This window comes from Peromyscus maniculatus, chromosome 2 (genome assembly GCF_049852395.1).
Source record: "Peromyscus maniculatus bairdii isolate BWxNUB_F1_BW_parent chromosome 2, HU_Pman_BW_mat_3.1, whole genome shotgun sequence".
In the NCBI taxonomy this organism is placed as follows: Eukaryota; Metazoa; Chordata; class Mammalia; order Rodentia; family Cricetidae; genus Peromyscus; species Peromyscus maniculatus.
The window spans coordinates 84,553,842-84,797,634 of NC_134853.1; the positions used below are offsets into that span (position 1 = coordinate 84,553,842).

General features: G+C 49.7%; 5 protein-coding genes and 1 long non-coding RNA gene across 29 annotated transcripts in view; 3 read left to right on the forward strand and 3 right to left on the reverse strand.

The window, feature by feature from the left end:
- The window catches only part of Hdhd3 (haloacid dehalogenase like hydrolase domain containing 3), a 3,187-nt gene extending 2,906 nt beyond the window's left edge, over positions 1-281 (reverse strand). The window contains exon 1 of the mRNA XM_006979536.4: positions 143-281. The gene's annotated coding sequence lies outside the window, so the exon portion shown is untranslated. The remainder of the gene's footprint in view (positions 1-142) is intronic.
- An 11,077-nt stretch (positions 282-11,358) lies between these two features.
- Alad (aminolevulinate dehydratase) lies at positions 11,359-23,259 on the reverse strand. Of its 5 annotated transcripts, none has more exons than XM_006979538.4 (12): positions 22,981-23,259; positions 17,008-17,160; positions 16,077-16,127; positions 15,456-15,552; positions 14,083-14,218; positions 13,898-13,981; positions 13,724-13,812; positions 13,121-13,176; positions 12,949-13,036; positions 12,770-12,856; positions 12,348-12,477; positions 11,359-11,508 (listed from the first exon to the last, which is right to left on the reverse strand). In XM_006979538.4, exons 2-12 carry the CDS (start codon positions 17,118-17,120, stop codon positions 11,447-11,449), a joined length of 993 nt encoding a protein of 330 aa, XP_006979600.1. In that variant the 5' UTR covers positions 17,121-17,160; positions 22,981-23,259; the 3' UTR covers positions 11,359-11,446. The 5 variants fall into 5 exon arrangements, with proteins under 5 accessions (XP_006979600.1, XP_076420441.1, XP_076420442.1 ...); XM_076564326.1 differs by having other exon boundaries at positions 22,977-23,033; XM_076564327.1 differs by lacking the exon at positions 22,981-23,259 and adding an exon at positions 22,626-22,840.
- A 3,781-nt stretch (positions 23,260-27,040) lies between these two features.
- Pole3 (DNA polymerase epsilon 3, accessory subunit) lies at positions 27,041-28,471 on the reverse strand. Its single transcript, XM_006979539.4, has 4 exons — positions 28,336-28,471; positions 28,158-28,243; positions 27,726-27,844; positions 27,041-27,524 (listed from the first exon to the last, which is right to left on the reverse strand). Exons 1-4 carry the CDS (start codon positions 28,399-28,401, stop codon positions 27,355-27,357), a joined length of 441 nt encoding a protein of 146 aa, XP_006979601.1. The 5' UTR covers positions 28,402-28,471; the 3' UTR covers positions 27,041-27,354.
- Positions 28,472-28,562: 91 nt separating this feature from the next.
- On the forward strand, positions 28,563-52,783 carry C2H9orf43 (chromosome 2 C9orf43 homolog). Of its 3 annotated transcripts, none has more exons than XM_015998195.3 (15): positions 28,563-28,837; positions 29,190-29,286; positions 35,308-35,460; positions 35,572-35,716; positions 41,233-41,287; positions 42,637-42,737; positions 44,147-44,177; positions 45,823-45,998; positions 46,635-46,782; positions 47,147-47,234; positions 47,470-47,519; positions 47,715-47,763; positions 50,890-50,972; positions 52,023-52,092; positions 52,306-52,783. In XM_015998195.3, exons 2-15 carry the CDS (start codon positions 29,226-29,228, stop codon positions 52,530-52,532), a joined length of 1,437 nt encoding a protein of 478 aa, XP_015853681.1. In that variant the 5' UTR covers positions 28,563-28,837; positions 29,190-29,225; the 3' UTR covers positions 52,533-52,783. The 3 variants fall into 3 exon arrangements, with proteins under 3 accessions (XP_015853681.1, XP_015853680.1, XP_076420443.1); XM_015998194.3 differs by having other exon boundaries at positions 28,661-28,800; XM_076564328.1 differs by having other exon boundaries at positions 28,795-28,862.
- A 27,179-nt stretch (positions 52,784-79,962) lies between these two features.
- On the forward strand, positions 79,963-222,665 carry Rgs3 (regulator of G protein signaling 3). 18 transcript variants are annotated; one of them, XM_076564331.1, is made up of 26 exons: positions 79,972-79,991; positions 86,226-86,409; positions 96,345-96,524; positions 118,801-118,851; positions 121,443-121,501; positions 122,487-122,581; positions 123,569-123,637; positions 131,186-131,246; positions 132,308-132,398; positions 132,903-132,958; positions 135,074-135,133; positions 139,499-139,580; positions 140,720-140,825; positions 141,378-141,729; positions 142,080-142,119; positions 146,663-146,859; positions 149,915-149,998; positions 156,030-156,141; positions 162,915-162,958; positions 168,845-168,967; positions 208,322-209,569; positions 216,699-216,760; positions 219,572-219,673; positions 219,952-220,013; positions 220,634-220,800; positions 221,725-222,665. In XM_076564331.1, exons 3-26 carry the CDS (start codon positions 96,422-96,424, stop codon positions 221,908-221,910), a joined length of 3,612 nt encoding a protein of 1,203 aa, XP_076420446.1. In that variant the 5' UTR covers positions 79,972-79,991; positions 86,226-86,409; positions 96,345-96,421; the 3' UTR covers positions 221,911-222,665. The 18 variants fall into 18 exon arrangements, with proteins under 18 accessions (XP_076420448.1, XP_076420446.1, XP_042127193.1 ...); XM_076564329.1 differs by lacking the exon at positions 79,972-79,991 and adding an exon at positions 85,085-85,140; XM_076564330.1 differs by lacking the exon at positions 79,972-79,991 and adding an exon at positions 85,093-85,160.
- Positions 222,666-232,849: 10,184 nt separating this feature from the next.
- On the forward strand, positions 232,850-238,735 carry LOC143271867 (uncharacterized). Its single transcript, XR_013049148.1, has 3 exons — positions 232,850-232,991; positions 233,341-233,383; positions 236,830-238,735. It is a non-coding gene; the product is annotated as an uncharacterized LOC143271867 (long non-coding RNA).
- The last annotated feature ends 5,058 nt before the right edge of the window (positions 238,736-243,793 follow it).

A 243,793-nucleotide genomic window follows, 5' to 3' on the forward strand; every position in this document is an offset into this window, starting at 1 on the left:
GTTGGTGGCCTCTGCTGCAGGCCTGACCACCCTGAAAGCGGCGTGACCCGGGCTCCGGCGTCCCCGGCTCGGCTGCACGGCGCCGCGCACACCCGGGGTCCCACACACCCGGGGCCCCACACACCCGGGGCCCCGCACCCACCTGGCTCGGGGAAAGCGACCAGAGAGGCAGCGGCTGCTCCACCGGCTCCACGTAGACGCGCAGGAGCTCGAGACCCTCAGACCTGGCATGACTTCTTCTCGCCCCGCCCGGCTCTAAGCGTCACCAAGCTCCTCCCTCGTGCCGGGCTCCGCCCCCTCTGCTGGTCTCCGGCCTCTCTGTCCCTACCGTTACCCCGTAGCCTCCCTGCTCCCTGGTAGCCTCCCGGCTCCCTGGTAGCCTCCCGGCTCCCTGGTAGCCTCCCGGCTCCCTGGTAGCCTCCCGGCTCCCTGGTAGCCTCCCGGCTCCCTGGTAGCCTCCCGGCTCCCTGGTAGCCTCCCGGCTCCCTGGTAGCCTCCCGGCTCCCTGGCCCACGCCCTCCCGCTTCTCAAGGTCACTATCTCAGCCCCTCTCACCACGCTCCTCCCCACTCCCCTATCTCTCTCTCAACTGCGGTGATTCTTTCTGCTTCTCATCTCTACTCGCACCCCCCACCTACCCCCCACCCCCGCTTCCTACATCCCTGGGTTGGGGACACCCGGGGAACTACCTAGGCTAATTTGGAGATGGGGGAATTGGGGGCTCAGCCTGTCTCCCCTAGTGCAGTGAGGACTCCAGCAGGGCGCTGTCCCTCTGTGCTGAGAGACCCGAATCCATTCTAGAAAGAAATTCCTGCCTCCGCCCCTCAAGTGCTGGGATTATAGGCACGCTACCACCGTGTGTATTTATCCTAGGCACCTTTAAACACCCATCTTAAGGGGAAGGAAGAGTAGTGTTTTCATAACTGAAATACATGTTTATCTGTTTAAAAAATGTCCACCGCAAACAAGCAAAGCTGCACCCACAATCTCGTTGATTCGCCACATGCTAAGCAAGCACCTGTGCTCCGTGCATGACCCGTTCATTCTTCACTGAGGATACAGCAGTTTCCTGCCTACAAGAACATGAAAGGAACAGGCAAACATCAAATAAACGGGCCTTAAGTGCAGCCAAGGATTTGGCTGGGGAGTGGGGGAGGGGGCAGGAGCGCCGCCCCGCTGCTCTTTGCTTCCCCTCCCCCACCAACACCCTGTTAAAACATCTGTTATCTCCTGGCTGCTCTGTGGACTTTGGACTCAACTGGCTCTCACTGGGCCTCAGAAAACAAAGTGCAAAGTCTTGGAGCAGGAGGCTCACCTGATTTTGTGACCCACGCTTGATTCTCAGAAATGGAGGTAGGAAGGGTAGCCAGGGTATCAGAGGCTCACCTGTTTTTCACAGAATCCCGACTGAGTCTCTTTTCAGGGTCATCTCAAACCTTTAGTGTCTCATCCCAACTCCGCCATCCTGGGGACTAGACAAAGTAACTTCCAACAGAATCCAGGCTAGCTTTATGTGGGTTTCCAAGAGAGTTAATGTCACCTGTCGGTCCATATGTCTCTCCATGTGGAGATGGCATAGTGATGGATGATTGGTATCAAGACAGACCACATAGGAAACCGCTGAGGATTTATGAAGAGTCTTCTTAAATGAGAAAACAGACTGCTGACGCTTAAGATTGTTGTTTGGGGTGGACACTACACAGCACAGGGGATACCCACACCGCACATCTCCAGAGAGTGTTTGCCGGTGTGTATCTGCTCAGCTGGGGTCATGACCTTGACTTAACTGTTGGGCCTCTAGAACCTGCTAGGTTATCAGTAGCAAATACAATTAATAACAATAATAATAATAGCCTGGGATATCACAGGAAAGATGGTGGTGGTCTCTGATACTCTGGATCTAGCTTCTTTTTGATTTGCAAGTTCCAAGATAGGCACACTTGGCCAGGTGATATACACCTGCAAGCCCAGTTAGGAAGCCAAAGCAAAAGGGTTACTCCAAGTGTCCAGCCAGCCTTGGCTGTGGAGCAAGATCCCTTCAAACAGACAAATAGCACATGGATGCGACTTAATGGATATGTTTCCATCCCGTAACTAATTACTAAAATCCGACAGTTTCTGCCCTTAATCTGGTCTATGCCCCCTGGCTTGTTACTATGTGGATGCTAGTTTGGGATGTTTTCTCTTTGGGAAATCAAGTTTCTCATATAAAACATTTCCCTTCCTTGAGAATCTCCTGTTGAAGATACTAAGAAAACCCAGACAGGGGCACACCTGCCAGACACACATAGCTTATGACTTTTAATTTTCCAATCACTTTTAAATTTTTTTCAGTTAAAACACACTGGAAAAAAAAAGAACATGCTGAGTGTGGTAGTACTTTAATCCTAGTACTCAAGAGGCAGAGGCCAGGCTGATATCTATGAGTTTGAGGCCAGCTTGATCTATACCAACAAATTCCAGGACAGCCAGGGCTACATAGTAAGACCACATCATTAAAAAAATGTTTTTGAATTTTCACAGTATGTATATTCTTGCAACTGCTACGCAGACCCCTTTCCAATCTAGATAGATGCCTTAGAGCATGTCTGCTTTCAATTGTTTATCCCTAAATGGTAGCAAAAACCCCTACCTGCCCCTTTTGAGATAGGATCTCACATGGTAGCCCAGAACTATGATTGCCCTATTTCATTCACAGCAATCCTCCTGCCTCAGCCTCTTAAGTGCTGAGATACAAGCCTGAGCCACCATGACCCACTTCTTTATGTATGTGGTGCTAGAGGTGAACCAGAACCAGGCAAATATTCTTTCTACTACTGATCACCCCAGCCTTCCCATGGTTCTTATCATAATTTCACTTGTGAGCTGCGTAAATGGAACAATACAGCAGGCATGTTCTTGTATCTTCCTTTGCTTCTAAGTTTTACTAATCCACGTCACACTGTGTGCCTGTCTTGTTCATTTTCAGAACTTAACATTCCATAATCAAAGGGAGCACATCTCACTGCTGATGGACATCTGGGTTACTTCCATTTTGGGATGGTCACACATATTAGAAAGTGTTAAGACCCATTTTCTCTTGGGTTGGTTGTGATCCTCCCATCTAGGCAGCTGAGGACAGCAGGCACATGTGAACCTTCTAAATATGCCTCAGAGAACATCAGTACACACTTTCAATAAACACCTAGGTGTGGCAATCAGGATACCATCATTGAGTATGTTTCATTTCAGTAGATAGAGCCAGTTTTCTGAAATGGCTGTACTAGCAGCTAGAGTTCTCATATTCCCCATTCTCAACAGGCATCTACCTTTCAATGTTAGAAAATACGGACTTATGACATCTCAGTGCTCCCAAACCCAATGGTGCTCATGCATGTATGTGATTTGAGAGTTGTTGCTATGTTGCATAGGATGGCCTTGAACTCATGACCCTTCTTTCCCAGCTGTCCAGTGCTGGAATTATTAGAATGTGCTACCACACTCGGCTAAGGCTACCATCTTTGATTACGAGATGAAAAATGGAATGTAGGCTGGGTGGTGGTGGTGGTGGTGGTGGCGGCGGCGGCGGCGGCGGCGGCGGCGGCGGCGGCGGCGGCGGCGCACACCTTTAATCCCAGCACTTGAGAGGCAGAGGCAGGTGGATCTCAGTGAGTGTGAGGCCAGCCTGGTCTATAAAGTGAGTTCCAGGGCAGCCAGAACTACACAGAGAAACCCTGTGGTGGGGGGGAGGGAAAAAAAAGAAAAAAGGAAATGAATAAGACAGGAACTGAGATCAATACCCCTGCCTACACAAACTGACAAACCAGCCCCAGGTTGCTTAGAGAAGTAAATTATAAACATACACACACACACACACACACACACACACACACTCACGGGGGTGGGGTGGGGGGAAGAGTGTGGTGATATTTTATTTGTATGTTAATAAATAAAGTTTGCCTGGAGATCAGAGGACATAGCCAGTGATAAACAAAAGTCAGGCAGTGGTAGCACACACCCTTAATCCGATCACACGGCAAGCAGAGTCTCTGTGTTCAAGGACACACTAGGGAACAACCAAGCGTGGTGACACATGCCTTTAATCCCAGTACCAACCATAGAGACCTGGAGGTCTGTACAGGCAGGCAGTGATGAGGAAGTGAGGTAGCTGGGCTAAGATAGCCAATGAGAGGGCAGAACAGCAAGGCAATAAAGGCGCAGGTTAGACAGGAAGAAGCTCTCTCTCTCTCTCTCTCTCTTGGGAAGCTACAGTGGCGTGGTGAGCTAAGGTTAGCTGGTGACTCTCACTATTTCTCTGATCTCTACAGCTTTCGCCCCTGTATTTGGCTCTGTGTTTCTTATTTAATAAGACTGTTTAGAAATTCATCTATAGGAGAGAGAGAGAGAGAGAGAGAGAGAGACAGAGAGAGACAGAGAGAGAGACAGAGAGAGAGACAGAGAGAGAGGGAGGGAGGGAGGGAGGGAAGGAGAGAGAGAGAGAGAGAGAGAGAGAGAGAGAGAGAGAGAGAGAGAGAGAGAGAGAGAGCCAGCCAGCCAAAGAGGGCATGCAGTGGTCAGGAGATGCGTTTTGGAATTTAATTCTCTTTTTTCGCTGTGGGTTCCAGGGACTGAATTCAGATCAGGCTTACAAGGCAAACATTTAGACCTGTTGAGTCATCTCCACCTCCAAGAAGTAAATCTTTAAAACTACTTATTTTGGCTTTTGTTATAGTCACTAATCCAAATACAAAGGGTGAGTTTGGAGATTGTTGGGTCAGGTTTAGGGCAGTGACAGCTCAGCTCAACATAAATGGAGAGCCGCCCAGATTTATGGGAAAGCATTTCAGGGAGAGGACCATTGGTACAAGAGCCAAGACCTTGTCAGCCTTTTATGTAATGGCGCAGCTCAACCATGTCACCCATCTCTTAGTTTACAGTGAGTGAGGCAAATGGCAGGCTTGTGACCCAAGCAGAGCAACCACAGATCTCTTATGACAGGGATGGGACAGATGGGTCTTCCTCTGGGATTACAAATTTTAGGGATCGTTTCAGCAGTTATGGGGATCACATTGTTTACCGGGAAGGCTCATCTAGCAATAAAGTCTACACAAGGCCAAGAGATAGGTCTTTGACCACGGACACACCTGACCTTACCAAGAGCTTGGTGTGAAAACCAGTCGTTTTTCTGCTGAACTGGGTTTTAGCCCCTGCAAGCAAGAATACCCAGAATCCAGCCCGCCACAAATCCCAGGCCCTTCCTGTGTGCAACTGGCAGTCCATGTGGGACAAGGGGCTGAACACCAGCATTCTCCACTCCTAGGGAGTTAACTGGCTAATTACAATGCCTGTCGGAGGGACAAGCCACCGCCGAAACGGGCACATTCGAAAGAACGAAAAACCAAGTCTCTCATGGAGGCTTCTGCATGCCCATCACCCAGCAGTGCCTGGAAGGTTGAAAATTTGCCTTACCGGACTGAAAGTCTGGTTCACTGTCCAGGGATGGGGTGCAGATCCACAGGCCGACTTCAACCTTTCCAGATGATTCTCGGTCCCTTTCAAAAAAAGATCTTAGGCCGCAGCTCAGGTTTGTCTCAACGTCCTGGCAATCCTGCTCTCACCTCCCAGGTACAACCCATGTCTGCCTGCGATGGCTTTGTAAAGATGTGCGTGGCTGCCCCCAGGAAGACACCTTAGGTGGCAAGACCCCATTCTGGGGGCCCCCCACAGACTGACACCTGAAAGTAAATGGGCTCCTGGGCCTTCCTGCCATGCCGAAGTTGATGACACGGAAGGGCCAGCCATACTTTCACGGCGGCTTATGGGGGGTCATGAAGTGGTTAAAGGCAGAGGCTTTGGGGTTGGGTCACAATGCCACACCTGGTTCTCTTTGTAGCTGTGGTCTAACCCAGTTCTGCCACAGATATAAGTAGCCTTGGCGGAGTGCCACCAAATCTCTAGACAGACCTTCCTCATTGCCAAGGAACCCAAGCTAAGCTTACCTTGAACCTGCTTTCTCGGCTGAATGGGCCACCTGCCACCCAGACAAGCAAGTTCATCTCTCATGTCTAATCTACCTCCTAATTATATCCTACACACGTCTTTTTTTTCATCCCTATGGTCACTATAGCCCACACATTCAAACATCTCACCTGCACCATGCCACGGTGTTACTAAGAGAAAATATGACGGCCATTCTCCTGCTGGCATCTTTGAAATGCCTTTTGATCTTGGAATCAGGTTAGGGAAATGTGGCACCGAGGCCCCTGTATGGTTTGGTTTACCTTTCCTGGTGTGCCAGCCACACCAGCAATGTGCTCATCTGCCTCCTTTTTGGCCCCAGGAACTTTGCACAGTGGTGCTTTCCCTAGAACACTCTCGTCCAGTTATGTCTCAGCATAGTTGCTCATCCCAGCATTGGTCCTTCGGAGAACTGTTACTGATCCTTCAAAGGTCAGGACCAGCGGACCTTCACTGTTGGAGCCCATCTGGGTTTCCTGGTGGCTTTACCCAGCAGGTCTGCATAAACAGGATGATTGGACCACAGGCCTGGGTACCGGGTGTTTGGAAGGGTCTGCACGTGGCTGTATCTAGCAAGGGGGAGGTCTTTTGCTCTGCCCCTTGGCATTGTGATGAAAAGCCCTTTGGAATAAAGTTCTGGGATGATGGGTTGAGACCTAGGTCCTCCTGTGTTTTCCGTCTTTCCGCTCATCATTTAGGTATCTCTTTCTAGCTAATATTTCTCACTTCTCTCTACTCAAGAGTACCCTGGGTCGTAAAAGTGGTGGCTGGCGCCTGAACAGAGACACCAGAGAGTTGGTAGGGTGGAGGGCCCCGTGGGAAGTTAGGGCATGTCTGATTATGTGTGTAGACGAGGGTAACCTATTCTCTTCTCGGGAGTGAAAGCGGCTGAACGTATGCCCAAGTGCGGCAGCAAGTGTTTGCCTTTGTCTGTGTTTCTCTGTTTTTCTCTCTTGTTAACAAAGTAAGTCATAAGTTTAGTTTAGTCTGTGAGTTCAAAGCCAGCCTGGGCTACAGAGTGAGTTCCAGGAAAGGTGCAAAGCTACACAGAGAAACCCTGTCTCAAAAAAACAAAAACAACAAAAGCAAAGCAAAACAAACAAACAAAAAGGATATTAGTGTAGAATAAGTTTTAGGTCTAGAGATACAGTGAAGGTTTAATAAAGTAGTAGAGTAGGTTTTCTCAACCTGGGACCCAGAAGGTAGGGTCCCTAGCAGACTGTGGTCTGGCAGTCTGAACAGTTTCAGAAATTCCAGAAGCCGCTAAGAATGCCAGAGCCAGGACAGCGGACACAGCCTGGCATCCGGAGCTGAGACCAGAGGGTGCAGTGTAACCCAGGTCGCAGACGCCCGAGGGCCTGTAAGCTTTCTGCGGAAAGAAAGCCTCGGCGGTGAGAGCCGAGTGGAGACACCAAGTGCCCGCGAAAGCAGAGCCAGCACTAGGGGTGAGTGAGGTTCTGCGCGCTTTCTGCCATGAAAGTGCCATGGCCGGAGAGCGCAGTCAGCCAGCCAGGGACGGCAGGCAGCGGCTTTTGAGGTGCAGCAAAGACTTTGGACCCCAACTACCGGCACAGGCCTGTCTCCTGGAGCCACAGTCCCTGGCGCAAGACGCCGCGGGAAAGGCAGAGAGGCGAGCAGGTGCCTCAGAGAAGGCGCCATGGGAGAGGCCAAGAGTTCAGTGGACAGCCAAGTGTGGCTCGAACCCTGGAGGCGAGAACCGTGCTGCAGACCAAGATCTGTGGGGACTGCGGAGACGCAGCCTGAGCTTCCAGCAGCAAAAGTTTTGCAGTATGTTTGTTGACTGTAAGAAAGTCTCTTTTGAGAGGACTTTGCATCAACCAGCTCCTATGGAGTTAATAGCTTTCTCCCTGAGTGGAGGACTACCATAAAAAGCGCTGATTGTAACTGCAAGTTAACAACTGTCCGTGAGAACGAAAAGTTGCAGAGACGCTTGTTGGAACTAAAATTATTAACTGCAAAAAGTCTTTGGTTGTAAAATGTCTCTTCATATTTGGAAATGAAAGTCTAGTACCAGGATTTATTTGAACTTTTTGAACTTAAAAAAAATGAGATAAAACTACAAAAAGGTTTTGGTTATGGGTTTCTTCATATTTGGAAGGCTGGTACCTTTATTTGAATTTTTGGACTTAAGAAATGAGTTGGACAATAGTGATTTTATTGCAATGGGAAAAATTTGAACTTAATGTATATACACTAACAGTGATGACCTAGGAACTGTTTTATGAAACTGTTTGTATTAAAAATGGAACTGTTTAAATGGAGACATTTTTTTTTCTACCTAGGCTCAAAATGCAGTTTTGTGTATGCATATGTGCTTTATTAACTGTGGTGATTTATGAATTGTTTTGTATTAAAAATGGAAATGTTTACTGATGGAACTGTTTAAATGGGGAAGTTTGGTTTTTTTTCCAACTAAGCTCAAGATTTAGTTTAAAAAATTATAAAGGAGTTAATATTCCTCAGTCTATTTAATTTAAAAAATATTTTATTACTTGAGTGGATTAATGATATTTTTGTATAGTTATACTAAGAGATTACTTTAAGCATAAAGAGTTTTATTAAGAAATTGCTTTTGGGGAGCTGGAGAGATGGCTCAGAGCACTGACTGCTCTTCCAGAGGTCCTGAGTTCAATTCCCAGCACCCACATGGTGGCACACAACCATCTGTAATGAGATCTGGCACCCTCTTCTGTATACATAATGAATAAATAAATCTTTTTTTAAAAAAAGGAAATTGCTTTTGGATGTTTTGCTAAAGTATTATTATTTTTCCGGAGCTGAGGACCAAACCCAGGGCCTTGAGCTTGCTAGGCAAGCGCTCTACCACTGAGCTAAATCCCAAACCCCTAAAGTTTTTGAAGTGTTAATGGTCATATTGAGAATATTGATTCTGAATGTATGCATGGTAATATTTATGATAGAGCTATGTTAGCATATTGATATTGATACACCATGGTTTGGTGAAGTTAAGGAAATATTTAAGTTTGATGCGGATGCATCAAAAGTTTATCCTATGTGTTAGTAAGAACTGCAAATGGTTATATGAAGAGATTGCTTTAGAGTATAAAGAGTTTTAAAAAATTGCTTTTGGATTTTTGCTAAAGTTTTTAAAGTGTTAATGGTTCTATTAAGTTTGTTTTGGATGTAAGTTTGAGAGAATTGTAATTATAGCAATATTTATGTTAGAATTATGTTAACCTGTTAATGATGAAGGTAAAGGAGTCTTTAAGTTTTGATGCAGTTGCATCAGGAGTTTATTGATTTGTTTGATGTGGTTGCATCCAGAGTTTTTTGACTTAGACAGGGCTTGATGCAGCTAAAGCTGCTGTAGTCATCTTAGACCAATTCCAAACAGGACATTCATTCCATCTATATCATCTTCTACTCCTTCACTGGGAAGTGTGACAGCTATGGAGATTGCTGTGAGCTCCAAATGGGAGATTTTTGTTTTCTTTCTTTTAAACATTAAGAAGGGGAGACCTGTTAGAGCCCATCTGGGTTTCTTGGTGGCTTTGCCCAGCAGGTCTGCATAAAGATGATTGGACCACAGGCCTGAGGATCAGGTGTTTGGAAGGGTCTGCACTTGGCTGTACTGAGCAAAGGGGAGGTCTTTTGCTCCTCCCCTTGGCTTTGTGATATTCCCCTTTGGAATAAAGTTCAGGGCTGGTGGGGTCAGACCCAGGTCCTCCTGAGGCTATCCGGTGTTTCCTCTTCCCTGTGTCTAGGTCTCTCTTTCTAGCTAGTATTTCTCACTTCTCCCTACTCGAGTAGCCTGGGTTGTGAAAGTGGCGGCTGCTCCGCCACACTTCACTTCTGCCACCGTCTGCTCAGTGCCTGCCGTAAGCTCCTGAATACACCTGTTCACATTCTTTGGCCTGCTGTACCTGTATGTGATAGGGCAGCACATCTTCTGCCTCTCTGCACTCGCTGATGACGGCTCTGGGATGGCCTAGCAAATCCATCCCTAACACACGAACCATTTTAACTGGAGGAGAGCTAAGAGGCAGTGGAACAGGTCTAGAAGCTAGGACAGTTCATTTTTGGTCTGGTATACCTCTGGCCCAATGATGGCGTGTCTCAAACTAGTGACCTAGGCGCTAGATGGTAGATTCAGGCTCAGGCTTCCAGAAAGGGAACCTTTAGGACTCTAAGATCTGATTTTGGAGGCTATCTTTTAGAAGGTGAGAAACAGGAAGATCAGCTCTTAAGGTGAGTTAGTCACAGCTCTAAATGAAAGCCACCAAGGGCTGGGACCAGTCTGACTACAGGAGCTGCCACTTTATAACTAATTAATTCCACATTTTAAAAATGGATAGTACGGCTTTAGAGACTGAACTGAACTTGCTTTGGTGCTAGAGTAGGGAATCTGAAGTCAGGTGAGCTTTACACTCGCCCTAACTTTCATGAGTGGCAGTGTGTCAAAATGTCAGATAAATGAACTGGAACCAGTTGGGCAGCTGCAGAAATCCACGAAGACCTCTTTACCCCCCTCTTGTCCTGTATTCCCCTCCAGCAAAATTTCTAGTCTTGTTTCCAGATTGTCTCCTAAAGGGCTAGAGGCATAGCTCAGTGGTACAGTGCTTGCCTAGATGTGTGAGGCCAAGATTCAGTCCTTAGTGGAGCAAACCAAATTAAACCACCCCACCCCACCATCTTTAAGATGGCTGCCATCAGATGCCAAATAAAACTCAAGGTCCCTGCCAGGTGTGGGAAGTAACCATTCCAAGCTCTGGGTGGTTATTCACCTTCCTCCTGGACTGTCCTCCAGCCCTGCCCAACTCCTACCAAAGGGGTCTCTGAACATGTCTCCTGGTCCCTCTGAGGTTTCAACTCAGAAGCAGCTGCTTCGTCTTGGACCTTTCCTTCTAAGCATGTATCACTTCAACAGCTTTGTTACATTTTATCTGACCCCCCTTTTCCTGTACAAATTCTACAGAGACAAGCTGCTGCATGTCCTGTGTCCAAATAGCCCTGGGCAGAGGTTCTCAGGAATTTCTTGTGTATAAAGACTTTTTGATGCTGGCTGGCATCTCCTGCAGCCAGGAATTCCTGCTGCTTCTGGGTTTTTGATCCTCATTAATGAGTAAATCTTCTTTGGGGTTCAAGATCCAGCTGCTCTCCTCTCGTCCCAAAGCCCCAAGCCTGTGCCTGGGGCTCTTGGCTCCTGCCAAGCCGAAGCCACACCTCAGAAGAGCAGGGAGGTGAGTCTCTGGGCTGGGCCAGGGTTGGGAAACTTGGAGGGCCTGAAGACGCAGCTGCCAGTGGGAGTTGAGCATGCTGGCAGAAACCACCCATGGTGCTGCACCCTACCAACCACATGGGCAGGAAGAGGGCAAAGGGCACAGTTCTAACAGCAGCATTTACTTTGGTTTTCACTTTTCAAGGCCCAAGGGTGCTTTGTCAAGATCAAGTCCTATCCACTGTCCCATCACTCTTCCTTCAGCCACTTCAACAGCTGGGGTGCAAAGTAGGTGATGATGACGTCAGCACCTGTGTGGGAAACAAAAATGAGGGGGATGGGACGTCAGCCCCCAGAACACTGGGGAGGTGAGGGCCAGGCACGGGGGACCATGATGGAGAGGCACAGCCGAAGACTGAGCCCGGCTGTGGCCGGCTCCAAATACCGAACAGGTCATTCTCTTGTTCTGGGTTTGCTGGTGTGCGTACGACGTGTGCAGAAGCAGGCAAGCACAAGCCTGAATGTCCTGCCGGCCTGGGGAAACCGAGGCCCAGTGCAGCACTGAGACCAGACTACAGACATCTCTTAGTTGAGGTTCTTTCTCCTCCTGCTATGTCACTGAGATCCAGCCAGGGCTGACTGGATGTGGACTCCACGGTCTCCCCATGGGTTTCAATGATGAGCGAGTGTGTCCAATTTGCTTGTTTCTATGGACCTTTCTGGTGAGTGGGGATAACGGGCGTCTGCTGTTAAACTCTTGGCCCTGGAGCCTGAACCTACCCTGATGACCAGAATGGTGTGTGATATCAACGAAACCTGCTCCCGTGTATAGGGTAATAAGCCTCCACTGCGTATCATCTCAGGCACTCCTCAGGACAGCACCAGGTATCTTATCCCGGTCTATGGACAAGGACTCCGAGGTTCACAAAAGTGGCCTGCCCAAGTTCTCACAACCCAAGAGCTAGACCAGGGCCCTATTCCCGCCGTCGCTGCACATCGGTCCTGCCCCTCCTCACACTCTTTTCTAACTTGTGCCTGGTGATCAGAACTTCCGGCAAAGGATCCCAACTTCTCGGACCTTTGCTTTCCTACCCGGGCAGAGTGCCTATCAGGCCCGGTGGCACAAGTTCCGAACCCCACCCCTGCTTACCGGCTCTGCGGAAGGCGGTCACGGCCTCCAGTACAGCAGTCCTGAGATCAAAGGCCCCCGCCTGGGCTCCGTGCCACAGCATGGCAAACTCTCCGGACACCTGGTATACCGCGAGAGGGAGCTCGGGGTGCTGCGGAGAATGGCAAACAGGTTCCAGTGACCGTCCCTTTCCTCCCTGCCCAGCCGGCATGATCACTGCCGCCGCCGCCGAGAGCCCAGCTCGTTCACCAAGTGTTCAGCCAGAGCTGTCTAGAGGCTCCCGTGAGCCGCGGCCGATGAGACAAGCAGTACCCAGGCCGGGGTGGGAGGGGGCTCCTCTTCAGGGGCACACTGTTTCTGGCTCAGAGGCTCCTTCTAGAGCCCCTCCATTTAGGGTGGGTGCACGGTGGGGCGACCTCTCCCACCCTACATTCTGTGCTTACCTTGTCCTTCACCTCCCGCACCACATCCAGGTAGGGCATTCCCGGCTTCACCATGAGCATGTCAGCTCCTTCCCGAATGTCCCGGGCCTAGGGATAAGGGGAAAGTGTGGGCAGAGCCTGAGACAGGGACGGGGCAGGGCAGGGCAGGTGGGTACGGGGCTTAAGTTCTGGTCACTCACCACTGCGCGCAGGGCCAGGCCACGGGCTCCAGGGGGCAGCTGGTAACAGCGGCGGTCTCCAAAAGCTGGGCTCGACTGAGCTGCATCCCTACGAAAAGAACATCGCCATGCTGGAGTCCAGCTTCGGGAGCCTGGGCCAGGAGTTTAACAGACCCCTGCTGGTGCCACTTACCGGAAAGGTCCATAGAAACAGGAGGCAAATTTGGCACTATAGCTCATCACAGAGACCTACGGAGAAGACAATGGGGTCCAGGCTGAGTCGGCCCTTTCCAAATCCCAGGCTGAAGTGACGAGGAAAAGTCCTCCAGGCAGGAATTAAAGGACCTATAATCCAGTCTCACTGCACACACACTAGGCCTTAATTTCTCTGAGGCTGAGATGGAATCCGAAGGCCTCATCCAGCACTACTCCCAATTTCGTGATTCACTGTGTCTACGTGGGGTCACGTGTGAGTGCATGTGCGTGCATACGCGCGTGGAGCTCAGAGAACAACTTCAGCGTCATTCCTCAGCTGCCGCCCACGTTTTTGGTTGAGATAGTTATCTCCTACGGGCCTACAACTTTGCCAGGGGTAGGCTAGCTGGCCAGCAAGCTCTACCACACCATCCCAGGGATTACAAGCACACCACCATGCCCGCTTTTCACAGGGGCTGGGAGATCCAAACTCAGGTCCTCACACTTACAAGCAAATGCTTTACAGAGCCGTAGTCCTTGGGCTGGCCTGGGCCCTCTCCTTCCATTCATCCCCACACCCCTCCCTGCCCTCAGTTCATACCCTGTTGCCAAGTCCATGTTTGAGCAGGGCAGTCTTGATGGCCTCAACACGTCCATCCATCATGTCTGATGGGGCTACAACCTGACATCCTGAGGGACAGAAGGGGACCTTCAGAATTCTGGGTCTCTCTCGCCCATTACGCCACCCTGTCCCTGCTACTAGGGGCTCACTCACCTGCCTTGGCATAGGCCAGTGCCACCTCTGCCAACCGCTGTCGGCTTTCCTCGGCTAGGAATGCTCCATTCTCACTCAGGAGGCCTGGGGGGCAAGGTGGATGGCTATGAGGATATACCTTGGGTCCTTGTTTATGCCCACCCTGGGGGGGAAGCTGGGCTTGGATAACAGGGCATGCGGCTCACCACAGTGACCATGGGAGGTGTAGGGACACAGGCAGACATCACAGGCCACTAGAAGGTCAGGGAAGGTCTTCCTCAACAGACGGATAGCCTCAATGGCTGGAGAGTCCTCAGAGTCAGCTGCGGAGCCCTGCTCATCCTAGAGGCAGGGGAAGGACAGGGTGGTCTGTGTGTCACAGGTGTTTTTCACAGGGCACAGTGGCTGCCACTGAAGAACACAACCCCAGCCTTCTCCTTTCATCCCATCGAAGACTCTGGATGAGGATGCACTGGACTGGCGCCATTTGTACAGCGTGCAGCAGAACCCTGGAGACAGGGCTCAGATCGCCCAGTGAGGGTGTCACAGTCCTACTACTTATGAGCTTCCTGACCTGGGGTCAAAGGCAAAGAATGCACCAATGCAGTTATGGCCCCCAGAGCCTGCAGAGGGCAGAGCAAGGCCAGAGTGAGTGTGGCACTTCAGTCCCTCCTCACTCTGTCTTCATTTCTCCTTCCGTGTGTGCGTGTGCGTGTGTGTGCGTGTGTATACACACACACACACACACACACACACACACACACACACACACGCACGCACGCAGAGACCACAGGTCAAAACTGGGTCCTCCTCCATCATTCTCAACCTTATTTTAATTTTTTTGTTTGTTTTGGAAGCAGGGTCTCACCATGTAGCTTGGGCTGGCCTAGAACTAGTTACATAAACCAGGCTGGCTTTGAACTCAGAAAGAGGCTGCCTGTCCCACTAATGGGGATTAAAGGTGTGCACCACCATGGCACAGGTCTTCACTGAACCTGGAGCTCCATTCAGGCAGACTGACTGTCCAGCAAACCCCATGGATCTCCGTATCTCTGCCTGCTCAGCACTGGGGTCACAGTCGCGCACTGCCCGCTCAGCACTGGGGTCACAGTCACACACTGCCTGCTCAGCACTGGGGTCACAGTCACACACTGTCTCCTCAGCACTGGGGTCACAGTCACACACTGCCCGCTCAGCACTGGGGTCACAGTCACGCACTGCCCGCTCAGCACCGGGGTCACAGTCACGCACTGCCCGCTCAGCACCGGGGTCACAGTCACGCACTGCCCGCTCAGCACCGCGGTCACAGTCACGCACTGCCCGCTCAGCACTGGGGTCACAGTCGCCCATTGCCTCCTCAGCACTGGGGTCACAGTCGCGCACTGCCCGCTCAGCACTGGGGTCACAGTCGCGCACTGCCTGCTCAGCCCTGGGATCACAGTCGCGCACTGCCCGCTCAGCTTTTCCACATGGGTCCTGGGACTGAACTCGGATCCTCAAGCTGGAGCAGCAAGCTCTTTACCAAATGAGCTACTTGCCCAGTCCTCATCTTCCCTTTCAAACTCTTCCAACATTTCACCTTGGGAACTCTGCTGGGAACGCCGAAGATCAGGACGCAGCGCAGGCCTGCTTCCACCAGGGGTCTCAGCATGTCCTCTAGCTGGTTGACGCCATACCTGGGAGAGGTCAGGGAAGCGTGAAGTACTGAGGGAACAGGTCACCTACCCAGGCCTCCACCCCTCTGCATAGTGCTTCTGTTAAAAGCCAAGCTGTAGGCTGGGGATGTAGCTCTGTGGTAACACACTTGCTAGCCTGTGAGAGGTCCGCAGTGAAGATCCAAGCTGTGCAGGGACCAGGAGGGTACACACCCCTCAGTAGTCCAGGACCAAATAGTAACACACCCACCACAGAGGTGGGCAAATTGGGTCATAGAGAAGTTATGGAGTGAGCTGTGGCAGACTCCTCTATGGCTTTTACTCAACTCAAGTACCATCTCAAGCTCAGTTCCCGCCTGCAGCAACCTCTGCCACAGTGTCCCCGATGGTGGGACGCCGGTCACTTTATGAGGTTGCCTCCCATACTATCTAACAGTCTAGTCTCCAGGCAATCCTTCTTTCCATGGCGCCTTTCCAGCTTCTGGCATTTGCACCCCTGAAATTGCTCCCTCCATCATCTCCCCGCCACTCATCATGACTCCTACCTGGCCACTCCTGGGAGGCTGGCAATAGGCTGGACATCATCAGGAACGTCCCTGCAAGAGTGGGAAGGGCCAGTGGTGAGTGTGCCTGGGAAGGGCGGGGTGGGGAGCTGGGAAAGGACAAGGGAGTAGAGATGGAGGGAGGAGGTGGAAACCCATGTCTGGCTCCCCTGCCCGGCCAACCCCAGGGCCTAAAATCACGACAGGAACAATCACAATGTGACAGTAAGAGCCGCTGTCCCCAAAGAACAGCAGTCACAGGAAGGACCTGGACTCTGAGGTCAGAGGGTCCTTGTGTCTTAGTACATGTTGACTAAGTGACTTTGGCCAAGATGTGGCATCTCCTTCAGCCTCAGGCCCTTCACCCGGATCCTGTGCAGATTCATCTCTTCACCCACTGAAGATTTACTGAGCAGTTCCTATGTGCTAGGTAGTGTTCTGGACATTGATGAGAACAGTGAGGCAGCAACAACCCCTGCCCTCCAGGGGTGAGACGCATGCAGACTCTATTTCTTCCTCGTGTAGAGACCAGGACTGAATGCGGTAACAGATGCAGGTGCTCAGCATAGTTCCTGCTGCACAGTAAGCAAGCACTCCACAAATACCTTCTGTGGTTGCTAGCAATTATAACTGCTTGACTGTTTTTTAACAATCGCCTCTTGCGTAGACACAGCATTCAACCCAGCTACTTCCTCCTCCCTCCTCTTGTTTTAGCCACCGAAGCTCAGAAGGGCAAGAGTAACCTTGACTTTACAAATGGAGTGACTTGAGTTCTTTTCGGGGCTTGTACGGTTCCAAAGACTCCTGTCCTCAACCTCACAGGCCACTTGCAAAACCTTTTGTTTCGGCTCCCCGCTCCCAACAATACTGCCTGCTCCAGGGACGTAGGTCCTCCAGCCCTGGGCAGATCCAAGGCGCAGTTTGAGGGACTCACGTGACAAAGATGGGGTAGATGAGGTTGGAGGCACTGATGGTGGAGGCAGAGGTCTGCCAGGTCCGAAGCACGGGGTGGAAGTAGCCGCTGTGCAGGATGGACTGGTGATGCATGGTGTAGACTCGTGTGCTGTCCGTCCGCTGTAGATCAGCTCTGTGGGGGACCCACAGGAAGTGTAAGACATGGCTGTGCCCAGGGTCACATCCGGGAGACGGCTCTTTCAGGCCCCTGCCTCTCCTCTCCCCAGTCTCTGCAACTCATGGTGTGGTTTTACCAATGGCTGCCCCTCCAGGACAAGGTAAGGCAGGGATACCCACAGAAGCTTCAGAGTAGTTCAATCTAACGATAGCATTTGGCCTGTACTTCACAGGACTGCTAGTTAAAAACAAACAAACAAACAAACAAACAAACAAACAAACAGACAGACAGACAAACAGACAAACAGTTTTTGGGGGAGATGGCTCAGTGGTTAAGATCGCCAGCTGCTCTTCCAGAAGCCTGAGTTCAATCCTCAGCACCCACATGGCAGCTCACAACTGTCTGTAATTTCAGTTCCAGGGGATCCGACACCCTCATACAGACATGAATACAGACAAAACACCAATGCACATAAAAAAAAAAAAAAAAAACACCCACAACTTTTCTAGTATCTTTAGCTTGTATCTTAGCAAGGAATCTGAAAATTAGAAATAAAAAAGAAGCAGAACCGATTCTTCCTTGTATGGATTTTAAGAAGCACTGATCATTGCAACATTTAAACTGCATTTAATCCATGAAAAACGCCCATGATTATGGCAGACAGAGATGTAACTTTTTTTAATGTGGTGCCATCGATCAAACCCAGGGGCTTTACAAATGTCAGGCATGGATTCAACTACTGGGTTACAGCCCCAGCCTTAGTGCTGTTTTGATTTTGAGACAGGATTTCACTGTGTAATTCAGGCTGGCCCCAAACTTGCTTGGCAAGTATTTTAGAGAAGCAGAAAGAAAAATGCCCTGGAATTCTGCTGCTAGCCCAAAGCATTGCTAACACCTTGGCATGTGGGCTGTGGCACTAGGCACAGTGAATACCAAGATCAATTACTGCACGCATGATTGACACACTGACACACACACACACACACACACACATACACACACACACACTTCCCCTGTACAGTGGCCTCAAAAGGGCTCTTGTAACCAAGGAGCCTTCTGCGGTGGCCAACCATGGCCGCCTGATCCTCCCACATCTACCCCCCAAGGGCTAGGATTATGTGATACACAGGAACCCAGGTTTTTGTGAATGCTAGGCAAGCACGATACCAGCCCAACTGCCTGTATGGGGATGGCACACTGTTCTCTTCCCCTAGGCCTACACTCCGCAGTCTGCCCTCAGGTAAGCGTGCCACCAGCTTCTCCCTCGCCCACCGTGGCTCCTTCCCGCCCACTTCCCAGTGCCTCTTCTCTAACAGTTCTTTGTAGCACTGGCTTACCTTGTGCTAGTTAACAGAGGTTCTACAGGGCAAAGGCTGTGGTGAATTCATTCTGGCCTACCACACTGTGCTCTTCCCACGCACAGCCTCTAGCACAGAGCAAATATTTCATCACCCCGAGCACAAGACAAAACTGCAGGCCAAAAAAGTGATGCAGGACCGAAGGAAGGAAGTCTGGGTGCCAAGTCTGGGTGTTTTAGGAGAACCTACTGTGTGCCAGCTCACGGCAGCACCCTCACAGGTGCCTTCTGGAAGTCACAGGCTAGTCCTGGGAGGCAGGGCTGACAAGCGCATTGCAGAGCCAGGCAGCCCAGGCCCCTATCATCCATGGACCCAGAGGAGGGCAGAAGAGCTTGTACAAGCCAGGGCTTGGGCTCTCTTCTGCAGAACGTGTGAGTCTGGCAGAGGGCAAGAGACAGTGCTCCCTCGAGAAGGTGAGTGAGGATGACTGTGGACTCTTCTGAAGCCTCGAGGATGGAACAGAGGCCATGTCAAAGAGGTGGAGGAATTGAGACAGGGATGGGTTCTGAGCAGCAGCAAATAGGGTACTGGCCTGGCCAGAGCCTGGCTTTAAGAGAAAACTCTTGTAGCTGAGGAGAGCAGACAGGAAGCAGAGGATCAGTGGGAGGCCAGGAGGCGGAGAAGGAAGGGACATCTTGAGGCAGCCAAGAGGCTGTCTCTTAGGGCGGATGCTCTGACCCAGGGGACAACTGAGACAGGGGCATGGCAGGAAGAGGGTGGTGGGACGAAGGGCTGGACAGCTAGCTCCATTTTAGACATTTCCTTTTGGAGATCTCTTTTGGCTACTAAGCAGCCAAGTTTAAAAAAACAAAAAAAGCCACAGAAAGTGGAGGCTGGTAGGCTTGAATCTCTGCTCTTCAAACAAAGGGGAGTCGAGCGAAGGCCAGAGGGGCAGGTACTTACCCAAAGTCCTACAGCAAATTAAATGTGAAAACAAGTCCAGAACGCTGGGATCCTTCAGTGTGCCGTGTGGTGTTTCTGCTATTTCTCAGTCCCCTTCAGCTGCCTCCCAACCAGCTCAGGGGCCCCTCTTATCCCACCTTCCTCCTTGTAGAGTTGAGGTTATCAGGAGCCACACAAGGACCAACCCTACCACCACACCCCTGGGTGGGCCAGCCTCCTCACAGGACACAGGGGAGGCCAGGCCTCCTTGGAGATGTCACACTCCATACCTATGAGGGTTTATCGACCCACTTTGTGCAAAATTTGGCTCTCACATCTGCTAGGAGTTAGTCCCGAGATACAAAATTATTTGCTCAAAACCATATAGCTGGTCAGTGATAAAACCAGACTTTTCCCTTGTTCTGAACTCCAGCTGGTCTCTCTCTACAGATACTGTTTCTGATCTACTGAGTCTGTCAGGTACAAGAGCACTGAAGGGACACTTAATTGCAAAAATCAACATAACTTTTAGTGATTAGGAAATAGAGGCTCAGGGAGGTTATGGAACTTGCTCAATGCCATTCTGGATTGGGGTCAGATTTTGAAACCAGGTGCATATTCAGATGCCTCTGCCTAAGAAGTATCTCTGCCGCAGGATCTGGCTTCTGGAATCCACACCTGCATTCCCTGGCTTTCACTCATCTCCCCTAAAAGCCTAAGGGAGCGACTGATAGGCCATCTGCCTAAAAGTAAAACTGGGAGGGCCACCTAGGAGCTGCGCCGTTCGAATTCTACGTCCAGGTAGCTGGGAGATACGGGAGGGAAAGATGGAGAGGTGTGTGGGTAGATGGGGGCACTATAGCAGCTCCTGTTTTCTTGTGGGACTGAACTCCTGGACCCTTGTGCTCCATCACTGAGCTATATCCCCAGCCAGAAGAGTTCGACTTCTGTTCTCTCTCTCTCTCTCTCTCTCTCTCTCTCTCTCTCTCTCTCTCTCTCTCTCTCTCTCTCTCACACACACAAATGACATGGAGATTTATTATTAATTATAAAGCTCAGCCTATAGCTTAGGCTTGTCTCACTAGCTCTTATAACATCTCTATTCATCATCACGTGCTGCCATGTGACTAGAAGCTTTTACCTCTCCTCCTGCACGTCTTGCTCCCTCTGCACCCAGGTGGCAACTCCACCTTTCCTCTTCCCAGAACTCTCTCTGTCCAGAAGTCCCTGCACTGCCCCCTGCCTAGTTACTGCAGTTCAGTTTTTTACTAAACCAATCCCAGTGACACAGCTTTGCACAGTGGAACCAAGTATCTCGCAACAGAAGGGGTTGTGGGATCCCCTGGAACTAGAATTACTTATGGTTGTTGAGCCACTATGTGGGTGCTAGGAACTGAACCCAGGTCCTCCGTGAGTGCAACAAGTACTCTTCATCACTGAGACATCCCTTGTCCGGGTTGAGGTTTTTATTTTGATCACCAGACCAAACTGAAAGAGATGTCAGGTGTCAGATGTCTTTCGAGACAGGGTTTCTCTGTGTAGCTTTGTGCCTTTCCTGGAACTCACTTGGTAGCCCAGGCTGGCCTTGAACTCACAGAGATCTGCCCGCCTCTGCCTCCCGGGTGCTGGGATTAAAGGCGTGCGCCACCACCGCCCGGCCAATCCTTCACATTTTGACAGGAGAAACGAAGAGCTGGAGGGAAGTCACAGGACTTGAGCTCACACGCAACCCAGGCTCCGGACTTCTAGTCCAGTGCCCTCTACTACACCGTCTATTACGGCAGGTGTTTAGTCAAGGTCCAGAGTGGAAAGGTGCCCAGAGTTGCTTCTGTTTTACAGAACCAACTCTAGATCAGAATTGCTTTGAGAGATAGCCTTCAGAGCCTGGAAGATTCTCAAACAAGGGCAGGCATTTTCCCTAAATTAAGGGAGTTTGCAAACTTCAGCTTAAATCCTGTGTCTCCTATTAACAGGAATACATGACCATAGGGGCCCAGCTCGCCTTTCCTCCATTTTAAAACAGCTTCACTTTGCTAGCAAGCTTACAAAATGGTGCAGAAAGAACCCTTTGCTCACACAGCCCCAGAGTGGACTCTAACTTTGGGCAAGGCCTTTCAGATCCCTTTCTTCAAAACCTACAATGTGCTGATATTATCAAGCCAGTAAGCTGTGGAGAAGATCACATAATGGTGAGGTGTGTCTGACACCACATACAGGGCTAATGCTGAGCTGGGATGAGTACACAGTACGTGTGACCCTGCACCACACCCGAGGAAGGAGATACATTCCACCCCAGCGCCTGAGGTAAGAGAGGATAGGGGCCCTCCAGCAGCACCTGCCTGACAGGAAGGAACTGACCACTGAAGACAGTCAAGGGTAGTTTCATAGAGACACTGCAGGATAGCTTTTGTGAAAGGCTATGGAGGTCTCACCTTCCACAGGAGGCAACATCCTCCGACCTGGGAGTGAGACTGTCACCAGGAGTGGCTGAGAAGCGCTCCAGGGCCTGGACTCCCAGGCTGTGCCCCATGGAGGATTCCAGAGGCTGTGCTCTTGGCACGGATAGTGGGAGATGGTGCCAACTCTGGCAGGCTCTGCACGGGCTGGGGAGGAGACCCGTCAGGAGGGCCAGCTAGGTAGAAGGTCCAAAGCTGGGAAAGCTGAAGCATGTTTCAAAAAGGCCCAGGAAAGGCAGCTGTGAGCAGTTCTGAAAAGGGATTGCCTGGTGGCCCATTTGCATTTCCTCCACACTCTTGCTGCCACCTGCCACAGTGTTAGGAGGGATTAGAGAAAAAAAACCAGACCTTGTCTAGTCTGCTGGCCTAATCTTCCCTGCCTGGATTCAGCCATTTCAAACTAGGAGTTGTCTTTCCCAGGTTGCTAAAAAATTCTGGCTGAGAGTTTCTACATCAAACAATGGTAAAATTGAATAGGGATCATACAGCAGGTCAGCTGTAAATCTGGTCTAAAATCCGGGAGTCCAGCAGCCCTCAATTCTGACCTTTGACACTAGAAGAACAGAGTTCATACATTATATTCCCGGCAGAGATGAGCCGACTGAGCGCTCCAGGCCAGAGAGTAGGGAAGGGAAGGGGTATGGTATGACCTAGACCTGGCCACTGCTGGTAGCAGGCGGGTTAAGTGTGTGACTTTGGGATTTAAAAGGCATGGAGACAAACTCTTGTTTTCAGATGCTTGACCTCTTGTCTTCTCATGTGGTAAATTGGGGCTTGAACTGACCTCAATGGGCTGTTGTAATGCCTGACTGAGCAGAAGCTGTCGACATCCAGGACAAGCGACGTTCATTGTTTCCCCTCAGCTCTCCAGCCTGCCTGACACCCCGCGCTCCGAGACTACCCCTGTGGCCTCGGAGAAAGGAGGCGGGTGGAGCCCAGCTTTGAATCCCCAAGCCTGGACACGGCCAAGACCACGTAGCGGCAAGATATTCCGCCCACTCTAGAGGGTGCACCGGGACCGTGCCTCCGCTGCAGCGTCAGGTCTTCGGGAGCACAGTGCCATCCGGGATGCACCTCGTCTCGTCCTGGAGTCGTCCTCCCAACCCGCCACTTCCCAGAGGCAGGGCCCGCTCACCTACCCGGGAGGCCGGTCCCCGCCGCTCCAAGCCGCGGCTCCAGACTGCGCTCTCCCGCTCTAAAAGCGCAAGCCCACGTGGGGGCGGGGCGACTCACCCGGAAGCGGCTCTCCGACTGCCCGCCCCCACGGGGATGCAGCCCAGGCTCCCTGCGGGGCCGCCCCAGGATCCCCGGGCTGCTCTCGGCCTGGCCCACGCTTGGAAGGCTGGAGGCTTGGCCAATCTGGAGTTTTCGGGGAGCCCGAGAGACCGCCCACCCCCCCCAACTCCGGCCCACCCCTTCTCCCGCCCCTCGGGCCACACTTGAGGTGGGAAGGCCCGAGGGGTGCACGTGGGCAGTCCCAAGCCTCTGGGCGGGGCCCTGGCTTTGCAATTCCGAACTCATCCCGGAGTTCACTTGAAGGTCTCTTCTCAGCCTCGAGCAAAAACTTGCTCATTGGTTACAAGAAAAAAAGAACAATTGGATGTCAAGGACATTGAAACACCACATAATTCCTAACACAGCGGGTAAATCCATTTTGGCAGACTGAGCGCTTTAAAGTTGTTGAGTTCAGCAGCAGACTGACTGCCCATTTCAGACAAATTTATTCCAGCGTAATTAATTATCCAGCCCTTGATCTGTCATGGGTTGAGAGATGTGAAAGATGTGGACATTGAAAAAATACGAAACTAATCAAATGTGACAGGGGCATCAGGTTTATCTACAATGGGTATATTAAAATCTGACCAAAGGGAGCAGACTTGGTGGTATACACCTTTAATCCCAGCACTAGTAGGTAGAGGCAGGTGGATCTCTGAATTTGAGGTCAACTTGGTCTACAAAGTGAGGTCCAGGCCAGCCAAGGCTATTACATAGTGATACATTGTCTCAACAAAACAAAAACAAACCAAACAACACAATTAATTCTAAAAAATTTAGCCGAGTAGCAGAGGTGGACAAATCCCAGCACTTCGGAGTCAGAGAGGATCTGTGAGTTCGAAACCCCGTCTCCAAAAACAAAAACAAAACAACAAAATTAACCAAAGGTTTGTGGAGGATCAGAGCATGGGGTCTAGGGAGGCTAATGGAGCGAAAAACAAAGGCTGGAGGTGGGGTAAGGGCCTGAGTGGAGCAGAGCACGGGGGAGTGACTGCTTACTAGGGAGGAGGCGATGAGATTATCTTGAAGGTAGACGTGGGTAGTTGTGTAATACTCTAAATGTCCTAAGTACCACCAAATCTTCTTTTAAAAATGGTTAATTTTATGATCTGTGAATCTCATTTAGTTTTTACAAATTCAGTAGAAAGTTTGGACTTTTTCAGTAGAAAAGTTGTAATATGAGAAGTCAAATGAAGGCTATACCAGAACTGCGCTCCTTGTAATTTTTCTGTAAACCTAAAATTATCCCAACCATTTATAAAGTTTACTCAAATAAAACCAGAAGTAAGGCCAAAGGCCACTGGATCATGATCTCAGTAATCATAAATTAGCTGTAAGACCCTACTTCTTTCTAAAGAGCCTCAATTTCCCATAAGTAAAAATAGGGGGCTAGGACACAAAAACATTTTTGAAAAGATTTATTGCCGCGTGTGTGAATGTTTTGCCTGCATGCGAGGCTATGCACCACCTGCCTGCAGTGACGGGAGGTCAGAAAAGGGCGTGGGATCTCCTTGAACTGTAGCTACAGAAGTTGCTAGCTGCCGTGTGGGTCCTGGGAACTGAACCCTGGTCCTCTGGAAGAGTGTCGCTGTTATTAAGTGCTGAGCCATCTCTTCAGACCCTCAAAGTAGCTTTGAATGAATTCGAACAAGAACTCTTCCACTGCCCAGATCCAGGTTAGTCTCTGTGCACAAAGCACTCTGCTTAAAGAGAAGAGAAACTTACCTAAGTCTGCTGGAAAACCTTCAAAATCCAGATGCCATTATGGGGTGGTGTAGGTGTGACTGAGAAAGAGCTAATGGATGACCTCAAAGATTCTTTCCAGGTGTTCAATTCTGTACTTTTAAATCCAAATCTCCATTCCTAGAAAAGGTTTCTCTTAGACAGTTAAAGTTTAGTTAAGGGTTTGGGCAGGATGAACTAAAGGTCTAAAGAAGAGCATTTTTTTGTTTTGTTGTTGTTTGAACAAGCTAGGCAAGTATGCTGTAACTGAGCCCTTTCCTTTTTTTTTTTTTTTTCTGAGACAGGCTTTCTCTGTGTAGCTTTGTGTCTTTCCTGGAACTCACTTGGTAGCCCAGGCTGGCCTCGAACTCACAGAGATCCGCCTGGCTCTGCCTCCCGAGTGCTGGGATTAAAGGTGCACCTGCGCCGCCGCTGCCGCCGCCGCCACCACCACCACCACCACCCGGCTCCCTTTCTGTTTTTGACTGGCACATGAACAGCCTTATAGAGGGAGATTAGATGGTAGGGTGAGCCCCTCTTACTCAGGCCTTGAATAGCAGGATTTGACCTCAGAAAGATGTTCCCGGAAGACCCATTTGCTAAGTGGGTATTCATGGGACATTGACCTCAAAGGAAGTCACAGAAGTCCAAATGGGACTTGAAAGGCTAGGTCTACCATGATGCTCATGGGAATTAAGAAGGGATATCAAGGCCGGGCGGTGGTGTCGCACGCCTTTAATCCCAGCACCCGGGAGGCAGAGCCAGGCGGATCTCTGTGAGTTCGAGGCCAGCCTGGGCTACCAAGTGAGTTCCAGGAAAGGCACAAAGCTACACAAGAGAAACCCTGTCTCGAAAAACCAAACAAAAAAAAAAAAAAAGAAGGGATATCAAATGACCATTGGGGTTCTGATTTATAAATTTGACTTATGACTTAAGAATGATGTTAATTCTCCAATTAACATAGAGCTTGTGGTTAAGAGCTAACAAAGGTAACAGTAATGCAGCTTGATAGGAGTTAGGAATTAATTCTTAGAACAGCAGTCCTTAATTGTGAATGCTCATTCACCTGCTGGTGGATTCAGTGTGTGTGTGTGTGTGTGTGTGTGTGTGTATGAGAGAGGAGAGAGAGGAGAGAGGAGAGAGGAGAGAGGGAGGGAGAGAGAGAGAGAGAGAGAGAGAGAGAGAGAGAGAGAGAGAGAGAGAAAGATGGGTCTTTTCCAAAAGCACACTGTATGAGTCATCATTTTAAACAAGAATGTTCTTTATTGTTCTTTATTGTATAAAGCATTAAAATCTTTTCAACAGTCTCCAGTCACTTTCAATAAACTCTTCACTGTATCCACTCAACTAGCTAACAGTGTCCAACTCTATTACATCACCTGTCAACCTCAAGTGCTCAACTAAGACAAAAAGCAAAGTGCTTGGAGCACTACCTGGGGAGCTGAAAGGCCATCAGACACTGCACAGCCACAGCGGAGGTGGTGAGGTGCTAGACTCCTGAGCACCACGACATTCACCTGAAGGTTCAGAGGTGTTTCAGGAGACGAGGACTAAGGAATCTGAGGACAAGAAGATGACATAAGAGGAGGAGGAGAAACTGGGGCTGGAAAGCAGAGGCAGGAGACAGATGGAGAGGGAAAGACTGTGCCTAGAGGAAATCAAGCCTGAAACTTGTCAAGCGTTCAGGGAGTGAAAAGCAGCAGCCACCGGTCAGGGAGATGGACTAATGAAGAGAAAACCTGGGATTTTACACCTTCCAGGAGGTAGCACTAAATCCTACAGTGGCAGGCACTGAGTCACAGCTAAGATTAAGCCCCGTGTTTCTAAGAATTGGCACCCCTTTTGACAGACTCCAATTGACACTGAGAATTTAAGAGTGTATGTTATAGAGTGCAGCCACCCCAGCAGACTGAACATCTACAGTCAATAAAGAAGGGCTACAAGCTAATGGAGTCTAGAAACCAAACCAAACAAACAAGCAATGTTACCATCCAGTGAAGAGATTACCTCATTTCTCCCACAGTTCAGTCATTTCCTAAAGGGCAACCATTCTGACCATTTTAAGACCCACTGCCAGTACTGTGCAATCAAACGGGGTGACCATGATCAAAGCCCCATTTTGCCCCCTGAGCCTTTAGTGCCTCTGTGACCTGGGACACAGCAGGCAACATGGAAGTTACTACTTTCTGGGAGGGGCAGGGATATGGGATTAAAAAAAAAAAAAAAAAAAACTAGCTAGCCACATACTTAAGTAAACAAACGATATCATACTATTTAGTCATTCAGAACCCCTTATACTAAAGAGTCACAAACTCCAGACTGATTCAGCAAAACAGGTTTCTGTTACTCAGAGGCTCTGAGTACGGGAAGAGCTGGTTTTGATCATTCTGGTCAGTTGTTACTTTGATCTCGGGCACCTGTGCCGCAGATGGCTCTGCCTCGCGGGGAAAGGCGTCCCGTGGGAACATCTCAGGGTGGTCACTTCCGTGGCGCCACAGTCTGCCCACTCTCTCCACTCAGTTGTCTACCTCCTCCTCCTCGTTCTGCTCTTCCTCATCCAGTCTTTCCTCGTCTTCATCCTCGTCCTCCCTGCTCTTGTCCTGCTCCTCGGAATCCGTTTTTTTGTCTCTGTCCTTCTTCTTCTGCTCCGAAGCTTCCTTCTTGCCTTTCTGCTCCCGCCTGTACGCTGGAAGGAAGCAGGAGACCACTGTTTGATCAGGCACACCGAGGCACAGGAGGACTAGCCAGGCCCGCGTCTCACGTCGGAAATGCTACCAACTAAACAGAGTGGAATCGTGACGAGTACTGGGTTCCTGAAACCAGGTGATCAGGGAACGGAGGAGGCCATCTTTCCTATGGCTTAAGAAACAGAAGTGGGGATGGATACCTTCCAGGGCCTCTTTCAACGGGGCCACGAACCGCTGGAACTCCATCTCTTCCATGGCTGACAGCACATCACTGGCATTCAGAGTCTTGCGCTTGCCCTTCATCGCGAAGTTGTTCGCACTGGGAGAAAAAAGCAAAGCCCTTCAGAAGCTGCCAGAGTGGGTGGGGACACGAGACACCAAGAGGTGGGGTGGGGGAAAAAGCCCACGCGTATCTTAGATTCACGGGTTTTCGCGACACGACTCAAGTTCATCCCTTCCCCGTGCAAAGCGCTACGGCAGCCCTTCTCGTTTAACCTGCTTCAGATTTTAGGGGAACCGGAGGCGAGCTGCGAGTCGCCCTCTCTGCCGAGGCAGGGAACAGTGACGGGGGCCACGAACTCGGTCGGGGTCAAGGTCCCGCAGGGCCTCCCTCCCGCCTCTGCTCGGCTCACCAGGATGTGGCATAGAGAACGAAGACGCTGGCGGCGCGGGAGATGGCGCTCCGGGCCTCCTTGGAGATGTTGACGCCGTCCGGGAGCTGCGGGAGGGGAGAGAGCGCGCGCGCGGATCTCGTTACCCTTCTGCCCACTCGTCCGCCCTCGACCGGTCCGCCAGCCCCGAGCAGCTCACCGCTTCCTTGATGATCCTGGTAATGACGGCGTTGGGCAGATTTAGGTCCTCGGGCCTCTCCGCCATGGCCTCCGCCGGAGCCCGGGCCGCCTCCGCCCCAGGCCTTCTCTTCCGACAGTTCTGGCGTCCGGACTTCCCGCGTCGCTAAGCTCTGACCCTCGGAGGCTTCCGTCCCACCCCACGTTGCCAGTGTCCCACAGTGCTTTGCGCACCACCGCCTCCCTTCTGCACCCGCCCCGCCTCAAGTCGCCGGCGGAGCCAAGCGTTCCCTGTCGCGGTGGTTTCGGCTCACGGAGGTTTCCGTTAGCTTCCCTCGCAGCCTTGACGTCCCGCTCCAGGCTCGTGTCTTTCCCACACACCGTCATTTTCACTGGAACTTTCGTACCAAGCCAATTTCGGCTCTCTGAGGCTTCCGTCTAGTCTCCCATCGTGCTCTGCGCCGCTGCTAGGCAACGGGACAGCATGGTGCCTGGCGTGGAAGGGGAAGGCGTGGACTGAACCGGTGGGGCGGGACTCGGAGGGAGGAGGTGGGCGGGGTCTTCTGGGAGAGGTGGCCCGGGGCCAGAGCCTCGGAGCCTTTTCGCAATCTCAGCGTTGTCCCTGGTGGCGCAGAACAGAGCGCTTTGGTCTCTGCCTTTAACCCGCGCAGTCGCGCACCGCCGACACTGGAGTCCCTCGCTTTTTTTTTCTTTCTTCTTTTTGGCTCGGAACTCAATGGAGATTTTCTTTCAATTTTACTTCACCGATGTCCATCTTTAATCTTATTCCCCCTCACAACTTTGTGATAATCGTATTGAGGATAAATGTTATCTAAAACTTTGTTGTTGTTTTTTTAATGCCAACTATTTTATTAGGACCGCTGTAATACTGGCGATATCGAGAGACGCCTGATGAGACTTCGGGGCTCAGTTTGGACTGGTCCGGCACTGAAAGGGCGAGAAGCATCTGATTGTAAGAATAATGCATCGCATTCGCATTCTCATTCAAAACCCCGTGTTAAAGTTGTAGTTCTTAATTCATTAAGTAATTCATCGTACATATTCTCCATCAAAATCATTACGGAGTTTTACATGTCCAGTGGCGTTTTAAGTTACATAACTTTTGTATTAAATACAGAAAAATTCTTAATGAGAACTAATGTTGGAGTCTTTCTTTCTTTCTTTGCTTGTCTCTTTTCTTAAAACATGTTCCAAGATTTGTTTTCCTACTTTACATGAAGACACAATTACAAAGAAATATTTCCCTATTGGGAGGAAAAAAACACAACCCACCAACAAGGCAAATAGGATGATGAATGGCGCTGAGGGATTGCTGTGGTGGAAAGAGCTTTGCCCTTAGAACAGGCCTGGTTTAGAGACACCAGAAGCCTTAGTCCCAGCCACTGTTTAGCTGGAACTGTGTTCTCAGACATCTTGATCTAGGAGAGAAACCAGAAATCTGAATATTGTGGACCATTTCAGTTTCAAGATACTGGCTCAAAATGCTTGCCAAGCTAAATAAGTCATAGGCCAGGTGCAACCCAGGCCAATAGTTTCGTATTTCTGATTTAAATGATAAGCTGTTTAGAAGAGGGAGTCTGTTTATTGCTGTTCTCCAGGCCCCAAACAGGTTCTCTCACATATTTGGTAGTCAATAAAGTGTTGACTAGAAGAGGAAATTGACAGTGTCCTTAAAAAGTTAATAAGGAGACCGGTGAGATGGTTCAGTGCATAACGACACTTTGTACCAAGCTGAGGACCTGAGCAGTCTCTGGGCTCACGAAAGAATGAGCTCCTGCTGGCCCTCACATGTGTACCGTGGCACCTGTGCCCACAAAATAGATGAATAAAATGCAATTATATGTTAAAAGGAATTAGGTAGTTGTAGGGACTGCATAACATTTTAAAAAGGGGATTGATTAGTGTGTGTGTATAATGTATGTACTTATGTGTGTATGAGTATGGATATTCATGTGCCATGCTGCTGTGGAGGTCAGACCTTAAGTGTTGGTCTTTGCTTTCTACCTTAAGACAGGATCTCCTTTTTGCTGTTTACATCATCATATGCCAGGCTAGTTAGTTCATAAGCTTCAAGAGATTCTCAAAGCTCTGCTTTCTATTTTATGGTAGGAGCAAAGGGATTACAGATGTGCTACTGTGCCTGGCTTCTTATGGGTTCTGGGCATGGAATTCAGGTCCTCATGCCTTGCCCTCCAAATGCTTTTAGCTACTGAGGGCAAAGCCTGATAATATTTATCAAGCACTTGTTATATGTCATACATAAAAAAAATTGTATCTTATTTGATACTTTTACAATTTTTTTTTTGAGACAGGGTTTCTCTGGCAGTCCTGGAACTTGCTCTGTAGACCAGGCTGGCCTTGAACTCCCAGAGATCTGCCTGTCTCTGCCTCCCCAGGACGGGGATTAAAGGCGTGTGCCACCATGCCCAGCCATGCTTCTACAACTTTATACAAATAGTTTAAAATTTTTTGAGGTCATAATATAATTACATCATTTTTCCCTTCCCTTTCCTCTCTCAAAACTTCCCATGTAGCCCCCTGTTCTTTTAAATTTATGACCTTTTTTCTTTGTTTTATGTATATACATATATGTATGTATGCTCCTACAATGTAAAAAAATAATTTTATTTTTGAGATCATAATATAATATAATTACATCATTTTCCTCTTCCTTTTCCTTCCTCCATACCCTTTCATGTAAGCCCCCTTTCTCTTTTCCAAATTCATGGCCTCTTTCTCTTTGTTATATATATATATATATATATATATATATATATATATATATATATATATATATATATGTGTGTGTGTGTGTGTGTGTATAAATACATATATACTCTTATACATACATAAATACAATCTGCTCAGTCTGAATAATGTTATTTGTATGTTTTCAGGGCTGACCATTTGGTACTGAATAACCAATTGGTATGCTCTTCCTTGGGTAGACTATTTCTTCAGATCTCCGCACTCCTTAGTTGCCTGTGGTTCTTTGTCTAGGCTTGAGGCCTCATGAGAGTTCCTTCTTCTCTGATAGCATGTCTATTAATGTTGTCTTTGTTCAGCTCATGTTTAGACAGTCATGTTGGTGGGACTTCGTGGGTATAGCTTCTGGGTACCAGGTTTTCTTTTTTTGGGCCACCAACCAGTTCCCAAATCATGACATGGAGACTCCTTATTAGTTATGAATGCTTGGCCTAGCTTAGGCTCATTTCTTTCTTTCTTTCTTTCTTTTTTTTTTTTTGGTTTTGATCCGCTTGCCTTTGCCTCCCGAGTGCTGGGATTAAAGGCGTGTGCCACCACCGCCCAGCTGCTTAGGCTCATTTCTGGCTACCCCTTTTAACTTATCCTGTTTCTCTTTATCTACCTTTTGCCTCGGGGCTTTTTACCTTTCTCTGAACAGCCTACTTTCACTGCTTCTCGCGTCTGGCTGGTGGCCCTGGGTGTGGCCCTCTCTTTCTCCCTCCTTCTCTTCTCTCTTATTTAGACTCCTCCTCCTATTTATTCTCTCTGCCTGCCAGCTCCACCTATCCCTCTCCTGCCTAGCTATTGGCTGTTCAATTTTTTATTAGACCAATCAGGTGCCTTAGGCAGGCAAGGTGAAACAAATGCAACACATCTTTACATAATGAAACAAATGCAGCACAAACAACTGTAACACATCCTTACATCATTAAAGTAATATTCGGCAGCTTGAACAAATGTAACACATCGTTGCCCAGTTAAAATAATATTCCACAACACTTGTGACGTTTGTTTGTTTGTTTGTTTTGGAGACAGGGTTTCTCTGTGTAACAGCTCTGGTTGTTCTGGAACTCACTTTGTAGACAAGGCTGGCCTCGAACTCACAGAGCTCCCTCCACCTGCCTCTGCCTCCTGAGAGCTAGGGTTAAAGGCGTGTTCCACCACCATCCCAGCTTCTGACATTTCTAGGAGACACAATCTCACGGCAAAACCCCTGCTCCTCTGGCCCCCTCTTCCACAATAGTCCCTGAGCCTGAGGTATAGGAACTGTATTGTAGATGTACCAGCTGGGACTGGGCTCTTTAACTCTGCATTTTGATTGGATGTTGTTTTCTGTAATGGTCTCTGTCTGTTGCAAAGAGAAGTTTCCTTCGGAGGGGTGAGAACTACAATTACATGGGGGTGTAAGGACAAATATTTAGAGTATAGTTAGGGATTATGCTGGTTTAGTAAATTGGTGGTTGTAGGTTCTCCTCCAAGATCCATAACTTCCCTAGCCCTAGGTAGTTGACAAGATTTCCAGTGCTGGGCATGGTCTCCCACTTGTTAAGTGGGTCTTCAGGCTTATTAGAGAGCTGCTGGTTACCACCAAGATATGCATGCCTCTATTTCACCCTTAGAGTTCTGGAGCCACGGCAGTCATTGATGTGGCTCATAGGCAGCACTGGTTGCTTCTCTCCTTTGGAAGTGTTCGTGGCACCTCTGGTACCACAAAAGCTAGTCCTTAGGGAGGAGGCTTTCAGGTGGATCTGAGCCCTGTGTCTGGAGTGTATTATGTCTTCAGTAATAGGGACTTAACTTCCACCTTTGGGGGGCAACTGGGGACAATAGCAAAAGCCTATAATGTTTTGGGAGTCTCTTGAACAACCCTGACCAACAACTAACAAGAGGGTTGCTCATACCCAGTGTTGTGGTTTTGGGTTGATGGTCCGTGGCTCTCCGAGGGAGCACTCTCAGCCCAGACGGGGAAAATCACACTTCAACTCAATATGTCTATTTATATACTGACTTACATGAATTATAGGGATTTTTAGGTAGATAGTTGAAAGTTTAATTCCTGCTGGGCATGGTGGTGTGCGCCTTTAATTCCAGCACTCGGGAGGCAGAGGCAGGCTGAGCTCTATGAGTTCAAGGCCAGCCTGATCTACAGAGTTAGAATCCAGGACAGCCAGAGATAAACAGAGAAACCTTGTCTTGAAACTGCACCCCCCCCCCCAAAAAAAAAAAAGACAAAAGAGGATGATTCCTTATGACTTTTTCAGAATCCTACTGCTATTTTATCATCCTTCCTCCTTCAGTATTTATCTCTCTGCTTCCTAGTCAGAGCCCCTCATTTTCCCCATTTCCCCCTTCAGATCACGTGTGCCCTGCTAGTCCCCTCTCCTTTTCTTGAATTGTTGATGTGTGCATGTGTGTATGTTCCTACAATGAAAGTTTTAGAATTTATTTTATGTGTGGTGGTGTCGCCCTGAATGTATATGTACCACACACATACAGTGCCTGTGGAGGTCAGAAGAGGGTGTGCAATCCTTTGGAACTGGTTTTATACAAGGCTGTGAACCATCATGTGGGTGCTGGGAATTAAACCCAGGTTCCCTGGAAGAGCGGCCATTTCTCTTAACTGCTGAGCCAGCTCTCCAGCCCTCTTACAATCTTATGTGGGGTCCCCATTCTCTTTCATCAGGAAATGGCCTGAGAAGGGTGAGGTTACTTGGTAAAGGCCACACAGCCAGTAGATGAAAAGTTAGTGGTCTCTGAAGCAACATCAGGCTGTCTGATTTGCAGTCAGAGCAAGGCCATTCATGAGTAGGGGTATTTTCTGATGATCATAGAATTTTGAAAAGTGATAAATGCCTTCTAAAGGCTTGAGCCACCTAAATGGCACTTCTGTGATTTCACTACTTTTAAGTTTTTATTGTTGGTTTCTTTTTGAGATGGGAGTCTCACTATATATCCTTGGCTGGCCTGAAACTTGTTATGTAGATTATTCTGGCCTTGAATTCATAGAGATCCATCTGCCTCTTCCTCCTAGAATGCTGGAATTAAAGTTGTACGCCTGTCTCTACGGGTTGTAATTTTCAAAGATGGTGGCATTTTGTAATGATAAATGAAGGGGGAAAGGAAAGGATGCTGATATTATTTTATTTTTTCATTGTGTATATGTGTGTAATGTGTGTGTGTGTATGTGTGTGTATAATATGCGTGTGTGTGTGTGTGTGTGTGTGTGTGTGTGTGTGTGTGTGTGTGTGTGTGTGTTTTGTGGGTGCTGTGGAGCTGAACTCAGGTCCTCAGGCTTGTACTTCCACAGCCACCGAGTCAGCTTCCCAGTCCTGGTTTTTTCCATTTTTAATACTTACTATTTTTTCTATCTGCATACATAATGTGTGTATGTATGGAGGCCAGAGGACAGCTTGCAGGAGTCAGTTCTCTCCTTCCACCACCTGGGTTTTGGGGGATCATCGACCTCATATTGTTAGGCTTGCTGGCAAATGCTTTTACTCACTGAGCCATTTCCCTGGCCCTACTTCTGTTTGTGAGACAAAGATCCTGCACTATAGCCAAAGATGGCTCATAACACGTTGTGTAGCCTAGGCTGACTTCAGATTCCTATTAACCCTCTTAGCTCAGCCTCCTGAGCTGCTGGAATTACATGTATGAGCACTTGGCTCTGATATTTATTTTGAATTATTTGAACAACATTTTTTTGTTTGTTTTCTCTTCTTTGAGATGACAGGGTCTCACTATGTAGACCAGGCTGGCCCCAAACTCACAGAGATCCACCTCCATTTGCCTCCTGAGTGCTGGGATTTAAGGTGTGCACCACCACGGCTGACCTAAAGCGAGTTTTTGAATGTCTGTAAACTGACTCTTGTTGTTCCTGAAATAGACTTGTCATTTTACAGATGAGAGACTGAGGCAGAGTGGGAAAGTCTCCCATCACTCACTCAGCTGCACAGGGCCAATCAGAGGGGCTTTTGAAGACGGTCCCCCGAACTTGCCTGTTGACCTCTGCTACCTTCCCACTTGCTTGTTTTCAGTTCTCTGTTTTTGTGTGTGGCCAGGTTTCACTCAGATGGGCTCAATAGACAGTTTATGATTTATTTCAAATTGAGATCTGGACTGCATGGCTGTCTAACGTATAACAATAATAACCCCTAAGTGTGTGGCTGCTAATTCTCCAGAGGGCTAAAGTGCTGCAAGATTGGCTTTTGTCTTAAACCATCCATAGCTATGAACTTGCCAAATGAGGACCAGTGGGACGAAACCACCTGTGGCTCGGCAGTTTGTCAGCATCCACAATGCTGGACATCTCTCCGACGGATTGAGAGGGGCCATCCTAGGATCCTGGACTCATCCAGCAAATCTTCCCGCGAAGTTGAAGGTACGTTGGCTAGCCTCTGGTGTCTTCTTCACCGAGTCCTTATCCTGTTTTTGTTTGGTTCCATTTCCGCAGGCAGCAGGTTACACGTTTTATTCTGGTCCAATTTATCAGATAAACTCCCGTCACTCACCATTGTAAATATCATGGATACCTGCTTGTGGTCCAAGCAGAGGGTGGTTCAGCGGCCACGATCAGAATTTACCTTCCCTAAGGAGCGGTCTTTGCTGTGGAAACCAACCTGCAGGCGTCATGGCAGGTAAGTGATCTCAGAATCTTTCCTTAGCAAACTGTGTCTCCAACCCCGAGGTGTGCATTTCTCTCATCCACACAGATGACTCTGAGAAGGATGGATTTGAAAGAAAATACTGAGGGCTGGGGATGTAGCTCAGTGATAAGACCCCTTTGCTCAGCACCTACGAGGCTCTGAGTCTGATCCCTGGTGTTACCAAAAACAAGACAGCAAAATGGAACCTACCCAAAGTTAAGTGAGTAGTAAACAGGGAGAGGAGAGTCCAAAGGAAACGGCCACACGTGTTCCAGGAGCAGAGTGAGTGGGCCTGTAGTGGTTTGCCCAGGTGAAGTACCGTTGCTGGGGTGGTTTAACTAGTGAAATTCAACGTCACAGAATTCCGCAGGCAGGAAGTCTGAGATCAAGGAGTTTGCATTTTTTTCCTAGGCCCCTCTCCTAGGAGATGACATCTTGTCCTTCAGTCTTCTTTGTGGGTCTGAACCCTAATCTCATTTTATAAACATACTAATCCTATTGGATAAGGACCCACCCACCCACAGGACCTCATCTCATTTTAGTTATCTCTTTAAAGAATCTGTCTCTAAATATACTCACATTCTAAAGTACTGGGGTTAGAAACTCAGCAAATGAATTTTAGGTTTGGGGCACAACTTAGCTGCTAATGGGGCGACTTTATCAGCTTCTGAAGGTCATCAAAGAACAGCGGCCACAAGTGCTGCCTGCCTCCCTCCCTCCCTGCCTGCCTGCCTCCCTCCCTGCCTGTCTCCCTGCCTGCCTGCCTGCCTCCCTCCCTGCCCCCCTGCCTGCCTGACTGCCTCCCTCCCTCCCTCTCTCCCTTTCTTCCTTTTCTTTCTTTTTTTCTTGACAGGGTCTCTTCATAGTCTCAGCTGTCCTGGAACTCACTAAATAGATCAGACTAGTCTTGAACTCACAGCGATCTTCCTGTCTCTGCTTCCCACGTGCTGGGATTAAAGGCATGTGCCACCATGCCTGGTTCATGTTGTCTTATTTTTTTAGTTTTAGATATGAAACTACTTGTAAGCTCCTAGTGGCTTTTTTTGTTTAATCTCTTGCAAAGTCTAGGCACCCAATTTTGCCAAAACATGAAATTGCGGTTCTGTGGAAACCTCAGCTTTTAAAATTCAAAGACCTGGCTGCCCAGAGTCCAAGCACTAATGGCTGCCCTTGAAGTGGTTTCTTTTCTCTAGTCCATGTAAGCAAGCTGGTGATTTTTCTTAACCTTATGGGAGTATAGGAGGGACTAGGACTACTTTCTGATTCTCTGGGACCTGAGCCCTGAGAAAGCAGCATCAGCATCCAGCCAGGACCTGCACTGGGCCCCACATCTGCACCCAGGCACACTTGTGCTCCCGTTAGGGCCCATGTGTCCGGCTGCAGGTAGCCCCCTGAGCAGCCAGCTCCCCCGCTCCATCTGTTCCTTCTGTGTTCTTGCTGTTCACCTCTGCCTCTGTCCTGGACTGTTTGCGCACGACCTGGAGTGTGGGCTTCTGCTCTCTTGCCTCTTCTCTGACACTCGGACTAACGCTTTGCCCATCTCCTCACTCAGTTCATCCTCCGCATCTGCTCATTCTAGAGCTGTCCCCTCTGTTCTGCTGCACTCCTCTCTGGTCATGGTCCTCGCTCTCTGATGTCAGCTTTTTCTGGCTTTTCGATGGCAACTTGCTGCTGTCTCTAACACTTTGCCCATGTGGTCTTCCCAACCTTAAAGGCTCCCTTCCCTCTGCCCTGCTTCATTAAATGCCTGGGGTGCCTTAGACCGCCACAGGAGGGCCTGAATTCCTGACGGACCTCACCTTCTGTGTCTCTCTCTTGTTCAGTAGGTTCCAGCCATATTGTCCTTTCTGTCTGTCACATCCTCCACACTTCCCACCCCACAGCTCAGGCACCTACACTGTACTCCCTGGACTGGTGTTTTACAGTCCGCCACTGCCGACACTCTGGGTCAGATAGTTATTTTCGGGGTCTGTGCTGTGTGTCATTGGTCACTGAGCTTCCTTGCTGTCTACCCACCGCAGGCCAGTACCACCTCACCTGCAGCTGTGACAGCGTCACATCCATCCATCCGTTGTCAGCTGTCCCTTGGGGGGGCAGAGTTGCCCATCTGAGAACGTCGCCTTTGATGCTCCCGCAGCTAGTCCTTCCTTGTCCTCTAGTTTGAACTGAAGAATTGCTTTTTCAGAGATGAGCACCTCATTTAAAAGTTCCCGTATGCACCCTGACCATCATTTGACTTGGCCTCTTTGGCCTCGCATCCTGCTCTGAGAAGCCTTTTATTCCTTTGTTTGCCTTGTTGCCACAAAACTCAGCTCTCACTTCAAAGGGAATGCAAACTGGCCATGGTGGAACCCTCTTTAATCCCAGCACTCAGGAGGCAGAAGCAGGCAGATCTCTGTGAGTTCGAGGCCAGCTTGGTCTACAAAGTGAGATCCAGGAAAGCTGGGGCTACACAGAGAAACCCTGTCTCAAATCACAACAACAAAAAGAAATATAAAATCATTCATTCTTGAACCAAATCTCAGTGACCTTGGCCTGAAACTCAGAGGTTACAGCAAAGTAGGAGAGCGCTCTCTCTGTTACAGGTCTCAGATGCTACATGATGACATTCTTTCTTAGCTCTTGGGTGGGTGAAGACTAATGATCCATCTCAAAAGGTTTCACCTGATGGTTACAGCGTGTTAGGTCAGACACAGAGCCGAACAACAGATGGTTATAAAAGGAGTGAAAGGTAGCCAAGAGAATTTGGTTCTGGACCTGTGACAGGTTAACTCTCCACAATCGCAGTCAGTCATTCAACCCCACAGACTTTAATATAGATATGGCTTTGGGAGTGAGAGTCGGGACATCACTTCACAGGATCCTGTCACTAGAATGTCAGTGCTGGGAGCTGGAGAGGTGGAGTAATGGCTAAGAGCACAGGCTGCCCTTCCAGAAGGCCCAGGATAGCCTTCCATTCTGTTCCTTCCCGTGTCTCCAACAGTACATGGCCCGAGTGGAAGCTCAGGTTTCTGGTGAATGAGTGAATATGGCGTCCTCCACTGTCAAGGTTGAGTTTTACCTCTTACCATTCTCCCCGTGTGCAGATTCTTCCCAGTTCTTCCAGCAGTGGTTGCTCCTGCCATGCTTATGGATGTGTTCCAGTCCTACGTCCTCTTTGCTCACCTGCATTTGAAGCCCTTTTGAAAGCAAGAGTCACAGCCTCCTTTGTTTAGTCACATATGCAGCTCACAGATCTGTTTTTAGTGGGGGTCACCAGGCTGGGTTCTGGGCATACAACAGGGTTTTGTTTATCTCATGGGAATAAGACAGTGTCTGTGCTCAGAAGCTTTCATCTTAGCTGGATATTGATTACCCATAATCCGGGGATTTTGCTATGTCCAGCGTGGGATATCTGAGGGAAAAAAATCTACGTACACTATGCTCTTATGTCTGTTAACTTTATTCCTCTAAGACAAAATTCTATCAATACAGCTACAACTCATCGGGCATTCAGGGCAGGAATAACTCTATGCACCAAGCTCCTTAGCCGTCTACTTTATTTCTCTGGGGTAAAATCCTGTCTCCATAGTTTCAGTTCCGTCCAGTTCCCTCTCATGGTCCTGCTGACGACTAAACTCTTATGCTTCCCACCTCGTCTTCATCCTCTGTTTCTTCTTCCTCCATCCTACTTGCTCTCTATTCCTAGCTCAAGAGTTCTGCCTTACCATCTACATTACCTCTGTGTTCTTCTCTTCTCCTTGGTCATGCCCTTCTCTCTGTCTACAGAAAATGCCTGCTTTTTTCTCTCTGGCCAGGCAGTTCTCTGCCCCCTCAGGAATGTTCCTCCACCCTACCTTCTACCTCTTTTGTTCTCAGTCAATTGCTCTGGAGAGCCACTAGACCTCAAGGCATTATTTGCACAAGAAGCAAAGCGATGCCTCTCCAGCCACCTGTCTCCTAGGCTCAGTGGGAGAGTTAGTTACCTAGAAGTTCAGCAGGTCTGGGGAGCTGAACTGTTAGCCAAATGGTCTGGAAATATTTGGGCACGCAAGAATTTGCTAAAGGCTGGTTAGCACCAAATATTCATAATAAATGGCTTGCCTTTTGACAGACCCTTGGCTAGTCAAAGTATAGCTTTAAATACAGCTGAATCTCTGTAATAGATTCTTGTGGCTCGCCACAGCTGGGGAGGCAAAGATACCAGCAGTCCGAGTGTCCAGTGTGGAGTGACCTAAAAGGACTGCTGTTCCAGGCTATGGAAGCACAGGGAAGATTTCCTAACCTAGAGCCCTGTCACCTGCACAGGGAACAGTGATCCCTGGCCCTGAAATTGAGCAGCATATTGAAGGGGGAGGCTTGCATGTGGGAAGCTGGCAGGGAGAAAACTCTAAACTATAGAGATGGGCAGCAGTAGTGCACGCCTTTAATCCCAGCACTGGAAGGCAGAGCCAGATGGATCTCTGTGAGTTCGAGGCCAGCCTGGTCTACAGAGCGAGATCCAGGACAGGCACCAAAACTACACGAAGAAATGCTGTCTCAAAAAACCAAAAACCAAAAACCAAAACCAAACCAAAACAAAAACAAAAAGAAACTATAGGACTGGGGCCTGAAAGTGAGAGGACATTCTTTGAGAGCTTGGAACACAGAGCAGGAATGATGTGGGCTCAGAGGTAAGGCTGAACTGTAGAAAATGTCAGTGGAAAGTAAGGTCTCTCAACTGAGACTTCATAAGTCAGGATGGATGTAGTCTTTTTTTTGCATACCTCCATATTACTCTTTCTTAAAATTAAGGAACTTATTTTTAAGTAATATGTCTTAAAAATAAGGAACAAATGATATGAAAACATTACAGGTTCTCTAGCTCTCTGTCTGTCTGCCTGTCTGACTGCCTGTCTGTCTGTCTCTCTTGTCTATGTTGTTTTTTGAGACAGGGTCTTACTATGCAGCCCTGGCTAGCCTCGAATCACAAAGGTCTGCTTCCTTCTGCCTCCCAAGTGCTAAGATGAAAGGCTTGCACCTCTGTGCCCAGCCTTAATAAGCCTAAAGAAATTGTCTTTACTGTGTGTGTGTGTGTGTGTGTGTGTGTGTGTGTGTGTGTGTGTGTGTGTGTATACAAGCATGTGGGCATGACACTGCACACGTGGAGGTCGGAGGACTGTTTTGGGGAGTGGGTTCTGTCTTTCCAGTATGGGGATCAGGGATCAAGGGTAGGTTACCAGGCTTGTACAGAAAGTGCTTTTACCCTTGAGCCATCTTGCTGGCCCATACCACACTGTTATTTAAGGTGCTGTACTCGTTTTCCTATAGTTAGAGAGGCATAGGCTATGCATTGAGTTTGACGACATACCTAGTTATAAAGTGCAGTATACAATGTCCGTGTAGGAATACCTGTGTTTATTTGATTAGTATTAAGTCCCGGGCCTTCGGAGTAAGTAGATGGGTGTTCTTCAGAGCATGAACTTTGCTATTCCATTGGCTTTTCTCCTCTTTGACTCTGTTTCATACTTGGAACTCATATCTTCCAGGTCTCCGAAGGCTTTACGTGACAAAGGTGTAACTAGCCTTTCTAGTCCTCCCACAGTAAGTCACAGTTTTAAATGCTGATTCCTCTATATTTTCTCTTTATTAGTGGGAATATTTTGCTTTTGACATTATTCTTTTAAGAAAATTTTTATTCTCTGTGTATGGTTGTTTTTGCCTATATGTCTGTGACCCATGTGTGTGCCTGGTACCTTCCAAAGCCTGAAGAGGGCATTGGATCCCCTGAAGGTGGAGTTAGAGATGGTCATGAGTCACCATCTGGGTGCTGGGAATTGGACCTGGGTCTTATTTCCTGAACCGTCTCTCCAGCCCCAGGATCATGGAATGAGAAGGATACAAGCTGTCCTTATATAGAACATGCTCAGCTTTTAAGTAAACATTCAAATTGCTGAAATGTCAGGCTTAAAATTGGCCTTAAGGTCATCTAGTCTGATGACTCTGACTTTAAAAACTGTGATCCATGGTTAGACATGGATTTTATATACATGTATGAAAATGTCATAATGAAACCCATTATTTTATATGCCAACTAAAAATAATGTTAGATTTTGCAGTCAAAAAGAGCATAAAATAATCTTTCCCTTCACCAGAGAAGTATTCTGATATTTTCCGTCCTGTTTTTTCTCTCTCCTCTCTCATTTTCTGTCCTTTTTTTCTCTCTCCTCTCTCTTTCTTGTTTTTTTTTTTTTTTTTTTTTTTTTTTTTTTTAAATAAAGATAGGGTCTCATTATATATCCCTGGATGGTTTGGTTTGGAACTTGCTATGTATATCATGCTGGCCTGGAACTCACAGAGATCCCCCTGCCTCTACCTCTCTAAGTCAGTCAGTTCTGATCAGCAGACAAGACTTTATTTTTAGTAACTTTGAAAAAAATCTTAAATGGAATATGGGCTAGATGATTCATAGGATTTCTTTGAGCCCTAGTGCTGTGTGACTGATCTCAGGGGTGGGAGAAATTAGCATGTTAACTCATATGGATTCCTGTAATTAGAGACAGAGTGAAACTAAAGGAAGAAACCTTGATGACCTGTGCTCAGTATGTCCCCAGTTCCAAAATGTGGGTTGTATTACCTGCAGGGAATCCAAGTCTTTGCATGGAGTGGCAGAATAAGTAGAGTTCTTGTAGGGTTGCCTCCAGACATCCTCATGTGAGATGGGCCTTCCTAAATTCTACACTAATGTCATGGAGAAGCAGGGAATGTTACTGTTGGAAACTTCTACCCCTTGAGAACTCGCACTTGTACTGATATCCGATGTAGGAGGGGTTTTTTAAAAACAATTTCCTGAATCATCAAATGTTTTGGTGACTGTAACAACACAGCATTTGGTCTGAGGCCCCAGCCTCCTGCTGGTGCTCAGGACCAGTCCGTTGCTCACCTTTATCTAGCTTTCAGTGTTGAATCTGAATGAGGCAAAACTCCCTTTTTCCGAAGATGTTGGAAACTTGGTGGTAACCTGGGTTCCAGAAGAAACAGAGAAGAACATAAGGTGAGCATCCTGTCTGAAACTTAGAGGCCTTGATGACCATGCTCTTTAAACCCCTGTGGTCTTCTGCAGACTCTTTGTCGTCTCCCTTTTAGCCACCTCATTGCAGGCAGCAGCTGGCCAGACGCAGAAGGTGGTCCAGGTTTTCCTCTGCCTCTTACCGCACTGAACTTCATTGTAATGACGCTGTGAGATGCCTGCTGTGGGAATTCTCCATGGGAGTAAAGAGCGCATTAGAGAGCCTAGTTTATTTACATTTCTCTGTTGTATTTGTACATGCACACATGTGTGCACCACAGCACAGGTGTAGTGGTCGGAAGAACTTGCTGAAGTAGTTGGCCCTGGGGGGTGTGACTTTCCACTTAAAAACAAACACAACAACAAAACATTAGTTTATTAGTTGGGGGAGCATGCCACTGTGCCCTTGCAGAAGTCACGGGCTGACTTAGGAGAATCAGAGGACAACTCGCAGAAGTCGGTCCTCTCCTTCCCTTTCACCAGGTGGGTTCCAGGGACCAAGCTCAGCTCCTCAGGCTTGGTGACGGCATCTTTACCTGCTGAGCCACCCTGCTGATCCTCCTCCCCAAGCTGCATTTGTGATGCGGTTTAAGAAACAAGTGCTGGGCCCTGAGATGGCTTAGCAGGCAAGGACACTTTCCACCAAGCCCGGTGTCCTAACTTTGACCCCTGGAACCCACATGGTAGAAAGAGGAAACTGACTCTTCCAAGTTGTCAGCTGATCCCTACAAGAGCACCATGGCATGTGTAGTTCCAGCCCCTGAGATAAATACATGGGAAACCCCCCTTCACTTACAAAGAAACACTCTCGGGTTTGGGTTGGGTTGGTTTTTCCTCACAAATGAGTGGAAGAGCCCTCAGTGAAACATAGGAAATTTTGATGTCAACCCTGAGGCCTAGGGGATCGAGAGGGAATGCACAGCATATACGCCTTTCACATAAGCAGAGGGGAGGCCCGAAGGCTTGTTAGCGCTGCATCTGTGGGAAAGGCGCTTTTCTTTGACAGTCACGAGGTTTTCAGTTCTTGCTAAGTGACTGAATTCATTTCATCAACCGTAAGAGTTTCTTTTCCACTTCCTCTTTGTGCCCAAATTTATATATGCATGTGTGTGTGTGTGTGTGTGTGTGTGTGTGTGTGTGTGTGTGTGTGTGATGTCACCAACAAGAGCCATAAATGTTCGCTTTCTTTCATGTACAAGAGTCATGGAGGCAGGTTGGCCAGGGACAGAATGGTAGTTAATGAAAGAAATGAAAAATGTGTAGCTTACCGCCACGCCCATGCTTGTCATTCACAAATATCCTTAGCACTTCCACTTAAAACGTTTGGGGAAGAGTGCTGGTTTTTCTTATTTCAAGCTCAGTTGGAAAGACACCTACTTGTTTTTTTTTTCCAGCTGGCCTGGGAAGAGAAAGAAACCGAGAGAGGTGAGTTCCATGCTCTGTCCCTTGAAGTGATTCTGTAGGTTGATGCTTTTTCCTTTGAGGGTTTTCCAACCCTGTCTCACAAAATCTGTAAAGGATACTCTTTCTTTAGGAGTAGCTACAGACATCTTCAGACCCGTCCCTATCTAGTCTCTGTAGGAAGGTAAGGAATACTTTGAAGAGAGGAAACAGGAAGCAGTGGCTATCAAGAGGACCTCTGTCAGTTGAAAGCTAATCCCCAGTGTGATGGGATAGTATTCCAGTGGACCAGGAGTAATTCAGATCTGGGCTCCCAACCCCAAGCCTGCCTTTATGGTAAATGTGATCTTATATTCCTGGAAGTAGTTCCTGCTCCATTTCCTTCATTGACCATTTCCCACTTTCTGTTTGGCACCTAATTGGATGGTTATTGTTAGTTTGTTCAGTGGATAAGTGCATGGCCTCTCCAGAAAAGCAAACTGATCCTGGCTTGATCTCATTGGAACAGCATGTTAGAAGGCCAACAAGGGAAAGACGGGTGTCTTTCATGGAGGAGACGAGGTGGGAAAACTTGAAGTAGGTCTGTGTGTTATTTTTTGGGTTGTTGCTGCCCCCCAAATACATGAGCAGGCGACTTCACAGGTGAAAAGATTTATGCTGTCTCGAGTTTCAGAGGGTTCACACCACAGAGTTGCTTGGCCTCAGGTGCCTGGGCAGAATACTGGGGCAGAAGAGCCTGTGGCAGAGGCTGTTCAGCTCTCGGCAGACTGGGTGCAAGGGGGAGTGAGTCAGAGGCTAGGGAGATGGAGCCCCTAGGGCCAGCCTCCAGTCGCCTGCTGCTGGCCGGCTCCACGCCCCCTACTGTGTCCCAACTACGCCATCATATTAGGAACCCATCAAGGGACTAATCCACTCATTACATCAGTGGCCTCATGGTCTGATTATTTCTGCAGTCCCTACAGGCACACCCAGAAGGTGCTTTGCTAATCTCTTTAACGTTTTTTTTTTTTTTTTTTTATCAGTTGTGGTTATTATCTGTGCCTGTGTAGACACATGTACCATGGTATGGGTGTAGAGATGAGAGGACAGCTCTTTTTTATAAAAAATAATTTATTTAAATTTATTTTATGTACATTGGTATGAAAGGTGTCAGATCCCCTGGCACTGGAGTTACAGACAGTTGTGAGCTGCCATGTGGGTGCTGGGAATAGAACCCAGGTGAGAGGACAGCTCTTGAGAGCTGATTCTTTCCATTGTGGGTTCCAGATTGTGCAGCAGTGTTTTTACCCACTGAGCCCCGTCACCTGCTGCCCTCAGTTTTTTTTTTTTAATTTTATTTATTTATATTTTATGTGTGAGTGCTCAGCATGTACACCTGCAGGCCAGAAGAGGGCGTCAGATCCTATTACAGATGGTTGTGAGCCACCGTGTGGTTGCTGGGATTGAACTCAGGTCCTCTGGAAGAGCAGCCAATGCTCTTAACCCCCGAGCCCTCTCTCCTGCTTCATCTCAGTCGTTTTTGTTTGTTTTTTGCTTTTTGAATTCAATCAAATTGACACTCACAGTCTGGAAATAAGGAGTTTCAGGCGTCAGGGTGGAATATTGGTGGGAAGAAACAAGACTTGAGGAGAATGTTTTCAGAGAGTCCCTTGCTTTGTTTTTGTTCCAGAAAGCCAAGCCATCTCTGTATTTCTCTGGAAGACAGTATGCCTCGACATACTCGAGAAGTCCAGGGGTGATTGTACCTCCTCCCTCTCCAGTGCACTTTTTTGACCCATTAAGTTCCCAAGTCATACCCCTATGGGCCCAGGTCGACATGCTTCCCCGGGATCTGCTGGAGGAGTGGTGAGTATCATGGAGTCAGTGGGGAGAGCCAGAGTCCTGCTTCCTATTGAAGGTGAAAAGGGTGAACGCGTGTGCTTTGAGAACGGGGCGAGCTAGGACCCTGCTTGTTTGGATTACCAACAGGCAGGGTGACAGTCACCACTGCCGCCAGTCCTCAGCACTGGGCTCCGGGCTAAGCGCAGTACGTGGACTCTCTAACTCCTGTCCCCCTTTCCTGGAGTTTAGTTGTGGACATTTGTCCATTTGGGGGGCAGAATGGTGTATGTGGTTTGGAATGTGACAACCTTTGAATGACACATTGAAACTTAACTGGCTTTGTTGATTATTGGTAACTTATTTAGCTTTTTCTACCTATCTTTCCTCATCTGCAAAATGAGGAGGAGGATAATATCTTGGGGACTGTAAGGGGTTAGTGGTATAGAAAGCACAGGAGTCTGGCCTAGAGTTGCCCTTAATAGGCCCAGCTGTGGTCGTCATAGCTGAGGGGAGGTGATACCGAGGGAGGCCCGCGCACGCCTTTGGGAGCCAAGGTGGACATTTCTTTAGATGTGAGCCCCTTTTCTTTCTCGTTAGTGCCGCTCTCTGGAAGAGCTGACTGGGAAGCTGCTCACTGTCTGCATGTCTCTGCCCCTTTAGCTTTTTGGCACATGAGAAAACCATGACTCGTCCTGAGGTGAAGATAGAGTTGACCAAGATGAGAAAGAATCTCCCCACAGAAAAGAGCCGACCAGACAGCGCTATCTCCCCTAAGATGTATCTAACTATACACCGCATCACCCTGCAAGTAAGAACCACGGCGCCTCAGAGGAGAAGACGGCCTACAAGGAGGTCAAGCCATCTGTCTTGAAGAGAGGAGGCGTTGACTATCTGTCCATTCTTCATTCTGCCCTGCCGCTCTGGACCCAGGCTTTGCAGAGCAGAGGGCTGGATTGTGTGGAAGTGAAAGCCAGGAGAGGGGGAGGGGCAAGGGGAGCAGCTCTGGGTCTTCTGGACTCTGTTTCCCACTCATGTCCCTTCCTCCTCGGACCTTGGTGCAAAGCCACTGCCGAACCCCGTTTCTCAGAACACCTCTATAGACTAGGTGAATACAAGTGCTTGGGGCAGAGAGAGACCCCCAGAAGAACTTTGTTCATTTTTTCTTCTGGCAGAGACCGTCGCTGCGGTACCCTGAACATCTGAGGAAGCTGCAGTACAACCTGAAGAGAAGGGAAGGGTCTCCCGGGCCTGACTCTTCAGGTACCGTCTTTTCCTCTGTCCGGCACAGTGCTCTCATGTCACTTAGTCCCTGTTCAATTGTATCCACAGTCACCAGGATCAGGTGGAGGACCCAGGAGACCCCAGTTTTAGAGCAGCTTCTTGCTTGGTCCTGGCCAGGGAAGGAGAGTCCCCATCGTGGGCCAGGTCACAGTCAGTAGCCTGGCAGGTGTGGACTCTCAGCGGGGAGGACTGAGCTGGCCTCTCTGCTTCCCAGGTTTCAGGAAGCAGCCGCAGAGGAAGATGAAAACCTCTACTAAGAAACAGGTAGAGTAGGGAGGGAAGCCTCTTGGATGTGGGTGCAGTGAGGGCTGGGAAGGGGTACCTAAAAGGAGGGGTCCTTCCCTGTCTGTCAGTTGTTGATATGACATTACTATCCTGTAGTCATTTTAAGTTCTTTCTTTTTGCCAAAGTTTTCTTTGCTTCCAAAAGTCCCAATTCAGTTCCTTGTGTTGGTTTCAGGAGGCTAAGAAGGAAGCCCAGATTGATGTTGAGGTCCAGCGCAGTATGAGTAAGTCGACATTTATAACCCTCCCTTTGCTTAGTCAGTGATAGCATCCCAGGATGTAGTGAAGGGCAGCAGTCAAACACTTTTCTCAGGCATTCAGAATTGTTCTGGAAATGCTCAATCTGTCTGGCAGGTCTACCCTGAGTCATCCGTGAACTAAGTAGTTACTAAACAAGCAGGTTAGGCTGTATGTCTGCTTCACACGGGCATTTGAGAAATGACTGACTCATAGTTGTATTTTCTTCAGGCCTTGTTTTAAAAAGTACAGAGTGAGAATCAGGTGTCGGGATACCTGCCTCTACCAGTATATCACTCACAGGCTGGGGGGCGAGGGAGGGAGGAGATTGGAAGTTCGAGGGTTACGTAGACAGATCCTGTCTCTCAAGAGCCCTCTGGTTTCCCCCAAAAAAGCTGGAGAGTTCTGGGGCTCAGTGGGCAATCAACACGGTGTATCAACAGTAACCAGTACTCAACAGGCGGCCATTTTGACTGGTGTTCGTGTTGAAATCCAGAACAGTACCTATCTTTTTGGAGCTCTGATCTCTGGAGCCCTGCCTGCCTGACATTTCTCAGCTTGAATGCAGAGTAGGAAGGGCCAAGGAAGACTCTTCTAGAATCTTAGAAGATTGTTCTGCCTTGCTCAGACTGGGCATTGCTGGCTTTACTCGGCAAACAACTGAATTCTCTGAATTTGCTGTGGAATCTGGGGTCCTGAGAGGGCTCAGGTGCGATGTCCCTGAGAAGGCTGCTGTCTTCCTGCTTTGCTTCACCTCCCACTGTTTTCTGATGTCAGTGCTGTCCATAAGCCTGAAGGTCTACAAAGGGTTCTGACCTCCATGGAGGAAGTAGAAGAAGCTGAGGCTCAGGGTAGGAGGAGATTTGTCCAAGGGGAGTTCCTTTCTAGGATGATGGTTCCCACAGTTCTCTTCTGGTTCCTTTTGTGCTTCTTCCTGATGCTCCCAACAAGAGCTGTGTTGCTTGGGTGACTGGTGTGCCTCTCTTGAGTTATGGTCTCCGAGCGGTGGTCTGTCCTCCCCAAGTTGAGATGGGCTTTACAGAAAAGATGATTTGTGAATTGGATCGCAAACATGTGGGGTTCCTGATGTGGGAAAAGAATTCCTGGAATTGAGAGTAGCTTGGGAAGATGCATCTTGCTTAGTGTGGCTGCTTAGTGTGGCTGTGAGGGTTTAAGGGAGAATGTGGAGAGAGGGGCCTACATAAGACTCTCTGCACTATATTTTCCCTTTATGTCCCAGGTCAGTAGGTTCACCCTGACCGCACACTGAAGCCAACTGAGAAGCTTTTAAGACTTAACACCCAGCCTGAACCCCTCATGTTTTAGATCATAATTTCTGGAATTGGGGCCCAATGTCCGTTAAAGCTTTTCAGTGTGGCCAGTGTGAAGCTTAGATGAGAACCAGTGCTTGGGAGCAACAGAAGTGTTCTGTTTAGCAGAACCCTTGGGAGTTGTTTGTTTAGAGGAGGGTGAGAAAAAGAGAATGGGCATTCAGGGTGTGGTTGGGAAAAGAGTGTGTGTGAAAGGAACACCCAAGGCCTGGATCCAGAAACTAACATGGGTCTGTTGGGGGTATCCCCAGAGGAGGGCAAGACACATTCTCAAACTAGGGGTAGCAATGGAAAGAAACAGAGTTAGCAGCTTCTTGATTCCTTTTGGAGACAGGCTCTCACTGTGTAGCCCAGGCTGGCCTGGAACTTACTGGTAGATCAGGTTGACCTCAAACTCTTGATCCCTGTTCCTTCGCTTCTCAGTGCTGGGATGACAGGAGTGCCGGGCCTGGCTTAGCTAAGATCCAGGGTCTTTAGCTGTTGATCATTGCAGGGATCCTCTGTGCACCTCTTGCAGGAGTCCTGGGTCGCTCCGTCCCTGTGTGTCTTCTCTTTCATTGACCAGTTTTGAATGCAAGTTACATACACTGTTGCTTCCTTCCTGCAGTTTTCAGTTGTTCCTCCCTCGTGTTTGCTCTTGCCTTTCCCACGTGGTGAGACTTGGCTTTTTGTTGCAGAATTGGTTTGCCCTCTTTGATCACCTTTAGCCTGGTGACAACACCTTGCTGGGGCAAGTGCCCACATGGGCAGTTATGGCACTAGCTTTTATCTGTTCTGCTTATTCAATGTAGACGACACATTTCTTCCTGAAAACTAGACTGCTTTGAGGACTTTGGAAATGTCCTTGTATAACATGAACTTCACTACCCTTTTGATAGGCATAGATTGAGCATTACACTTGAGCTCTTTGGAAAGAGGGGGAGACACGATCTTCCCCTGAATGTGCCAAGGGGCATTGAAATGCCCTTTATGGTTTTGCTTCAGGCAGAAGTCATAAAGGGATTGGACTTCATTTAATGCCTGCCACTCCAGCAATGGCCACAAGGGGGCCTGCCCCCCTTTTTAAATTAAAATTTTATTTTATGTTTATGGGTGTTTGGCACCCATATCTGCAGACCATGTAATGTGCATGTGATGATGCCCGAGGAAGCCAGAAGAAGGCATTGGATCCCCTGGGGTTTCAGTGTATATTCTGGGAATTGAACTCAGGTTCTCTAGAAGAGCAGCCAGTCCTCTTAACCACTGAGCCATCTCTCCAGCCCTCTTTCCACTGTTTTTTTTTTTTTTTTTTTTTTTGTTGTTGTTGTTGTTGTTGTTGTTGTTGTTTGGAGGCAGGGTCTCACTGTGTAGTCCCAGCTGGCTTGGAACTCGATCTGTAGATAAGGGTGAGCTGGAACTCACAGAGATCCACCTTCCTCTGCCTCCTGAGTGTTGTGTGCCCCACCAGTGCTGGCACTGGGTCTCTTCTAGTCTCTAGCAGACATGGTTACAACCTAGGTAAAACAGGATCATAGAACTTAGAAGGCTTTACATGGGGTATGCATATTTTGAAACATCTCATGGAAACTCATAAATATGTATAATATTTTTTATGCATCATTTATAAAAAAAAAAAGACATCCCTTGACAAAAATGGAATTCAGAAGACCTAACTCCCTTTCATCTACCACCAAGGCCTTATCTTATCCTGAATAGGGAGTTACCCTAGGGGTCAACTATAAGTCCAACTCTGGGACACAAAATGCCAATAAGAAGAGGACTGAACCTACCTTCTGTTACTAGGTCAGATAATCCCATCAGTACACGAAGCTGAGCAAAATCTGGAGGAGCAGGAAGAGGAGGAGAAAAAAGCCTTTGTGAAACATGTAAGTGTGTATGCCCCAAGGCCTCTGCTGGGATCCAGTTCGGTAATCTCTTACTGCGAATTTATATAGCAAACTACCCCAAAATACAAGAAGAGGTGGTCTATTCAGTTAGTTTTTTTCTTAAGATAGGACCTTGTTATGTAGCCCAGGCTAGCCTAGAACTTGCTATGTAGCTCAGGATGACTTCAGACTTGATCTTCCTGCCTTAGCCTCCAGAGGACTGTGATCATAAGCTCCTGCCACCATGCCTAGCCCAAGGTGTGTTTTTCTAATACATCTGGGTTGACTGGACAATCATTCTTCTCCTGCTTGAGATCAGTCCGTGCCACTGGGAGGAGGCTGTTAGCCAAGTTGCCTATGCTCTCGTCTATGATTTCTCTCTATGTGATTTATTGGTGCTTATTGAGAGACTAGCCACTTTCTATCTTTTAAAAAATACATTTATTTTATGTGTGTATTATTTCTTGAGAGAAAGAGAGACAGAAACAGAGAGACAGAGACAGAGAAAGTGTATCATATATGTGCAGTGGCCACAAGAGGGCACCAGATCACTGGGAACTGGAATTGGAATTGGGGGTAGTAATTTGCTTCCTGATATGGGTGCTAGGAACTTAAACACTGCAAGAGCAACATTTGTTCTTCACTGCTGAGCCATCTCTCAGTGTTTTTTGTTTTTTTTTGTTTTTTTTTTTTTGTCTAGTCATTCCTTAAGTGATGGAATTAGAGCTAAAACATTTATTGGTCAAAGAAGCCAGCATTTCATTTCAATTCCCAGGTTGAAAATAGACCACATTTCTTGACGAGGGCAGTGGCAGTCTGGGCAGCCATCTCTAGAGTCAGGCTTCCCTTGGTTGATTTCTGGAAATGGGGAGAAGTGGGCCCTGGCTTATCTGAGTGGCCTGGAAAGCAAGGACTGTGTAATATAGGCTTGTTCTGGGGCTCTTTATCCTGTCTTAGATGTTACTTTCCCCAAGAAAAGGGTCCTAGAAAGTTCTTTTAGTTTACTGAGGTCCACATTCACATTTCTTCTGCTTACCCCAATGAATTTAGGCTTCCGTAGAGGAAACATCGGATTATGACCTCAGCAGCTGCTACACAGACTACTCTTCCTTTCCAGAGAGTAAGTGCCTGAGAATGGGAAGAGCTGACTCTGTGCCAGCCAGGATAGCTGACCTTCTGGGGGCGGGGGCGGGGACAGGGATTGGGGGTGTGTGTGAGCACAGCCCTTATGCTTTGGAGAGGTCCTAAAGAGAGCCAGTCTTTTCTAAATGTCTCTTGTCATAGTTATTTGGGAGAAATCAGCCATGCAATTAATGGTCGGGTCTTCTTTTAGGCCCTGTTATATATGAGCCGGTTTACGAAGACATTGGTGACGTGGATGAGACTATGGTGGGAATGATGACTTCCAGCCAAAACAGTAGTCCCAGGAGTGTGTCTGGAAGTATGGACAAAGGCAGCTGGAACCCTGACCTCAAACTGCTGAGGATTCTTCAGGCCCATGTTGAGGAAGATGAGAACCATCTTTCTAGGGCACAGAGTGAGGCATCTCTGGATGCTTAGGCTGGAGACGTCACATGGGGCAGCCGTAGCTGGAACAGTTCTTGGTATTCTGAGGACAACCTTGGACGTAGGATAGAAAAGAGACTTGTTCTCTGGATTCCTTCAGCAGGACAAGGACTCAGAGACCCTGCTTTCTTCATTTGCTTCTTACCTCCAAAATGAGTGAGAAAAAAGCCCTAAACCTGCTCAATATAGGAAAATTTTCCAGGGCAGAGTATTTCCACGATTAAACACAATCCCTTCTATCGAAAGACTTGTGCTCTATTTCCAGGAAGAGAGGAGGTAGTGCTTCCTTGTGTCTATTTTCTGGGTCCCCTTTATTTCTCTTCTAAAATCTTTGTAGTGATGGGAAGCTGGATTCAGCTGTGGGAACCTCTATAATATCCCTAAGTGCTGCTCTCATTCCCTGGAGATGGCTTCCTTTGGTGATGGGGCCTGTGCCATTATCAGGTGGTAGTCACTGGGTGGTACTCCCACCTTCAAGTTCATCTTATCTACAGATAGTTCAGTATGGATCTCTAAAAGAAAAGTGCGAAAAACCTAAAAATTATCTCATTCCACAGAATTAATATTGATTGCTTGATTCCACATATCCAAGCATATTCAAGTTACCATGTCTTACTAAGTTTTTTAACAGTTGGCATATTCATATTAGAATCCAAACAAGCTCCATAAGTTGCATTTTCTCACTATACTCTAGTATCTTTTAATTTGTACATCCTCCTCCCTTTTTCTTTCTCTTTTCCTAGAATTTATTCCAACTCAGAAGAGCTTACTTTCTAGTTTCTAAGAAATCTAGTCTTCAGGGAAATTTTAATGTTTTACAAAGACCCAGAATTCCAAAGTCTCAGGAGACTTCTAACTTGGTTTTTGGATGGATTTTTTTTCCATTGTGTTTAGTCCTTTAAAAACCTTTACTATTAAAAAACCTCCTGAAATCTTTTAACCTGTAAAATTTGAAAATTGCATAAAAATACAATAATATAGTATAGTATAATATGAACTAATATAAACTAAACTAATATGATATGATATGATATGATATGATATAATATAATATAATATAATATAATATAATATAATATAATATAATATAATATAATATAGCAAAACTCTAAGTTCCCACTACCTGGGGTATTGTTAAGAAAGGCCCTTGGTTGGGTTGAACCACATACTTTAGAAAGACCTACTGTTGCTTTGTTTTGTTTTTCTAGCTAATGTTGTTTCTCATGGAAGGAGAAGTCTATAAGGTCAATGACAAACATACCTTCTTTTAAAATGTAATTCTTAAAATTCTTAGAGAACTTTATAATGCATACCATGGATTTTAGTCATATTAACCCCTCTGTCCCCCAAGCATACCTTTTTGAAGTCTTGTTTCTTTTGTATTTGGCCACTGGTGTCTGGAACCCTAGAATTTTCTGTCTAAATGGTCTCACGCTTGCTTCCATGGCCTCTGCAAGGCTCTTTCCTGAGCTCGCCATCTATGTGTATACTGCTGGGTTTGAGGTGGTTGAGAGAGGCTGGTTAGAGGGCATGCAGCCAGAGCTTGGGCATGGGATTGGGGTATCTGCAGGTGTCACCAGTCAGAATGGGAGCTAGAGACATGAAGGATGGACCCCGCATGGACTTAGGCTGGTTCTTCTATTGCACTGGATGTCAGGTGTGGCATCTCAGGAAGTGGGAGGCTCGACTGAGGATGGACTTTTAGTTCATGAGAGTAGACTGGAGTCTTAGTTACTTTTCTATTGCTGTGATAAGACACAGTGACCAATGCAATTTATAAAACGAAGTGTTTAATTTGCTCTCACAGTTTCAGGGGCTTAGAGTCCATGATGATGGAGCGAAGTCACAGCAGAAAGAACCACTATGAGCTTATATCTTGATCTGGGAATATGAGGCAGAGAGGGAGAAAGCACTGGGTATTGTGCAAGTCCTTGGAAGCCTCGAAGCCAGACCCCAGTGACACACCTCTTCCATCCAGGCCACACCTCCTAATCATTCCCAAACAGTTCCACCAACTGAGGGCCAAATATTCAGATGTATGGGCCTATGGGGCTATTCTCATTCAAAACACCACAACTGATCAAGTAGGAGGGGAGTGTGTGGTATCTTGACTTATAATCCTTACATGCTCAGACATGCTTTAGAACGGGTTTTGTACTCTTCTCCTGGATCCTGAGGTAGTTAGGATTGGGGGCAGGTGAGATGGCTTGGTGTGGAATGTACTTGCAGTGCAACACTGAAGACCCACACTCGTTCCTCCAGTCCCACAGAGGAAGGACAGAACTGACTTCTGAAGGTTGTCCTTTGGCTTCCCTGTGTATGGCATGGCTCATACCTGCCTGCACTCATACCTACAAACCACAAATACACAATCAATTAAATAAAATTTAAGAAAAAGTTGGGTAATGCTATGGGATGTTCTGTATGCTGTGAATATATATTGCTCTGATTGGTTGATAAATAAAGCTGTTTGGCCAATGGTGAGGCAGAATAAGGTTAGGCAGGACATTCTAACTAGAGAGAGAGGAAGGAGAAGGACAGAGCAGAAGACGCTGCTAGCCACTGCCAGAAGAAGCAAGATGTAAAGGTAAGCTGCTATGAAACATCATTCTGTATGCTGTGAATGTGTATTGCTCTGATTGGTTGATAAATAAAATGCTGATTGGCCAGTAGCAGGCAGGAAGTATAGGCAGGATAAGCAGACAAGGAGAATTCTGGGAAGAGGAAGGCTGAGTCAAGAGATGCCAGCCTGACTGTCCAGGGAGCAGCATGTAATGGCACACAGGTAAAGCCATGAAACATGTGGCGACATATATTAACAGAAATGGGCTGAGTTTAAGTGTAAGAGCTAGTCAGTAGTTAGCCTGAGCTAATGGCCGAGCAGTTTTAATTAATATAAGCCTCTGTGTGTTTACTTGGGTCTGAGTGGCTGCGGACTGGGCGGGACACAGGAGAACTTCCAGCTACAGGATAAGATTGTGCATGTCTTGTGCAGACAGCCTCAGCTGCTGTGAAGTCATGAGCTGTCTGACATAGGAGCTGGGAACTGAACTTGAGTCTTCCCCAAGAGCAGTATGCACCCTTCACCACTGAGCCATCTCGCCAGCCCCTTAGTGTCCTTAGTCTAACTGTACCGTCTAGTATAGTGTTGACAGAGTGGTGAAAGCGGACATCCTTGTCTTACTGTTGATCTCAGGAGAAGAAAGATACTTTTACCACAAAGGATGTTGTTAGCTGTGGGTCTTTTAATAGAAATCTTTATTAGATTATTTTTTCTACTACCCCTAACTTGTTGAGAATTGTTTTGTTCTTTAACTGTGAAAAGATATTGGAGTTTGTAATTTTATTGTTTTTCTATTGTAATGAGTATTATTTTTGGTTTTTTATTCTATTAATATATTATAGATTTTTTTTTTGGCTGTTAAACCAACCTGCATTCTTGAGATAATGCCACTTGACTGTGGTGTATGGCTATTTTTATATGTCTTTGGATTCAATTTGCTAACTTATTTTTAAGACAAGATCTCACTGTGTACTTGAGTTGGTGTATCAATTATTATGTAGCTGATCTCAAACTTACAATCCTCCTGCCTCTGCCTCCTGAGCACTTGGATTACAGGCTTCAGCCACCATGCTTTCTAGCCCTAATGGCTGTAACTTGGTTGTGATGTCCCTAGTTTGGGTATCAAAGACTAAAGAAGAAAGAGAGCTGGAGTGATGGCTAGGCAGTTAAGAGCACTGGCTGCTCTTCCCTAAGTTGGGAAGTTTGTGGTGGTAATCTAATTGTATTGAAATATTATTTTGATTTGTACTGAAATATTAATTTGATTGTATGTTAATAAATAAAGTTGTCTGGGGGTCAGAGCTATTAGAGCCATAGCAAGAGTGTGGCGGTGGTGGCACACGCCTTTAATCCCATAGATATCTGTGTGTTCAGGGTCAGAGCTATTAGAGCCATAGCAAGAGTGTGGCGGTGGTGGCACACGCCTTTAATCCCATAAGATCTCTGTGTGTTCAGGGATACAGCCAGCATTGGAGACATATGCCTTTAAGACCTAGGGGGCTGTACATTCAGACAGTGACGAGGCAGTCATGTGTTTGGGTTTACAACCAATGAGAAGGCAGAACAACATACTTTAAAAATACGAACCGACAGGAAGTAGGTCTCTTTTCGCGAAGCTGGGACAGCAGGAGGAAGGGTGAGATTTTAGCTCTGAGCTCTGACTTCTTGGCTTTCTCTTTTACATTGTTTCTGTGTTTCTTATTTAATAAGACGGTTGGTTACATCTACATCTGGCGCCCAACGTGACAAGAATCCATTAAAAACTGCTTGGCTTGGCGGCAGGTCCGCTTTCCCGCAAGGGCGGCAGGCGGCCCGCGGCGGCGGCGGCAGCGGCGGCACACGGCGGCCGGCGGCGATCGGCTTCTTAGTCCGAGCTGCTGGCGTCCTAGTCCGGGTAGCAACTTCTAGCCCGGGCCTAGGTCTGTGAGCAGCTTGCCTAAAGCCGGTGCTACAAACAACTCAGACCTGCCCTGCCGAACAGGGCCCTGCCTGTAAAGCCAATGCACGTGGTCGGAGCTTAAGGAAGCCAGACCCAAGCCTTGACTCGGCACAAGAGGGAACACGTGGCTGCATTTAAGCTTTAGCCGGCTACGCTTTCTTGTGCGTTCTCTCTTTCCTCTCTCTCTCTCTCTCTCTCTCTCTCTCTCTCTCTCTCTCTCTCTCTGGATTTACACCTGGGACACTAGGTGGCTGCTTTGAAAATCCCCTCGGATTTCTACTGTTCTACGCAGATTTGGTAAGTCATAATATATCAGATATTTTAAAGGAAACTATCTAAAAGAGAATTTTTTTCCACATTAAAAAACAAATGGGTTTTATGTGTACATTGGAAGAAAATTGGTTTTTGTTCGAAATTTTAGGCAGTCTGGCAATGGAACAACTATATAATATTAGTATTGGTGGAATTATGCACCTCATCACTATAATAATCCACATTTTAATATTTAAAAAGATAGTCAATTTAAGTGCCAGGATAACAGCGTTAGAAGAACTTGTTAAACCTGTAAAAATTCAGACAGAAGAAATTAACAGTGAAGTTGTTTCAAGTCGGGATCATAAGGTTGCAGAAAGAAAGCCTGTTTTCACACAGTCACCCTTAATTTATCCTGTAACAGTACAGCAGATGCCTGATCAAATGGCTACACAAAATACTTGGGCTCCAATTGAAATGTTGGATTTAAAAAGGTTTAAGGAGGCAATAGTATCTTATGGCATGCATTCCCCATATGTAAAGCAAATGTTAAACACTTGGTCAACATATAATAGGATAGTACCACAGGACTGGCGGGACCTCGCACAAGGTGTTCTGGAACCCAGCCAGAGACTTCAATTTCTGACTTGGTTTAAGGAGGAGGCTAAAAACATAGAAAAACAATGGAGGGATAAAGGAGTACAAGTTTGCCAGGATCAGCTTATGGGCGAAGGCCAATATGCTTCAGCACAAGCACAATGTTTATATGATGTCCAAACCCTAATTTTATGTCGAACGGCAGCCTTGAATGCATGGGACAAAGTTGAGGAACCAGGAAAAAAATCTGAGTCATTTACAAAGGTGAAGCAAGGCCCAAAAGAGTCTTTTACAGATTTTTTACAAAGACTGGCTTCAGCAGTAAAGAGAACGGTCTCGGATTCAGAAGCTGGTAAGGCAATAATTGAATCTTTGGCCTTTGAGAATGCGAATGCAGCATGCAAAAGAATAATCAGGCCATTAAGGGCAAGATCTGCACCTATGGAAGATTGGATTAGAGAAACAATTAATGTTGAAGCTGATGAGCATGATGATACATGGGTAGGAGAAGTAATTTCAAAAGGTTTGAGGAGTGTTAGATGTTTTGGATGTGGAAAGCAAGGACATTTGAAAAGGGACTGTAGACAGGTCATTTCCAGAAACAATGTTTCTTCAAGGAACAATGGCAACAGAATGCCCCTTCCTTCTGGAGTATGCAGAAGGTGTGGTAAGGGAAAACACTGGACCAACGAATGTAGATCAACAAAGGACAGACAGGGTAATCCTTTGCCTCAGTCTTCGGGAAACTCCCAGAGGGGCCTCAGGCAGGCCCCCAGTGCAAATCCAGTTCAAACCTTTCCGGCAGCCATAGAGGAAATGCCTGCTCTGGAGAGCGATTAAATAACCAAATGCCTATTGGAATAAATCATGCTGGTCAGAATGATGAAACAGAGAGAATAGAAAATTCAGGAGAAAACATAAAGAAAATTTTTTGGCAAACTTCTATTAATGAACAAAGACCAAAATTAACGATAAAAATAAATGGTGTTTTGTTGTCTGGTCTGGTAGACACAGGTGCGGACGTTACCATAATTGCACCAGAATTTTGGCATCCAACTTGGCCTCTTCAGGAGGTAAACGTTCAACTGTTAGGAATTGGGACATTATCTCAGGTGAAACAGAGTGCAAGATGGCTCGAATGTATAGGTCCAGAAGGACAGAGAGGAAAATTAAAACCATATGTGGCTAACATAACTATGAACCTGTGGGGTCGAGACTTGTTGCAACAATGGAATACTCAGATTAACATCCCTCCAATCTCAGAAACAAATCATAAACTAGCACATGTTACTGAGAGAAATATTAGAAGATATTGTTCTAATGAGTGGTCACCAGCCATCCATATTATACAAGAACAGGGCACAATAACTGATGATCTTCCAAAGACACCAACAGCTCTACCTTTAAAATGGTTAACAGACAAGCCTGTATGGGTCCAGCAATGGCCTTTAACAACAGAGAAACTCCAGGCTTTAGAAGAGCTGGTAGAAGAACAGTTAAATGCTCAGCATATTGAAGAATCAACCAGCCCTTGGAATTCTCCTGTATTTGTTATTAAAAAGAAATCTGGTAAATGGAGAATGGTAACAGACCTTAGGGCAATTAACAAAGTAATTCAGCCAATGGGTTCTCTACAATCTGGGATGCCTTTGCCTACTCTGTTACCAAAAGGATGGCCTCTCATAGTTATTGATTTAAAAGACTGTTTCTTTTCAATACCCTTACAAGAAAAAGACAGAGAAAGATTTGCTTTTACAGTGCCTACTTATAATAATTCTCAACCGGTTAAAAGATTTCAATGGAGGGTCCTCCCACAGGGAATGTTGAATAGCCCAACTCTGTGCCAATATTTTGTACAACAGCCATTGGAAGTGATACGTAAAAAATTTCCTAAATCTATAATTTATCATTATATGGACGATATTTTACTAGCTGACTCAAATGCAGATACTTTAGAAATAATGTTTGAAGAAGTAAAGAAAATTTTGCCTCGCTGGGGATTACAAATTGCTCCTGAAAAGATACAAAGAGGAGATTCTATTAATTATTTAGGATATAAAATAGAGCTACAAAAAATTAGACCCCAAAAGGTGCAAATTCGGAGAGATAGACTACAGACTCTTAATGACTTTCAAAGATTATTTGGAGATATTTCTCATCTACGAACTATTGTTGGGGTAAAAAATGATGAACTGACTAATTTGTTCAAAACCTTAGAAGGTGACAAGGACTTAAATAGTCCAAGAGAATTATCACCTGAAGCTGAGAAAGAATTAGCATTGGTAGAAAAGAAAGTGCATGAAGGACACGTGAATCGTATTGATCCAAAGCTGGATTGCATTTTGGTTATCTTACCTTCTAGGCGTTCTCCTACTGGAATATTAATGCAGAGGGAAGATATTATATTGGAATGGATATTTTTACCAAATAAACCAAATAAAAAATTAAAAACTTATGTGGAAAAAATCTCTGACTTGATTTACAAAGGAAAATTGAGACTTCGTCAATTAGCAGGCATAGACCCAGCAGAAATTGTCGTACCATTAACTAAGGAGGACATTGAAAAATTATGGACAGAAAGTGAACCTTGGCAAAGAGCTTGCAGTAATTTTTTGGGAGAAATTAACAGCAAATATCCCAAAAGCAATAGAATTGATCTTATAAAGAGAGCTGAATGGATCTTGCCTCGAATTGTACGGCAAAAACCCATATCTGGAGTTCGTACATTTTATACAGATGCCAACAAAGAAGGAAAGGCAGGTTACAAATCAGAAAATTTAAGTAAAGTGGTTCAAAGTCCGTATAATTCAGTGCAAAAATCAGAATTGTATGCTATTCTGTTGGTATTAATGGATTTTTCAGAACCTCTCAACATAGTAACTGACTCTCAGTATGCTGAAAGAGTGGTGTTACATATTGAGACTGCAGAATTTATCCCTGATGCTTCAGAATTAACTTCACTATTTATTCAATTACAAGATACAATCAGGAAAAGGAATCATCCTTTATATATAACTCACATTCGATCCCATACTGGTCTGCCAGGCCCTCTAGCACAAGGCAATGAAGAGATTGATAAATTATTGATAGGAAATGTGCTGGAGGCCTCAGAATTTCATAAAAAACATCACGTTAATAGTAAAGGTTTAAAAAAGGATTTTTCCATAACCTGGCAACAAGCCAAAGAAATAATAAAGAAATGTCCTACTTGTTCCTTCTACAATCAGACGCCATTACCAGCAGGATGTAACCCAAAGGGTACTCAGAGAAATGAAATCTGGCAGATGGACGTGTTTCACTTTGCAGAATTTGGAAAATTGAAATATGTACACCACACTATTGATACTTATTCAGGATTTCAATGGGCAACTGCTTTGAGTTCTGAAAAAGCTGATTCTGTAATCACTCATTTGCTAGAAGTTATGGCCATCATGGGTATACCTGCACAAATCAAAACTGACAATGCTCCATCATATGTCTCTGTTAAAATGAAACAGTTTTTTGCTTATTACAATATAAAGCATATTACAGGCATACCACATAATCCTACAGGTCAAGCAGTTATAGAAAGATCAAACAGAACTCTAAAGGATATGCTAAATAAACAGAAATGGGTAACAAAAACCCCCAGAAATAGACTGCATAATGCTCTTCTAACTTTGAATTTTCTGAATGCCAATGAGAAAGGAACAACAGCTGCAGAGAGACATTGGATAATAGAAAAAACTACAGAATTAAATCAGCCTATATACTTTAAGGATGTGCTGACCTCAGAATGGAAACCAGGGTATGTATTACATTGGGGACGTGGTTTTGCTTTTGTTTCTACAGGAGAAGATAAGCTGTGGGTACCATCAAAATTGATAAAGGTTCGATTTGAACAAGAGAGACCTCTTAATTAGAGGAGGTGATAGTTCATCAACCAGCATGAACATCCAATTTAAACTAACTTGTATCAATAACACATGCCTTTTCATTTAATCAGATAATAACTTGTCAAAAGGAAACATCCCCAAAATTAGTCTTGGGGAAAGGTTTTTGTTTTTGTCTTTTAGGAGAATGAAGGTTAAGGAATCTGAAGAACACTGGACAAATGAGACAACTGAAGAAAAGGGACAAATCATCTATCCCAAGAAACAGAGTGAAACGGTGTATGGGTATATATTATCTAAAAAAAAAATTTTATGTCTTCCTAAATGTTTGTTTCTGCTTTTCTCTAAAGATTTAACACTATTGGTCTTCTAACAGTCCCAGTTCAATTAAAATTTAAAGCTGACTTTGGAGTTGGAGAATGGCTCTCTCCTTCTTTAAAATCAAGCATGTTGTTAAAAGGAAAATGCAAACTCCCTGTATCATGCCAGAATAAGAGCCATCTTCTGCTATGGTACAGGACAAAAGCAAAATTAATTAAGGGACTATTCTATTACTAATCTCAACTCTTTGATTCTATTCTGATTCTTTAAACTTTTCTCAAAGTATAAATTTTATATCAAAATTTACAAGATTAATATATATATACATTTTAAACTTTGTTAAGATATGAATGGTCACATAGAGTACTAACTAATTCTAGAAAAAAGGCTAGCTGCATATATATGTTTTTGTGTTCGAGTCTCTTATCAGTTTTCTGCAGGAAATCACGGCCTGGCCTAACATCAACTGAAGTCTCCAGAAAGAAGATGGGGCCCCACAACAACAACAATTCCACGTGGACAATAATAATATCATTAAGCTGACAAACATCATCCACAGATCAGCTTTGAACTACAAGGTGCTCAGAGCAAATTTGAGATGACTAGCTGAGATGATCCAGTCTCAAAGACTACTTGAATAAGGACTTGAGATAAACCCTCAACTTTGGCATTATACACAGACTGGATAATGAAGGATATAGTTACCTCTCCTAGAATTTGACAATTAACCTAAAATTTTTCTTTCAGGATAAAGAAAACTTCGCCCATACCCAGCAGGAAGCAATTTTAAGAATACGACGCCCACATTCCCAAAGAGGTGGTGTGGGGCGGGTGGTTTTTTGGTCTTTTTAATGGGTTTTGGGTCTGGGATAATTTTCAGTATTTAGGGGGGTTGGTTACAAGTTATTGTCAAGGGTTAGGAAAAAGGCTAAGCAAAGGAGATTAGATTTAAAGTTCTTGTTTAAAAAAAAAAAAAGAAAAGAAAGAAAGAAAAGAGAAAGACAATTACTAGTTTTAAATACTTTACATTGGATTGAATTGTTTTATATTGTACACAAATTTGAAACTGATATTGTTAGAAAATGCTATATGTATATTTCTAATTGTATTTATTCCATCCATTTAACAATGTAATGCAAATTTCTGATCCTTGAATGTTATTATTATCAACTATTAGGATATAAAGAAATGAAAGCTAGTAGTTAGACATTATCATAGAACTTGTAGTCATATTAGATATGTTTTAAAAATTGAGCAGAGATGTTTTAGACAGGTCATCTTCAAACCCTTCAGAGATCTACAGAATATGGCATTTAAAATGTTTTAATAACTTAGAAAATTTTTCTTTTTTGAGACATGTCGGCTCCTGGCAGTACCAATCTACTTTAGAGAAAATATGGGCATTGAAGAAACTGCATATGGAGTCAACTTTCATTCTGGCAAAAGTTAGCCACTGGACAACAAAGTATCCTCGAATCGACAGGACAAAATGGACAAGACAGATCACGAAACAAGGGACTACTGATTCTTGCCAAAACAAGTGTGGTTATGGCTTTATCAAAAGGCATCTTCTGAGGCCAGGACAATATGGCCCCATCCCTGAAGTGGTCTTCGCATCCGGAAAAGGTACGGTGCCCTTTTCTTCGAAGGCAGCTTAACAGGCAGAGGGCCGATGGATTCTGTTGTACAATGGAACAGCAGCTGAAAACTCATGCCTCTCAAAAGTAGACTGGCATTTAATAGAGGGATGTGGAGAAGAAGGGGATGCTGAGATGAAGCCATATATACACAGCCAAGAAGAATGGACAGCTGAATTAAAAAACTGTCAACAATTTCCAGAATTTAAAATCCTGAATCATGACAGGACACTAGTGGAATTCAGGTGTTTCTGGTACGTGGACTGCTCTCACCCAATGTGAGGTTGAACTGTTGACCTTGTGTACATCCTACTTCACAAATGAGTCTGTCAGATACACTAAGCCTATAGGCTGAAGATGATGCCCCAACACTGCGGAGAAACCTCAGGTGACTGCCCAGGCAGCTGGCTGTTTCTGTCAACTCACAAAATTTTTTTGGAAGTTGCTTGCATGCACTTCCTGTTTTTATTTTTGTTAGCTAATATTATTCCCTTCTTGGGTCTCTGAGGGAGTTGAAGATTAGTTAGTTATGGTTGAAGATTAGTTAGTTATAGTTGAACATTAATTAGGATAGAAAGTACATTAGATACATCTTGGAATTACCAAAATAGGATAGATAATGGAATTATTTTCTCTGATTCGTCAAATACCTGTTTAGGTATTTATTACTTGTATATATTGTATATAGTTATTGTACTTTTGTATATAGTTTTTCTTTTGTTAGTTATAACCTTTTGCTTTTTTTCTTTTTATTAAAATAGAAAAGGGGAAATGTGGTGGTAATCTAATTGTATTGAAATATTATTTTGATTTGTACTGAAATATTAATTTGATTGTATGTTAATAAATAAAGTTGTCTGGGGGTCAGAGCTATTAGAGCCATAGCAAGAGTGTGGCGGTGGTGGCACACGCCTTTAATCCCATAGATATCTGTATGTTCAGGGTCAGAGCTATTAGAGCCATAGCAAGAGTGTGGCGGTGGTGGCACACGCCTTTAATCCCATAAGATCTCTGTGTGTTCAGGGATACAGCCAGCATTGGAGACATATGCCTTTAAGACCTAGGGGGCTGTACATTCAGACAGTGACGAGGCAGTCATGTGTTTGGGTTTACAACCAATGAGAAGGCAGAACAACATACTTTAAAAATACGAACCGAGAGGAAGTAGGTCTCTTTTCGCGAAGCTGGGACAGCAGGAGGAAGGGTGAGATTTTAGCTCTGAGCTCTGACCTCTCAGCTTTCTCTTTTACATTGTTTCTGTGTTTCTTATTTAATAAGACGGTTGGTTACATCTACAGAGAACGGTCTCGGATTCAGAAGCTGGTAAGGCAATAATTGAATCTTTGGCCTTTGAGAATGCGAATGCAGCATGCAAAAGAATAATCAGGCCATTAAGGGCAAGATCTGCACCTATGGAAGATTGGATTAGAGAAACAATTAATGTTGAAGCTGATGAGCATGATGATACATGGGTAGGAGAAGTAATTTCAAAAGGTTTGAGGAGTGTTAGATGTTTTGGATGTGGAAAGCAAGGACATTTGAAAAGGGACTGTAGACAGGTCATTTCCAGAAACAATGTTTCTTCAAGGAACAATGGCAACAGAATGCCCCTTCCTTCTGGAGTATGCAGAAGGTGTGGTAAGGGAAAACACTGGACCAACGAATGTAGATCAACAAAGGACAGACAGGGTAATCCTTTGCCTCAGTCTTCGGGAAACTCCCAGAGGGGCCTCAGGCAGGCCCCCAGTGCAAATCCAGTTCAAACCTTTCCGGCAGCCATAGAGGAAATGCCTGCTCTGGAGAGCGATTAAATAACCAAATGCCTATTGGAATAAATCATGCTGGTCAGAATGATGAAACAGAGAGAATAGAAAATTCAGGAGAAAACATAAAGAAAATTTTTTGGCAAACTTCTATTAATGAACAAAGACCAAAATTAACGATAAAAATAAATGGTGTTTTGTTGTCTGGTCTGGTAGACACAGGTGCGGACGTTACCATAATTGCACCAGAATTTTGGCATCCAACTTGGCCTCTTCAGGAGGTAAACGTTCAACTGTTAGGAATTGGGACATTATCTCAGGTGAAACAGAGTGCAAGATGGCTCGAATGTATAGGTCCAGAAGGACAGAGAGGAAAATTAAAACCATATGTGGCTAACATAACTATGAACCTGTGGGGTCGAGACTTGTTGCAACAATGGAATACTCAGATTAACATCCCTCCAATCTCAGAAACAAATCATAAACTAGCACATGTTACTGAGAGAAGTATTAGAAGATATTGTTCTAATGAGTGGTCACCAGCCATCCATATTATACAAGAACAGGGCACAATAACTGATGATCTTCCAAAGACACCAACAGCTCTACCTTTAAAATGGTTAACAGACAAGCCTGTATGGGTCCAGCAATGGCCTTTAACAACAGAGAAACTCCAGGCTTTAGAAGAGCTGGTAGAAGAACAGTTAAATGCTCAGCATATTGAAGAATCAACCAGCCCTTGGAATTCTCCTGTATTTGTTATTAAAAAGAAATCTGGTAAATGGAGAATGGTAACAGACCTTAGGGCAATTAACAAAGTAATTCAGCCAATGGGTTCTCTACAATCTGGGATGCCTTTGCCTACTCTGTTACCAAAAGGATGGCCTCTCATAGTTATTGATTTAAAAGACTGTTTCTTTTCAATACCCTTACAAGAAAAAGACAGAGAAAGATTTGCTTTTACAGTGCCTACTTATAATAATTCTCAACCGGTTAAAAGATTTCAATGGAGGGTCCTCCCACAGGGAATGTTGAATAGCCCAACTCTGTGCCAATATTTTGTACAACAGCCATTGGAAGTGATACGTAAAAAATTTCCTAAATCTATAATTTATCATTATATGGACGATATTTTACTAGCTGACTCAAATGCAGATACTTTAGAAATAATGTTTGAAGAAGTAAAGAAAATTTTGCCTCGCTGGGGATTACAAATTGCTCCTGAAAAGATACAAAGAGGAGATTCTATTAATTATTTAGGATATAAAATAGAGCTACAAAAAATTAGACCCCAAAAGGTGCAAATTCGGAGAGATAGACTACAGACTCTTAATGACTTTCAAAGATTATTTGGAGATATTTCTCATCTACGAACTATTGTTGGGGTAAAAAATGATGAACTGACTAATTTGTTCAAAACCTTAGAAGGTGACAAGGACTTAAATAGTCCAAGAGAATTATCACCTGAAGCTGAGAAAGAATTAGCCTTGGTAGAAAAGAAAGTGCATGAAGGACACGTGAATCGTATTGATCCAAAGCTGGATTGCATTTTGGTTATCTTACCTTCTAGGCGTTCTCCTACTGGAATATTAATGCAGAGGGAAGATATTATATTGGAATGGATATTTTTACCAAATAAACCAAATAAAAAATTAAAAACTTATGTGGAAAAAATCTCTGACTTGATTTACAAAGGAAAAATGAGACTTCGTCAATTAGCAGGCATAGACCCAGCAGAAATTGTCGTACCATTAACTAAGGAGGACATTGAAAAATTATGGACAGAAAGTGAACCTTGGCAAAGAGCTTGCAGTAATTTTTTGGGAGAAATTAACAGCAAATATCCCAAAAGCAATAGAATTGATCTTATAAAGAGAGCTGATTGGATCTTGCCTCGAATTGTACGGCAAAAACCCATATCTGGAGTTCATACATTTTATACAGATGCCAACAAAGAAGGAAAGGCAGGTTACAAATCAGAAAATTTAAGTAAAGTGGTTCAAAGTCCGTATAATTCAGTTCAAAAATCAGAATTGTATGCTATTCTGTTGGTATTAATGGATTTTTCAGAACCTCTCAACATAGTAACTGACTCTCAGTATGCTGAAAGAGTGGTGTTACATATTGAGACTGCAGAATTTATCCCTGATGCTTCAGAATTAACTTCACTATTTATTCAATTACAAGATACAATCAGGAAAAGGAATCATCCTTTATATATAACTCACATTCGATCCCATACTGGTCTGCCAGGCCCTCTAGCACAAGGCAATGATGAGATTGATAAATTATTGATAGGAAATGTGCTGGAGGCCTCAGAATTTCATAAAAAACATCACGTCAATAGTAAAGGTTTAAAAAAGGATTTTTCCATAACCTGGCAACAAGCCAAAGAAATAGTAAAGAAATGTCCTACTTGTTCCTTCTACAATCAGACGCCATTACCAGCAGGATGTAACCCAAAGGGTACTCAGAGAAATGAAATCTGGCAGATGGACGTGTTTCACTTTGCAGAATTTGGAAAATTGAAATATGTACACCACACTATTGATACTTATTCAGGATTTCAATGGGCAACTGCTTTGAGTTCTGAAAAAGCTGATTCTGTAATCACTCATTTGCTAGAAGTTATGGCCATCATGGGTATACCTGCACAAATCAAAACTGACAATGCTCCATCATATGTCTCTGTTAAAATGAAACAGTTTTTTGCTTATTACAATATAAAGCATATTACAGGCATACCACATAATCCTACAGGTCAAGCAGTTATAGAAAGATCAAACAGAACTCTAAAGGATATGCTAAATAAACAGAAATGGGTAACAAAAACCCCCAGAAATAGACTGCATAATGCTCTTCTAACTTTGAATTTTCTGAATGCCAATGAGAAAGGAACAACAGCTGCAGAGAGACATTGGATAATAGAAAAAACTACAGAATTAAATCAGCCTATATACTTTAAGGATGTGCTGACCTCAGAATGGAAACCAGGGTATGTATTACATTGGGGACGTGGTTTTGCTTTTGTTTCTACAGGAGAAGATAAGCTGTGGGTACCATCAAAATTGATAAAGGTTCGATTTGAACAAGAGAGACCTCTTAATTAGAGGAGGTGATAGTTCATCAACCAGCATGAACATCCAATTTAAACTAACTTGTATCAATAACACATGCCTTTTCATTTAATCAGATAATAACTTGTCAAAAGGAAACATCCCCAAAATTAGTCTTGGGGAAAGGTTTTTGTTTTTGTCTTTTAGGAGAATGAAGGTTAAGGAATCTGAAGAACACTGGACAAATGAGACAACTGAAGAAAAGGGACAAATCATCTATCCCAAGAAACAGAGTGAAACGGTGTATGGGTATATATTATCTAAAAAAATTTTATGTCTTCCTAAATGTTTGTTTCTGCTTTTCTCTAAAGATTTAACACTATTGGTCTTCTAACAGTCCCAGTTCAATTAAAATTTAAAGCTGACTTTGGAGTTGGAGAATGGCTCTCTCCTTCTTTAAAATCAAGCATGTTGTTAAAAGGAAAATGCAAACTCCCTGTATCATGCCAGAATAAGAGCCATCTTCTGCTATGGTACAGGACAAAAGCAAAATTAATTAAGGGACTATTCTATTACTAATCTCAACTCTTTGATTCTATTCTGATTCTTTAAACTTTTCTCAAAGTATAAATTTTATATCAAAATTTACAAGATTAATATATATATACATTTTAAACTTTGTTAAGATATGAATGGTCACATAGAGTACTAACTAATTCTAGAAAAAAGGCTAGCTGCATATATATGTTTTTGTGTTCGAGTCTCTTATCAGTTTTCTGCAGGAAATCACGGCCTGGCCTAACATCAACTGAAGTCTCCAGAAAGAAGATGGGGCCCCACAACAACAACAATTCCACGTGGACAATAATAATATCATTAAGCTGACAAACATCATCCACAGATCAGCTTTGAACTACAAGGTGCTCAGAGCAAATTTGAGATGACTAGCTGAGATGATCCAGTCTCAAAGACTACTTGAATAAGGACTTGAGATTATACACATTATACACAGACTGGATAATGAAGGATATAGTTACCTCTCCTAGAATTTGACAATTAACCTAAAATTTTTCTTTCAGGATAAAGAAAACTTCGCCCATACCCAGCAGGAAGCAATTTTAAGAATACGACGCCCACATTCCCAAAGAGGTGGTGTGGGGCGGGTGGTTTTTTGGTCTTTTTAATGGGTTTTGGGTCTGGGATAATTTTCAGTATTTAGGGGGGTTGGTTACAAGTTATTGTCAAGGGTTAGGAAAAAGGCTAAGCAAAGGAGATTATATTTAAAGTTCTTGTTTAAAAAAAAAAAAGAAAAGAAAGAAAGAAAAGAGAAAGACAATTACTAGTTTTAAATACTTTACATTGGATTGAATTGTTTTATATTGTACACAAATTTGAAACTGATATTGTTAGAAAATGCTATATGTATATTTCTAATTGTATTTATTCCATCCATTTAACAATGTAATGCAAATTTCTGATCCTTGAATGTTATTATTATCAACTATTAGGATATAAAGAAATGAAAGCTAGTAGTTAGACATTATCATAGAACTTGTAGTCATATTAGATATGTTTTAAAAATTGAGCAGAGATGTTTTAGACAGGTCATCTTCAAACCCTTCAGAGATCTACAGAATATGGCATTTAAAATGTTTTAATAACTTAGAAAATTTTTCTTTTTTGAGACATGTCGGCTCCTGGCAGTACCAATCTACTTTAGAGAAAATATGGGCATTGAAGAAACTGCATATGGAGTCAACTTTCATTCTGGCAAAAGTTAGCCACTGGACAACAAAGTATCCTCGAATCAACAGGACAAAATGGACAGACAGATCACGAAACAAGGGACTACTGATTCTTGCCAAAACAAGTGTGGTTATGGCTTTATCAAAAGGCATCTTCTGAGGCCAGGACAATATGGCCCCATCCCTGAAGTGGCCTTCGCATCCGGAAAAGGTACGGTGCCCTTTTCTTCGAAGGCAGCTTAACAGGCAGAGGGCCGATGGATTCTGTTGTACAATGGAACAGCAGCTGAAAGCTCATGCCTCTCAAAAGTAGACTGGCATTTAATAGAGGGATGTGGAGAAGAAGGGGATGCTGAGATGAAGCCATATATACACAGCCAAGAAGAATGGACAGCTGAATTAAAAAACTGTCAACAATTTCCAGAATTTAAAATCCTGAACCATGACAGGACACTAGTGGAATTCAGGTGTTTCTGGTACGTGGACTGCTCTCACCCAATGTGAGGTTGAACTGTTGACCTTGTGTACATCCTACTTCACAAATGAGTCTGTCAGATACACTAAGCCTATAGGCTGAAGATGATGCCCCAACACTGCGGAGAAACCTCAGGTGACTGCCCAGGCAGCTGGCTGTTTCTGTCAACTCACAAAATTTTTTTGGAAGTTGCTTGCATGCACTTCCTGTTTTTATTTTTGTTAGCTAATATTATTCCCTTCTTGGGTCTCTGAGGGAGTTGAAGATTAGTTAGTTATGGTTGAAGATTAGTTAGTTATAGTTGAAAATTAATTAGGATAGAAAGTACATTAGATACATCTTGGAATTATCAAAATAGGATAGATAATGGAATTATTTTCTCTGATTCGTCAAATACCTGTTTAGGTATTTATTACTTGTATATATTGTATATAGTTATTGTACTTTTGTATATAGTTTTTCTTTTGTTAGTCATAACCTTTTGCTTTTTTTCTTTTTATTAAAATAGAAAAGGGGAAATGTGGTGGTAATCTAATTGTATTGAAATATTATTTTGATTTGTACTGAAATATTAATTTGATTGTATGTTAATAAATAAAGTTGTCTGGGGGTCAGAGCTATTAGAGCCATAGCAAGAGTGTGGCGGTGGTGGCACACGCCTTTAATCCCATAGATATCTGTGTGTTCAGGGTCAGAGCTATTAGAGCCATAGCAAGAGTGTGGCGGTGGTGGCACACGCCTTTAATCCCATAAGATCTCTGTGTGTTCAGGGATACAGCCAGCATTGGAGACATATGCCTTTAAGACCTAGGGGGCTGTACATTCAGACAGTGACGAGGCAGTCATGTGTTTGGGTTTACAACCAATGAGAAGGCAGAACAACATACTTTAAAAATACGAACCGACAGGAAGTAGGTCTCTTTTCGCGAAGCTGGGACAGCAGGAGGAAGGGTGAGATTTTAGCTCTGAGCTCTGACTTCTTGGCTTTCTCTTTTACATTGTTTCTGTGTTTCTTATTTAATAAGACGGTTGGTTACATCTACAGAAGTTTATGTATTTATTTGTTGATATTCTTTGTTTTTGGGGGGAGAGATGGTGAAGACATTTTAATTCTTTAACTTTTAGTAGAATGTGCCCATGAAGCAATATGGGCTAGGCTTTTCTTTTGGGGTAGTTTTTTTGTTTTTGTTTTTTAATTATGAACTCAACCCATTGTTATAAGTCTTTAGAATACTTATTTATTTATTTATTTATTTATTTATTTATTTATTTATTTATTTATATTTTATGTGTTTGGGAGTTTTATCTGCATATATGTCTGTGCACCACGTGCATGCCTGGTACCTTTGGAGGCCCTGGAACTGGAGTTCCAGATGGTTGTGAGCTGCCATGTGGTGCTGGGAATTGAACCCAGGTTCTCTGAAAGAGCAGCCAGTGCTCTTAACTGCCTAGCCATCACTCCAGCTCTCTTTCTTCTTTAGTCTGTTTTTGTTTTTTTTTTTGTTAAAGATTTATTTATTTATTGTGTATACAGTGTTCTGTTTGCATGCATCACTGCAGGCTAGAAGAGGGCGCCAGATCTCATTACAGATGGTTGTGAGCCACCATGTAGGTGCTGGGAATTGAACTCAGGACCTCTGGAAGAACAGCCAGTGTTCTTAACCTCTGAGCCATCTCTCCAGCCCCCTTTAGTCTGTTTTTGTAGTTTCTAAATAGTTGTCTATTTCATCTAAACTGTCATTTCTTAGCATACTGTTATATGTTATTTCTTTGTAATCACTTTTTTGTGTGTGGGGGGGGGGTTCAAGACAGGGTTTCTTTGTGTAGCCCTGGCTGTCCTAGAACTCACTGTGTAGACCAGGCTGGTCTGAACTCTCACAGAAATCCACCTGCCTCTGCCTCCCAAGTGTGGGGATTAAAGGCGTTCACCACCACCGCCAGGATGTATGTGTGTGTGTGTGTATATATATATATATATATATATATATATATATATATATATATATATACACATATATATAACATATATATATATATATATATGTTATTTCTTATGATCCCTTTTATTTCTGAAGGTTGGCAGTAATGTGTCCCCGTTCTTCCTATGCCTGGCTCTCTTTCTGTAGCCTAGCCTGGCTCTTAACTTACTGTGAGCTGAGGATGACTTTGAAGTCTGGATCCTCTGCCTCTCCCTCCTGAGAGCTCCTGAGAGCTCCTGAGAGCTCTGAGTAGTCATTTGCTTCCTGGCTCGTGTCCCCTATCATTCCTGATTAGTAGAATCAGAACTGAGTCTTCCTTTGTTCTTTTGTTTATTTGTTTTGTTTTGTTGATTAGCTAATGATCTGTCATCGTTATTTAAATTTTCAAGAGCAAACTTTGGTTTTCTTTGTTTTTTTCCATTAAAAAAAATTCTCTATGGTTTCCAACCTTCTTGTTCCTATTTCCCTTGTTCTGTTTGCTTTGGCTGTTTGTTCTTTCTCCAGTGTCTTAAGGTAGAAGGCAGGTTGGTTTTCGTATTTATTTGTTTGCTTGTTTTTGTAGTAGTGGGAATTGGATCTAGCCACACATACTAGGCACAAGCTCCCACCGACCTCAGTATCTCCACCTCTCTTTACCTCTTGAATGTGGGTCTCTTTTTTTCACCTTAAAAACTCTATTTGGTTACAATTCTCTCTCTCTCTTTGTTTTTTTTCAAGACAGGGTTTCTTTGTGTAGCAGTCTTGGCTGTCCTGGACTTGATCTTGTAGACCAGGCTGGCCTCAAACTCAGAGATCTGCCTGCCTCTGCCTCCCGAGTGCTGGGATTGGGTGTGCACCTCCACAGCCCGGCCTACAATTCCCTTAGACATTTCTAAATGATTTTCATCCTAGATTCTATTCCATTTTTTTTTTTCTGGAGCTGAGAACCGAACCCAGGGCCTTGCGCTTGCTAGGCAAACACTCTACCACTGAGCTAAATCCCCAACCCTCTATTCCATTTTTAAAAGATAACATTTTTATTAATTATTTGGGAATTGCACATCATGCACCCCGGTCATGCTCACTTCCCAGTCCTCGAGTGTCCGTTCCCCTTCCCCACAAAAAGAAAAAGAAGAAAGGAAAAAAAAAAAAGAGACAAGTCCATTTTATGTTGTCCATATACTCACTGGAGCATGTTCAGACTCCCAGTGGTTAGCCCCCTAAGGAAAGCTGAGTCCTTCTCCATCTGCACCCCTCTAGAAGCCATCAGTTGTGGAGAGCTGTACTTCAGTATCCCTGTGACAATTTTTCAAAGTAATCTTCGATGGCTTCTTTTGTAGGCTGTTACTTTTCAGGTGGGCGGGCAGGCGGGCGGGGTAGGGGTTGTCACAGAAGCTTTTGTGTTTCTCGTTCTCAACCGTGCATCTGCAGTCACCAATACCACTGCACGAGCAGCTTTCTTGTCCTTTGCAGTCAGTGGGAATGTGGATCCTGGGCTCCTCCGTGGTTTCTGGCAACAGCATGGACCACAAACATCTGTATGGGCTCCAGCATCAGCACTTGCCAGGGACCTCTGCTTGGTCTCGGGTGGTAGTTCAGCCTGAGAATATCAACATGGCCCTCCACCAAAACACGGGCCACTGACCAGCATGGACTCGGGAAGAAGTACGGACCCCAGAGGTCTTCAGGAGGTCCATTCCAGTGAATGAACCACTCTTCATCCTGAATATCCCGTTACCGTTCAGAGCCAGGGAGATCATGGGGCTGGGGCCACTTGTTCCAGGACGGAGTCTGCCCAGGCTTCAGGTGCTGCATGCCACCCTGCCGACCCTTCTGGGTAACGAGCTGTTCCTCCGTCAACTGCAGCCTTCTCTCAACACCTGTCACAGCTGTCTCCAGTTCCGCCTCGCAGGCACTGCCCTGCTCCCCCATTTCCCCTGCCTCTTCATCGTATATTTGTTCACTGTAGAGGTATTAGAAGCAGCAATGCGTCACACAATATACCCTTCTGCCCCAGAGCTTTACATGCAAATGTTCACTGCAATGACTCACTGATCTGATTCACGGTCTTTGGCTTCTGCCACCACCATCCTCACTGGACCCTCCCTGAGATTTCTCTCCGAAATCCTGCTGTTGCCCAGAGTCATGGAGATCTGTGGCTCCGGTACTGCATAGTCCAGCATGCAGTCATGGACCAGCACCTTTCCATGCTCCAGCTCATAAATGGAGTAGATGTTGTTTGTAGTGAATCAACTCAAAGCCCTGGATCTGGGCATGGCTGGTAGCTGAGCTGGTTAGCCAGGGCCTCTGCAGGATTGGCGAGGGGTGGGGCCCAGGCCTCATTTGTTGAGAGAGGGTCTCATTAAGTTTCCCATGTTGGAGCTGGGCAGTGGAGACATAGACCTTTTTTTTGTTCGTTTGTTTTGTTTTTTGAAACAGGGTTTCTCTGTATAGTTTTGGTGCCTGTCCTGGATCTCATTCTGTAGACCAGGCTGGCCTCGAACTCACAGAGATCCGCCTGGCTCTGCCTCCCAGCTTGTGCTGGGATTAAAGGTGTGCGCCCCTGCCGCATAGACCTTTTATCCCCACACTCGTGAGGCAGAGGTGGGGGATCTCTGAGTCCGAGGCCGGCCTGGTCTACAGAGTGAGTTCCAGAACAGCCAGGGATTCACAGAGAAACTCTGTCTCAAAAAACCAAACCGAACCAAACAAAAACAAAGAACCTGAAACACAAAAACAAAAACCTAAACAACAACAAAAACTGCCAAACAAAAACTTTCCCATGTTGGCCTAGAACTCATATTCTTGTAGCCAAGGCTGGTGTTGAACCTTCAATCCCATGAGTAGCTTCTTGGTAGCTGGGATTATAGCCACCTGGCCTGGTGGGCTTCTTTTTAACTATGGGTACAGGACTATAAGTTTCTAAGTATTTTAGCAATAACCTGTACATTTTTATAGATCTTAAAGTTCATTGATCTTAAGCATATTGCTCTCTTTCTAATGATTTCTTTTACTTCTCAGTCATTTAAGGGTACATGTTATTTTTTTTTAAAGATTTATTTATTTATTATGTATACAGAAGAGGGCACCAGATCTCATTACAGATGGTTGTGAGCTACCATGTGGTTGCTGGGACTTGAACTCAGGACCTCTGGAGGAGCAGTCGGTGCTCTTAACCTCTGAGCCATCTCTCCAGCCCGGTACATGTTATTTGATTTCTACATATTTGTGACTTTCTCAGATTTTCATTTTCCTGCCTATATATGCATGTATTTGGGGATGTTTCTGAGTCCAAGCTTTGGTAGTGGGGTAGGATCGGTGCTGTGTTCTCTGTGTTTGGTGGTGGGGTAGGATCAGTGCTGTGTTCTCTGTGTTTGGTGGTGGGGTAGGATCAGTGCTGTGTTCTCTGTGTTAGGAGCAGAGCGATTGGGAGATATGATGGAGCACACTAGTTCCAGGTCTTAAGACCTTGCCATGACAAGGTCACCCAGGGCCTCAGTGCTCTTAGTGGTACCATGTCCAGAGTAGAGCCCGCTTCCGTAATAGGGCCTGGGTGCAAGGAGGGAGTCCTCACTTAAATGAGCTAATGTGCTAACCTGGAACTTGGTCTTGGAAGCAGGTCGTGGGGAGCTGACAGCTGGTCCCTCCTGGGATACAGCCCTCTGACTTGTGCTGTAGGTGAGGCAGCTGTGGATTTGGGGTGCAGTAGACCAGCGTACAGTTTCTGTCTCTCAAAAAATGCATGTTCTTGGTCATATACCATAAAACGTGAGAGTTTCAAGTTTTTTAAATTTTCTTTCTTTTTTTTTTCCTGCCCTCCCTCCTTCCCTTCTTCTTCTTCTTTTTTTTTTTTTTAATTTTAAAGGAAATAGTGCTGGAGGGATGGCTCAGTGGTTAAGAGTATAGACTGCTCTTCCAAAGGACCCAGGTTCAATTCCCAGCACCTACATGGTAGCTCAATACTGTCTGTAACTCTAGTTCCAGGGGATCCCACCCCCTCATACAGACATACATGCAGGCAAAGACTAATGCACATAAACAAAAAATAAATAATTTTGAAAAAGGAAATAACTAAAAATACAATGTATGTATTTGTGTGTGTGTGTGTGTGTGTGTGTACATGCACATGGCATGATACTTATGTATAGGTCAGAAAACATTTTGTGAGATTTGGTTCTCTCCTTCACCATGAGGGTCCCTGGGATTGAACTCTGGCTGTTAGACTTGGCGGCAAGTGCCTCTACCCACTGAACCATCTTGCCTGTCTGTTTTTGTATATTTTCTTGAAAAAATGTTTTTTTCCTCCTCTTTTTCTAAAATATTTATTTAGCTTCTGTCATGTCTATGACTGTTTTGCCTACAAGTGTGCATGTGTGCCATGTGCATGCCTGGTGCCCACCGAGGTCGGAAGAGGGAATCAGTTCCTGAGGGAAGGAGCTAGCATGTCAGTGCTAAATCTGAGGGGTTTGTTTGTTTGTTTGCTTTTTAATGGGAGAAACTAGTGCTCTTAACTGTTGAGCCATCTCTCCAGCCTGTTGAGTAAGTGTCTCCTGGCTGTATACCTTTATGACTATTCCGGTAGACCTGCATTTATGTGTTTTCTTGTCGTAAGTATTTTTCATCAGACTCACTGGAGAACAATGGAGCTCCTCATGTCCTGTGTCACAGAGGAACTCTGGCTGAGTCCGAGCTCTTTGAAGAGAAGCTTTCCATCATCAATTATTCATCACCCTAAGTATAGTCTGATTGGGAGGGCAGATTAAACATGGTCTCAAAACAGACCAGAGTAGAAAGCCAAACCTGCTGCCTCCCCGTTCTTCCCATCCACGGCGCATGACGTCACTTGTGTTACTAGCCTGAGCTATTTTTAGCTGAACCTTCACAGCAAGAGAAACCAAAGAGGTGCTATGTGGGCTGCTTTCCTGAAAATAGCTAGTTTTCGAATGTGTATTGTAGACTGTTTTCTGTGGTCTGACTTTAACATTTATAACTGTTTCCACTTCTTAGCCTACCTCAAGACCCAATATCAGCCTCCACCCCATTTCCGGGGTGAGAAGCACTGATGGGGTGGAATGGGGCCCACTTTGATTTTATTTTACTGAAGACTCAGACCCAGAAGAGAAGGTCTTTTTTTTTTTTTTTTTTTTTTTTTGAGACAGGGTTTCTCTGTGTAGTCCTGGCTATTCTGGAACTTGCTCTGTAGATTAGGTTGGCCTTAAACTAACAGAGATCTGTCTGCCTCTGCCTCCCAAGATTAAAGGCACGTGATACCATGCCTGGCTTAGAAGGTCTGATTAATTTTTTTAACTAACCCAACTACTTGATGAAACAACTCTCAAAAACTACAATAGTCTTTTATATTCTTTAAAAAAAAATCGTGTGTGTGTGTGTGTGTGTGTGTGTGTGTGTGTATGTGTGTGTGTGTGTGTGTGTGTGTGTGTGTGTGTGTGTGTGTGTGAATTCAGACACCTGTATATCACTGTGGACCTCTGGAGGCCAGAGGACAGCCTGTGGGAGTTGGTTCTTGTCTTTTAACCTGTGGAGTCAAGGTCTCTCTGGTTTCCGTCACTCTTGAAAACTTCAGACTAGCTGGCCCTTGAGACTCCAGGCTCTCCTGTCTCCTCCTGCCTCCTAGTCAGGGTGCCTGGACCACAGCTGATTGCCACCATGAGATTTTTGCATGAGTTCTGGGGGAATGAACTCAGATCATCAGGCTGTACAACAAGTGCTTTTTATCTGCTGAGCCTGGCTCTAGAATAGTCCTTTAAGTCCTGTTGACTAGTGCAAAGTTACCTTTCAAATCATGACGTTTGAGTGAGGAGATGCTTACTCTGAGCACTGGCCTTTTCTTTTCAAAGAGGAAAGCCTCCTTGCAGGCTGAACTAGTTTCGTGCCTTTTATATCAAGTCCTCAAAGTTAGATAATCACAAGAGAATCTTGGGAAATATAACCCCGATAGCGTGCTTGCTTTAATGGTGGGTAGACACTCTACATACTGTTTTGGGTAGTTCTATGGCCAATTCTATAGACAGATGTGGGTTGTCTTCATTTTATAGATGAGGCTCAGAATATAGGGCTGATGAGCGGTAGATGAGAGGCGAAGGGATTTGCTCAAAATCAAAGGCCAGTAAGAGAAGGAGAGCTGGGTTTAGCTCTGAACTTTTCCTGGTCCTCTATATCTGGATCCTTCTCTGACTCCCTCTTTTTAAAAATATATGTTTTAAAAGACTTATTTTAATTTTATGTATGGATGTTTGCCTGCGTGTATGTACATCACGTGGATGCCCGGTACCTGTGGAGGCCAGAAGAGCACATCAGATTTCCTGGAATTGGAGTTAGACATGCTTGTGGGTTACCATGTCAGCTTAGGCCCTCTGGAAGAGCAGCAAGTGTTCTTAACCACTGAGCCACCTCTCCAGTTCTGGACTCCCTTTTAATTATTTTTCAAAAATTGACAATATCATATTTGTATAAAATACACTGTGACAAGCTGATTTTTTTCCTACATTTCTCCCCACTTCCTCTCTTATCAATGTCATAACAGAACTCTAGACTGGGCCAGAGAGACCTTGGAAGAGAAACTTTCCCTCATTATTTCCTTATTCTAAATATAGTCTGATTGGAAGGGCAGATTAAACATGGTCTCAAAACAGACCAAAGTTGAAAGCCAAACCTGCTGCCTCCCCGTTCTTCCCATCGACAGCGCATGACGTCACTTGTGTCCCATGCAGGCGGTCACAGCTTGTAATGACTGCATCATATCAAGACGGCAGTGGCCCTTTCGCTCTTTCCCATCCTTTGGTTCCCACAGTCCATCCACCCCCTCTTCCATGATGTTCCCTGGGCCTTGGAGGGAGTTCCATAGATGTCCCACTTGGGACAAGCATCGGCAGATGCTTTGACTGGTGATGAGCCCACACTTAGACCATCATCCACTGCTAGAAGAGATTTCTCTGACCAAGGTTGAGAATTTCATTAGTCTATGAGTATAAACATTTGTGCGGAGAAGGCAATTAATTATATGCCTATTCTGCAAAACATCAGTGGTAGATTCCCCCCACGGTGCCTGTGACATCTCTCTAGTCCTTTAATGCAAGCTAAGATAAGGACATCCTAAAGCAGAAAGGAAGGATAAGGCCAGATAAACAAGAAATGACAAGGGAGATGAGCCCTCTTGGATCCTCTCTGCCTGGCCTGGCAGTGTTCTGACCAAGGAGGACACAGGTAACTGTTGCTAACTGCCACTTCCCATCTCCGGGGCCTTGGGAAGCAGAAGTAAGACCTGGGCTTAGAGATTAGCTTTCCATAATTTGCCAGGGGAACTTGAAGTCTAGTCTGTTGAAATATTGTCATGGGAGGCTAATCTTTCCAAGAAAGTAGTCATCAGTCAGTCTTCTTTTGTTCTTAGTCACTTTATGATCCCTGCTAGAAACAGACCGCTTGATTTAGTTCACTGGATTTTTTGAGCATGCTTCCTGGTGACATGTGGCCCAGGCTTATCTGTGTGTAGTAAGTACCCTCATTGTAAGTACCCTCAGAATCCTAGGTCCACATTGTTTCTTGGAGCCAGGGTCCATTATGGGTGTTGTCCTGACCACAACAATCTGTTCTTCATTTTTGGATTATAGAAAAGTCTCTGAGTTTAGTGGGAAGGGGTCAGGGTTTCACCAGTGACCCTTGAAAAATCAGTTTATTCAAATATGCCTAAAAGAATTTCTTGCTAGATTAGGGACAGAAATATCCCTGGCCTTTAGATGGAAATGATTAGAGGCCCTTTGGAGCCAAGAGGAATCTGAAAGAATTAATTTTTTTTCTTTCTGTTGCCATAAAGTACCAGATTATGAAACTAATGTGTCCTTCTGCTATGCATTAACAAATGCTTATTTAACAAATGCTTGTTTACCTGTTATGCATTAGAGCAGTGGTTCTCTCTTTTGTTTTGTTTTGTTGTTTTTGTTTTTGTTTTTTGAGACAGGGTTTCTCTGAGTAGCTTTGTGCCTTTCTTGGAACTCACTTTGTAGATCAGATTGGCCTCAAACTCACAGAGATCCTCCTGGCTCTGCCTCCCAAATACTGGGATTAAGGGCCTGTACCACCACTGCCCCGCAGAACAGTGGTTCTCAACCTGTGGGTCACGACCCCCTTGGAGGTCAAATGACCCTTTCACAGGGGTTGCCTAAGGCCATTGGAAAACAGATTATTGACATTATGATTCATAGCAATATCAAAATTACAGTTACGAAGTAGCAATGATAATTTTATGGGTGGGGGTCACCACATGAGGAGCTGTACCGAAGGGTCTTAGTGTCAGGAAGGGTGAGAACACTGTGTTCGAGGTCCTAGACAGCCTTTTGTTGTTTTGAAGCAGGGATTCCCTCTGTAGCCCTGGGTGGCTTCAAAATCATCACACTTCTGCCTCTGCCCCTCAAGTGCTGGGATTCTAGACACTTGCGGGGAGCAGTTCACCACAGAGAGAAGTCAGCAGGAACTCAAGGCAGGAACCTGGAGGCTGGGACTGAAGCGCAGGCCCTCCAGAAGGGTTGTTTACCGGCTTGCTCCTCCTGCCTTGCTCAGCTGACTTCCTTCTACAACTCAGGACCACTCCTCTGTGGGCTGGGCCCTTCCAGTCAATCATTAGTCAAGAAAGTGCCCTTCAGGCTTGCCTACAGGTAGTCTGATGGAGGCTCATCTCAACTGAGATGCCTCTTCCCAAATAACTTTAGCTTATGTCAAGTTGACAAGAACCAACCAACACAACTGACCCAGCTTTCTTACTGTTTAGAAAAAGAAAGAACGGGTTCAAGTGGTAGGAAGTGACTTCCTGGAAATGGAGTTCTCCAGGGAAAATCTGACCTTGCTGTCTCACTGGTTAGGCCCACTAGGTGGTGGTATTAAACTATGGAAATGACCATTTGTGGCTAGTGTCTGTACAACAAAGACATTTATTTCTTCAGGAGTAAATGAAGGAAAAGATACGTCTTCTGATTTAAAAATAGGGTCTAATTTGAACCCCCGAGGGACTGGTAGCTCGGTGAGGCTGTGCCTGTTGTTATGGTTACAAATGACAACTAGCAGGCAGTGGATCAACAGCGGACAGACGAATGGACAGATCTCAGTAATTTATCATCACTGAAAGCACCATTTCAAGAATGGGCGGGATTCTGGAGTCCACAGGCCTTGGGGTTTGGAACGTTGGGAGCTAATGATGACCCCACATCATCAGCTGGACAGACTCAGGGAGATGAGAATACCCAAAGCACCCAAGGCACTAATAATAGTGTTTTGCATTTTCCATCCCCCCCCCCCCGCCCCCCGTGTGAGTGTGTGGTCTGGGGTTGTTGTTTGCCTAAAAATCAAGAAGCCCAGGGTTGAGTCCTAGCACCACAAGGAAGAAAAGAACCAAGTCCTCGTGTATGTGTGAAACTTTTGAAACCGTTTTGCTTATAACCTAGCCCAGTCTCTAATCTGAGATCTTTCTTGCCTCTGCTTCTCAAGGCTAGGATTGTGTGTAGTACTATCAGGGGCCTGTATATATCTTGACTAGGTTTTACCTGTTTAAAAATATAGGGAATAGGTTGGTGAGATGGCTCTGTGTGTAGACACTTGCCTCCAAACTTGGTAACTTGAGTTTGATCTCCAGGACCCACAAGATGGAAGCAGAGACTTTATTTTTGTGGATTATCCTCTGACCTACACACACACACACACACACACACACACACACACACACACACACACTGTGACAAGTGTGGGCCTATACAGAGACAAAAAAAGAAATACAGAGAGAGGGTGCTGGAGAGATAGCACAGAGATAAGCGCATTTGCTGCTCCTTCAGAGAACCTGTTGCCTACATGGTGCTCACAGCTCTCCGGAACTCCAATCTCAGGGATCTGACACTCTTTTCGGGACTCCAGCATTGTATGTACATACACACATACAGACAAAACACTCATACACATAAAATAAAAGACATCTGAAACAAATACAGAGTGTAGTGTGGTAGTGCACACATGCAATCCCAGCACCCAGAAGTTGGAGACAGGAGAATTGCTAGTTTGAGGTCAGACTGGGTTACAAAACCTGTCTCAAAACATTCTGATTTTTCTCAGCCGGGCAGGAGTGTCTTATGTATGTCTTTAGTCCCAGCACTTGGGAGGTAGAGGCAGGCAGATCTCTGAGTTTGAGGCTAGCCTGGTCTACAGAGTGAGCTCCAGGACATCCAGGGCTACACAGAGAAAACCCTGCCTTAAAAAAAAAAAAAAAAAAAAAAACCAAAACAAACAAAACCCCAAACAAACATTCTGACTTTTTTCTTGAGTCTGTACTGGGTATAAAGGTATTTCTGCCTTGGAGGGAATTGCTAAAAGTTATTTATTCTCTGCCTCTCATTCATTGATTTGTTGTAAGCCATTCAAGATAGAAATACTCTTTTAAAGATGTGTGTGTGTGTGTGTGTGTGTGTGTGTGTGTGTGTGTGTGTGTGTGTGTGTGTGAGTGAGTGTCTGCCTGGATGAATGTATGCACACGTGTGTGCACTGGTGCACATGTGGACGCTGGAAGAGGGTGTTGGACCCCTCAGAGCTGGAGTTACAGACATCGGCAAGAAACCTGGCTTGTTCTGTGGGTGCTGGGATCCGAACTCCGGGCCTCACAATCGTGCAGCCAGTGCTCTCCCCAGCACCCCTGGCACAATTAGTAGTTGAGCAGCTGCTGTGGTAAAGCAGCGGTCTAGGCTGTGAGCATCTGTGGTCTCATCAGCCTCTCCCGTCTTAGCCTGGGTCTCCCGGTTAGGGCCTCAGCCCCTGCTCAGTGCAGCCACCACAATTCTTCACCGCCTGTCCCTAGAGCCCTCCCTTGAAGGGAGGTGACTGCACTCTCCTCCATTGGGTCTGCACACCTCACAGAGTAGGCCCATAACCTGGCTCGGCCTCACCCTGTTCGCCTGCTCCCACTTTATTCCGTAGGCTCTCACCGTGGTTGTTTTTATGCTGAGTTCTTCTAATGAGCCATGTCCTGTGCTATTTCAGTCTGAAAATTTTTTGGTACTTTCCGTTCAACCTGGAACATTCTTTTTCCCCCTCTTGTTTGGCTATGCTCTGTTCATTCTTTGGGTCTCAGCTTACATGTTCCTCAGTTTGGAAATCAGCCCTTTCCCCACCTGAACATCGTCGTCGTCGCAGAGATGAGATTCCCCTTGTTTCTCCTTTCACGGTCTCTGGAGGGTGTGTGTGTGTGTGTGTGTGTGCCATGGCCTGTCTGTTGACACCCTCTGCTGCCAGACTGCGGGTTCTCAGAGGGCCTCTGCATGTCTCCACATTTGGTTGAGTGCCTGACACATTGTAAAGGCCCAGTAATATGTGCTGGAGGTGTGAGTGAATGAAATGTATGTCCTATATGTTCCATTCCTTCCTATTATTATTATTATTATTATTATTATTATTATTGGTTTTTTTTTTCCCAGACAGGGTTTCTCTGTGTAGCTTTGCGCCTTTCCTGGATCTCGCTCTGTAGACCAGGCTGGCCTTGAACTCACAGAGATCCACCTGCCTCTGCCTCCCGAGTGCTGAGATTAAAGGCGTGCGCCACTACTGACCGGCTATTATTGGTTTTTTGAAAGGAGTCTCACTATGTAGCTCTGGCTGTCCTGGAAGTCACTATGTTGCTGAGACTGTCCTGGAATTCACAGAGATCTACCCTCCTCTGACTCCTGAGGGTTGGGATCAAAGGCGTGTGCTGCCATGTCCAGCATTTCTTTCTTTTTTTAAATTAAAAAAATCTAATGTATTTGGGTACTTTGCCTGCATGTCTATCTGTGCACATATACATCCCTGGTACTCTTGGAGGCCAGAAGAGGCACTGGAACTGGAGTGAGAAACGGTTCTGAGTCACTGGGTGCTGGGACTCTGAAAGAGTGCACGTGCTCTTTTTTTTTTTTTTTTTTTTTTGGTTTTTCGAGACAGGGTTTCTCTGTGTAGCTTTGCGCCTTTCCTGGAGCTCACTTGGTAGTCCAGGCTGGCCTGAGTGCACATGCTCTTAACCACTGAGCCATCTCTCCAGCCCCCAACATGTTCTTTAGTATACTCATGATCTGGCAGTGTGAGATACACCAGTCAGAAGTGGAGCTGCAGTGGAGAGAGGAAAGGGCCAGTTGGGATGGCATCATTTGAAACTTTTGTGGCGGGTAGCCTTTGAGGTAGAAAGTCGTGATATAAACGGGACGCATTTGGGCAATAGGCAAGGAGTAGAATTCTTCCGGGAGGCTGAAGATAGCTTGGGACTAGACTGTACAGGATGCTAGTGGCTAGCCAATGGAGAAGCATTGATGGTTCTCGGGGCAGACAATGATAAGACTAAACCACTGCTTCAGAAAATGTCGATCCAGTGGCCGTGTGAACCGTGGACTGCGGAGGACCCGTGAGACCGGTTAGGAGTCTTTCCCAGAGGTCAAGATGGAGGCGGTTAGGGCTGGAGCAGTGGGTGGCCGTCAATGGTGGGGAGGGTAAAGCGGAGGAGAGTGAACAGTGGGCAAGGGAAGGGATGGGGAGGAGAAGGAAGGGTCAGGGTTTCCAGCTCCTTCCACCCGGAGCTGTGATGGCAGAAAGAAGTCAAGGGGGAGAGCCAGTTGAGGGAAAGAATTCATTTATCAAACCTTTATGTGGTAGAGTCCAGGCTGCACTTCACTTGTGGAAACTCAATCAACGTGTGGGGCAAAAAAAAAAAAAAAGGCAAAGTGGGAGGAGGGAGCCACTGAGATAAACTAGCTAACAGAAGTGTCCCAGCTCTCCCACTTCACACGGTACTTCCAAAGGGAGGCCAAGACCGGGAAGGGAAATTGGCTGTCCCCCTTTCATTGGTAAAGCCACGTGATTTTATGAGTGCCGTAAGAGATTCTTTGAAGGCAATTGTGGCCATTCACAACCTATTTTTTATATGCTGATTATAGAATTGAAATTCCTGGCAAGATATAGACGCCCCTCCCAGTTCCTGCAGGTGCTAAATGGGCTGTAGGCAGCTAGGAAGACCCTCTCCGTCACCACGCTGGAGTAGTTCACACTCTGAGTGGAAAGATGGGAGGCAGACAATCAGGGCCCCAGTGTAGGTGAACAGTCGGAAAGCTGGGCACACAGAGGAAGACCGGTGACGGGTATGTCAAGGCCAAGGTGGCCTGGGTGCTGGGACTGGAGAGAAGTCGTGGAATCATCAGGACAGTACCACAGCAGCAGGAGTGTGCGACATCTCAGAGGGAGCGGAAACTGGCGGGGGAGGGACGGGGGCAGGGCAGAGCGAGCAGCACCTTTTCCTGGAAAGGTAGAAGAGTCAGTCATAACAGAGAGCAAGGGTTAGAGAAGTGGGCAAGGTGGAGGACAGCCAAGAACAGAAAAGCGGCTCTCATAGGGAAATCGATGGTGACCTCCAAACCCATGGACAGCTTCCGCGGAGGGGCGGCGGCAGAAGTGGCTGATGGAAATCTGGGGACAAAGGGAACACATGTCCCTTCTCTGTTACAGCTCCAGGAAATCCAGCTTCCCCGGAGAATGGGCTCCTTGGGTACCAGGGCCTCTTCCCTTTGTGACCGGCTGCCACCCGTGGGACTGCACCTCGACGTCTCCTTGCACTGATGGGGGAGTAGGCTCGGCTGGGCTTCAGTCTTCCGGTCCAGCAGCTTGCGCGGGGGCCAGCTGAGCCGCAGATGTAAGCAGCAGTGCTTGTGCTCTGTGCTAATCAAATCTCCAGTCTTTCCTTCCCTACGTACAGCCCGATTCCCACATGGCTGTAAACACTCACGGGCTAAGAGCTTCCCTGGAGTTTACCTCTTGCGGTGACCTCATCAGAATCTAGGCAAGGCTCTGCATACAAACAGCAGCTTGTTCCGGGAGGCAGGGGGCCCTGGATGTTTTCAGCTAAGGGTTCCCTATCCTGGTTACATTGTTCTTTTTTAAAAGATTTAAATAATAAGAAAAACCTCTTTTACACACGCCCACAGCATTTCCGGTGTTTTCTCCATTCTTTTGAGCAGATGCAGATGGCAGTGTGTCCTTTTCTCTTGGCCTGAAAGACCCTTAATATTCCCTTAGTCTGTATGTAGAAGTTGTGTTCACTCAGCTTCTGCAAACGTGAGAAAATACTTCATCCTCATTTCTTTGAAAGGTATTTTTGCTGAGTGGAGAATTCTAGTTTACATTTTGTTTCTTTCAGAACTTTAAAGAAGTTCTCTCCAGAGCCTAGGTATAGTGGCACAGGCCTTTAATCCCAGCTCTGGGAGGCAGAGGCAGGTAGATGTCTGTGAGTTCAAGGTCGGCTTGATCTACATAGTGAGTTCTAGGCCAGCGAGGGCTATATAGTGAGACCCTGTCTAGAAACAAAACAAAACAAAGAAACCCCAAAGAAAATAACAAAACTCGGAGGTTGCTACCTGTCTTTGGCATACACTTCTGGTGAGAAGTCTGACACAATTCTCTTGAGAGGGTTGCCTCTGAGATGTCCCGGTTTCACTGGCTTTAGGCAATCTCATCATGGTGCTCTGGCATGATGCTCTTCATATTTCCTTCTTTAGGGTTCATTTACGTTCTTGGATTTGTGATGTTTTATACTTTCTTCAAATTTGGAAAAATAAAATCCACTACCATCCACTTTCTTCAGGGTTCCGGCGACAGTTATTAGGTTGTTTGAAATTGTCCTGAAGCTTCCTCATGATCCATCCTTTTTTTAAAGTTGTGTGAGTGAGTGAGTGTGTGTGTGTGTGTGTGTGTGTGTGTGTGTGTGTGTGTGACTGCACATTTGTGTGCCTTCATATGGAGGCCAGAGGTCAGCCTCCAGTGTAGTTTCTCAGGGGCTGACACCTTGGATTTTGAGGCAGGATCTCTCAGTGGGCCTGGAATTCACCCAGAAGGCTATAGTGGCTGACTCGGAGAAGCTCCGGCATTCACCGGTTTCCATGTCTCCCATGCCGTGATGACAAGCACTCGGTACCATGTCCAGTCTTATATGTGGTCCAGGACTGAACTCAATCCTCATGCTTACAGCAAGCATGTAACTGACTGCGCCGTTTCCGCAGCCACTGAATGTATGTTTTAATCTTCAAGTTCACTGACCTGCACTGCCTAATACACCACTAACCCCATCCTGTGCAGGTTTCTTTCGTCTCAGACATCCTGGTTTCCTGAACCGCTTATCTAATTATTCTTTATCAATAAAAACTTGGGAGTCAGATATCAGGGTAAGAACCTGAATGATCAGCGAATCGGTGGGGAAGTGACCAATGACCTCCTCTTGTTCCTCCATCCAAAAGGGGCTGAGACCCTCTAAAGCTCTGCCCTACTACTTTCTGTCTCTCTATCTGTCCTCAGTCCTCCAAAATCTCTATGATTAATTCTGGTCAGCGAATAGCTAGCCCGCCCTCTGATTCAAAGCAAACTTTATTGAGAATGTGATCAAAATATCACACAACATTTCCCCTGTTTAGATAGTCAACATTTCACTTAACTGTGTTTTTTGTTGATGACACAAAATACCCGAGGAAATCATTTTTAAGGAATAAAGATTTATTTGGCTCATAAGTTTAGAGTTTCTGTCTGTGGTTTCTTGGTCTGTGTTTCTGGGCTGTGTGGTGAGGTAATGTATGTCACGTTGGAAGGGAGTGGCAGAGAAAAAGTGGTCATTTCACAGCGGGGGGGGGGGGGGGGGGGGGGAAACGGGGTGGGGGGGAGATGGGAAGTAGCCCAAAATAAGACATACCCTTCAAAGGCATGCCCTCGTGGCCTACTTCCTGCAACCAGGCTCCACCTCCCAGTAGCTCATTCAAAGTACACTCCTCAATGGATCAAGCCAGGGAGGGAGTTAGAGCCTTCATGATGGAGTCACAATCACGGTCATCAGCCCCACTAGCGGGACACCATGCCCTCCACACATAAGCCTTTGGGGCCATTTTATATCCAAACAGTAACACAGTTACAGTGCTTCTCTAGCACATAAAGGGTATACAGACTATTTCAATGTCTTTGTCTACAAAGTCTATCAGTTTTGTTCTTCCTTGGGTTTGTTGGTTGATGTTCCTCCTCATTGTGGTCATATTTCTCCACTTCTTTGCATGCCTGGAGGCTTTTTACTGGACCTCAGATATGACTTGTACCTTGCTGGGTGCTGGATATTTTTGTATTCCTATAAATAATCTTGAGCTTGTTCTGGGATGCTGTTAGGTTACAAAGAAACAGTTTGATCTTTTTGGGTCTTACTGTTGAGCTTTTTTAGATGGGGCCAGAATTGCATTGAATCTAGGCCACAAATGCAGCAAGACCCTTCTGGGTATGCTATCCAATGCCTCGTGGACTGGGGGAGGGGAGTCTTCCCATTCTGGCTGAGGAGAAGAAAGGCGGTTCTTGGCTCTGTGCAAGCTTCAAAGATTGTTCTCTCTCTAATCCTTTTTGGTAGTTCTTTTTGGTTTGTTTGTTCTTTGTTTTTGAGACAGGGTTTCTCTGTCTGGAACTCGCTTTGTAGCCTAGGCTGGCCTCGAACTCACAGAGATCCGCCTGCCTCTGCTTCCCAAGTGCTGGGATTAAAGACATGTGCCACCAGGCCCAGCTCAAGGTAGTTCTTTGTCATCCTTGGGGTATTTTCTTCATACCCAGGAGTTACCGGTATTAGCAGGGGCTGGGGTAGGACCCTTGGCAGATCTCTGGTACTCTCTCTCCCTGTGTGACCATCTCCTCTCTGGTGTTCTGTCTCATGAACTCTAGCTACCATGGCCTCCCTGATGTCTTAACTCATGGGTTAGCGTTGCCCTCTCTCCCTTTTGGAAAACCTTCTGTGGCTGCAGGCTGATGATCACAGGGCTCACCCTAGTCTCTGCTGCTCAGGGCTCATGAAGCCTTATGTCTTGTATCTGAAAACTATCGGTTCATATTTTTTTTCCCTGGCCATTTAGTTGCTTCAGATGAAAGGGAAAATCTAGTCCCTAATATTCCACTTTGGCCAGAAGCAGACATCTACACTGTTCTTTAAGCTTGGAACACTCAGGAATGCAAGACTATTCGCAAGTCAAGTGCTCTATAATCAGGCCAGGAAAAGGGTGCTTCTCCAAGGGCTGAAAGAGCTTCCAACTCAAGTACGAGGATACAGCAGTTTGAGCAGCTATAGGGCACTGTGCTCTCTTCCTGGATCGTATCAAGACTTTGACCTCAATTTAGCTGTTTCACTACCCATTTGGTGGAGGTTTAGTGTTTTTCACGCCAAAGCTGTACCTCTCAGCTCACTCTTGAAATTGTAGAGTTTTGTTGTTGTTGTTGTTGTTATTATTATTATTATTATTATTATTATTATTATTATTATTATTGGTGGCGAGTGGCCTCGGTTTCCACTTAGATGCTGTTTGAGTATTTAGGTCACCAAAAACTTCCCTGTTGGAGGCAAATGCAAGTTCCTCCATTGCACTTACAGTACCTAGCCTTTGCCCTGTACAGAGTCACTGCCCCAAAGACACTGTGTTCCACTTTGAAGATGAAGTGCAGACACACACTTAAAAAGCAGGTCCTCCATTTCGAGGGTGAACAAAACACCACTTAACCAAGCATTCCGGCCGGTTAAATTTAGGACGAGGGAAACAAAACAAAACAAAACAAAACGAGTCCAGAATATTCTCTGGCATTCAGCCTGGGGTATTTTTCCTTTTAGAATGACTTGGGCACATTTTCATTCATGTGGACCTGTTGCCTCTCAGCTTTATATTCTGGGATGGGAGGTCAACAATGACTGCTTTGTTGCTAAATCCAACCGGCACTTCTCAGTTATTAACCTACTTGACCTCTCCACAGCATTTGATGTGGACAGTTCTCCTCAGCACATTCCCTGGCTTTTTCTCCCTTTCCTGGTCTTTCTATTTCTGTCCTTTTAGTTGGTACATTGTGTGGTTAGATCTTGAGCCTTCCTCTCACATGGAACATTATCTTTGGGCTTTCTTATCCATGCCTGTGGCTTTCCTGGGAACTCCTAAACCAACAGTTCTAGCCTAAATATTTCTTGTGGGCGTCACCCCGGAATGTCCAGTTGATCTTTTACCATTTTCACTTCGGTCCTACAGAGCTCACTCACTCTCAGCAGCCTTGTCCTGGATAGTTTTTTGTCAACTTGGCATAAGCTAGAGTCATGCAAGGAGAGAACTTCAACTGAGAAAGTGCTTCCATAAGACCCTGTAGGGCATTTTCTTAATTACTGATTGATGAGGGAGGACCCAGCTCATGGTGGGTGGTGCCATCCCTGGGATGGTGGTCCTGGGTTCTATAAGAAATCAGACTGAGCAAGCCATGAGGAGCAGGCCAGTAAGCAGCACCCCTCCATGGCCTCTGCATCAGCTCCTGCCTCCAGGTTCTGCAGTGATGGTCTCTGATGTGGAAGTATAAGCCAAATTAACCCTTTCCTCTCCAACTGGCTCTGGTCATTGTGTTTATCACAGCAAAAGAAACCCTGACTAGGGCAAGCCTCATGGAAGCCCATTCCCCTTGGTTCAGGTTTCCTTGCCTGGTACTACATCTCTGTGAAGGATACACCTACCCATTTTGGTTCTAAAGCCAGAATTCCTTGCATTCAACCTTCCTTTTGGTTACCAAGCCCTGCCAATGACACCCCTTCCATTCTTTCGGGAGCTCTGCTATGTTAGTCTGGTGGAGAGCGCCTTGGAGCACGTTCAGTTTCTATCTCTCATGCCCTCTCCACTCATGGCTCCCTTCTGCCAGCTCTAGTCAGAAAGGCCTTTTTATTTATTTATTTATTTATTTATTTATTTTTTTTTTTTTTTTTTTTTTGGTTTTTCGAGACAGGGTTTCTCTGTGTAGCTTTGCGCCTTTCCTGGAACTCACTTGGTAGCCCAGGCTGGCCTCGAACTCACAAAGATCCGCCTGGCTCTGCCTCCCGAGTGCTGGGATTAAAGGCGTGCGCCACCACCGCCCGGCCAGAAAGGCCTTTTTAAAAGATGAAGGAAAGCTTGCAGGGTCCTGTTTAAATCTTTCAGTGACCACCCTGTGCTCTTAGGGTCTAAAGCTCATACTCCTTTTGCTTCGTTTCATGGGGCTGGAGATCAACCCAGGCCGCATGTACGCTAGGCAAGTGCTCTGCTATTGAGCTATGGCCCCAGTCCTCCATGTTCATTCTAGTAAAGTGTGAAGACCCCTATGATCTGGTCCCTGTTTAACCTATAGTAATATGTCACCCTCCCTCCCTCCCTCCCTTCCTCCCTCCCTCCCTCCCTCCCTCCCTCCCTCCCTCCCTCCCTCCCTCCCTCCCTCCCATTCTCAGCTCCCGCCTATGCTTCCCAGTGCTTTCTTCCACAGCCTGTGATGCTTCTTATTTTAGGGCCTTTGTAAGTTTTGTTCTTTTTTGCCTAGAACCCCTTCGTCCTCACTTTTGCCTGAATCAGTCACCTTCCAGGTCACTTCCTTTGGGATTCTTCTCTGATTTCTTTGATCAGTCAGCATGGTCTGCCAAGAATAAGTGAGGTATTAGTCTGTGTTTCCAAATGCCACTTTTGTTTTCTCTATAGTAACACGCATCTGATAGCCTATAATTTCTACATCCCCAGTGTTCAGTGTAAGGCTCGGTTGTATAGACGAGCAGCAAACACTGGTTGCATCAAATCTTTAAATAATTGTTTGTTTGTTTGGTTTTTTTGAGAATGTTTTCACCGTGTAGGCCAGGCTGTCCTTGAACTTGTAGCCTTCCTGTCTCAGCCTCCAGAGCGCTGGAGTTACAGGGATTACAGCTACCACACCCAGCCGTTGCTCTGAAAGTGGTTTGTTTGTTGAGACAGCCTTCTGCAGCCCTGGTGGGCCTTGAACTATGTGACTTTCTGCTTCTGTCTCCTGGAATTGGATTTTACTGTGTTAGCAGCTGTGGAGGTTGCAGACCTACTAATCTAGTCTGGTTGAGCAATGGAGCTTGGTGTAAAGGATGGCTTTTTGGCGTGGGTCTCTTGCTGGAAGCTGGCTTTCCTATTTCTCCACTGCTCAGTTCCTGGTTTAGCAGCCCGATTCAGGAGGCAACTCTGCACCTTAGTTACTTCACGTATCAGTACAAACCCTGGGCTTTCTAAAGGCAAGTCATAGGGCCAGATGGTGTCGTTCATTCTCTTAGAACCTAGTAGTTTATGTATTAACTGTATTTCTTATAAAATGGTATTTCATATTCTTTGGTCCTCTCGTCTCATTTGTCTTTATTGGTTTGTAAGTTTTTATTATCGTTAATATTTGCCATAGATTTCACAATTCTTTTTTTTTTTTTTTTTTTTTTTTTTTTTTTTTTTGGTTTTTCGAGACAGGGTTTCTCTGTGTAGCTTTGCGCCTTTCCTGGAACTCACTTGGTAGTCCAGGCTGGCCTCGAACTCACAGAGATCCGCCTGCCTCTGCCTCCCAAGTGCTGGGATTAAAGGCGAGATTTCACAATTCTTATTTAAACTTTTTTCCTTTTCATTCAGGGTTGAGCCCTGGGTCTACACAAGCCAGGCAAGCTCTCTGCCATTGCGCTTCATCCATAGTCCTTAACTCATCTGTCAGTTAGAAATGTTTGTACCTTTTCCAGTGGCAAGAGAAAAGTAGTTGTTTATTTGCTTGAGATAGTGTGTCACACTACGTAGCCTCAGGCTGGTGTCAACCATATAATCCTCCTGCCTCAGTCTCCTGAGGTCTGGGGATCCCAGGTTTGTACCAGCATATTTATTTGCTTATGTCCTTACCCAACCACTTGCAAATGTGCGATCCACTCTCAGTTCACCTGTTGTTCCCAGACCGGCTACCAGCCAGATTCGGCTTGTTAGGCAGTAGTTTGCCAAATCCTGACTAATACATTTACCAAATTTGAGCCATCTTTGGATTCCTGGAAGAAATACCACTTGACCATGAATAAACTGTTGGCTTTGGCTTGTGCATATTTAGGGTTTTTGCATTGACATATTTGTAAGTCAGGTTGGTCTGTGCAGAGATTTCAAACCAGTGGTGTGGCACAGATGTATTCTCTTTGGCCTATAGCCTCTAAGTGAGTTGCCAATATTAAGAAAGTGGGATATAATACATTAAAATGGACTTTCTTTCTAAGGAATGTATCAAGACTGGGAGTATTTTGATCCAGTTTTACCCCCTTTTATGGATTTTCTTTATGGTGTGTTTTCTATTTTATTAACTTCTGTCTTTATTTTATTTTTTAGATTTACTTATGTGTGGGTGTTTTTGCTGCATGTATGTAAGTGTACTAAATGCATGCCTAGTGCATATGGAGGTCACATGAGACTGGAGTTACAGACAGTTGTGAGTCACCATGTGGGTGCTGGGAATAGAACGCAGGTCCTCTGGAAGAGCAGCTGGTGCTCTTAACCACTGAGCCCTCTCTCCAGGCCTTATTTTTGCTTTCTGTTGCTAAGATTATTTGTCTTTTGTCTTTGTCTAACCTCTTAGTTGGCACTGACAAAACTTCCAGCTTTTTGTTTTTGTTCTGTTTGGTTTGGTTTGTGGGTTTTTTTTGTTTTGTTTGGTTTGATTTGTGGGGTTTTTTTTTGTTGTTGTTTTGGTTTTGTTTTGGTTCTGAAATAGTTTAAATTGCATTAGCATCTTCTTGATGGTCATAGAGAACAGACCTCTAAAACTAAATAGAATTTTGCAGATATAAGTTTGCTTTTGTTTCCTATTTTCTTTCTGGCTGGTGACCTCGTAAACACTACAGACCTGTATGTGAGCAGGAACATCCTCCGTCAGAGCACCTGGACTTTTCCTGAAGTTTCCTTTCCTAAAAGCCACCCATTTCCCCAGACTTTTAAACTTACAAATTTGTAGACCAAGGTTATACTTGGGGCTGGAGAGATGGCTCAGCAGTTAAGAACACTTGCTGCTCTTACAGAGGACCTGGGCTTGGGTGGATCACAACCTTCAGTAAGGTTAGTTCTAGAGTATCCGATACCTTCTGTGGGCATGAGGCACACCCATGGCGCACATACACACATGCAGGCAAACACACATCCACACAAGATAAAGATGAATAAATCTTTTTTTTTTTTTTTTGATTTTTCGAGACAGGGTTTCTCTGTGTAGCTTTGCGCCTTTCCTGGGACTCACTTGGTAGCCCAGGCTGGCCTCGAACTCACAGAGATCCGCCTGCCTCTGCCTCCCGAGTGCTGGGATTAAAGGCGTGCGCCACCACCGCCCGGCTAAGATGAATAAATCTTTTTAAAAAGGTTTGACTGCTTTGTTTTTGAGAGCTAGGGTCTCATGCCCAGGCTGGCCATGAAATGACTGTGTGATAGGGATAGCTTTGAACTTCTCATTCTCTTACTCCGTCTTCCAGATGCTGGGATTACAGGTGGTCATCACAGCATCCGTCCGGGTTCTAAGGTGCTGAGGGCTGAGCCCAGGGCTTTGTGCATGCTAGGCGAGCATTTACTGACTGAGCTACATCCCTAGACCGACAATTTTTTTTTTTAAATAATTAAGAAGTTACTGTCATATCTTAGGATCGTTTTTTTTTTTGTTGTTGTTGTTGTTTATTTTTAGTTTTTCTTTTTCTTTCTTTCTTTTTTTTTTTTTATTTGTAGTTTTTCAAGGGGGTTCTGCTTTACTGGTCTTTTGAAAAACCAGACTTTGGTTTTATTGTTTGAGTCTGTTTTTTTTTTTTTCTTTGAACTTTCTTTGTTACTTCCTGTTAAGAGTTTCATCCAATTTGGACTTAACCTTCTAATTGTTTGAATGAAACTACTTTGTTGTTTCCTAAATAAAGTATTTTTCCTTGGAATTTTGGTAATCCATTGTTGATTTGTCTTTTCTTCCTGGCATGACATTATTAAAATAGTGGTCCGTTTCAGTTTCTTCTCCGGTTACTGTGATTGAAATGCTCTGACAAGGTCAAGATAGGGGAGACAGGGTTGCTTTCACTCAGAGTTCCGGTGGCAGCCCATCATTGCAGGAAGTCACCCCAGTGGGTCACACGGCTCCCACAGTCAGGAAGCGGAGAGCAAGGATCACTGGTGTTTGGTCTGCCTCCTTTCGCTCCATCCAGGACCTGCCAACAGAACAGTGCTTCTCAGGGTGGGTCTCACCACCTCAGCTAACCCGACGGAGAAAACTCCTCATAGGTCAATCCAATCTAGACAGTCCCTCATGGCGACTCCTGTCCCAGGTGATCCCAATCTGGCCAAGTCTACATGTAAAATTAACCACCATGGCAGTCCAAGCATCCTGTCCTATTATTTTTTTAAAAAACTATTTTGGTTATTGGGCAAGAAGATATGTTACTCTGTGTTAGTCAGTGTGAAAAATGTTCCCAAAGCAATCTTTTTAGTCCTCCCTTCTAAACTCAAATATTTCTGATTCTTACGAAGCCAGGCTATGTTCGATCTATTCCTATGGATATGGTATATGTAGGCAGTATATTGAAGTGTGTTTGGTATATATTTGTATGGTATATATGTGTGTTCTTGTGCCTGTGCATCAGGAGCATGTATAGTGTACGTGTGTGTATGTGTACGTGCACGTGTGTTCACACATATGGAGTATGCATTTGTATGACATATATGTGTGCACGTGATGCATTATGCATAGCTCTCACCGGGACTGAACACCCCTTGCAGGGGGCATATCTAACTTCTGCTCTCCATCCTGCAGGTCTGCAGCACTTTGGAACTCGGCCCCCTGTTTGCATCCATTGTTTGAAGCTAGAGCTGTCCATTTTCTCTGGCTGGATGGAGTGGCCACAGCACGATACTCCCTTGTCCAGAAAGGATGCCTGGACCCAGACCTACCCACCTAGGAGGAGGATCAGGCGTGCCCAGGTCCAGGGTATAGGTAAAGTCTATCTGCCAGTGGGTTAGGACTAGGAGGGTGGGCTGCTCCTGCTCAGGGTAGTAGTGTTGGTAGCTCAGGGGGATGAGGTGGAGGCGAAGAGCAGGACAGGAGTTCAGAAAATACCACCGTCAAATAGTGCACTGGCCTTAGTATGGGGCTCATTTGCACTTGACTGTGTATTTGCTAACCTCAGGTAGACTTCTCCAGCTTCTGCTCCGCTCTCCCCACCCCACCCCACCCCATGGGCAACTGAACTTATGGCATCCAATTTCTTGTCCTCATAAAGGCAGGTCTGTTGCCCATGCCTGCTCTTGGCCATGGGGCATGTGTGGAGGCCATGGAAGAGAACAAAGGGTAATGGTCTTTGGGGGCAGACAGATTTGAGTTCAAATTGCAGCTCTGCAAATCTTGGGCAAGCTGCCTTCTCTTTCTGCCTGAGATGCAGATATCTCCCTGGCAAATTGTAGCTAATACTTTTAAGGCTTACTGTGAAGTCTAAGTGACACGTGTGTGAATTGCTCAGCTCGGCTCCTGGCACTATATTCTTGCATTCCTCTGATCTTGTCTTGAGTGGCTCACAGACCCACAAATATCCACTGGCAATGAAGTCGGGACCAGCAACCAACTCTAACACTTCCCGTTTTTAGGTTTACATGAGACCAACAGCTTTCCTTCCCACAGTGGCAGCAGAGATTTGCAGAGCAGATGTCTTGGTGTGAAACTGCTCCCTCGAGGTGTCTCATGAATGTTTGCCGACAAATCCATGCAAGGACTGACCTTCCTTCTATCTGCCTTCCTGCGCCAGGTTGGGAAGACTGAAAGGCCCTGCCCCGCACTGTATCTGCAGATGGCGAGTCTTGCTCTTCTGTCTGATGGCGCCAGGCTGCAGATGGGAAGCCCTGAGGCTGGATGGAGCAAGCTGCTCCTCTCTGGACCTGTGCCACGTTGCTCTCATGAAAAGGAGGCTCAAGAGAGCGATCCAGGCTGCATGCAGCCTGGTGCGGGCAGCCTGTCTATGTGCAGTTTCATGTTCCCCGATCCCATGCCCTCTTGGGCCACTCCGGAGGGCAGGCACTCCTTTGCTCCGGGCTGGTCTGGCGATTACACGTCTGAGCTTCAAAGCCGGTTACAAACCTAACTAATTGCAGCCTGGGGGAGCTGGGCGAGCAGGCCAAGCTTGCTCAAGTGGGCAAGCCAGGCGGCGGGGCCAGAGTTGGGTTGGCACCTGCAGCTTGAGATGCGGGTGCTGGAGCTAGGGTTCCTGCGGGATCAACCGAGAAGGAGCCACCTCTGGTGGCTAGTGGCAGTCCTCCCTGCTCCAGGAGCCCACGCCTCCCCGGATCTGGCCCGCGTCAGCTAGGTCAGGTGGAAATCTCCCCATTCAAACCAGCGCGGGCCAATCAGGGGCTGGCGCGCCCGGCCGTTCCAACGCGCGGTGCAGCCGGCCTGGGATCCCGCCCGCCTGGGAGACGCCGCCGGAGCGAGGGGGAACGGCTGAGTCTGCTGCCTGGGTTACCTGCAGCTACACAGCCACGGCCTGGGGACAGGCCCTCCTGCCCTGGCCGCAACAGGGACGCCATGGAGCGCTCCCTGCACCGCGTCTCCCTCGGGAGCCGGCGCGCCCACCCGAACTTGTCCTTCTATCTCACCACCTTTGGTAAGTGCCTCTGGGCCAGGCTGCCAGTGGACCGCTTTCTTGGCAATCCAAGCCAGAAAAGCAAGCGCCCACCATGGCAGGGAGGCTACGAGCAGGTGCTCTTTCCGTTGGGACACCTTCTCTGGCCCCTTCCTCCAGGCCCAGCAAGTCAATGGACACCACCTGCTGCCGGCCGCCGCTGCCAGCTGCATTTGGTTCTGCCTCACTTGGTTGGAATAATCATGCCCCAGTTCATCTTTCAGAGGCCTGCCTTTGTAACCACGGATCTCCCCATTAGCCAGCTCTCAGGTTAAATCAGGGTCTACTTGTGTCAGGACAGCTCAATCGCCCGCTTCCTTTGGCTCAGGGACTAGATGGGAAGGGTAAGTCCAGGTGGCTTTGCCGTCTTGTGGGCCCACTTTGGAGGCTGTAATCTAACCTCTCCCCGTTGGACATGGGAGCCGTCTCTTCTCCGAGACAGACCCTAGGAGAGCATCAGTGCTGAGGTGACAGAAAGGGACAAGTCTCTATTCCTCCAAATCCCAGCTGGACAGCAGCTGCCCCAAAGGCCTGTGCAAACCTGGCCTTCCAAGGAAGCACAGTAAGAGTTGCACCCCTTCCCCAGACCACAGCCCTGCTGGGCTCTTCATTTCCTCCATGCCTGGAGGGGCCTGTTCCTCCGCCGCAGTAAGAAAACTGACAGGAGGGTCTTTCTCCGGCCAGCGCTGGGCTTTGATAGCCGAGTGCAAGCCTTCCCAACAGCGCTCTTTTAACTTGTCTACAAGTTCTTTACGAAGTTGGAGTGGGTCCTGCAACAGAAGCAGACTTGACCCAGATTCCAAAGGCAGAGCACACAAGGAATTGGGCCCTCAGGAGGGTTCTGGCTTCCCTGCTCTCTAGCTTATTCCAGCACATTTGGCTCTTCACAGTTTGTATACACACACACACACACACACACACACACACACACACACACACACACACACGGGACAGAGGGGTAATGGAAAAGCAGCAGGCTGAACTAGAGATGGTCTGCGGTCTGGCTGCCTGGACTTCGCTCGTCCTGGTGCTGGAGGATAAGGAGGAGGAATTCACTAACCTTGCGTTTGTTGAGCGCTCACTAGGTGCATGAACTGTCTCCCGTGTGTCACCTGAATCATTTCATTTAATGTTCCCAAATCCTGCAAGCCAATCCTATGAATCCCAGTGGGACACAGGGCTCCCCGAGACAAGGGAGATTTCCAGCTGAGAGGGTCAGGGAGCTACAGCCTTTTCCAGGTCTCCATTCAAAAGTGAATATAACCACTCTAGCTTACATTCATGCTCTAGGTATCTCCACCTGCTCCTTCTTAATTTTATCAAAATCGGCATCATTCTGTGTGTACAGTCTTGAAACACAGTCCTTTTTTGCTACTGGTGTGATGTGAATATTTCTCCGCATTCACTCTTGTGTTCTTTTGTTCAACTAATCTCGCTTCCAGACTGGGGCAGGGTGTGGAACCTCCAGGCTGGCCATGCTGGCCATGGCTTCCGGGTTGGGAATGATGGCTATCAAGGGGATAGGCTGCTCGGACCCGTGACTGTCACCTGAGTGTGCCGGAGGAGACGGGCAGGAACTGGGGAGAAAGGGGAGCCACCTGCTTGTTTTATGCAGTTTCTTCTTAGGTCTTTTTGACACTAATTTGAATGCTTGGAAAATATTTCCAGTAATAGTTCTATTTCCTGGGGTACCATTTGCCATGGTGACCTTATTGTTGGGCTGCTAATGGTCACTGGGCACTAAATGATCTTTGACCATGGGTCCATGGAGTGGCCTGTTAAGACCAGAAGCATTTTTGGACTTTGAGTTGTGCTGGTGGAGATTGAAGCCAGGGCTCCAACACTAGGCAAATGTCCTACCCTGCTGGGTTATGTCCCACCCCAGCACACAGGCTCCCAGGATCCTCTCCCAGAGAGTAAGCTTTAACTACTAGGAGTGGATACTGAGAATCTAACCTTTAAAGACCTCCTAGGGGTATTTTGAACATGAGCCCGACTTGGGAGCTATGGATTCCAGATCAGTTTTGATAGCCATTTGATGCAAATATCTTTACTGAGTTTCTTAGTTCCTTGGTCTCTCCCCAACACACCAGGTAGCCCCTGGCCTTCAACAGTGGGGGACCTGGGAGGGACCTGGTGACGATGCTGCACACATTTAAAGGAAGCGGAAGGGAAAAAAACATTTCAGTCAGAATTGCCTACAGGAAGTCTCTCTCTCTCTCTCTCTCTCTCTCTCTCTCTCTCTCTCTCTCTCTCTCTCTCTCTCTCTCTCTCTCCTCTCACCCCCACACACAGAATGGGTCCCATGAGCACAACCCCTGTTCCCCAGGAAGGGGCTGGCCAAGTAGCACACATGGATGTCCTCACTGCTTCTGAGAATTCCGCTGACTTCAAAGGAAGGTATATCAAAGCTGAGGCCAGGACCCAGCTATTCCTTCTTGTTGTAATTTCGTGTAATTTGAAGAAGTCATTGTAAGTGTTCGTGGTTGTATGTTCCAGAATCATGCCTCTTATTTCGATTAGGGTATTTGTTAATTCTTTTGAAGAGTGCTGCTAAGATATAACTCGTATGAACAACTCATTGGAAATGCACAGCTCCATGCTTTTGAGTACATTTGCAGAGTTATGCAACTATTACTGTGATCAATTTTAGAATAATTCCATCACCCTAGAGAGAATGTGCCCTTTAGCTTATTATTTCCAATCCCACCCCTCCCTCATCTCCAACCCCAAGAAATCACTACTTTGTTTTCTACCTTAATACACATGCCTCCTTGAGGGGATTTTATGTAAATGGAGTCGCGTGTGTTTTTCTATGACTGACTCCTTTCACTTGTGTTTTCAAGGTAGGCTCATGTTGGAGCACATAGCAGTACTCGGTTTAAAAATATTTTTTCACATTTATTTATTGTGTATGTACACATGTGCCGTAGCACAAGAGTGGCGGTCTAAGGACAACTTGTAGAAGCTGGTTCCCTGTTTTCATCTTGTACATCTTGGGCATGATACAATGTGTGCCTAGAACCCCGGCACTGGGGGATTTTGATGTGGCATGGGGGCAAGAAGATCACTGGGCCTTGCTGGCTGCCAGCTTAGCCTAAAAAGGAACCTTGATAAGTCTGGCATGGTCTGCACATCCTTAATCCCAGCACTTGGAAGTAGAGGCAGGCAAATGTCAGTTTGAGGTCTAGTCTACAGAGTGTGTTCCAGGACAGCCAGGACTATACAGAGAGACTCTGTCTTAAACAAATACAACACAACACAGAACCACAACAAAAATGGTTCACTGAGAGACTGTCTCCAGGGAGCAATAAAGGAGAGAGCAGCTTACAGCCTCCCTTGGCCTCTGCATGTACACACACAGGTGTACACATATGTATATACCAAGCACACATGCTCACAGTAAACAAACATTTTAAAGATTTTTTTTTAAAGCAAGTTTTTTTTTTTGTTTTGTTTTTTTTTTTTGTTAAAGCAAGTACCATAGCTTTGTGGTTTTATTTTTGGACCTTCTGATTTATTTCACAATCTGCTACTTTGACATTACCAACATACCACACTGACTTGATTACTGTTGCTTTGTGGTAAAATTTAAAACCTCAAAGCATAAATCCTTTAATAATAATAATAATAATAATAATAATATGATAATCTTCTTCTTCCTCCTCTTCCTTCTCCTCTTCCTCTTTTCTTCTATGTTATTTTGGTTGTTCTGGATTCATGGAATTTCTATATGAAATTTAGGTGCAATTATTTTATATAGAAAAATCCAATTCATAAAACTGTTGGATACTTACAGATAATCTTCTTGAAAGGATACCAAGTTTTTAGCTTGCCCAATAAGCCATATCACTGCCCTCGTTGGGGTCTCTAGCATCCTAGAAATGGCAAGTGTTCAGGAAAGAGCACAGGGTACCTTTCCTCCAGGGTATCCGGGCTGGGAGATGATGGGCAGCCAGGGGATGTGTTATGAAGGCTGAAGGTAGCTATGGGCACAGATGATAACACCAGCTCTCATTACAAATGTCACTCCCACTGAACCTGAGAGGTGACAGCCGTGGGAACAGTCCCAAGGTAGGCTCATCAGAGGGAAGCATGCTTCTGAAGGCGGAGAGGGCTGAGGGGCGGCACACGTTTGCTGGCTGTTCTTTCTTGTTCCATGTCTGTTGTGGTAGTGGTATTGACTAGGGCCCTGCCTTCCCATGTTCTGCCTCTCTTTGAAGCCCCAGAGAAAACAAATCTGGTTTTGTACTGAGAATGAAGCTCGGGACAGATGCCCACCAGCTGCTCCCTGTGTTGGGCAGAGTAAGGTCAGCGTTCTGAACTGGAGACCATTGATGTGTCCCTGCCAACTGCCAGCAGCCCTTGTTTCTAGCCCTGCTGCCTCGAGCCTGGCAGACTCATTACGCTTGGCTCAGGAAGCCCATCCATTTCTCTGGAGTTCGTAATTCGCCGGGCAGAGTCCTCGGCGTTGATTTGTTTTCCTGTCATTTGTAGTCCATCTGCTTGGGAGTATTGAGAAATTCTTCAATGTTGCTGTTCGTTTCCAGCTCCTTGTTCTCTTTCAGTTCCTCCATCTATGTCCTTTTCCAGCCTTTGTTACTATGGTGTACGACACTCATACAAAAAGCATCCCTGTATTAATATAAAGTACCTGTATGGACGGGGACACACACACACACACACACACACACACACACACACACACACACACACACACACACACTAGCTCAGGCATTCTTCCGGATTCCACATGGGTGCCAGGGATCCAAATTTTGGTCCTTCCATGTGGCCAGCACTTTTATTGTCTTGAGACATATGCCAGGTCCTGTTTTCATTAAGATAAACTATCATGGCATTATGTATCTCAGGCAGGCCTCAAATTTACAATTCTCTTGCCTCTGCCTCCCGGCTGCTGGGATTACAGGCAGGTGTTACCGAGCCCAGCTTTGGCCATGGTTTCATTGTTTATTTTGTGTTTTGGTCAGGGACCATTCTCTGAATCCTTCAGTTCTTTGAGGTTTGTTGAGATTTGCTTGCAAGAGGTAGGTCACTGGTCACTTCTCGGCTGCTTCTGTGGTCACTCAGGTTCTTAGCCTTATATCTGACTCCCAAGTTTTTATTGATAAAGAATAATTAGATAAGCACCTCAGGAAAACATGATGTGTTATAGGAGCCTCGTGTGTCCTTGAAGAGAGCCTTGCAGTCGGTGGGTGGGTACAGTGTTCTAGAACGTCAGCTCAGGCCAGGCTTGCTCATCGGGTTGTCCCAGTGTTCTGCATCTCTGTTAGTTTCTCTCCCTGTTTGCTCTGTGTGTTATCAAGAAACAGATGTTAGCACCCCTGCTGTAGTTGTAAACTTGTGCTCATCATTGTCAGCCTTCCCTTTATACGTTTCAGAGTTATGTCAAGAACATATGGATTTATAATTATTCCTTTTCCGGGGAGTAGAAACTTTTATTATGAAGCTTTGGTTGTTACAAGCCTTCTCTTTATATCTTTTATTTCCTTTTATTGTAGTGGAGCTACCGTCCATGTTTCCTGGCACTGACTTTTTCCCTCAGGCCCAACCTCTGCCTGGCCTGTCTTTTTCCATCCTTTGACTTTCCATCCTGTGTCTTCATTCTTTAGGTGTTCGGAGTCTACTGCAAAAGGCAGCCATGGAGGTGTTACCTTTTCTCATCATTCAGAGGTTACAAAAATGTCTCTTCTTTTGCTTCTCAGCTGCTAGAGTCACTAGCAGCCCAGGACTGCTTTCTTCTTACAGCTATCATCTTGATATGTTGCCCAAGTTGGGTCTCAATTGACTACACAGCCCAGGCTGAGCTTGAACTTATGACAGGGGCATGTCCTGTGCCTGGCTCTTGGGATTAACTTGATTCAGTGTCAAGACTATTTGAATTGAGCTGCTGTTCTTTGAGGATCTGTGTCTGGTTGCAGTTCACCCTGTTCCAAAGGAGCAGCCTCTTCGGATCTCTGTGAGTTCGAGGCCAGCCTGGGCTACCAAGTAAGTTCCAGGAGAGGTGCAAAGCTACACAGAGAAACCCTGTCTCGAAAAACCAAAAAGAAAAAAGAAAAAAAAAAAAAAAAAAAAGAACAAAGGAGCAGCCTCTTAGGGTCCCAGTGCAAAAAGTGGGGGTTCAAAAGAACCTTATCTTTTATCCTGTGACTTCTGGTCTCGAACCCTAAGGGCCAGGCAGAAACCCTGTTCAGCTCCTCATTACCAGAATTCAGAGACAACACGGTAGAAAATTGGCCTGGAGAAACGCCAGACCTGCGTTTGGCTCCCCATGCTGTGTACTGCAGCATGCATATGGAGGTCGGAGGTAACTTGTGGGAGTCAGTTCTCTCCTCCTACCATGTGGGTCTCACATGTCAGACTCGGGTCCTCAGCCTTTGTGGCAAATGCCATACCCACTGAGCCACCTTTCTGGCTGTTTGTGTATGTATATGTGCGTGTGTGCCTGCATGCATTTATGTGTACCATGTGCATGCCTGTGCTTGTGGAGGCCGGAAGATGGTGTGGGATCCCTTGGAACTAGAGTTACAGGAAGTTGTGAGCTGCCTTATGTGGATGCTAGGAACTGAACCCGGGTCTTCTGAAAGAGCAGTCAGTATTCTTAGTTACTGAGCTGGCTCTCCAGCCCCTCCCCCAAGATGTCTTCTATCTTTTTTCTTCTCCCTCTCTCCCTGGTCATTTCGGTGGTCACGTCGTTGCATACTGGGCACTTTACATGTGAATCGGAAGTGTGTTACTGTGACAGTTCCCACTGTGGACCCACTGAGGCACGGGTCACCCCACGTCTTACAGACGCCCAAATCCATAGGTCCGTGCTTCCTATCTTGTATTTTCAGCATTAGGTTTGTTCTTCTGGAAAATATTATTTGATCACTTAAAAAAATTCCACAAGTGTAAAACTGAATGAAAATAAATCCCGAATTCCCTGTGGGTCATAAAGCTGTCAGTTTGTACATGAGAGCTAGCCATCGTGACAGAAGAGAGTTGCAGTGGGAAGCAGCTAAGGCTACTGAGGAGTTTACAAGATGTTGGAAAGGAGGCATTTTCCGACTAAAATTATATGATTTATGTGTGATTAAGAAATAATTATAGTAAAGTGAAAGGAAAAAAATCTGAAAAGGCAGAATACCGTGAATTTTCTACACACAACAGCAGTGTGTATGAATGGGCACCCTGGAAAAGCATCTGCTGTGAGGGTGAAGCATCTTGAGCACATGTGTGGCTTGTTCCGGGTTAGAGTGGACACTTCTGCATTCTAGTTTAAGCAGGAATAGTTACAACTGACCAACTTTTTTTTTTAAACATGTGTATAGGTGCATGTGTGCATGTGTGTGCATGTGTGTGCATGTGTGTACATGTGTGAAGGCCCAAATTTAACATTGGTTGTCTTCCCTAGTTGCTCTCCACTTTATTGAAGCAAGGTCTTTGGCTGAACTGAACCCTCACAGAACTTGGCTGGTCTCTGTCTCTGCCTCCCAAGTTCTGGGGTTACAGGCAGGCACCATGCCTGCCTGGCTTTTTACGGAGGCTCTGGGGATCCGAACTCTGGTTTTCATGATTGGGCAACATGAATCTTTATCCACAGAACTGTCTCCTCGGCCCCTCTACCAGCACTTTTTATTAAGAAAAATCAAAGAACTCAAAATACAAAAAGTCTTCCGTTCTTAGTTATAATGGTATTTTTTAACACTACATTTTTTTCTTTCTTTCTTCAATTCTTAAAACTGAAAAATTGCCTCAGAATTGAGATCAGACTTAATTGCCCCAATTGTGGAGACAATTCATCCCAGAGTTTGTTAGCCAAACTGAACAACTTCTATCTCACTGTTTGTGTGAGTCTGGAGGTTGGAAGTAGCTGAGAGGAATGGTTTTCCTCAGAGTTTCTTGCAAGGCCTGAAGCCAAGATGTTAGCCAGGGACTCCGTTATCTGAAGGTATTAAGCGGCAGAGGTCCCTCTTGGAGAGGCCTTATTCACGTGACAGGAGGCCTCGTTCCCTGCTGCTCATTGTTAGGAGACTCTGTCATTTGTCACTCTGACCTCTTCATGGGGCTGCTTGGCTTTGCCCAGGCCACTGGCAGCTGGCTTCCTCCTGAGTGAGCCGTGCAATGTGGAAGTGAGGAAGAACCCCAGATAGGACAGAGAACCAGTTTAAAATGGACATGGGAATTTTTGACAGCTTAAACATTAAAAAAAAATTTTTATTATTACTGTATTGCATGTATGAAGTGTGTGTGTGTGTGTGTGTGTGTGTGTGTGAGAGAGAGAGAGAGAGAGAGAGAGAGAGAGAGAGAGAGAGAGAGAGAGAGAGGAGGGGGGCGGCGGGAAGAGAGAGAGAGAATCTGTGTACTCCACAGTGTGTGTATCCAAGTCAGAGGACGATTTTCAGGAGTTGGGTCTCTCCTTCACTGTGGGTTCTGGGATGGAACTCGGCTTGTCAGCCCGCTTGGCAACACTATTATTCACTGAGCCTCGCTGATGGCCATCTGATAGGCATACTTATTATTTATTTACTTACTCATTTGTATGTTTTTTCTAAAGTGTTTTTATTTTTAAAATCATGTGTAAAGTGTTAGGTTTCATTGTGACACTTTTGAGCCCAGTTTTATTTTGTTGAGAGCCTCCTCCGTTCTCCTCCCATCTCTGCTGCTCTGCGCTCCACCCCCCCCCACCCCCGTTCTTCCATCCCTGGTCACATGTGCTCAGTCACCCGCCCACCCTCCTCTTTCTTCCTTTCTCATGGTTCTTGCTCTAGTTTTTTTTTTTTTTGTTTTGTTTTTTTTTTTTTTTGGTTTTTCGAGACAGGGTTTCTCTGTGTAGCTTTGCGCCTTTCCTGGAGCTCACTTGGTAGCCCAGGCTGGCCTCGAACTCACAGAGATCCACCTGGCTCTGCCTCCCGAGTGCTGGGATTAAAGGCGTGCGCCACCAACGCCCGGCAAATTCAAATATTATGTCTTTTTTTTTTTTTTTTTTAATGTATGCAGGTGCTATGGCTACATGTATACTTGCAGACCAGGAGAGGGCATCAGACTGTGAACTGCCATGTGGGTGCTGGGAATTGAACTCAGGACCTCTGGGAGAACAGCCAGTGCTCTTAACCACTGAGCCATCTCTCCAACCCTTCTTGCTCTAGTTTTATGACCTATGTCCACACACATGCTCTCATATACATTCACATACACACAAACGCACACATATGCACGCGCGCGCGTGCGCGCGCACGCGCACACACACACACACACATGCACACATGCACACATACACGCACATACATACACAGAGGCACTGAAAGCCAGGATCTGTGTACGAGAAGGAGCAAGTCCCTCCGAGTCTTAGTTATAGCACTCTGTAGAATGATTTCCTGATCCATCCATTTTCTTGCAATTTTCATAATTTCGTTATTCTTTCTGGTTGAGTACAACTGTATTGTGTACACATACCGTGTTTTCATATCTATTCCTCTCCTGGTGGACATCTAGGATGATTTCACTTCCTTGCTATTGTGAATCGAGCAACAAAAACATATGCTGGTTTATTGGTCATGTGGTAGGTCTGTTTCTAATGTCAGAAGCCCCATGCTGGTCTCCACAATGGATGTACACTCCCACCAGCAGTGAATAAATGCTCCTCTTTCCTCACATCTCTGCCAGCATTTGTTGTCCTTTGTTTTTTCTTTTCTTTTTTCTCTTTTTTATTGATTAATTTTCTTTCTGGCCAATTTCATATATATATACATATACATCTATATCTATGTATATAGATATATAATGGATTCTGAATACTCTGTCTTCCACCATCACCACCCCTTTTTGTTTTTGTTTGGTTTTTCTAGACAGAGTTTCTCTGTGCAACAGTCCTGGCTGTCCTGGAACTCACTCGGTAGATCAGGCTGGCCTGGAACTCACAGAGGTCCACCTGCCTCTGCCTCCAGGAACTGTCCATAGGAGCCTGGTGGGGCCACCTGTGGGTACAACTGCAGGCAACGACTTCCCTCTCCCTGAATCCGTCAGTAGCAAATAGTTCTTCAGTGAAGGGTGGGGTCTCCTGAGCAGGTCTTCCATTCCTGCCTGACTGCTGAGGGGCCCATCTGTGTAGATCTGGTGCAGGCATCCACAGCTACTGTGGGCTTATGGTTGTAATGACAGTGTACTTCCTGGAAGATGGGTTTCACAGCCCTCCCCTGACTTCTGACTCGTATTTTCTTTCTGCCCTCTCCTCTGTAACGTTCTGTGAGCCGTAGAAAACGGTCTTGTTTAGGCCGGTCCTTCGTTTTCTTGATAACCATTGTGTCTGGGGAGAGTAGTTTTAATTTGCATTTTTCTGATGGCTAGGGATGGTGGACACTTTGAAAATATTTATGCGCCATTTGTGTTTCTTCTTTGGAGAACTCCCAGTTCATTTCATTAGCCCGTTTATTGATTGGCAGGGATTTTTTTTTCAGTTCTTTGTATATTCTAGATATTAATTATCATGATGAAGGATTTGAATAAACATTTTCCCAAAGCTGATATACTAACAGTGAATAGCACGAGAAAAAAAAATGCTCAGTCACGTTAGCTGTTAGAAAAGCGTCAATCAAATTCGAGAGCTGGATCCGGTGGTCCAGTCCAGCTACTTAGGAGGCTAAGTTGGGAGGATTGTAGGTTCAGGACCCACCTGAGCTCCATAATAAATTCAAACCCAGCAAGGGCAACTTAATGAGACCCTGTTCCCAGCTAAAAAGTAAAAGGACTTGGATGTAGCTTAGTGGTAAGCATTTGCTTTGCATGTATTAGTTCCAGGCTTTGATCTCTAATACGAAAAATAAATAAAATAAGTTTCCCAAACCCTAAAGCCAAACAAGTCAAAAATGAGCAAGCAAAGACATTAGGACAAAATAAAACAAGGAACAAATGAACATCCACCCCCCACCCCCCACCCCCCCACCCCCCCGCAATGAGGCAGAACTGGGCTATAATAAAGAGAGAAATAATAAATGTTGAGATGATGAGGGGAAATTTGAATATCTGTACATGGTTAGTAGAAATGCAAAAAGCTTGGCCTCTTGGGAAGAGAGTCTGGCAGGTTTTCTAAAGTTAAAGACGGAGTTAACATTTGACCTAGCAATTTCTCTCCGAGGTATATATACAGAGGAATGAAAGCATGCTTACAAATATGTGCGTGAGCTTGTAGGTTGGGCACAAAACAACTAGTATATAAATGCTCACAGTAACAATACTCACAGTAACTTCAAAATGGAATTAACCCAAATACTTATCACCAAATGAAAGGATAAAGAAAATGTGGTATATCTACACAGTGGAATATTGTTGAGCCATAAGAAGGAATAAAGGATTGATACATATTACAACATATAAATCTCAGAAGCATGATGGTAAACGAAGAGAAACCAGCCACAAAGGCACACCTGTTGTAAGGTTCCATTTATACGAACTGTCAGAATAGGCAAATCCCCTGAAATAGAAAGAGGATAATTGTTGGACGGGGCCTGGGGCAAGTGGGCAACTGAGAGAGATGGGTAATGAGTTTGGGATTCCTTCCAGGAGAGGGAAAAATATTCTAAGTAGACAGCAGTGCTTTGCTACTCCATCCCATGGAATGTGTTAAAGAATGATACATTGCATGTAGAGCTTGGCCATGCACATCCATGAAATAAATTAAAGAGTCCACTTAGCTGAAACAAGAAACAAGAAAAAGGAAGCCTTAATGCCCAGTATGTCCTATTCTTAACACAAGCCACTCATTATCGCTTCCACCACATTCAATTAGAAGTCACTATGTCCACTCCACAGTGGAAAGGATGAACTAGTCTCTACTTTTAAAAATGTATGTGTGTATGTGTGTGGGCAGGCACACGTGGGAACAGGTGCCTGTAGAAGCCAGAAGGTGGGGATCCCCTGGAGCTGGAGTCACATGGGACTGTGAGCTGCCCTGATGTGGGTGCTGGAAATGGAACTCAGATCCTCTGTAAGAGCAGTATGTGCTCTTAACCACCCAGTTGTCTCTCCAATTCTAGTCTCCATTTCTAGATAGGAGAGAACATCAAAGACCTTGTAGACAAACATTAAGCCAGCCACAGTGATGCCCTGGGTCTAACTGCCCACATGTCAACCACTTACTGCTTGTGCAGCCTGGATGTTCAACTTTTAGCCTGAACTTGCCTTTGGATTCAAAGTAGTAACTATTCTATGGTGTTTCCATCAGGAGTGAGCACATTGAGAAGCATCCAGTGAAGTTCTGAATATCACGCAAATATCCGGCCAGTGTTGTCTGCCTTCTCCTATGGAGCTCTGAGCACTGGGGTGTCATGTTGTGGCCTGTGGGATGTTGGATCTGAGCCCGGCAGGACTGATGGCTTTGCTAGCAATGTGGTCCGGTCAAGGTTGGATGTTGATGGTGGTAGATCAGAGATTGTAATTCACTGGCTTTCCAGGAAGAACTGAGAATCCCTTCATAATGACCCACAGGAACTGAACTCACCGGGAAACCTGGAAGCTAGTTTATGAGTTTGTGCTGAGTAGACTGGAAGACTCCTCTGGCTAGGGCAGTGTTTCCTGAAAGAAAAGCCGCTTGGGACATCACATCAGCACCAGATTTCACAGGAAGCAGAGTCACACAAAGCAGTGACCTAATCACAAGTCTTATCTCCACTCAGTAGCCCTGCTGCTTATGTCTTTAGCTCTCCTGCTGGGGAACTAGCCCTCCTACAACAGAAAGGAACTGGATGAGCCCGAAGGGTTCAATCCAGCAGACACTGGAACTCTCCAGGGTTAAGGACAGGAGCTGTGTGTCTCCCAGGCCCTGACACCACCTGTGGTTTATCAGAGGACAGAAAGCAGAGCTGGTTAACATGCCTCATTCCCCCTGAGTCTGGACCAGGGCTCCTTTGTGGACCAGGTGGCTGACATAGGCAGAGAACTAGGAGCTGGCAAGGCTCCTTCCAACCATCCTCTTGCTCACAGACAGTCCTGACAACTGGAGGGCGAATCTGTAAATGTCAGGAGTTGGTTGGGTCTGTGTACACCCAGCCCCTGGTGTACACTGATTTCATCCTTTGCTGTGTGATATTTTGTTGGTGTTCTGACGAATAAAGCTTGTCTGGAGATCAGAGGGTGGAGTTAACCATAGAGGGCAGGCAGGCAGTGGTGGCCCACACCTTTAATCCCAGCACTCTCGAGGCTCACACCTTTAATCCTGGCACAATCAGGAGGTGGAGACAGGAATATAAGGCAGGTAGAGACAGGATCTCAGCCCCCCTTTTCCATCGGAGGATTCGTAGAGGTATGAAGTCTCTGGTGGCTGCTACTCTGCTTCTCTAATCTTTCAGGTTATCACCCCGATATTTGACTCCTGGCTTTTATTGATAAGACTAATTAGAATCTTGCATCAATCCTTCCTGTGGCTTTTAAAATGTCATAGTTCTCTCTCTCTCCCTCTCTCTCTCTCTCTCTCTCTCTCTCTCTCTCTCTCTCTCTCTCTCTCTCTCTCTCTCTGTGTGTGTGTGTGTGTGTGTGTGTTTGTATAGATCTACTTGTCCTGTGTCTGTGCACTTGCATACATGAGTGCATGTATGTGGGGAGACCAGAAATCCATGTTAGGCATCATCCTCTATCACTTTCCACATTATTGCTATTATTATACTTGTCACTTTGACTCAGGGTCTTCCACTAAATCTGAAGCTCAATGATCTTTTTGTTTTGTTTTTTTCAAGACAGGGTTTCTCTGTGTAGCTTGGCGCCTTTCCTGGAACTCACTCTGTAGACCAGGCTGGCCTTGAACTCACAGAGATCTACCTGCCTCTTGCCTCCCGAGTGCTGGGTCAATGATCTGTCTATGCTGGCCAGCAAGCATCTAGCAGTCTGTCTCTCCAGTACTGTGATCACAGATGCACACAGCCATGCACACCCACCTGTAAATCCTCCCTTCCCCGCCCCAGGAGCTGAGGACTGAACCCAGGGCCTGTTACCTCCTGGGTAAACCCTCTGCTACTGGGTCAAATCCCCACCCCACCCCCTTTTTATGTGGGTGCTGGGGTTGTAAACTCAGGTCCCCATGCTTGTGTCACGAGAGCTTTACCAACTGAACCACCCTGCAAGCTCTTAGGACAGTTCTCAAGTGAGCAGTTGGTTTGGGGGGTAAATTGTTTTGGGATGACTGTTGCTTTACATGAACCTTATAGATGTATTCTTGACGTACCCCAGCGTGGCATGGGCTGTCTTGAAGACATGTGTCTGCTGACCCTGGAGTCCAGCAAGGGGGTGCAGCCCACATCTAGCTCTTTTCTGAGTCCGTCTCTCTGACCTGGATCCTGAGAGAGCTTGTCTCCCTGTGGTTCTCTGCTGAGCAATGCCTGCAGGACAGAATTTCTTTGGCTGCTTTCTTCATGTGGTGTACAGTGAGCCTGTACCCCTCAGCCCTGTGCTTAGCAGAGCTGGGGTTTGTTGCCCTCTCCAAACCTTTAAAACCTACTCCTTCAGCATCATCCCTGGCCTATGGGGGTCCTGGCTGTTGTTGCTTTGGCTCTGGGCCCTGGGTCCCTGGCACATCCTTACAGGTTCTTTGAACACCCATTACAGGGATCCTTTGCACATAGAAAAGATGTCCAACTACAGTCCTGTGGTACGGCAGCAGCCCTTTCTAACCCTCCACTCCCCCGTGTGCCCACACGACCCTGAGGTGATGACTTCAGGTCCTTAGCCTCAACGCTCCAAGGCCCTTGGCACTCTCCCAGGCCACACTCTGAGTGCAGAGGGAGGAAGCAGGACTATTGTAAAGGACAAAAATGAAGAGAGGGAGGTATCTTGCTTGTTTTTTGTTGTTTGTTCATTTGATTGTTTTTTCAGATCAGCTGAAGACTCAGGATTCATCCTGTCTTCTCTTTCCCCAGTGGTTCATTTCTTTAGATGTTTCTTGGAACCTGCCATCTCCTTGGCGCCCTTTTGGCTTCCTTCATTTTAACTGAATTTTTATGTATCATTGTTGTTGTGTGTGATGTGTGCATGGAATGTGGGTGCATGAGTGCCTCGGCGTGGGAATGGCCGTCAGAGATGACGCGTGGAAGCTGGTTCTTCCCTTCGGCCGTAGGCTCCGGGTGTCAAACTCAGGTAGGGAGTCAGGCTTGTGCAGACAGCGCTTCTCCTGCTGACCCGTCTAGCCAGCACTCTTTGGCGTCTTTTTGGTTTTGTTTTTGAGACAAGGTCTCTATATGTACTCCTATCTGTCCTGGAACTCTCTCTATAGACCAGGCTGGCTTCGAACTCAGAGATCCTCCTGCCTCTCCTCCCAAGTGCTGGGATTAAAAGCCTGTGCCACCACACCTGCTCCCCTGGGATGGCAGAGGAGGTGCCTGCTGGGGTTGTGGGTTCCAACAGACTGCTTCCGTGGGAAGGAGTGCTGAGTTGGCCCAAGTTTTGGCCTCCAGTCCTGGCTCTGGGCATACCCTGGATCCTCTGGGTCCAAGCTACTGTCTACTGGCTACCAATGAGGAGCTTGGGCAACATGACCTCAGGGTTCCTGAGTGTTGGACATTTGACAGAAGAGGCTGATGGAGAAGACAGAGGAGACAGATATAGCCTAACCTTGATCTAATCCTCACCTATGAGCCTAGGTGGCCTGACCAGGAGCCTGGAGCTGGCTGCTTGTCTTGGTCTCTGCTACTACATGGGAAAGGGCCCTTAGGCCCTCTAAGTACAAGCCCTTGGCAGATCTTACAGACTCATCAGAACTCTGAGCCAATCTTTGACCTAGACAGTGGTGTTCAACATGTGGGTCTTGACCCCCGAAGCAAACCCCCATCTCCAAAAATATTTACAATTCATAGAAGTAGCAAAATTACAGTTATGAAGTAGCAACAAAAATGTTATGGTTGGGGGTCACTACAACATGAGGAACTGTATTAAAGGGTCACAGCATCAGGAAGGTTGAGAACCACTGACCTAGGACCGTTCTCTACTTCATCTCCAGCTTTGGCCTGGCCTGTACCCCTGTCCACACTACCAAGCTGGGAGCCTGCTACAGACAGAAACCTGTGTGTTCAGATCTGCCCTCTGACTCTCACGTCTGCCCAACGGAACCGATGGCCATTTGTGTATGGGGGTATGTCTCCATTTCTGGGAAGGGCTATTGTTAGGTATTGTACAGTATAGCAGTTCCAAGGGCTTTGCAAATTGGAACATGTCTGGGCCAGAGCTGACTTTGCCCTGGCAGTGATTTACGAAACAAACAAGCAACATATCATGCTAAACCTAGATGCCACTGGGTTGGTGAGCTCTGACCCATGACCGGTGGCCACATCTGTTTCAAACCTTCCTTTCCCACCCCACCCTGCAGCAGGTGCTGGATCTGCAGCAGATTTCTAAGCACTAGGGAGCCCAAGAGTGGCAATTTCAGGGACCTTGAGGTAATTGTCCTTCAGGTTCCCATGCATCCTTTCATCCCGGGACCTCATCACCCTCCTGTATCATCTGATCACAGCCTGGAGCGCATTTTCACCCCATCATTAGCCTTGCCTCTAAGCCATGGACACTGTGGTCCTGGGAGAGAAGTGGGCAGTTGGATCTGGAACTAGTATGGCCTTCCTGGGCTTCTGAGGCCTGCAACCTGGTCAGGAGAGCAGTAAGAATTCTGAGGGGCAGAAGGCTGGAGTCTGAATAGCTTGTGGATTGCACCAGTGTGAGAATCAAGGCATTCCAGGTGACTGTGGTTGGGGACCTCACACAGAATGTTGAAACACAAGACTCCCTTCTTTTTGTTATCCAAAGGCTGCTTGTCTTCTAATCAGTAATGAAGCCCAAGCCTCAGGCACCAGCCCCCCACGGAGGGCACCCACAGAGACGGACAGCTGGGATAGTGACAGGACGGCTCACTATGCCTGAGGAATGGCTGAAGGACTCTGGACATCAGGTCTAGAGGAGACAGCCCACAGCTGGCAGGACCAAGTCAGGTCAATGAAAGTTACCAACAGCCTGTTTAGATGGAGCATTAGTTATCAAAAGAGAAAGTACTCTTGTTACAGGAAGTGAACTCCCCTTACTGGAGGTGACAGAGCTGAGGGAGGGGATTACTAGGCAGCAGTCATATGTGGGGCAAGTACAGGAGCCTAGCCCTGCTCTTCTGGCCTCTCAGCTTATGTCCCTGGGTAGGTGGAGTCTTGTGGCTGCCAGAGGCTATAGGGAGACCACTGGATTCAGAGAATTTTTGATAGGTCTGGGGAGTGATGGGTATGGCTGTCTATGAGGATGACTTGAGGGGTTTTTGTTTGTTTGCTTGGTTGGTTTTTAATTCTCTCAATCTCCGCCACCGCCCCCCCCCCCCCCCCCCGTGTGTGTGTGTGTGTGTGTGTGTGTGTGTGTGTGTGTGTGTGTGTGTGTGTTTATGTACACAAGTGTGAGAGTAAATGTGCCAAGACACACATGTAGAGGTCCAAAGACAACCTTGGATGTTGGTCCTTGATTGCACTTGGCTTGAACATGGTCTCTTGTGCTGGCTAGTTTTATGTCAACTTGACACAAGCTATAGTCATCTGAGAGGAAGGAACCTCAACTGAGAAAATGCCTCCATAAGATTGGGTTGCAGGAGATCCACAGCCAAACACACCAGGCAGAGCTCCAGGAGTCCAGTCGGAGAGAGAAGAGGGATTCTAAGAGCAAGTACATGAGGATCATGATGGGGAAACCTGCAGAGACAACCAAACCAAACTAGTGGGAACTCATGAAAGTTGGATCAATGACTGTGGAGCCTGCATGGGAATGGACCAGGCCCTCTGCATGGCCAGACAGTTGTGTAGCTTGATCTGCTTGGGGGGCTCCCTGGTGGTAGAATCAGAATCCATCCCTAGTACATGAGGGGGCTTTTTGGAGCCCACTACCTATGATGGGACACCTTGTGCAGCCTTGGGGCAGGGGGAAGGGCTTGGACTTGCCTCTACTGGATGTGCCTCCCCATGGGAGGCCTTGCCTTCTTGTGGAAAGGAATGGGGGGTTGGTTGGGGGAAGGCTAGGAGGCAGGAGGAAGGAAGAGGGGAATTCTGATTGGTGTGTAAAATGAAAAATTTTTTTTCTTAATAAAAAAGATTGGGTTGCAGGCAAGTTTGTAGGGGATTTTCTTTTTTCTTTTCTTTCTTTCTTTCCTTTTTTTTTTTTTTTTTTTTTTTTTTTTTTTTTTCCTGAGACAGGGTTTCTCTGCATAGCTTTGGTGCCTGTCCTGGATTTTGCTCTATAGATCAGGCTGGCCTCGAAATCACAGAGATCCGCCTGGCTCTGCCTCTGGAGTGCTGGGATTAAAGGCACACATTTTCTTAATTAATGATTGATAGGGAAGGAACAGCCCATTGTGAGTGGGGCCATGCCTGGGCTGGTAGTCTAGAGTTCTCTAAGAAAGCAGGCTGAGGTGCTGGGCAGTGGTAGCACATGCCTTTAATCCCAGCACTCAGGAGGCAGAGCCAAGTAGATCTCTGAGTTCTCGCCTGGTCTACAAAGTGAGCTCCAGGACAGGCACCAAAACGACACAGAGAAACCCTGTCTCAAAAAAAAAAAAAAAAAAAAAAGCAGGCTGAGAAAGCCATAGGGAGCAAGCAAGCCAGTAAGCAGCACCCCTCCATGGCCTCTGTATCAGCTCCAGACTCCTGCACTGACTTCGTTCAATGATGAACTACATATGGAGCTGTAAGCCAAATAAACAGTTTACCTCACAACTTGGTTTTGGTCATGGTGTTTCGTCATAGCAATGGTAACCCTAACTAAGACATTTGATGTCTTCCAGTGCATACACCAGCCTCGTTGGCCCTCAGGCTTCTGGGGATTCTGTCTCCACCTCCTCCCTCTCATAGGAATACGGTGATCACTGATGCACCACTGTGCCAGGCTTTATGTGGGTTCTTCGGGTCTGAACTCAAGTTCTCACACTTGCACATAAGCGCTTTGCCCAGTGACTCATTTCTCCCTCTTAACCTGAAACCTCGCTTTATTTTTCTTTTATTTAAATAAAAATGGGAGGAGGGGCTGGAGAGATGGCTCAGTGGTTAAGAGCACTGGTTGTTGTTCTTCCAGAGGACCCAGGTTCAATTCCCAGCACCCACATGGCAGCTCACAACTGTCTGTAACTCCAGCTCCAGGGGACCTGATACTTTCACACCGGTGCACAAAAAATAAAGTTAAATAAATTTTTTTTTAAAAAATGAGAGAAGCCAGAAACAAACAACCACCCAACTCAGGTCTCCATTTTTCACCTGCTTCCCACCCAACTCAGGTCTCCATTTTTCACCTGCTTCCCATCCCAGATCCATTATCATCTTTCCATCCTTCCCTTCCCCTCTTTGGTGTCTTCCTTCCTTCCTTCCTTCCTTCCTTCCTTCCTTCCTTCCTTCCTTCCTTCCTTCCTTCCTTCCTTCCTTCTTTCCTTCCTTCCTCCCTCCCTCCCTCCCTCCCGCCCTCTCTTTCTCTCTCTCTTCCTGGTACTGGAAGTTGAACCCAGGACCTTACATGTGTGCTAGGTGAACACTGTAGCACTGAGCTACATGATCCTTGTGTGTGTGTGTGTGTGTGTGTGTGTGTGTGTGTGTGTGTGTGTGTGTGACAGGATCTTGCTGTGTAGCCAGGGCTGGCCTTGAACTGGAGATCCTCCTGCCTCTACCTCCTGAGCGTTGCAGTTTTAGTTATGAAAATCTTGTTGTTCATGGATGCATTTATATCGTGAAAACAGCAAGAGTTGGAAAACAACATAAACTGGAATTCTTAACTACTTCCGTCCAATTCCCATTCTCTTTCCTCCAGACAGTTCTGTTTTGAATTTGGTATCCTTTTCAATGTTCACGCACACACACACCAGGTGTTTTGCTTTCCCCTTTGAAAACTTGTTGGAGCTGGAGCGATGGTTCATTGGGTAAGAGCACATGCTGTTCTTTCAGAAGACCTGGGTTCAGTTCCCAGCACCCACATGGTGTCTCATAACCATCCCTAACTCTAGTTCCAGGGGGTCAGATGCCCTTTCCTGACCTCTGGGGCCACCAGACAGGTACAAGAAGCACAGATATACATGTAGGCAAAACACACACATAAAGTAATCTAAAAAACAAAAAACCTTGTCAATAACATCCCCATGCCAGGCCACATAGAACCATACCATCCCCCAGTACAGCTATAGATGACTTTATAGGCGGCATCTCAAGTTTCCATGTTTCCTTTTATTCAGCAGCCTGTGTGCATTTATGGGAGGTTTGTCCTGGTAGGCAGGCACCTGACTGAAGGGTACGCACATATAAATTCCAGTGTATATTACCAGCAAAGGCAATTGGCCCTCTTTGTGGCAGGATATACCAGTGTCTTTGCTAATATGGACGCTGTCCACTGTCTGCCTGGGCTGCCTCCCTGTGCAGGGATGAGTTCCCCATCACCAGAATGGCATCTGTTGGGCTGGAACCACTGCAGAAGGCGTTCCTGATGGGGAGAGGAGGCAGAACCAGGTGGCTTCAGAGGCCCCTTCCAATCCCTTTGGATGGCCTCACGTGAACACAGGGCGGCTCCTTTACCACCATTATTAGTTTCCCCGACCAGGAGCCGAGGTCAAGGTGTTTCTTTTATTGTTCTTAGGTCAGCTGAAGCTGTCCATTGATGCCCAGGATCGGGTTCTGCTGCTGCACAGTGAGTATGGCTATGTGCAGGTTCACCCAGGGAGGGGAGGGATGGTCTCCTCCTGCCGGGAGCTGGACAGGGCATGGTGTCACTATGGTATCTTTCCTTTTCCTACAGCATCCTGCCATGTGTCGGCTGACACAGTGGGTGCTCACTTGGGACACTTTCTGTAGACCGAGCGTCTGTCCTCACGCTGAGGTCTGGAGTCTGTCCACCAGACCCGTTTTCCCAGCAGGCCGCAGCTGCTGTCTCTAGACATCTCAAAGTTATACTTGGGCCAGACACAGCAGGGACTGCGGAAAAGCCTTCCTAGCCTCTCTGCTGCCTTAAAAAAAAATCCTCATTATTTTGTTTATTCACACAATGATGGGCAGCACAGTGTTGTGGTTAAGGTCATAGCCTTTGGAGCCAAGCCACTAGAAGCTGAGTCCTGGTTCTGATGCTTTGCTTTCTAAGTAAACTTGAGCAAGCTCCGTTTTCCCGTCACACAATGGTGGTAATAACAACCCTCTCACTCCCGGGTTGTTTCGAGGATTAAAGGAGTTATATTGTGTAAAGCACCCAGCTCACAGCAGAGGTGTCTAGCAAGACGAGGGAAAGCCATAAACGGCAAAGTTAGCGGTCGAGCATTTGCCTCTGTGCCAGGGGCTGTGGGCACCAGGGAGAAGTGCTTCCCTGTGTCTAAGTGGCGTTGTGGGTTGCCAGGGAGGAGGTGACTTGCCCACTTCATCCCTTTGTGTATGAGTATTGCCAAGCTTCTGTTGTGGCCCTTGACGTCTGGACTTTTCAGCTTAGCGTGGAAGGCCCCACCTGCCTCTCTAGGCTTCCCGGCTCTTGCTGTGCAAGATCCCCTCCGTCCCATTCTATCTACCACGGCCCCCACTCCTCAGGACTGCACCCTGCTTGGCACGGGGGAGCTACGTGTCTGCAATAACCTTCCTCCTTTGTTGAATTCGAACCTTTCCTTCCTCTGATTTTGCAAGAACTGAGCCGACCCAGGACATCGGTGAGCCTCAGGAAGGAAGGCTGGGTTTGCTCCCCGCCAGGAGTGACCCCCTGGTCCTTACCCACTTCCAGGGGCTGTTAGTTGCTCCCTGCTTGGGGTCCTCATCGTAGCCTGGCCATACTGTGCCACCATGAGTTTGGTCTCTCGACCATGATGGTTTTGCAGTGAGGGTGTGGTCAGGGCTACCTTACTGCCGCTGGTAGTCAGGAAGACCCAGGAGGTCACCAGGCCTGGATCCTCCCCAGGAAAGCCACACCCTGCAGGGGAAGACTATACTCTCGGGGAACAGTAGCTAGGATACAGAACAGAGAACAGCAGACGCCTGAGGTCCTTTGCGCCTGGCCTTAAGGGGCCCAATGTGAAGTTCCCAAGGACCAAAGGAGGGGTGTTCCGGGCCTGCCAGGGTCTCTCTCCAGCTGAGCAAACAGTTCTTGCCGAACGCATCTTGGCCCCTGCCACACGTTTGTCCTGTGTAGTTTGCTTTGGCTCCCCCCCAGCCCCAGCCCTTCATCCCTTCCAGCCTGGCTTCCCAGGCCTCCTGCCCCAGACTCCGGGGCTCTGTGCGAGCCAAAGCCAGGCCCCGACCAAACCAAACACAAAAGAAAATGAGAGATGTGGGTTCTGTTAGGCCTGTTACCTGATTGCTGTGGGCCTCGGGTAAGAGAGCAATTCTCAGCCCTTAACCTATTATTCCTGTCTGTCTACCTTTATTATTATTATTATTTATTTATTTTCTGCTTTGTTGACAGTGATTGAATCACGGGCTTCATACATACTAGGCAAACACTCTAGTAACTGAGCCACGCCCCAGCCCTTATTCATTCTTTTCAGTTAGCAAACATTTTGTAGAACTGTGTCTTATTGGTCAGGCAGTCTCCTGAGCACTTTAGAAACATTCGTTTATTTTAAAAGTACAAGTGTCATGTGAGTGAATATCATCACTAACTCTTGGAGAAATGGAGCACTCAGTCTGAGGAAGTCCAGGTTTCTTGCTCTATCGAGTACACACGGCTGGTGAGTGGTGCAGCTGCCTTCACGGCCGGCCTGCCTGCCTCTGGACTGCGAGCTTGGGGCCGTTCTGTAACACTGCCCACAGCGTGGCACAGTGCCCCATGCAGCTTGGGCCCCCATTCCCGGAGGCTGTCCTGAAAGGTAGAGAGAGCCCTGGACTGGGAATCGGGAGACATAGGTTCTAATCTCACTGCCATTCCCATTGCTCTGTGATTCTACACGAGATTCTGTGATTCTTGTATCTTCGGCTCCTCCTGGCAGCCACATTCCCCCCACTCAGTGATGGCTTGGACTGAATGCCTTCTAAGTTCCCCTCTGGCTATGAGACCCGGGGAAAGGAATGCACTCCATTCTATAACATGGTGGGGGTTCTGCCAGAGCAGGGGTGGGGGAGGGGCAATACACTAGGCAGAGGTGGAGTCAACCGTTAGTTAGTGTGTCCACCAAGAGACCAGGATGAAGGGTCAGAGTCCTACTGCCCAGGGATATGCTTTGTATTTCCACATCCTTCCGTCAGGGAGTGTATGCCTGCGCCTTGTACATGTCCTCACTCACTCACCGTAACCTTGCGATTCTCTCCTAGTTATAGAAGGCAAAGGCCTGATGAGCAGAGAGCCTGGCGTCTGTGATCCCTACGTGAAGGTATCTGATACAGCTAGAGGCTGGTGTGAGGTACTGAGGAGCCATGTCTCTGAGTAGAGTCTCAAGGTCCTGGCACACCTGTGGGTTTGGGCCTGGGGCGGTGGCTACCACCTCATTTGCTGGGTCTCTGGTCATTTATGAGGCCCTACGCTGGCCTAGACCCTTGCTTTTTGACCGGCTTGTTCCCTAGGGCTTTAGACAAGAGCTAGACTCTTACGGGTGATCTTGGCGATCCACATGGTGGCCCCTGTGACCATGCTGGTGACTGACACACAAGCTTTCTTGTGGGCAGCAGCGTCTTCGTCCTCTTTCCCGCCAAAATGAGGCAGAACCTAGTCAAACTTGGGCAGGCGAGTGGAAGGGGTGTCTCTGAGGGCCGCCAGGTCTTTCTGGGTTAGACCCTTGCAGTGAATGCAGACGACCACGGGGATGAAGGATACAGGACGCCAAAGGCCAGGGACATCCCAGAGTGTGGCAGCCAAGATGCCAGGTGCAGGCCTGATGCTCTCTTCCCTTTACTTTTGAAGTCCTTCCTGCCAAGAGCCGGAGAAAGGCCTGACAGGAATCGGCTGGCTGCCTGAGGCAGGGGAAAGGAGTCCTGGAGTGAAATCATGGCCTTGAGGCTTCCTGGGGAGGGAACAGAATGCCCAGGGGCCTCTGCGGGACTTGGAAGGGAGGAGACCTTTGGCTTTGGGAAAACCGTTCTTGGTTGGAGGAAGAGCAGAGATGATACACTTGTACCCTGTCTCCGCAGATCCATAGCTGCCTTCTTGGGACCACCACCATGGCTCCCTGTCCTGGTGGCCATCCCATTGGCCCCAGGCTCCTTGTTTGTGATGGGGACTCTGCTCTGGTCCTCTTCACAGGCTGCTTTGAAGAACCTTGGGAAGCTTGTAGTTTGGAGCCACGCAGAGCTGGCTGCGGGGCTTAGGTGATGATGTATGTGGCTCTGCGATCGCCTAACGTTTTCACTTTCTCACTCGAGATCTCTTTGATCCCGGAAGACAACCAGCAGTGCTCCCAGAAGACGCAGACCATTCCAGACTGCAGAGACCCGGCGTTCCACGAGCACTTCTTTTTGTAAGCGTCAAGAGCAGCTCAGCCCCCAAGGGGAGAGGCAGGCAGGGAGGTTTTTGTCTGGAAAGATCTCTGTTTGCCAGATCTAGACACAGATCTAAGCAGAAAAACAGCGGCTTCTGAAGGATGCCTTTGTGTCCTCCCTCCCCGGTGTCCTTGCATCCCTGGCCGGGGCCCAGCGGTAAGGCATGCAGCAATAACATCACTTGGCCGGTTCTCCTAACTACAGTCACTAGGGCTGGCAGCCCCCTGAAGAGCGGCCAGTTTCCCACTGTGCCTCTGGCCAAGTTTTCATCTCCAACAGAAGGAATTTTCCGAGCTGAGGGGCGCTATTACCTGCTCGTCCCCCCCCTTTTTTTTTATTTAAACTCATTAACCTCCCTGAGCCCCAGCTTCCTCGTTTGTAGAATGGAGTTAATAATAGTCCCCCCCCCCCCCCCCGCCGGGGGAGCTGGGGACTCTTAACTGGGACATGGGGCAGCGCCCATCAGAGTGGGAGCTGCTGCTGTTGTTGTTATTACTGTTACTTCTTTCCCCCATCTCTGGGCACTCTGGGGCCCATGGGAAGGTCATGGACATTTAGTCTTTTCCTGTTAGTGAGAATGAATCATAATATTTTGGTTTTCTCCTCACTTCATGACATAATTTTGCATCTTATGCAAAACTGGACAATACGGGTGAACAAAAAGGAGAAACCAGAAAGTCTTCAGAGCGCTCCTGCTCACACAAATAGCCTCGCTGCATTTCTTGTCCGAGCCCTTCGTTCATGGGGGCGTGTACCTCTGTGTATGTTTATAAGACAGGATTGTTTCATGATGGTGAGTCCCAGCCCCCTTTTAGTCCTTAGCAATATAGTATACACGCTGTTGTGCACGTGAGGACTCCTCTCCCACACTATAGCTCTATATTTAGCCGTTTGTAGATTCCTTCTCAACTGTTGTCATCGTGGCCGAGAGCTGGGCCCTCCTAATGCTCTGCTTTGCTTCCTAGCCCTGTCCCAGAGGAGGGTGATCAGAAGCGTCTTCTGGTGACCGTGTGGAACAGGGCCAGTGAGACCAGGTGAGGGGACCTGCTGAGCTGGACTGAGAACCTTCCCTGGGTTTGGGGTGCCAGCATGCAGTGGGGGAAGAAATGCCTTTGGGGTAAGTAAGTGGCAGTGACTATACAGAGTTGGAGAGGCGCCCTGAGACCCTATCACACAGAAGAGATGAACAAGGGGAGGCCAAGACGCCATTGTCACTGAATATTTGTGAGCTCTAGGTATCAATGAGGCAGGGCTTAAGCCTCCTCAGGGATGCCAACTGGCGTACACGAAACTCTGCTTTGAAGGTGCCCACTGTCCCAGGAAGGGACAGTAGGCATTGTCTGGAGATAAATTACAGTGACAGCCTACCCATAAGCCATGTGTGACTCTGTGCCCTGTTTTCCCTGGGCCTATTTTGCTCTGAATCACCACTGTACCCAGGACACACCTGTAATGAATACTAACCTCACAAAATAGAAAGGGATGAATGGAAAAGAGAGTAAGTGTGGGAAGGTGCCTGGGAGGGCTTCAGGATGGGGAAAGTGGAATTTTGAACCTGGGCAGAGAGTAAGAGAGAAGGAAGGGGCATTCTGGGCTAGGCATGAGTAAGCGGAAACCAATGAGGAAGCAGGGCTGGCGGTGGTGGCCTCAGACTGTCGTGAGAAGGCCTGGTTTAGGGGTGCAGGGTGGGGTGGGGGATATCGACTCAGGCTGATCTCACAGGTGGTGGGAGGCAGAGGAGGCAGTCGTGGGTCTGAAAATGAGAGGCAGCTGTTATAGTGTGGGGAGGACTGGCTGCTAAGGAAAGCGGATGCAAGCGTTGGCCTGCTGGGCGGGAGCATCGCGGGGCTCACTCCACAAAGGCACTCTATGAATCTGGGAGACCTGGTCACCAGTAACACTGTCCAGCAGGCCTAAAGTAGAGCTGAGTGAACTGAAATTCAGGGGCCCATGTGAGTGAAAATCAGCTCAGCTCTCCCTCCTAGACCTGGAAAACGTTCTGAGGTCGAATGCTTTTTGTGTATGCCCCGTGCTGGAGGTTGAACCCAGGGCCCTGTCCATACCAGGCAAACACTCTGGCATTGATCTGTGTCCCTAACTCCTGGATTCTTCTTGGAAGCATAAGTCCCAGTAGCTACTGTGGTCTTTTAGGGGTCCCATTCAACCTTGAGAACGAAGCGTCTTTGTTTTGTTGCTCATGGTACTCCTCACCTCATCCATCCATTTCTTCATCGTCCACTCAGCTGCCGCTTCCCGGCAGCCAACGTTCTAGGTGCTAGCACCCCTGCAGCTCTCTGGAGGGGAGTGAAAGAAAGAGACTTGAGGGTTTGGGTGGGGAAGGGGGCACCACACCGATAACAGGCGCCCCCACTTGCGGGCGCTGAGCTGGGTCCGGCCAAGAATGCATTATCTCGTGTGTGCAGGTTGTGCTCAGATTCCAGAGTTGATGACCGAGCCTCAGGGAGACTAGACCTTGCTCAGGGTCACCCAAACAGTGAATAGTGGAGCTGGGAAGAGAAGACGGACAGTTGTATCTAAGTTCTGTCCTTGTCATTGTATTGCCTCCTGGCCCCAAAGGACAGAGTGGCGAGCGTGGGTTTGGGAAGTGAGGCAGTCTGAGGACTTACCAGTGTTTTGGGAGAATCAGGTGCAAAGTAGGCCTTCGACAGAGCCGAGATGGAGTTGGCGTAGGCCCAGCCAGGTGGACCCATAGGTCCTTTAGAGAAGGGTGTATCCTCTTTAGAGAAGGGTGGTCTTTTTTAGTGCCGGCGGTCCTCTGTCCCAGTTGGACATCAGAGTCCCGCAGGGCACCTGTGTAGAACACGGGTTCCCAGGCTCCAGGTCAGATGGCTCAACCCACATCTCCATGAGCAGAACCTGGAGGTCTACACTTGTTTAAGGCCCCATGGTGAACTGAAGAAGCCAGTTTGGTGTTTGGGATGCTGTTTGGCCACTGGGGCCATCACCTGACGACCCTGGCAAGAGAGTGGCAGCTAGGTGCTGTAGGTCTAAGATTCGGGAAGGTCTTTGGCAGGACAAGGTGAAAGAGAGAATTGATGGGAGCAGTGTCTGAATGGGGTACTTAGCTGTGCGAACAGGAGGAAGGGGCAGACATACCTCTTGGGTGGTTGGTGGTGTCACCAGCAGTGTGTGAAAGGGAAGGTGAGATGCTGGTATCCAGAGCATCTCTGAGACAGTGGTGTCTGCTGGTGGTGCATGTATGGAATGGATGAGATGAACCACCCAGGACACTGGGTGTCAGGCCCTGGCTTTGAAGAGTCAGTAAACTGCATCAGAAGCCCCAAAGGAGCCCGGAGGAGTGTCAGAGAGGCAGAGGGATACTCAGCAAGCTCCTGGTAGAGGGGAGGGCTGGAGCTCAGTCTTCCATGGGAAGCAGGCAGGCGGAGCTGCCGGGGGGGTGGGGGGGGGGTGGGGGGGGGGGGTGGGGGGAGCCGGCAATGCCCGTCACGTTTTTTGGAAGAGAAAGTAAAGCTGGGGAAAGTGAGTCAGTCCCCAGCGAGGCCGCCTGATCAGGGCCCTGTCTCCACCAGTTGCCTATTTTGGGAAAGTGAGATTCGTATTAAATAAAACACAGCCAGCCTCGTGGTCAGAGCCCCAGCCCTAAGCTCAAGAGGGCTGGGGCAGGCTCAGGCAGGCCTGCCTGCAGCAGATGGAGCCTGTCAGCACCACGCTGGCTGTGTGCAGCCTCCCAGCGCTCTTAGCTGCCTCTTCTTTATCGACCAGAGGAGGCCTCTGAGCTGGAGCAGACAGACAGCAACTCCAGGAAACACAGGCTCTGCCAAATGCTCCCAAATCAAATTGCGTTTCTCTGAAGGACAGACATACAAGTTATCGATGTGAAGGACCATCATGGAAGGTGGGAGGCAAGTTTATTGAACCGTCCTCCATCACAAAGCATTTCCCATGCATTATCTCATGTAACGCAGGTTTGGAGGGGTGAGAATCACGATCGTCTTTCTCTTCAAAGGCCTATGAAGGCGTAAGACCTTGAGGTTATATAATGGCCGGTACTTAACAAGCATTTATTCTGCGTGAACATTAAGCCCATGGCATGCCTTATCTAATTTAATCCTCACTCTGCTCTTTTATGGGAGAGGAAACAGGCACAGAAAGGTTATATAACATGTCCAAAGTAACACAGCTGGAATGCAGGGAAAAAAATCAGCTGCAGATCCAGGCATTGAGAAAGCAAGTCCTTGCTTGTAGTCACACCGCAGTGAGCTGGCCCACCTCCCGAGGGTGACAAATGATGACTCCAAAGCCATTCTCCTTCGCTGCCAGTGGCTTGCTCCTCCAGCCCTGAGATGTTTCAACACATGTAATGTGGCTTTGTATGAACCAGCCAGTCCAATGTGCAGTGGGCACATTCCGCCTCCTGTAGTCAGCAAGAAGGAAAGAGCCTCCTGGTGGTGGCTGTCGATTCCTAATGGGGACGGGATGTACAGAGAAGTCCAGGTGGGGCTGGGGAGATGTTGGCTCCGTGGGTGAGAGCACTCGCTGTGCGAGCATGAGGACCTGAGTTCAAATCCTCAGCACCGACACAAGAAGCCAAGCGTGGCAGCACACAAGCCTGTCACCCCAGTACAGTGGTGGTCAGAGACACGAAGATGAGTGGGTTTCTAGTTGCCTGCCTCACTCTAGCTTCAGCGAGAGACCTTGTAATGAGGGGATGAGGTGGCGATCAACAGAGCCGGGCACCTGACATGGTCCTCTGGCCGATGTGCGTATATACGCCTGTGCACAGACACCACCAATCACAGACACACAGCATCCTGGGGCGGAGCTATGGATGTCAGCGCATGCCAACATCTTGGCAGGAGCTGAGGAGAACCACTGAGCCTGTGAAGGAGAACCACTTTCACTGGCTGGGCCACTGTGGGCCAGCCTTTCCTCAACTCCGGGCCTCAGTTTCTCTGTCCGTAAAATGCAGACATCTCTAAGGTGGCTTTTTTTTTTCAATTTCAAAGTTCTGTGAATATTAAAAATTATAGCTACCTTCATAAAATAGTTTGATAAGCTAAACTAAACAAAACTATAGACCTTTTCAAAGATATGCAAAGCTAGAAGGTAGATATCAACCCCCAGAGATGCATAGCCCCAATGCATCTGTTATTAACATGTGGTTGATCTTTCTCTCTGCCCACCCCTTGCCCCTCCTCTAGTGGATTGTTTTCAAGCAAACCCCACACATTTTCATGTCTTATCAGTAATATATATGTATATATATATATGATAACTTCTAAAGAAACAGAATTATAAAGACATAATCACACTCAGAAAATGGTAATCCATCTAATTCCCCAGGCACTTTGAACACAGAGCTAAACTGTTTGGACGTCTTGCTGGATAATAAGCAGAAAGGCAAACTGAAGCTTATAATATCGTTTAAAGCACTTTCTGAACTTGTAGCCAGAGAACCGCCTTGGAGAAAGATGTAATTGTTCCTCCGAAAGACAGACATTTGACTTGTCAATGCAAAAAACTGTTGTAGACGGATATTAACAGTGTTTTTGAGTTCTATCTATCTATCTATCTACCTATCTATCTATATATTATATAAAATTAAAGGATGCAATCTTCTGTGAAAACAGTAACTACGTATATGGAAGGTCTGCTTTGCTATGCGGCAGGCACCGCCCTCAGCACTCTAGGGACAGCCCCCTCTTTACCCCTTTTACAAACAGGATCTCCGTGCCAAGTATAGCGGCCTAACATCAGAAAGCTTGTGACCAGTGATGGGCAAGTAGCCCAAAGGAAAAAAAGTGAATAGAAAGACATGGACTCAATTTAAGGCATCAAACTAGAAATAAAGATTACATTATAAAACCCTGTGATACAAAATAGTTCAAGGTTCTTCAATGAGCAGATCAGTGCGTCTTCCCGAAAACATAACGCACCTCGCCTTGCAGTAAGCTGAGCCCTGTTCCGCCTCTGAGCCTCTGCACTGGTTGGTCCCCCTCTCGGAAACGCTCTCCCTCTCATCCTTCCTGGCTCTGCTCCTGTGACCTCCTGCAAGCCTCCCAGCCCCGGCTGCCTCTTGCGCCCTTCCCAATTTGTTGCCCCGCACCGTTCATCTGTCAATCTCGCTCCGTCTTGCGTCAGGGCCTCTATTGCCGTCTTGAACTGCCATTGAAATTCCTGCCTATTTGTCTTGTTTCCTTCACACTGGGGCTCCTTGCCCAGGGCCTGCCAACCATGGGCATGATGGATTCCCCCATTTGTCAAGCCTTTGCTGAGTGCAGAAGCCTGGAGCTGGAGCCTTGGCAATCAGCAATGACCAAGGCGTGGTTCCAGAGCCTCTTCACGGAGGGAAGTTGCCAGCCTCTCCTGCATGGGCTCGAGTGGGTAAGCTGGCCGGTACCTTGCTGTATGCCCAGGCTGCTTATATAAGCAGTTTTTCCTCCAAAGGGTTTTCAAAAGCAGTCTTCAGAAGTAGCTGATTGAAGAACACTCAGAGAGAGGTTCCTGCTTGTGGACATTAATTGTGACAATTTACTCTGCCTGAATGATCATGAAATCACTGGAGGCCCCTTAGCGGGAAGCAAAGCTCGAGGGAGGCTATTAACCATTTAGCATTCTCTAAGCATCAGGGAATAAAAATTCCACTTACAGCAGAGTAGGGAGAGGCAGTGTTGATTACAGCTAAAGCCCCAGCCTGGAGATGGGAAAATCTGCCGCGGTGGCCAGCCTGAGTGCAGGGTGTGCATCACCTCCCTACCGGCCAAGGCTCTCCCAACTGTGCTGATGAGAACAAACTTCCCAGGAGCACGCTGGTAGAGCCTGCAAAGGCTGTCCTCGAGTGGCAGCTATCTGGGCGATTGCTGCTTGGGACAGTCTCATCTGCCAGTGCAGCCCTGACCCCTTTCCAAGAGGGAAGAATATTTGTTCAGAACAGTGGGGTGGGAAGGTGAAGGGATGTCTTATTTGGGGGGGACTGCATTATCCTCCTTGAGCGAGTTATTAATCATAGGAGGAGACAGGGAGGAGGAGGAGACCATGGGCCACAGCTGGAGAAGTAGCCAAGTGATGCCGTGGAGAGAGAGAGCTGGGTGAACTCCGAGGTCCCAGTCCAGGTCCCAGTCCTGTGGCTGTGGTTTAGAACTTGGATAGAAGGGGTGGGTGGCCAGTGTTGAGGACCGGTCCGCAGCGTCTGTGTCCTGCCCCTCACTCGACGACGCGGCCGCCTGGGAGAAGCTAGTTTTGTTATGCTTACCACTATCAGGTGGCAAGCTGCCACCCTTTCCGGAGAATCCAAACAATATGTATTTATGGAGGCTTCTTGACCTCCGCTTGACCGTGGGTGGGTGCCTTGCAGAATCCCTGGATAGCTTTCTCCAGGCTCCAGTGCCCAGACGCTGCCTTGAACCAGTTTGGTTTGGACCTAGGCATGAGCTCTACAGCTCAAATCTCAGGCAGGTTTTTGGGCAGCCCTTTGATGCTGTACTCTTCAGAGTTGCCTCCCGGGCCTGGGCCCTGTAGACCAGCCTCCCGGGAGGTGTATCTGCAGGGAGTTTACTGTCTATCTTTGCTTTAACACTGTGCCTTCCAGGACAGACCAAATCCTCCATCTTCGTGGGCCCTACAGACAGTGCGAATTAAGCTGCCACTGTTCTGCTCCAGTCTAACTATGTGTGGTATCAGGGTCAAGTATAATGCTGTACAATAGAGGTCCTTAAAAATACGTTTCTACACCACCTCACGCTGCAAAAGCAGTGACTGTTCCTGTGAAGATTTGAAAACAATCCCACCTACCAGACACAGCCGTTGTTTGTCTTTTGTGGTTCTGTTTCCCATGAAACTACAGCTTTGTACGGGTCCTTTTCTCTGACAATAGCAAGCTTTGGCATTTCATTAGCATTGATCGGTACCATCCTTATTAAAAGCTGTTAATAAGTTCCTGGTGGTTGGACATTCTCTAGGCACTTTGAATTCCTGTTACCCAAGAAGCCCAGCTTGAGCTTCACGCTAACCCTAGTCTGACAATGTATGAGGCCTGACCTTGGCTCATGCTTGCCTGTCCCACTGACAGGTCAGACAGGTCGTTGTGGGTCATTGTGACTTTAGTGTGTTAGGTATGTCTGGAACTTGGTCTCCAGCCATCTGAGAACTGCGAAGGTCCTGCTTGGATGCAAGGCAAAGCTTTGTGAGCTGAGGCTCCATAGCTTTCTTCTTACTGCATGTCCCCAGCTGAGGTGAGGGCCAGGAGTCTCTGATGGGGACAGTCCTCTCCACTTACCCAGCACCAGAACAGCTAAGACACTCAAGGCAGTCCTGAGCTCCCGTGGCGTCAGAGAATACAGCATCTGCCCAGGCCTAGGATGCTTGGCTTCCCTCAGAACCGACTACGAACTATTCTGTGACCTTGGGAAGGGGACCAATGAAGCCTGGTGTCTTCCTCTGGAAACTGAGTAGAACTCCTGTACCACCTCACAAAGTGGGAAGGACAAAGGAACAGAGGCAGGTGGAGGTGCCCTCAGGAAGCCACATGTAGACTGTGGAACATTTGACAGAAGACTTCCTTGAACAGACAGCGGGAGACTCACTCTCTGCTCCTCTCCTAGGCAGCATGCTCTCATCGGCTGCATGAGCTTCGGGGTGAGATCCCTCTTGACTCCGGACAAGGTGAGTTGACAGGAAGCTTCAGGAGCAAGAGCCCCCCCTAGGCCCTGGCTGGTACACTCATGCTGACCCTGCAAAAGCTTGGGTTGAGCTGTTCCCTGTGACACATGGTGTTCCACTGAGGCAGGCATTGGTAACCTAAGTTACAGGCTGCTGTTGTCACTGGGCTGGCGAAGGGTTTGGGTACGCTTCCAGAGGGCAGTTTGGCAGCCTCCAGGCTCCCTAGGAAGTGCAGAGTCTGCTGGATGCCAGGATGCCATGAAGTATTTTGGCAAGTCCCATGGGATGTAGGTGCTCCTAACCTGCTCTAGGTGAAGGGAACTGGCACCCCTGGTACCCCTCTACAAGGGTCCTCCTGACCTGTCTTCTGGGTGCAGGAGGGGGCAGCACTGGCATTGATGCCACCCCTCTCAGATGGGGCTCACAGGACCCTTCCTTTGGGTCCCTGTTGCTCACCTGCCCTTACTGGGCACTGCAGCCCCAAACCGGAAGCTCTGGACAGGGATGGGTGCACTTCTCCACATCTTGAAAATGTCCCTGCCACTTAGCTTTGTGTCCTGGAGTGAAGTCACGAGATGGCTGTGTGGAGGTCCTTCGGATCTCCTGCCTGCAGCCTTGGCCTCCATCTGCTCTGAGGACTGTGAGAAGGTGCTCCTCGTGGAGACGGCACAGAGGTCTTGAGTACCTGCTTTTGTGGCCTTTTCCACTGCTCTTCACTCTTATCTTTCTGTTCTGTAAACATGGATTTAATGAGCACCTACTACTGTTTACCAGGCTCAATATTAGGTACGTCTGAGAGCCTGGCTGGAGGCAGGAGGCAGGCGAGGCCAGAGTTGTTCTCCAGGGCTAAGAGGCCGAGGGAGAACCAGTTCTGTCCAGAGCATCAGGGGAGGCTTCTTGGTGTAGGTGGTAGCCTTGGGCGGGGAGACTGGACCATCGGCATCTGAGGAATGATGTCCAGCTGCAGTTTTTGCTGTTTGGTTTGTTCTTGAGGGGTTAGTGGTGCCTTGACCTGTTCCCTCTGCCTCTTTGGTCTGATCACGTCCTTCCTTCTCTCATGACAGGAGATCAGTGGCTGGTATTATCTGCTAGGGGAGGACCTGGGCCGGACCAAGCACCTCAAGGTGGCTAGGCGGCGGCTCCAGCCCCTGAGAGGTGTGTACGAGCCCCTTGAAGCTCCCTGACCTGTAATGAGTGGAGCATGAATCTCACCTCCCTGGGACTTCTTTCCAGCTGCCGCAGCACCACAGGCTACCCCATGCCCAGGACATGATTACCATATGATGAGCTTTCCTCGGAGTTTGTGCCACTTCACACAGATCAGTCCCCTGCCTCACTCACAGAAGCTTCTTTACTTCCCAAGTGTCTCCTTCCCAAGGTTCTGTATCTCATCTGTGAGGCCTTGCTGACCTTGGGAATCTCACCTCTGCAGGCATGGCTTTAGGGTCCGCCGTGAGCCTGAGGCTCAGGGCTTAGATTTCATGCCCCCTCGGTCCTGTTCTTTCCCTCACAGCCCTGGCTCCTGAGCCACTGCTTGCTCCGAGCCTTGGCATCCTTCTACCTGGAAGCCAGGAAGCTCGACACTCCCATCCCTGGTTGGTTGGCGCATGGGCCCTCCTGCCCGTAGGAACTTTCTGACTCTGCTCTATCACCTTCCAGATATGCTGTTGAGAATGCCAGGAGTTGGGGACCCTGAGAGTGGGGAGAGACTCCAGGTAGGTGGGGCTGGTGGAACCTGGGCATGGATCCAGGGTCTCTGATCCCCTTTCTGTCAGCCTCCTGACCCAGGAAGTACCTGTGAAAGGGGGTAGCATTTGATGTTTGGAACTCAGCAAGTCATGCATTGTGAGGGAGGATTCTTGGCTTTCCTAAGGTGTGTCATTGGAAAGGTATGTCACTGCCCCGTGTGTAGTTATTTGTGACCTTTGCAAGGGTAGGAGAGAGCCTGGAAACACAGGATCTTTCAGATTTTCTTGACCTCCAGAAACAGAATCCTCCCTTCCCCGAGGTCCCCAGAACCCCTGTTTCTCCTACGACCATGGCCATGCCATCTTCACAGGTTAGGCCTGCCGGGGCTGACTCTGAACCTGAACGGTATGGGTTTCTGGCTTCCCCAGCTTTGAATCTGAAGAGGAACATTGTGTAGGGATTTGGAAGAATTGTCCACAGTTCACTCAGTCTCTTTAGAGAACCTCTCACAGGGACTCATGGTTTGCTTTAACTAGGAGAAGGAAAATCCAACTCCCAGGGACCAGTTATCCCCTGGGTGCTACCGTGGTCTAACTTAAACCTCACCACCCCGCCTTACCGATAAGGGGACATACAGATCCCTGGGTTATATGTCGCCGTGGCCACACGGGCAGCAAGCGGCAGACAGTGCCTCTGAAGAGGGTGTGCACTGCGCCCTACTGTCTCTAGAGTGTGGAGAAGACATCACTGAGAAGACGTGATGTGGGCAGGCTCCTTGAGCGATCTAGGAAACCTCTCCATTGGCTGCACTCGTCCATCCCCTCACACACGATGGGGTGGTTACACCTGCATGGACCCCAGCCTGGCACTGGGTTCTGGGAAAGAGCCTTGGTTCAGCCCTTGTGGAACATACTGTTGAGAATATCACTGCCCAGCACAGTACCAGCTTGCTGCCTGTGGCTGCTGAGCATTTGGCTGTAGCAGGTGAGCCTGAGGAATTGAGCTACAGCTTCTATTTCGCGTCAGGTAATTTCAGTTTGCCTTGTACAAATGTCTAGCTCCCATTATAGTGCTAGGGTAACTTGCCAGATGTGGTTTCTATGGCTTCACACGGAGTTGAAAAGCTTCCCCTAGCTTCAGGGATAGTTTCCAAAGATCTTGCCCCCACTGTCTGTGATGGGGTAGTGACTCTGGAGCCACCCTGGTGATATGTGGGAATTACTTAGACATCAACATTGCAGGTCTCCAGGTGGCTTGTGAAAAGACCCAGTTTGTGCTAGATTCTGCAGACTGTCCCATGTCCCCAAGGCCACTGTTCTCAAGTGCATTGGATTTGGGGACTGATACACCCGAAAGGTGTCCATAGTGCTCAGCAGAGACAGGGATTGGCAGAGGTTTGGGAAAACAAGAGTTTGCTTATTCGAATCCGTTTGAAAGACATAGAGATGTAGGTCACCTACCCATGATCACTTAGCAACCAAACCAAGGGACTGCCTCTCTTCTAATAACGTGAGTGAGCGGGTGGGCTTTCCCAGGGGCTCCTAGGAGGCCAGAGGGGGCTGGGCTCATTCTGTGCCCCTCACAAGACCCGATCCTGGAACTACAGGGAACTTGACGGCAGGGCCTGGGTTCTAACCTGGCATTCAGCTGTGGCCACTCTCGGCCTCCGTTTCGTTGTCGTTAAGATGTGGAGGGTGATGCCCCCGTGGCTGGGAGCCCGCTTGCACATCTGTGGGCCATCAGCCCCTCTGCACAGCCTACTTTTGTGACCGAAGAAGCTGACTTGGAAGGAGCTCCAGAGTGCCCATCAGTCTCCAAATGTTTTGGGTGCCCTGACTTGGGTACCGTGCTTAGGCCATCCCGGATTGCCCCCACTGGCTTAGTGCACAGGACTCGCTCCTGGGGACCCTGGGATTGGCAGGAGGTGTGCTGTTACAGAGCAGCAGCGGCGCGTGTTTTCCGCTTGAGTTTCTCTCTCGCGGGCGGTGAGGGGTGTTTGTGAGAACACTGGACCCACAGAGTGGCCCAGGGCAGAGAATGGAGCCAGAACAAAGGCGCCCTCTCCCCGCCAGCCCCGAGGAATACTAACTAGTTGACAGGAATTTGAATATAAAACTCTCTCTCTTCCTTGTCATTCTGAGGTTTCAGGAAGCCTTCGGGCTTATCTGCAGAGGCACACAGCGCAGACAGGGCTCGGGGAGGTGAGAGGTGATTTCCTGCCATTCTTCTGTGGGGCGGGCTTCCCAGGGCGGTCATGCCAGGCTGACGGGGCGCAGTGCGGGCTCCCGCTGCTGGGGGGAGAGCTGGGTTTTCATGGGGAGGCAGCTGAGGCAGGATCCGCAGCCATGAACCGCTTCAATGGGCTCTGCAAGGTGTGCTCAGAACGCCGCTACCGGCAGGTGGGTGCCTGATCCCTCTGGGGTCCCGCGTGATTTGGGGAGTCAGGGATGGGGGCTCATCCATGTAGAATCTCTCTCTCCACAAGGCCTTCTGTGCCTCCTCCTGTCCCCTGCAGGCACATTTTGATATGGGGTGCGGGAGTTTGAGGCAGAGGCTGGACCCACGGCCCTGTCTGCTACCTAACGCCCCATGTTACGGGCAGCCGAGGCCAACTCTGTGTGTCCTAACCACTGGCTGGCATCCTTGATGAGATGATTTAGCTGATTTTTTTTGTTTTTATCATCTGGGAAGGAAGTGATTGTTTTTGTTTTTGTTTTTGTTTTAAAAAGGCATGTCAAATCTGAGATTGCCAATGGCTTTTGGGCCGGGAAGCTGAGGGACTCCGGAGGGAGGGATACAGGATTGCTGACTTTCCTCTTTCTGGTGGGCAGCCGTACCGCTTCGTCCCTTGTGTGTGTTGGTGTGGGCTTCTGTGTGAGATAGGATATTCTGTGTATGCATATGTTTTCCTCCCTGCGGCCTTGAAGTGGGTCCACATTGCTGTGCCTTTAGACTCCAGCTTCACTGAGGCTGCCTCTTAGCTTCTGGGCTGGGAGGCAGGGGAGAGGCCGGAGTGATGGCGACGTTCACCCCTAAAACTCTTCTAGAACTAGGCCTTTCTCTCTCTCTCTCTCTCTCTCTCTCTCTCTCTCTCTTTTTCTTTTCTTTTCTCTTTTTGAGACAGGGTTTCTCTGTGTATCCCTGGCTGTCCTTGAACTCAGAGATCCTCCCGCCTCTGCTTCCTGGGTACCGGGATGAAAGGCGTGAGCACCACCGCTAGGATTTTCTTTCTTATAAAATAGGAATGGGTTGGCTGTAAAGGTAAAAGATACCCAGATTTGCAGTGTCCGAGGGAGCACACTAATTTTCTGATTGCTAAAACATGAAGAAGGCCCTCATTAGAATCTAGGTCCTAACTCCTTAGGGTGTAGGTCACAGGGAGATGCCCACGGGGTCCCTGTACCTGCCTCTGTCACTCGGGTATCCAGATGTTCCTCTCGTCCTTCCTCTGCTCTCAGATCCTGCCCTACTCGTCCCAACCTATGCTTCCTACTTTGCTGCGGTCGGACTGAACAGTCCCCGTGGGGCGGGGTGAGCACTAGATGGAAGGTAATGAAATCCCAGGTGTCCTTGGGCTAAGGGACCAGAAGACTGGGATGTGCTGGTGGCCAGAGTGGGACCTGGTACACACATGGACTGGACCCAAGCTCTGGGCGTGGAGTAAGATGTCCCCTGCATTAGAAGCTGGGGTGCACTAAACTTTCTATGGGACCGGGACTCTAGTCCAGCTTGGTCCCCTTTAGCTGCCACTGCTGAGCAATTCATAGCCCCTTGTCCCTAAAATAGGAGTGATGTAACCGAGACAAGCCTGTGCGAGTTTGATGACTCCTATAAAGTGCATGGCTTGTGCCTGCCGCCCATCTCCAGGGAGTGGTCAGTAAACGCTGGTGGCAGCCAGGGACAGGAGTCCAGGTGTGACAGAACGTCAGAGACTAGGCAGGCGCTGGCATGGCTGAGACACAGGAGCAACGGCACTCCTTGCCCTCGACAGGCAAGAGAAGGAACCACCCCGGGAAGGACACCTGTCAGGAGCTGCTGAGAGTCAGGAGAGGACGGTCTCCCTCCTTGAGCCCAAGGTCAGAGAGGAGGGTGGGAGAACGTCCTCTCACTTTGGGCCTTGATTGCCTTCTCTGTGAAAGGGGCCCGCTGAGGCTGTATTCCTTAGGATGTGGTGACGGACAGACTCTTGGACACCCCCCTCTGCATGCATGATCAGAGATCATGGCGGTACGGTTCTGCCTCCATGGCAGTCCGCTTCTCCCACAAAGCCAGGCGGTACTCTCCTTTCTTTATATCCCCTCTCCTGCCTGCCGCTCTTCTGCTTGCCAGTGGGATGGGATTGTTCTCTGGGGTGACACTCAGGGAGGTGAAGAGGCTCCCATCGCTGCCTGGACTAGAGTACCAGAGTGTGGAAACACATTCATCTGCGGACCAGGGAGCTGGGGCTCACCCTCCAGAAAGGAGGAGTCATCCTCAGCATCCTGTGGTATAGGCCTGGAGCAGGGCTGGAAGGGTGGCTGTGTGGCGTGGCCGGTGGGTTGTAAGTCCCCCGTTAGTCCCACACAGTGGCTCCCACTGTCTTCTCTGGGCCTCTCTTGGCCTGGCAACTAGAGGCGCCTCGTTCTTCCAGAGATCCACACTCACTCCCAGCTTTGTTTAGCTTTCTTTCCACTTTTTCCTTCTCTTCCTGTCTTAGCTGTGTGTTTTCCCAGAATTCTTATGGGAACAGGGTATTTTCCTGCCCCCCTCCCCTCCCCCTTGTCTGTCAGATTTCCTGTTTTATAAACTTGCTTTGAATCCAGGCCCAGGACTGGTGGGAAGCAGAGCCTCGGGGACCTTTGGTCACCCTGGGCTCCTGCCTGCTCCCCTTCACTGTGCCTGGCCTCGGGGTACCATCAGGTGAATACAGGCGCCCAGCTCCAAGAGACAGCCGGCTCTGCACATGGCTGATGCCCTTGACCTAGTCCAGGCCGGCTGAACTCTTTTCTTCCTCTTCCTAGCCGGGATACCTTTTCTTTGTGCCCTGGTGGGAGTCACCCGGGCCTTTCCCTCTCCTAAGGGTATCTTGGGACTGACTCCCTCTGAAGCCATTTTCCGATCTAATCCTCTGAATGAGCCTATGGGCCATGCTGCACACAGAATCACCCTTTTTATTTTTTATTTTTTGAAGATTTTGCTTTAAAAGATTTTTTTAAAATTATGTTTATATGTGTGCCTGGGTAGGAGTTCATGAAGGCCAGAGGTGTTGGGCCTCGTGGAGCTGGAGCTTGACATGGAAGCTGGGACACTAGAACTCAGGTGCTAGTACTGGCCGGAATAGTGGCCGTGCCCCTAACCGCTGAGGCAGCCGTTGTCAACCTCGGGTCTCGACCCCTTTCGGGAGTCTCATGACCCTTGCACAGGGGTCACATGTCAGACATCCTGCATATCAGATATTTACACTACGATTCATAGCAGTAGCAAAATTCTAGTTACGAAGTAGCAACCGAAAGTAATTTTGTGATTGGGAGATGACGGTAACACGAGGAACTGTACTAGGGGATCTGCAGCAGCGTTGCCAAGGTTGAGAACCACTGCACTGAACCATTTCTGAGGCCCCAGATGTAAACGTTCTCTAGGTCAGATGCTGCCACCACCCTAAGGGACAAAAGCCTTTGCTAAACGCCTGCCACGCGCAGGCGCGGTGTCCGGGGTCACACGGGCCTGATTGCTGTACAGCCCTGTCTTCTCCTCTGTTGCTTGTCATGGCCTACTTTTCCCCGGGCGAGGTTGTGTGTGGGCTTGTCCTCTCTAGAAGCCAGAGGCCAAGTGCCACTCCCCAGGGGCCCCTGTCCCGTGTGCCTCAGCAGTGCATGACACACAGCAGGAGCTGGATCATAGGATGCTGCGGCTGCAAAGAGAATCCCCGTGGAATGGTCCCTTGACGGAACTTCTGAAAGTTGGGGCTGTGGCCCTCCCCGACACATAGCCCTCTGCAGGCAGAGTGAAGCCTGTGGCTTGTGCTGGTTTATCCCGGAGACCTTGGCTCTGCCTGGGCCTACCTCCTCTCTCGGGAACTCTCTTTCTGGCTGCCTAGAGGCTCTGATCAGGCCTGCCTGTGGACACCAGCACTCTTCCCCTGACACTTGGCCATAGGCTGCGAGAGCATGTCCTAGTTTTCCCTCCCTTGTGCTCTGGGAGGATGGCCCACCCGCTTGGCTTTATTTCTGGGTCCCCAGCACAAGACCCGGGTGGGAAGGGAAGCTGGGCGGGAGGAGGCAGGCTGGGAGAGGAGGTGTGCAACTCTAGGCGGCTCTTGGGTAAAGAGCTGGGGCTGTTAGCACCACAAAGGGCAAGGTTTATCCTTTTCCCAGACCCAGTCAATTCTGCCCTCCGCGTGAGCTCTCAGCAGCCTGTTTGGGCCGCCAGTCAGTGTCACGAGGCTGGGTCTCAGATAGGAGCAGAGAGAGGCTGGCTGGCTCCTTTTCAGGTCTGGTTCCTGTGGAGAGGAAGGTGGCTGCGGGTGGAGGGTTTAGCGGCTTCCCAGCTTCAAAAACTCTGGAGTAACTGGCAGGGCTGTGTTCTAGATCACTATCCCGAGGGGCAAAGACGGCTTCGGCTTCACCATCTGCTGTGACTCGCCGGTCCGAGTCCAGGCTGTGGATTCTGGTAAGTGAATGGCGAAGGATGCCAGTCCTCCCCTCCCACCAGGCAACTGGGCTTTGTGGACGGTTTGGAGCCGGAGGGGGCCTCACACTGGATCAGGGTCTGGGTTTCCAAAAGGAAAAGAATAATATTTTTTAATGACCCGCAGGTGAATCTGAGGTCTGTGAAAATGGACCCATTTGTGTTCGTTTGTTTTATCAAAGTGAAAATAAGGTGTTGTATTTTTGATTCCCGGTGGTTTCTGAAGAGGAACTAAACTTGGATTGTGATGGCTAGTGAAAGCCACTTACGAGTTTTCATCCTGTCTCCAGGCCCACTCAGCACTTCCCAGCTGGGTGTGGTGGCTCATACCTGTAGCCCCTGCTCAGCAGGAGGATTCTGGAATGAGATACTGGAAGTTCAAAGCCAGCCGGGCCTGTATCATGAGACTCTGCCCCTCCCCCCACACAAATAACAAAAACACCCCAAAACAAAACAAGCAGAGATAAGAAGTTAATTCACTGGGTAAAGTACTCATTTTGCAAAGGCAAGGATGTGTGTTTGGTCTCTGGAACCCACACCAAAAAAAAAAAAAAAAAAAAAAAAAAAAAAAAAGAAAGAAAGAAAGAAAGAAAAAAAGAAAAAGTCACGCATAGTGGCTTGTGTTTGTAATTATACTAGCGAGGAGGCAGAGAAAGGAGATGGTTGGGATTTGCTGGAGTCGTCTATTTCATGAGTCCCAGGCCAGTGAGAGACCCTGTCTTTAAAAAAAAAAACAGTGCCTGAGGAAAGACACTTGTTGTACAGAGGTTGTCCTCTGGCTTCCATATGCATGTGTGCATATGTTCTTTCTCCCTCCCTCTCCCACACTTTCGAACACACACACACACACACACACACACACACACACACACACACACACCTCCTCCACCAAAAAAGATATCACTCCCTTACTGATCCAGGAGACCCTTGGAGGGGGACAGTGGTGGGTCGGGGGGTGCAGCTAGGGTGAGAGGAGACATGGGCAAGGAGTGCTACCTCCGGCAGCCCCCTGGTCCAGCCCCTCTTTTCTCAGTCAGAGCAACCGGAGAGAAAAGGGGCCCTCCTTGCCCACGGTCGCGGGGGAAGCGGAGGGCTCCAGGCTCTTTTCTTTGTCCTTGCAGGGGGCCCAGCCGAGAGAGCAGGCCTGCAGCAGCTGGACACCGTGCTGCAGCTGAACGAGAGGCCCGTGGAGCACTGGAAATGTGTGGAGCTGGCCCACGAGATCCGGTGACAAGGGGCGGTGGGCGGCGGATGGCGCGTCCTCCCCACCCAGCCCCGGGCACACTGCCTTGCCTCGCTTTACTCTGCTCCTGCCCCTCTCTCTGCCCAGCTGTGAGCAATTTACATGGCTCCTCAGGGAATCCGTTTCTTGGCCTGGAAATGGAAGGTTCAGGCTCCGATGAGTGTTGATCTCACAGCACGCAGCAGGAAAGGCTCTCTGAACAGGCCCCGTGGTTCCTGCCATGGTTCCAGGGGGGCCGGTTCCACTTCAGCTAATTATGCTACTGAATGGTTAGACCCTTTGTGTAAGGGTGTGCAGACAGTGCAGATGTCTCTACTGCACAATCTAAAAGTTTAGTCTGTCAAATGTTTGAGCTCCTTGACTCCGTGGGGGGTCACACCCTCACGGTCCATTTTGGCCTGCTTCCAGAAGGACTACATGAAAATTGCATTTGCTTGCCCCTGCTTGGTTCCCCTCACTTGCTCTCTGCCCTGCGGGCTTCCTACCCTCACTGACTCTGGTCTCCCCGAGTCTGAACTTCTCTGTGGGATTTCTAGGAGCTGCCCTAGCGAGATCATCCTGCTCGTGTGGCGTGTGGTCCCCCAGATCAAGCCAGGGCCGGATGGCGGAGTTTTGCGGCGGGCCTCCTGCAAGCCCACACACGACCTCCTGTCGCCCCCTAACAAGAGGGAGAAGAACTGTACCCACGGGGCCCCGTCCCGTCCCGAGCAGCGCCACAGCTGCCACCTGGTGTGTGACAGCTCTGATGGCCTACTCCTCGGTGGCTGGGAGCGCTACACCGAGGTGGGCAAGCGCAGCGGCCAGCACACCCTGCCGGCGCTGTCTCGGGCCACCCCCGCCACCGACCCCAACTACATCATCTTGGCCCCGCTGAACCCTGGGAGCCAGGTATGGACAGCTGGCTGTGGGAGGGCACTGGGTCCCTGTGGGAGGCTAAGCATGTCTCCCACACAGAAAATTGGGTTGTGAGGAGACCTCTGTGGTGTCCCACAAAGGTCCCACCGTTCCGGTGATCCATGGAATGCACTTTGGAACGAGCTGCCGTGAAGGAAGTTGAGGTCTCTCAGAGGGCCCCAGTTTCATGGTGCATGAAGCCTCTTTCAGCTCCGTTCCACCTCTGCCCCTTAAGAGAGAACCCCTGAGTTTTCCTCTTGCCCTGCGACACCCCAGGTCTGTGTGCGGCTACCTGCTGCCCTGTTCCTGGGACTGAAGCCGGGTCTCTTGTCTTTCCCTTGCAGTTGCTGCGGCCTGTGTATCAGGAGGATGCCATCCCCGAAGGTGAGCTGTCCACTACGCCAAGCCCTCTCAGCCTGGGGAGAAAGCTGACGTCAGCTGAGGTTGGGCCCGACTTCCTGCTCTGAGTTCAGAGGCCTTTCTAATGGAGTAGGGGTTACCCAGCATACTGGCACAGACACTTGATCCTCCTGGTACCCTCTTCCCCTCACTGAATGGCTGTGTATTTCCTTAAGTGAGAACTGAGTTGCCAGAGGGGCATTCTATGAGAACCATCCAAGAGACAGATGCTGAGCATTTCTTTGGCTGTTATCCAGTGTTGCCGAGCAACCGTATCTGTTAGGGGCTGTAGACACCGTGCTTGAACCTGCATGGGAAGCAGTCCTGGAATGTTGAGGCCTCAGGTCGGACTCTTCACTGTGGGACTCAAGCTGCCTCACTTGACCTAGAAAATAGAACCAGTGCTTCTTGCTCAGGGCCTTGTCTGGAGGATTCTGCAGGGAAACAGTTGTGCGTAGCAGCCTGCATGCTGAAAGATGGTACAGGAGAGCCGTCTCTGAGCCGCACAGAGGTCTCTGCTGTTTAGTCCATTCTTTTCTGTTGGTCTGTACATTCTGGCCCGAAATGGAAGCCGGCGTAAAGCAGCCACTTCTCCAGGAAGCCTGGGAGATGGGTCTCTCTGCAGGAGCTGGCCGGGGGCTGCTCTTAGGACCTCACACGCCTGCCACAGAGCTCTGAGCCAAAAGTCCAACTGGTCTACAAAGCTGAGGCTAGCCATGCCATGTGGCCTGTGAGGCCACCTTGAGTGCACTTGAACCTGTCTTCTGTGCTCACGGGATACCCTTGACTTTCTTCCTTGAGAGTGGCTTTTTCCCATCTTCTCTCAGATTTCTTTCTGCGCTGTTTCCCTCCATTAGTGAGAAGATGATTCTTAAAGTAGGCACTTGGGCCTTTGGGGAGAGGGGCCTCCCATCAGGCTCGGGACTAGCGATGGAAGGCACCCCCTTCCTCTCCCTGCTGGGGCCTGTGGGCAGTTGGGCCTTGCCTGCCAGAAAAGAAGATGTGATCCTCCTAGGGAGGATCCTGATGGTGATTCAACAGTAAGTGTCTAAAAGCTTTTAGTGGACACATTAGGGTAGAAGAAATATGTCACTGCTAAATGGTGACTTTATTAGGGGCAGGGCTGGGCTTGGAGTATTTCTGTGGGCCCAGCATCAGATCCAGGGCCTGTCAGGCGACAGAAACTTGATGGAACTTTGGCAGAGTGGCTAAGGAGAATAACTCCGCTTGTCTGTATGGTTTTGAAGGCAAGTCACTGAGGAAGGAAGGGACCTGGAGAGGCGTGTCACCTGTGTGGGTGCATGCACTTGGGCTGGGAGCTCTCCGATCCTTTCCCACAAAGCTCCAGAGATGCCTGTGTGGTCAGTCCCAAACCTGGCTGTGTTTTCACCCCTCTCTGAAATACAGTGCCAAGAAGGGCCTAGTCACCTAAGCCTCAGGGGAAGAGACAAGTAAGGAAGCGGTGATGGTGTTAATAACAGTGGCGATGTTTTGAATTCCTACTGTCAAGATCTTATGTGTGTGTGCGCATGCACATGTTTGTATGTGTGTGGGTGTGCGTGCATGCACAGACCGGAGGTCAAACCCGGGAGCTGTTGACTTGGTTTTATTGAGACACCCTCTGTCACCAGGACCTGAGACTGCTGAGTGAGCTGGCTGGCTAGCCTCAGCCTCCTCAGTGCTGGCATGACAAGCTTGTGCCACCATGCCTAGCTTTTTCCCTGGGTGTTGGGAATTCGACTCAGGTCCACCCGGTTAGTACAGCAAACACTTTGCCAACTGAGCCATCTTCCTCCCAGCCCCTGTATCAAGATCTTGACTTTATTTCATTTCTATTTCAGCACAGTGATCCTTTTAGTGTCAAAAGATAACTTTTTTCCCATTCCCATGCATTAATTCTTTGCAGCCCCAGGACCCGAGTTCAGAGGTTAGGGTTGTTACCAGGGTGCTGGCTTTTTGATTTCTCTAGCCTGCCAGGAGGTGGCCTTTCAGGAGCTCAGCCGTGCTTTGAATATCAGGGACAGGGACAACTTAGCCATCTTGCATTGAACAGGGTCTGAGACCTTTCCGGAGCCTAGAGTGCCTGTCTGGCTGTAGTTGGCATATGCCCCAGAACCGCTGTCCTGCAAAGGCTGAATGACCTCAGATTCACCACTGCCAGAGCCAGAGGACTGCCAGGGCTCGCCTTGGAAGCTGGGAGCAAAGCCCTGTAATTACTGTGTTTGGTCAGTGAAGCAGATGCTAGAGGAAATGGAGATGGGTACGGGGTTTGGGCCAGACATCATCCCAAGGTGACAGGTGGAAGTTTGCCTTCGAGGGTCTCCGCAACCGGGCTGCAATCTAGATTGTTCTAAAAAAAAATGATAACTTGGAAAATCAGTTCCGGAGAGCCACACCCCTTGCCCCATATCTCCAGAGGGTGTGGCAGGGTAGCTTTTAGGGAGTAGCTGCCACCTAGATCGGGCCGGTCCTGCCTGGTGTCATTTGCCAGCTGAATGACCTTGGGCTACTTGCCCGAGCACTCTAGGCCTCTGTTCCCTTATCTGAAAAATGGGACTAAGCAGTCCCCTCCTCTCTGGAAGCAGAGAGAAGTGTCAGGAGGCTGATGTGTGACTCTTGATGTCTAAGGGGAAGATCCTTTGCCAGCGCTGGGCAGCTGGGCCAGGAAAGAAAAGGAATCTCGTGTAAGTCTCAACCTCGGTTTCTCCACTGCGGACTGGATCCTTCCTTCGTTTGGGTCTGGTTGGCCTCAGAGCCTGTTTCTCTGGTCCAGGCTGGGCCATGTCCACTCAACCCATCATCTACCTCCAGACCTCACTCACGGCACGCTCCCAGGCCCGCTGACCTTCTCGGCCGTGCTGCCATTGACGGCTGGCTTAGTGTTGATCATCCCTCCTGCAATCACCTACCAGCCTGGCCCTTCCAAGCCCCGCTTCTCATGGGACCTTTTTTTGTGAGTTTCTACCTGACTGCCTAGCCCAGGCAAGACAGGAAGGTGTATGGTCTCTGCTTCCAAACAGAGGAAACTGTCTCAGACAGGGAAGGAGCCTGCCCTGTGTTGTACAGTGGTGCAGAGCTCCATGCTGCAGGGTCGGCCTCTGACTTAGGAAGTCACCGCTCGTGTTCAGGGTGTCTTGTCCGACTCGAACCTAGTGTCGGTCTGGAGACCCAGGTTGGATTTTTCCAGTAGAAGGCCAGCTGCTGTACAACCAACCCCTCAGCTCCCAGGGTCGGGTCAGAAGAGAAGCTGGGGGGACTCCTTCCCTGCCTCTGTGCCTCCGTCCCCATCTGGGTACCTGTTCTTTGTACCGTCTAAGCCCCCCCTGAACAGGCAGGAAGTGGTTTGAGTTGTACTGCCCCCAGACTGTGATCACTGGTCACTTGTGGGGGTGGCGAGCGTTGACATGTTTTTCTCACCTCTCTGTGAGAAGGGGCATTGCAGGCGGGGGTGGGGGGTGGGGAGGAAGCAAGTATGAAACCCTCTGGGCTGTTTCCTCTGCACTGTGGCCTTGCGTTGGTGGGGAGCTTCCCCGAGATGCTGCTGGGTCAGGCCACCTGTTCACTGGTTGCAGAAAGCTCGGGGAAGCCTGGGCTCTGAGACCCAGGCTGGGCAACTCCGTCAGGGAGAAGCTGGTGGGGTTCCCCCCGGCAACAGGAACCCTAGGAAGGAGCCTAGGTGTGTGTGAGTCCCATCACTGGGGCTTGTTCCCACTGCCTGCCCCCAGAGCACACACAAGTGCCACTTCTTATCCTAGACAAATTGATGGTGGTGGCCAGGTGGGCTCCTGCTACCTTGGCTAGTGCTAGGTGTGGACCCCGAGGTCCATGGGCAAAGCATACTGTCTCTGTCCCTGCTGCAGGGAACAGACCTCTGTCCACAGAGCCTGGGAGGTGATGAGCAGGAGGTCTGGGTTGGGATGGTAGCAGGAGGGTGAGTGGGTGCCCATGCATGCTTGTGAAGCCAGCTCTGATTCATGTTCCATGTGTGACTCCAGGATCAGTGCCGTCAGGCCTGAGCAATTCCTTGATATTCGTGGCACTGTGGTTTTGTTTTTTTTTTTGAGATGGGATTATACAGCCTTGCTGTGCATCTTGTCATACAGCCTAGGCTGCCTGGTCTTTGGGTTCTTCTGCTCCAGGTTCCTGGATTCTGGGGTTCTTGGCGTGTGCCTAGACAATTTCTTGGTTTTCAAAAGTGCAAAGCTGATAAATAGATAGGTTTGTTTTGGTGCCTGGGTCACTGGGGGGAGGGGGGTGTAACTCCCCCTGTCACAGTGTGGGCTAGTGGCTCCCTCCTAGCTCTGGAGTTCTCTCTCTCTCTCTCTCTCTCTCTCTCTCTCTCTCTCTCTCTCTCTCTCTCTCTCTCTCTCTCTCTCTCTCTCTCTCTGTATTCCTTGAGGCTAAGGCTGAGACCAGCTGGACTGGGTTCACTGACTGGATCTTGTTTCTTATTCTTACGGGTGCGGGGGGTGGTGGTCCTTTGAGGGATGATGGAAGTGACTCTCTGTCTCCCACCTCTGCTCCACAGAACCAGGGACAACCACTAAAGGGAAATCGTACACCGGCCTGGGCAAGAAGTCCCGGCTGATGAAGACAGTGCAGACCATGAAGAGCCACAGCAACTACCAAGATTGCTCGGCCCTGAGACCACATGTCCCACACTCGAGCTATGGCACCTACGTCACGCTGGCCCCCAAAGTCCTGGTGTTCCCTGTTTTTGTGCAGGTGAGCCTGTGGCATGCCCCAGGGTTCTCTCGGGAGGAAGTGAGGACAGGCAGGGGCCTTGGTTCCAGAACTGAGGGCGGCGCCTCATTGAGGATCCAGGGCTCCCTTTGGGGACAGAGAACTGGCTTCGTATTGTGGAGATGATCAGGGAAGCCCATGAGGGAGCCCCCTCTTTTCCTCCCAGCCTCCTCATCCTCTGGGGCTGGGAAAGGGGTGACGCAAAGTCAGCCAGTGCCATCGGCGGCCTCATCCACGGGAGTTAATGTTTGAAACGGACTGAGGGAGAGCTTCTGTGGCTGGTCGCCTTGCTCAGGCACACACACGTCCGGCCAGCAATCCGCCACGCAGGAGTCACACACCTCTTCCCTTTCCCCTCTCACTTCTCCATGTCTCTCCTTCTTTCCCTCTTCCTGTCCTGACTTTGCCAGCTTACAAAGTCTTGGGTTCCATTATGGCGTTTTCAAACACAATTTGTTTTTCTCTGTCCTTCCCCGATCCTCTCCTCCCACACCCTGACCCCCAATACTTTCCTGCCGTCGTAACCTCTTTCCCACCTCCATGCCCTGCATGTTCTGTTCCCCTCTTTCCTCAGCAGCTCTTTTCCCCTCTTGTGGTTCCTTTTCTGGTTATGTGACCCACACCTACACCCACATGTGTATATATAACAAAAGCATTTGAAGTTCGATTCCGCATATGAGAAAGCATGTACTCTATTTGTCTTTCTCAGTTTGGACTAGCTCACTTAATATGTTTTCTAGATCTGTCCATTTTCCTGCAAATACTGTAATGTCATTTTTTAAGTGTCTGAATAAAATTCATTGCACATATATACCACATTTTCAACATGAGGATTTTTTAAAATTGACACATAATTACCATATGACCTACCCATACCACTTCTGAACACATGTCCAAAGGGCTCTCTATCCTAGACAGAGATCCTTGCACATGTGTGTTTTGTTTATTGCTGCTGTCGTCACCATACCGAGGAATTGGAAGCAGCTTAGGCAGCTGGTGACTAGGGATTGAAAATGCACTGTGTGTCTTTCCTCTCAAGTCTTCGGTGGTGCTCTCATTCGGATGTCGCTTCCATGAACATTTTAAATATAAAAAGCTCTTCTTTCCTGCCACGTTGCTCCCTCCCTTGCCTTGTCGGGCTGGGGACCACGCTCACGGCTTTGTTCCTGTTGTCCCGCACTGCCACCGAGCCGGACCCACAACCCTTGGCTCTTTCGACAGGCGTTCACTATGTAGCTCAGGGTGGCCGAACTCACCATCCCCGCCCCCCCCCCCCTCCCCAGTATCCCGAGGACTGGAATTAAAGATGCATATCGCCTGCCTGGTTATTTTTGGTTTTGTCTTAATTTTTGTTACAAATTAAGGCTAACCAGCTGGCCCTGTCCGGGCAGGTGCCCATTGCCAAGCCTGACAACCTGAGTTTGATCCCTGGGACCCACGTGGTGAAAGGAAAGAACCGACTTCTACAAGTTCTCCTTTTACTTCCATACCTGTGCTGTGCCTGCTCCACATGTACGTGTGTGTGTGTGTGTGTGTGTGTGTGCCTGCTCCCACATATACCTATGTGTGTATGTGCATACACACATAAATAAATATAGTACAATTTTTTAAATTTAAATTAGGTTTAGAGTTTTGTTTGTTGTTTTTTGAGAGAGGGTCTCTATGGAGCCCTGACTCTTCTGGACCTCACTATGTAGACCAGGTTCACCTCGAATTCACAAAGATCCACTTGTCTCTGCCTCCTGAGTGCTGGGCTTAAAGGCGTGCGCCACCACACACCACCACACCCAGTTTAAATTAGTTTTTAGAATTATAAAAACTGAAAATGTTTAAATTGTGGGGTATTCAAGTTGGGCGGTGGTGGCGCACACCTTTAGTCCCAGCACTTGGGAGGCAGAGGCAGGCGAATCTCTGTGAGTTGAGGCCAGCCTGGTCTACAGAGGGAGTTCCAGAACAGCCAGAACTACACAGAGAGACCCTGTCTCAAATAAATAAATAAATACATAGAAAAGAAAAAAGAAAAAGAAATAATCAAGATTTTTAAAAATGGCATAACACTTACACGTGCAAAACAAAGAACTGGAGAATGAATACCTATCAAGACAAAAGAGCAGCCAGCAGCTGTCCATTCAGGAGCCGTCTCGCCCCTTCCTTACTGTGGAGCGCTCCCTTCCCACCAGTGACCACCCCACCCCCACCCCCACCCCACCCGCCTGGCTTGCTGACCGGACTTGCTTTGCTTTCCATCAGTTTTCTCGTCTGTTCCTGAATCCCTGAGCGGTCTCATTTAGCCCCTTTTTGAAGCCCCGCCCCTGCTGGAGTGCACAGTTGGTACTTGTCTCATTATCTTTCTACAGCCCCTTGCTTGAGGTCAAGGGACTCTGGGGTCATGCGATAAACATACATTCTCAGGTGCTTCCGGGTGGTCAGCCAGCGTCGGGGTGTCTCTCCGAGCTAGGCTGGACAGGGTGGTGGGATGAGGGGTCTGAGTGGGTCGGGGTGTGCTCTCCGAGCTAGGCTGGACACGGTGGTGGGATGAGGGGTCTGAGTGGGAATTGGCTGCTGGGGAAACTGGACGAAGGTGAAGGAGTCAGTTTGCTCAGCTTGGGACCTGAGCAGGGCAGGGAGGGACCCACTTGGCCTTGAAGAGACTGGAGTGGCCAAGTCTCTTGGCATAGGGCCCTCAAGATCCCTCCTGGGCCCGACAGTGGAGACTTTCCTGTGAGGCATACAGAGGACAGAGGAGGGCTGGGAGGGCCTCGGAGCCTGGTGTGGGGGCGGGCATCAGGGGAGGTCTGCAGAGGCTCTGAGCTTGTGGCTGAACTTCCTGTAGAGAGAGCAGCTCTTTTGGTCAGGCCTGGCTGCGCGGGGCTGGAGCAGAGTCTTTCTGTTTCCATGGTGGGTGTGAGGGGTGCGTGGGGTCAGGGGCAGGAGGAGGGGGGCGGGCAGTCTTGTCTTCTCCCTCTGCAAGAGAGTTCTCTGATCTGGCTTTGGCAAGCTGCCCCTTGCACTCCCACTCAGCGTGATTGGTTTTCAGCCCCTAGATCTCTGTAACCCCGCCCGGACTCTCCTGCTGTCTGAGGAGCTGCTGCTGTATGAGGGCAGGAACAAGGCTTCCCAGGTAAGACGCGCCCAGCCTGGCTGGCTTTCCCGCTGGACTTCCTTGCCCATTCATTAGGCCCCTCATTTTCTCTCTACAACCTCAGGGTGGAGACCTGAAACTTGTTCCAAAAGCCTTACCAAGTGGTCACCCAGCTTTTGCTTGCCCACTGGTTACTGTGATGATCTCACTGCCTCTGAGGGTTGGTCACTGATATGGTCAAAACGTACCTCTAGCCCCTAAAGACACCTCACTGTTTATCCTGGACTCCTCTACGGAGGAGAAAGAGGACCGTTTACCCCAGCTGAGAGAAGTGCCCGGAAGATTAAAGTTACTAGCCAAAGAGAGCTATTAGAAGAACGTTGGAGGTTTTCTGTATGAACCCAACCCCAGACCCCCTTCTCAAAGCTCAGCCTATTGGTACCCCTCATAGCCCCTCACCCCCAGCTCCAGCCCTGTGAGCAGAGGTCAGGGGTAGGGCCTGTGTCATTCTTCCTGGGAGCCAGCCTATCTCTAGCTAGGAGAACCTCCCTCACCCTCACAGTTGGCCAGGTCCCAGCTCAGTCCTGGGATGGAAACAGTTTAAGAGGCGTTGGAGCCCTGGGATCTGGCTGTGCTACCAGGAGGTCCTGGGGTGAGGGCAGAGCGCTGGCTGCTGCTCAGGCCCGATGCAGAGCTGATGCAGATCCAGGATGAATGGCTGCTTGGATCTGTGGAAAGATCAGGAAGCTCTGAGGCAGGAAGTCTAGATCTGGCCCCAGCTCTGTTCCTGGCTTCTGGTGACTTCTGCCTTCCCCATCAGTTCTTTCCATCTGAGTAATGGGTTTGTGCACGTCTGAGGCAGAGGGCAGGGTCTGAGGCTGGCCCCTTGCAGCCTCAGGGTCCTGGGCACTCTGTGTGACTGGCACTAACACAGGAAGTTGGCTTGGCTCTTGTTTTGTTGTAAGCAAGCAGATCGGAACACCTATGTTCCAAACCGAGTACTATCTCTTTCACGGGAGCTGCCTGGGGAGACTGTGTGCTTGTCTCTCCCATGCTGATGATTTGTGATTTTTGAGTGTGATAGGACCCTTCGAAGTCTCACTGTGCATGACCCAAGGGAGTAAGATGCTGGAGCAATCAATCATTGAAGATTGACCTGGGTCAGTAGTTCTGTTTGTTGTCTTAGACCAAAGAAAGTTAATGGACGCCAACTCTTCAAAGTATGGAGAGCAGAATGTAAGCTTTACTAAGAAAGATTATAGAACAGTGAAAAATTGAGGAAAAGGAACCTAAATTCCTGAGAGAGAGAGAGAGAGAGAGAGAGAGAGAGAGAGAGAGAGAGAGAGAGAGAGAGAGAGTGTCCCAGGGAAGAAAAATCTGTTGTCTTTCCTTCGTTTAGGTTTTATGGAACAGTGGCAGAAAACTTGACAAAAAGCCAGCGTAGTCTCTGTTGAGGTTGGTTAATTCTCTGGGCTGTCATGGGACAAGCCAATGGAGAGACCACACACTCTATCTATGACTGTCCTCTCGTCCGACCAGGGAGATGGACAGTGGCGTTCCGCTCACACGCCCACCCAGTTATGGGTGATTGAAGCCCCGCTCTGTTTACCTCTGACTTTAGCTTTGACCTCAGCTCTCTGAGTCCTTGGTCACTTGACTTGGCCAGCTACTTTCCAACCTTGCAGGCGTCTCAAGGGCTGCTAACCATGCTAAGCTTCTCTTATTTACAGGATCAGCTTGCGGCTTTACCATGGCAAAGGGTGTTAACTCTATCCCAGCCACCAAGTTACAGTCTTGTGTGGTTACTTCCTTGTTTATGGGGTCGCCTAGAGTGTCTCCTAGGAGGAAGCTTCTTGTTAGAAGCCATCCAGGCTTACAATTTAGTCTGTCACAGTCAGCTGCCTTAGAATCAAGGACACATGGAAGAACAATGGCTTCTTATATAGGTTCTAAGGGGCTCCTGGAGCCAGCAGCCTGCCATAACTGGCCCAGAGCCCCATCTCTCCTCTTGTGTGGCCGGCTTCATTTATCTCATACCCAACCACAAGCCCTGGCCACCGATTTAACTCTTAACCTTTCTTGCATCCCCAGTCTGTGTGTCCACCGTGGCATAGGTGAGCACCCCGCAGCCTTTAGAGAGCCCCTTCCGCTTACTGCCCGCACAGAGCTTAGCTCCTGCACCCCTGGGGTTACTGACATCACTCCTGGACCTCTCTTTGGAGAGCTTTATAAGAGAGTTCAGCCTATCTACCTCCCACTTGTTCCAGTGGGAGAGAAATTCCAACGAGAGATGGGATCTAGGTTGTAAGAGCGAAAAGTCCCTTGGGGCTGGGTTTCGTGCATACGTGTGTGTGTGTGTGTGTGTGTGTGTGTGTGTGTGTGTGTGTGTGTGTTGCAGGTAAGGTGTTCAGGGTCAGAACTGGAGAGTTGTGACTGCATGTTTAGTGGACCCAGAAGAAGCCAGTTAGGGACAGCAGCCACCTGGAATATACTCTTTCCTGTCATGTTCACCATTAAATCCACAAACATTAGGCACTTACTGTATATCCTCACTGCTCATGCATGCTACAGGCAGGATCCCAATCATCCTGCAGCCCCCTCACCCCAGGAGAGGAGAAGCACGATGAAGAAACTGAGGCTCCTGTGACCCGATCCAAGAGTCTCAAGGCTGGTAGAGAATGGAGCAAGGATTAGTGCTTGGTTCTCTGGTTGGGTAATGCTTTCCCTGATCCCTGATGCTTTGGGTATGTTTTTTAAAGACAAAGGAACAAAAGCCAAACTGTAATAACATTTCACTACCACCCCCAACAAACGTACACAGACACACACACACACACACACACACACACACACACACACACACACACACACAGACACACACACACACAGACACACACACACAAATCCTTGCCTCTGCATCTTTGGAGGCTGAGAACTAAAAGATCGAAGGAGGTGGTTTGAGGACAAGAAAATTAAGTGCATCCATTCTCCTCGAAGTAAGATCGCAGCCACACAGGAGTGCTTTGATCTCATCTCATGTTCCTCAAACTGAAAATGGAAAGCCGCTGTCCTGGGCGTTGGGTAGCTCCTGAGAGCTTTAGCACCCTGGAGCCCCCAGGAGTCACAGATTCTAGTTACTTCTGTGTCACTCTCCAGGGAATAACTTTTCCCAAAGTGGTTTCCGAATGAGCACGGCGGCCTCTCTGCACAGTGGAGTCGTTAACTGGAAAGCGCTAAGTAGTTGGGAGCTCTGCATTCCTTGAAGGTGCACCCCATCCCCTCCCCCTCCCCCACTCCCTGCAGCAGCTCTTCTCTGAGCATGCTCATGTTAGCACAAACCGCTCCGCCCCTCCCATCCAGAAGTCACAAATTTGCTGGGTGCATATCCAGATCAAAGTGGCATTTTGTGGTGGCCTTTTTGTTTGTGTGTTGTTTTTGTTTTTCAAGACAGGCTTTCTCTGTGTAGCCCTGGCTGTCCCAGAACTTGCTTTGTAGACCAGGCTGGCCTCGAACTCAGAGATCTGTCTGCCTCTGCCTCCCAAGTGCTGGAATTAATGGCATGTACCGCAACGTCAAGCTCATGGCAGCCTCTTATACATACATCCTGACAACAGCTCTGGTCATTGAGGATTCTTGGCTAGGTCCCAGGAACACTATGAAGCCCAAGATATCACACCCTCACTTTCACACTGACTCATCAGGTTTACCATTAACTAAAGCACCAAGGTTCTTAGGGTCCTTTAGTTAATGGCCTCATGGCCTGGTTCCCAGGAGAAGGCTTTGGTTAGGCCACTTGGAAGAAGTCACCCTGGAGTTGTAAGGGTTCTGTGACTGTCTTGAAACTCTGGGAAATACCTGTGTCCTAGAAACCAGTGAGAGAAAGACTCGAAAGGCCCCGGGTCCAGTGGTGGAAGGCATCAGGTAACTGGGCTGTGGAGATGGGGGTCACTTCTTCATGAACAGTGAGACTCCTGCCTATGAGATGCTGGGGAGCTGGGCTCACAGGCTTTGCTCTGGCATTCTTGCCGTCTGCCTTGCCTCCAGGCCTGTGCCAGCCCTGGCCTTTGCCTGACCGACCTTTGGGGGAAATTTTCTCTCATGCCTTAATCACTTCCTGTCTAGACCATATTCTCAGCTCTGGGAACCAGGCTGGGACCGTGGTCTGGGGCTTTTCTCACCTACTTGTGGCTCCTCCCACGAGTCTTCTATAGTGGGGGGGCCATGCCTTCCCCGCCCCCTTCATTTTCCAGGCTCACAGACTTCCTCTTCCAACCTTTCTCCTGCCAACTTCCCTATGCGTCTGGAAGTAACAGCCAGACCTTCCCTGATTGGGGGGGGGGGGGGTCATGCTTTTGTGGTAACGTGTGGGTTTGCCTAGGACAGCAGCTCCTTGACTTTGCAGGCCCCTCCTCAGACAGTCCCTTACGTCATTCTCCTGAGCATTCCATCATTTTCCTTCCCACACTCACTGAATTCCTTGTCTCGTCTGCTGTGGGTACACCACCACCTCTCTGTCTAATGTGAACCTTAGGAACAGGCAGGCCTGTGGAATGATCCCTAGCTGTGGGGCTGTGGGGCATCACATCACCTGTCTGAGCTGGAAAGGGCGATAACACCGTTGAAGGAGTTACTTACAGGGCGAGCAGGCTCAGCAGCTGGGATGCCGTATGGAGACTGGGCTGGGCAGGGCCCATTATTAAGAGCCCTTCTAGCCAAGAATTCTAGAGCTTTTGTGTTTGGGACTTCTTGGAAGGGGACATAGCCCTGAGATAGCCTACTTAAGAACATCCCTGAATTGTCTCTGTGGTCCTAATTTCTTCCAGCTTCTCTGTTTGCATGGCGCTCAAGATGGCAGGTCGGCCATCTTACATATGCATGTGTATATGTATTTATGTTTGTATGAATACATACATAATGAATACAAGCTCCCACCACATAACCCAGGTTAGCTCAGAGCTCGTGGTGTACCCTGTGATAGCCTGTAACTCTCAATTCTCTTGCTCAGCTACCAGACTGCTGGGATTGTACATGTATACAACCATGGCCGGCTTTTTTTTTTTTTTAATTACAGAAGTGCCGCTGAGAACGTCCTTACATGTTCATGTTTATATATTCTTGTATTTCTGTAGGAAAGCCTCAGAGGTGGGACTGTGGGATCACCTTTAACAGCTTGCTCGCTAAATGTCAGCATGCTGGCTTTTTAAACACGGGTAATAAATCACATACTCACTGTGCCCTTCAAGATGTACCAAGCCCTTCTGGCTGGTTCTTCTTGCTTCAGAAGAGATGGCATGTCAGATTCGGCCCCTCAAAGAGGAATTTTCATAATTAATGATTTATTATTATTATTATTATTATTATTACTATAGAATCTGAAATTGGACTTTATGGCTTTAAGGAAAGGCTACTGTAGGGCAGACAAAGGAAAGAACAGTATAAACCTTAATGGACACAGAGAACCAGGTGGATTTTTCTTTTGAGCATAAAAACATGCTGAGCACATCTGTCAGTTTACCTGTAATGTTTAAAAATAGCCTTTCCTTTGTTTTTGGAGCATAAAGGAGATTAGCAGTTCTGTAGAAGCCTGTATCAGAATGCAAGTAACTGCTGTTTTCTTGAACATTGGTACACTGCAAAAATATCTGCTAGAAATTTGGTAATGTTGCTTGGTGATGCTTCCCCTCGCATTCCAGAGGGCTTGTAGAAGAAGCCTGAAGGAGTCAGATGTGGGGTGGGGCCCGAGTGAGGCTCTTCCAGGTTAGGTGAGCCTGGGGGACTATGGCTATAGAGAGGCCAGCAGAGCTGCCCACTATGAAGGCAAGAACCATTGCTTCTTCTGTTTTGTTTTGTTTTTTCTACTTCGAGTGGGGGGAAGTCTAGAAAACTAAGGGACAAACTGTCCACCCCTCCACTGCAAGGCAGGCCTCTGTCGTGGGTGGGGGTCACACTTCTGGTTCTCCCCGACACAGCACGGGTGTGTTTCCTGGACCTCCAATGGACCTTGTGGCTCCCTGCATCCCGGGGGGACAGCAAAGCGGACAGTTGTGTTTGTTTCTCTTTCCCTGAACAGGTGACACTGTTTGCCTACTCGGACCTGCTGCTCTTCACTAAGGAGGACGAGCCAGGCCGCTGTGACGTCCTGAGAAATCCCCTCTACCTCCAGAGTGTGAAGCTACAGGAAGGTAAAAAAGGGCCTGGACACCCCAGGAGCAGCATGATGTCCAGCTGGGGACTCTCTAGAGACTTGGCTGCCAGTTTCAGTGGGGCGCTGTCGGGTCTGCCCGGGGCTGGCAGATTGTCAGGTGTCGTACCCCAGGCCCACAAGCCTTCTGCTATACCTTGATCTCTGTAGGAGGTGTCTATCCCAGGGAGCTTCCAAGGAGAAGGGTAGAGAGAGCTTTGGACTCTGAGACCTGTGTTAAGCCCCTCGGTTCGGGGTGGCCTTGGGAAAGTGACTTAACTTCTCTGAGCCCGTTTCCTGTAAAGCGCAAACTTCAGAAGGTTGTTGGGTTAAGTGAGGTCATTTCTGTAAAGTGCCTTGCTCTAAGCAGGTTTCCCAAAGAGGTTTCTTGACAGTGGTCTGTGGACACTCCCCTTTTTAGCCAGCTGTGCGGGCCTGCTCAGAGTCTTAGGAAGCTGGAGCATGCCTGAACATCAGCAGCAAGCTGGGAATTTCTAATCCAAAACTTTCCATGGCGCCCTGGCCCACCGGGGACCAGGGAACGGAAAGCCGGCTGGGAGTATCTGTCCAGCGGCGGGCTTTGGCGCCTGAGGTCTCAGCCCAAAGGGGCTCGGTTTCCTCTCCCAGATTATGCAAACAACAACAGACCTGTGTGAGCCCAGGGCAGCAGGGGCACCGGAGGAAAAAATGTTAGCTGCGAAAGAATTCTGTTCTGGCGGGTTTCGCTCCAGAACTTCCTGACTGCTTGCAAAGCCGTCCTGTGTACTTGGTGCCCTGGCCTCCTTGGGAACTGGCCTCCCCATGGGAAGCCCTTCACGGCCCTCCCTCTCTAGCTCTGTCCTGCTCAGGGGCTAGGGTGGCTACTGACAGGAGAGCAAAGGGGGGCCGCTAAGGGGAGAGCAAGACCCCACCCTCAGGGCCAGCTGATGGGGCTGTAGGAAGAGCAGGCCTCTCAGCTTCTTGGGCACTGGCTCTGGCATTCCAGATGGTTCCTCTCTGCCCTCCAGTGAATCTGAGCTTGGCTTCCTGCTACCCTCCCACCTTCCCCTGCGCTCACACACTCACACAACATCACACACTCACACAACATCACACACTCACACAACGTGCTTTCTACAGTCAGCCTGGCTTCCCTGCCCCCCCCCCCCCCCCCCCGCCCAGCTCAGCTGCTCTGGGACCTGGTTAAACTGTATGAGCACCCAGCAGAGCAGTGCTCAGTACCATGCACTAGGTGCCCCAGGACCTGAACCCTGACTGCTGTGCACACTGGAGGTCCAGGGACACAAAGCCCAACCCCCCCACTGGCTCAGCTTCCTGCTAAGTGGAAGGAGGGAAAGAATTAGGGGGAGGTCTGTTTCAGGTGGCTGCCTTTTGGGTGGATCTAGGGTAGAGGGTAGAGAGAGCAGTGGCCGTAGGATTGGGGGCTCAGACATAGGTTCACCGCTGTAACAATATGCTTGTAACCTCTGTGGGCCTTTTCCTTTTTCCCCTTCCTGGTTTCCCTGTGAAGTAAGGATTCAGTCAGCCCTTTGAGTTCCCTCCTGTCTCTGACACCCCTTGGATGGAACCCCCGGGGCTCCTGAGAGAACTTGACCAGTATTCACATCACCCTGCTTCCAGACTGGGGTGTAGAGGTTAGCGCTGGCTGGGTTTCCCTTCCGGGAGCCCTAGGGCCTGGACTTGAAGTTTGAGAGGTTTAGACACACTCTCCTCTACCAGGCAGTGATGTTCATGGTGGGTGGTAAGAGCCTAGAGGTGCAGAGGAGCTCCCCAGAGACTCAGCCGCTTGCAGATGGGGCCTGGGGCTGAGACCGCGTCTGCCGGTAGACGATGGGTCAGCTTCATGAAAGCTGGGGGTCACCTACATGAGAGCTAAGGGTAAGTGACCCAGGCAGCACATCTCAGACAAGGTGGCCATGGACACGAGAGCCTGTGGGGGTGGTATGGAGACGTGGACCTGTACTGGATTTCCTGGGGAGACCACAGGCCTGAGGGGGTTTGCGAGTGACCTCTGAGAACCCTGGAGCGGCTGAGATGGAAGGAAGAGGCTAATTGGCAGGGGCACTCAAGGTGCAGGATCTAGGGCTCAGATTTCTTTCCGGGCATCAAGTGGAGCCTTTGTAGACCCCCGACCCTCCAGCTTCCCTGAGATAGGTTCGTTCCTTGTTCTACCGAAGTCCAGTGGCCCCTTTGGGCAGGGCCTGAGTCAGAGCTGTGGGGCCCCAATGTTCCGAGGCTGGTGCCGTTTCCTGGCCCCTCCCACAAGCCCCGGAGGCCACTGCTACAGCAAGTAAGGCTTTTCAGAGGTCCTTTGGGGTTTGTTAGCTGGAGTGTCTGGTGGCAGAACCGTCTCTAACTAACCAGGGCGTGAGACTCCTAGGTTTCATCTCACTTTCAAGTCGGTGTGTTTGCAGAGTTCAGTGTTGGAGGGGGGGTCAAGAAGTTATTAAAAACAAAAAGGCATCCAGCTTGGCAGGCTGGGGCTGGCAAGTGCTGTTCCCCGGCAGGGCAGAATCCACCCCATTCCTGGGACCAAGGACTCTCTTGTGACTTGTTTGCTAGGGCCCCGGGCTCCACTCAGCCGTATTCCTAGGACTCAGTAGGGAGCATGGCATGCATGCATTAGGTGGCCAACGGATGCTTGTTTTTGTAAACAATGAATGGCTAAGAGGAGACCAGAGTGCTGCCTTAGCTTGGCAGCTGGGGTGCCTCCTCCCCCAGAGCTCCAGATTCGAGGTCACTCCTATGGTGACTGCCTCCTCCTGTCAGCGGCTCCCAAGGTTCATCAGGACTGAATGGCCGCGCGATGGGAACGGGCGGAGAGCTGGTGCTAACAATCGGGACATCTCCGGTCAGCCGGGGGGCCCATTGTGGTCTTTTCCTGCCACGGCTGCCTGCTGGTTTCTCTGCTCTTTGTGTTTCTGCCTCCCTGGCAGCCAGCATCACGCCCACGGTGTGTCTTTCTGGCCTTGCCTGTTCTTAGACATGACCTGGAAATGTCTATCTGACTCATGGGCTCTCCAGGCACATTGGGGAGCCGGGATCCCAGAGTGGAAACTCAGCTGCCTCAGCTCCAGCTGCTGGAATGCTTGCTTGACACTTTCTAAGGTGTCCTCCATGGCTACCTCAGTTCTGGCCACCGCAGTGAGAGCTGTGGAAGAGGCCTCTCCACTCTGGAGCTCCTGGCCGGCTGGAATCACAGACCTGTGATATAGATTGATTAGGAGCCCTGGATTCAGATCTCAGCTCTGACGCTTACTGTCTATGAAGTTTGCTGTGCCTCCCTGGCCCTGCCTTTGTATGTGGAGAATGCAGACTAGAGTTCTCTGGGTCTGCCTCTACCAGTGGAGAAGGTGGGGTGAATCTCAAACCACCAGTAAGTTGTTCTCTGGGTAAATGATGGATGGGGAGACCCCGGGCGGGGAAGCCTTCTCTGGCCTCCACCTAGCCCATGACTAGGGAACCTCCGGCGGCGGCAGCGGCGGCGGCGGCGGCATGGTCTATGCATTACATAGTGGGAAATAAGGCCCACCCTGGAACTAAAGACTCCCTGATGGATTCCAAAATGGCAGAGGCAGTGAGTGTGGTTCAAGGAGAACCCCCACGTACGCTGTCTCGGCGTCCCTCTCTTCGCGCAGGGCAGGGGTTCCCTCTGCAGTCTTCTCCAGAGCTGCAGACACTCCTCCTTGGCACCCTCGGCTCCCCCAGTTCGTCGTTGTTCTTTGATGAGGCTCTGAGTCACGCCCGAGCACGGCTCCCCTTCCATCCCTGCTGTCCTGCCGCAGCCGGCACAAGGGTGTGATGCGGAGGAACGGATGCCAGGGAGAGTTTGCAGCGGCACGGCCATGTTGGAGGGGGCGGGGCTCGTGTCAGAGCACAGAGAAGCTGTCATTCATCAGTGGCTCCGGACACGGGGACTGTCTGACAGTGTGCTTCTCCAACCTCGGCTCCCGCCCCCCCAAGTCTCTTGTCCTTAGTCCCACTCGGTACTTCTAGATCCTCCTCTCCTCTAGTTGCCTGCTCCCCAATCCCAGGTTTCTGTTACTTTCTTACACGGATGGTAGTGGCTCTCCTTTAGACTAGGGTCTGCTAGGAAACGTTTCAGTATGTTTTCCTAAGCAGAAGAACCCCCTCCCCTTGTCTCTGTCTCACCAACACAAGGAATCCACAGAGGCATTGGGATCCAGTTTCTTTTTTTGCCCTTTTTTAATTAAAATTTTTTTCATTCATTTTACATACCAATCAAAGATCCCCCTCTTCCCTCCTCCCGCCCCCAGCCTCCTCCTCCCAACTCCTCCCCACTCAAGAAGGCAAGGCCTCCCATGGGGAGGCACATCCAGTAGAGGCAAGTCCAAGCCCTTCCCCCTGCCCCAAGGCTGCACGAGGTGTCCCATCATAGGCAGTGGGCTCCAAAAGCCTGCTCATGCACCAGGGATGGGTTCTGATCCTACCGCCCGGGGGCCTTCCATGCAGATCAAGCTACACAACTGTCTGGCCATGCATAGGGCCTGGTCCATTCCCATGCAGGCTCCATAGCCATTGATCCAACTTTCATGAGTTCCCACTAGTTTGGTTCGATTGTCTCTGCAGGTTTCCCCATCATGATCCTGATGCCCCTTGCGCATAGAATCCCTCTTCTCTCTCTTTGACTGGACTCCTGGAGCTCTGCCTGGTGTTTAGCTGTGGATCTCTGTATCTGCTTCCATCAATTACTGGAGAGAAGCTCTGTGGTGACAGTTAGGGTGTTCACTGGTCTGATTACTGGGGCAAGCCAGTTCAGTTCAGGCACCCTCTCCACTATTGCTAGTAGCCCAGGCTAGGGTCATCCTTGGGGATTCCTGGGAACTTCCCTAGCACCCAGTTCCTCCCTATCCCCATGATGTCTCCCTCCATCATGGTATCTCTCTCATTGCTTTCCCACTCCCTCCCTGTTCCAGCTCAACTGTCCCGTTCCCTTATGTTCTCTAGGAGTTAGGGGATGGGATCCAGTTTCTTAAACACTATAGATTTCCGAGGCAGGGCTGGCTCCCTCTTCAACCTGTCTCCAAGTGGGGAAAAGTAGAAAGATTTAGTCCAAGTCCAGAGTGAACCTCCATTTACTTATGGGACATTTTTTCCCCTGACTCTGCCTGGGGGCTCCTGCCCCTTGGGGCATGTCCACGCTCTTGCTTGAGGAGGTCTGGTTTCCCCTGGTTGGATCTCTACTCCCTGCACTTTTAGAGCTTGGTTTGATGTGCATTCCGGTTTGACCTTGTAGGCTTCTCTTCGTGACAGACCCTGTCTAGTTTGATGGTTTCTTTGCCTTAAGTATGCACTGAAGAGAGTCCTCCTGGAACCTGGCATTGAGAGGCTTGCTGTGTAGTGGCTGAGTGTGAGCCGTGGAACGGGGCTACAGTTCCCCTTTACTGCCTGGCTGCTGAGTGACTTCATCTCCTGGGCCCTCTGTCCTCACGTGAGCCAGGGATGCTAGGAGCCCTGCCCCCTGGCTGTCAGGAGTGCATACAGAAGCAAGTCCTCTCCCACAGAGCTACTCTGAGCCCTTGAACTGACTGGTGGAAGCATTTGGGGCAGCAGTTGGCCCAAATCACGGGGATACTCCAGGGCCCCTGGCATTTCAAGTGCTTGCTGCTGCTTGTGTTGGGTAGTTGCCTTCCTCAAAAATGACACCCTGCTTGGTAAGGCCAACAGCTGGAAGTGCAGGGGCTTCCCCACCCTCCCAGGCCTATGTCCAGATGTGGCGAGTGTGGCCGAGTCCCCGGGAGAGGCTGAAGTGAGCAGGCAGGTGTCCTGGGGGGCGCTCCTGTTTTTCTCTGCTCCCTGGCACAAGTCCATCCCCATGCCACACTGTCGCCCCCACCTCCCAGCTGTCCCCACCTCCCAGAGCTCCCTTCCTTTCCATCTGGAGTTCTTCAGAAGTGAGACTCTTCCCAAGAAGGGAAGGGGACAGCCCACTGCCCCTCCCTGCTCTTTCCAGTTTTGTAACTGGTTGAGTTTGCCGTCCTAGACCGGCAGAGGCGTCCTGAGCGAGTGCCCTGTGGAAAAGCTGTCTCCCAGGATGCCTAGAGACGGGATTCTTGGAGACTGTCCCTTCTTGACCCCTGCTTCCCTTTGTGAGCAACAAGGCCTACTCAAGATGGCTCCCTGTTGAAGTTCAAAATAGTAAAAGTGGTAGAGTGTTTAAGGCAGTGTTCTCAACCTGTGGGTCTTGACCCCCCAGGGGAGGAATAGCCCTTTTGCATGGATCACATATCAGATATCCTGCATATCAGATATTTACATTATGATTCCTAACAGTAGCAAGATTACAGTTATAAAGCAGCAACAAAAGTTTATGGTTGGGGGTCCTCACAACACAAGGAACTGTATTAAGGGGTTGCGGCATTAGGAAGGTTGAGGACCACTGGTTGAAGAGAAACCCCAGAAGTGTGCTGCTGCCTCTGTGGCAGAGTTCTGGGAAAGAGGAGTCCTCCTGGGATACAGACAGTTCCCTGTACTTGGCCATTAGAGGTCAGAGGGTCTCCTTCTGGGAATGGGGTTCCAGCATTCCCCGGGTCAGGCTGACCTGTAGGCCAGAGCCTTTCAACTGTGCGTGGCTTGGACGGGTGAGTAGGTGGGCTTTGCTTTAGAGACTGCTCTGCTCCTCACACCTGCCGTCTCCTTCCTCTTATTCGGGGAGTCAGCACACACGGTCTCTGGGTGAGATAGCTGCGCTCAGCGAGACTTTGACCGTGTAGCCAATTCTAACGCGAGTCTTCCTTTCTGTCCCCTCCAAAGGTTCTTCAGAAGACTTGAAATTCTGTGTGCTGTACCTGGCAGAGGTGAGTCCCTCTCTCCGATTTGGAGGAGAGTTGAGTGTGATCTGGTGCTTGAGGAAAGAGGCGGGACTAGGCTTGAGGCTGGCCTCCACGTAATCTTGCAACGACCCAAGACAGTCAGGGACAGTTTCTTGCTCTGTAGAACACAGCCAGCCCTGCTTACCTCTGTGTCAAAGGGCAGCTATGGCCCCCGAGATACCCTGCTTGGGACCTCTGGTGTCCCCTGCACCTGTAGGCATCCCGAGGGCATGGCCCGACAGCTGCAGCACGCTACTCTGTTTATTTATTTACTCGCCCTTTTTCTGGAGAAGGTTCAGCTCCCACGCCTGCCTCTTTCACCCTGTTTTTCCAGGAAGTACCACCCATCTCCCTCCTACAAAGGCTTGTCAGCCTTTCAAAGGCCTCAGGTAATTGTACCTTCACGTGGGCCAGACAGCGCAGGCCAAAGCAAGCACCATGCGTCTGTGTTTGGCTCAGAGCGATCCCCAGGAGAGGCACTAACTAACGCTCTTGATGATCTCTGATTAGAGGCTCGGGTAGGCTCAGACAGCTGTACCTTTGGGGAGCAGAACCAAGCAAACAGCTCTGTGCTCCATGTGGTTTGGTGGACAAAGCAGGGCTTTAACCAGAGAGGCCCTTGGTGATGAAAAATCCGAGGGCCAAATTCTCTTCAGTTTCCAGTGTAACTTTCTGTCCCTAGCCCCATTCTGCTGACATGTGGCATCTGTCCAAGCCAGGCCCACCCCTGCCCTCTGCCGCCTTGTGTCTTACCAGCTGTCCTGGGAACCTGTCTCTATGGATGGGGAATGACCTAAAGGGCTGGCCGAGAGGCATAGACCTTTCTGAGAAGGAGTTTGTGCCATTTGGGATTGCAAAGCGCTCCTTACGTTCCTGGCTAGGAGGTGCACCTCTCTGAACAGACCCCAGGGACAAGAAAGGTTACTGAGAGCTTCACTTGAGACTTGCCCAGAGCTGCCAAGAGACAGCAGAAGGTGTCATAGAAGAACCGGGGACTCAGAGGCCTGAAAGTAGACCTGCAGGCAGTGGGGTTCCCCCCCACCCCACCCCGTGTCAGCCAGAACCCAGCCCAGGCCCAGGGGTGGCTGGGAAAATCCCTTCAGCGCCGCAGGGTGTTCCCTCCCACAGAGCCGAGTGAGCCAAGTAACAGACAGGAGAAACATGCCGGCCCGGGCTGGGCCCTCTGGCCCCTCTGGCTTCCCGTATGCTTCACCAGCTTCTGAAAGGAGGATCCGGGTTCTCTAACAGCAAGAGAGCTTCCTGCCAGGCTGTTGGCTTGTTGCTTTCCTGGAGAAAGGCGCTTCTGCCCATTGCTTCTAAGACCTCCTTTCTAGCTCTCTAAGGATTGCTGAAGGGCTATCGATCTGAGGCCTCCAGTTTCCGGAATGTACCAGGTGATCTGACCCCTGAGGGACCAGGAGAGAGCATCTCTCGGGCAGCTGGGAGCTGGGAGCCTCTCACCTTAATGGGCTGCTACTAAGGAGCGGCAAGCCCGTGGTGTAGGGAGGGCCACACTGCTCGAAAGCCCTGAGCATTCTTGACATAGGTGGTGTTGGGCTGCATGGAGATCCGTAGACAAATCTTAGTTAGAATTTCTACTGAAAAGTTTATTCTCCATTGCCTGATATGCAAGTGGTACCCCAAGAAGAAACCTGGGGTTTTGAGAGGAGTTTTCTCCCTCTACACTCAGAAAGCCATAACTGTCCTGGGGCACAACAGCTTGGTCCTGGGTAGGGTTACCTTAAGCAGTCTTTTGTTTTGTTCTTTTTCTTGTCTTTTTCCTTTCCTTCCCCCCTCCCCCTTTCTTTTTTTGTGACAGGCTTTCTATGTGCAGCCCCGGCTGTCCTAGAACTCACTATGTAGACCTGGGTGGCCTCAAACTTAGAGATCCACCTGCCTCTGTCTCCCGAGTGCTGGGATTAAAGGGGTGCGCCCCCGCTCCTGGCCTGCTCTAAGCAGTCTTGATCCCAAGGACAGGTGTCCCTCAGTCCTTGCGAATCTGGGACAGCAGCCCACAGCTGGCTTCAGAGCATGGGCACATTGTTTGGGAACCATTTTCTGTCTCCTTTGCAGCGTGGGGCTGCCTCCATTCATTGAAGGAGCTGGCTTTGGGAATGAGGAGGACCTAGATTTGCAACTTGGCTCTGCAGTTCGTTTCCTGAGTGATCTGGGGCAGGTTACACACTCCTGCAGGGCTGTAACGTTAAGTGAGACTAGATGAGACAATGCATCTAAAACACTTAGCCCTGAGCCCAGCACTCAGCATACTCAGAGAGGGGCAGCTACGCAGTCATTAGATCAGAGCAGGAGGAACGGCCTTTCCTGTTCCTTTGCCCCCCGTTTGACTCATGATCTTTTACAAGGACAGCTAGGTGGACCATCTCACTTCCCAGGTAACACACCTACATGGTTCTACAGGCCTGGCAAGATCCCAGGTTCTGAAGTCAGTCCGGATCTTCTTAAGATTCGGCCTCTCAGAGTCTTAGTATTCTTATTCACAAAAAAAAAAAAAAAAAAAAAAAGAAAGAAAAAGAAAGAAAGAAAGAAAGAAAGAAAGAAAGAAAGAAAGAAAGAAAGAAAGAAAGAAAGAAAGAAAGAAAGAAAGAAAGAAAGAAAAAGAAATGGTGGCGGCAGTGTCTTTCTTGCTCCCTGCCTCCTCGGTCCATCAGGAGGGAAGGAGATGGAACATGCTTGTCATGGCAAATGAACAGGCTTCGGTTACTTACTGCTGGAGCTGTTTGGGTTTGGACAAAGATAAAATCAGTTTAACGCAAGGAGGTTAGGAAAGATGGGGGTTTTAAAGAGACCAACAAGAGCTGGGAGTCGGGTTGGGTCTGAGGTCACAGTCAAGTGCAGGGGTCCCCCACCTAGTGCTGCGGGGTCAGGTCTATGCAGCTGAGAAGCCCGTGTTTGGCCAAGCACCCCACAGTCAGAAGGCAGTACCTCCGGGGGACAGCATGAGGGTACCTTGGGATGGCTTACAGCCTTGACCCTGGGGTCCGCCGCTATTGAAGCCGCTGAGCAAGTCAGAATTGAAACCGACTAATTGGGTCATTTGGAGCACACACAGAATTATGACAGATGGTTCACATGTGGGGCCAGCTGGGCAGGCAATGAGGACTCACAGTTTGGACAGATTTGGGCAGGTAGGGATTTAGCCTCTCTTCAGGGAGTTGGCTCTCTCTCTTGGCTAAGCCAGTCTTCGAAACTCAGGCTTCTTCCAAAAATGTTTGTCCATCTAAGACTAAGACAGCCCCACCTGGGGTTGGGTCCCGGGTGCCGAGGAAGTCTTCTAAGCTCTCAAGTATTGTAGCAGGGTTTAGTTTCAAGCTGTCAGATGCAGTCTTGTCCTCTGCTGCTGAGACTGATAGACAGTAAGGTCATGATCCCTGATCTGGGATACCACTCTTGGAAGGTGATTCCGGGGGAGGCCCTGGGCTCAGTTGCTGGCTGCAGTGACTTACTGAATCATGCAATCTTTACAAATGGCCTGGTGGCTGACCCAGGCAAGGACCCCAAGGCCTTCCTAAGAAGTGTTTCTTGAGGGTGTCAGCAGAACCGAGTGACCACAGCTGCTCCCTCGGAAGGCTGTTGGAAGAAATATCGAGACATGGGGCTGGTAAAGAGCATGGTACTGTGGAAGTCAATTCAAGATTAGGGATGCTGGCTGCTCCCAAGAGGCTTTCCTGTGCCTATGTAGGGACAGATTTGCCATGCCAGAGGAGTAAGCAGTTGTACAAAAAAAAAAAAAAAACACAGCTAGAGAGCCCCCTGACCTACATACAATTCCTTCTGATGGCATGACACTCCTGTCGCCTCCGGGCTGTGAGACAGAGCAGTCCTGCCAGCAAGAGGTGTAGAAGCCTCACTGGGAGGTGACATCTTCCAGAGCATGGAGATGAAATCGCGGCAGGTGGCTTTCCCTGGCTCAGTGTTTCCTCTGATTCATTGGCTTCAAGACTCAGAGAACCCTGTGGCTATTCTGAACCTTGGTTTTCCCCGTCCATAAAGGGGAATCACAATCCACACCCCAGCTAGGCATAGTAGTACGTGTCTATAGTCCAGAGGTAGCAAAAGGATCATGTGTTCCTGGGCAGCCTGGGCTGCATGGTGAGTTCCAGGCTAGCCTAAGCTAAAGGATCATGAGATTCTATCTCAAAAAATCAAGGCCTGGGAGTAGAGTGCTTGCCTAGCATGTGCATGACTTTGGGTTTGCTCCCCAGCACCAGAAAAGTAAAATAAGAATAAAGAATCCACACCTTCTCTGCTTCTTGAAATTGCCCAGATCAAAATGAGATCGCAGATGACAGACTATATTATCAAGTCGATAACTTAGGTGGAAGATAGTCAGAAGCCACTTGGTAAGGTAAGGGCTGGCTGGGCTGGGAGGCTCCGGCTGGGCCTTGTTTATAGAGCAGTGGCCTTTCCAACCTGGAAAGGACCTTCTTGGTCCCTCCCACTCAGCAGAACACCGTAAGACAGGAAGCAGAGGGCCCGCTGCTCCTTGGGCATCCCCCTGGGGAAGCTGAGGCTTGTTTGCCCTGCAGCCGGTAGGAGTGGTCTGGGAAGCGGACAGGCCTGACTTTAAGAGGAAGCAGAGGCTCACCACAGCTCATGCCCTCAGCTCCCTCTCCCTCATGCTTTTAGGAAGAAAGCTTCTCCGTATGTTGCAGCATGAGAGGATGGTAAACACTCCAGGGACTTAGGATGGGAGGTGTCCCCGCCCTGAAGGTCGGATGCTGAGAAATAACAGTACTGCTGTGTGCTAAGGCCCATGGAAGTCCTTATTGCTTTATAGGTCTGGGGTGGGGCAATGCCACTATTTTATAGAATGCATCTGACTTTCCAGAGGTTGGCAGCTAGGAAGTGGCAAAGCTGGCATGCAAACCAGGTCTGCAAAATGGAGAGACTGGGTCGATACATGGCCTTTCTCTCCCAGCTCATGCTCTTAGCTCCTTGGTTGAGTATTATCACCAGTGGGGTGAAGAAGAACTTGTCATCTTCTGATCCCAGTGCCTAGTGGGGGACCAGGTTGGGGGTGGGGACAACAGGTCCCTAAGGACCCTGTGCTCTAGGACCTACCCCACCCTACTCGCTACATGTCCTGACCGATTCAGGGGCCCGACTGTCTGGTGCTATATCAAAGCTGCCCTGTTGTTATCATGGAAGTTCTTCCAGGCAGCCGGCACTTACCAAGGCCAATGCTTACCTGGCACTGTGCTAGGCCCAGACGAAGACGACCTTCTAGGTGTTTGTCATTCAGCAAGGTTCAAATGACAGCCCGACTAATACTGCACAGCAGCTGATGAGAAACCCAGCTCAGGTGCTGGGCCGTGTTAGAGGGCCCTGTGACTGCCCATCCTACACTCTCCGAAGGGACTCCAGCTCTGTTGCCATGCTCATCCAACCCAGCTAACCTTCTTGGCCTGTGCTTTGAAGAGGGTGCCGTGAGAGAAGGGGGTTCTGTGGGCAGGGGGCAGAGGGCTGTATCCACGGAGCACTGGCTCAAGGGCTCGGTCCTTTGGCTTCCCCACGTGATCCCCAGCTGCTGGCTTGTGCTGCCTGCTCCAAGGGTGACCTCACCCTCTGGCCTGTAGCTCTGCACAGGCTTCCACTGTATAGAGAGCCACGGCCTCCCTCCCCTACTCAAACCTTGGCCTTGTAGCTCCCAAATGGCCCTACTTCCCCGGCCCTCTGGCCACCCCAGCGTCACCAGGGATCGGTGTGCATTTGTTGTTCTTCACCGATGCGCCCTTCCCTGATGTAGCCTCGCCCTCTGGAGCCTCGGGGATGGGCTTGGGCCCTGGAGCCCCCTTGAGTCAGGGAGCAGCCCTGACCACCCATTCCTGTCTCTGTTCTCCCTGACGTCAGAAGGCAGAGTGCTTGTTCACTTTGGAGGCTCACTCACAGGAGCAGAAGAAGAGAGTGTGCCGGTGCCTGTCGGAGAACATCGCCAAGCAACAACAGCTGGCCGCATCACCCCCGGAGAGGAAGGTAAGGACTCTGCCCATGGCTGCGGCCCTGACTGCCACCGTTCCCCCTCGGCTAGCCTAGCCTTTCAGCCTTGGATCTGAGCTGGGAGTCATCCAGAGTTTAGCCCCTGGACCAGGGCAGTGGGCTTGGCACAAAGGTCTGTGTTTGACTATCTCTCCTCCGAGTTTTCTCTGGGTCTGCGGAATGGACTTGACATTGCTCGCGGAAGGAGCAGCAGCCGAACTGAGCACGGGCCATCCGTTTTCGGCTCCGCTCTTTGGTTTGCCGATGGCAAGGCTTAACTGCCCTTCTGCTGTTGGATGGGCAGTGTCCGGGGGCAGCACACCGCTGTTAACACTAGCCCAAGGCAGACATAATTGAGGGGATGTCTGTGGTAGAACACCCGTAGTTTGATGCTTGCCAGAGCCAGGTGGAACTGACTTTGGATTGCTGAGGCCGGGGGCTGGCCAGCTGGAACGTCAGGGAGAGTAAAGACGGCCAGTGAAGGCTGAGCTGGACCCGTACAGCTCTGTGCTGGGGAGCAGATGCTATGGGAGCCGGATAACAGCCTCCTCCTTTGATACTCAGATGTCTGCTGCAAGGCACAGCTGCTTGCCCACTGTGAAGTCATTCGGGTATCTTTTCTTACTAGAAGTGCTGGCCGTTTGGAATTGGGGGTGGTGGCTGCACAAGCTGCTGGATGAGGTGTCAGCTCTGTCAGCTCTCAGGGAAGAGGGGATGAGAGGGGCCTGGAGCTTGCCAGCCTGTGGGCCCTGTTGCTGCTATCTGGTGTGTCCGGGCTACCAAGCCGTGTGCCCTGGCTTTCCGAGAGGGCAGTGAGCACATGGAAGAGGTGCCGGCAGCCTCTCCCTTCAGGGCTGGACAGCAGCTCTCCAGCAAAATGGCAAGGGAGGCGAGGATCGGAGAGCCGCACCATCCTAGACTTTGAAAGGTGTTTTCAGGGGACAGCCTGAGTCAAACGCTGCTGCTGACGGCCGGTGTAACTGTGGGTGAGTCCCCTTGTTGCCCGCGCTTTGATGGCTCCATCAAAGGGGGCGCTGGTCCCTCCCTTAAGGGCTGCTGTGGGCGTTAAATGGGAGGGCACGTGCGTGCCGTTCATGGCGTAGCACCAAGTACGCAGGAGATGTTCACTCAACAACCACTAAGGGGCGTACACTGTTCCCCCAACCCCATTTCAGGTGGCACTGGCTGGTGGCACTGGTGACAGTCCTCTGTCACCATGACTATAAATAGGCTGCCTTACCCCCATGGTTCTGTGCTGGCTGCAGTCAGAGCGCAGGCCACTTTCCATTCTGTGGTACAGTCCCCAGGTCACCCAGGGCCAGCGCTCACGCCACTGTTTCCTTTTCCAGAGGCTTTTTCTTCCTCTCACCTGGGGGAAGAGTGCTCTGTGCTTTGACTCCAGAATTTGCTGGCTCTGGAGAGCGGCAGCCTCTCAATGCCCTGGAGACTCTCCAGTGCAGGCTCACCTAGGAATGTGGGAATGGTAAAGGCAGGCTGTTTCAGAGAGGCTCTCGGCCCTGCACAGCAATAGGCTGGCTTGGCGGACCCTGAAAGGGTTCCAGCCCTTGACTCACCCCTAATATGTGGGCACCCTGGGCAGGCAACCGTCTGGACACCTTAGTACACTAGCTCTGTAAGTGTGTTGTTAGACGGGCAGCTGGAGGGGGTGCAAAAGAGGGGGCGGAGGGCCTGGTAGCCAGAACAGCTTTGGAGGCGTGTTGTGCGGCTGAGACCTGGGCCCTGCTAAGACTTGGACATCTCCCTGCTAAGACTTGGACATCTCCGCTCTCCTGGAGAGGCAGTCACTGCACCACTTGGCTTTTGTGAGGCAGTCCCCTCCCTGGGGAGGGGTGTGTGTGTGTTTTGCTGCTCAGCCCTACCCAGCCACACCTCCACCATACCTCCTCCAGGAATTTTCACAGTGGATTCCATGAGTCACTTGCAAAGTGCTTCTTGAACGAAGTTTCTGGTAAATCAGATCCTCTGCAGCCCTCTAGCAGTCCAGGCATGCTTCAGCAACTCTAATGGCTGGACCCACCTCTCATCCACCTGTACTCAGCCTCAGGGTGACTGCAAACATCCTTCCCAAAGGATGGCCTTCCCCCAGCGAAGGATGTCGTCCTCCAGGGGAGGAGCAAGAAAGCCAAGCCGGTCTGGGAAGCTGGCTCTCGCTTCTAGGCATGAAGGTGTTCTGTAGGACCAATGCCGTGGTGCCATGCCTTTCCCCTTCCGTTCTCTTCGTGAACACTCTGCCTCCTGTGGAACTGAGGACGCTGTGACCCGGCAACCGGGCCCCATTCCAAGGCCTCCACAGGGAAAGAAGGGCTCATAGAGCAACCATCAGCCCCCCACCCCGTCCCCTTCCCATCCCAGCCCCTGCTCCTCCCCATCGTGTGACTCACCCTTTACCATGGAATGCTCTTCTCCCTTCACACACAGTGATGGACACAGTCTGTCCTGAGAAGGGCTGGGGGTGCTTACTGTCAGGCCCCAGGGGAAGTGGAGAAGGTGAGTGTAAATAACAGCACTCAGGTGTGAGGCGCTTCCTCAGCAACCTATGGCAACCACTCCCCGCAGGGCAGCCGGAAGTCACCTGCTCGGTCCCTTCTGCTTTGTGATCCTAAGAGGCCAGAGACTGGGGCCAGCCACCTCTCTTAGGAGAATACACTCTGGAGCGTTCTTTAAGCTTTTGTGCAGCTTTCTATAACGTATGTGGGAAGGGGAGGAGATGGTCTGTGGCGTGGCGATGTAGGGGTCCTAGCACAGTGTGTGTGTGTGTGTGTGTGTGTGTGTGTGTGTGTGTGTGTGTGTGTGTGTGTGTCTGTGTGTGTCTGTGTGTCTGTGTCCTTGTGTGTAGGTAGGTCAGAGGTCTATGTCAGGTGCCTTCTTCTGTTGCTTTTCACCTTAGTCTTGGAGATAGCATCTCTCACTGACACTGGAGCTCACTGATGGTGCTAGGCCGGTTGGCCCCTTGGACCAGCCCACCCGGCGCTGGGATTGTAGGAGGGTACCGCCGCACTTGGCTTTTTCTGCGGTCGCTGGTGCCCAAACTCAGACCCTCTTGCTTGTGCAGCAAGCACATGGCCTGCGAATCCACCTTCCCCGGCCTCCACCTTCCCCCGTTTGAGACAGGGTTACATGTAGCCTAGGCTGGCCTCAAACTCCATGTGTAGCCAAGGATGACCTTGAACTTTGGCTCCCTCCTGCCTCCACCTCCCAAGGCTAGGATTACACATGTGTACCACTATACCCAGTTTATACCGTTCCGGGCATTGAACGGGACAAGGAAGTACTCTATCCACTTGGGTTCCCTCCTCAGCCCTAAGGATGTTCTCTTCTGTGGGAATAAGTGATCTGCCTTCTGTCTCATCCCAGCTCCTTTCTCCCGCTCAGCACCCATGCTTCGTCTTTAGAACTCTGCCCCTCTCTTGCTTCATTACGTGTCCCTGGAGGGCACCCTCCTTTCTTATGCCTTTGATAACAGGGACCAGGCTCCCTCTGCTACACTTTTAGCACTACTGTGAGGCTTCTCATTAGATCCTGTCAGAGCTGGTCCATGCTGTGGCCAGTGAGGCTTAAAGCTGCCAGGGACCGGCTGATCTATACAAATTTTGATTATTTCATCAAATACACATGATGAATGTCTCCTCTGTGTCTGGCATTGCTTTAGATTCTTTGGGGCCACAGAGATGAATGGCACCTCATCTGGGTGCTTATGGACTTCTAATTGGGAAAGGGATGATGTGGGCACTGGAGTGGTGATCCAAGCATTGGAGGCCGTGCCTGTAGATCTGAGAGTTGTCCACAGGAGTCCTGACTGTTCATTCATGGTCAACAGTGAACCTCCCACTGGTCACTCATGCAGGTGCTTCTGGGCTGGGCTCCAGAACCTTCTGAACAGAGTTAGGCTTGTTTCAGTCTTCAGGGACCTAAGGGTGAGAAGGGTACATGGACCAACCTTGTTCTCGGGTGGATCCTGGACTCTATGGGGGAATTTATCACATTTTCTCCTTAGCAATCACAGGCTGGTGATGGAGACAGATATGGTAACAGTTAATTCAAAATGATTGCATTGAGCTTGGGAGAACCACTTAGCCTCCCTGAGATGTCTCATCAGCAAAGTAGATGGGGTAACCAGGGTTATTGTGAGGCTGTGTAGGGTGTTGCAGCATGCAGGAGGTCCCTAGTGAACTACCCACTGTGATGCTCATCGTTGTCTTTCAGTGTGACTGTGTAGGACAATTTATTGTTATTCCTGTTTACTGAGGTTGACGCTGGTCCCCAAGCACATGTGACAACTGTTTTATTTTGTTTTATTTTTTTTTGACACTCCCTGGTAGCTACCTGCCAGATTCTAGAGCCCTGGCAGGGAAACTGAGGCCTCCTGGGCCTCCTCTGGCTGTATGACTTCCAGATGTGACACTGAGGCATGTGCCACCTTGCCATCTCCTCTGGGGCAGCTAGAGATGGGTCTCAGAGATGCCAGGGACTGACTGAGTGCCTTAGAAAGAAGCACAGGCAGGTTTTTGGAGTCAGGCAGTCCTGGACAGCGAGCTAATTCCAGTTCTGTCTGGTTCCACAGAAACTTCACCCTTACGGCTCTCTCCAGCAGGAGATGGGGCCAGTCACCTCCATCAATGCCACCCAGGATAGAAGCTTTACCTCACCAGGACAGACTCTGATTGGCTGAGCAAGCCCAAGGGCGGGACTATGCTTCTGGCAACTTAACCCTTTTGGGGCTTCCCCTACCACACAGTAACCTCATCTCAACTGGACCCAAAACGGAAGACCAAGATGGTGGGCCTAGGGTCCTCTGGAGGGAGTGGTCCCAAGGGTGTGTGTGGACTGGCAGCAGGAGGAACAGTGGTGTGAGAGACCCTGTGGGCTTGGACAGAGTGGTACCTGGAAGTCCCGGATGGAGAAGATTCTGAAGCAAGCTCCCTTCAAGCAGAAGGAGGCTGAATGGCACCCGGGCACCTGCCTGGGCACAGCAGGAAAGAGGGAGAGGTCACTCTAATGGAGGACAATGCCTATGACCCATTCCTGCCAGAAGATATCTTACCTTCCCACTCCTGTTTCATCTGGACACATTTACTTCTTCATGCAGTGGGTACTGGGGGACATCTCCTTTGTGCTAGTGACTGTACCAGGGGATACGGCGCTCCCATCAAGATCACAGCCCTCCAGCCAGTCCTGATAGGGAGAGAACGTTAAATAAATCAGCACCAATCCATGCTCACACACTGGGAGAGTCCACACAGAACCATCACAGATGTCTTCAGAGAGGGTATCGTGTCTAGTTGCGATGTGTAGGGTATGATGGGGAAAGACGTGGCTTGCAAGCAGAGCCTATGGGCTGGAAAGGAGCTAGCCAGCCAAAGACTTTAGAGAGGACATTCCAGGCAGTGGAAGCAGCACAGGCAGAGATGAGAAGGAGGGAGCATGGTGTGCCGAGGACTAGAGGGAGGCTAGTGTGGCTGCAGCTTTGTGAGGCAGAAGATGGAGCCAAGCCACACTACTCAGGACATACATATATGGCGATTGCTTTGTTGATCCCTACATGTAGTAGGGAGCCATGGAAGGCTCTTGAGGAAGGGTGTCACAGACCCCTCAAGTGCATGTCTACAAGATCGGATTGTAGCTAAGAGGAGCCTAAATGGCTGTGAGACTGGTTAGGGCTTCTCTTCAGGTCTCCAGGTGAGGACTGATGGTGACTTATTCTAGAGGACGCTGGGATGGTAGGTATTGGAAGGCTAGGCTGTGGGATAAGGAAGGATGATTTGCTCACCCCCACCTGCCCTCATACTCCACTGGGTCTTGATGTCTCGGTGATGTAAGGTTTGAAGCCTCCCTCAGAAATACTCTTCTGGTCAGTCTAGAGCTAGGGCCAGTGCTGAGCTTCTGGGAATGTCTGTGGCCACTGTAACAGTAAAGCTTAGGTTTTTTTCCCAAGGTGGGAAGGTTCATGGTTGCCCTGCCCCCCAGGCTCCATATATTAGTACTACTTCTCATGCCAAGGGGTCTAGAAGGAAGCCAGGGCCTTACACTCAGAGAACTGCTTTTCTGTGGAACTTCTAAGGGCCAAGGTCCAGGGTCTAGTAGACCTCAGCAACCTTCACAGAGACAAGGCAAAAGGTAGCCTGTTCAGAGCTAGCTGGGCCCACTCCCTGTCCATCTAGCTGGGACTCTGGGCTGGGCAACTTGCACAGCCTTCCCTAACTGCAGAGATCCAGCAGGACAGAATCCCAGGGCTGTGGATTAGAGGCACAGCGGCTACATGCTAGAGAGTATTTGTAGGTCTAGGTGCTGGGGGCTGGGAGACAGAAAGCTGTAGTGATGGCCACAGCCAGAGAAGACCCCGACCTTAGTCATGTAGGACCTTAGGGAAGATTTTGTGCTCTCGTGAGTTTGCTAAACGGCCAGGGCCACCTGCACGGTGGCCTAGAAGAGAGTAGGTCCCTTGTTTCCGGTTTCTCTTCCTTCTAACATAGGAAAAAACGAGACCGTGTTGAATCATCAGTCTTGTGGGACATGGGGTGAATCTGCGGGTGTCAGGCTAATAATGCCCAGCCCAGGATGGAAAGATGCTGCTTGGCCTGGTACAGGGGATATGTAGCACCACGCGGCCAGCCAGTGATCAGCCCGCAGGGTCTGTGCAGACAGCACACTACATTTTGGTTTCATTTGATGCTCTTACATAATGACCTTCAGGGGACCAGGCGGCACAGGAGAATCGCCAGCCTGGGAAATCAGCAATCTTGTCTCTCCTGAGTCTGGGGACCTCCCTCTGTCCAGCAGAGAGGTACAGAAGACGAGAGCTCTCGTCTCAGAAAAACGGAGGATCTGGACATGACACCCATCCCTGGGGAAGCTCCTGAGTAGGACAGATTCTCCCATCAAGCTCCCAGGCCCTCTGTCCGGTAGGGAAGAGAGCAGGCCCTCCTGGCAGGCCCTGGGCTAGCTTGCTCCGTGACTACAGTGAGCCACAGCACCATGACGGTCTTGCCTCATGAATCAATGCGACAATTAATTTGGTGTCACGGGCCCGAGAAGATGAAATATGACCTGGTGGTGGCCACCGCTCTTCAGTCCATCCCAGCTGTTCAAGAGAATGAACAAGCTCTCAACACTGCCTCTGAGAGACATAATCACGGGAAACCTGGCCGGCTCCTCCCTGCCACATAAATCATGCTAAGAAGCACACAATGACCTCTTTCCTGATGGACCAATTGTCTTGGGTGGTGTCTTTGGCCCCAGAGCTGGGAGGATGGGAGCACAACTGCTTTGTTGTTGAAAGGCCATTTGTGAGATTTGAATACAAAGTGCCCCTTTCAGTCCTCCTATGTATTCTTGGTTCCCATTTCTGTGTCTTGGGCTCTGAGTCCTTTGAAGTTCATCTCTCATATAAGCTGTCACGGCTGAGTCTTTTGGCCCTTTAGGAGCTATAGATAGCCACATGGACCTTTTGGGGACGGAGAAACTTATTTGTATATTTATTATTATTATTATTATTAATTTCCCCTCTATCTTTTGCCATCAAAGCCTGTATACTAATCGTAATCAGTTCCGGGGCACCGAGGAGGTTCTCCAAAGTAGAGGCACAGGCAGTTTTGCTGGGTGGATGCACACCTACAGTGAGAGCCCCACAGTGAGCGTGCACTTTGGAGATGGCAGTAGGTCCCTTGCTTTGTCTCCCATAAACAGACTCATTTTGTGAAGGGAACAATGAAAGGTTCTGAGTAGTTCAAATGACTTAATCTACGGTCAGGCAGCTGGTAAGAGGCCTAGTCCATTGTCCTTTGTGGAGGCAAAGGTGTTTGGAGGGACAGAAGAAGTAAGAGAGGTCATTCTTGGCCCATTCCGCTGAGGAAGAGTGCTTTGGGGGACCGATTCAATGAGACACGTTGTTTGCCACCCAGTGGAGCATTACTCTCCCTAAATGGTGGCCCAGGCTGAAAAACAAATCTATTTCCACAAGACTTGACAAAGGTCTGATATGAAAGGCAGAACTAAGCTCCTAAAACAAGCCCTCAGGATGCCCTGGAGTGCTGGGTTATGCACCTTCCCCTTCCAAGTCTGGCTCTCAGCAGGATCACTGGTCACCATCCCGGGACCTGGCAGTAGAGGAGTGATGCCAGAGGCAGGGGGTGGGGGGGGTGGGGGTCGGGTAGCTCAGGCTCCAGCCTGCTAGTGCGGGCATCGGGGCAGACGATAGGAGACTTTAAACCAGGCCCAGCGGAGGGCAGGAGAGGACCTGCCCCTGCCAGAATCCCTGCCTGGCTTGGGCTAATCTGCTGGTTTAAGATGTCAGCCCTAAGTAGCTGGGAATCTACGGGATCAAATTTCAGCCTCCCCGCTCCCTCCCTGCTGCAGCGCGCTCCCTCTCCTAGAAGCGCATTCTTTTTCCAGCTCCACGGCTTTCCAGGCTGCCTCCAGCTCCCCTGCTCTCCCTCCCACTGATGGGCTGGCTGAGGGAAGACTGCCTTCCTCCCTGCCTTGGTCTCAGAGGCAGCCATCTTTCTTTTCTTCTTCTTCCGCTCTTAAGGAGCCGAGAGCAACCCGCCTCTACACCTTGTCTTACCTTTCTTTTTCTTCCAACCTAGTCTCTGCAGAGGGTCACCTGCCATGCCCTCAGCCATTCCTAAGTCTTTGGTCACGTGTAGGATGCATGGTAGTGCTAGGTGATCTGCCGAGCACTCGCTGTGAGCCAGGCATGGCATCCACCTCCTGACCTTGGTTGTCTCTTCTGACCCTCCCTAGAGCCTGAGGTGCTATGCTAGCTAGCCTCTTGAGAACTGACTCCCACTCTACTCAGTTCATAGATGGAGACACTGGGTCTTAGGAAAGTTAAACTTGCCTGAGATCACACAGCTAATGTCTGCGCAAGGCAACCCTGCTCAGAGGACCTGGCACAATTATTTGGTTCTACTGTTTCCTTGCAAACACAGACCATTCTAGTTGAGAAGGACTGGCCGAGCCGGGCAGTCACAGTCTTGTGGAAAGGCTCTCCCCCACGGTCCTGAGCATAAAGCCTGGGTCACAGCTTGACTCCCCTGGCTACATGGGTGGGAATGTCCCTTCCTCCCAGAAATCCTTGTGCCTTTCCATGGGCAGGCTGTTCCTTGACACTGTTGTCCCCCTTCAATGTCCCTGATGGCTGCAGTCCCCAGGGAGACGATCATGGCTTAGGGCCTCTTTTAAAACACTTTCTGAGGCGCGACTCAGAGGTTGCTGCCTCCACCCACGCCGTGCTTGCCAGAGGAGTGTGTGCATCCTTAGCATGGTGCATCCTTAGCATGGTTCTACCTTGCTTGCAAGCATGCAAGCTCCTTGGGAGCAAGTGGAAGCCATCTTCTGTTCTGCTGTTGACTGGCCCATGACGCTCAGTAGATGGTGTAGAGCTGAATTCAGCTGTTCAGTGCGACCCTCCCTCTATTCTAGAATGGAGATGAGGAAACAAGATCAAAAAGGGGAAGTGACCTTTCTGCCAGGGTCACAAGCCAACCAGTGTTAGAGCCCTGGGGCCAGAGAGCTCGTGTTCTTGCTCCACAGCTTTGCAGATACCAACAGGCCCACACCCTCCCTTGATCTATGATGCAATCTGGCCAGGTTTGCATCAGGGCAGAGGGCTAAACCCTATCTATCCCCATGCTCACACAGGCATTCCTGGAGGAACAAAAGCCTGGTCAGAACTGCTCCTTGGTCCAGGGCCACCGCCCCACCCCCAACCCCCTTCCATAAGTGCTCTGCCTCCAAGAAAACCAAAGTAGGATTCAGAAGTCCCGGCCTTGAATACTGACTTATTCAGTACTTAGTGTGTGACCTTGGACAAATCACTTCACCTCTCTGATCATCTGTTTCCTTACTTTAAAAACAAACACACAAGACAAGGAAGCTGACTACAGGTGGTCTCCAGGGTCCCCCAGAATGCAGACTAACCATAATGATTATCTGTTGTAGAGTAGTTACACCCTTCAAAAAGCAGGAACCAACTCAGATTCCTTATCATAGGCACTGTTCCGGGGGTACAGACCCACATCCAGACGTCTGACACTGAGGTTCAGAGGGAAGGATGGGCAGCTGTCAGTGCCTCGGGACTCTGGGAAAGAGTTAGAGGAAGAAGGAAGGCAGCTGTCTTAGGACTCACCTTGAAACAGGAGAGCACGTGTGAGCAATAGTCATGGTTAATACTCTTCACTCCCTCGCTGTACAGACAAGTGCTAGTCAGCTCATACCAGAAGAGGTCCTAATCTCAGACACCTGTCTAAGAAGCCTTTTCCTACTTCCTCTCCATCCCAAGGTTCCTCTTCCAGGCTGCCCTGGGAAGCAGCTCCATTGGTCTCCCAACCAGATTCCCCTCGGGCCCTCTGTCCCTCACTGTGCGCAGTGTGCCCTGGACTCTTGCTTGACTTCATGCATGTTTGTGTGCACATGTATTCTTCAGCCAGCCCTCCTGCCCGCTGAGTCTCAGGCTTACTTTCCAGGAGAGCTGTTGGTGGTCAATTTGCCCTCTTCCAGTTTCCAGTGTCTTCTGCAGACCTTTTCAGAAGCATCTCTGTCCATTGCAGCCAGTATCTGTCATTCATTGCTCAGGCAAAGCAACACGAGATACATTTTTCCATAGAGGGTTCTTAATGCCATGATTACAAGAAAACAGTGTTCTAGTGGTCTGCCTGGCTGGGACATTAAGGGTTGGGTAGGCTACCCCAGTCCTCTATGGGAAAATTCATTCTGAGACTCACATTCAATTCCCAGAAGTCTTTGGGAACATAATCCAACATATGTATCTTAAAGTGGAGAACATAGTGTGTATGCTGAGTAACTGGAATTTTCGTCAAACCGTAGGATTCTTGAATGTGGAACTGAAAGCCTCCCTTGTCCCCCAGGGAGATCAACAGCTTTACAAGCAGATTTGTAGAGAGAGAGACCAGGATAGAGGCTAGAACTTGGCCAAGGGCACAGAGTCAGTGACTTGAAGGTCTGCCAGAGGGGATACGGATGGCCTTAGAAAGCAATGTTCTTTTCGCTTAGCAGATACGTTGTCATTGGGAAGTCCCCAACCTGGGCCATGATGGGAACTGAGCAGCTAGCCCCAGTGATGGGCTGACAGCATGGGGTATTATCTAGTCAGCAGGCGTGTCTACAAATTCCAGGCACGTTCTGGCTGGAAGGGAATGAATGGGCCGCTGTGTTTTACCTGGAGCTGGGCCGTGTGTGGAGTGTGGCGGGGGCTGGCAGAGACGCTCCGCTTCCTGTGGGCGGTTCTAAAAATAGCAGTGGGAACATTGCTGAGGGGAAGGGGAGGGGGCTCCTTGGGAGCTGGGTGGGGATGCCTGGCCCCTTCCTCTTCCTGCCAGGCCCTCTGCGAGGAAGTCCTCCAGGTTCACAGAATTCAGATCTGGGGAGGCCCGGGAGCCCCCCCCCCCCCCCCCCCCCCGGGTCCTCACCTCTCTCCCCGCCCACACAAGCAGGTCCTGGAGGCCCAGAGCTGAAAAAGGACTGTTCAGTAGTCACCAAGCCTGGGGACAAGGTTCCAGAAGGTGGGCTCATTTCCTTCCTGCTCTTTCAGAGGGCCACCTCAGGTCTCATGAGGCTTCTCTTGCGGCCTTGGGTGCTCAGGGCCTGGGAACTCTTGGGACCGGATGTGGTCTGCCTTCCTGAGAGCCGCCTGCCAGTCGAGGAGCCTCCCGGCTAGCCTGCCCTGTTCGCTGACCTCAGCTGGCTGGCCTTTAGCACCTTCTCTTCCCTTTACTGGTGTCCCTTCCTTGCTGTCCCCTTTTGTCACTTCCTGCACTGTCTGCAGAGAGCCAGCCTGGAGGAGAGAGGACCTCAGGGCCCCGGCACTGTCTCTGCCCTTCCTAGGGACAGGCAAGGGCAGCTGAGGGACCTGCGGGACTGTGAAATGAGGCAAGGTCCTGGGCAGCCTGCATCCACTGTCCTGTGATGACGGAAGGGGATGGACGCAGGACATCTCTTACCATGCCTGGCGAGAATAGGTGCCCAGTGAGAAAAGCAAACATGGGGGAAATTGGTCGTGATCCACGCTGGACTCTCCATGACCCTCCACCACAGTGGCACAGTATTGTTTGTTTGGTGCAGTTGATTTTTGTCGTTGTTGTGAATAATTACTGTAATTGATGTTTTTCGTGGAGAAGACATTTAATACAGATGAACGAGGAAAAAAACAAGGTTCACCCCCCTTTGCAGTGCTCACTGTTAACTATTATTAACATTTTGGGGTGCACCCTGTCAGAAATTTGTTTCTCACACATATTTCTTGTTTGCAAGTTAGGGTTATTTCTAGATACAGTTTTTTTTTTTTTTTAAATCTGCCTTTCCCACTTAACAGTGTAGTAGTGTATCCACATTTCCTCCTAATAAATGATGTTCTACAACACCACTTTTAGAATATTCATTTCATAGGAGAAATCTGCAATATTTGAATCATCTTTAAGAGTTAGGTGCTTGGCTACAAAACCCTGAGATAAAAATCCTTAGCAACATAACTTGGAATCCCCCAGCATCCAGTTCATGCCTTAGTATATTGTCTGACTCTCAATAAATATTTATTGACAAGGATTTTGTTGGAATTAATTTGGGACAATTGATTTCTGGGTCACCGAGTGTGCGTCTGTAGAGTGGGTTCTTGCTCCAGTAGCTGACTTACATTTCAGCAGGGCTCTGCAGATTTCCATTGCCACCTCAACTGGAACTGCTCATCTTGTTTGGATTCAGTTTCTGTCTCTGTTTCTCTGTCTCTGAGATCTCTCTCTCCCTAGTGCTAGGGATCAACTCACTAGGCACACTCCAGTGTGAGATTTCCCATTTTTAATAGAAGGAGTCCTACTTCCCAGGAAGCAGACATCTTAGGAAGAGAATGACTATTTCCCTGCACCCTCAGTGGCACTATATATTGTTAAATTAAAAACAACTGTTTTTAGATTTATTTATTTATTTATTTATTTATTTATTTTTGGTTTTTCGAGACAGGGTTTCTCTGTGTAGCTTTGCACCTTTCCTGGAACTCACTTGGTAGCCCAGGCTGGCCTCGAACTCACAAAGATCCGCCTGCCTCTGCCTCCTGAGTGCTGGGATTAAAGGCGTGCACCACCTCCGCCCGGCAGATTTACTTATTTTATTTTATATGTGTATGAATGTGCACCCACATACATCCCCCCATGCTTGTAGAGGGCAGAAGGTGTCAGATCTTCTGGAACTAGAGTTACAGATGGTGGTGAGCTGCCATGTGGGTGCTAGGAAACAAACCCAAAAACTCTGTAATAGCAACAAGTGCTCTTAACTTCTGAGTCATCTCTTCAGCCCCTATTATTCCATTAAAAAATAAAAGGGCTCCCTTTGATTCCTGGAGTCCCTGGACATGTATTTACATGCCCTTTGGACATTTAATCACCTCTTTGGGCAATAGTCTCTTCAAGTCTTTTGTCTATTTTTTTTTTCCTGTTGAGCTGTTAGTAGTTGAATTGTTCACTCACAAAGAGCTCTTCATATAAAAGAATGTTTGTGGACTAGCCTTTCCTTTGAAGTTCTACACCTTGACTTTAGTTGGCTAATATTTTTGCCTTCCTGCTTTCATTCACATATTTCTGTATCAGGCACCACAGCAGTCCTGTAAGAATTTGTCTTCCCCTTCTACGAGCTGCCCTAAGCCTGTCGGCCGGCTCACCACTCCCTTTGATTTTCTCTGTAGCTCCTAGATGAAATCATTTGCATCCATAGCTTCTGACGGCCACGGTTGTAAAACACTGGTGCTATTGAGTTCTAAGTCCCCTTTAACTCCTGATTATGTCAGCAGGCAGGAAATCTCCAAATGTCCTGGCTGGCCACTTTCTAATGGCACACCATCTTACCCTTGACTTACGGGCTTCCGGTTGCTGTGCGGAGCTGTCTTGAAGCGTTTTCTACGAAGCGTCCAAGGGTGTTCCACTTCGTTGGCTCTCAAAAGTCTGGAAATGTTTGCCCCTATGCTGGAGTCAGAGCTTGCTTGAATAAAGGACTTTATCTCAAGGGTCCTTTCTTCCAAGAGGCCCGAGCGTGGTCCTTGCTCTCCGGTCTTTACACACACAAACAGCGCGCTTGACATGGCTTTCTCAGATCCCCTCATGAAAGCAACCAGGGTTTCTCTTCCCCATCTTTGGAATTGAGAAATGTTCCCAGGATCCACTCAGTTGTTCTCTTTTGGCAATGGTTCCCCGTCGTAACTCCCTAAGCCATTTCAGCCTAGACACCCATCTTTTCTCTCAGCTCAAAGACATTTTCATTAAATGTCTTTGGAATTGCGTTCTGTGTTCAATTTCTACTTCCTGAAATCTCTACTGCAAATAATAATTAATAACAATGATGCTGAGTACTCAGTGTGCCTTCCTTCTGCCATAGTATGTTATCTGTCCGACGCTGTTGTTGTTCCCACTTTACTACATTTTTTTTTCATTCAGAGAAGTTTTATTGATAGTAACCCAAACTTAGGACCAGCTCAGATATCCTTCAGTGGGTGAAAAGTTAAAGTAACTGTGCTGCACCCGGCCCACAAAATGCCACTGTTTAGATACTGTTTTGTTGCTGTTTAGATACCTGAGAGAAACAATGTAAGGGAGGAAAGATTTGTTCTGCTCACAGTTTCAAGGGCTTCCATCCATCATAGAGGGGAGGGTATGGTAGAGAGACTGTGTTCTGCTCACAGTTTCAAGGGGTTCCATCCATCATAGAGGGGAGGGTATGGTAGAGAGAGCGTGTTCTGCTCACAGTTTTAAGGGGTTCCATCCATCATAGAGGGGAGGGTATGGTAGAGAGAGTGTGTTCTGCTCACAGTTTCAAGGGGTTCCATCCATCATAGAGGGGAGGGTATGGTAGAGAGAGCGTGTTCTGCTCACAGTTTCAAGGGGTTCCATCTATCATAGAGGGGAGGGGATGGTAGAGAGAGTGTGTTCTGCTCACAGTTTCAAGGGGTTCTATCCATCATAGAGGAGAGGGTATGGTAGAGAGAGCGTGTTCTGCTCACAGTTTCAAGGGGTTCCATCCATCATAGAGGGGAGGGTATGGTAGAGCGTGTTCTGCTCACAGTTTTAAGGGGTTCTATCGATCATAGAGGGGAGGGTATGGTAGAGAGAGTGTGTTCTGCTCACAGTTTCAACGGGTTCCATCCATCATAGAGGGGAGGGTATGGTAGAGAGAGCGTGTTCTGCTCACAGTTTTAAGGGGTTCCATCCATCATAGAGGGGAGGGTATGGTAGAGAGAGTGTGTTCTGCTCACAGTTTCAAGGGGTTCCATCCATCATAGAGGGGAGGGGATGGTAGAGAGAGCGTGTTCTGCTCACAGTTTCAAGGGGTTCCATCCATCATAGAGGGGAGGGGATGGTAGAGAGAGTGTGTTCTGCTCACAGTTTCAAGGGGTTCTATCCATCATAGAGGAGAGGGTATGGTAGAGAGAGCGTGTTCTGCTCACAGTTTCAAGGGGTTCCATCCATCATAGAGGGGAGGGTATGGTAGAGAGAGCGTGTTCTGCTCACAGTTTTAAGGGGTTCTATCGATCATAGAGGGGAGGGTATGGTAGAGAGAGTGTGTTCTGCTCACAGTTTCAACGGGTTCCATCCATCATAGAGGGGAGGGTATGGTAGAGAGAGCGTGTTCTGCTCACAGTTTTAAGGGGTTCCATCCATCATAGAGGGGAGGGTATGGTAGAGAGAGTGTGTTCTGCTCACAGTTTCAAGGGGTTCCATCCATCATAGAGGGGAGGGGATGGTAGAGAGAGCGTGTTCTGCTCACAGTTTCAAGGGGTTCCATCCATCATAGAGGGGAGGGTATGGTAGAGAGAGCGTGTTCTGCTCACAGTTTCAAGGGGTTCCATCCATCATAGAGGGGAGGGGATGGTAGAGAGAGCGTGTTCTGCTCACTGTTTCAAGGGGTTACACCCATCATAGAGGGGAGGGTATGGTAGAGAGAGTGTGTTCTGCTCACAGTTTCAAGGGGTTCCATCCATCATAGAGGGGAGGGTATGGTAGAGAGAGTATGTTCTGCTCACAGTTTCAAGGGGTTCCATCCATCATAGAGGGGAGGGTATGGTAGAGAGAGTGTGTTCTGCTCACAGTTTCAAGGGGTTCCATCCATCATAGAGGGGAGGGTATGGTAGAGAGAGCGTGTTCTGCTCACAGTTTCAAGGGGTTCCATCTATCATAGAGGGGAGGGGATGGTAGAGAGAGCGTGTTCTGCTCACAGTTTCAAGGGGTTCCATCCATCATAGAGGGGAGGGTATGGTAGAGAGAGTGTGTTCTGCTCACAGTTTCAAGGGGTTCTATCCATCATAGAGGGGAGGGTATGGTAGAGAGAGCGTGTTCTGCTCACAGTTTCAAGGGGTTCCATCCATCATAGAGGGGAGGGTATGGTAGAGAGAGCGTGTTCTGCTCACAGTTTTAAGGGGTTCCATCCATCATAGAGGGGATGGGATGGTAGAGAGAGTGTGTTCTGCTCACAGTTTCAAGGGGTTCCATCCATCATAGAGGGGAGGGTATGGTAGAGAGAGCGTGTTCTGCTCATAGTTTCAAGGGGTTCCATCCATCATAGAGGGGAGGGTATGGTAGAGAGAGCGTGTTCTGCTCATAGTTTCAAGGGGTTCCATCCATCATAGAGGGGAGGGTATGGTAGAGAGAGCGTGTTCTGCTCACAGTTTCAAGGGGTTCCATCCATCATAGAGGGGAGGGTATGGTAGAGAGAGTGTGTTCTGCTCACAGTTTCAAGGGGTTCCACCCATCATAGAGGGGAGGGGATGGTAGAGAGAAAGGAGGGGGACAGAAGACGGGGAAGAAACGAGGGAACAGGGAGGTTACCACACTCTAATCCCTGCCTGTCAAATCCAACCCCCAGAACCAAGACTGACCCTAGCACTCCTCGGTGCTGACTCTGAAACCAATAGTGAGACACTTGGGAGCCTAGAATGATGGGCTGAGTTACTTAGGGATACCAAGGCCGGGTAGAGGGGGTGGGGCAGGGGGCCGTGGCACGCCTTTCAGAGGTTCTTCAGTGAATTTAGAGTTAGGGATCATCCACCCTTTTGGTCTCTGCCTCCCTTCTCAGGCATCATCTCTGTCCCTGGGATGCCTGCCTGGTCTTCTAGCAGCAAGTCTCCCTCTGTGTCTTCCCGCCCCCTTTGACATCTCTCTAACAGCAGCCAAGATGACTCTTTCTGTTGAACAAACCCGGTCACTTTCTTGCTGCCGAATGTTTGTTGAGTGACTGCATGAATGAGCCAACAGTTTCAGAGTGCCTGGTGTTTGAAGGATAAGTGATGTATCAGTCAGGAGTTCACCCGCTGCAAGCGACCCAAACCCACTCCAATGAGCTGCAGCCGGCGGACGGAATCCACTGGGTTATGGAGGGCAGCAGCTTTTGAATACAGTTGGTTGGACCCTTGACCAATGTCACCAATAACCAGTATCACCCCCTCCACTGCTTGGTTCTACCTACTTATGTGTTCACTCCCTCAGTGGTGGCCGTAGACTCCAGGAGAGCCAGGTTATGACTTTACGGCGTGACTCCTCATTTCAGCAATAGTGCTGGGCCCCGAGTCCCACTGGCCGTGTAGGATCATATGCTCATCTCAGTCACTGAAGGATGTAGAACGGGTGAACAGGCTGACTGAGGCCTACGGGGGGGGGGGGTCCCAGGCCCATTTCTGGAGTCATTTGACTCACTGGAGTTGAGTATGAAGGAAGGAAGTGGAGGCCCTCTGATGACTAAGAAAGGTGAATGAAGGCTGGTTAGGCAGACTCTCAGGCATCCGCCAGCGTGGTCCTCATCGCCACAGAGAGCTGTCAGTCTAGTGTGGGGCAAGGACAGCTGGGGGAGACCCAGACAGCAGCCGACTCTGGGTAGCATGTGAGGAATCAGCTTTGGTTGGGACAGAAGGCTCTGCAGGAGTGTCTGGCTGGCCTGGTCAAGGATGTTAGGAAAGGGGGCAGGGGCCTGGGGCATGAGAAGGCTTGTTCTAGATGAGGACATTGAAACAGGCCAGTGTCAGTGCAGGAATGAGGAAGATGAAGGGAGCATGAGATAAGGCTGGAGGAGGGTTGGGGTGAGGCCCGGGTGCCACCCCCTACAGCCCTGTGACAAGGACTTTGAGCTTGGTTCCAAGGGCAGTAGGAGCCACTGGGGCTGGGTTTGTGGGGCAGGGAGCTCACGGTGGCCTCCTGAGGAGGGGGCAGGGAGCCTTTTGGAGTTATCCTTCCACCCTGCCAAGGAGAGATGTTGGTGGCTTAGATCAGAGTGGAGACACTGTCTCAGATGGATAGGAGGTGAGACCTACATGCTTTGGTGATTGGTGGATGGAGGAGCTAAGGAAAAGGCTCACACTCAGGCACACAGTCCAATGCTGGTTGTACACTGAGTCCCGGGAACAGTGGAGAAGGGAGTTTGGATGACCAGCTTACGAGGCCTACTGAAGGAGGGGGTGTGGATCCCAGTTAGTGAGTTCTCACAGAACAAGGCTGGTTTAAACCAGAGCCTCCAACCCTAGGAGGCTGGGCCCTTTGCAGAATGCTCACTGATCCTCTCGGATGTACTCCTTACCCCATCGCAAACCTGTGATGAGTTAGGAGGCCCCTGTGCCATTCTGCAGACTAAGTTTTGAGGGGACTGATCTATTCCAAGCCCAGTGCTCATCTTGGAGACAGGACCACCGAGGCTCGGAGAAAGGGGTTGCCTTCGCTTCTGAAGGTGGCAGCAAGGTTATCAGGTCGCCGCAGTCTTTTCTGCAGACCTTCTGCTTTGGTGGCCCGAGCTCAAGCCCAATGGTCCAAACAGAGGGCGGGCAGGCCCCCAGGGGAGTGCAGGAATGAACTACTCTGGCAGCGAGCAGAGGAACTGGATCGTCACAGTCCAGGGTCTCCCCACGGTTCAGCCTGCAGCCCAGCACTTCCTAGGAACTCAGGCTGTCCAAGCTGGCCTTGGGGCTGGGAGGAGCACAGTGGGGTCAAGGATTGTTCCCAAAACTTTAAACTCTTGGGCCAGCGTGTGGACAGTTCGGGTGGAGCCAGGGAGGGGGATGGCACCGTGCCTGGCCATGCTGCGCGGTGACAGCCACCCAAGGTCAGGCCAGCGCTGTGCATGTGACAGCAGAGCATGTTGCAGGCAGGATGCAGAAGCTTGCTGGGGCGGCTGGCAGCTCTCCGGGATAGCCCCAGGGGGTGGCCTTTGGCTTCCTACTTACAGCCTACGGGCTTCTTGTTTCGGTGGTTGGGAGCATTGTTATTGTGAGTGGGGCCCAGTCTGGTATGCGGCTGGAGGTCGCTGAGGAAGAACAGATGGCAAAGTGGATGGATGGACGTTACGTTAGGAAGCATCAGACGAAGGCAGCGTGTGCAGTTAGGGGCCCAGGTCTCAGAACTGCTCTCCTGGACCTCGACCCCAAAAGCAGCTTTCATGTACGAGATAGTTGATTCTGGAGCCAACTATGAATGACCAGGGTCTGGGAAGACAGATTTAGATTGCCCCAACTACAGTTTAATGAGGTTTCGTTGTTGTTGTTGTTGTTGTTGTTGGTGGTGGTGGTGGTGGTGTTTCCCTCCAGTAAAGGCACAGAGAAAGTCATAAATCAAAGCTCTTTTCAAATCCACGGGTGGAAACGTCAGGTGGTAGGTTATTGCACAGCGGAGTCGTCTCTGCCAGAGGCCTCGGCTGCTGGATGCCCCCAGCCTTTAGATTGGTGGCAGCCAGCACTCTGTTAGTACATTCTGAAAAGGCTGCACCTGATAGAGTGGACAATGGCTGGCTGTTAAGGGGAGGAAAAATAGCCCAAGATAATTTGGTTCCAAGAGCTTCAGCATTCCAAATCCCCACACTTCCGGGAGTTCCCATCAGCAATCAGCCTTGTAGAATTTTTTTTTTTTTTTTTTTTTTTTTAACACTCTCTCTTTCTGGGCACTTCAGTTCACACCATGTCACTTTTTTTTGTGCCTTGCTGTCTGGACCCATCAGTACTGCAGGCTGTTCACATTCCGCTGTCCATAAATGCATAGTGATGGCCAGCCGTCAGCCCACTCCGGCAACGTCAGGCCCTCCCTTTAGCCTTCAGCAGATAGGATCACAGTGAACTTCCTGTTGACACCAGCCCTCCCAAGGAGCAGGCACAGAAGCAACCCGTTCCGTGCGCGGTCCTGAGCAGTGGGTGTGACCAGTGTGGGCACTGGTACTCCAGGCGGGGGACTGGCCTGCCCTGTGCTTGCCTCGAGGGCCCTAACAGCAGGGCAGGCCACGTCCTCTCCTCCTGCTTACGAAGCCATGGACCTGCCCTTCCTGGTAGCGTGTGCCTTGTTTGGAGGACACATGCCGCAGGCAAGAGGGTGGAAGAAGCCGGAGCATGGATGCCCAGGCTCCTGGTGTCGGCGCTGGAGTAGAGCAGAGGCTCCGCAGGATTTGAAACCATGCATGACAGACAGTTTCTTGGCTGGCCCCATGGTAGGGAGGGCCTTTCTGCACAGAATTAGTAGACTCCCCCGCCCCTAACCATGAGCCCCCAGTGAGTGATAGCCCAGAACTCCCTAAGTGGGCCAGCACACACTGAGCTCGACTTGGTGTGGGCATGTTCAAACGTCATCGTCCAGACCCTCTTCCCCTATTGGAATCTGCGGGGACAAGGGCTTCTGTCTTCACACGGCTCGGCTGGCGACAGGGTCTTGGGAACACAGACTCAGACGAACCGGGCATAACGCAGCAGCGGGGGCCGGAAGGGAAGATATGCAGAGCCTTGAGGCAGTGCGTGTTGCGGGGGTGGGGGGGCAGCCTGTGCCTGGCAGTGTGCTCTATCTTCCGGGTCCTGCTGTATTTCCCTAAGGCTCTCTCTCTGGAGCTTGGGGGCCCCGCCCTTCATCCATGGGAGATGGGTCCGCGCTGAGTCTCCCTTGTTCTGGCTCTGGGAGCTGCTGCCATAGCTTCTCACTGGACTTGTGAGTGCGGCTGATGTCAGGCTGTTGGAGAATGTGCCTGCGGGACATGGTGGCAAAGGAACACCCTCTCTTCCTGCTCTCATGGCCCCTCAGTGGACTTCTTAATTTCTGCTTACTCATCTGTGAAATGGGGATATTAGAAATCATGCCTGATAAGGTCCTGAGGATTTAATGAATCAGTCAGAAGGGCTCCCACCAGTGACTGTGCAGACGCAGAAGATCAAATGAATATTTGTTACACAAAACATGCGCATCAGCTAATGGGACTGGGCCCTGAGTGTCTAGGCGCCGACCCCTATGCCCATAGGGCACATAATGTCACTGCTCCCTGTGTCCCCATCCCTCCCACAGTGACAGTGCCATCACTGATGTTAGGCTGATACTGGTCCATGGAGTACTAGACAGTCTGAAATCCCTGCTCCTAGCCCAGCCACACAGTTGCTCGGTCTCCTTGGGAAAGTCACCCTCTCTGTACCTGCTTTCACTGACTCCAAGTGGAAAAGAGATGGTAAAGGATTCCCCAAGGCTGGCTCTCCAGAAAAAGCAGCTTGGCTGAAGTGACTCCCTGGTCCTGTGGTAGGCTATACTTTGAGAAGGGCATTGGCTTTGCTGTTGGTGTTGGGCTAATGGAGAGGCAAGAGGTAGTAGCTTCCCTGGGCTCCCGGGTACTCGATGCCCCCCAGTCGGTCTTGGCTGGCTCCTCCGGGCTCCATCCCTTCCTCTGCATGCCACAGTCGAGCACATTAATGAATGAGTTCTGGGCCTAGTGTCCTGGGTTGATAGAGCTGTGTTATCCCTCATAGTACGATGTCTGATTATGGCCTCATTCACCTGATGGCTGCCATCCATCTCACACGTTGGACGTCAGCTTTATGACTGCAGAGCCCAACCCATGCTGTCCGTAGGAATGACCTTGGCTTCTTTGATTCCCCACAGGATGAGCACTAGGTATAGTTTTTAAGTAACCAGCACAAGGGTGTTTCGCTTCATCAACCCTGCTAAGGATCCTCTCGTAGCCACGTGCTCATGTGTGCTTGTGGGTGTGAGAGACACAGATGGGCAGGCAGGGTCACAGCCAGAGATTCCTTCAGGGAGAGGGAGGGGCCAAGATACCATGCTGTGCTCTGTTCTAGGGCTGGGGGTGAGATGGGGGTGGGGTGCCGGGAAGATAGGAAGGTGGGGCTCCTTCTGCCCACTTGTTTGTGAGCTGCCACCCTGGGAGCTTTCTGCTGAAGTGGCGCAGCATGGAGTGGGCTGCCAGCCTGACTCTGGGAGCACTGTCCACAGAGGGGCACAGCCGGGCTTCGGGGTCCAGTGGGGCGAGGGCCCAACTGCTGCTTGCGGTAGTGGGGAAACGCTGTGGTGGAAAGTGGGTAACTCATAGTCTTCAGCCCCGGCCCGCACAGCCACTAAGCTGTGAGCAGCTCTGAAGCCAGGATTCTGCCTGTGTGAGGAGTGTAAGAGACCCCGTCATCCGGGCTGCGGGGGTGGGGTGGGGGGGGGAGATTAAATGGACTAATGCAGGTGAAGCTCTGAGCACAGGGCTTGGGCACAGAGTCTGTGTTCAGAAGAGGGGAGCCTAGAGTCAGCTTTTAGAACATTGTGGGCCGGGCGGTGGTGGCGCACGCCTTTAATCCCAGCACTTGGGAGGCAGAGGCAGGTGGATCTCTGTGAGTTCGAGGCCAGTCTGGGCTACAGAGTAAGTTCCAGGAAAGGCTCCAAAGCTACACAGAGAAACCCTATCTCAAAAAAAAAAAAGCATTCTGGCTTCTGAAGATGGGCAGCTTTCAGCCCCATTCTACAGATGAGGAAACCAAGGCTCAGAGAGCAGCAAGAACTTCCTCAGGGAAACCTAACCGGCCTGGGCTGGGACTAGAATTGGTCAGCTTTGTCTCTCACTGAGATCACACTGTCTCCTCTCTCTTGGTTGATGTCATGGGCACTTCTTGGCCACTGTGCTGTGGAGAGGAAGCTTAAGTCCTCTGTCTATCTCAGATTCCTCAGAGTTTGGTACACCGGGTGCCCCATAAAAACATTGTCGTGAGAAAGACTGAGGCCACCACTCCCTCCCTGCCCCTGAGGGCAGCTACATTCTCAGTCAGCTGTGCAGATGGCAAGACCCTGAGTTCAACTGCAGCTGTCCACTGGGACAGCGCAGCATAGGGGTGGGGGTGTGACAGGGGAGACTTGATGATTGGCTGGGTCTTGCTAGGGAGGGGCAGCCTCGGCTGTGCCCTGCCCCAGCCCTGGGAGACCTCAGAATGAGTCCGTGGGGCTCAGGGTGGAGTTCACCGGGAATCCCAGAGTCAGGGCTGCTGCTAGGAAGGATGGGCACCACTCCCCTCCAGACCTGGGGAATGGGCAGCCAGGGACCCAGGGATGACAATTTTAATTGAGTGCAAGCCAGACTCTAACTAGCGCACACTTTCTGCTAAAGGATTGGCCAGCGGAGGACTCTCTTCTTGAGACATCCTTGGGGGAAAGTGGTTTAGGAAAATCACAGACTTTTCTGTTTGATGGAAGCGAGAGAGTCAAGCCTCTCTTCCGAGTGGCGGTGGCCGGCTCAACCTGGTATGTGTTTGGGAAGGGCGCTCGCTCACTCGCTCGCAGGAGGAAGAGGAGGAGGACAAGTAGGAGGAGGAAGAGGAGGAGGGACGGGTGATGCAAGGATTTTGAAAAAAAAAAAAAAAAGCTACCTCCATGTGGGAGGTGGAACCTGGTCTTTTGGTTCTGCTTCTCCCAGCAGGTACCGCTCCCCTGGGGAACTTGGGTAAGTCCATAAATAGCTCTACGGACACAAAGGAGCTCTGTCTGGGGAAGGCAGCCGCTTGACACGCCGGCCGGCTGCCCGCCCGCCCGCCCGCCCGCCCTCGGGAGGAGCCGGGTGGAGACCCGGGGCGGGTGGCCGGCAGCAGCCGCAGCTAGGAGTTGCCTGGGTCCTTGCCGGAGTGTGCTGGGTAGGTGCCTTGATGACAAAGGTGTGTGTGTGTGTGCAGTGGTGGTGGGCAGTGGGAGGGTAGTCTTGTTCGAGACACCCTGTGTCCCTGTTTCTATTGTTTCTTCCCCAGGGCAGCCATTGAGAGACATCTTGTAACCAAACAGGCTCTGTTCTGTTCTAGGGTGTGTGTGTGTGTGTGTGTGTGTGTGTGTGTGTGTGTGTGTGTGTGTGTGTCCCCGTCCGTGTGTCCCTATGTATGTCTGTCTGTCTCGGGGGTGGGGGGGTTGGTAGCCCCTCAGGGTTAGGGGGCAGGCTTCTCCGTTTCCGAGCTAGCCAGCAAGCTTTTCTTTCTAGGAGAGACAAGGAATGTTTGGTGACCAGTTGGGACACTGCATGGGGAAGGAGCGCTTAGCCAGCAGGGCTGGCTATTGTGTCAGGGATGCTGGCCACACATCAGGAAGCATTGAGGATGGCAGTTCTTGTGTAGATCCCCTGGCTGGGGAAGAGCTGGACTCCTAAGCCTGTCTTGGGGAGTTAATGCTAGTCTCCTCCGAGATCTGCCTTTGGAAACACAAGCAGCCTTGCTGTGTGCCCCATGAGCTCAAAGCCACCTCCCTGCCCTGCCAAGGGAAGAGCCTGCACCTGCTCCCTTGGCTCCAGCCGAGACCTGCTCCCTCTCAGAGCTAGCCCCTGTAGCAGGCAGAGACCAATTCTTTTCTCAACTTGGAGGGTCCATGTCTTTACTCTTGTTCCCCAGAGAACCCTAAGTCTTGGGCTAGAATGGGACCCTGAGCCCGGAGCGGGGAGAAGCCTTGGCTAAGTTCAAGCAGCAGGTCTGTGACTGAGCCAAACCAGGACTGAGGACCTTTGCCTCCCAGAGCAGTGAGGGCAGGACCGGACACATGGGAAGCCATTTCCCAGCCCTGAGCTACAGGATCCCTCTTGAGTCAAGACTCTTGACTTAATGCATAGCCAGCAGGCCCCTCAACAACTCTGGAGAACTGTTTCCCATCCAGATGGTCTCTGGCTTTGTGCTGCGGGCACTTGGCTCCCTAGTAGGGTGGCCGGGGTGGTTGCACACCACCAATGCAAGAGCTGCAGTAGCCTGCTCCTTTGACGCTGGCAGGATCTCAGCCAGAGTCAAAGTTTCCACCCAGGCCCTCTGAGTCCTCTGTGCCCAGCCAAGGGCCACCTCCCCTCTTCCTCAGCTCTAGCATGTGGCATGGCTTAGCCCCGGGCGGGGAGCCTCTAGGGAACCCAATTGCAGAGCTGGGACATGTTCAGGCCCAGCCTGGCATCCGAGAGAACCTAGTGAGGATGGAGGCCATGGAGACAGTGACTCCCTGTCGGGAAGTCTCCAGGGCTTTGAGCCAGGATGCTCCATTAGGCTCCTGATTATAGGTGCGAGTTATCAATGAAAGTACCACACTTCCCAGCTTGCCTGTCTTTCTCGCCAGTTTTCGCGCACGCTGTTTCATCGGCCAAGAAACCCCTCTTTTCCATTCTCTGTAGATCTTAATCTCACCTAACCTCCATACCTGGAGTGAATACATCTGTCTGCTGGTGGTGGCATCTCTGGTGGCTGCTTGTGTCCTATTTATGCAGGATGTGGGTTTTATTCATCCCTTAGTCACCCACAAGCCCAGCTTTCTCCTAGGGCGTGGTTGGAGAGGGGTGTTGAGATGTCTTGGCGAGCAAGGATGGTTTTTTCCCCCCGAAGGACATGCTCTGATGTCCAGGTCAACTCAGACTGTCCATCCTATCTCTGTGACTGGCAGGAGAGTGGGCACTGCCGGGAGAGGAGGACCTGGCCAGAAGCTCCTTAGGGTGAGCTTTAGTCTCTGCACATCATTGTGATACTAGGAGGGCCAAGGAGTTGAAGGCTGGGTTTGGTGGGAAGTGAGATAGGGAGGCCTGCCGGAAGCCCTGGAAAGAGCCTGTTCAAGGGTCCTACTGTGCGGGGTGGTGACCATACCATAGTCCGGCCATCGATGGTAGAAGGGACAGCCCTGGATGGACCCATTGCAACACTCATGGCTTGTCCTTTGCACAGACTATAGGCGCTTGGAGTTCCGCTTCCTGGACCGCTTTGGAATGGTCATTGCTTGGGCTAGATCTGGAAGACTAGTTTTCTGCCAGGGGTCTGCCTGGCTCTCTCAGAAGAGGCACATCTGGGGAGGGAGGGCCCATGCCCAGCCAGATCCCTGGGGAACTTAAATGCTGCTTCCTATTTGGCCTCTGAGCCTCTGGAGCTGGTGGAGTCTGTTTACCTTCTGAATAGAGAAGGAATTGAGACAGAAAGGAAATGCTCACCTGAGGTTACATGGACTCTGGTTGCTCAGTCCATGTCTCTTCCCATTGCGTCGTACCTCAGGGTATAGAGTTTTGTCTTGGAGCACTCTCTCTCTCTTTTGGACTTCCCAGTGACACACTCCTTTTGGACCCTTGGGCTTACTGAATGAGCTTGCTGATCTCTGGAAAAGCAGTGTGTGTGTGTGTGTGTGTGTGTGTGTGTGTGTGTGTGTGTGTGTGTGTCAGAGAAAGTCCAGGAGACCCAGCTGTTTCTCATACCTGCTCAGTGACTCTTAGGCAGATGCACCTATTTTTCTAGCTCATTTCCCACATTGGAGCACCCAGGGACAGGATCAGATATTGCTAGGCACGTTCCAGCCACTGGATTCTCTGGTTCTCTGCCGACCTAGGGCCAAGAGTCAGGGTCAAGACAAGGCTCAGCTTAGAAACAGTCTCTGACCTCAGGGCATCTTGCTCAGGCGCCTCTGGGTGGACGCCTTCTCATGCAAGCTGCAACCCAGGCCCCGGCTGGGAGGTTTGTTGTTGTTTGTGGAGCCGGTCGGTTTCCAAGATCTCATTGCTCAGGGAAAACCATCATTCCTCCCAGGGATAAACAAGGCTGCTTATGGCTCAACCCCCTAAGTCCAGGGAGGCTGGAGCCACTCACAGCAGGCCAGCTGGGCTCTGTCCCAGGGAGCTGATGCTTGGCTGCTCCCCACTCCCCCCCCTCCCACCTCTTAGAAGCACTAGTGAGCAGAATGAGCTAGAGGGGCCATGCACCACCAGCCCCTTGGGAAATCAGAAGGTCTAGGTACTGAGGAATGGATGGAAAGTCCCTGGGACCCTCTTCCCCCTGATGGTGGTCTGGTCATCACAGCAGATGTGTGGAGAGCTGCCAGGTGTACCCTCTATCCAAGGGTCTTCCTTCTGGGCAAGATGGCCCAAGCTGATGTCAGATAACCACCCAGACTCCCGGCTTAGGGAAATGGGCTGTGTGGTGGGTTACAGGGCACTGGGTGGAGCGTTTACCATCTGCCCGGTTACCTGTTGGCATGTTAGCCTTGGTCTGATAGTGAAACATAGAGGCGGGTGGCAGAGGGTGAGGGGACATGAAGAGGGACAGAGAAAAGGCTGTGCAAGCCTCTGAGAGCCAAATGGCTGGCGGGAACCTTAAGACAAGGAGGTCAGGGAAGGAGCCATAGGTTCAAAGCTGCCATGGATTGTAACTGGTGTCCAGTCAGGACACGAAAACTTCCCTGAAGAGACTGTAGTTGATAGAGTTCCCAGTTGGTCCAAATAGCAACTTGATTCTGTTCTCTTTACCTCTCCTTCTGTTCTTTCCTTCTCTACCTCCCCCTTCTCTCTTTCTTCTCTTATCCCTCTCCTTTCCTATCATACCCATTAAGTGCCTTTGTATAACACCCCTTCTGGGTCTTGGAAGTGTCAACAAAAAGGCTCAATCTGTGATCTGAGACCCAGGCTGGGTAGGTAAGGGATAGTGAGATGGATGTGTTGGTGGCCCACCGACAATGCCCTGGAGAAGCATCGGATGTATCCTGGGAGCCTCAGTGAAGCTTCCTAAGGACTGAGGCTGTCTGCTCATGCACATGCATACCTGTCCGAAGAGCAAGAACCCATCCTCGTTTCTCCACTTCCTTTCTGTGGGGATGTGATTTTGTGCCTCTGTGTACTAATTACCTTCCAGCCTCAGCCACACGCTCCCCCTTATCTCCAGAGGCTGTCTAATGTGTCTTGTAGGGGTGTGGACTCCCGACTTAAGGGCAGTGACCCCACTTCACAGTATATATCTCTCCTGCCTGTGATTCCTCTGGCAGTTGTCAACCTCACTAGTCAAACGAGATGCAAAATGGAACTCTTAGATGAGGAAGAATCATGCCTGTGGATTCCAGGTCATCTCACGGAGGACCAGATGTCTTGTCTCATTGGTGGCTGTTGCTAAATACAGGCATGTAGGCCAGGTGCTCAGGATGGGGGGGGCTGATACAGGAGGTGATGGGGTAACAGTATTTTGGAGGGGGATGGTTGGAATGTGTTGGAGAGGGGTATTAAAGATGGGGGGCTCACAGAGGAGAGAGCGGCTGTCTCCGGCAGAGAGGGCACGGTTGAGGGCTTTTCATTGTCTTTCCAGTGAACTTTTCAGTCGCAGCCTAGTGTACCAGAGAAAGATGACAAGAATGCAGCAGATGGCTTTTCCCCAAAGGAGCACACCCGTTCAGGTCCAGAAGGAAAAACGTCCCACCCAGCGCACTGGGGGTGCTCCAGCGTGCCCTCCGGTCGCTGTGCTCCTGGCGTCTCTCACGGACGGCTTGCCCACCATGCCCTTTGTGAAAATGCCCCCCCCCCAGCAGACATGCCCTCACGCTGACTTCTCTCCTCCAGCGTTCTCATGGTGATTCACCACCGCGCTGTCCCAAGTTTTATTTTGTTCACTCTGTTACTATTTCGTGTGTTTCTCTATATGCGTGCCTCAGTTTACCCCTTACTCCACCTTTTGAGACACGTTTGGGGTATTTCTGATTCCAGGCTGCAGTGAGAAGGTTGCAAGGGCTTCCTTGAACATGTCTTTTTGCGGCGCATCCCTCTTTCTTAGATATACCTGCAAGTTGACAGCAACTGACTCACAGAGCTGTGTGTAATTAGCTGGGTGGCTGCCATCACAATTTCCCAGAGCGTGACGCCAGTGCGCCGGCCGGCTTTCAAGCTGTGAGTGACCGTGCCTGTTGCCCCTCGTGAGCAGCCACACTACCGCTATCAGATGCGGCGACATCTAATTATGTTTTTAATTTACATTTCCTTGATGACTCATTAGGTTGTGGGCTTTTACATATGCTAATTGCTCATTTGGATAACCACTGGCAAAGTTCCTGTTCAAGCCTTCCCCTCACTTTGCTGTTGGAGCGTGTCGGCCGCTTCCCCACAGTTTTGTGAGTGCTTAAAAAATATTCTGGATGTGTTTGTGCTCCTTATTGGCTAAACACACTGAGAAGATGTTCCCAAGTCTAGGGCTCATCTTTTTTATTCTTGTCAGGGAATATTTGAAGGAAAGAGGTTCTCGATTCTAATACAGTCCAATCTGTTAACTTTTTTTTTTTTTTAAATGGGCTCCAAGTTCGGAGAGAGACCTTGCCTTGATAAAGTGGAGAATAATAGAGGAGACAATAAGTGTCAACTTTGACCCTCCGTACACCCGCACGTGAATGCTCACCCAAACTCGTGTGTGTCCACACGCATGCACACACTCATACCACACATATGTGCACATTCAAAATAAAAAACAAAAACATTAATAAATAAAACCCAATGCAATGTGAATTCTAGATTGCATCAGCTACCCCCATCTGTGTGGATATCAGTAGGTTTAGTTATTGGTATATAATATTGTTCTAAGGATAATGACAAAGAAGAAAAGTTTATACATTTTCACTACAGATCAATTTAAAAAAAAAAAATTTTTGACCTGTGGTTGGCTGACTCTGCAGACATGAAACCCGCAGATATGGTGGGCCTTCTGAAGTTTTAGTCGTTTTGATGTTACACATTTAGACCTGAAACCCATCTGGAATAGGTTGTTCTGCACAGTGTGATGCAGAAGTCCAGATTCATCTTCCCTGAGGAGACGCTTAACTTATCAAAAAGACTATCCTTTCTTACTGTGGGACATTGTCACCCCGTCAGAAGTCGAGAGGACCAGATGCAGACATGTGGCCGGGTGGGCTGAGCTTTGGAAGGATGAACACAGCTGTTGGGGTTGATGGGGAGGCGGGAGGTGTTGGGGCGAGAGTGACAGAGCCGGTCCAGGTGTAGCGCGCCCGAGAGAGTGTGCGTTCGCGGAACCGTAAATAGACTGGATTGGCTGGGGTGCTGTGGAGCGGGGGACAAGGAGATGCATTAGTGGTGATGTCTGTGGGACGGAGCACGTGCCGTTTCCTGCACAGCACTTGGGCATCTGCAGATTTAGCCACCTCTGGGGGTTAGAGAGTCCCGAACAGGAGAATGATTTGCTTAGGTTCATGTGAGACGAAGGGGGTGAGAGTCCCATGATGTGGATAGCTGGAAGATGGGTTTGGAGCAGACCCAACCAAGCCCAGCTCAGCACCCTACCCCTACCCCCACCCCCTGCCCAGAGATGGTGCATCTGTTTGGACTCAGTGGTATGAGGCAGGCGTGTGCCTGAGGGCCTGTTAAGGTGACCTTCAGCTACAGGGCTGCAGCTGAGTCTGGCGTCCAGTTGTACACTCCAGCCGTCGATTGCCTCCAGTGTTAGTCACCAGGGCCCCCAGCACCACAGGCCCTGGAGGTGGAAGAGCAATGCAAACAGATTAGGCAGGTGTCCTGGAAAGAGCCGGGCCATGCATCAGGTCAAGATCTGACCCCTCTGAGCAGGCAGACACCCTGGAAGAATGATACTCAGCAGAGGAGTGACGTGGCCTCCCAGGGAGCCCCAATGACGGGACCCAGGAGAAGGCTAAGGGTATAGACGGGCCCCTTCCTGTGATTCTGAGGCCTTTGGTACAGGCCTCAGTTTCCTGCCTTGGGCTAAGCAGCTGCAAGTACTCTGATTCTAGGTTGTTATAAGGACCAGATTGTGTTAAGTGCTCTGTCCCAGAACTGAATGCAGGGGCGTGAGCTGACAGTGTTGGTGACGTTGATGCTGATAGGCTAGGAATATGGTTGCAGGATTTGTAGGTGCTTACTGAGCACCTGTGACGAGTCAGGCCCATGTCTTATGCTTTATGTGGAGCTCGCTAGGATGTGGGGACTTGGCGTTCGAGTCACTGTGCTTCACACGAGGCAGCCCCAGCCTTTAAAGGGGTCAAGCACATGTGTGCTGCTCTTAGAGGTGGTGGAGATGGGATTTGAACCCCGATTTGCCTCACTTCTTTACCACGATGAATTTCTGTCCCGTCATTTCTGGCTTTCAGGGTGCTCCCGTTCACTAAGCTATTGCTTACAAAGTGTAGTTGGGGGCTGGCCCATCCCATGGCGCCCACCTGTGAGCAGAGGTCACCATGGCATGCTGCACACTGCTGTAGGCCAGGCTCTTCCTCCACCTACCCCACCGGGGCACACTGGCTTCAGCACATGGTTAGGAAATGGGCATCAACTCCAGCTTCCCCACCTAGTCTCAGTTGCCAGCCTCATGACCACAGAGTTATTTTTGCCCTTTCCTGGGGCCTTCTCGGTACGTCAGAGCTTTTTTTTTTGTTCCTGGTTGACGAACCTAGAGTAGAATGGTGTAGGAAGGCCTTGTTTGGAGTGGACTCTGGGAAGGAGTTGGTTTAGGAGGGTCTCTAGGTATGTGGCATTGTAAACCACACTCCTATTGGACTCTCTCTCTCTCTCTCACACACACACACACTGGACTCAGATTCCTCCCCTCCTGTGACCAGTCACTTGGAACAAGGGCAGGTTGTGCCTGTGTCACGGCTCACTATTGCCCAGCACAGTGTCTACCCCACGGGCACTCAGGAGAAGTCCTTGGAAGGAAGGGAGGAAGAAGGGAAGCAACAGAGGTCAGGAAAGACCATGAAGGAATGAGAAAGAGAAGGCTTTGAAGGGTGTGTGTGTTTGTGTGTGGGGGAGTGTGTGTGTGTGTGCATGTGTCTGTGTGTGTGTACATGTGAGTGCATGCTAAGAGCTCTCCCGCCTCAGGTCCTCTTCCTGCGTGCCCCTGTGAGCCCCAGCCCCAGCTGATTGTTCCTTCAGATGCCCTGGCTGACGGGGCTCCAGGCCACTCGAGGCTCCCTTGCCAGGGCCTCCCCTGTGCTGTGTCTGTGGGCCAGGCAGGCCCCTGCTTTGGCTCACGCAGACTGGAGCCCTGGCTCACTTCCTACCCTCGCTCCTCAGAGTTACTCAGCAATGCCTACAGAACCCAGCCACATGCCAAGGCCTGTGCCAGGCACCAGCACCAAAGACCAACGAGAGCCATCCCTGCCCTGAAGGGGCCAGGTCTCTAGGGGGAGAGACCTATGTGAAGGACCCGGTCAACCTCTCCCTACCCAGCCCTGCCTCAGGGGCTGTGGAAACCCAGAGGGAGGTGGGAGGGGTGGGCAGGGCTCTCAGGGGGAGGGAAGGGAGAAGGGAGGGGAGGGGACAGGAGACTCTATGTGCAGCTGGGGACAACTCAGGGCACCCATGGTGGCTCCACAGAGCAGGGCCTGGGTATGTGTAGGGACCAGAACCTCGCCCTGAAAACTGTCTGCTTGGCGCTGGAGGGATCGGGAAGTTGGGTCTAGAGATAGTGGAAATGGATCCTAAGGATGACGGTGGGATTGGGAATTGTCAGCTGAGCACTGCCGCTCACCCACCACCATGACCCACCTCTGCTTGTTTCCACTCACTTCCAGCACCCCTAGGAGGTCAGGATCATTGGCCCCATTCTGAAAATAAACAGACTCAGAGGTCAAGTGACTCGCGAATGATCAAAAAGCAAACAAGTAAGAGAAACTCTGAGGGGAGAGGGGAGAGCAGGCTAGGACATGGTCCCATGGGCCCACCGCTGCTCTCAGAGTGAGGTTGGGACTCCCCAGCACACGCAAACCCCTGCCTCATCAAAGAACAGGACCTTCTCCAGCAGGCTACGCTGCCTCCAACTGCATCTCAGAAGCCCGGATCCTTTGTCTCCTCCCCCCATTTCCTCCTCTATAAGCCTCACCTACCTTTCTTGCTGCCTCAGCTCCCGTACCCCCCCCCCCCCGCCCCCCGCAAGGCTGGGGTGGAGAGAGGTTGGCCTGGCTCTTCATTCCAGTCTCTCCTGCACAGACCTGGCACCTCTAAGACAGGGATGTATTTTGCCGCTGTTTGGCTCCAGTGCCTGGCACAAGCCTTGGCACATGGCTGGGCTCTGTGGGAGTTTTCTGAGTTACTCTAGGGGGTGGGGGATGGGGAGTGAGCCAGGGCCTGGTCCTGACAAGTGAAGGAAGGGCCTGCCTGACCACTAGGGAAGTGTGACCAGGTCCTGGCGTGAAGGGTCGAGTGAAGACCCTAACGTCGGCTCATAGGGTCTTCCAGGGTCTTCCAAACAGAGTTTGGACTCAGAAGCACTGGGGAAATCACGTGAGAGTTCTAAACAGAGAAGTGGTTAAGTTTAGACTTCCACAAGACCGTTTTTTTCCCAGTATAACACAAAGAACGGCCAGAGATCTGGGCTGACGTTGGGAGCGCCACACAATTTGGATGGAGTTAACGTGGTATGGATGCAGAGAGAGTGGAAAGATTCTTAAAAAAAAAAATCAATAAGCTTTGTTTTCTAGCACAGTTTTGGGAATGGAGCAGAAAGCAAGCGTGTCCTGCTTTGTCCTTTGTCCCCTGGGTTCAGCCTACCACTTGTCCGAGGGTTGCCTGAGGTTTGATGAGGGACCATCCTGAGGATTTGGTGCCCCAGGTTTGGGGTGAGGTGGCAGTGAGAGATCCAGACGAAAGAATGATGGACAGGACTCTGTTTGAGCAACTGGTGGCGGCATCATACAGGGTCCCAGAGGAGGAATGAACTCAAAGTGCCCTCAGTCTGGGGCACAGGAAGCTGGTAGAGCTGAATAGATTTCCAGAAAGTGGTCTCCAACTCCATCCCTAAGCCGCATGCCATGTGCCCTCCCTGACACTTTTGGAATAAATTGTGTGGTCTGCCTCCTCTGAGTGAGCCTTCTCTGCCCACTGTGCCATCAGCAAGGGCCCCCCAATACCCCACTCCTCCTCACAGCAGGATGTAGCTCTCCTTTACGCTGCAGGCTCTGGCCGGCATTGATCTTGTGCTTTTTTTGAGTGACCACTTGGTTGAAGACCATCCTTTCCTCCCAGCCTGGAAGTGCAGTTGTATCCACAGAGCCTGATACGGTGTTTGGCTACAGAGTACTTCTGTGAGGCTCCGGTAAAAGCTACCCGTGGACTCTAGCCTCAGGAGAGGAGTGGCCTGAAAATGCAGAGGGTGTTCTAGACTAGAAGTGGATCATTCATGAGGGAGGTGCGGGGCTAAGATGAGGGACCCGGAACAGATCTTGATGGGCAGGAAGAGTCGTCCATGATGGATCAGAGCAGGGCTCAGTGGACCAGTCAGAGGAAATGTGCAGGCAGGTTCCAAGGCCAGCAGTGTTGGGAGTGGCCATGGCTACCATTTACAGGCTACTTATGTGGCCACACAGTGTTGAGCTCTGGATACATGATAGCTCATTTGTTTTTCTTAGCAGCACCATGGTCAAGTTGTTCTTAATCCCATATTATAGCTGAAGAGACGGAGACACAGAAACCCTAAGCCTAAGGTCCCTCAGCCAGAAAGGATGAAGCAGGTTCAGTGTCTAAAGCTGTCACCACTGTGGGGGCTTGTCGTTATCCTGGTGTGGAGGGCGGAGCTGGTGGCAGAGGCAGCAGCTGGGGCTCTAGGCTCTGTGTCTAGAAACCACTCCTTGAGGAGCTGGCTGAGGTTGGATGGAGGGAGCTGGGTGTGGGTCGAATGTCTGAGGTTTGCAGAAGTCGGTGTGGAACCAGAGACCCGGGAGCTGGAGGCCCATGGACCCAAAGCCCTTGAAGGGACAACCCAGTACAAACAGCCCAGCAGGAGTTCTGAGGTCCTCTCCTAGTCTTGGGCAACTTCCTGGCTCCAAGAATGAACACTTTTCATGGCTTCTCCGCACCATGGCAGAGAAAAACAGGTAGCCAGAGATGCCAGGGTTAACAACTGCTGGAGAGGGGACCCAGTCTCCTGGCTCTCCAGCCAGTGCTCATTTGGAAACGTTCTGGCTTATGTGAGGGCCACCCTGAGACAGGCGAACACCACATCTGTACTCCCAGAGCAGGAAGTGGTTTCTGAGGGCATATGTTGTGCCTGGCATCCAATGGTGGCAATGAATCATCGGCATGAGAACCCCAGGTCACCTGTGGGGTCAACAGGGATGGCTGTGTGGTACTGGGCAGGTCACTTCCAGAGCCTACAGCTACCTCTGAAACCTAGTAGCTGGTGCGGGGGTGGGGGTGGGGTGGGGGTGGGGGTGGGTGTCTGAGGTCAGCAGCCACAGCTGGTATGAGCAGGAGCTCCTGGGCATCATCGATGCCACCCTTCCTCAGCCTGTTACAAGCTCTGGATTGCATTTGGGAGAGGATTTGATTAGGCTCTGGGCAATGGCTCCATTTAGAGGTCCTGGCTCATTTCCTGTGGCTGCTAGCAGGCGAGACGAAGGCAGAATTAACCCTGTTCCAGCCTAGCCAAAGAAATGATGGATGGAGGGAAATGGACCAGGAGGGATATGGACCCTCTGGGGGTGGGGGGCAACAGCAGCCTGTGGTGCTTGGGACTTAGTGCCCTGACAGACCAGGCCAGTCTCCCTGGGGCACCCTGGCTAGATTCTTGTCACCCCAGCCTGTTACGGCAGCTTCCAAATTGGGTATCCTCGACTACTTGCACCTCCTTTACCGGAGCGCTCAACACACCCCTTGTCTGGCCTTTGTTTTATCTCTTCCTTGAGGTCTATATGACTTGTTCCCTGCTGCCTTCCAGTGCCTGTGAATAAATGAATCCATGTGTCCTGCCCCCAGGTTCTCCCAGCACTGCCCAGAGCAGGTTTGACGTAGATAACTCTTCCCATGTCATTCTCTCTGACAGGACAGTCTATACTTGCAGTTTATCCCGAGTCCTCTCTCTTTTTCTTTTGCTCTGTTTGTATCCCCTCCAGCCATTTCACACTTCTGGGGTTCTCAGGTCTCCTCTAAGGTTCTCTAGAGGATGGTCTCAAGCCACTGCCACTCCAGGTCGCTCTCCCAGGAACGCTGGCCTGACCAAACCTGCCCACGGTGGTCACAGAACGCACAGATCCTGCCTGGGAGCTTGGCCCAGAACGAAGAGTTCTGGGCCCAGTATGCAAAGCACTGACTCTGTAGCTGGGACTTGGGCATGCTTACAGCCTGCTCCCCCCCCCCCAGACCCCCACCTCGTATGTGAGAGGCCTGGGACGGGAGACAGGAGTTTTAATCCTGCACGAGTCTTCGCCTTCTTAGGTAATTCTCTCACTGCTCCCCGGGCCTCTGCTCTCCATCTCTAACATGAGACCACTAATAGCTGCCATGGTATCAGTGCGTCTCCTGGGCTAGACTCGGTGAAGAAACTGATGGAGGCATTGCCGCGCATAACCACCAGGCTCCTGAAAGCCCTTCCTGGCTGATCCCTCAGGGTTCACCCTTGCTGCAACAGCACTTCCCCTCCTGGTTTTGTTTGGTTTGGCCTCAGACTAGGGCTGAGTCGACGAAGGAGGCAGGCTGACTTGCATTTCTGGTTTGGGGCTTGTTGCCGCACTTTCCCTAAGGGGATAGGGCGGGTTCCGCCAATAGGCACCTGTGGGACAGGCAGGCCTAGGCTCTTCCCCGAGGCCCCCAGGAAAGGGGAAATTCACTTGACTCTTCGGTTAGTTTCATTCTGTGCCAGGCCCCGAGGCACCCAGCGCCTGCTTCCTTCCATCTATCTTTCCCCCAGGACCGTAAAGAGGCAAGTAGAGGTGGGGTTGTGGTGGGAGACGTGGGTGGGGGTGGGGGTGGGGGTAAGTGTGGGGTACCATGAGCTTGCTGCAGGAGAATTTGATTTTTCTGATGCAGCACCCGCCTGGAGGAATGTGATGGGTTTGGGACCGGGCTGCTGTCAGAAGCCTGTGTGCGAAGAACGGAGACAGAGTTGGGCGCTGGGCCCAGCCTCACCTCGGTATCGCGCACGTTGGCTTTGACTGAAGCGCACTGCTCAGGACCCTCAGATGCCCTGTCTCTCCCTGCAAGGTCTCTGTGCTTGGGAGCAGCCTGGAGAGTCGGAAGCTCAGCCCCTGAGTTTCCTGGCGTTCTGGAGTGGGAGGCTTGGCACCACAGAGGCCAACTCTGATCCCGGAGGTTTGGTTGCGTTTGCATCTACGGTTTTACAGGGAAGACATGCTTTGGGTTCAGAACTTCCCTGCAGATGAGTCATTGACACCGTGTCCATCCACCGTCACCACGCTCCTCTCCTGTTCTTCTCTGTGGTGTTTCTCCTGGTGTGTGGCCAGTGTGTGACAGACATCCCATTTCAAAAGGGGGCACCCGGAAGCCCAGTGCCTGCCTGGTCCTCTGTGCAATTTCAGGATCCCCTGTAGCCCTCTCTGGACTTGCCTTTCTGTCTAAGCCAGTAGTTCTCAACTTTCCCAGTGCTGTGACCCTGAAGTACAATTCTGGGTGTGAGAGACCCCTCTCCTGGAGATGGATAGAGGAGCGGGCGTCTCAGTTCCTAAGAGCATCGGAAACGTGTGTTTTCCAGTGGTCTTAGGTGATCCCCGTGGAATGGGTATTCAACCCCAAAGGGGTTGTGACCCACAGGTTGAGAACCACTGTTTCTGAGCTGTGGGGATGTAGGATGACTGGTGCTTAGATTCTGAGGGATCCCTGAGAAGTCACCTCCTGACTGGCTCCAAGATTCCCCAGGGAAGGAAGCTCCATGGAGTCACTGTGCCAGTCTTTGGCCTGGGAACGACAGCCTTGGGGTGTCCTTCCTGTTTGGGGCCAGACCATCCCATAGTCCTCTGAGGCTTCTGTTTCCTCTACCTAGCAGGGCATTCTCATTTTCATGCACGTAGATGCGGCCTCTTCCCGCAGTGTGCTTTCACATCCGCTCTGATGCTCCCAGGCGTCTGTGTGACCTCTGTCCTGCATGTACCGCACCCTGAAGCTGTCCAGAACCATAGAGGGCTCACTTAACTCCTAGAGAGGCCTAGCTGGAACTTCGCAGTGCTCACCGTCTTCAGGCATGGCCTCGTTGTCTCTGGGAAGCTGGGCAATCGCGGTTAAGTCATCGCTCTGGGGACTTAGTTTCCTTGTCTGTCAAATGGCCCTCGTGATCTCCATAGCAAGAGGTCAGAACTCATATGCTGGGGTGCCTTCTGTTGGGGCTCTGCACCAATGTGTGCCTACCATACATTCCCATGTGCTAGAGCTTCCCGGGCGCGTGGTGTGTGTGTGTGTGTGTGTGTGTGTGTGTGTGTGTGTGTGTGTGTGTGTGTGTGGTTTCCTGTTTCCTCTTTCATAAGCTTGTATAGATACTGCTGTTTGAAGAATGAAAACTGGGCTCTAAGTAGGTCTAGTTGCCGTGTCCAAGTCCCTGAGAACAGCCAGGCCTCACCCAGGCCTGAGGCCTGCTGCCCTCTGCGTGTGCCTGCGGCACTGGGGGCAGTAAGGCATGACATTCTCTATGTTCTCTCGACACCACTTCCTCTGAGGCAGCAGCAGCTTACACTCTTGTTAGGGGACAGTGTCTTTCTTTGCAAATGTAATCAATCTACTGTCAGAACCCAGTAGGAATTCCCAGGGCTCCTTCCATTGTGTGTGAGGCAGGAAATGAGGCCGTTCTTGTCTGCCTTCCTTCCTTCCTTCCTTCCTTCCTTCCTTCCTTCCTTCCTTCCTTCCTTCCTTCCTTCCTTCCTTCCTTCCTTCTTTCCTTCCTTCCTCCCTCCCTCCCTCCCTCCCTTGCTTCCTTCCTTCCTTCCTGCCTTTCTTTCTTCCTTCCTTTCTTTCTTCCTTCCTCCTTCTCTACTTCCCTCCCTCCTTCCTTCCTTCCTTTCTTTCTTTAAATTTCTGAGCTTATCGGGTGGATAACCCCTCAGTGAGGTTCCGTGTGTGTCTGCGACATCTGATCATTCCAGGTGTTGGGCAATATTTGAAAGCTTTGGTTCTCATCCAGTTGACTGGTTTCAAATATCTACTTAACATTTAGAGCGAATTCTTATTTGAATGATTCACTTAGATTCTTGTTTTAGTTGTTGGTTCTGGTGTAATGACCCTCTGATGAGATTCAAGATTGTTCCCCATGCTGAGAGTTCCGGCTTGGTGGCTTGGGTTTCGTTCTGGTTCGTGAAGGCAGAGACTGCCTGCTGTCTATCTCCTTTACACACACAGGCAAATAAGGGCAGTGATGCTTCCTCTGCCGAGAGAGGGGGTCTGGGCTGGCGTGGTCCCTACAAACCAGCAGACCAGTGTGCTGTACATAGAACAAGTTCCAAGCCAGAAGACCTTACAGCCCAGCCCTGGGAGTCTTGGGCTTCTGTCTGGCCCTCAGACTCACTGTGGGGTTCTGGTATTGGTATCAGCCTCTGTGGTGCTGGCTCAAACATGGGGTCTGGCATCTCTGAGACTCCTCTCTTCCTTTTTGTGTTGCAGATGTTTGAGACAGAGGCAGATGAGAAGGAGATGCCCCTGGACAAGGGGAAGGGGCCAGGTGCTGAGGACCTCCCACCCAGCAAAGACCCCTCTCCCAGCCAGGAGCTTCCTGCAGGACAAGACCTCCCACCCAGCAAAGACCCCTCTCCCAGCCAGGAGCTTCCTCCAGGACAAGACCTCCCACCCAGCAAAGACCCCTCTCCCAGCCAGGAGCTTCCTCCGGGACAAGACCTCCCACCCAGCAAAGACCCCTCTCCTAGCCAGGAGCTTCCTCCAGGACAAGACCTCCCACCCAGCAAAGACCCCTCCCCCAGCCAGGAGCTTCCTGCAGGACAAGACCTCCCACCCAGCAAAGACCCCTCTCCCAGCCAGGAGCTTCCTCCGGGACAAGACCTCCCACCCAGGAAGGACTCTTCTTTGGGGCAAGAAGCAGCTCCTGGCCCAGAGTCACCATCCGGTGAAGACACAGCTACCTGCCAAGAGCCCCCTCAAAGCCCAGAAACCTCAACAAGCAAGAACTCCCCGCTGCACCAGGGCTCTCCTCCAACCACAGACCGCCCATCTTGCCAGGACCTTCCCGCTGGTCAAGAATCCACCCCTAGCCAGGACCCTCTGCTCAGTCAAGAGCAGCCCCCTGTCATCCTAGAACCCGCGGCCTCAGTCCAGAACCTTCCACCCTCTCAGGAGTCACCTCCCAGCCAGGGCTCCCCCCCGGAGAAGGCCCCTGATGAACAGGCGGCCATCAGCTCTGGGGAGCTAGCAGGGGCCACCGCCGCTGTACCTCGGGCCTCCAGGCCCAACTTTGTGATCCCCGAGGTCCGGCTGGACAGCGCCTACAGCCAGCAGGATGGGGCCCACGGGGGCAGCTCTGCCGAGGATGAGGAGGCCGAAGAGGGAGAGGAAGGGGAAGAGGGGGAGGAGGAGGAGGAGGACGACACCAGCGACGACAACTACGGGGACCGCAGTGAGGCCAAGCGCAGCAGCCTGATTGAGACTGGCCAAGGCGCCGAGGGCGGCTTCTCGCTGCGCGTGCAGAACTCGCTGCGGCGCCGGACGCACAGCGAGGGCAGCCTGCTGCAGGAGGCCCGGGGGCCCTGCTTCGCCTCCGACACCACCTTAAACTGCTCTGATGTCGAGGGCACCGCGTCCACCTGGGCCATCCCTTCACCCCGCACCCTCAAAAAAGAACTGGGTCGTAATGGAGGCTCCATGCACCACCTTTCCCTGTTCTTCACTGGACACAGGAAGGTAAGACGAGGAATTGTGGGGGGTGAGGGTGGGGGTGGGGTGGGGGGGACAGGTACATGAGATGGGGAGGGCAATTTCAACAGCTGTGGGAAGGAATCATCACTCTGTTCCATGCCCTCCCCCCCCCCCCCCCCCCCGCCCCCACCGCCACTCCTTGGCTTCCCATGTGAACCTTCCGCCCATTTGATAGAAGAGAAAACTGAGGCCTCAAGGTACCAAGAAGGCGAGCCCACAGGCTTAGATGTTCTGTTCTCCCAGCTCCATTGTCCAGTGGTCCCCACTGGAGACAGAGAAGGTGTGGTTTGGTCCGGAACATTGTACACTGGGATCTAAAAGGTCCGAGACAGTAGCTGGAAAAATAAAGCCTTGCGGGGCTGGAGAGACGATGGCTTTGTGGGTAAAGCACTTGTTCGATTCCCCAGAGCCCACATAAAGCTAGATGAGGTACCACACCTCTGCAGTCCCAGGGCTCCTAAGGCAAGATGGGAGGCAGAGATGGGAGGATCCCTGGAAACTCGCAGGTCCTCTAGACTGGTACCACCAGCTGCAAACAATGAAAAAGGCCCTGTCTCAAACAAGGTAGAAGGCAAGGACTGATACCAGGGTTATCCCCTAACCTCCACACATACACCCCACCACACACACACACACACACACACACACACACACACACACACACACACACAAATATTATGATTTAGATCTGGTCCAGGCCTGGCCAGACTAGAAATCTGTTAGCTAACAACAAAGACAGTATTTGTTTATTCTAAATGATTCACACTAATCTACTCAATAGCTCTGTGCACTAGAGAATATTTTGTGCCCATTTCACTGGTGAAAAATCTGAGTCCCAGAATAGAATCTGATAGGTTGTATAGCTTGACCCAGACCACATAGCTTCCAAGCGTCTGAACCAGAATCAGAGTCTGAGTCCAAGGCCAGAACTCTTAAGAGCTCTGCTGTTTGCCTTGTGCAAATGTTTATAAACAGGCAAATCAACGTTTATGGTTCTCTGCTTTGTGCCAGGCCCTGTGCTCAGTGCCATAGCAGAGGCTGCAGAAGCGGGGGGGGGGGGGGGGGGGGGGGGGGGGGGGGGGGCGCGGCGACGCGCGATGTCCGCTGGGGAGGGAAAGAAAGAGCTCTCTGCGTGGGCTGGGGACCTGGCCTAGTGGAACAAACTGCACTGTGGCCTTTAAGTCCACCCGGCAGTGGGGGCCCAAGTTCTCTTCCTTACGTGTAGTGTGGCCTTGAGTGAGTCACCAGCTCCTGTGAGACTTGCTTTCCTCCTCTGAAAAGTAGGACTTAATGGCTCTCTGTGTCCCTGAGTGGGTGGGGATGAACTGGAGGAGCCTGGGGCCTGAGGACATGATTGACACCGCACTTTGGAAGAAGCCCTCAGGGAGCCCTGCTTCTCCTCCCTCCCTTGACTGAGCATCTGCAATGCTACAGTGTTGTTATGACAACTGTAGGAAGTCAGGTGGGAGCACAGCGAAGGCCCAGAGACGTGGAAGTTCAGGAGAGACCCCAGGACCTGGGACCACCGAGAGAACCTAACTAAAGTTGCCCCCAGTAGGGCCTGGAAGGCCACAGACATTTAGGATAAACTGAGGATAAGGCTAGAACAAGGTGTTCCTGTAGCACAGACACATGGCATACTTACTGCCATTCCCTGGCCAAGCCCGGGGCAGACATCACTAATGGATTCCAGCTTACTTTGACACCAAGTTGGGACATGGCCTCTAAGGCCTTCTTAGCCAGGCATGGTGGTACACGCCTTTAATCCCAGCACCAGGGAGGCAGAGGCAGGTGGATCTCTGAGTTTGAGACCAGCCTGGTCTACAAAGCAAGTTCTGGGACAGATGGAGCTGTTACACAGAGAAATCCTGTCCAGAAAAACAAAACCAAACCAAAACCAACCAACCAGCCAACCAACCAACCAACCAACCAAACAAACAAACAAACAACCCAAACCCTTCTCAGCTTTGTAACCACCGACAATTCTGTAGACCTGGCATTCTGAAAAACCACTTCCTGCAGGAAGGCGGTCAGGCTATCAGGACCATGAACTTTGGGCCTGGACACTAGAACTAAACCCCCGGGGGTTGGAGTTGCTTCTGTTTCCTCATCTGTAAGTTCCCAGAGAGGGTACCACCTTGTGACTTCTCCTCCCCAGCCCGGCTCTCTGGAATCAGAATTCCCATGGCTGGTACCCAGGCCCTGCGTTTTAAACGAATGCTCCGGGCATCGCGATACTTGCCTAAGCTTGATTGCCGCCACTGTTACCATCTTAGGCCAGTCCTCGAGGCAGCCGCTGCAGGCGAGAGCCTGGAACTCCATGTCATCGAGATGAGATCTCAGAGGGCCCACATAGACGCTGGCTGTCCTTCTCTGGAGGGCAGCTGAGGACCAAGGGCCCAACCAGCTACCTTGGGCCTCCCTAGCCTGCCTCCCACCAACCCCTCCCTTCTTGTTCTGTCTCTTCCTCCATCCCTGCTCCAACACAAATATTTATATACAGGGACGTTAACACACATTCACGCATGTATTCCAACTTGCCCCTCAGTCCGGGTGACCCCAGTTCCCAAGGGCAGACGCCCCCACCCGGGAGTCTAGTGGCCCTGTACCGGCCCTCTTCTCCTGCCTCCACTTAGTGTTGCCCAAGGTTCCCACTGGCATCTTCCCATCTCCACCCCCACCCCACCCCATTCCCGCAACCCCCCCACTGTCACTTCCTTTCTCAGGCTTGAGTGACAGAGCTGCCAGCCCCCCCCCCCCCCCACACTGTCCCCAGCCTGTTTTCTCACCGAGTAGTTATGGTAATGGCACTGCAGAGGGCTACTGGGAGACTCAAGTAGCTGGATGCAGGAGCTAAAGGCAGGATCTTGCATAGCAACCAGTTTTGGTTGTTGTTGTTGTTTTTGTTTTTTTGAGACAGGGTTTCTCTGTGAAGCCCTGGCTGTCCTGGATCTCGCTCTGTAGACCAGGCTGGCCTCGAACTCGCAGAGATCCGCCTGTCTCTGCCTCCCGAGTGCTGGGATCAAAGGTGTGCGCCACCGCCAGGCTCGAGAGTTTTACCCTTGTGTGCAAGCACCACCCTGGCCTCTCTGACCTTCATCACTCCACAGCATTGCTAATTCTTCTTCTGAGGTGGGATCTCAAACTGCGTAACTCACTGTGCAACCCAAGCTCACCTTGTACTCGTGACAATTCTCCTGCCTCACCCTCTCAAGTGCAAGGATTACAGGCCTGAGCTACTGTGCCTAGTATTAGTAGTAGCCTGTCCTAGTCCTCTTCTTAGTGGGAGGGACTGAAACTCTTTCTGTCCCAAGCCACACGGTGAGTCACGTGGCTCTGCCCTGCATGTCTCATGCTGATAGGCTGACAGAGGGAGAGGCAGCGTGCTCTCCTCATGATGTCTTACCCTCCGGAGAGCTTGGGTCTAGCTCCCTAGAGTGAAGTCGTCAGTTGTGGAGACAGGTAAACCCATGCCAGTCTCAGTTCTGCCTGCTCCCAGACTCTGAAAGCTTAGGCAAGTCACTTCTTGGGGCACCAGTTTCCCATTGTCAAATGGGACTAAGAAGTCTTCCCGGGATATAGATAGCTCTAGGTCAGAGAGTCTAAATGATCTTTTAATGATGGGAGAGTCAGGAAGGCCAGGTGGAGCTGCTGTGATCCTAGGCTGGTCACACGTGCTGCTGGGTGGCCAAGCGGTGTGGCTCTGAGCACAGGCTACTCGCTCTAGGGTAGCAGTCACATGGTGGTCTCCACACACAGCTGCCATCCTGCCCGGATGACCTGAGCGAATTCTATTGTGAGTTCATGCCTTAGAGAACCACACACTGCTTACAGGCTGCCTGCTTGGACTGGAGGCTTCACAGGTGCGCACTGAGGTCCAGAGAGTTGGGGAACCATGAGGCTCTCTGGTGGATCTTTCATCCGTCCTGGCCTCTGTGGAGCCAAACTGGCTTATGGCGCCCCCTGCTGCCGGACCCCTGGAGGCACAGCACAGTGATGCAGCAGTCAGCCTTTAGTGCGGTTCCCTGCTCTCCAGAGGAGCCCCTCTTGGTAACTGTGTGTACTGTGTGTGTGAGCCCAGGAGCGGTCACTGACTTAGACACTCCAGCCTTGTCTGGCCCGTTCTGTGATGTTGAGGAAAACGCAGGTGATGGCCCTTCCCTGGCTGTGCTTCCTTCCTGCCCCCTTGCAGGGGCTATCATGGCTCCAGCCAAGGTCACAGGTCAAACACAAGGACTCACAAAAGCCCTTCATCTCCAGGGCAGGATAACACTTTATTCTCAAAAAGTCTAAAGATGTTTCCTACGTCTAAATTCCCCGTGTCTAAATAAGTTCGGTGCGCAGACCACTGTTGCCACGTGGCCACACAGGACCCAGCTCGTCAGCCACACGTGGCCATGCGACCCCAGGAGTCAGACCAGGACCAAGAGGGGAAATCATCTGGGACCCTGCTCCTAAAGGAGCCCTCAAACCCCAGTGGGCTTTGATGCCAGACCCCAATTCTCCGCGTCTTACCAGCTCCAAGAGCCCAGGCTAGTTATACTGTTCTGGGTCTCAGTTTTCTCCGTGCAAGCTGGGACCAACAGTAGTAGATGGTGCTTGGAATCGTGAGGATTAAATCAGATCATGTGTGTCTACAGACTTTAGCACAGTGCCCGGTACACAGTACTCGCCATGGCTGATGAGCACCGACCACCCATGCACCCACCCCTGTGCCTTTGTTGACTCACAGCAGCCCGAGGAGGTGGGTCCAGTTGTGACCCTCATTTTACCAAGAAAGGAAGCAGACGTGGCAAGCAGATGGAGCACAGGGAAGGTCCATTAGCTAATATGTGATTGAGCTAGGATGCAAAGCCAGGCCGTTTGGAAGCTACACTCTTAATCACGACTCTAATTACAGTGGTAATGACAATAAGAATTATAGTTATTATTCCGTGAGACTATGAGCTCCTGGTCCCAGAGGTGGCAGGGTGAGGCCAGGCTGGCCCCAGGGATCCCTGCCAGAGTGCGGGAAGGGCCAGTGACTCTGGGTTCACTTCTGTTACCTTTCAGCAGGGCAGGGTCCTGGAGGGAGGGGGAGGGACAGGTGGAAGGAGCCGCCCTTTTGCAAGCCCGGCCTTGCTGCAGCTGGAGGAAGAGAACCTTGGGGACCATGCTGGCACCTCCAAAGACCCGAGGCTGCTGCTGCCAGGGGGTGTATTTAAGAACCACTAGGGCCAGGGAAGTTCCGGCCTTCCTGTCTCAGTTTTTGGTCTTCCTGGTTGCAGCCTCCCTCAGACCCATTCCCCTTTTAGTGACCAGGCTCCCTAGTAGCCTGAAAGCTGAGTCCCGGGGTCAGAGCATCCCAGCCCACGGCCCGGCTCCTGGGCTTGGACTGGTCCCTGCTGAAGATGACCCCACCCCACCTCCAGTAGTGGAAGGAAGAGCCCATTTCCCAGCAGTACAGAGACAGGGGGTGGTGGCTGGCGGGAGTGGTCCCCAGGCCCATTGTGTGGGGCTGATAAAGTGCGGAAGCCGAGGTTAGAATGGGAGGAAACCCAGCTCCCTGGGCCCTTTCCCACGGGTGGGGGCTCCAAGCACTGCTGAGCTAGGCTAGCGCTGCTCAGCAGCAGCCCGTGTCTCCGCGGGACAGCAGCGGTGACGTCAGGCCACCGAGCTGTTGAGGGCATGGTTGGGGACCCGGACTTCATCCTGGTGAATCTTCGGGAACCAGAACAACCAAAAAAAAAAAAAAACAACCTTTTTTCAAGTTGCTGGGAGCAGCACACGTGCTGGGGGCCTGGCTCCACACCACGTGGGTGTGTGCCCCTGGTGCACGTACACACGCGAGTTTCCCGCTCTGCTCCGCCGGTGTGGCAACCGACTCAGGAAGGAGGCGGCCCTTCCTGAGTCCTGGAAACCTTCACCTTGTGCCATCTTGGCGCTTGCGTGTCTGCGCCCTCTGGTGGACAGGCCTTGATTTACACAGGCTTATTCTATCTCTTAAATGCTCAGTGTTGTTGGGGCAAGGGACAGCGTCTGTTCAATTAGGGACTTTCTAGGAGGATTAAAGAGACGGGAGCCAGAGGGAGGGTATGAGGCAAGGAGGAGACGGAGGGCACAAGGAGAGAGGGCCTCTCATGCAGGAGATACAGGCCAGGCAAAGGCAGAGGGCAGGGGCTGTAGAGTCTGCAGGCTCCCGTGGGACATGGCGAGGAAATTTGCTGCCCCGGATCCGGCAGTGAGGACGCCCAGGTACACTGTCTCCAGTCTGTGTCCCCTTCTCAATGCATCCATCTGACAAACTTGACTTTGTGTGCTCCTATCACACCGGCCGTATGAAGGTGACCAGTCTGCCTGAGGCTTCCTCTGGGAAACTCAGATCCAAGCCGAGGAGGGTTCGGACAAGCTATTCTGGGTGTGTGTGTGGTGGGGGACGTTAAAAGTGATAGAGAGGGCACAAGAGGCTCCCTGGGGACAGTGGCCTCTGAGCTGCCTGGCTGAGGTCCCTCAATCTTGGTCTTACCCTAAGCTGGATCTCAGAGGAGGGAGAGACAGGAGAGTCACCAAAGGATGGGGATGACAGAGCAGCTCTGCTGGGCTGGGGCAGAGGAGGCGGTCTCTACAACAGGTGCTGGACTGGAGATCAGCTGACGGTGTAGCAACTGGTGTTAGCGTGAAACCTGTGCCAGGTCCTGTGATGAGTACTCTGCCGTGCCATGGGATTTGGATGCTATTCCAAGAGCACTAGGGAGAGCCCTGGGATGCTTTAAGGCAAGGGGGATGCTCTCAGTCTCCTTGAGCATCCTGAGCTAGTCCGTTAAGGTCTTGGTCACAGAATTAAAGAACGGAGAATCAGAAAGGGTCAGTGACTGGCCAAATCACACAGCAGAAGCCTGTCTGGATCCCTGCTCACCTGCCATGCCTGGGGTGATGCTCTGTTCTCCGTGACAATTGCCCCTCTGCTTCTCCCCAGCAAACCCGGAAGAAGCGGACAGCTTGATCTGGGAGCTCTGCCAGGGACGGAGCACCGGGCCTCCACAGGCGGCTTGCACGCTGCTGGGGCCCCGTGCCCTGGGTTTGAGCAGCAGCTCCTGGGTACCTAGACAACTTCATATCTCTGTTCTCTCCGCAGATGAGTGGGACTGACCTCGGGGATGATGACGAAGCCTCCCGGAAGAGAAAGAGCAAAAACATGTAGGTTGGGAAGAATCCTGATCGTCATCCCCCTGCCCAGGGAGTCTCCTGGCATCTCTCTCTTCTACCCCATACTGGTCTCCTGGATGGGGGGCGGGGCTGGGGAAAAGGAAGGGTGGCACCCTGGCCACACCCACTCCCCCAGACAGATACTAAGAAACAGTGAGATGCTGAAGTCCCAGGGTGAATCATCAGGATCTTGAACATTCATTTTCTCAGAAATAGGCAGCAACCAAGAAGCCCTGGCCTGGCCTGGCCTGGCCTCTGAGCCGAGCAGTGATGCAGAAAAATCCTTGGCACACAGAGCAGAACTGACAGTTCTAAGGAGTTCCTAAATGCTAACAGTCTCATGGATAGCCAGGAGGGGGCACTGTTGGCCCGGCTACACTAGATCCCATCCTCTGTAAGCCTTTGTGATCAAGCCAGCCCAGGCTCCCTACACTTGCGGAGGTTTATTTCTGGTGCCAGTTAACAAGGTCTCTGGGTTGTGAGGGATGGTGTGTGTGTGTGGGGGGGGGGGGGCTGGATACTGGAAGAGCAGAGTTATAGGGAATAGTCTGTGGGGTCATGACCCCCAGAGGGAACACATTCCCCCAGAGGGAGGCCGCCGTTCCTCCAGGTTCAGTAGTACCCACAGATCAGAAGGAACTGGAACTGGGGGAAGACGACAGGAGTCTTCCCAGGCAGGATGCCGTAAGTGACCCTCTTACCTAGCACAGACCTCGGATGGAGCCGGCTGGTGTGTGAACCCGTCTTCTCCAGCTTCCATGCCCTCTCCCGTTTTCAGCAACCACAGTGGGCTTCTGTCAGTCTGCAGCCGGAGACAGTGAAATGTACAAACAGCAATCCTCTGCACGGACAACTCCCATTTAGCTGCTGCAGTTTGTGGGGGTGCGGGTGGAGGGAGGGAGATATGTATTCACTACTGGAGCTGCTGTGGGGGTACCTCGGAGAGCATTAGGTGGTGATGGGGGGGAGGGGAGGACTGCCCCAGACACACCCACTCCAGCCTCCTGTCAAAGTAGGCGTGGTCTTTTGAAAGTCTGGAGTTCACATTCCTCAAAGCTGAGACAGGACTCAGCATCTGATATGAACACAATAGCCGGAGTATTCGTTTTGCCGGGTTCTGGGTTCTGCATGCGTTATGTAGGCAATCCAATTTAAGCTTTACCGTTACTTTGCATCATCTTTTTATTTGCCGTATCCCCATTTTGCAAAAGGAAACAGACTTATGAAGAGGTTAGTCACTTGTCCAGTCTCCGGAACAAGAGAATGGGAACCAGGATGGGAAGCCAGTCTGCTTTGGAGCTCCCAGCCTTACCCAGAGAGCTGATGGTCTCTGGACTCCTTGGTCTTAGCCCACTGGCGTGGAACCTATTGCCTCAGGGACCCAGCTCTGGGCAGCTGTTCCTGAATCCCAGGACAAGTGTGACTGCCCCCCCCCCAACACACACAGAGTCCTGAACACCCCAGCAGGCGGCAGGAGTATCATCCTTGTTAGATAAGCAGGGAACTTGACCTCCAGAGCAGTTGGGGGGCCGGGGGGCTGGACACAGCAGACTGGGGGAGCTTGGGCTTGACCCCGAGGCTGTTGGTCTCCAGAGCTCAGAAGCCAACCCCCACCAGGTAGAGTGCCACACATGGTCCCAGAGGTCCTGGAGCATTTGGGCTTGACTAGCTTCAGAAGGAGAAATTCCACAAGTTATCTAGAAAGTCTGATTATTTCTGTTTCTTGGTTTTGTGGTTTTGATACTGTGATCTCTATTCGAATCTTTGACTTCAGTTAGCACTTCACATCTTCAGAATTATGGAGAACAAAAGCCAAAATGAAAAAAAAAAGATTATTCAGTCACAAAACTAAATATGCACAGAAATTAAGTAAACCATCAAATGATTCTCCCCCCCCCCCGCCCCCCCCTGAAGTTTATAGTATTTACACTTTAAGTTATTCAAGCTTAGAACTACGGAGACTTTTGGGCCCTCTTGTATATTAATGGATGGCCCTGTCTGATGCCAGTGAGAGCTGGCAGGAGCTGGCAGGGGACCACAGACCAGGGGTGTGAAGTACAAGGGGCCTTTAACCCTTTTTTTACCAGTAGCTTCCTGAAGGCTAAAATCTGTCTCTGGGAGGAGCAGCCTGGCTAAAAATGGTTTTTGGCTAAAAATAGTCAGTCCTGCCACCCTGGTGGGCAGAGGCTCCTTCCCTCCCTCCTTCCTGCCCAGCAATTTGCTGACTTGCCCCCCCCACATGTTGCCATGGTAACAAGGGAGGTGGGTCACAAATAACTGGGTCTGGCTTTCAGCCTGGGGCTGGCCCCAGGGGCTGGCCTTGCAAACACATGCCCCTTTCACGCTGCCTCTCAGGGTTGGCCAGGAGGGCTGTTTTTCTCTGCTCCCCCTCTGGTCCCTCCCATTTCCTGGCTCCGCCTGTCTGAGTCCCAGCCGGGCTTGTGCCTGGAGTGCAGTCATCCCGGCCAGGATTCCAGAGAGAGACAGAGACAGAGACGACAGAGACACACACACACAGAGAGATCAGCCCTCCGCAGTCTGCACATTTAACCTGGAAGCCTAGGAACCCTGTGGGAGGCAGGAGTCTGAGGGCGCTCAGTCCCCGTCATCCTGAGTCTCAAGGTGGGGGACCCTTGGGAGATGCTCCGAGGCATGTATCTCACGCGCAACGGGAACCTGCAGAGGCGGCACACCATGAAGGAGTAGGTGCCCCTTGCTCCAGGGTGCAGCCTCCCGCACCCCACATTTGCGGGGGTTGTGTGGGCCAAGCTGATCAACCCTCTTCTCTGCTTCTGCCCCCAGAGCCAAGGACATGAAGAACAAGCTGGCTATCTTCAGGAGGCGAAATGAATCTCCGGGGGCCCCGCCAGCCAGCAAGACAGACAAGACAACCAAGTCCTTCAAGTAGGTACCCTCCGCCATCCTGGCACTCACTCTGGTGGTCACTGGCTTTTAGAGAGGACTGGGCAGTGGGTTCGGGGAAGAGGCTTTGTCCACTGGATCCTACTATAAGGTGAGGGAAGCTGTTGTTTTGGGGAACCCAGTACCCAGCAAGCAACTCCTTCCAGAAGCTGCTGTTCTGGGGAGAAGGCCAGGCAGTTGGGGGTGGGGGGGATTGGAGCTGAAAGTAGAGTTAGCTTCCCAGCCAGAGGTCCTTACACACTCCTACCCTCACCCCTCAGGCCTACCTCGGAGGAAGCCCTCAAGTGGAGCGAGTCTCTGGAGAAGCTGCTGCTTCACAAATGTGAGTAGGGGCCAGCCACTCTGTCTTCCTCTGGCCTTCTTACCACCCCTCTTCCCATAACTCATCCTAGAGAGTGTCCCCCAGAAGTGCCTTCACTGTCCCCTGGCCCCAGTCAGGGGTCGCTCCTGTTAGAGAACAGCAGGGCACACTAGGGCCCTTAGTTTGGCCTTTGGCTTGGCTCCTGCCAGCCCCTCCCTGCCCGTGGGAGCTGGCCCTGCCTGCCAGAGGCCGTTGGGACCTGTGTGTTCAGATCATATTCTCAGAATAAGGGAAAACATTTCCATGGACCGAGGGCTCACACTGGGCCAAGTATGCCTGCCACCTCTGGGGCAGGATTCCTCTAGATCTCCCGTGGCTCCAGGAGATGGGTTGGATAATCCTTATTTTACAGAGGAGGACACTGAGGCATAGATAGGGGGAAAAGCAGCCAAGACCCCAAACAAGACATTCACAGGGCTAGGGACGTGTCCAAGTGCTCCACCGTCCTCTGGGGTTCGGACTCTTGAAAAGCCCCCAGCATGTCCCCTCTCAAGGCTCTTGGAGGGGGTACAGAGGAGGGGTTGCTAAAGGCAGGCAAGGCCGGCTGTGCCTCTCACCCTGGCCTGGTCTTCCCCTCACAGATGGCTTAGAAGTGTTCCAGGCCTTCCTTCGCACTGAGTTCAGTGAGGAGAACCTGGAGTTCTGGCTAGCTTGTGAGGACTTCAAGAAGGTCAAATCACAGTCCAAGATGGCAGCCAAGGCCAAGAAGATCTTTGCCGAATACATCGCAATCCAGGCTTGCAAGGAGGTAAGACTTTTGGCTAGGACCTTGGGTCCTCAGTCTCCCTGGCCCAAGAGCCTTTCTGCTGCTAGGAGGCAGCCAGCAGCTCAGGAAGGGAAGAGGCCGGAGAGACTATAAGTGCCTGGTTTGCTAGGTGGACCAGAGAACAGAATGGTAGCCCATAACAAAAATGGCCTGGCTCGGCACTGCCGTGTGCCAGGGTCATGCTGAACTCTTTATGTATGAGCTCCTGGGTTTAATTTTATACTGACCTCTCAAACAACTCTGAATAGCATCCTCATTTTAAGAACGAAGAGAGTCTGGGCTGGGGCAAGAGCTTAGTTGGTCAAGCATAAAGGCCCAAATGGGGTCCCCAGAACCCAGGCAACAAACAAGGCAGGGCTTGTGGTACATGCTTGTAATTCCCTCTCAGGAGGCAGACGGGATGGCTCGCTGGCCAGCCAGTCTAGCTTAACCTGCGATCCCCAGGTTGATGAGGGATCCTGTCTCCCTGAGGAAATGTGGATGGCATCTGAGGGATGACAGCCAAGGTTGTCTTCTGGCTGTCGCGTGCAGGCACGCACATGCTCACACACAGTCACATGCAAAATGAAGAGGGTCTCAGAGAGCCTGCAGAGACCCCAGTGCCACTCAGTGCCCTCTGTGTGGGGGCACACACGCCCGGTTCTCACAGCTCCGAGGAAAGCACCGTCTCTCCGGCACATAGAAAAACTGAGGGACAGCGTCCCTGAGTGGTTATCTCAAGGCTGCTAGCCCGTGAATCTCGGCAGCCTGACCCTAGGGGTGGCGTTTTTAGGGGTCATAGATACTGCCACCCAGCAGCACTTGATGGAAGCAGGTCTTGGGGCCCTTTGTAGTGACCCCCACTGTTTCCCTGATACTCGGCCTCCAGACGAGCAGTCCTGACCGTGCCCCTCTGTGATTCCTCAGGTAAACCTGGACTCATACACACGAGAGCACACCAAGGACAACCTGCAGAGCGTCACGCGAGGCTGCTTCGACTTGGCACAAAAACGTATCTTTGGGCTCATGGAAAAGGACTCATACCCTCGCTTCCTCCGCTCCGACCTCTACCTGGACCTCATTAACCAGAAGAAGATGAGCCCCCCGCTCTAGGGACCGCCAGTATCCAGCTCAGCGTTCACACCAAGCGGAAGCGGGCTCCCTGCCCATCCGCCTCCCTCCCCTGTGACGGAGGGGGCAAGCGAGCCCCCAAAGGCTGTGTCTCCAGACAGACAGAAGGACATTTGGATTCGAGACCTGGACTGAGAGAGACCCAGGCCGCTACAGGAGTAGGAGGACAGGCTGCGTCAGGTCCTCGATGCTCCGGTACGAGGGGACCAAGGGCTCTGGCAGGCCCAAGCCGGATCAGGAGCTGTAGCTCCATGCTTTGGAGATTCAGAGACTTCACGCTGACCAAGTTCCTTCGAGAACTGGCTAGGGGAGGCCCAGAGGCCCAGGCCTGGGCTCTGAGGACGTCTTGGGGGCTGCGGGGGGGCTCACAGCTCGGATCCTCCCCCCTCGAATTTTATTTATTTAAACTGTAGTTGGATGCTTGGCAGTGAACTGTAATAGGAAACCTTCGCCCTGCCAGTTTTCTTACCTTACAAGTGCAATATCTTAACCAATGCCTTGTTAAAGCCACCTGGAGGGGCGGCCACCACCCTGCCGTCTCAGGGCAGTCGCTGGTCCCAGGAACCAGTGGTGGCAGCTGGGCCTTCTAGACTGACAAGGCCTTGCGGGGATGCTGCAGAAATCGGGCACCCCCTGGGTGGGTGTCCCCCCCCCCGCAAGAGAGCTGGGAAAGCATAGTGCCCTCCGGCCACACAGTAACAAGTGTTGGAGTGAATAAACGGCCTGTGTTCTTCTCATTCCTGGGCGTCGCTGTGTGTTCCTGGTCTCTAGCCTCCACGGGTGGCTGGGCCGGGAGGCCTGGGAGGTGTACTGTCACCCCAACAGCGACTTCTTTGTCGCGACCGCCTGCTGACCACCCTGAGACCAGGCTCCTGGGGTCCCTGGCATCTGTCACAGTGAAGCAAGTCAGGGGACCTTGGGTAAGGTCCTTCCTTAGGCAGCAGATACCAGAGACAGAGTCTAACCGAGTGAAGCCCGATTGGCCGTGAAGCTTCTGCTCTCGGCCCTGGGATGACAAGTCAGCACAGTGGCTAGCTGCCTGTGGGACCTAGTCAGTTCCTCCGCTTCACCCTGCCACACCCTGCCACACTATTAATGAAATGTTTAGGGGCACTGGGATGGATGCAAGAGTGTGAGTGGGGCCAGAGTCTCAGGTAGGGCGGCAGCAGACTCACAGGCCTCTAACAGAAGGAAGAGCTAAAGAGGCATAAGGAAGTAGGACTCCAGAGTTCCTCTGGGGCCTTGTTCCCATCTCTCTCCTTGGCATCCTCATTTCCCCTCCTGTGTAGCAAAAGATACAAATGCACAAAAGTCCTGCCACAAAGGAATACTGGAGGGTAGTATACTCTTGCCTAGACGGGGCCGGAACCAGAGCCAAGCTGACACCCAGGCAGGCCCTGAAGCCCACACATACAACCTCATGAGGCACGGTCCAGGGTGAGACTAGCTTCTCTGGGAGACTCAGATGAATAGATGATAGAGCTGGTATGTGAGAGTCTAGACACAATCCCCTAGATCCTTTTGCTTGCCTGGCGTCCTGGGCTCAGGTCTGTCCACCAGGGAGCTGGAGAGATGCAAAGGGCATGGGCCTGACAGTCACTCTCTTCTCTGCCATGCTGTGTCTGCCCCCTGCACAGGGAGAGGAGCAGAGTGGCAGCTGGTAGCTCCCATCAGGAAGTTTGGGGGCTGCACTGTGCAGAATGGTTGGGCAGGGCATGGGTTCGAGAGGGTCCATGGTCCCACTCCCATTGCAGACCTGGGGTTTCTCTTGGCAGGAGTGTGTGAGCTGACCACCTGACTTCAGGTCCCTCTGCAAGGGCTACGCCTTGGGCCTGTCTTTGGAAAGACCATCTGGACACCAGGCTAGTGTTCCCCTTTATCAGACAAGCTCTGGCAAGCACCACCAGAGTCAGGTGTGGTTAGTCTGTCTCCAAAGGCTGCATGGGTAGTAGAATAATGCAGTCCTGGGTTTGAATCCTGTCGTTGCTGCTGACTCACTCTGTGACTGATGCTGGCCTGTCACCGTGGGGTCCTGATGCAAGTAGAGAAGATGCCATGGACAACTTAGCTCTGGGATGGAGGCCCCGTGAGCCAGTGCCTATGAAGGATGTGCCCTGGACCAGGCATGGACAGGGACGTGTTGGCAGCCATTTTGCACCTCCAGGAGAGTGCTGGGTCTTCCTTTCCCCAGGCTGGGGGAAACTCAGCAGGAGGCCTAGTTAGTGAGTCTGTTTGGCTTTGTAAACAGTGAAGGTCTTCCCCAACATGGGGCCTCATTAAGGCTGACCATTTGGGAAGCAGAGCTGGGTTTCTATTTGAGAGCAAGGGTATTCCTCAGGCTTCTTCCAGGCCTGACTGATTCCCGAGGACTGCAAAGGCACCTGTTTCTCTACATCCTTCGAAGCAGAGCTAGGTCAGTCAGAGCTGAGGACCCTGGTGCCCCGCTTGTCCTGGCTCCTCTGGGGCATCTTATGCTTCGAAAAGTCCCTGGCTACACATAGAGATTCACTGACCTCTTTCGTGGGGTTCCAGGGATACAGCCATGAGCCAGACCCTCCACCTTCCAAACCCAAGTTGCCATGGAAACCAAAGTCCAGGAGAACAAAGTCAGGCAGATGGAATTCCCATTTCGGAAGGCCCCATTGCCTGCTTTCCATGACTCATGCACACCCTGGTTCCTTTGGCTGCAGAGTGCCTTTGGCAGTGTGGAGCGGCTAGAGGCTGGCCTGAAACGGTGCTGGGTTCTCCTGTCCTGGCCCCACCTGGACTCCCGGACGGGTGTGTTGTGTGTGTTGGGGCACATCCTCCTACCATGTTAGGCTCAGTGCCCTCACCTGGATAGGGTTGTTTAGGACCAGCATCTTGTCCAGCAGTCTGGCCCGGACGATGTGGGTCTCGCGCTGGGAAGGCCTTTTCTGCACGCACAGCCTCTCACATAGCCAGGAAGACTGAGGCAAGCCAAGGCCCTAGCTCAGCAAGGGCATGGAGTCAGCCTCTCTTAGTTCCTGTCTCTGCTTCCTCCTGGTCCCAACCTGTGAATCAGTCTCTTAGCCTTTCTGCCTCTGGTTGTGTCCCAAGAGTTGGAACTCTGCACGAAGCTGTACATAGGGTCACTGGCGGGTGGTCCTGGCGTGGGTATGTGTCCTTAAACATAAGCTGCTATTGGCAATAGTATTCAGGATCCAACTAGACCCGAGAGAACAGGGAGCTTGTCATCCTGCGTAGCTGGAAGACACAGCTAACATGTTCCCAGGAGTAAGTCAGAGACAGCGTGTCCCTTGCATGGCTGCCCAGCCTTGGCCTGGCTGGGAGCAGCGGGGGTCAGTTGGAAGGGTGAGTGGGGAGGGCACAGCCGTTGCCACTCCCCTAGGTGCTTCTGCCAGCTCAGCTGGGCTCCATGTGGATGAGTCAAAGCCCTCTTGCTCAGACTGGTATGTAAGCAACATATTTTCCTGTCCTCTCCTGGCCTGGGACATCGAGTGTCCCCAGCTCCTCCAGCCTGCAAGAAACCAGCTGGTCCAAGCTGCCATGCAGTGCTTAGGCCTTTCCTGGGTCTCTGCTTGCCTTCCTTCACTGAGAGGGACTTCATTATTTCCTGAGGGTGTGCAGGAGGGGCCTGGGAGCTTCTTGAGGGCTCTCGACTTCTGTCCATCTGACGTCAGGATCTTGAAGCAGGTCATTGGCAGCCTGGGAGGGACTCTAGTCGTAGACTCTCTGACTCTAAGCCTCTCTGATGTATTTCTCTGTCCCTTACCTGCTTCCAGATCTCAGGCTCCCAACACCCCGGCCCCAGGGCTGTTTCTACCTTAGAATTCTGGACCCTTACTGAAGCCACAGACTCTGAGCTCAGACACACACCTTGTTTGCTGCTGCTTTGCTTACAGTTGGCAACATCTGCAGAACATCTGGCTTTGTCTATCCTCTCCATGACTGAGCGAGGCAGGAAGAAGAGGTACCCAAACCTCCTGCCACATTAGTGCCCTGGGGTGGGGGACTTCCTGAAGAAAAGCTGTGGGGCTGTTTCAGGCCAGCTCAAAGAGAGGATGTAGTCCGTGAGGGATGGTAGGCCAGGTTGCAGATGGGAAGAACAGTTCCCTCTAGTCAAGGCACACACTGAACGTGGTGTGGTCCATGCCCTGTCCCCACCCGTCCTCACAGTTGCCTGAGGCAGGGGCTAAGGATTATTTTTCACCCCCTAAAAGAGAAAGTAAACGTTCTGGGAAATGTGGGTGAGCATCTTGCTGCTGGCAGTGCTGGGACCTCAGTCCCCCAACCCCCAAACCCTACCTCACACAGAGGCAGAGACGACCTTAGGGAGGCAGCTGGGTCTGCAGCCCTCTGAGGAACACAGAGAAGGTGGAGAGGTGAGCAGGGCGGCAGAGGTCTGGGCCCAGTGTTTGCTTTTCCTCTCTAGTTCTGTGTCAGGAACTGGTTCCATCCTCGGAGTTTGGTGCATTCCAGGCTAGGACCAAAGTGGCGAAGAACAGGACCTTTGGAGGACAGTGGACCTGGGTTGAGCAGGTTTGTGGACTTCTGAAGTGTACTGTGTGACCTTGGAATAGTCCCATCACCTCTCTGAGCCCCTGCTCCCGCATTTATGAAGAGAGTGATAACAGCTCTCTGCGACTTGAGAGCAAGTGTGAGCTTTCTATGCAGACCAGCTGCGCCTGCCTTCCACTCCAGATGCTCTGGGTCAACCTCAGCGCAGGGCCTTCGCGTTCATGGTTTCCCTGCCTGGGTATGCCTCCCCACCCCCTCCCACCCCCGCTCCTTAGTGTGGCAGTGACCATAGTTAATATGGATGGAGGGTCAGCTTGCCAGACTTCTGTCAGCAAAGAGTCGCCGCAAGGTGTCATGGAGCCAGATTCAGAAGCCAGGCCTTGGCAACTCACCCACTTAGTTTCCAGACTCAAGCAAGTTGCTTCCCTTTCCTGGCCTCAGTTTACCCTTTCGTGTGTGGGAATGGTGCTGAACCTGCATGAAAAGGCAGCCGCGGCACTAAGTGAAGAGTGAGTCCTGGGGACACGCCGGCAAGTGTCTAGCAGCTATAAACTCACAAAATCTCTAATTCCCCAGTAGGAAAGGGGGTCCAGAGCCGAGCACGGTGTGCATAAGGCACTGGGGAAGTGGAGGCAGGGAGGGTCAGGAGTTCAAGGTCAGTCCAGGCTCCATAGCAATTGCCGGGCTAGACTGGACTATATGAAAGCTTGTCAAAAACAAGCAAGTAAAAACAACCCCAAATCCCCAAAACAAACAAAACCCAAGGCACAGAGTCCATCTTGCCCTTGGGGACACGAGAAAGAGGAGTCGGACGTGAGGGCTCCAGGACCTGTGCTCTTGAGTTTAAGCTGTGGTCCATCCCTCAAACCCTACACTGTAGCCATCACCTCTTCAGGAAGAAGACTTCCCAGACAATAATGCTCACTACAAGGGGCCTTGCTGCTGCTCACAGAGTGCCTGGTGTCTTTCCTTCCTCGCCTGTCACAGGTTGTAACTGCCTGTCTCTATGGGTTCGTTTTGTCAGTGTCTCTATCTTTCAACAGTAAAAGCCTTGGGGATGGGGTCCCCATCTGTCTCACCCCTCATGGCATCCCCAGCCTTATCACAGTGTCTAATGCATGACCAGTGCTTAGCTGGTGCTTATTTAATGCCTGGGACTGTGGCTCAGTATGTGGGCTGGGGGCAGCTCAAGCTAAGAAGCCATAACGGGAGATATCTGGTCTGGAAAGCTTAGGTACCCAAGTTTCGAACTCACGTAAAAAGTCGAATGTCATGTGCACGTTTGTTACCCCAACACCGGGGAGGCTGAGGCAGGCAGATCCCTGGGGCTTACTGGCCAGTTCCAGATCAGTGAGAGACTATCTCAAAACACAAGGTGACCCACACTTAGGGAATGACACCGTGGCCTCCATGTGCCCACACTCTGCAAACAGAGCTTGAGCTCTACTGTGAGTTATAGAAACACAAGACAAAAAGAGAACCTCTCACACAGAAAGAAAATGGAGATGCCCACGGCCCAGGGCTGCCATGGCGTTTCCGTGAGCATCACAGCCCCGAGTACCTTCTGTTTGCTGCTTTATCTCCTAAAAATGCAGCTTCCACGCCACAGCGAAAACATCTGCTAGAGCTCCAGCCGTCGGGGAGAGGTGAGGGGGCTAAGGAAGATGGGCAAAAGGTTAGTACCAGTTATTTCTTAGAAGGTGCCCCAGATTGTCACATGATACTCCTGACCTTAGTCACATGGCCACCCTGAGTTATAAGGGAGGTTGGAAATGTGGACATAGTCTAGAAAGCAATGTGGCCAGTTTAAAACAGTAACAACAAACAAACAAACAAACAAAAACCAGAGGTTTTATTACTCTGGGGCTCTGAAGTAACCTCAGGGTAGAACCGATATTGAGGGACAAGTAGCCATCTGTCACTCGCCAAGGCAGCCGCCTGTTCTTCTCAGGCTATGGAAGGTAAATGGACGTTCATCAGTCAGCTGCTAATACAACAGTGCCACAACAAAGCTGCCCCGGGCTCGGTGGTTTAAAACGCTGCCATTTCTTCTCCCGCGTGCTCTGCATGTGGCTGTTCCTCCTCTGATCCCAAAGGAGCGGGGTGGCTGGCTTCTCGCCGTGGCTGCATACAGATCTGCTGCTGTATCCAGCCCTCCGACTCTACAAGAGCCAGCCTCCACCGTCCTGGGAAAGTTCCTACTGCAATGAAAGCAAGGTCTTATTTTAAATTTTGAGGTTCTGAAATAATTATATATTCACAGGAAATTACAAAAATAGTACAGAGAAGTCACATGTACCCTTCACCTAGTATCCCCCGATAACTACATCTTACATGATTATAGACGAGTTTCCATCAAAAATGGAAACTGACATTGGATAGCATGTGTGTAGAGTTTGATGTCAGTTTGTCACAAGTGTAGATTTGTGTAACCACTACCACCGTGAAGATACAATGACACAATGACAGAACAATTCTGTCACCACAAAGAGCTCCCTCCATGCCTTTTATAGCCATGCACATCCCCCACCATCTCACTAGCAACCACTAATTTGTGTCCTGTCTGTATAATTTTGTCATTTCAAGAAGGTTACATAAATGGAATCATACAATGTATAACATTTAAGGTCCTTTTTTGTCATTCAGTATAACATCTTTGAGTTGTATCTAAGCTGTTGCAGGTAGCAGTTAATTAGGTCTTTTTAATCACTGAATAGTAGTTCACAGTGTGGATGTACCACAGTTTGTCAGTCACCTTTTGAACGACACTGTGCCTGTTCCTGGTGTTTGGCTGCTCCATTTAAAGCCACAAGAAGTCATGTGGAGTTGTAGGTGGTTGTTGCTTCCCATTTCTCTGGGCAGATGACCAGGAACGCAATTTTTGGGTCCTGTAGTCAGCACAGGTTTAGATTTTAAAAGACCGACAAACTGTTTTCCAGAGTAGCAGCCCCGTCCCACGTGAGATCATTTCCCTGCCCTTGGTGGCAGGTGACATTGCCCCGCATCTCAGTTTTGTCTTCACTGTTCTGGCAGATGTGTGGCAAAACGGCCTTAGTCTGAGCTCACAGTTTCCTAAGGACAAACCAGGGATGCTGGCATTGCCTCAAGCACTCACCTGCCATTTGCACACCCTCACTGGTGAGATGCCTTTTGCCCATTTCTAATTAGATTGTTTGCTTTGGGGCTGTTGAAATTTGACTGTGTTTTATTGTTTTAATCTTATATTTTAAAGGCAGGGTACAAAATGGTGAATTTCATTATGGCATCTCCATAAATATGTATCATTGTTTTTTGTTCATATTCCATTTCCCCTTGTCTTATACCCACTTCTGTGAGAGTACTTTGCACATGCTGTGCATGTGATTCTTTGAATATATCACTGGCACATAATTTCTGTTGATAGCTTGCCTGGTCCATTCTCCTAACCCCGTCCTTCTCAAAAGTTGTTCATTTTGATGGGGCCCAATATATCACTTTTAAAAATGGATTGTGAGCTCGGTGTTATTATATCTAAGAACTTTTCTCGGAGACGTACAGCTCCAAATTTTTCTCTAATGTTTTCTTCTAAAAGTTTTATAGTTTAAAAAATTATTATTTTTGATTTGTGTGTGTGTGCCTATGTGCAAATTTATGCACATGCCTGCAGAAGCCAGAAGAAGGCGTTGGATCCCCTGGAGCTGGAGCTGGGGTTACAGGTGGTTGTGAGCCACCTACTGCCGGTGCTGGGAACCAAACTCTGGTCCTCTGGAAGAGCAGCATTAGAGCTTAACCACTGAGTCATCCTCCCAGCTCCCTAAAAGTTTCATAGTTCTATGATCCATTTTGAGCTAACCCTCGGATGCTATATATTAAATTGAGCTTCTTCTTCTTCTTCTTCTTCTTCTTCTTCTTCTTCTTCTTCTTCTTCTTCTTCTTCTTCTTCTTCTTCTTCTTCTTCTTCTCCTTCTTCTCCTTCTTCTTCTTCTTCTTCTTCTTCAATGCAATCTCTCTGGTACTGTTGGTTGAAAAGACTCCATCCTATTCAGTTGCTGAAGGAAACAAACCCAGCTTTATGGGGATAGCTACTTACAACGGACAATTCAATAATTCTGGGGTTTGTTTTCTTTAGTATTTTCAGAGCTGTACAGGCACCGTTCCAATCAACTTTAGAACAGTTTCGTCATTTCTCAAAAACGCCTTCCTACCCATTGGAAGCCGTTTCCTTCCCTGAGTCTACCCCTTAATCTGTTCCGTCTCTGCAATTTGCCTATGCTGGACATTTCATGTAGATGGGATCACCCACTCTGTGGCCTCCTCCACATACCCTGATGATTTAAGGCTCAGTGTGTCGTGATGTGTCAGCCCTGGGTTTCTTTTCATTACCTAAGAGTCTCCTATTGTCTATAATCACACTTTGCACACCACACTGAATTTCTATGTTCCTTCATGGATACCTGGGTTGTCTGCATTTTATTTATTTATTTATTCACTGACTTCTGCAGTTGAGAACAGTGCCATGATAAATATTCACATGCAATTGTCTTGCGTGGTTGTGTTTTCCATTCCCTTGAGGACACGCTTAGCTGTGGAATGGCTGAGTGAACTGTGTGTTTCATCTCCTGAGGCACTGTTGGACCTCAGCATCTTCTCTTCCTACCCTCTGCATGTGGGGTTTCAGTCTCTCTCCTTCTTCACCTACACTTGTTCTAATGTCCTTCTTGCAGCTACCATCCTCGAGAGTGTATAGCAGGCCACTGGATTGATTTTGTACCCTGGCAGGCATTCATGGCTCTACTCACCCTGGTCTACTTTTGAACTCTCTGTTCTGTGGGTCTGGATTTCCACCCTTCTACCAACAGCACCCAGCCTTGACTGATGGAGCACACTCAGGAAGCCCGGGGTCAGGCACAGTGATTCCTTCTGATTTGTTCTTTATTTAGTGTGTAGAGAGAGAGAGAGAGAGAGAGAGAGAGAGAGAGAGAGAGAGAGTGTGTGTGTGTGTGTGTGTGTGTGTGTGTGTTGGTATTGTGTTCCCTGAAATATTGTGCACGTTAATAAACTTATCTGGAGTCAGAGACAGAACAGCCATAATATTTAACATAGAGGATAGGCAGTGGTAGCACACGCCTTTAATCCTAACAATCCAGAGGCAGAAATCCCTCTGGATCTGTGTGAGTTCAAGGCCACATTGGAAACAGCCAGGCATGGTGACTCACACCTTTAATCCCAGGGAGTGATGGCAGATATCAGAAAGGTATATAAAGTGTGGAAATCAGGAACTAGAAGCATTTGGCTGGTTAAGCTTTCAGGCTTTCGAGCAGCAGTTCAGCTGAGATTGATTCTGGATGAGGACTCAGAGGCATCCAGTCTGAGGAAACAAGATCAGCTGAGGAATTGGCGAGGTGAGGTAGCTGTGGCTTGTTCTGCTTCTCTAATCTTCCAGCATTCACCCCAATAACTGAACTCAGGTTTGATTTTATTAATAAGAACTTTTAAAGATTCCTGCTACGTGTATGTGTGTTCCTGTGTATAGGTGTGCAAGTGAACAAGTCCATGTGGAGGCCACAGGTCAATGTTGGCCTCCACCTTATTTTTTGAGACAGAAATTTTTACTAAACCCGGAGGTCCCTAATTCACCTAGACTTACTGGCCAGCAAGTCTCAGGGATCCTCTTGTCTCCATGTCCCAATGCTGAGATTGCAGACATGTACTGCTATGCCTGGCTTATTATGTGGTTGCTGGCAATCACACTCACATCCTTGGGCTTGTGTGGCAAGGACTTCACTGACTGAACCATTTCCTTAACTATTTATTTATCTATTTAGAGACAAGGTCTCATGTAGCTCAGGCTGGCCTAGAACTCACTATGTAGCTGAGGATAACCTCGAACTTCTGACCTTTGTGCCTCTGTCTGCTGAGTACTGGGATTGCAGGAGTGTACCCATGCCTGGTTTATGCAGCACTGGGGATCAAGCCCAGGGCTTCGTGCATGCTAGGTAGTTATCCTTTTCTTTTGTAAAACTATTTTAGCTACTCTGGTTGCCTTAGCAGTCTGTTAATCCCTTTAGACAAGGGATACTCTTGTCGAAAATAGAAAACCCTCTTGAGATCTTGATAGTAATTGCTGGGTGTAGTAGGACAGGCTCATAGGGTCGAGGAAATTGGCTCACACCAGTTGCCAAGGCATGCACATAACATACTTCCTTATGAGCCAACCTGAAGGCCTATTGACAGGTGCTGGCAGAGTTCCTAGTTGATGTCAGAGTTCCTGATCATGCGGAGTCTGCCTGAGGGCCTAGCGACAGGCGATGGCAGAGTTCCCGATCATGACCAGCCAGTGAGGGACGATCACACAATGCCACCAGATTGTGACACAGACTGGGTGCTGGGAGGAGGGTATATAAGGCCTTCTCCTTATTAAATAAAGGAGTTTGTTGTTTGCCTTCAACTGACTCCTGGTGTCTGTGCCGTTGATGCCACGCCTTCTCACTCCCTCCCCTGAGGGAGCTGTTAGGACCCAGCAGCAGCTTGGGAACTACGTTTCGATCTGTGTGCTGTGGTGGACTTCCCAATCTATGAGCATGGTATGTCTCTCTATTAAGTTAGACTCCTTCTATTCTATCAGCATTGGGACTTTTCTGCATGCAAACCCTGTATATATTCCATTGCATTTGTATCCACCTCAGTTTTCTTTCTGTTGCTTAGGGAGGAAAGGTTTATTTCACCTTACAGCTTATAGTCCATCATCCAGAAAAGTGAGGGTGGGTACTCAGGGCAGGAACCCGGAAGCAGGAACTGAAGGTGTTAGATGAACAACACTGTGTCTGGCCTCTACTTGAATTTCGGGGTTTCAGACTTGGGTCCTCACACTAAGTGGCAGGTGCTCTTTCTTCCTGAATGCTAAAAAAGTTTTTTTTCTTAACTCTATTTTAGATGTGTCTACTTATCTTTCCAGTGAAGAGACACTGTGACCAAGGTAACTTATAAAAGATGTTTATTGACTGGGGCTCATGGTTCTGAAGAATTAGAGCCCATGATCATCACGGTGAGGAGTGCAGCAGCAGGCAGGCAGGCATGGCATGGGAGCAATAGCTGAGAGCTTGGACATCCTGACCCATGGGCACAAAGCAGACAGCTAACAGGAATGGTGTGGGCTTTTGAAAATTTAAAGCACACTTCCTCCAATAAAGTCCAACATCCTTCCCAAGCAGTTCCACTAACTGGTAACCAAGTGTTTGAATGTATGAGCCTACAGAGACCATTTTCATCCAAATCACTGCAAGATGTATGGGTGTTTTGCTTGTATGTATGTCTGTGCGTGAACATTTGTGCATGAACATCTGTGCATGTATGTCTGTGCATATATGTCTGTGCAGGTATGTTTGTGCATGAACATCGGTGCATGAACATCTGTGCAGGTATGTTTGTGCATGTATGTCTGTGCATGAACATCTGTGCATGTATGTCTGTGCATATATGTCTATGCAGGTATGTTTGTGCATGAACATCGGTGCATGAACATCTGTGCATATATGTCTGTGCAGGTATGTTTGTGCATGTACATCTGTACATGTATGTCTGAAGGGTATTTTTTTCTCATGCTGCTGCCTTTGGCATTCCCACCCCAACAAATGGACTTTAGCCCCTCCCCCACCCCCACAAATGGACTTTAGCTCCTCCCAAGGCCTGGAAGGACGTGCTGTGAGCCTTCTCCATCCTCCCCAGTTTCCACCTTCTACATCAAGGCTGGGGGTACTGGCTGGGGAAGAGGGTGAGGGAGGGCGCCCATGGCGATGTCTACGAGTCCAGGAGAACCCTGCTTGGAATGCAGGGCCCTCTAAAGGAGCCGGAGCCATTCCTCAATTCCCCCTGCCTCTCAGTACTGCAGCTAGCCTCCCCAACCCCCATCCCAGGGCTTCTGCCCCTGGAGATGACTTCTTTCCCTAGCTGTACCAGCCCGTTTTTGCAGGCCCTTCCTCCAAACCCTTGGCAGGTTGACCTAGCTCACCCCTGAACTCTGAACTCCACCAGGCTCTATTCCTCAGGAATCAGAAGCTAACTTTGGATTTTCCATTGAGCGCTCCGCGATGTGCGTGTTTGGGCTCCCAGGTCAGGCCGACCTGGAAGCTGGCCAAGCTGGGCTTCACCAGAGTGGTGGACAGGAAGAGCACAGGCACCTCTTGACCCCAGAAGCCAGATAAGCTGCTGAACCCAAACACTCCTGGGCTATTTTTAGCTCACTGGTTCCCAGCAGGGCAGGCCGGCCCGGTTAGGGTCTAGGGGGAGAACAATGAGCCTTTGAGGCCTAGCTGGGCCTAGTGAGGCCTGAGAGGAAGGCAGCAATTGTGGGAGCAGGGCTAGGGCTGGACAAGCCAGGCAGAGGCCCCCCAGTTCCTGCCCACAGGAAGAGCCTCTACCCCAGCTCCCGCCAGGCTTCCTGCGGGGCCAGGTGCTGGCCACTGAGCGCTCCAAGAAGGCCGGGCTGCACATGCAGCCACAGCAGCCCTGCACCATTCCCAGAGCCCTTTCCAGGGTCTGAGCTAAGCCTACAAGTCTCCAAGTGTCTGTCAACCTGGCACAGATGTGGACGCTGAGGCCCGAGGACAGAGAGATCAGCAACATGCTCTACACAACGAGAGGAGGATTCGGGATTTGAACCCATGCCTCCCCTACTCCTCTGGACACATTTAGAGCCTCCCCTCTCAGGCTTCCCTGGGACCCATGGACCACAGTTTCTCCATCATGGTTCTGACTCCATGAATGACCTCAGACAAGTTGCTTGCTTTGGCTTTGGCTGCCGTTTTCTGTCCTGTGAAATGGGCAGAGCTTTCTGGTAGGACTATGTGTTGGCTGCGGGTTAGGTGGGCTGCTGCTCACCAGCTGGAGAGAGGCAATGCCGGAGGAGCACCATGCCTCTAGTCTCCCCTTCGCGTGCATCTTTCCTTTAAATTCACTGCCCAGAAGAGCGACAGGAACGCTCCTCACGTGCCGGAAGGTGCACAGAGGGGGCTCCCAAGATCCTCGACTCACCAGCCAAAGCTCTCAACAGCCCTGGAGACGGACCATGAGAGGGCACTGAGACGGGAGAGGGGGGAGCTTCCAGAACTTTCCTCAAGACCAGGTTCTCTTCCTCAGCTGCTGAGAGTAGCCATGCCTGACCTTGGGATGTCAGCTGCCTTGTGCTCAGGGTTGGGTCACTCTGCACTATCTCACAGACCTCAGGAATCTTCGTCACCCAAATTAACCCTGGGCTAAGGCCTGTGGGGGTGGTGTGGGCTGTGGGGTGCCTCCAGAGAACAGCTGTTGGCATTGTGAGCAAGAAGGGCTGAAGCATGGGCACTCAAGAACACAGAAACTGGGGTGGAGGGGAGACCATGCCAGGACAGTGGGCAGGGACTCTAGCCATCGCACCCCCACAGGACAGCCATGGCAGAAGGAACTGGGGACAGGAGGCCGTTCCTATGGGAAGGAGGTGTCCACACTGTCCCGGAGAGTCAAGCATCAGGGAAGGCTTCCTGGAGGAGATGGACAGCTAGGTCTTGAAGGGTGATCACAGATTGCTGGCGGGGGTGGGTGGGTGGGGGCTGGGGGGTGGCATTCCAGGGATCTTGTGAGAGCAGAAGCCTGCAGACCTTAGGTGACATTACGCTGAGCGTCCCCCTTCCACGGGGACCAGACACTAATGAAGCCCTTCCTGCAGGCTGTAGCAGGCATGTGGAGTCGGGTGTGTGTGTGTGTGTGTGTGTGTGTGTGTGTGTGTGTGTGTGTGTGTGTGTGTGTGAAGACACGTGTATACATAGGAAGCGAATGCTGGCCATGTGGAGAGGGGACTGGAACATCCAGCTGAAGACCAAGGACGTTACTCCTCTGAGAGGAACCTGGAGTCTCTGGGAGGAGAGGGCCGGGTGACATGCTTCCAGGGAGGCCAAGTAGCTGGCGTTTGGTGATTTCTCAGGGCTGAGGCCAGGGGTTAACATGGTACTGTGGGCTGGATCCCAGTGCCCAGGGTGCCAGTGAGAGGGCAGGGAAGGTTGCCACAGTCCTGAGCAGGTCTGACGTCACGTGGCACTGGCCTCAGGGTCTCCTATTCGTGGAAGCATTGGATAGTGACTTTCCAAGAACCACTGTTTGTCTCTCTGAGCTTCTGCTGGGACCCAGGGAAGCTTAACCTTTGGGTCAGTCATGCCTAGCTTACGACTCGTGGCTACCCAGGGCAGCTGGGGACAGGAACAGGACACACATCAGTCAAGTGCCTCTCTCGTGCCAGGCCCGTGTGGCAGACACTCCACATGTTCAAAATCCTTTGACCATCCCTAGAGGGGACAGTTGATACCCTCCCTTTACGGAGGAGGAAACTGAGGCTCTGGGTGGGAGGAGGGCTGCGGAAACCCCAAATCTAGATCTTTCTTTTCACCCTCTAAGCCCGGCTCCCAAGAAGCTCTCGTGGTCTCTCCAGCTGGGCCGCATCACTTTCCAAGAGGTTGGAGGTGAATCTCTGGAAGGAGAAGGAAGGGTGTGGGAAGCAGGTGTCCGGCTTGGCAGCTGCCTGGGAAAGATGGAGAAATGGCAAGGTGAGAGGCCCCATGGCCCCCGTGTGCTCAGCAACCTCGATTCCTACCTCCTCCTCGCCCTAAACTGCAAAGCACGCCAGTGCCCCTCAGCCACACCGCTGCGCCCCTGCGGACTGCCCCAACTTCCTTGACTGGATCTCAGAATGAAGACACACCTCTCCTGGCTCCAGGCTGTCCTTGTGGCTTGGGTTCTCTTGGGTCCTGGTGGCTTTCGGGGGTCTGCCTTCCTTCTCCCCTCTTTTCTCCTCCATCAAAGCAGAGCATTGACAGCCCCTTGGTGGACTGGTGGGAGAGGGAGCTGGGCCACACTTATAAAGAGGCCTCCAGAGGCTGCTCTGGGAGCCTTGGCTGGGCTGCAGTGGTGGTTCCTGGAACTGCCGAGTGTCTCTGTTGTCACAGCTCTTCTTGCTGCCTGGCTCTTCGGCACTCGAGTGCTTTGAAGGCCAGTCCAACCACAGGGAAGGAGATGACATTGGGTTCTTCCTGTGGAGACACTGCACTTCTCCGAGCATTAGCTGTATTGCCTGCTGCTGTCTGGACTGAGGGATTTTGGTGTGGGGTGTCCCCAGAAGCCAAGAGCCTTCTGACTTGGGGCAAGGCAGGTGGGGAGCAGGTTTTTGAGATGCCACTCGCCTTTCAACGGCTTCTACCTGTCATGCTATTCGACTAAGAAAGCTATGGAAAGATGGGGCTGGGAAGAGGTGAGGGCTGTGGCTTCAGTTCCAATGGAGCTCTGGCTGGTACCCAGAATCCACGCTGGTTGCATCGTCCATATGGAGCCTGAGCATCAGATTTACATGATACACACAGGAGACATAACACTGTGCAAACACCATTCATCTGTAACACCATCCATGCCACACACCGGACCCGCAGAAACACACCACTGCACATAGGCTGTGTGCTCATGCATGCGCGTGTGGGAGCTCGAGTGCACACATGTACACACTTGCAGACCACCCATGCAATTAGCTCCTTTCAATTGAGCAATTACATTCCAATAAAAACTCCACAGAGTTCAGTGAAGCTTGTGAGGAGCTGGGATTTCATTCATCCCAGCAGCATTTTTGGATGACTGAGAACCAGCTGTGCCCTCTTGGGATGATGGCGAGCCAGCTGTGCATCTTTTATTCCCATCCCAACTTGTGTGGATCTGATGGATCCAAGCGCCCAGGGGGAGCATGGCATAGCCAGCGTCCTGGGTTCAGACCTGGAGTGGGGGTACCTGGGATGGCTAAAGTTAACCGTCACTCAGGCCTCGGGGCATGATTGTGGGGGATTACTTTGATTGTGCTAAATGATTTGGGACTGGAGAGATGGCTCAGTGGTTAAGAGGGCACACTGCTCTTGCAGAAGACCCAAGCTGGGTTCATAGCACTCACCCATGTCTGATAGTTCACAACTGTCTGTAACTCCGGGTCCAGGACATCTGACACCTTCTGGCTTCTACATCACCCCTGTTCACACGCACACACAGACCCTACATATGCTTTGATTCAAAACAATAAAAATAAAAGTCTTAAAAGGGAAAGACCCACCTTGATTGTGGATGGGACCATCCCTAGTCCAGAGATCCTGGTCTGTATAAAATGCAGAAAGTGAGCTGAGTATTAGCATGCATTCAGGCCCCTCTGCTTTCTGGTTCTGGATGTGGCCAGCTCCTTCAGGTTCCCTTGCCTTGACTCCCCTGCCGTGGGGCTGTGAGCTGGGACAAACAATCAGACAAATGTTTCTCCCCTAAGTTGCTTTTGTCAGGGTGTTTTTTACCACGCATCAGGAAAAGAAGCCCCCGTCACACTTTCTGGTGGAACTTGGGACCCCAGTGGCCCTCGGTCCGTCCAGCTCCTCGGGCTTTAATCCAGCACATGGCCCCCCTCGCCTCCATTGTGCATGTGCGTACATGCATCTGCCTGTTGGGGGAGGCAGGCATGGTGTCCGAATCCCTGCTCAGCCTGCCCATGAGCTCATCCACTTGGTTCCCTCCTGGAGGAGTCCCCTTTGGAGACTTCCCTGCCAGCTCCGCCCAGCAGGGCAAGCAGATGGGAAATTGGAGCAAGTCCTCCTCTTGGGTCAGGAAAGAAAATATTCCTTTTCTCCCCTTCTCTCTAAAAATATGCTCAGGGCTTTTTTTGAGCCTCGATGCAATAAAAAACAGCTGTGGCTCCAAACACCCCCGCAACCCTCGCCTGGGGAGCTGGAAAACAAAAACAGGCTCTGAAGGCAGATCGGCACGTGTCCCAGCGCTGGCTCCGCCGAGGTCCCTCTGGCCCGGAGTGGCTCCCCGGGGACTCCAAACTGTCCTTGTTGGTCTGTCCTGGTCCGAACACTGGGCACAGAAGCCACTCATTCCTTCCTCTCTTAACTCTTATCATCGATGATGAGGTAGGTACGACTTGAACTCTGCTCCCCAGCTGGACCTAGCTAGAGTCAGCCTGAGTGCAGCATCCTCTGGTGGCCCGGAGGAGGGAGAGGTTGTGTTTGATGTGGGGAGCTTGGAGGGCTTCCTGGAGTAGGTGGCATTGGGACAGCCTTTAAGGGAAGAGGCCCAGAGATGGCGACAGGAAGTACTGTGAGGTGACCAGATCAGACAGGGAATCAGGGGACAGAGGGTTCGTCTGGGGAGATGGAATGAGACCTTGCGTATAGGGTGAGGTGTTCATTAGGTGGGTGATGGGGAGCCATGGAGGGTGCTTGAGCAGTAGAGTTATTTGTGTAGAAATAGACTCCTTGGAGAAAGAGGCCCGGCTTGGTTGATAGTCCCTTGAAGGAACCATGCCTTCCGGAAAGGCTTTGGTGTGCTGTCAATAGGGTCTGCCTATTGGCCTGGCTTCCTTCACAAGGAGCGCTCACTCCCAGGAGTGAGCATCAGGGTAGATCCTTGGAGGTTGGGCGTAAATGCAGGTAACAGACAGCAGTGGCCTCAGACCAGGGAGCCCAGAGGAGGTGACGCTGTTGGGGACTCTCAGGGGTGACTCTGGAAAGCTAAAGTTCCCCATGCCAGTTACAAGCCAGCCCGAAGCCCTCACGTGAAATGTGAGCCTGCTGGCATCCATGCTGCTCCACAGGGCTGAGTGCCACTCCAGGGCTGAGTGCCACTCCAGGGCTTGCCACTCGAGCCTCTGGCTCTGCCAGCTGGCTGGTGGCAGCCCCCGAGGCAAGGCCCCCCCCTGTCATTGTACTGGCCTGCTATCATCCCCCGATCGACCCGCAGGTCCCCACATCAAGACCTGTGTCTTCCCTGTTTCAGCTCTGGCCCTCTCCTGCCTCACCCGCCTTGGGTCTGATGCCTCCCCTTGCCTCCCTCTGCGGACTCTCTAGGCCCCAGGACAGCGTGGGGTTCCCAAGAAACATCCTCAGCACATTTTATTGGGCACCGTCTACACCGACTCTTGACAAGAAACGGCATATCCAGATGAGGCCTTCATCTCGCGGGGACCAGATTCACACATGCGCCCTGGATCACCTCCCCTGGCCTGTGTCCTGCCTCCACTTAGTGGTTTAATGGGTGTGGCTTGGGTTTGGGGATTTTTTAAAATAAGATTCCCAGAAAATTCAAGTTTGGGAACCACCGGTTTTCTGAAGAAATATTTTTAAAGGACTCCCAAAACCCAAACAAAAGATTTTATTGAGATTTAATTGGCATAACATAAATTGCACCCACTCAAAAGATAAAATTTGATAAATTTGTAAAAAGCCTCCTTAACCGTTTTAATACTGAGTTCAGTAGTTCTAAGTATAGTCACACTGTTTTGCAACTAGTTTCTAGAACGTTCTCATCTTGCAACACTGAGACTCGAGGCCCCTCGGTAACGCCCAGGCCCCTGGAAACACCGCTCCTTTTTCCATGATGGTTTCCGTGTTTGCGGTACTAGAGATTGAGTCCACTGAGCTAAATCCCAATCCCACGGTTCGTTTTGGAGACACGATCTCACTGTGTTGAGTAGCCTGTCCTTAACTGAACTTGCACTGTAGTCCAAGCTGGCCTTGAGTCTGCAATTGCGTTTGCAATCCCCCTGCCTCAGCCTCTCGAGTAGCTGGGATGACAAGCTTGTGTTAACAGAGACTGCTCTTTTTTTTCTTTTCTTGGTTTTTTTTTTTTTTGCTCCTTCCTTCCTTCCTTCCTTCCTTCCTTCCTTCCTTCCTTCCTTCCTTCCTTCCTTCCTCCTCCTCCTCCTGCTCCTCCTCCTCCTGCTCCTCCTCCTTCTTCCTCTCTCTCTCTCTCTCTCTCTCTCTCTCTCTCTCTCTCTCTCTCTCTCTCTCTTTCTTAACAGGTTTCTCTGTGTAGCCTTGTCTGTCCTAGGACTAGCTCTGTAGACCAGGCTGGCCTTGAACTCAGAGATCTACCTGCCTCGGCCTCCTGAGTACAGGGATGAAGGTGTGTGCCCCCACTGTGTGGCCTTTTTCTTTTCTTTTCTTTCCTTTTTTTCCTTTCTTTTTCTTTTCTTTCCTTTCTTTCTTCTCTTTCCTTTCTTTCTTCTCTTTCCTTCTTTCTTTCTTTCTTTCTTTCTTTCTTTCTTTCTTTCTTTCTTTCTTTCTTTCTTTCTTTCTTTCTTTTTTGAGACAGGGTCCCACTGCCCTGGAACTCCCTATGTAGACCAGGCTAGCCTCAAACCCACAGAGCTCTGCCTCCCAAGTGCTCTTTTCCATGACTGAATATACTGCATGCTTCTTCAGCCTACGCCATCATATCTGTCACGGGATTCCCTTCCCCTTTAGAGCTGAATAAGCTTTTGTGTGAGTGATGGCATTTTCTCTACCCTCTCCTGCGTCCCTGTCTCTAGACATTGCCCAAGTCCACCGGGATTATTGCACATGCTCAGATGAACACCGGAGCACGTGCCTCTCCTCCAGCCGAAGCGTTCAGTTCTTTTGGGCCTAGGCTTGGAAGTGGATGGCTTGATTGTTGGAAATGAGACTCTTGGCTTTCTGAGGAGGTGACTACTGCTTCCCCAATGGTAGCACCGCATAGTCCCACCCATGGTTCACAAGCAGTCCAGTTTCCCCAGTTCTTTGCCAACACTTAACGCTTTCTGTCTTGGGGGTGGTAGCCCTCCCAGGAAGAGTGAAGAGCTATCTCCCCGATTCTGACTTGCATCTCTAACGATTGGCATTGTTTAGTATCTCTCCTTGTGTTTGCCATTTCTTTAGAGAAGTGAAGGGACTTTTATCTAGGTGTAGCCTTGTGGTTCAAGGCTTTTACAGGGTGAGGCACAGACTTCCAGCGACAGGAAGCTGTGTTCCCCTCAGACCTGAAGGATTGAGGCAAGAGTGCAGGACACTGGGCCCTCTGGTCTCCTGCTGGGTGAGATCAGCTGGGCAGAGGGCAGGGACGGATGTGTGGACAGAAAGGGACAGCTAGCAGAACTCACAAGAGAGGGCTGTGTCACCCACTTTGTGTGTGTGTCCTATGTGTGTGTGTGAGAGAGAGAGAGTGCATGTGTGTGCTGGAGGTGCCTGCAGGTGTGTGCATGGGGCCAGCTGTTGACGCTGGGTGTCTTCCTCAATCACTCTCTACATTGTGTTTTGAGACATTGAACCTGAAGCTTACCAACCAGGCCCAGATCCAGCATAGGGTAGCAGACTCCTGTCCCCGCGCTCGGCTTTTCACGTGTGTGCTGAGTACTCGAACTCCGACCCTCAAGCTTATACAAAAAGCACTTTATCCATGAAGCCATCTCCCTGACCCCACCCCGTCAGGAAACGGAGAGTGAAACTTGGATCTGCAGGGTGGTGTTTGGGTGGAAGGAAATGAAGGGGGCATGAGAGGGGAGAAGGACCCTTCTCACTCGCCTGGTTCTGACTTCCGTCTCTCCGTGGTGGACACCCCCAAGCATTTCCTACAACTGACCAGACTGACGCAGAGGTGGGGGGGGGGTGATGTCAACAGGAGGATCTATCCAAGCTGGTGAGCTCCAGGTTTCATGGGAGACCATGCCTAAAAAAGATAAGACTATTAGAGATGGCCAGTGAACTATGCCTTCTGCTCCGCTGTCCTGTGACTAAGAATCCACTGATGAACGCTCCTCTTCTCCCAGCATCCTCTTCTCCAGGGGCAAGCTGACACAGCTTACCTCTAAAAAAATCTCCTCAAAGACAGAATTCTGTTGATAAGAAAAAGAACACCAACCCATTATTTCCTGATCCCTAAACTTAGTTGTGGATCAAAGCCCCTAAATTATATGTGTGTATTGTGTGTGTGTGTGTGTGTGTGTGTGTGTGTGTGTGTGTGTGTGTGTGTGTGTACAGAGGTGCTTACATTGTTCTACTCCCAACACCCTTCCAGATTCTCTTCAAACGTGTCTGGCCTTTCTCTTTCATCAATAGACTTGTGATTTTGCTTCTCTCTGACTTGTCCTGAAATTCTTTTCTTTGATGTTAAGTCAGGAACCTAACTGTTCCTGAGCCAAGCACCCCAAATCTCTGAAGAGCACCCCCAATCTCTGATGAAGCTCATCGGGTTGCCCTGCCAGCAGTAAGATATGTTTCCTGCCTACGAGTGCCAGCTGGGCCCAGATGGGGCTCTGATGTGGGGGCTGCCAGCCCAGGGCTCCAACCATGAGGCCACCTGGGACAAGTCGCTAGAATGTCATCGGTGGAGGAATAAAGTGCTTCTGCAGTGACTTCAGCTGGATCGAGGAACTCAGGGACCCAGCCAAGAGCTTGAAAGCAGATAATTCTTAGGAGCAGTGCCCAGTCCCAAATCCAACAGCATCTCAGCCTCTCGACTTGGCAGAGATGCTCTCATGGGATGCTCTGAAGGGAAAGCGGGTACCACAGGGCTACCGAGTGTTCTGGCCTGCCGCTGTGGGGAATGC

Coding starts and splice junctions, on each gene's coding strand:
- Alad (XM_076564324.1), bottom strand. CDS start 21,915: ATGGGGCACAGCCTGGGAGTCCAGGCCCTGGAGCGCTTCTCAGCCACT. Junction 13,982..14,082: donor CACCTCCCATGGTCACTGTG/GTGAGCCGCATG, acceptor CTTGCCCCCCAG/GCCTCCTGAGTGAGAATGGA. Junction 11,509..12,347: donor GACCGCCTTCCGCAGAGCCG/GTAAGCAGGGGT, acceptor TTTCCCACACAG/GTGCTGACGTCATCATCACC.
- Pole3 (XM_006979539.4), bottom strand. CDS start 28,401: ATGGCGGAGAGGCCCGAGGACCTAAATCTGCCCAACGCCGTCATTACC. Junction 27,845..28,157: donor GTTCTCTATGCCACATCCTG/GTGAGCCGAGCA, acceptor TTTTTCTCCCAG/TGCGAACAACTTCGCGATGA. Junction 27,525..27,725: donor GTTGAAAGAGGCCCTGGAAG/GTATCCATCCCC, acceptor GCTTCCTTCCAG/CGTACAGGCGGGAGCAGAAA.
- C2H9orf43 (XM_015998194.3), top strand. Junction 42,738..44,146: donor GAAACAGAGAAGAACATAAG/GTGAGCATCCTG, acceptor TTTTTTTTCCAG/CTGGCCTGGGAAGAGAAAGA. Junction 45,999..46,634: donor CGGGATCTGCTGGAGGAGTG/GTGAGTATCATG, acceptor CTGCCCCTTTAG/CTTTTTGGCACATGAGAAAA.
- Rgs3 (XM_076564331.1), top strand. CDS start 96,422: ATGGAGTGGCCACAGCACGATACTCCCTTGTCCAGAAAGGATGCCTGG. Junction 132,959..135,073: donor AGAGTGGGGAGAGACTCCAG/GTAGGTGGGGCT, acceptor TGTCATTCTGAG/GTTTCAGGAAGCCTTCGGGC. Junction 156,142..162,914: donor GAGTGTGAAGCTACAGGAAG/GTAAAAAAGGGC, acceptor TCCCCTCCAAAG/GTTCTTCAGAAGACTTGAAA.